We start from the raw sequence: 284251 nt of genomic DNA, 5'->3' as shown, positions 1-284251 counted from the left end.
TTGTACCATTTTTTAGATATATAAGTTTATGTTGGGAATTTGCAGTCATGACATTGTTTTATAGGGGGGCGATACAGAATTGAATTTGAATTGTCCCAATTTTAACTTCTATATCTCAAAAACGTTAATACCGACGAGAATACCATAAAGATCAGTCTTATAGGAAATTTTCATAGCTACAACATTTTCTTCATTCCCATTTTGATAGGACTTGCGATTTCCCAGCTAAATCGCAAAAACCTAAACAACCCCTAAAAATGTCAACTTGAATCGCGATTTATTTAAAAAGCGCTCCGGCGATTTTTTTGGTTTTTTGATTTTTCTCATCTATGAACATTGTAGTTTCAGAATCCGCAAAAACTTCCCAGGTGTAAGCACCTTCCATTTAAATTTGTTTCAAGAGCACCTGACCTCTATTGAATTCAACACGATTCCCCGATTGATAACAATAAAATTTCTCAAAGAAGAATGTACCGATGTACACGTATAAGTATCGGACGTGATACATTTACATTAGGCCGGGGCGATTTGAAAACCTTAATGGGCCCTTCGCGTTTCTGATTCCTGGGATTGAACTGAGCAAAAAAGTCTACTGGACCATATGTCTACGATGAAAATCGAGCCTCCCGATTTTGACTTTAAGTTTTTTATCTACGTTTTTTTGACATCTTGGCATATAACAGCCAAACCATTGAGACTGTTTCCTGGGCAGTAATTAAGAACTCTCTAATACATCGCAAAAGCATTGGAACGCCTTTTCGGGCAGTTTTGGTCGTGAGAAGGTGCAAACTTTTCGGAAAATGTCGATAAAGTTGACCAGAAAAATATTCAAACGTTCTGATGCAAAATTCCATCGTTTTGGGATCCATGGAGAACGACAATGCCTTTTGTTCGTTTGGGTCACTTCGTTTTATTTTTTATAACGGTAAAAGTAGTGAAAATTTGGGTTTCTTATATTTTCAAATTTAAACGGCCATATCTTATTTTTTTCACAACGGATGTTTTTTGATCCTTCTTCCTTTTAAAGGGGTGAATAATATCTTTTGAATAAGCTATTATTGTTTTAAATCGTTAAGTTATAGTGGTTTAAGTTAAAAAGCCCACAAGTAACCTATAACTGAATTTCTCATAATTTCTCATAATATTGTTACGGAATTAGATTTAACTAATGTCCGTGTAGACGTTGTTTTATTCCCCGATACGATTTGTACCAAATAAAACAGGGTTCGTTTTAGATTACGTTTCTACAATGCTTTATTTACTTTATTACACTTATTCAGAACCGACTTTAATTACTAAGCACACAGCAAGTCTCTAGTTAGCACGCAGCTATTCTTTAACCGATCTGTTCAGTTCAACGCTTAAAACACAACTCAACTCGTCATTGCCAGTTCCCCTGTATTTATACCCCAAAGTCTCCTTGGTCTAGAATTATCCAGAAAGTCTGGCAACACCTCGAATCTGTGCAACGAACACACAGACGCACATTCGCACTAAGCGAACAACCATACTCACATACATACATGGGGGAATACAGGCGGACGACAAGCACAGTAATGACGTAATTACAACAACAAACAAATGCAAGAAAGAAGTAGCAACTAAACGATAATTACATGATTATGGCAAAACAGACAAAAGCACATTAATAAAAGGTAAAGTAACATCTAGAATAATGAAGAGAGTTCTACATGGTAGTTGTTGTTGCTTAAATAAAGTAACTGCGTAATAAAAACTTTTCGTTACAATTCAAATTTTTAAATTAACGGAAATTAAACTAAATTAACCTAAACCTATCAGTTACATTCGTAACATTGCCTCCCGCTTAAGCCTGTTCGTCCCGAATAGGCACAGTTCCCTCTCGGTGGTATGGGCATTGGTAACACTGCCTCCCGCTTAAGCCTGTTCCTCTGGACTAGACACAGTTCTTTTTCCGTAGTGGTAGCAACTGATTTAGATGTACCCTCTACGCCATTAGCTTTGGACTTTCGCTATTTTCTCTCCAGGTATCGTGACGTTATATCTTCTTTCTCGGTCACCCTCCTATGTGCCACCTGGTCGTCATCGGACTTGTCCTTCCTTGTTGTACGGCCGCTTTTCGATGGACCTTTCCTCGACGTACATCTTCGCTTTCTCGTCCTCGTTGCTGGATTTTTCCGCTTTCCTACGGGCCAATTGTCGGCGGCTTCCACCTTCAGCGTACGGACATCGACAGCGATCTCGCCGGATTCTGCCTTTGGGCGATGTTTGCTTTTCTCGTTGTAGCCCACACTTATCGGTATTTCTACATTGGACCATGTCATCACACGGTGCTTTATGTCCAGGTTGATATCGAAGGCAATCATGAAGTCTACACCAAGTATAACTTCGTCCACAATATCGGCCACTATAAAATCGAAATTTACCGATTTTCTACCCATGCTCAGCCTTTGGTAGGCCTTTCCATGCACCGTTGTAGTCTCGCCTGTGGCCGTCCGCAATTTGACTCCATTTAACGGCAATACCTTCCCTTGTACCAAATCCGGTCTAATAATGGACTTTGTTGCACCGGTGTCCAATGTCAAGGTACGCAATACACCATTGACGAAGCCTTTAACCGTTAGGTTGTGATTCTCCTGCTGGACTATGGCTATAGAAATTGTGGGACCATCGTTTTCATCCTCTGCCAGCGGCGCCTCGTGATTGACGGAATTCATTTTATTTGATTCACCTGATGTCTCTCTTTCCAGATTCTTGGCCACCGGTTGGTCGTCGCTTTTTGAAGGCGGTGAGGTGGATCTGAGCCTTGGTCGTTGCAATATGCATTCTCGTGCAATGTGTCCAGCTTTACGACAGTTGTAGCAAGTCTTTCTCGTTTTACCAGCCCCTCGTTTCACACGCATTAGTGCATCCTTTAGCGGATCGACAACTGTCTGGGAATTGTTGTCCTCAACTTGCAGCCTCCTCACGTTGTAAGCTTTAGGTTTCACCAGCATCCTCGCGGTTTCTTGGGCCAGGGCAAATGACACGGTTTCTGCAAATGTTCCTATCGGTGCCGCATACGTCGCAAATTTTATCTCTGGATCACGAATACCACTTGTAAATATCTCAATCTTTATGCGGTCCACCAATGGATGTGTCTCTCCTGGATATGCCAACTGCGCCAACCGCTCTATATCAGCCGCAAAGTCTTGTAAGGTCTCATTTGGCTTCTGGACTCTTCCCCTCAGTTCCATTCGGTAGATCTCTTGCTTGTGTTCACTACCGTACTTACGTTCAAGAGCAGCCATTATATCTCCATAGTTGTTCCTAGAAGCGGCGGGAATACTCTGTAATACGTCAGCAGCATCACCCTTCAATGCCATAAGGAGTGATACCGCCTTGTCGTTGTCGTTCCAAGAATCTCTAGCAGCCAATGTCTCGAACTGTAATTTGAACACATTTAAAGAGGTAGAGCCGTCGAACACTGGAGGCTTGATTTTTATCGTGTTATGAATAGCTCTCACTGGACCGCCTTTAATTTCCAGTTCCGACATTTTCTTTTCTATGCCAAGAATCTTCTCATCTTTCAACAGACAAAATCTTTTTATCCAACTCTTTCATTTGTACCTCCACGTTTTCTACTCTCTTTTCAATCACTATCGTGATATTCTCGAGTTTCTCGTTAATTTTTTAGAATTCTCTTCCAACTCCTCTTTTAAGTTTCTTGAATTTTCTTCAAACATCCTAGAATTCTCTGCCATTAAGTTTTCGGTGATTTTTCTAGAGTTCTCTTCTAACTTTTCCTTTAATTTGTCGTCGAATTTGGCAAATCTTTCCTCCAATTTTCTGGAATATTCTTCACTCTTTCTGGAATTTTCTTCCATTTTAGCATCTAATTTCTCCATCATTTTACTGGAATTTTCTTCAACCATTCTACAATTTTCCGCTTTCATTTCCATCACATGTCTGGAAGTTTCTTCATTCTTTCTAGACATCTCTTCTAACATCTTACTGTTGTCAGATTTCATTTCCAGCATCATCATAGCCAGCATTGATTTCAAATCGTCACCCCTGGCAGCTACCGACGAAACTTCCTGAACGCTGGAATCGCCCTTTGCCAATAACTCGACTTCCTCCTTACCGTCGAACTCATATTCATCGATGTTCATTCCACGGCGTTCGAACTCTTCCAACAAGCGTTTTTGTAGTTCGGCCTTGTTGCCAGTAGAACACAACTCCAACTTACTTAGCTCCTTCTTCAAGACTTCCACTCGTAGATCCTTAAACTTCATTGTAGGATGATCGTACTCTCACTGCTGACACCAATTGTTACGGAATTAGATTTAACTAATGTCCGTGTAGACGTTGTTTTATTCCCCGATACGATTTGTACCAAATAAAACAGGGTTCGTTTTAGATTACGTTTCTACAATGCTTTATTTACTTTATTACACTTATTCAGAACCGAATTTAAATACTAAGCACACAGCAAGTCTCTAGTTAGCACGCAGCTATTCTTTAACCGATCTGTTCAGTTCAACGCTTAAAACACAACTCAACTCGTCATTGCCAGTTCCCCTGTATTTATACCCCAAAGTCTCCTTGGTCTAGAATTATCCAGAAAGTCTGGCAACACCTCGAATCTGTGCAACGAACACACAGACGCACATTCGCACTAAGCGAATAACCATACTTACATACATACATGGGGGAATACAGGCGGACGACAAGCACAGTAATGACGTAATTACAACAACAAACAAATGCAAGAAAGAAGTAGCAACTAAACGATAATTACATGATTATGGCAAAACAGACAAAAGCACATTAATAAAAGGTAAAGTAACATCTAGAATAATGAAGAGAGTTCTACATGGTAGTTGTTGTTGCTTAAATAAAGTAACTGCGTAATAAAAACTTTTCGTTACAATTCAAATTTTTAAATTAACGGAAATTAAACTAAATTAACTAAATTAACCAGTTACATTCGTAACAATATAATGTTTTTTTGTTTTGTTCAATATTTATTTTGAAAATTGTGAGAAATTCAGTTAGTTTTTTTTTTGGGCTTTTTCGGACTTAAACCACTATAACTTAGCGATTTGTTAACCGATTTAAAACAATAATAGCTTATTCAAAAGATATTATTCACCCCTTTAAAAGGAAGAAGGATCAAAAGAAATCCGTTGTGGAAAAAACAAGATATGGCCGTTTAAATTTGAAAATGTAAGAAACCCAAATTTTCACTACTTTTACCGTTATAAAAAAAATAAAACGAAGTGACTCAAACGAACTAAAGGCATTGCCGTTCTCCATGGATCCCAACACGATTAAATTTTGCATCAGAACGCTTGAATATTTTTCTGGTCAACTTTTGTAGCACAGTGCCAATTAACCACATTTTCCGAAAAGTTTGCACAACCTCAAGACCAAAACTGTCTGAAAAGGCGTTCCAATGCCTTTGCGATGTATTAGAGAGTTCTTAACTACTGCCTTGGCAACAATTTTTGTCTCTGTGTTGGCTCGAAAATCTCAACGGTTTGGCTGTTATATGCCAAGATGTCAAAAAAACGTAGATAAAAAAACTTAAAGTCAAAATCGGAGACTCGATTTTCATCGTAGACATATGGTCCAGTAGACTTTTTTGCTCAGTTCAATCCCAGGAATCAGAAACGCGAAGGGCCTATTAAGGTCTTTTCCTTCCTCACAAATCGCCCCGGCCTAATATACATGGTACAATAATGTTATTTTAAAATGATTGCCTTAATTTGATCCCTTCTTTAATGTTTTTATGCTTCTAATTTCAGACATATATCAATGGAATATGTTGTTCAAATGACAGATTGTGCTGCGCAGACCGAGTGAGTATGCATTTGAGATATTATACTTTTTTGTTACTTCAAATAATTGATTTTATGAAATAAACAATTTATAATAACTTTATAACAATAAGATACTTTCTTTCTTTCTTATAAGAGGACATTTCACATTAGTTACGATAAAACTTTTTGTGTTATGAAGAAGAGTTGTATAAAGTTGGGCTACCCAACCACCTAGTATGCTGCATATCCGAGTTCGATTCCTAGTCCATCAACATCAAATTTTCTTGCCACCTTCGAAATACCCCTTCAGTGTAAAGTTTCGACATTTCCTGAGTAATACTTCTCTACAAGGAGTGTCTTAAGGCAGGCCGTTCGAACTGGTCGATAAACAGCAAGTCCCAGGTCATTGAGCTAATATGAACCGGGGAGCGCTCACTGTTATGAGAGAAGTCTTCCTTGTCCCTTCTGGGATGTTTATGGAACAATATTGCAATCGCAAGTAAATATGTACATCCATAGGAAGATCAAATATTATATATTTGTTAAACAGACTATTGAAAATCGGGACTGTAAAATAGTCCACAATAATGTTTTTGACAACACAAACTTAATAATCAGTAGTGAGATTCCGTAACTCATTTTTGCCGTTACCGACAAAAATCGATAAAATTAAAACGCAAAATTATGAATGAAAACTATAAATAAAATTGACATCGTAGCATCGGTTAGCGACTGCTTTTTATACCCTACTACACACAGTGGTAAGGGGTCTTTGTGCATTTGTATGTAACGTACAAAAGGAAACGAAATAGACCCATAGTTCCCTTTTGGGGATATACATATAATCACATTCTGAGTCGATTTATGCGTGTCCGTCCGTCTATCCATGTATTTTTGTTCGCAACATACAGGTCGCATTTTTTGTCCGATTTAGCTGAAAATTGGGTACTACTATTTTTTTAGCCATAGGAAGAACGCTATTGCTTTTGATGAAAATCGGTTCAGATTTGGATATAGCTCCCATATATATTTTCGCCCGATTTCACGTATTTGCTGCACCAAACACGCTATATACGTCCAATTTTGATGAAATTTTGAATGTGTGACTGAATTTGGTCTACAAATAAGTATGCCAAATTATATCGAAATCGGTTCCGATTTGGATATAGCTCCAATATATTTTCGCCCGATTTCACGTATTTGCTGCACCAAACACGCTATATACGTCCAATTTTGATGAAATTTTGAATGTGTGACTGAATTTGGTCTACAAATAAGTATGCCAAATTATATAGAAATCGGTTCAGATTTGGATATAGATCCCATATATATTTTCGGCCGATTTCACGTATTTTCTGTACCAAATACGCTATATATTTCCGATTTCGATGAAATTTGGAATGTGTGACTGAATTCAGTCTAGAAATAAATGGGCCAAATTATATCGAAATCGGTTCAGATTTGGATATAGCACCCATATATATTTTCGACCGATTTCGTGTATTTTCTGCTCCAAACACGCTATATACGTCCAATTTTGATGAAATTTTGAATGTGTGACTGAATTTGGTCTACAAATAAGTGTGTCAAATTATATCGAAATCGGTTCAGATTTGGATAGAGCACCCATATATATTTTCGGCCGATTTCGTGTATTTTCTGCTCCATACACGATATATAAGTCCGATTTCAATGATATTTGGAATGTGTGACTGAATTCGGTTTGGAAATAAATGTGCCAAATTATATCAAAATCGGTTAAGATCCGGATATAGCTCCGATTTATATTTTACATATTCACAGTGGTGTAGGGTATCATATAGTCGGCCCCGCCCGACTTTGATCCTTTCCTTACTGGTTATACCCTACACCACCTTGTGGTAAGGGGTATTATGTCTTTGTGTATGTAGCATACAAAAGGAAACGAGATAGACCCATAGTTCCTTCTAGGCATATACATAGAATCACTTTCTGAGTCGATTTACGCATGTCCGTCTGTCTGTCCGTCTGTCCATGTATTTTTGTAAACAAAGTACAGGTCGCATTTATTGTCCGATTCGCATGAAAAATGGGGAAGATATTTTTTTTTTTGGGCAAAGGACGAAAGCTATTTATTTTGGCAAAAATCGGTTCAGATTTGGATATAGCCCCCATATATATCTTGATATCGATTTGAGGCATTTGGTGCACGAAACACGCTATATATGTCCGATTTCAATAAAATTTTGATTGTGCGACGGAATTTTGTCTAGAAATAAGTGTGCCAAATTATATAGAAATCGGTTCAGATTTGGATATAGCCCCCATATATATTTTCGCCCGATTTAAGGAATTTGGTGCACGAAACACGCTATATATGTCCGATTTCAATTAAATTTGGAATGTGCGACGGTATTTAGTCTAGAAATAAGTGTGCCTAATTATATAGAAATCGGTTCAAATTTGGCTATAGCTCCTATATATGTATATTCTCGGCCGATTTTAGGTATTTGATGCACGAAACGCGCTATATATGTACGATTTCAATAAAATTTGGAATGTTTGCCAGGATTTGGCCTAGAAATAAGTGTGCCAAATTATACCGAAATCGGTTCAGATTTGGATATAGCTCTCATATATATTTTAGGCAGATTTGAGGCATTTGATGCACGAAACACGCTATATTTGTCCGATTTCAATGAAATTTGGAATGTGTGACGGTGGTTAGTCTAGAAATAACTGTGCCAAATCATATCGAAATCGGTTCAGATTTGGATATAGCTCCCATATATATTTTCGACCGATTTGAGGTACATATTTGATGCACGAAACACGCTATATATGTCCAATTTTGATGAAATTTGGACTATGTGACGGAATTTGGTCTACAAATAAATGTGAAAAATTATATCAAAATCTGTCTTGATTTGAATTTAGTGGTATAGGGTATTATATAGTCGGACCGCCCGACTTTGATCCTTTCCTTACTGGTTATTCATCGGTATCTTACCGAAAAAATCGTTAATTACCGAAAGTATAAGATTTTTATCGGTAACGACAAAGATGAGTTACAGAATCGCACTACAGGTAGGCTTATTGGCCCACCTTGCTATTATGGTTCGTTTTCATAGCCAAAATAAGTTTTTGTCCCTAATATTCACCTTTGGCACCCAGGGGAATAAAGATTGCCCAGGGGCACGGGATAATGTTAACCGATCGCCATAAAATTTCCTATAAAAGGTTTTTGATCATTCCATGGAAAAAATTTAAAGCTTTTCAAAAAAAATTTGTCCTCTGTTGTTCCCTAATATACATATATTGCAATGAGTATGTGAATTAATGTGTTTTCTTATTATGAACAAATTTTATATAAAATCTGTTTCTAGGACCATAGAATTGTACAAGCAGATGCAAGAGAAAAATAGAAAGAACGAGGCGTTAATAAGAGATCTAAAATCTGAAAACAAGGAACTGCGTATAAAGTTAGCACAAGCAGAAAAATATGTTTCACATTTAAAAAAAAAAAATATTTACGGAGGGCCAAATAAAGAAAATTTCTTCTCCTGGTGCCATACACTGGAAATGGGAATATATTTCCCAAGCAAAATGCCTTCATGCTGCAGGTCCACGGGCTTATAAACACCTATATAACAAGGGCTACCCACTTCCAAGTGTCTCTACATTAAAAGTCTGGGCTAGCAAAATTCAAATAAAGGAAGGAATTATGTCTCCAGCCCTTGACTTAATGAGACACAAGGATGACTTCACAAACGAAGACAGAATTTGCGTATTAGCATTCGACGAAATGAAGATAATCGAATCATACGAATACGATGTTGCACAAGATCTTGTTAGGAAACCTGCAAATAATGTACAGGTTGTAATGGCCCGAGGACTGCACACTTCGTGGAAACATCCTATATATTTTGATTTTGACCGTGAAATGGGCAAGGTCACTTTGTTCCATATAATACAGGAACTTCACAGCGCCGGTTACACTGTTGTAGCGATAGTTTGTGATATGTTCACCCAAAATCAGAAATTGTGGAGAACACTTGGCATTTCCCCTGGTATACACTTTTTTCACATGTATTTCGAAACATTCCAGTTGTAATTCGTAACATTTCATATGCAATTCGATTATTCCATTTGTAATTTGTACCATTTTAATTGTAATTCGAGAATTCCATTTGTAATTCGAATTATTCCCTTTGTAACTCGTATTATTCCATTTGTAATTCGAATTATTCCATTTGAAATTATAAATAGAATAATTTGAATTACAATTAAAATGTTTCGAATTACAAATGAAATTCGCGAATTACAACTGAAATGATTCAAATTACATCTGAAAAAGGTGTAATATTATAGCTAGTTTACACTACGTAATCGAGTGGATTTCAACTGTCAATTCCATTGCGTATACGTCAAATGAAAGCTCATCTGAAATCAATTGGATTTCATTTGACGTTTGAGCAATGTAATTGTCATTTGAAATCGAGTGGATTTCGTAATTCTGAACCAGCTGTTGGACTAATCATATTTCCTCTTTAAGGTAAACCATGGTTTCAGAATCCTGTTAATGAAGAAGCAAAAATTTTTGCATTTGCGGATGCTCCGCACTTGCTGAAACTGCTGCGAAATCATTATTTGGACACTGGTTTAATTTACAAAGGGCAAGTGATTACTACCAAGACTATATCTGATTTGCTGAAACACACGTCAAATAGTGATATGTCAATTGCACACAAACTAAATAATGAGCATTTGGCGGTAAATGGTCCATGTCACTTTATCTATACTACATAAGAGTGGAAAGAAGAGTTAAAAATTTCTGCCCTTTATATTCCACACAAACAAAAATCGCTTATTACGTCATCGCTCATGATGAAATAATAAAGGCCCCGGCACATACGATCCGTTGTGCGACGCGTTGCGCGTTGAAAACAACAACCACATGAAAAATGTGTAAGTGATGCCAAGTTTGTTCTTGAAGTTTTCATGTGGTTGTTGTAACGAAACGCACAACGGACCGTATGTGCCGGGGGCTTAAGGTGGCGTAAAACGTCCAGCTGATTGGTTTCAATCTGTCAAATTGTTTGTTATTGTGAATAAATTGTATGAAAACGTAAACAAACATTTTGACATATTGAAGAATTTTGCGCCAAAAATGAGTTGTTGTTGTGCTACTTACGTGACCTGTTAAATAGATCTTGGTCATCGCTTATAACGTCATATCCAGCGTACGTAAAAATACTTTAAATAACATTTCCAATCGTTTCGTTTCGTATTTTCCATAGGAACAATACAAAACGAAACATAACCCACGTTGGCCGAGCTCGCTGTTTAGTTTTGTTTTATTTACATTCGTGAGTGCGAACAAAACGAAAAGTACTCAACTCCACAAGAGCAGATAGAAAACGGAATAGTACTAAACACATGTGAATAAATCAAAAACGTTTGGTGGTTGATAAAATTCACTGTGGTATGCTGATGCTAACTTATGCTAAGTTTACATTTACGAAATCCACTCGATTTGAACTGTCAATTCCATAGCTCAAACGTCAAATGAAATCTCATCTGGATTTCATTTGACGTTTGACCTATGGATTTGACAGTTGAAATCGAGTGGATTTCGTAAATGTAAACCAAGCATTATAGAGTTGTTGTGCGGGGCATACACTATACTGCCAAATGAACCCCTTTGTGTACGTGTGTGAATGAAACATTTTGTGGAGAGTTGTCAATCACCATTCAAAAATTATTTTTGAAAAATAAACAACATGCGAGCGAAAACTAGAAAATTTTTTGCCGTCGCTTTGGCATTACGAGTAATTATAAAAAATAGAAATAAACCAAAAAATAGAGGAACAATGAAGAAACGCTTGTGGACAAAGCAGTGGTTACTGAAACGGAATCAATTTTCTATGGATAATCTCTTTTGGAATTACGTGATTCATCCCCTGATGATTTTCGAAATTTAATGAGGATGAATATGGCATGTTTTGATGACCTATTGCAATTAGTAACACCATTAGTGGAAAAGAAGGACACTCATTATTGCAATTAGTAACACCATTAGTGGAAAAGAAGGACACTCATTTAAGGAAGGCAATTACCGCAAGTCAACGACTGAGGGTAACACTGCGTTTTTTGGCCACTGGTTGCAAGTTCGAAGCTATGAAATTCAGTGATGCAATTTCCGCACAGGCAATAGGAAAGATAGTGATAGAGACTTGCCAAGCCATCATTAAGTCTCTGAATAGCTATATAAAGGTACATATAATGTATACTTCAAAAATAGTGATGTTAAATCCTGCCCGCCAATGTGGTTGGTGCGCTCAATGACGCTCGAAAGCATGAACCAATTTGGTTCTCGTAATTTTTTTCTAAACTTATATAAAGTTCGAAGATGGACCATATCGGTCCACTGCCTCCGATACCTACCACACAAAGCTTAAAAATGTTCTCTTAGGTGCAGAATAAAGGCCTCGGTACATAAGAGTTTTGGCATTCTTGTTTAAGTAATTTCTGGCAAAATAATAAAGAAATTAATCAAGCAATAAAGCCTGTCGCTTATTAAGGAAGTCTTAAGGACTGGTTTGGGAAGTTGTATCGAATGTAGTCCTTGTGATACTAATTACAATTTCTCCTTCTATACATTTTTATTTGCATTTTTCTTTTCTACATATTAGATGCCCCTTCTCATTTTCACAGTAAAGTAAATTTTGCATTTAAATATATTATTTGAATAGATGGAAGAGTTTATTTAAAAACGCAGTAAATACATAAACATGAAACAGATTCAATAAATCTATTATTTAAGAAAATTATTTAAAACTAGAAAAAAAATCTCCGAGAGACTGCGAATTGCTCGAAGTTGAATCCATATTTTCTATTGAACGGTTAGCAAAAGCTGAAGTGTTTGCAGTTGATTCCATGTTTTCTATTGAACAATTAGCAAAAGCTGAAATGCTGTATCTTGAAAGATTTCTCATTTTGGCTTCAAAAAGCACGTCATTTATACACTTTTCGGCCAATATTTGTTGATTGTTACCCAACTGCCGCATTGTTGAGACAACAGTTTCTCCAAACCTCTCCCAATCATCCGAAGGGTTGCTCCTTCTTCGCTAAAGACAACAGCTCATCCTCTTCAACCTCTCGGTTTCTCTTACTTTGCTTGGGAGAACTGCTTTTGATCTAGAGAAAATAACATACTATTACACAAATATTTAACATTTATAGGCCCCATCAAATGCAAATGAGTGGAAAAACATTGCACTGGAATTTGACAAAAGATGGAATTTTCCAAATTGTGTAGGAGCCATTGATGGCAAACACATTGCAATAAAAACACCGCCAGGAAGTGGTTCTTTTTACTAAAACTACAAAGGGTTTGCAAGTATAGTTCTGATGGCTGTCGTTGATGCCAATTACCAATTCATTGTAGCTGGTGTGGGCACCAATGGACGCGTGTCGGATGGGGGTGTTTTCAGCAACACTACTTTTGGACGAGCGTTTAAAGAAGGACAAGTTAAACTGCCTTTACCATCGAAACCTACAAATTGTGATAGAGAATTGCCATACGTCTTTGTCGGAGACGACGCTTTTCAACTCGATGAAAATTTGCTAAAACCGTACCCTCACACATCCCTATGTGCCGAAGAAAGGATTTTTAATTACCGCTTAAGCCGAGCCAGAAGAATAGTTGAAAATGTATTTGGCATTATGGTAGCACGATTCGGTGTCTTGCAAAGTGCAATTGGTAATTTGAAATACATACCAATTATAGTTGACCAGTATCCACATGTTTTTAATATTGTAGGTTTGGCTCCCGAAAAGGTTGAAATTGTTGATTTAGCCTGTTGTTATTTACACAATTTTTTGCGCAGCAAATGCAACAAGGACTATATTCCAATCGAATCAGTTGATCATGAAGACACTGCAAGTGGTACGGTAAGAATGGGATCATGCAGGGAAGTGGCTAATTTATGTTCCTTGCTGCCAAGTCAATCAAGAAATTCATCTCAAATCGCAAAATCCGTTAGAAACGAGTATGCAAGATACTTTAATAACGAGGGTCAAGTGCCTTGGCAAGCAAAATTTGTTGTTGTTTTTAATAAAAATAATAAAGGGCATTATTACGAAATGAATAAAATGAATTATTATTACCTAAGTCCCGGACATCTCTAGAGCGATTTCATTTCTCAAATTGCATGAAATTAGGAGCTTCAAGATCGAGTTCCCCATAGCAGCAATTTCAAGACATTAAACTACTACGTATCTCGATATTTTTGCAATGAGATACATCTAGTGTGGAACGAGACTTATAGTCATTCTGTTAGTATAGCAGATTGCATAAACACACAATATACAAGATCAGGGAAACAGCTAACTCCAAAAATTGAGAAATTAAATTGTCTACAACTTAGTCAATGGTCACACTAAAGTGGTTTCATGGAAACTTTAAATATTCTTAGATCAAGTTCCCCACTGCAGCAACTTCATAACATTAATCATGAAATTGTATCAATGATACCACGCTAATGTGGCCAAGGAATAAACGACGATAATAGCAAGACGTCCAGTAGACGTCACTCATCTATGGAAATTGAAGACTAAACTGATAAGGTGCTTAACGACTTCATCTACCTCGGTTCAAGCAAATATAAAACATACGACATTAGCTTGAGAAAGCAAGCATGTTATTGTCCAACAGATGCTACTTTGGTCTAAGGAAGTTTCTTATAAACAGAGCCACCTTTCGTCAAATAAAGATGACACAGTGTCTGAGTTTCCAATTAATCTGAGGCATGGATGAGATCTATGAGATGGAAATATTTCGGCTTATAGGACAAAGTTCCTGTTATTAGAAGAGCTTTTTTAAGAATACCTTATAGTGGATGTATGTATATAATTATACTCTTCAAGAAGGAAATGAAAGGGTGATCTATAAAGATTCCCATTATAAAGTAATGCCTTGACTCCCGTAGAAAAACCATGTGTATCTATCAACATCCTCAAATCATGATATTCAAAATTGGAAAGACGAAAAAAAAGATCGACACTGAAATATATATAATCTTACTCTTTATTCCCCTTATGGAACAGTACGTACCGCGTCAGAATTTTCGGTTAAATCCACTGTACTTATTGATTTTCTCGGTACTTCACAATCTTTCATAAACTCCATAGATTTGAAATAATAAAGATTGGAGTCTTGGCTTTCATCCACACCAGCTCCACTTCTTTTCTGATCCGCAATTCTTCGCATTTCACGGCGGTAGTTGGTTCTTAGCGTATTTATTTTCTTCTTCATCTCATCTGCCGTAGCATCGGGATAGAACTCCCTGTATTTTGTCAGCAGCATTTCATAATCAGGTGTTTTTCTGTCCCTATCCCGATATTCCTTTAAAAAAATGTTCCACAGCGACGGAAACGATTGATAATATTCAATAAATTCGATCAGAAATCTCTTTTCATTCATTGTACCCGTCATTTTGAGATTTGATACAAAATATTATTTATTTTTAAAAACAATTTATTCAAATGACAATTAAAATAATGAATATTATTCATTGAATTGATAGGTGTCATGTTTAGAAATGAAACACATTCATCGGATTGAATGGGGTTCATTTTCAAAATCAAAACTATTTTGATTTTATTACTGCAAAGTCGGTGTCACACATCATACACAAAAACTTCAAAATTTACCAATACTATTACAAATGCTGTCGTGCACAGTGTTGCCGTTTTGGGCATTTCGGCCCAAATTTGGGCCGAATAAAAAATAATTTTTAATTTTGGGCCGATGAGCGGCCCAAATCCATTTTGGGCCGTTTTCATGCTAATAATTTTAAACAATATTTTATAAAATATCAAATATTAGTCTTTGAGCTATTATCACATGCCTACTTTTACTATTGGATGGATTTGAAAACGTAAAATAAAGCAATTTGGTGGCATTTAAAATATAATTTTCACATTAAAACTTAATGCCAAGAAGGTCCTCGTAGTAGTTTAATGGTCACTTTTAAGTTTTAGTTACCCGGGTTTTGAAATATATTTTTCATGATACTTAAGTATTAGGTAAAGATTCATACATTGTGTTCATAAATAATAATTCATATTCAATAATAATTCATGTTCATAATAATTTGGTGGCAACGAATCATGCCAAGCTAGAGGTTTTTTTTTCTATTTTTGGCATATATTTTATCTATAATTAACAACCTTAAGAATGAATATCAAGCAGATTTTACCTATAATTAACAACCTTAAAAATGAACATCAAGCAGATAGTTCAGGTTTATGCTATTTATATCCGAGTGTCAACTCATATTGTCTTTTTTTATAAAAAATAAATTAAAACAAAATAAAAAAGAGCATCAATATATTGACATTGACTACAAAAATAAATCGTACCAGCTAGAAACTTCATAAATATTTGTAGGCACAAAAACAGACATTTACATTTATGCACTCTTATTTAAAAGGAAATGAAAAGTTTGAAATAAAATTTGCTGTTTTGGAGTTTTATATTAAATTACTAGATCAAAATAATAAGAGATAGTCTATAAAAGTGACCCAAATACCCCCTTTATGACAACTTATCTTTTGTTATAGTTTGGATTTTGCGTACAGATTTATAGCTTTTCGGCTAACTTAAAGTTGAAAGTAATGATTAAAATTGAAGGAGGACCTTCTCTGTATTAAAATTACACTTTTAGTGCATCCATGGTTTTTTGCGTTTTCAAATCCATCCTAGTAAAAGAAAGGATGTAATAATGGCCCTTAAACTACTAAATACAATAACTCCATATACCTCAAACGAAGTTTTGCCTATTATAACAGGTATTACATTTTCCCAGACTTGTAGAATGTGACCCTGATTTACTAGTAACAGATTGGAATTTGCTAAGACTCATCTCAAAGAGCACATCTTATAATAAAACAGAACTAAAAAAAATATTTTTAAAAAAATTTGAGCTGTCAAAGTCAAAATTTCGATTTTAACGAAAAAATTGAGTCTCGCTTAAAGGCTTACAGGCGTTTTTTTGTATTTAATAAGCTCACATGAATAATATAATAAGGTCATATGAAGATCGGTCAATTCGTTTTAGAGCTATCGTTGGCACCGACTTCAAAAACGCCGTTTCGAGAAACACGCACTTAAAGTTTACATGCAACATTCAAATCACAATAAATTAGCTCTGTTCCTTTACGTGCAAGAATCTTCAAGTTTTACAACTTTTTACTCGAAAAGCGTTCCTTTACTTCAGACCCCATACAATTCATATGCATATTGCTACTTTTGCCGGTTTTACCACTTTCAAAAGTAAAGGAACAGACCAATTGTTGCCTTCCAATCATTATATCTCAGACAATTTTTTGCGACATACCACCTTTACGTAAAAATAGACAATATTTTTTTCGATTTTTCTAAAAGTAATAAAAGGTATCTATGAGAAATATATTTTTTTGTTTTAATTTTTAATGTTGGGCCGTTTTAGGTCGTTTTGGGCAGTTTTTAGGAAATTTTGGGCCGAAAAATTTTTTCGAACGGCAACACTGGTCGTGCATGCCCATAGTGTATGGCCCGCATTAAGCTCCCAGCAAACACAGAGTCGGACGTCCGACGCGTCTGCTCAAAGTCGGAAGTTTTTTCCGATGCGTCTGACCGACTTCGCTCCGAACTCTGTCCGACTAGTCTGACGAACTTTTTCCCGTCCTCTCTCCCCTCTCTGAAGGGAATTTTTCTATTTTCCCTTGTTCTGCTTTGGCAAATTTAAGTGCAAATAAGCACCCAGCAAACACAGAGTCGGACGTCCGACGCGTCTGCTCAAAGTCGGAAGTTTTTTCCGATGCGTCTGACCGACTTCGCTCCGAACTCTGTCCGACTAGTCTGACGAACTTTTTCCCGTCCTCTCTCCCCTCTCTGAAGGGAATTTTTCTATTTTCCCTTGTTCTGCTTTGGCAAATTTAAGTGCAAATAAGCAGAGAGAAAAGAATTGTACATGTTTCGTTCGCACATTGTAAATGTGTAATTGTTGATGTGCCGACGTTGATGGAGTACGAACGAAAAATTGAGTGCTCGGGTTTTAATTTCTGTATCGGAGAACAAATTTGGTTTATTTTTGTTATGCGTATTGATGCATGATAGTGTTTAAATGTTATTCATAGTGATCGCTTGCATACATATTTCTTTATTTTTATGAAGTTAATGGAAGTAAAGATTTTCTTCGTCAAACTTCAACACTATTCCGTGGAAAGTCATATGTTTTACATATATTTGTATATGGCCAAAGTTTCTTAACACTTTTATGTGTATAAAAATTTTTTGCATGTGAAGACATGTATTTTTTCATATATTAATAACAATTGTTTTACATATTTCACAGATCGTGTTGACGAATTTGTTGTTCTCCACAGTTCGTTTTTCCACCAACTCGCGCATTGAACACAGCATAATATGATATTAAAACCTTTAATATGTTTATAGTAGATAAACTTTTATAGGATTTGGATATTTCATGAACTAACTGTGTATTTTCAACATCTTTTAATAATAAAAACAAAGTCTGGCCGAATGCTGGTAAATAAATCAGAAGTTCACACGATAGTTCATCTGACTTCGGACCAAATTCGGTCCGAAAGTCGGCAAACACTTTCGAATTTCATAAGATTTTACTTCCGAATTCGGACCGATATCTGTCCGAAAGTCGGTAAATAAATCAGAAATTTATACGATAGTTCATCAGAGTTCGGACCGAACTCGGTCCGAAAGTCGGCTAAAACATCCGATTTTCATCCGAATTTCGGTCAGAGAACACGTCAACCACGCCATATGACTTTCGGTCAGAGTTCGGACCGAATTCGGATCCGAACTCGGACGTTTCATCCGAATTTCGGACCGAATTCTGTCCGAACTCTGATGTTTCTTCCGATTTTGGTTTGCTGGGCTATCACATGTGTGTGTGCCTGAGTGTGTCATTGAGCGTTTTCAGACGATAGGGTTTGACTGCTCAAAAACGTGGTTTCCGTTTTGACTCTCATTCGTAATTTTCACATCTAGTGTTGCGTTTTTGAAGTCATTTTATACAAGCGTACTTTTTGAACAAAAAGAAGTACGGTTTTACATACAGTTAGGCAAGAAAAGTATTGCAAAAACCAAAATTGTAGAAAATTTCATATTAATTGTTCGTTTATGGCGACAAATTATGTAAAAACTATTTTTTGTGCACATATCTTGCTATAGGTCCTTACAATAATATTCCGTCAAAATATGCAAAGGTTATTTGCGATTTATAACAAATACGGTCAAAAATAAGAATTAACTACTATTTGGGGGTGACAATAAAAGTATTGCAAAAATTATCAAAACGAAGGTTTCTCCGAGAATTGCCAAAGGTATGTTCCTTAATGAGTTGTCTATCCACTTTGGACATTCATTAGAGCATTAATGACCTTAGTTAAACCAAAAATTAAGGCTGGGTATGTTCCACTCTAAGGATACTGGTTCCCCAATTTTTAGTAAATCTTGATCCTTCGTTGGAGGACGTTTTTGGAGTTTTTTGTTAAATTGGACCCAACAATTTTATGAGGGTTGATATCAGGATGTTGGCCCGATGTATTTAAGAGTTTTGTGTTGTTATATTACATCGGCAATTTACACAAATAAGATTAACATGTCATTATCTGGTCTTTGGAATGGTAGTAGTTGACTTTGTTTGAGCTTTCGGGATCGATTTTTCTGACTTTCAGACTAATGCTTATACAAATTTCTTAATGATGTCAGTGGGGATGTCTTCCCAATCATTATTATATCCGTGAACCCAATTTCGCATACTATTTTCCATGGTAAAGAATATAGTACCCAAATATTCGGTATTTAAGCTTCTCCAGTAGCGGTTTAATTTCCATATTTGATGGGTTTTATTGAATTTGGCGCAATTTTTTGGATTTATTATGATAGCAGAGGATAATATCTATCCACTTAGTAAAAATTAAATCATATCAATACCATTTAGAGACGAAATAGTGCTCTGTCGTAGGTCGTTTCAAAATACTACACTGGTGTCAATTTTTTCCATATACTTTCCAAAGGTATTTCGATGTTCTCAAAGCCAAAATCGGACTGTTTTGCATTGTTCCCATGGTAGAACAAATACAAGGTAAAGTTAATACTACAACAAATACAACTCGAACAACAACCACAAAGGAATTTGTTTTTGTTTGTAAACCTTAGTGTCAACGTAAATGTAAACAAAACAAGGAAATGTCTATAAATTATTGGAATTTAAAAAACTAATATTTTTTCACATTTGATTGAATATTTTGGAAAACATGAATGAAAACTCGTTACATTTTCAATTTTTATGTTTCCACATCATTCCACTAAATGCATAAATTCTCGCAGAAAGTAGAATACTTGCAAAAATGTTTCGGGTCGCTGGTAATTCATTGAAAAAAGAGAAGATGTTTTAATCATTTGCTTTTGAAAACAAAAAAGCACATGTTTATTAGGGCTTTATTCTTTTCAAGTTTAACAAAATACCACACATATTAACAAATATTGTACCGCCTCTATAAGCGATGTTTTAGTGTGCGGCATGTCGTTCGGACCTGGAGGAGGTTACATGTCAATGATATGAAGCCGTCTTTATGGGAAATAGTTTTTTTTTTCTGATGAATAAATTTGTTCTTCAAAAATATATATCCCTAATATACATCGAACATAGAAATAAATACATAAAATGTCGAATGGAATTTGACACTAACACTACAACCCAGTTCAGTCAGCTGGGTATTGCTGCTACCTTTTCTTGTTCTACCATGCATTGTTCCATTATCCTACAATACATATTGAGTCAAATATTCATTCTTGGCATACATGCCTGTGGCCGATTCGTCATTGTTTATTGTTAATATGGTCCCATGCGTTTTTTACCTGCCTGATGACCCTCCATGACCGCATTTTTTATCACTGAACTTTATTGCATTCAATACTGTTAGTCTATTATTAGCCGCAAAAGTCATAAAAATGCATAATGACCGCAAAAATTTGCAAGAATTTTGTAGTTTTATGGTACTGATTTTCCCGTTGCAATACTTTTATTGTCACCCCCAAGTAGTAGTTAATTCCTATTTTTGACCGTATTTGTTATAAATCGCAAATAACCTTTGCATATTTTGATGGAATATTGTTGTAAGGACCTATAGCAAGAGATTTGCACAAAAAACCGTATAGTTTTTACATAATTTGTTGCCATAAACGAACATTTAATATGAAATTTTCTACAATTTTGGTTTTTGCAATACTTTTCTTGCCTAACTGTAAATGTACCATAAAGGTTTATGTGTGTATTGTCACTTCTTACAGCATTTAACACAAAAATGATTATTAGTTTACATTTTTATTCTTACACATTTCGCACACACACAACACTGGCACAGTTTGCGAATGAGAACCAAAACGGACAACGCGTTTTTGAGCAGTCAAACCCTATCGTCTGAAAACGCTCATTGACAATACGCACGGAAAACGTTTCCCAAAAATACTTCTTGTTTCGGTGATGAATGAAACAACTCGGCAAAGCATAGCCGAAGCTACATTTCAGCAATCGCTCGTTTTCCATCTTTTTACATTGAAAAGTTTGTGTTTTTGTTTTAATTGTGATAATGAAACGATTCAGAGAAGCTGAAAAGTTTGTGTCTTTGTGTGATTGGTACGGGAATCGTTTTGTTTGTTTCCGTTCATTGGTCATATCGGTTGTAACATCGGTTTTTCGTGAAATATTTGAATTTTGCTATCGGTTATAACGTCGAACCATACGAACCAAACTCAAACAACAACAAAGTACCAAACATATACACAACATGTTCGAAGATGGGGTTGGACACCTGAATTACGACTTACATGTAGGCGGTCTCAAGTCAATTAAGCTTAAATTTTTGGCACCCAGTGCCACATCTGTTTTACAACCCATGGATCAAGGTGTATTAAAACTATTAAAATCGCATTGTCGGAATCGGCAAATATCCACTATACTGGCAAGAACAGAAAAGCATCAAAGAACGAAATAAAATGCGTTGGATTCCGTTTTATTGTAAGATGAAGCATGGACAAATGTAGCGTCTCCAGTCATTGCCAATTGTTTTCATCATGCGGGATTGTTAATGGTCATTTGAACGATTCTGAAGACATTTGTCCTCATTCTCATTTCTCCAAGCACTTAGAAGATATTGATGAATTAGTTGCCATCGATGACAATTGGTTTGTTCCTTTACTTTTGAAAATGGTAAAACCGGCAAAAGTAGCAGAAGTTATAAAATGCTCCAATATGAATTGTATTGTGTCTGAAGTAAAGGAACGCTTTTAGAGTAAAAAGTGGTAAAACTTGAAGATTCTTGACCGTAAAGGAACAGAGCTAATGTTTTCACTACTGTCATGTATAATGACGACATAATAAGTGTGTCTTTTTACGTGATAATTTGTAATAATTATTACGAAATGTTACTAAATTTTCATTGATGCTCAAAATAAAAAAGAGAGTAATGTAGTGAGAGAATTACAAGAAAGTTTGTATCAGCATTCAGTGGTTGCTAGACCTGTGACCAGTAAACATGTGGCGGATGTGTGCGGTTTTGTTCAGTGTCCCCACTAAAATTATGCGTATATCACTGATGGGCAGAAATGCTCTGCCTCACACACAAAAGTGTAAAAAATACATGAGTCTCTCGCAATTTGCCCATCAGTAATTTACACAAAAGTTCAGTAAAAGAGAGCGAAGTGAGAGAACAAGTTTGACAGTTGTTTGCTGAGAAATTGCTAAAAGTTGCTGAAAGAATTTTTCCCAGCAACCTTTAGCAAGTCCGATCAGCTGTTTTTTAATCATCTGGAAATGGTCAGCTGCTCAATGTTTATCTTATTTTTTTGTGGAAAAATACTATAAATATTACGACTCAGGTTTATTTATTGATTATTTTATTAATATATTAATTATTTTTTTATTTATTTTGCTTAAAATTGAAGAACTTTTTCATTGCTTTGGAGTTATTTTTCCTTTCATGCATTGGCGCCAATGTTTTTGTTTTGGTTATCAACTGTTATCTTGCTAAAGTTTACTAAATGCTGTCTTTTTACTTTTTTCTCTATTTTCGTATCAAAGAGTAAAATCTCTCTTACTCTCTGAAAAGAAGTTGTTGAATAATTATTACTGAAAAAGTAAAAAGACACAACTAATATTAGAAGTTTTAGACGAAGTCAATTCTAACGAAGAAATTTGCAGTACCAGAATTTCAATTAACGTCGGTGTCAGAGGAGTGTCTAGCTGTAGAAACTCTTCAAAGTTTTATTTACTCAGAAGATGATACAAGCAAAGAATGTGTTTTGGAAACCCCTACAATCTGGTTTAAATGTTGGAATTCAAAGGCCCAAACCAAATTAAAGACTATTTTAAATAGAACAATATCGTATATTAAAATAATTTATCTGCTGAAGAATGAATTTAATATCGTTATATACGTATGTATATAGAATCAAAAAGTAAAAAAAATTGCATTGAGTTTTTTTATTTGCTTAATAAAGCAAAGCATTTATACCCAAAGTCACCATGCGTAATATAATTTCACCTCTTTTATAAATATCATTTATAGCGGCTATCGCCTATAGCATCCGATTTTGGTCGGTCCCTTGACCGACGTTATAAGCGATTTCGACTGTAATATGCACGATTTTTGTAAATATCGACTAATATATTCTAAAATCTTACCGCCAAGAGTCTTATTGGGATTTTCAAATTTTTCAATTGACTTCACCTAAATACGCGAATTTAAAGAAAAATTACAATTATTTGTATGCAATATAATCTACTTATTTTAACTTACCCTTTTCTAGTTAATTCGCATTTTATAAACACAAAATTAACAGTTAATTAGAGAAACAGTTGTTAATTCGAGACGCGGCATAGGATTTTTATAAGATTCCATTTATTACAAAAAGAAAAAATATATGTATATGCATAAAAATGTGTACACTTATTTCAAAGCACGCTTTTTAAGCATTTTTTTTTTGGTTTGCTACCAAGACACAATGCAAGATATGGTCATGCAACTTGTCGTACATGACAATTTCGGAAATTTCGTCAACGTATCGTCGACGAAAATGTCATCGAAGAGACGATTTTCTACTGGGAGTTCGAAAAACACCACACTCACACATATTCACACCAACTAACACCCTCACTGCTGACAAAACCCAGTTGTTCGGGTAACTAGAGAATAACTAGCAATTTTGCTGGCTACTGGTAAACACCCCCAGATACCGCCCAATCTACTCGCAATGTTATAGACTGGTGAATTTAACATGGGGATGTCATAGGAAGGGGTCTATTGCCCCCTCACTGCATTACCAGCATTGGGAAACTCAATTGTCCCTTCATTGCATTACCAGTAACCAGTTAAATCGATAGTTAGAAATTATAGCCAAAATCACTAGTATGTTTTGATCAGCTAAATGCCCAGCAAACCAATCGTACCGACATCGTAACGAAATCGGAACAAAATTCGGACGATACGTCCGATATCTGATCCGAAATCGTAACGATATCTTAACGAAAGTTGTATGAAGTGGTTGACATAATTTCGGAACGAAATGTCTTAGCGACATCTGATCGATTTCGGTCCGATTTCGTAACGAAATCTGAAGAAAATCCTTGGGAAATTCGGAAAGGAAATTTCTTTCCGGTATTCGTTCCGAAATCGGAACGAAATCGGTACAAAATCTGAACTATTTCCTATCCGAAAAATCGTTTAGAAATCGGAATGAAATCTGAACGACTTTGCTTCCGAAATTGTTCAGACGGGTGGGTAAATGCTTAACGTGTAACGGATATTATATCAGTTTAAAAAAGATAATAATAACAGTTAATCTGTATATGCGCTAACCACGCTTTGTTTAATTACATGACGTGAATATACGTACAATATCACAAAGGACAATTTAATGTTAATCTTTTGATTCTTGTTATTGAAACTTGTGTGTGAATCCATGAACTAGAACGGTATATTTGGTCCTGGAAATGTTCATCTCAAGTGTCCTTCAGGTAATTCAGAAGTACCTGAAACAAAATGTACAAAATGTAATGAGATAATAAAAAAATCTATTGTTCCAAAAATATCGATACTTACCAAATATTCTTCTGTTCTTCACGTTGTTGTATCTTCATTTAACAACAAATTTTTGCACATCAACGCATCAAAATAGGTACGTCTTTTATAAATTCAGAAAAAATTAAATTAAATTGACATTTTTTCTATTTTGTTTTCAAAAAGAGAAATAATAATTTTGAAAAGAGATTACAAGAGAGAAACATTGTTGATTACACTATCCATTGGTAGTCTTTAAATAGTCAATATTTTATTTTACACTCCGCTTTACCAGTAACTAGTGAATTTACATGTTAGGCAGGGATGCCCATTTCCGGTGACAAAAGCAGGCTATAGGCTATTTTGTGCGCCATTTTAGGGTGTAAAGTAGCTAGGATCAATGAGTAACTAGTTACATAACTATGTCAAAGTAGACAATTGCTATTTCTTGAACAACTGGGAATTTCCTTGTCAGTAATCAATATAAGTCCCAATTTACATTAGGCGAGTTTACTTGCGGCAATTGTCAGTTTGTGGGTGAGAGGTAAAAAGCAAACATGTATCATTTTTATTTCTGATGCATTTAGTTGCTTTTTCGAGGAACAATGTATGAGACTGCAACTGAAATATTTTGACAAAGTTTAAAGAACACAAAGCAACTGACGATACCGAAGTCAGCATATTTGTTTTGTAGCTAGAGTGAACACCGCAAACATCTTTAATAAAACATGTTTCGCTTTGGCTTAAAACCTCTGCCAACACCTAAGGATTGGTCCAAGGAGTGTATTAGCTCTCAATCTCAAAAACAGATGATGTTTCGTAGACGCTCATGTGCAGGAAAACAATGCAATATTTTCAAAAAAAAAAAACCAAAGTAGATTAATTGGTAGTTTACACTATATATAAATGTCATATGACATGAAATTTTCCATCATTATATAGTCGCTAATATGTGCAATATTGGAGATTTTCCTTGCGCCATTTACTTTGTGCGTCCACACCAGCAAAAATGTAATAAAATTACGTCTCCACATTGCCTGCGTGGGTAGATATGGAATGCTTTTATTTCGTGTCATATGACATTTACATATAGTGTAAACTACCCCTAACGGGTACTTTATGTTTTTTACATACAAGTTGTCACTTCTCCCATACAAAATGTATATGCAAAGTGACAACTCATATGTAAAAAGCATACCGTGTAAAGTGCCCATAAGAGGTACTTCTTTTTAATGGATTGGAAAAACTCATAAAAAAAAACATTTTTTGTGCTGCACAACTGAGGATAATCTCTTAATGCTCAGAGGTCTAATAAAACTGACGTTAAAAATTAGGCAATATGCTCCTTAGTTTTCTTTATTAAAAAGTCATAATAATATTAGGCGCAACGAAGTTTACATGGATTAATTAAATAAAGGATATAAAATATACTATAAAGTAATAACATCTTGACGTTAAGTACATATCGAAAACATTGAAGTTACTTCTAAAAGGCAAACAAGTGCATTATTGTTTTCTATTGTTGTGACCTTTGGCCTTGACCAGGCGATTGTTGAGCTTGTCTTAGAACATCAGCGAAAGCCGGCAATGGTTTAAAATTTAAAACTTCATTAAAGACTAATTCCTTCCACTTTTCAACTGGTAAATCCATATCTTCAAAACTTTGATCGTACAACGGTGAAGTTTGTTCATCTGTTGGATCGTGATATTTCTCCATATATGGATGGGCCAAAGCCTGTTCAGCTGTAATACGTTTCTCAGAGTCTAATTCTAACATTTTCTCCAAGAGATCAATAGCCAAAGGATTTGCTCCACGGAACACGTCGCGGAAATTACGACGTTGCATTATCGGTAGTGATCGTATGTAATTGCGAGCACTATCTGAAGAGATTTTCTGCATAAAATCTTCTGGTGGTGTACCTAAAATTTCCATAATTAAATTTAATTGATGTATATGATCTGTTCCTGGAAATAGTGTGCGGCCAGTAAGGAGTTCAGCCATAATGCAACCCACAGACCAAATATCAACGGTTTGATTATAATGCATCCAGTTGAGCATTATTTCTGGAGCTCTATACCAACGCGTGGCCACATAACCTGTCATTTCACTTTCGGCTGGTCGTGCCAATCCAAAATCTAGAATTCTCAATTCACAGTCCTCATTGACAGCAATGTTTGAAGGCTTTAGATCCCGATGTATTATTCCAGCGCTGTGGATGTACTTTAGACCCCGAAGAATTTGATAGACCAAAAACTGAACATGATCGTCCGATAATTTTTGGGTCCTAATGATGTTGTTCAGGTCAGCATCCATGAGATGAGTAACCAAATAAACTTGCTGGAAATTTTCTAAAGAGTTTGGGGGTTGGCCAGGATGAAATACGTCCAATAAACCAATGACATTTTCATGATCCATATGCTTCAGTAGTCTCAATTCACGGTATGTCCTTTTTGCATGCACGGCAGATTGAAATGGGCGAGCCAACTTCTTGATTGCCACTTTCATATTGGACCCACGTACAATGGCTATTTAGCGGATATAATAAAAAATATTATCTTATCAACTGCTATATGTATATGATTTATCTGGTTGCTCTCTATTATACCTTTGCATACTTGCCCATATGCCCCACTACCAACAGACTGCAATTGTTGATAGGTATCTGGAATTTCCCATTCCGTGCGATTTATATCCAGTTTATAAAACTTGGCCATCGTATGACGACTTACGTTTAGCAATTTCAGTATATTTACTATCGAACAAATACACAAATTAAAAGAAATCCACAAATTCACGCAATCAACAGAAAAATAATAGAAAAATAAACGTCAGAAGAGAAAAAGAAGGGTTGCCGAGAACAACACAACCAATGTATGGGCGTAAAAATAAAAGGGTGTTGCCACTTCTTTGGTATACAAATACATACGGGAAATGTATACGTGGGTACATGAGCATTGAAGAAGCTCCGTGCAAACATTAAACGCATTTTACACGTGCACATAAAACAGGTGTTTTGGGAGTTTGCGTCATTTATTTGACAGATGTTGTTTGGAATTTTATAAAACATGTAAAATGCGTTTTATATACCTGTAGAGGGATTCCGTAACTTTTTTTCTACAGAACCGATATCGTTAATTAACGAAAATGTTCGGTTGAAATACCGAACGTGGTATTCTGTAACTCAAAGTTATCGATACAAAAATTTTAGCGGCGAATATCGTTAAATGACGGAATTTTAAAGAAGATGCACGTCATTTCAAAATGAAATGAAAAAATCACACTTTAAACGAAATAATAAGCATTCAAAATTAAGATAAATCAACTTTCTAATGAAATTATTTAAGTTACTACGGTTTATGAAACGACTATGTTTCAAATTACATGTAGAAAAATTCAACTTAAAAATTAAAAAAAATCGCACTTAAAACTATGAATGTACGTTTACATATAACAATATTTAGTAATGGGGTTTCTACACGGTATGTTTTTTACATAACGACTGTCACTTTTTACAAATCTGAATTTTGTACACATGGTGTGAACCATACAGAAATTTCAATGCATGAAAGTGTTATGTGCATACATATGTATATTTTTCGAATAGAACGCGCTCTATTCTCGTCTGTACAACCAATGGTAAACAGCTGTTTTGTTTGTACGCGATATAAGTAAAGAAAACAACAGAAAACGAATGAAAAATAATATTTTGCCGTGCAGAAGGAATTACATAAGGGCGAAAAAAGTGAAAGTTGCTATGCATGAATATGTAAAATACAGACCGTGTAAAAACCGCATAAATCTAGGGTATTTTACTTTATTTACTTTCCCTGTAGTGCGATTCTGTAACTCCTTAACGACAGAATTAACGACGAATGTCGGTAGTTAACGATAATTTTCGGTAAGTGCTATTCTGTATACCAATTTTAACGATTTTTGTCGGTAAATTGTGTCGGTAATTATCGAAAATTATTGTTAACTTAACAACCAAAAAAAAGTTGTTGTTAAGTCTTACCGAAAGTACCTTACTGCAATATTTAGCTGATTTCTTTTAACAACAGCGTTTTTATATGAACATATGTATGTTATGTTAATAAGAGAAACATCTCCTTAAGGCGTTTACATAAGGGCAACAGCTTCGCCACTGTTGAGCTTTCGCCAGCGCAGATTTTATTGAAACTGCATAAAGATCACCAAAGAGAAAGTTGTAGAACTTCGATTAATTCATAACGTTCCCTTGGATGATCTTTATGTAGCATCAATCAAATCGGCGCTGGTGAAGCTGCGCCATGCTACTCTACATATGATGGCTGCGCTATCCTTTGTCTTACTTATTAAAGAGGAAATCCGTAAGCTAAAGTTCCAAAAAAACTCAAGTGTGGTACTGTTATGTAGGGCTTATACCAATTCCCTTAACACTATCTTTCTAATAGGCATTTATTGGCTTTAGTACCGTATTGAAGCCAAAATTCTATAAGCCAAAAGAAACCAAATTTCTATAAGATTTCCGAATTATAGGTCATGAGAAATGCCATTTAATATGGGCGTGAAATGAATAAATGACTCAAATGGCGGTAACGTGGATCCACGAACGTCACCGAAAGGGCTTAAGTATGCCAAACTTGTTCAATTTTTACATAGCTCTTCTTTTTATTGCACTGTTCAGAGTTTTCCTACAAAGCGTCACAACCCAAAATATGACCCTACCTTTGTAATTAGAGAAAATAAAACAGCGCTTAACATACATATAGGAAGGATTTGACCAAATTTATAATTTTTAAATCATCCATGTATAAATTACAATCCACTATAATAGGAAGTGACCTTTTGACCAATGATCCTTACACACATCTATTAAATATTTTTTGCCTGTAATACGTTAAATATATGAATGTGAGGTAAACATAAATAACACAGCTTCCGTTGCTTCACCAAAGACGGTGTAGATGCACACATGCATATTTATTGGTCTAAATGACAAGTTCTTGTCCACTTCAAAATAATAAATTGGGGATATTCTATATTTTGTGTCGCCGAGCTATTACGGTGAAGGCTAATGATATATTTCTTCATATCCTGGAATGAAACCACCATAATCTATAAGAATCATGTATTGTTCCTTTACCTCCTTGAAGTACTCACATACACACTTAACTTTTTGAAGTTGAAGTTAGTCCTGAGTTTCGCATTATTGGGATACTTGCCGACACTTATTGTAGGCACCTTCCTTCCTAAAGAAGATATTTTTCCTCCTTCGCGCGTTTTATATTCTGTAGTTGCGAAGAAATAATGTTTTTAATTTAATAAATACTAAAATATATTATTTGACAATTTGTTTTTCCATCGATATTCGTCGGTATGTGCTAACGATTTCTGTAATCGGTAACATAAAGTTACAGAATAGCACATTCGTTAACTCAACCGAATATTTTTGTTAACTACCGATGTCGGTTCGTTATTAAAAAAAGTTACAGAATCGCACTACTGGTTTGTTCTACCATGGAGTATATACTCGACAACTTCTAATGTAATAGCCCGTTTAGACTAGTCATTTTAAATCGACTCGATTTCTTAATTCCAACTTTCAAATCCTAGTTGTTTAGACTAGTCTAAAATGATATAAAATGTCAGTCAGCTGATCATTGTTTACGTATACATACCCGAATTTGCAAAAAGAATTGCTTGAAAATTAAAAATGGAATGGAATACTGCAAAAAATAATCTAACAAATTGCTATTAAATATGTTGTTTACAATTTATATTAAATTAAAGCTGCATCCATTTTATTTTTATTTAATATTTTTTCTATTTTTCCGCTTTTGTTTGTTTGTGTTTACAGTTATTTGAATAATAGGGTTATGACTTTTTTACAACCTCACATCCCTGTGTCATATTTTGATTAGCTTTTGCATAAGATTAGATAAAATCTTAATTACACGGTGATTCGTTAGAAAAAAGCTCACGCACAAAAAGCTTTTAAAGTTTTTATAGATGAGCTTTTGGGAAGTTTTGGGAGTTACTTTAAGCACATAAATAACTCAAAACAACCGTTAAAGCCACACAACATACACACAACACTATATGTAAATGTCATATGACATGAACTTTTCCATCGTTATATATTCGCTAATATGTGCAATATTGGAGATTTTCCTTACGCAATTTACTCTGTGCGTCCACACCAGCAATAATCTAATAAAACTACGTCTTCACATTGCCTCCGTGGGTAGATATGGAATGATTTTATTTTGTGTCATATGACATTTACATATAGTGTAAACTACCCCTTATCGTCATATTATTACATATATATCATTTTATATCATATATAGCTTTATTCCATGTATCACATAAATTGAAAGTGCTTTAGCTTGAAAGTGCTAATTTTAAAATTAATATGCAAAAGTTCATTCACTCTCGCTACAGGAAATCATTTTTGAGAAAAAAGGTAAAAAAGTCATAACCCTAATAAATAAACGACACACGAACATAGTTGCCAATATTGGTACAGACTGCAATAGTTGCATTTTTAGGAGCAAAAAGCAGTGTTGTATATCAAAATATTTCGATTTAACATTTGATTTAAAACAAATCCAAGTTTTGAGTTGATTTAATTTTGTATGGTAAATCAGGGTGGATTTGGGTGGATTAAGCACTTAAATCGAGATAATGGCCTTAATCATCGTATAAGGGTATAGTCTAAACGGGCTATAAACATGGTGTAATATTCGACAAATTGGTTAGTCCCGGTCCACACTAGCGTGAATTTCATTAAAAAAGCTCATGAAATGATGCGTTTCTAGATTGAGTTCCATAGCAGAGTAAGATCATAAAATTGCTGTAGTGGGGAATTCGATCTAAGAACGCCTAATTTCATGAAAGTTGAAAATGAAATTCATGCTAGTGTGGACCGGGACTTGAATTGTATTTTTTTTAGAATTTTAATGATGTGGAGGGGTATTTTTTATTCCATCGAATATAGATTGAAACGAAGATGTAGAATCCTAACATTTCATATGTATATATTGAAAACTAATTTTTAAATTGTGTATATTCATCAATTATTTCAGAATTACGTATTAAGGGGTGTTTACACTATCTATCAATGTCATATGAGCTGTCACTTCTTTTATCCATTCGACATCCTTTATGTTTGTCAACTTTTAGTTTTTGCGTTCACACTAGCATACAATTTCATATGACCACAAAATATAAATCACGCAAATAACACAATTTATATTAGCTGTGTTCCTTTACTTAACTGAGGTTACCATTTTAACCATTTGTTACCATTTTTAAACTGCAAAGCGTTCCTTAACCCCGAAAAGTGGCAAAACTGGAAGCAATTTTTAAGAGAGTGAGAGGGGAGAGAGATCGAAAATGGCTTTCTCTTCTACCACAGGCTACCAGCAAAATTTCTGCAGGTAGAAAATGGCAGAACTGATTTTTCGACTTTTGTTTGACGATTATTTCACAAAATGGACGAAAAACCGAAGAAAAAGTCGAACACTGACAACACTAAATTAAAAACTGTGAAATAAAAGACGAAAATTGATTTTTTATGTTTTTTTTTTCTGACATTGCTGCCAGATCTACCATTTTTCCGTTCCTTTACTTTTCTGGTAAAAATGTTCATGAGAGAGCATTTTTGAACAATTTTGACACTTTTCTCTTTTACCTCTCTTACCATTAAAAAAGTAAAGGAACAAAGTTATTGTTAAAAACGTTATTCGCACTCACATTTTCGTTTTCTTTACCTATTTCCTTCATATTTTAAAATTGTTTTCTTCTAACAATTAATTTCTCAATGGCATACGAAAATATATGGCCGAATAGAGCGCTTCCTAAACGAAAAATGTACATATGAGTTGCCGCATCATTTTGATAGATGAAAATTTTCATAGTGTATTTACTGCATACTTGCAGAGGCCGATTGCAGGTGAATTGATCGTAGAACAAATTGGTCTGAGAGGATTACCCTCCTTGTGAATTTTGGGCAACCCATAAAGCCTTGGACTATGTTTACATTTACGAAATCAACTCGATTTCAACTGTCAAATCCTTTGCGTATACGTCAAATGAAAACTCATTTGAAATCGAGTGGATTTCATTTGACGTTTGAGCAATGGAATTGACAGTTGAAATCGAGTAGATTTCGTAAATGTAAACATAGTGTAAGTGGCATTGAAGTTTTATTGATGAGTTTGAGTTTTTCAGTCTCGCTGATGATGTTAAGGTGGTATAATTTGTCAATAGTGCATTGACGCAGAATTTTCGTTTTTTTATGTGTAAAGAAATGTATCTCTGCTTCCCTTTTTATTTGCAATGAAATATACTCCAAAGCCATTTCTTAAAAATGTGATTTTCATTGATTTTTGTTTAAAATATGAAAATTCTTTTATGTCGGTAGACTTAACGACACTTTTCTTTCATCGGTAACTGACCGATGATTTTCGATAATTACCGACATAAACTACCGACAAAAATCGGTCAAATTTGTATACAGAAGCTCTGTTCCTTTACAATCAAGAATCTTCAAGTTTTACCACTTTTTACTCGAAAAGTGTTCCTTTACTTCAGACACAATACAATTCATATTGGAGCATTTTATAACTTCTGCTACTTTTGCCGGTTTTACCATTTTCAAACGTAAAGGAACAAACCAAAAATAGCACTTACCGACAAATATCGCTAACTATCGACATTTGTCGTTAATTTCATCGGTAGAGAGTTACAGAATCGCAGTACTGGCTTTCAACGTTTGCATTGAAGTTTCATGTGGTCCGTCGTCGTCGACCTAGGGCTTTGGTAAAGCCTTAAACACATATAACGTTTGAAAAAAATCGGACGTCATTTCTGATAAAAGAATAAAGAAAAATTTGAATTATGTTGCCCTTTTCCTCTTAGGACATGTTTATATTATAGCCTTTTGCAGGGTTAACCTTCATAGTGAGGATTTATTTGACGTATACGGAAAGGAATTGACATTTGAAACCCAGTGGGTCTGTTAAATCTGGCTACATAAAAGTACTATCCCAGCAAAAAAGTTTGGAAGTAGTGCAATGCAGAGTTATGATTTCAATACATCTTTCGATGAAAATGTACTGCGCTCGATACATTTTGAAAGCACTCGCTTACTAGGCGTTTACACCAGACAGTTTGTCTTCAAATACAACTCTGATTTACTAACACATACATACATTAGTCGTTTGTCTCCCAGCTGTCCATAATTTTTTCACAGACAGTATGGAAGACAAAATTTTGACATTTTTGTAAAAATAAGTGAGATAATAATTGAAATGTGTTGAAAACAAATAAACATGAACAAAAACAAAATATGTGAACGGAAAACAAAAAGAAATCGACGATTTTCATTCAAAATTTTACAACAGTTTTTGCAGTTGTCGGGACGCCTACATCACACAGGCAAGTTGTGGGATTTTGACAATCAATACATGAAGTCAACTGTCCTGTCATTTGTAAACGCAGGGTTAAAGCCAATTTTTTGATCCCTACAGTCGCAGTCTTTTTTTCTGAACACAAGAAAGAGTGTTAAAATTCTAGGAATTTGTTTTATAAAAAATAAAGAGATATAAACTAAAGTTATGAACATTGCTGGAATTCCATGGTTTAATAAGAAAGGTTAGCCAAAGCTTTATGTCAATTTAAATTTTTTCATTCGAGTATGCCTAAAACTTCAAAACAATATAAACAAACTGTGTATGTGTGTGTGGTGTTTGAATAATATGCCAAACAATTTTAAAAACAATCGAATTCAATGATTTTTAAAATTGTTTTTAGACCATTTGTATGGAAGTAATTGGTGAGATATGAATTGAAACAATCAGTTTATCATATTCACAACTCGATTATGTGGAGAAAACTTAACTCTTCATTCATTTTTTGCGTTTTTTATAAAATGCTCAAAAAATGCATTGTAAACAAACCCAGTTGTTGCTTTTATTTTGAAGTTTTAGGAATTCAAGGAAAACAAGGGTTCTATAGATTTTTTTCATTTAAATCTACCTCTTTACTTATACCATGTGGAATTCACGAGACGCAAATTATTTTTGAAGTAGAGTTGGAGTTTTTCTGTAATCTGAACTGAAGTAGGAGGAAAAATTAACAACCATTTGGATGATGAAGCAATATCAATTTCGATGTCATAAAAAGCAGAGTAGAGGAAGTAAACTTAGTTACGATTAAATTTAATGGAGAGTTTTTATAATTTGTTTTAATGTAATAAAGTTAATATTCTTGTTTTACACGAATAAGCAATGTATTTTATTTATTTTGGGATATTTGCAATGGCTTGCATTTTATAACATCTTTAGACTACATTTAAATTCAATCCAAAACACTACATCAAAGGCTGTGATTCGGATCGAAAATGGAGTGCATCCTAGCTGCGCGCTCTCTTGTAAAATTCATAGGTGAATTCATAGGAAAAGAAGTACTCCAGCGGCAATTGTTCTAGCGATTTAACTGCATCCGCGGATGTAAACTTTTTGCTGGAATTATTCTCTTATCTGAAAAGAGGCCCAACCATAGCACAATAATACAGGTACAGCGGCAAAAACAGCTGATCTTCATTCATACCAGTTGTCAAAATGCATTATTGTGAATAAAATCACATACAAAATGTAAACAAGCAAATCACGGTAATGCATTATTGTGAGCAAATTTGACGTTTTGCATGATTTGATGTAAAACCTTCTTTTTCCAACATGGGCCCAACTTTACTCAAACGTTGGATGTGTTTAAGGGCCTGTTTCACAATTTCGAAAAAAAAACAAATACCTAAACTTTGCTTCTCGTGGTAATATTTGGCCTGTTCCCGTACTTTATAAAGCGGTAAGAGTCGTAAAAGATTTTAATATAAATTTTGTGTACGGGAACGCAAAATGTGTGAAAAAGTGGTAAAAATTGTAAAAACTTTTTAGTTCTGGAACAGAGCTATTGATTTTATTTTTGCTTCGAAACAACTAAAAAATTTGAAGATCATACACGAGTTAAGCGGGTTACACACGATCAGTTTTGACTGTCGATTTTTCGTAAATATCGATAAATGTCAAACTGTTCAGCAACCACAAAATATTTTGTGGTTGCCTGATGACGGACAAAAATGAATGGGCACACTGACAAGCAACCGATTATTTGAGCAAAACTGACAGTCAAAACTGATCGTGTGTACTCCACTTTAAGTAGTTTATCTTTCCTTTTCATTTTCGTTCGATATGTAAACAGGCTGTAAAGCTTAACACAAATAAATGACCTGTTCCCGTACTTTATAAAGTGGTAAAAGTCGTAAAAGTTGTAAAAGTCGTAAACGATTTTCATATAAATTTTGTGTACGGGAACGCAAAATGTGTAAAAGTGGTAAAAATTGTAAAAACTTTTTAGTTCTGGAACAGAGCTAAAGCTGAAACCACATACAACGTTTGAGTAAAGTTTTGTGTCGTTTTGGCCGTTTTTACACTGTTGGGCATGATGCCGAAAAATTCAAATTCATTTGAAATATATGCCGACAAACAGATAAACGCTGGACTTTGGTGTCGTCGTCGCCCTGTTGTTGTTGTTATTTTCTCGACGCCCAACGCAAAACTTTAATCAAACGTTGTATCTGTTTTCAGCTTAAAACGTCTGCGGCCATATGTTTTATGTAAACAATAACACATATTTGGCGCTCGATATTTAAGAAATATAAAAAATATAATTCCTCCTCAAACATTTTTAATTTGTAAATTTTTGCTCTGTTCCAGAACGTGCAAGAATTTACTATTTTTTACTACGATAACAATTTTTTCTTTATGTTATCGGAAAAAATAGTAAAAATTAGTACATTCTTGCAGTACTGGAACAGACTATTTTGTATTTAAAAAGTGACAACTCATATGTTAAAAACATATCGTGTAAAGTACCCATATGGTCTGTTCCAGTTCTGCAAGATTCTACTAGCGTTTACTATTTTTTTCGATAAAATAAAGGAAAAAATGTTATCGTAGTAAAAAATAGTAGCATCTTGCAGGTTCTGGAACCGAGCAATAAATGAAAAATGTACATATGAGTGCCACATCATTTTGATAGATGAACATTTTCATAGTGGTCACACTATAGCTCTGTTCCTTTACGTTCAAGAATCTTCAAGTTTTACCCCTTTTTTACTCGAAAAGCGTTCCTTTACTTCAGACAGCATACAATTCATATGGGAGCAGTTTACAACTTTTACTTCTTTTGCCGGTTTTACCATTTTGAAAAGTAAAGGAACAGACAATTATGAGAAACAAATAAAAAAAAAATCAAGAATAACCTCAAAATACGTCAATGTGTTTGTATGACATATAGACCGACTTCCGTATTGTCTGTTGCTTTGTATTTGTGAGTGAAACTAGGGTTTCGTAAATCGATTTCCCCACAACTGCAATTTTATAAAATTACTCTAGTATGGACCTCGATTTAAGAACCTCTAGTTTCATGCACGAATACAAAGCAACTGACAATACGGAAGTCAGCCATAAATAATGAAATGTCAAACAAACGCCAAAGTCAGAAATGTTTAACTTTTAAGTCCAAAACTGATGTGTGCAAGACAAAGAGAAATAGAACAAGACAAATTTTTGGGCGTTAATGCCAAACGCAAAATTTAACCCGAACTTTGGATGTGTTTGCAGCTTAAGAAATGACGCCATCTTTATGGAATCATTGAATGTGCTTACGCCTTTAAAGACGAAAGCTTAAAGGCCTGCGTACATAAGCTGCCTCGCCTGGTTGCCTTGCTTGCTTCTGATAAAAGAATAAAAAAGAAAAGGGCAACACAGTTCGAAATTTGTCGGCCTCCTTTATTCTTTTATTTTTATTATGTCAAAAATGAAGCAGGAAAGCAAGGCAACCAGGCAAAGCAGCTTCTGTACGCAGGCCCTAATATTGGCTCAATATACTATGTAAATGATTATAGAAATTCAAGATCGCATTTTTAAACACATTCAACGTTTCAGTAAAGTTGGGAGTCATTTTTGATAAAAGAATAAAAAATCGATCTATGTTGCTCTTGCTCTTTTATTCTTTTATCAACGTTGAATGTTTTTCGGCTTGACAACTTAATTGACGCATGTTTTGTAAAACCTGTTAGATGTAAATGCAGCTTATGCGGCTTCTACAAGGACTGTATTTTACATAACGACTGTCACTTTTTACAGATCATAATTTTGTACACATGGTGTGAAACATAGAGAAATTTCAATGCGTCAAATTGATATGGCAATACACAAGTACTTTTTGCAAATAGATCGCGCTCTATTCTCGTCTGTACAACAAAAGGAAAACAGCTGTTTCGTTTGTTCGCAATATTAAAAACGAAAACAGCAGAACACGAATGAAAAATATAATTTTGCTGTGCAGAAGGAATTACATCTGGGCGAAAAAACAGTGACAGTTGCTATGCATAATAGTACGTTTATATATAACGCTGTACTGTGGTAGTTGATAAAAAGCAACCTCTCAATCAAATAATCGTGAAAAATAAACTTTTAAACAAAGGAGCGAACTTAAAGTGCTTAATTTGTGTGGAAAAATAATTTGTACATTCCGGACATATGAAGTTTCAATGTGACATTGAGTATTTTTGCAAATAATTTTTATTTCGCCAATTTTTGCCTTGTCATAAAGCGCTTTGTTGTTGGTTGCTGTGTGGATCATACGGTTAATTGTTGTTGCTGTTTTTTTTCATCAGGAGGATTTATAAGCTGTCTACTTAAGAACCACATGCCGTACAATTTTTTTTAACGCCGTCTCAATTCAATGAACCTGCTTTACACCGTCGGCGTTCTAGTGATCTTGTTAGCCGCCTTCATCGCTCAATGCTAATTTATTTTTTCCGCCGTTCACCTTTAACGAATCAGCTTTGTGCTATATTTGTTTACATTTTTGCATTTTTCTCATTGCAACCACATTCGCTATAATTAACAACTTTGTTACCTAAGCCAACTAATTTTTGATCAAAATGAATTTTCCTTGTGGCAAATGTAAAGTAGACACAACTGGCTCAAATTGTGTTCTCTGCAATAAATGTAATACATGGTTCCATGCAGATTGTGAAAATATAACGAAGTCTTTTTTCACTATGTTGACTAAAAACGCACACCTTTCATACACCTGCACCAAGTGTGTAGGAAATCCAGGAAATTCCCAAAACGATATTGATGATGGTTTCAAGACGGAGATTAGACAGCAATTTGCTGAAATGAGGGACTCATTTCGTTCACTTGCCAGTGATATTAGAAAAGATCAAATGGAAATGAAGAATACTTTTGAAAGTATGGCGACTGAAATTCGATCCGATTTGTCAAAGGGACTCCAGGAGATAAGGGATGATGTGCAAGAGTGCAGAGATCTTGTTGGGTCTCATGATCGTGTTTATAAAAATAAATTCATGGAGCTTGAGCTCCAGAATCATTGTCTTCAGCACAGATTAAATCGATCGGACATTATTGTTACTGGCCTTCCCGATAAAATTGATAAATTAAATGATATTGCTATACGAATCTGTGGAATTTTCAAGGTGGATATTGTTCCCGAGCTTATTGATAGCGTCATCTACATCAGAAAGGGCCGTTCCATTTTAATTAAATTCAAGAATGTTGGAAAAAGAGATGAGGTTATGTCTTCCTACTATAAATTAAAATCACTCAAAGTTTCTGATGTCATTGGTGGTTCCGACGATGCTCGTGTTTATCTTAATGATAATTATTCCAATCTGGCCAACAAAATTTGGAAAATTTGTCTTAAACTTAAAAAAGATAACAAAATCTCTGGCTTTATTCTTATTAATAGAGAAACACTAATAGTTAAATTAATCATGCCCAATAATATTTCCAAAATATTGAATTTTCATGAATGTGTCGATTTTTTTAAAAGCAATGGATATAACTTTTAAATTATTCAATGTCAATTCGTTAACTTTAAATTTTTTTGAGTTTGTTGCTTACTCCTTTTTTTTTACTAGCTTCAAGTGGTCTAACCACTATAAATGAATTAAATTTTTTCATATTGAAATTGTTATTTATATCCCTTAATATGTTATATATATTTTCCATTACTCGGTTCCCCCAAATATATGAATATTGCTCCTATTTTGATGAGTTATAACATTAATCTTGGTCCTGTAGCTACGGATAATGCTATATTGAAAAATTTAACTTCTTCTTTTTTGAGAAACCTTAATATTGGTCATGTTAATGCTCAAAGCTTATGTCCTTCTAACTCCAATACTAAGTTGGAAGAGTTTAAGCTCATTTTTGGTGACTGTGGATTGGATATTTTGGGAGTATCGGAGACTTGGTTTAAACCCAATATTTGCTCAAGTTCTTTAAACCTGTCGGATTATACCATTGTGAGAAATGATCGTTGTTCTCATAGAGGAGGGGGTGTATGCTTGTACATATCCAAAAATCTACGCTACAAAGTTGTTTTTAGGGCTATGGATTATGGAGTTTGTGAGTCCTTGTTTGTTGAAATTTTCGGCATCGATTCCTCTATTATTGTTGGTGTGGTTTATTTACCCAGTGGTGCTATTGATGTTTTTGAAAGTCTTCATTCAGGTATATTTGACATATACTCTAATATTGTAGTAATGGGTGACTTCAACTATAACTTGTTCGATCCTGTAAAATCCTTTAACTTTCGCTCGCTTGCAAATAGATGTGGTCTTCATAGCGTTCATAATTCGTTGCCAACACATATTAACAATCCCACAAACAGTACTTCTTTGCTTGATTTGTTCCTCTTAAGTCAGCCATCTTTTGTAGCCTACAAAAGTCAGATTCAATACCCATTTCTTTCTTCGAATCACAGTCTTATTTTTTTATCTCTTAGGTTTGAATCTCAATTGAGGCAAAGATTTATTGACTTTAAAGATTATAACAAATTCAAAATCAATGATTATTCTCAGTTAATAAATGAATTTGACCTGAGTTCTGTTTACAATACTAATGATGTTGACTCTCAATTATCTGTGTTGAATAATCTTATCAACTTACTGCACGCCAATGTTCCAACAGCAAGAGTCAGGGCAAATTGTAAGGATTCCTTGTGGATGAATTGTAGTGAAATAAGGCAGGCTAGGAAGGAAAGGGATGTATCATACTCTGTCTATCTTAGAAACCCAAGTCTTGAAAACTGGAAGGCTTACAAGCGTTTATGAAATAAGGCTAAGTCCATAATTAGAAAGATTCGTTATCAGTTTGGTAATTCTTATTTTAAGGATGTCAATGGTGTAAACTTGTGGAGAAAAATTCGACAATTAGGTTGCATTGAACGTGAAAATTCAGAAATTGATGTAAGTGAAGTTCAGACTATTGCAAATAACTTTCTAAGCAATATGAGTCCCTCTGATAATTCTTCGTTTAATTTTGACAGTTTTGTTGAGGATGCTGATTCGTTTTCCTTCCGCTGTATATCTGAATATGAGCTGTCAGCATCACTAAATTCTATTAAATCAAACGCCTGTGGCTATGACTGTATTCCGATCAAGTTTATTAAACAAATTTTTCCCGCAATTTCGTCTGTTTTGTTGCATATATTTAATACTGCTCTCACTGTCTCCAGTTTTCCTGATATATGGAAACTTGGAAAAATAATTCCGATACTTAAGGATCGCCAAAACTCTATTGGAAACTATAGGCCGATTTCCATATTACCTGCGTTATCAAAAATACTTGAGAATGTTCTTAAGGACCAAATTCTGGAACACTACCGTCGTATATCGTTTTTTAGCCCTTTTCAGTTTGCTTTCCGGAAAAAACATAATACAACTTCGGCTTTGCTCTCTATTACTGAATCCATTAGACAACAATTGAATAATCATACCAGCTGTATGCTCGTTTCTTTGGATATCACTAAAGCATTTGATCGTGTTAATCATTGCGTTTTGATTGAAAAGCTTCGTGACAAATGTAAATTCTCTAAAACGGCGTGTCGCTTAATTTACTCATACCTGTCTGATCGTAGACAGTATGTTTCAGTGAATGGTCTTGATTCTACTGTTGATTATGTGACTTCTGGTGTACCTCAGGGATCAATTTTAGGTCCTATTCTCTTTCTTTCATACATTAATGACATAGTTACTGCTGTAAAAAGTCCAATTTGTGATCCTTATGTCTTTGCAGATGATTTTCTTCTATTATTTAAGTCCTTTGATTCTGATAACTCTATAAACTCCCACCTTCTTTACGTTTCTAATTTACTGTCACAAAATAAGTTGGAATTAAATCCTCTTAAAACTAAGGCAATGTTTTTTCACACTCGTAATCAGTTCTCTTCTGGTTTCCGAATTAAGGTTGGGGCCACATTTATTGATAATGTGGATTCTATGAAATGTCTTGGCGTAATTATTGATTCCAATCTTAATTTCAGTTACCACATTGATGATATATCAAGGAAAGTTTGCCTTATCTTAAGAAGACTTTATAGCCTAAAAGCGTATACTCCTATATCTGTGAGGAAAACATTAGCATTTTCGTTATTGATGTCGTTGGTAAATTATGGAATTGAAGTTTTTTCCGGGACCTGGGACTATAATCTGGATAAAATTGAAAGTATTATTAGGAAAATTGTTAGATATGTCTATCAAATAAGTGTACATAATCACGTACTTACGTTCGAGTTATTGGAAGTATTTCTTGGTTGCAGCTTTAAGGTCTATATTAAAGCAAGGAATATCTCACATTTTTATAAAATTATTAAATATCAACAGCCTGAATTATTGGTAGATCAGTTTTTGTTTATACACTCAACACGAAACGTGCAAATTGAAGTTCCTTTGGTGAGAAATTCTGCACTTGAGCATTCGTTTTTGGTTCGGGTTTATAGAGTTTGGAATTATTTACCGAGTTCCTTGAAAATGTTCTCATATTCTAACACCACATTTAAGAGGAAGCTAATAGCAGAGCTGAGCAGAATTGTGAGAGAGGAAAATTTTAGAGAGAATTAATATTTAATCTTTCTTGATGTTTCACTACTTATTTCAGAATTTTTTGTACATTAATGTTGTCTAAAATCGTATACAATGCAAATTATTAAAAAATATAAATAAAAAATTGCATAAACTTTAAATTGTTTATGGTTCACAAAAAACTAATAGTACGTTTTCACAATTTGTCTGTGTGCTAGCACACAGGCTTGCTCACCCCTGCTGATAGTATTTTTCGTTTCTCAACAAAAAATCTTAAAATCTTAATATTTTTTTTTTTTTTTATTTTCAAAAAGACATCTATCTGTTCTATGGGACCATAAAAGAAAATAAAACTTAGATTTTTATCTTTATACATTTATTAACATGCAATATTCATATGGCTGGGGAGCCATTTATCGTTTTTTCTATGCAATTATCTTTAAATATTTTTATTACTTTTGAATTATAATTGTTACTACCATAGTATTAGCTTTTTTATTGTAATCTCCAATACATGTATAATTGGCTAGGAAGCTTTCTATGTATTGATTTTTAAATAAATAAATAAATAACCGGATTTAACAAACCCACTGGGTTTCAAATGTCAATTCCTTTGCGTATATGTCAAATAAATTCTCATCAAGAAGGTTAACCCTGCAAAAGGCTATAATATAAACATGGCCTAACATGTATAAAACATACAGTGTAAACAACCTTTGACGAATCACTTTTTTCCGTCGTGATACAAATCATGGCGTATGAATACCCCTTCTTTTTTGCAATGACTAAATATGTCGCCGTTCGGATCTGACAGACAAGTTTAGCCCTGCCTTGTTCTGTTTGTCCGTCTGTGTTGTCGAAAATAAAAACACACAAATAAACTTTTATTAATTGTTTGGGATGTAAAAATAAAAATATTAGCCGTAGCTTTTATAACATGGACCGAATGAATACGTTATGGCTCTTTATTTACAAACAGCTCATGGTATTGCGTTTCTATTACAAAAGTATTGGAATTATTGTGGTTTCTTGTTTTGGATTGCAATACTTGCTACTCCGTTTTATGTATCAGCCCATTCAGCCCTTAACTGAATTCTATAGTCCATCGAGTCCGGAAACCTTGGTAATTTAGACTGTTTCAAAGATATACAAAAAACGTCAAAGCTAATTGTTTTTCATTAATGCAAACTGTCTTTTTTTGCTTTTAGTTAAATGGATGCTTCTTTGATGTGGATCAAACATTCTTTGCACCCGAAACAGCGGAAGTCTTGGCATTCATGGAAGAGAAATGTGGTTCTCCTTTGGAGATGAAAGGGTTTGCACATGTTGAGGCAATGGTGAAAACAATCGAAGAGTGTAAGGAAAATTGTGTCGGTGTGCAATTTGAATTCCCCAATGAGAGGAATAAAACTGGAAATACATTTGAGTACACAATCTATACGAACCGTATGAAATTACATCCCAAACATCGCTATGTTACAGACAGCCTGGATGGTTCATTTAGTCGTAAGTACAAGTACACTACAGAATACAGCCAACATTGTGCATTAAAACGAACTGGATTTCAAGAATTTTTAACAATTAATTTATCTGAAAGAAGAATGTCGCGTTTAGGTATTTGTATGTAACAAGATAGACTGGATGCATTCGCTAGTATGAAGGATAGGATGTTGGATTTAGGAAACAGTGTTTTTAGAGTTAAATGTATTTAAAAGGAATTAATGGTCTGTTCCAGAACTGCAAGAATCTACTAATTTTTACTATTTTTTCCGATAACATAAAGGAAAAATTGTTATCGTAGTAAAAAATAGTAGCTTCTTGCAGGTTCTGGAACAGAGCATAAATGTATTTAAAATTACAGGAAATGTAAAACCAGGGAATTCAAATGTTCTTAAATTTTTTTGAATGCATATATGTACAGTTAGTCAACTAAATTATTGCAAACGATGAATTTATAAGAATTTAAATTTTTCATTTAAGAAATTCTTTCAATAATGAAGGTTTTTTTTTTGTACATACAGTTTGACAACAAATGTATTGCAAAGACCAGCATTGTAAAAAAAAATCGTATTAATTTGTTCGTTTATGGCAACAAATTATGTAAAAACTATACCGTCTTTTGTGTAAATCTCTTGCTATTGGTCCTCAAAAAAATATTCCTCCCAAATATACAAAGGTTTTTTGCGATTTATAACCAATTCGGACTAAAATAAGAATTACCTACTACATGGGGTTGACAATAAATATATTGCAAAGATGGCCAAATCTATGATTTCTTGGAGAATTATCAAAGTAGTTTTCCTCAATTAGTTGTTTATCCACTGTGGAGATTTATTGGAGCTTTAGTGAGCTTAGTAAACTCAAAATTAAGGCTTGGCATGTTCCACTCTATGGTTACTGGTTCCCCAATTTTTAGTGAATCTTGATTCTTCGTTGTAGTATCTTTTTCTAGTTTTTTTTCTTAAAATGGACACAAACATTTTATAAGGGTTGATAGTAGGATATTGGCCCGAGGTATTTATTAGTTTAGTGTTGCAATTTACACAAATAAGATTAATATGTTATGATCTGGTCTTTGGAATGGTGGTAGTTGAACTTGATTGAGATTTCTGGATCCCTTTTCGGACTTTCAGAATAATGACTATAAAAGATTTCCTAATTTTTTCAGTGGGGATGTCTTCCCAATCATTATTATGAATATATATATATATACTACCCATGAATATATATACTACTCAAAAATTCGGTATTCCAGCTTTTCTAGAACGGATCTAATTTCCAAAATGGATGTGCTTTATTGGATTTGGCGCATTTTGAGATTTATTATGATAGCAGAGGGTTATATCTATCCATGTAGTAAAAATGAAGTCATTCCAATACTATACTATTGAAAGAGGAAATAGAGCTAGGTTGTAGGTCGTATCAAAATACTACACTGAGGGTCCATTTTTCCCTATACTCTCGAGAGGTAATTTTATGCTTTCAAAACCAAATTGGACTTTTTTGTATTGGTCCATTACCCGACAATGCATATTGAGTCAAATATTCATTCTTTGCATACTTGTCCGTGACCGATTCGTCATTGTTTATTGTTAATATGGTCTCAAGCGATTTTTAACTGTATGAAGACCCTCAGGACGGCATTTTTATCACTGAACTTTATCACATTCAATACTGTTAGTCCATTGTTAGCCGCAAAAGTCATAAAAATGCATAATGACAACAAAAATGATTAGTTTTATAGTACTGCTTTTCCCTTTGCAATACATTTATTGTCACCTAAAAAAAGTAGGTAATTCTTATTTTAGTTCGCATTTGTTATAAATTGCAAATAAATGTTGTATATTTTGGCCGAATATTGTTTTGAGGACCAATAGAAAGAGATTTACACAAAAATCTGTATTGTTTTTACATAATTTGTTGCCATAAACGAACTATTATGAAGTTTTTTTTTTACAATTTTGGTCTTTGCAATACATTTGTTGTCTAACTGTATGTGTTGATTTGCCTGTTTATGACAACACCAAGGCAATAAATCCTGAAATCGGTCGGATGTAACAAACACAACGGACAAAAGGGATAAGTATGTACCTGGTATTTTTGTGTCAAATAAATCATTTCAAAATGAACAATAAAATCGCGTAATTACGACATTTGAGTGTGTCACATGAAAAATCAGAAAAGAAAAAATAACAAGTATTCATCATGAGTGGCTACGAAAAAAGACATTGCTCTCCCAGCAAAATTGAGAAAAGCGTTTCAGATTTGCTACAGAGAACATTTCACGCCCATTGAAGTACTAGGTAATATTTTATGATGAGACGAAAATTATGTTATACTATCACAATGGACACCCAAAAGTATGGAGAAAATCTTTCACAGACATGTAGGCCTATTCTGTAACTTTTTAACAATCCGACAATCGACAACGTTGTCGACACTAAACATTGTTTGCAGTAACGATTGTGCTATTCTGTAAAAATTTAGACAAATTTGGTCTGTTCCAGAACTGCAAGAATCTACCAATTTTTACTATTTTTTCCGATAACATAAAGGAAAAAGTGTTGTCGTAGTAAAAAATAGTAGCTTCTTGCAGGTTCTGGAAAATAGCAATTGTCTATAAACATCTTTGTGTTTATTTCAGCTTTAGTCCATATTTTTTTGTAATTCAATTGTTTGAATAACAACAAAATATTTTAAAGTGGATATGAAATTGATTAGTTGCGGGCGAAGGGTAGGGAATACTATAGTTTCAGATGTCACCAAAAAACTTCATCAGTTCCCTTTTTCGCCGACTCTGTATCGATAAACAGGTCAATAAAGCCATCTAGCAAACAAAACAACAAGAAAGTTGTTTTTGCATTACGCATTGGTCAACAAGGCCGTGCTGATGCCTATTATTGTTGTTGGCGTTTTTTATTGTTGGACTGCAGAATTTTACATCTTTGTGTTTATTTCAGCTTTAGTTGTTGACCAATGCGTAATGCAAAAACAACTTTCTTGTTGTTTTTACCCCCGCTTATTGAAGCAACACTCCTATGTTCGTATTCTTTGCGAAGCAAAGACGACATAAAAACAGTGGTGGACATGAAATTCTTTAGTTCGACTCAAATTGTAGGGTAAACAGCTTTAAGGCCATACAGCAAATTTCTCATTTTATTTAATTTGCTAGATGGCTTTATTGACCTGTTTATCGATACAGAGTCGGCGAAAAAGGGAACTGATGAAGTTGTTTGGTGACAACTGAAACTATAGTATTCCCTACCCTTCGCCCGCAACTAATCAATTTCATATCCACTTTAAAATATTTTGTTGTTATTCAAACAATTGAATTACAACAAAATATGGACTAAAGCTGAAATAAACACAAAGATGTAAAATTCTGCAGTCCAACAATAAAAAACGCCAATTGTCTATAAACTTTAAAAAATCTTTCAATTCTAAATGTATTCATAAACAAATATTCTGTTTCAAAACCTGCAAGAACCTACTATTTTTTACTACGATAACATTTGTTCCTTTATATTATCGGAAAAAATAGTAATTTGTTGATTCTTCCAGTTCTGGAGCAGACCAGAAACATACACACAAACCCAAGACAAATCCAGTAATGTCATGTTCACACGAGCGTTTCAATTACGTTGTTAGCCTGTCGAACGACGTACACGAATTAACCCGTTTCCACGGCACCATTCGTAATTAACAGAAACATAAAAAATTTCCTTAATTTTTGTTTCCTTGTTATCACGAAAATTTGAACCGAAAAAAACATAAAATATGCATTAAATGAATAGGAAAAGCAATAGACTTTCCTTTAAATGTATCTTCTATATTTAACTACGCATATTTCATTCATTTTTTCCATAAATTCTGAATAATTTTGTATTTTCAATATATTTTTATATGTTTCTATTTTCAAAATCATAAAGAGAGAAATGTCAAAACAATGTTTGTGTATACAGACTTTCAGTTATTTGTTTCCTTTTTGTTTCTGATTTTTTACGCGATTTTGAACTAACTCTTGTGCCAGACACTGAAAATAACACATAAAAATATATTATAGCTTTTAGGAGAGAGCGGAGGTGAAGGAGCTCCCTTTCTCCCTTCTTACCCATAAGCTCAAAACATTTTCATGAAAATTTTCATAGACTGGCACAAGACTAACAGACAAGAAATGTGTGTGGACTAAAGAAGAAAACACAACCATCTTCCTTCTGCATCTGCATAAAACGTTTAGTTCATTCATTTTCATTCATATTTTTCCTTTTTTCTAAAAATGTTTGTATTTTCAACCAATTTTTAAATTTTTAATTTATACATCGACACCTCCAAATAATAGTATGCTAAGTCTAAAAAGTGAGTTTTGCAGGAGAAGCTCTCAAAGTTTGGAAATTTTTTTGAACTTCAGTACTATGCTAAGTCAATATTTGTTTATAACTTCTGTTCGGATTGACCGATCATTACCAAAATTAGACAGAATTTAAGTTAAAGGACGTTCGACACCTCCAAATAATAGTTTGCTAATTCTGAAAAGCGAGTTTTGCAGGACAAGCTCTAAAAGTTTGGAAATTTCTTTGACCTTCAGTACTATGCTAAGTAAATATTTGTTAATAACTTCTGTTCGGATTGTCCGATCATTACCAAAATTTGACAGAATTTAAGTTAAAGGACGATAAATATAAAAACGTAAAGAACTTGAAAACATGCTAAGTCGACTTAGCATACTATTATTTGGAGGCGTCGACATGTCATAATTATTTTTTCGATAAATTCTCTCATTTGTTAGGGATGGGACATACTTATTCGTCGTTCAGAGAGTATTTCTAATCGAACAACGTAGAAAAATCGTCGTTCGTTCATAGAATTTTGTGTGGGGAAATAAGTAATTTATTCGTAGTTATGGGTCGAACAACGAATAGAGAACGAACGACGTACCGTGGAAACGGGCTATAATGAACATTTTTGTCAATTTTTTAACAACTACTATTTTTGTGTTGGTTTCATAACGACATATGTAACAAAAGTTGTTAATTGGTCTGTTCCAGGACTGCAAGAATCTACTAATTTTTACTATTTTTTCCGATAACATAAAGGAAAAAATGTTATCGTAGTTAGAAATAGTAGCTTCTTGCAGGTTCTGGAACAGAGTAAAAATTTGTTTACAGAATAGAAAGGTTGTTAATTATAGCTTCGTTCCAGTACTTTTAATAGTAAAACTCGTAAAAGAGAGAACTGTAAAAAATTGTTCTCACACAAAAGTTTTTTGAAATAGTTCGGGAACGGAAAAATGGAAAATAGGTCAAAAAACTGAAACAAATGTCAAAGTCGGCGTACCAGCCAATCAGACGCCGGCAACCATGTTACTATTTTTTACATGCACAAATTTGCCGAATAAAAAGTTTTTAAAGAAAGCCTAATTCAGCGCCATTTTTGTTTAAAGAGAAGTGAACATTTTACAACTTTTTTGTGTACGGGAACGGTTTTTCGGCTAAAATGTGTAAAAGTCGTAAAAATTAAGACAGCTTTTGAGAAAGGATGTTGAGTGGCACTGGAACGAAACGTTAGAAAAAGAATTTAATAGTTTAAAAATAGAAATGACTAAAACACCAGTTTTAACATATTGTTACGGAATTAGATTTAACTAATCTCCGTGTAGACGTTGTTTTATTCCCCAGTACGATTTGTACCAAATAAAACAGGGTTCGTTTTAGATTACGTTTCTACAATGCTTTATTTACTTTATTACACTTATTCAGAACCGACTTTAATTACTAAGCACACAGCAAGTCTCTAGTTAGCACGCAGCTATTCTTAAACCGATCTGTTCAGTTCAACGCTTAAAACACAACTCCTACATGTTGCCATTCGTAACTCTATTTATACCCAAAATCTCCTTGGTCTAGAAATATCTAGAACATATGGCAACCTCTCGAATCTGTGAAGCGAACACACAGACACACATTCGCACTAAGCGAACAACCATACTCACATACATACAAGTAGACAAGCACAGTAATGACGTAACAACAACAAACAACTACACGAAATACAAGAAGTAGGAACTTAACGATAATTACATTATTATGGCAAAACAAACAAAAGAACATTAACAAAAGGTAATGTAACGACTAGAATGATGAAGAGAGTTCTACATGGTAGTTGTTGTTGCTTAAATAAAGTAACTGCGTAATAAAACTTTACGTTACAATTCAAATTTTTAAATTAACGGAAATTAAACTAAACTAACTTAAACCTATCAGTTACATTCGTAACATTGCCTCCCGCTTAAGCCTGTTCGTCCCGAATAGGCACAGTTCCCTCTCGGTGGTATGGGCATTGGTAACACTGCCTCCCGTTTAAGCCTGTTCCTCTTGACTAGACGCAGTTCTCGTTCCGTAGTGGTGGCAACCGATTTAGATGTACCCTCTACTGCGTCAGCTTTGGACTTCTGCTCTTCTGGACGTTGCTTTCTCTCCAGGAATCTTGACGTTATACCTTCTTTCTTTGTGGTCACCTTCCTAGGTGCCACCTGGTCTTCATCGGACTTGTCCTTCCTTGTTGTATGCCCGTTTTTCGATGGACATTTCCTCGACATACATCTTCGCTTTTTCCCTCTCGTTACGGGATTTTTCCGCTTTCCTACGGGCCAATTGTCGGCGGCTTCCACCTTCAGCGTACGGATATCGACAGCGATCTCGCTGGATTCTGCCTTCGGGCGGTATTTGCTTTTCTCGTTGTAGCCCACACTTATCGGTATTTCCACATTGGACCATGTCATCACGCGGTGCTTTATGTCCAGGTTGATATCGAAGGCAATCATGAAGTCTACACCAAGTATAACTTCGTCCATAATATCGGCCACTACAAAATCGAAATTTACAGATTTTCTACCCATGCTCAGCCTTTGGTAGGCCTTTCCATGCACCGTTGTAGTCTCGCCTGTGGCCGTCCGCAATTTGACTCCATTTAACGGCAATACCTTCCCTTTCACCAAATCCGGTCTAATAATGGACTTTGTTGCACCGGTGCCCAATGTCAAGGTACGCAATACACCATTGATAAAGCCTTTAACCGTTAAGTTGTGATTCTCCTGCTGGACTATGGCTATAGAGATAGTGGGACCATCGTTTTCATCCCCTGCCAGCGGCGCCTCGTGATTGACGGAATTCATTTCATTTGATTCACCTGATGTCTCTCTTTCCAGATTCTTGGCCACCGGTTGGTCGTCGCTTTTTGAAGGCGGTGAGGTGGATCTGGGCCTTGGTCGTTGTAATATGCATTCTCGTGCAATGTGTCCAGCTTTACGACAGTTGTAGCAAGTCTTTCTCGTTTTTTCAGTCCCTCGTTTCACACGCATTAGTGCATCCTTTAGCGGATCGACAACGGTCTGGGAATTGTTGTCCTCAACTTGCAGCCTCCTCACGTTGTAGGCTTTAGGTTTCACCAGCATCCTCGCGGTTTCTTGGGCCAGGGCAAATGACACGGTTTCTGCAAATGTTCCTATCGGTGCCGCATACGTCGCAAATTTTATCTCTGGATCACGAATACCACTTGCAAATGTCTCAATCTTTATGCGGTCCACCAATGGATGTGTCTCTCCTGGATATGCCAACTGCGCCAACCGCTCTATATCAGCCGCAAAGTCTTGTAAAGTCTCATTTGGCTTCTGGACTCTTCCCCTCAGTTCCATTCGGTAGATCTCTTGCTTGTGTTCACTACCGTACCTACGTTCAAGAGCAGCCATTATATCTCCATAGTTGTTCCTAGAAGCGGCGGGAATACTCTGTAATACGTCAGCAGCATCACCTTTCAATGCCATCAGGAGTGATACCGCTTTGTCGTTGTCGTTCCAAGAATCTCTAGTAGCCACGGTCTCGAACTGTAATTTGAACACATTGAAAGAGGTTGAGCCGTCGAACACTGGAGGCTTAATTTTTAACGTGTTATGAATAGCTCTCACTGGGCCACCTTTGATTTCCAGTTCCGACATTTTCTTTTCTATGCCCAGAATCTTCTCATCTTGAGCCAGAAATTTCTCGTCAACAGACAAAATCTTTTTATCCAACTCTTTAATTTGTACCTCCACGTTTTCTACTCTCTTTTCAATCACCATCGTGATGTTCTCGAGTTTCTCGTTAATTGTTCTAGAATTTACCTCTAGTTTCTCTTCCATGCCCTTAGAGATTTTTCTAGAGTTCTCTTCTAATTTTTCCTCTAATTTTCTGGAATTTTCTTCGCTCTTTCTGGATATCTCTTCCAACATTTTACTGGAATTTTCTTCCATCATTCTACAATTTTCTGCTTTCATTTCGTCCATCATAAGTCTAGAAGTTTCTTCATTCTTTCTAGACATCTCTTCTAACATCTTACAGTTGTCAGATTTCATTTCCGCCATAAGCCTGGAAGTTTCTTCATTTTTCTTATTCATTTCCAGCATCATCATAGCCAGCATTGATTTCAAATCGTCACCCCTGGCAGCTACCGACGAAACTTCCTCAACGCTGGATTCGCCCTTTGCCGATAACTCGACTTCCTCCTTACCGTCGAACTCATATTCATCGATGTTCATTCCACGGCGTTCGAACTCTTCCAACAAGCGTTTTTGTAGTTCGGCCTTGTTGCCAGTAGAACACAACTCCAACTTACTTAGCTCCTTCTTCAAGTCTTCCACTCGTAGATCCTTAAACTTCATTGTAGGATGATCGTAATCTCACTGCTGACACCAATTGTTACGGAATTAGATTTAACTAATCTCCGTGTAGACGTTGTTTTATTCCCCAGTACGATTTGTACCAAATAAAACAGGGTTCGTTTTAGATTACGTTTCTACAATGCTTTATTTACTTTATTACACTTATTCAGAACCGACTTTAATTACTAAGCACACAGCAAGTCTCTAGTTAGCACGCAGCTATTCTTAAACCGATCTGTTCAGTTCAACGCTTAAAACACAACTCCTACATGTTGCCATTCGTAACTCTATTTATACCCAAAATCTCCTTGGTCTAGAAATATCTAGAACATATGGCAACCTCTCGAATCTGTGAAGCGAACACACAGACACACATTCGCACTAAGCGAACAACCATACTCACATACATACAAGTAGACAAGCACAGTAATGACGTAACAACAACAAACAACTACACGAAATACAAGAAGTAGGAACTTAACGATAATTACATTATTATGGCAAAACAAACAAAAGAACATTAACAAAAGGTAATGTAACGACTAGAATGATGAAGAGAGTTCTACATGGTAGTTGTTGTTGCTTAAATAAAGTAACTGCGTAATAAAACTTTACGTTACAATTCAAATTTTTAAATTAACGGAAATTAAACTAAACTAACTTAAACCTATCAGTTACATTCGTAACAATATTTTGACCCAAAAAAGCAATTGATCCTCACTGTTGATGCCTCACAACACGCTGTAGGAGCTGCAATTCTGCATTGAAAAAATCCAATTGCATACAGCTCAGCATCACTCACAGATGCCCAAATAAATTATGCTCAAATAGTGAAGGAATTATTTGCGACACTGTTTGGATGTACAAAATTCCATCAGTATACATATGGCTGTAAGGTGCTTGTTGAGACAGATCATAAACCGTTAGTGTCTTTGTTTAAAAAGCCTCTCTATAAAAGTTTGCAAAGATTTATGATAAGATTACAATGCTACGATCTGAATGTGGTATACAAACCAGGGAAGTATATGTACATTGCTGACACTTTATCTAGATGTCCTTTGCAAGAAAAAGCATTAGTTGATTTTGATGACGATGTAGCTCTTCATTGTAATTTTTTAAGATCCCATATGGAAATTCCGTTTTCAAATGTGGATGAAATAAAAGAACTTATTAAATCAGATTTAGTGTTTCAAAAAATCAAATATTACATTATGAATGAATGGCCAAAGTTTAAAGATTGTCTTAACTCAGAAATTTGTCCGTATTTCAAAATTAAGGATTAACTCACAATTCTAGGTGATTTAGTTTTAAAAGGGATACAAATTTCAATTCCAAAATCTTTACGTTCAAAAATATTGGAAGGTATACACAAGGGATATATGGGAATGCAAAGATGTCAAAGTTTAGCACGAAAATCCATATTTTGGCCGAATATGTATAATGATATTACAAATATGGTCTTTACGTGTGAAATTTGTTTAAAGTATAGTAATTCCAAGCCAAAGCAAGAGATGATTTCTCATGAAATTTATGATGTGCCATGGTTCAAAGTTGGATCTGACATTTTTGAATATAAAAGAAAGCCTTACCTTCTTGTGGTAGATTATTATTCAAAATATATTGAAATTGCGCCTTTGACAAATGGTTATTCTAGCGCATATGTTATAATTAAACTTAAAGCTATATTTGCCAGACATGGCATACCACAAATATTTATTTCGGACAATGGTCCAGCTTTCAACTCCAAAGAATTTTCAATATTCTGTTCTGATTAGGGTATTCATAACATAACGTCAAGTCCTTATCTTCCTAGGTCCTAAGATCTATACAGATCATCAAGAAAATGTTTCAAAAATGCGAGGAAAGCGGATCTGATCCACATATAGCCCTTTTACATTATAGAACGACTCCGAAAGGGAATCTACCTAGCCCAGCAGAATTATTAATGTCAAGGAACTTAAGGACAAAATTGCCATCAGTAGTTAGTAATTTTAAGCCCCGACTTGTGGACGAAGAACATTTATAAGAAAACAGTAAATAAAAAAATTACAAAATCAGCTAATTGGTATAATAGAAATTCAAAAAAGTCAAAGTCAGATAAAAGACCCGATGACAATGTTTTCTTTAAAAGAACCCCAAATGCGTTATGGTCGAGTGGGCAAATTATTCGAAATTGTGAAGAGCCAAGGTCTTTTCTTGTAAGGGATAGTGATGGAGTAGTATACAGGAGAAATGATCAACATATATTATCTAGACCGGAACCAATCGATAGTACACCCGAAAATGAAAATTTGGAAGCTGAAACTGAAACTGTCAATGAGCAAAATGTTAATAATGAATTTGGAGTTGTAAATGAACCATTGAATGATGAAAATGGAAGTTTTAATGGTGGATCTCAACATGTTTTTAAAGAATATGTAACAAGAAGTGGAAGAAAAATAGTCAAGCCAAAAAGGTTCAATGATTGAAATAATTAAAGAATTAATTTTGTATATTATAAAACACCTTATATTCTTTTTATAAAAAGGGAGATGTTGTATAATATTATTAAATATGAATTACCCTGTTAATATTATATCATATTAGTTGTATAGTACATGAAATAGAATAAATGAATTCATTCCGATAAACTACAAAATCATTTTAAAAAGCGACTGAGTGCAAATTAAAATCAAATACTTTTATTCTAGAAAGTTAGCTTTTATTACTCAAAAATACCCAAAAACATCTTAAAACGCTTAGAGTCATGCAAAATAGGTGATAAACATCTAAAATTGATTGCATCCTAGCTACACCATGTTCTTTCACTTAAAAAGAAATAGTCACTTGCACTCATGATTCAACTACTTTTTTGGCTACAAACAAATATGCAGTCTGACATTTCTTGCACCTATGATTATCTTTTTGGATACAAACATTTTGCTGAGTATTAAAATACCACAAAATAAATTGTTTCTTGTGTTCTTAAGAATTTTATTTGCAAAAAGTTATTATAAATCTAAACATTGCTAAAATGTGCAAATTTTATGAAATGGATTCAAATCGGACATTGTCAAAATGTGAAGAACGGAATGCATTTTTCATGACTCTGCGTGGACTGCTTCCAAAAAAGCTATTCAATCACTACTTCGCATGGAATAACTTCAAATAAATTTTGCTTGGTATGCAATGAGAACATCTGGTACCGAATTACATCAAATTCGGTTGAACAATGTGTTGGTAACAGTAAAATACTTCAATTCAGGATTATTCGTATATAGGGACGAGTGTTTTTAGTCCACCAGGACCCATTGATAATAAAATCAGTTCAATATGTTATCTAGAAGTATTTTTGTCACACCTCTGTAAATGGAAATACGTGTCGTAAGTATACGAAATTTGGTATGGTGTCCGGAGTTCTGAAAATTGGTCTGAATCACTGTTGGTTTGAGGTGTTGTGGTAAGAAGGAGGAAGTACTAAAGGGTACAGAATTTGGTACAATTTGTTATTGTGTGCAGGTGTTGAGCTGCAATTTTGAAATTCGGTATTAGAAAAGGAGAAGGATTTATTTTTATTTATTTATTAATCAACTTTACAATAATTCTAAGCCATCGGGCCAATTAAAATGCATTACATTATCTATTATATATTTGAGTTTGGTGATAAGTGACTGACTGACTCATCATCAACGCCCAGCTAAAACGGCTAAAGCTAGGAGCTTGAAATTTTACCAGTAGATCACTGTTGGTGCAAATGTGCGAGATAAGACCGAGTTTTGAAAAATTCGTCCTGGAACCACAAAAAATAACAATAACAAAAATCCTTATTATTTACTGTTATCACTTACTTATGTACTTAGTTGGCAACACATTTGTCAAATTAAATGCTATAATTTCTTAATACCGTAAAATATCACAAACAATTTCAAATTTTGTAGTTTACTTCTAGGCGCATTTATTTTATCGTAAACCAAACACTGGCTCGACGTGTGTTGTTTTTGCTGTAAAGCAGACCAACCAAATTTTGGTGTGTGCATTCGATGAAATTCGACGACACATACTAGTGAAAGAGGTTTTAATTGTTTTCGCAGACACTTTCGTCGGAGTTGTGTGAGGTTGCCAAGGAAAAACTTCTCATTAAACTTTTTTCTTTGCTTACCTTTATACTTCTGACGATTGATGTTTGGGTATAAAGTTTCTTGTCGAAGAAGTTATTGAAAAATAACTTCGGTGGAGAATATCCACAAACAAGAAACAAGGGAACTGATGAGATCCAGTGGCGTGGATCGAAACTATAGTATTCCCTGCCTTACCCCTTGGTGAACAATGCCAAATCTTTTCCACTAATAAACTAGTTGTTTTAAAATATTAAAACAACAACAATGGAATTATGCCAGACTATTTTGAAAAAACAATAAAAAACGCCACAATGTTTCTAAGTAAACCAATATATATTGGAAAGACAATGAAGGTTGTTATTTTCCATTATTTTCCATTATGCTATACAATTTTGCTATAAGCTATATAATTTTGTTTCCAAATAACAGGTGTCGCACAAAAGATTTTCTTTCGTTAAAATCCAGTTAGACAAAAAATGATTACAAACGATGAATTTGTAAAAATTTTGATTTTCAATTTCAAATTAAAACAAAAATTCTTTCAATAATGTTTGGTTTGTTGTACATATGAGTTGCTGTTGAAGACAAAATTAGGGTATTAAATTCAGAAATCGGTCAGAAATAACAAAAATAATTTCTATTTAAAAATAGTTTTAATGTTGAGATTTTCTTTATAATTGTGTCACTTCGGCTAACGAAGTAGCGGGCATATTCTAGTATTACATATATGTATGTTATCAGTACTCTGTGTGCATATGAAACTTTATTTATATCAAATAATCCTATAGTTACGAAAATACTTGAAGCCATAAGGCAAAAAAAAATTCATACAAATATTTATATTCCCACTACTCAAAGTACTTAAACAAATGTAGGAGAATAAAACATAATAAACTATAGAAAATAATATGCTATAATCATATAAAGATTAACTGACACTTAAAAATGAGATCATTTAAAACAAAAGGAAAACATTCCAATCTGACGTTCACCACGTATAACGCGATAGGTCGGTCTGTGGTAAACTATGCGGCTCCAGTCTGGTCCCCGAGATTGTGTGATACGAACTGGAAAAAGATTCAAACTTGCCAGAATGCCGCCCTGAGAACAGGGACAGGGTGCCTCCTCAAATCTTCAGTGGACCATCTACATGAGGAGGCAAAAATTCTTCCTGTAAAGCAACACAATGAGATGCTTTCGTTGTAGTACCTGCTTGGATGTTATCGTGTGAGCCATCCCAATCACCATCTTGTGGGTAGGCCCGGCCCATTCAGGGAGATCAGGAAGGATATCCATGCTCTAGAGGGAGTGGTCCAACGATACAGGAGAGAACCCCTAGATCAACAAGCATATCAAGCAGAATTGAATAGTATTCACATGGACGCAGTTGCCAAGGCCTTAAGAAACTATAGTGTGAATAAAGTACTCGGAGTACATCCTCCATCTATCGCAGCTGAGGAGCGTCAGCTGCCACGACACACCAGAGTAGTTTTGGCTCAACTACGCTCGGGATATTGCAGTCGCCTAAATTCGTATTGGGCGGAAATCGATCGCGCCGTGCAAGACATATGCCCAGTATGCGGCATGGGCCCGCACGACACACAACACCTTTTTAACTGCCCCGCCAATCCTACCCATCTAACTCCAGTGGATCTGTGGCTACATCCCATCGAAGCAGCCATTTTTCTGGAACTGGAGATAGACCCAGAGCCAGATTGAACAGAGGAACGAACATATAAACATAATAAAAACACTGTTACAACAACAACATCTGACGTTCATCAAACGATGGAAAATCTAATCACTCTAAGTGATGCATAAGATGTCTTGAGAAAGTTGCCGGAGATATATTGAATACCTTTAAATTGTTTGGCAAAACATTATAAAGACGCGCTACTCTTACTCTTATGTTTTTGAAATTCGTGTGCTCATGTATACGTAGTGTACTAAACAGTAATGTCCCAGCCAGCATTTTTTGAAATTTTTAATCAAATTCCAGTCTTTTTTGATCCGACTGCACGATTAAAAAGCTCATTTTCTGATCATAAATGAATCCTTTGTCGGGAGGAAAACGTAACCTCAGGCGACTCTTCTAAACAAATCACAAATGAGTCTTCCCCTGCATTAGTTTCGAGTCATTTTTGCCCATTTTCTGATGGCATATAAAGTCTTTTTTGAGTCGTATTTAATCATTTATTGGTCATTTGTTAATTAATTTGTGACTCTCTTTCGAGTCTTTTCTGAGTCATGTTTATAATCGTTTATGAGTCTTTAGTGAGTCATTTATGAGTTTTCTTATTAGACGGAACAATTAAAAGAATTTTTTTTATTCTTCTTTCTTTTTTGTATCTTTCCTTTCCTCTGTTTTTTTTTTTTTTTTTTTTGCTTTGTTGTGACTTTTAATTATCTCTTTAGTATAGTGTTTCTTCATTCACTTTTTTCATTTCACTTGGCAAAACCTGGACATGTCTTTATTAATATTCATAATATTATACGTGATATTTATATCAAAGTTTTGTAGAAAGTATATATGAGAATTATATACAACAAAACCGTTATGTTTGAAAAAAAAGCAAAACAATCACTGTTTAATCACCTAGCTGTTCAAAATATGATCAGAAGGTACATAATTCTAATCACTTCTCAAACAGCTGCATGACCCTTTTTTGATTAAGCATTTTTCAATCTTCAGATGATCAAAATGTGACAATAAATAACAAAAAAGGTCACATTTTAAACGCCTCAATGATTTATTTGTGATTGCTACACATTTGTTGTTGTATTTTAAATTGAACTCTTTTTAATCATTACAGGGTGTCACTTTCTAGTTAATCTGTTTTTGATCACCAAAAGGACTCTAAAAAGACTCCGCAATGTGATCTTTGAAAAACAATGCTAGCTGCGGTAGTTGGTTTTGGAGGAACAGATAGAGCAGGAAATGAGAATTATGGTTGCGATATAGGGTTGATATAAGGAGGTAATTTTTGAAACGTATATAAAGCCAAAATTCTGAAATTTACAGTGTGAGGACTAAATGCTGCCTATTGCAAAGCAATAATCTGGAATTTAAAATGATCCCATTTTTTTAAAACTTAAACTAAAGGTGTGCGAACAGTATTTAGTAAAATTAAATGCCAATTAAAAGGTATTAGCACAAAACAATTTTCAGTGATCACAATTTCCACTATAAAACTCTAAAATAAATCTCACTAATAAAGCTCTAAAATAAATCTTCTATTATTATGAATTTCTTTTTTTTTTTTTTTTTGCAGAATCACGTGACTATATACACTTTATAAAACTACAACATTCAATTGATTTGGATTACATAACACAAAGAACAAATATACAATCAGATGTGTCAGTACGAATTGGATCAATGCCCTATATGCGAGGAGGATATTTTCAAAATGAAGCTGGAATTACATTTGGCTTCTTATTTCCAATATTTTTCATTGCTCTATTAGATAGCACATTTTTTGTGCCTTTAGTGGAGGAGAAGCAAGATGGGTTGAAAGTATGATTATTTGAAATAATATAAAAACTGTTTTGCTAATTATTTTTATTTTAGGAATTTTTGGTCATAGCAACACCATTATCGTATCTAAATGGAATTTCTTTTTATGTTGTTCGTTTAATAGTTTATACGATATATTCTGTGGCCGTGTTAATTGTTGCTGGTAACTACAATGCCTTGGGCATAATACCGGCATTTTTTGTATTTATATTGGTTGTCCTATTCATGCTGTCACTGATGTCTTACACGTATTTGATATCCGTTTTCTTTAATACAGGTAAATAAATACATATTTAAATATTTTAGACGACATTTGAATAATTTTTAATATATAATTCATATAGTATTCTATGCCAAAAACGTTGGGTATATTCTATTTTATTTGCCGATGACATTGTTGTTTGTAACAAATAGCATTGGAAAAGCAGATACATACTTGTTTAGTACGAATGCTTTTATAGATGCTTGGAGCAGTTTTCAAATTATGGGTAACAAATGTAAGAAAAATGATCAAATTTAAATACGATTTTTCCTTTATATAAATTGAATTATTACTCTTATTCAGACGAAAAATTTGAAGTCACCCATTTATATCAACAAATAACCCCGTCATCGTTCAGCATATGTCAAATCTATATAATACTTATAATGCAGACAGCAGTTTACTCACTGTTATATCTGTATTTAGTAAACATTTTCCCTGGTCCAGGTGGAATCAAAAAGTCGTATTTATTCTTTTTAGATGTATGTATAGCTTAAAAAACAAGTATGCATGTTATTCGTAAATATTAACTTAATTATTGTAATTTGCAGCCACAATATTGGAAGAAACCAACATATAACGAATATATTGAAAGATCCAACTGTTCTGACGCAATTATTATACAGGATCTAAATAAACAATTTAATACTAGCCGACGAAAGATTGTAATAGCGAATGGATTAAATATGACTATTAAAAATAGACAAATAACAGTTTTGTTAGGTCACAATGGTGCAGGAAAAACTACTACGATTAATATGATAATGGGTAAGTGTATCACTATATCTCTGTAATTATTTAGCAATAGGATTCCGTAGTGTGCAAGCATTGTTTGTTAATCCTTTTACTAACGAACGCGATCGATTTAAACGTATACAGTGCTGATTATTTGCGCCCTTAAGGGGTTATACCCAGTTGCGCTGGCCAAAAAAACTCAATTTTCATAATTTTTTTCTAAGAAAACTACCAATATTTTTAGGTAAATCTTTGGAATTTTTGTTTTTGAAAAATATTGCACAGTATTGTGGTAAATGGCTACCTGCGAAACTCATTTTTTGTAAAAGCGTTTTGCGGTGCCAACGCTTGTTCGAAAACGAATGGGCCCATTCTCATATATTTTGGTGCGCGTTTTAAGAACCTAATAATCTTGTCTTTAAGCGAGACAGAATTTTCAAAAATCTATTTTAACAAAAATAGTGACATGTAAAAATCAAAATTTTTGCCCAAAAAAATTTAAAAAAATCTGTCTCGCTTAAAGACGAGGTTTTTATGTATTTAATAAGCTCACCAAAATATACGAAGATCGGTCTATCCGTTTTCGTGCTATCATTGTCGCCGACTTCAAAAATGGCATTTCGAGAAAAACGCGTTTTAAATTTTTATTTCGGTTTACATGAATAAATGTAAATGTATTTTTGGTAAGATTACAAGGAGCCATCTATTCCTGGTCCATACAGGAGATCTTCCGCCGACGATGCAGCTTGTAAAATGGAAATTTGGTGTTGCCTTCGCAACATTCTTCCTTCACGAGTGCACTCGGCCGCACTCTCTGCCAGTGCAATTTGAGTTTGGTCGATTTTTTTTTAGCATATTCGTGTGCGTTTTGTCCAAAGCTCACCCAGATCGAGCTCATATAAAATAACAATGATTTTGTACCTTCGTTAAAAAGACCAATCGCAATGTAAGCTGCTAATTTTATAACGAGTGCTCCACTTGAAAGGGTTTTGGGGCAAATTTTCTAAGTTGATTGAAGCTTTTGTTGCTACTTTGTAATCGTGTATTAAAGCCTCTTTTCTTGCCCGAGCCCGTTGATATGAACACCACGAGTGGATTTGTATCGCTTGAACTGTAATGATCAAATGTCGCCCATATTGCCTCATAGGTTAGGTTAGGTTTAGGATGCGTAGCTGCCGTGCTGGCAGCCACTCCACTCGGAGACCTTGAGGTCCATTGTGATCATCCTGACTATTGAATTATGTGTATTGTAGAGATGATGTTGTTGTGATGTGATGGTGTGTACATTGGGTTATTTTCCAGCTAGCAATTTTTGCCGAGGGCTCTGATATCAGATTTTTTTCCGAGATCTCGTAGCGTTTTTTTCCGATTAGTTTCCGAGTACTCTGCACATTCTCTGAAGGGAATTTACTTATGCGTGTTTCTCTATTTCTCTACCCTTTCTTCCGAAAACTTTCCGAGTACTCTGCACATACTCGGAAAAAATGGTTAGTTTCTTTTTCTCGCGAGCAAAATTCCCGAACTTTCGCTAAGAGTATAAGAAATTCAAAGAAAAGGGAAATTTTTCTGTTTGGTTTGCATGCTGTAGCTTTTTTTTAGTTATTTGGCAGATGATAAGTGAGTAAGACGTAGCGGAACAAATAAATAAAAATGGGAAGTTTATATTCATTAAAATTGGTAATTCTATTTTTTTAATCATTAAAATTGGTAATTCTATTTTATATAAAAACAACAGTGTGATGACATATGAAAACTTTCATAGGAAAGGTTTTGTTTTAAATTATCAGCGATCAGCAGCAAGGAATAGTATATATAATATTATTCAATTATTTAATTATTTATTATATAAAGTTCAACAAATAAAGAAGATAATTATTGAGAAGTTCGCATCAAACATTCGACAATTTTCCGATTTTTTTCCAAACCTCGGATGAAACCTCCGATATTTTGCCGACTTTTTCCGAACTTCGGATGAAACATCCGATATTTTTCCGATTTTTGTCCGAGCTTCGGATGAAACATCCGATATTTTTCCGAATTTTTTCCGAGCCTCGGATGAAACATCCGATATTTTTCCGATTTTCGGATAAATATTTCGAAAATATTCCGATTTTTTCCGAAGATCGAATCAAACATCCGATAATAATCCGATTTTCGAATATTCCTTCAGATTTTTTTCCGAATTTGTGCATATAATCGAAAATTCCCTTAAAATTTCCCTTTTTTTTATTCGAGTTTTTTTACGAATTCTTTCAGAATTCGGAAAGAAACTCTAATATTCCTTCCGATTTTTTCCGATAAAACTTTCCGAATTCGTGGGCACCTTCACACAATTTTGTTCCGATTTCTGAACGAATTCGGCATCAGAATCGGATACTTGTGCAGATTTTCGTTCCGAATTCGGAAAAAAATGTTAGCTGGGTTGTTTGTGGATGAAGAATGTGGCTCTGTGTGTTCTGAAGAGGTGTTCCGGTTATGGATTCGACGATGGTGTGTAAGATTTATAGGATGTGATGTCAGTTGTGGATGATGTGATGCGGCTATATGGTGATGTGTGCATGCAGATGGTGATAGTGTATAAAGTATGACGTGAAACTTGTTATGGGTGAGACTATATGGTGTTGTGTGACTGCAGATGATAATGTATGGATTAAGTGGGAAGGAGGGAAGTGGAAAGTGATAAGACAAGAGAGAAGAATAAGTAATTATAGAAGAGATATCAAATTGCTTTAAGAAGAAAGATTGACTAAGATTTTTTTTTTTGTTCACACTGATCTAAGTCTATACTGACCTGCCCCAGAGCCACTTAAGGCTCTTGCAGTAAACTACCAGGACTGTAGGGCCAATAGAGGAGAAGTAAGAAAGAGATTCCATCACATGTACACCAAATAGTCTATGTCTTTTGACCATCCGTCTAGGACATCTACGTAGAAGGTGCTCGATTGTCTCCGTTTCCTCTTCATCCTCACATAACCTACAGTACTCAACGTTATTGTCATCCCACTTGCATGTCATAGATCTTATCCCGATGCCCCGGGATTACTTTTTTGATTTGATAGTTTTAGGTGAGAATGATATTTCTCGGCTTTGTCAAAGAACATTGGAATAAAATATTTGCAAGCTGCCAGCACTTTTAAACTAAGAACTCATCGATTTCTATAAGTTGAAAAACATCGACACATTTACTATGTTATAAAGAGATAAATATTACTTGAACCTTAAAAACTACTTCTTTATAGAGAGATATGTATTCGTTACAAGGAAGTTCGCTTTAGAGAAATTTCACTGTAGGTGGGAAGACTGGACCAAAGTAACATTAGATCTATTCAAAATAAATATTGCCTTAAGACGCAATTAATTGTAATTAATTTATTTTATAGGATTGGTTCCAAAGGATAGCGGAAAGATATCTGTTTGTAGTGAACGTGACGTTTCATGTTATAGACATTTAATTGGATACTGCCCTCAAAACAGTATTTATATGCGATACTTAACATGTAAACAACATTTGCTGTTCTTTGCAAAGGTAAGTACATACTAAAGTTTATTTATTTATTATTGTTGTTGTGGATAGTTGACCTGATGAGTTTTACTTTTTGATTTTTGTTATTGTTTGGCTTTAGGTCATTAAAAAATGACAATGGTGACATTAGATTCGAGTAGCCGCATCTCTCTCTAAAACATATCCCTGAAGATGATTACCGATGGTAATCGAAATATCGGATAATAAAGATTAAAAGCAATAAAAACCTCGTTTTTTAATGACCTAAAGCCAAACAATAACAAAAATCAAAAAGTTTATTTATTTATATACAAACGCTGCATTAATTACATAACATTATCGTGGCTCATATTAACAAATAAATTATTTTCAGTTAAGAGGTTTGGAACACCGTGAGGCTGAAATATTATCCAACAAATTATTGGAACAACTCAGTCTTGAAGACAAGGCAAACGAATATGGTAAAAACCTCTCGGGCGGTATGAAACGCCGTCTTTCACTGGGCATTGCTATAGCAGGAGATACGAGGTGTTTAATATCAACAATGAATTCCTATTTATTTTTATATGTAATTAATGCATTCTTGCAGAATTGTGGTATTGGACGAACCATCCTCTGGTTTGGATATCCAGTCCAGGCGTGAATTGTGGGATATATTATTAGAACTGCGTAAAACAAAGGCCATTTTAATAACAACACATCACATGGAAGAAGCAGAAGTTCTGGGTGATACTATAAGCATTTTGTCAAATGGTCGTCTTCAACTGACCGGTTCACCATTAGAATTGAAACGAATGGTTGGCAGTGGATATATTTTGAAATTATGCGTTAATACCAGCCAGTATAATGAAGATGAGTGTTTGGAGCTGATAAAGTCTTACGTGCCATCGGCAGGCATTATGGTAAGAAGTGAAATACATAAAGGTATCTCTTTAAATAGATACAGAAATATTCTATAATTTATTTCGAAGAAGGACATGAGGACTTTTGTAGCACCTTTTTATTGATAATTACATTGTCTATAATATAATAGCATTTAATTTGATGAATTCGAAGATACACTTAAAACATCAATCAACAAGACTTTACAATGTTTAGTCATTCTTTCAGATGACTTTCATCCTTAAATTAAAACGATATTTCTTCGATATTTCTATGGTATACAACATGATACCTTGATTTCGGTAAAAAAAAAATAAAATAAAAAAGTAAAAAATCATTAAAAATTATCTTCGCCCAAACAGGCAAAATTTAAAAAAAAATATTTGTTCTCTGCCAGTACTGCAAGTATCATAACATAACATAAAGAAAAAATTGTTATAGTAGTAAAAAGTAGTAGCTTCTGGCAGGTTCTGGAACAAGGCAATTATAAGCCAAGGTTTCAAAAAAAGGCGGACTTCCGTATCGTCAAATTTTTTGTAGTTTTTAAACTTCGTCAAAATGCATCTGAAGAAAAAATGATACATTTTTGCTTTTTACTTCCGTTAAAAATTCGCATTTGTTAAGTATTACGGCGTTATGAAACACAATACTTCAGACATTTGCAGTCATTTGCCAAGCATCAGACGATAAGGAAGTCAGAATAATTTTAGTATCTCCCTAAAAGAAATGTTGAACCGTGAAAAGCTTATGCATAGGCGTTGTGGTCTAGGCTATCACAGGGTCAGTCCAGACTATAGCCTCTGATCACATGCTTTTAATTTATGATTTTGTTATTTATTTTTCAGAATATTGTCCCACCTACAATTTCCATAAGTTTACCTTATGAATACAAAAGCAATTACTCGAAAATGTTAAAAGAACTCGAAAGGCAACATATTCAATTGGGTATTAACACTATATCCATAACAGATACTACGTTGGAAGATGTATTCCTCAAGTAAGACTGAATGTACATTTGTTACGACATATGAATATACATATATATAAAATTCATAAACGTATTTTGGTTTTAGTTCTGCACCCAAAGAAGTTGGTGATGAAGTGGACGGAGCTGTGAACTGTCACGGTGAAACAAATGTTAGAGTACCCTATCAACGTTTGGGTTCTTTAAAAAATGTTAACCTGTTTCAACAGTTTTGTGCAATAGCTTATAAAAAATTGTTATTTCTAATGAATGAATGGATTTTGGCTTTGTTTTTGGTATATAATTTATATATGTGAATTCTTCAATTGCTTTGTAAAATATGATTCTTTTGCAGATTTCAATTCCGTTTTTATTGGCCACTATAGCTATAATAATTATACATTCATCAACAATTCTTAATTTTGGTTCTGGGCTTCAGCTATCACTGAATCATTATGATAATGGCAGAATTTATTTAAGAATTCCTGAGGATGCCAGTTCGGGAGTTCAGAAATTCGCCCGACTTTTAAGACATCAGATCGAGAAATACTCTGGAATAGAAATTCAAAATTTGGCTTTAAATACAAGTTCAAATATTGATGACGGTAAGATATGATTTCAAAAAAAAAAAAAAAAATAATAATAATAATAATAATAATATATTAACTACTAAACTTATATACATATATACAGGTGAATTTATAAATTTTATGTAGACGACAGAGAAATGACGCTAATTATATTTGCATATCCTTATTTTGCAGAATTGATAGAAATTATGAAAACAGACTTTTATAATTTTCAACAGAATGCTATAGGTACTATAGAAATAAGTGGTGAAAGCTCCCTACTAGTGACAATTCTATACTCGGAAAATATGATTCACAGTTCAGCAATACTTACAAATTTAGTGGACAATACAATATATATGTGGATCACTAATGACAATAATGAAATCCTAAAGACAACATATGCACCTGTTGCTATGTAAGTATTATGTAGAAGTTGAATATGAATAGTCCTTATCTCATAGAAGCATATTTACTTTTATAGACAAAATTCATCTGCTGCTTCTCTACGATTAGCCTTTTATGCAATTCTGGTACCAATGGGTAAGAAGAAAAAAAAACAATTGCAAACGTGTTGCTCAATTGAATTATTATTTTCTTATATTCTTTAGGCATATTTATGATGATGTTTTACTTTGGCATGTTACCATTTAAGGAAAACCGTAGTGGATTTAAACGTTTACTCGCCACATCCACGCATATCTATTGGATCAGTAATATAATTTTCGATTTGGTTTTACTGATGCTTGTGTGTGTAGCTCTGTTTGCCTACCAGATACTAATTATGCCGGAAGAATTGTATAATATGAATGAGCTTAGCAGTATTGTATGGGCTATTTTCTTTTACGGATTGACCTATTTACCACTGCTATATTGCCTAACGAATATTTTCACCACCATGTCGGCTTTTTCAACGTGTTTAGCTACACTGTATTATGTGTCAAGTAAGTGATATTGGCCTTTCAATTGTGAATTTGAGATAATTATTTTTTTGGATATTTTTAGTCATCCCCACATTTATACTATCAACATCTGTTGGAGACATGATTAAATATGAAAACTACATAACATTCCTACGTATTCTACCCGACTTTAATTTGTGTCACCAATTGCGTATTATCAACGAGCGATTTGTTAATAACCGAGCTGAAAATATGCCACAAGAAATTAGCAGAGAACTTAATAATAAAAGCTTTCTTCATCTGGGTAGTTTCTACATTTATGTATTCCTATTGTTTCCTATTTTGTGGGTAAGTCGCACGTCCCTGAAATATATAGAGCTGCTAAACACATTTGCAACTGAAATGCTTCTCAGCAAAAATACCCCCACAAGCAAATTATTTTAACAAGGACATGTCGCGCGACGTAGCACTTATTTTGAGCGACATGCCCTTGTTAAAATAATGGGTTAACAGGGGTTTTTGTAAAGAGTATGTTTGCTGGTTTTTTTAAGATTTTATGCTTGAATGCTTAAATTTAGAGATATGAAACATACTACTTTTTATAGTTTCATTGTTTATTGACCACTTTTTAAATATTAAGAAGTATTATATAAAAAATAGTTAAAATACTTGTAAATCGCATTCTACCTCAAATTTGAACAGGTAGATTTTTTCCTGAATTTAAGGGATTTATATTTGTTTTGAAAAAGCGATTTTTTTTGGTTGGGATCGTTTATAAATTTTTTACACCATGTTGTGTATGCGGCCCTAGTTACGGTGGTGCATTTTTTGTCGAGGGTAAGTCCACAATCTTCCAATCTTTTATCTTCCAAATCGTTAAGAAATTTGATTAATTGATTTAATCCCAGAGGCAAAATAGTAGCTCTTCTCATAAAGAACATACATATAAAATCCGTCAAACTGCATCTTCAAGGCCAAATTGCCAAGGTAAATTTTTTTTCAACATTTTTTCTCGGGTTTATTTTTCTGAACCAAGACCGAAAACATCGAAAAGGACAATGAAAACGAGAAAATATTGATTAGTTGCCAAAGAGAACCGTACCTAAAACTGTAGAATATTTGGAAAAATTGGAAAAAAAATCTCATCTTGTGTTACTTCTACTACGGTTCAAGAACTAAAGGACGAAAAGGATATGAAAGGAATTGAGTTAGAAGAGTGAAATATTCGTCAAAAAGATTCGCCAATCGATTTGACTGAAGACATGTATTCACAAAACGAAGATACAATAACGCCAAAGACAGATATGAAGCTATTTTCAAAATTTCGAAAATTTCCATTTGGGTTCCTAATATACTATTCAAGGGTTTTCATCCCCAAATGGAATTTTCCACCCCCAAAAATGGTGCTGCACACTGTAATTAAATTATTATTAACGTTTTCCCCTGCTCAGGTCTGGAAATAACAAACTGTTCAAAACTCAACGAAATTTTAATGGTTTGTAACTTACGGACCTGAGCAGGGAACACTAGTCAATAATAATCGAATTTTGAACTTGAAAAAGAGGTCCTGGAAAGTTTATATGTTCAAGAAAGTTGTTTATTGAGATCTAAGGTACATCTTTCTAGTTGTTTGTATTCTTGAATTTCGAAGAGTTTGGTATGTATGGTTCAGAATCGATGAAAAAACTATAAAAATCTTTGATTATATCAAATTTCATGATAAAATGATGCCTTTTTACATCAAAGTCTCAAACGCGAAAGTTGATGAGATAGAGAAAAACGCAAGACACGTGCCTTCTCTTTTTTGGTCTTCACATAGTGTAATATAACTCTTGGCAACCCACTGATACATATTTTTATACCCTCCACCATAAGATGGAGGTTATATTATAATATTCTTGATCAGCATAAAATTCTAGGTCGATGTAACGATATCCGTCTCTCCATCTGTCTGTTGAAATCAAGATACAGATCGTCATATATAATATATAGCTTTATAATTTGTACAGAAGTTTTTATTACTCCTTGATTGTTTGGTATTGAAAATGAATTATATCGGCCACGTTTTCAATTTGCCCCCCATAGAATGGTACCACATGATTTTCGTTATTTAAAAGGCTTTAGCCTCGTTATACCAGCGAAATGGCTGAAATTTGGAATTTAATCTTTGTTGTGGCTATAAAACTTTTCTCCAGAAATTTATCGCTGCATGTCCACGTTTTATATAGCCCATAGAACGATACTTCCCGATTTTTGGTATTTTAAATCCGAAATTTTGAATTTATTTTACGACGCGGTTACAAAAATTTCTCCCAAAAAAAAATTTGTCGGTGCAGGTCAAAATTTTGATATAGCCCCCATAGAACGGTACTTTCCGATTTTGGAAATTTTTAAAGTTTTAGCTACATTATCCAACTGAAATAGATGGAATTTGGTATTTTGTTTTTGTTGGGAAATAAAATATTATAACAGAATAATCGGTACAAGTTCACATTGTGGATCAAAAATCAGTTTCAATACTACTTATGATGAGGAGGTGTATAAAAAGTTCGGCCCCGCAGAACTTAATGCAGTTTTTTTAAATATTATATATTTGTCTAAATATTAAAAAAGGGTGCAGAATAATGAAATTATATTTTCAAAACTAAAATTAACACAGAAATAAAACACATCCTAAAATACCCTCAAGACTTTTAGTTGCAAATGCTTTATTAGCACTGAAAGTTGCACCAATATGAGAAACTTAACTCTTTTCTTTTAGTGTGTATTTATATTCATTGTGGAGAACAATAGGCGACGACACAAAATCAGCAGTGCATTTAGAATACCGACATTCAAAACCAAACCATTAAGGAATAGCAATGATAACGAAGAAGATCGATTTATTCAAGAAGAGAAGTCAACGGTGGAGAAGATTATTAAAGGTAGTGAACAAATTATAGTTATACATATATAATAATATATATTTTTTTTTGTCTTTAGATAATGTTGAGACCGAGTATCCCCTTTTGGTGCGAAATGTTTGCAAAAAATATAATCATAAAGTTGCCGTAAGTGATTTAAATTTTGCTGTTCGCAAACAAGAATGCTTTGGACTGTTGGGTGTGAACGGTGCCGGTAAGACGACTACCTTTGAAATGATTGCGGCCAACCAAGTTATAACCTCTGGTACCATCAAAATTGATGGTGTTGACATAGTGGATAACGAACCGGAATATCGTTACCGTTTTGGCTATTGCCCACAAAATGATAGTCTCAATGATTTTATGACGGCGTATCAAACTCTTAAGTATATGGCATTATTACGAGGTATACAAAACCAATATGTTCATGAAGAAGTTATGTATTGGATAGAAAAATTAGATTTAATGGATTTCGAAAATGTTCAGTCGAAACATTATTCGGGAGGTACAAAAAGAAAACTACAGACTGCAGCTGCCATGGTGAGCAAACATTAACTTTTAACTTATTATTTATTTATTAATTTTACCTTATAACTTAGATTGGCAGTCCATCATTAGTACTATTGGATGAACCAACAACAGGTGTAGATCCCATATCCAGGCGTTTCCTGTGGAAAACAATACAGGATTTTCAAAAGCGTGACAAAACTATTGTACTTACATCTCACAGGTAACTAAATTTATTAATATTTAATTATTACAATTATAAGAAGAGCGTTATTATATTATTTTTATTTTATTACATTTGTCTAAATCAAAATAAAAAAATCATAATTATTTATTCATATCTTTCAGCATGGACGAATGTGAACATCTCTGTAATCGTCTCGCCATAATGGCTGAAGGGCAATTCAAATGTTTGGGTCATGTACCTGAACTTAAACAGTTGTATGGTGCCGGTTTCACCATTAGCATAAAATTACGAACTAATGAAGCCACAGAAATTGAAGTTCAAACAGTTACACATCATTTAAAAGAAATTTTTCCTCATTGTAATCTGCGAGAGAACCATGCTGGCATTTTGACTTATTTCATAAAATCATTTGACATTATTGTATGGTCTGACGTTTTTTCGAGATGTGCTCAATTTCAAAATATTACTAGCGAACTTGTAGAAGAATATTCAGTTAATGAAACAACATTGGAGGACATATTCCTCAAGTACGAAAAGACAAACAGGAGGAACGGCAGCAGCAATGGTCATGTTAATGTATGCAATTCTCCTGTGTAAATATCGATCATACGATAAAAAAAGTTCTGCATCTAAACTACATACAAACATATATTCCATAATTATACATACATTTGGTTTATTCCAAATGTTAATCCGCCTTATTACGATTGTCATTTTCAACACTACTTTGTTTTTCGACAGTTTGGTAGTCACTGTTTTTTTTTTTATTAAAAATCGTTATTACAGAATAATAAAAAAAAAAAAAAACAATAATTATCAAGCTATTGAAAAGCATAATACTGTCGAAAACAAAAATCATAATATGGGCATGTTATTTTTTTCTTTTTCGTGGCCTTTATAAGGAATCTCTATCATTAAAAAATTCAGTCTTTATCATCATTTAAAAAGTGCTTTATACACACTTTTATAGCTATAATTTCATACAAAACTATCATATATCAAAAAGCAGAAATAGTATAAACAACAACAATTTATATACATTTAAAGTATATGTTGTGGACAGTAAGATATGTTCAGAATAAAATTCTTTTTATATAAACATATTCATTTATTATAAACATTAATGTTGAGCTTTCTCTCTTTAAGTAAAATATTGACTTGATTATTCAATATAATGAAAACATCAGTTGAATGGAAAATTATGGAATGATTGATATCTGGCCAGAATAGGAAGAATATTAAAACGGTAATTTTATGACTAGTTTGATTCAAATTATTCTTGATTTACGCCAATACGTCCTTACCCTCATGCTGCAATAAGAATATGCGAATTGTCAAATATCAAACAAAATATAAATGATGTATTTTTGGCGTGCATTCAACATTTGAAAGTCCTAATTTGTCCTTATGACTATGCCATTACAGAAGACGGCCAAAATTTGCGTAGAAGGCAAAAAGAACATTTGACTTTTTCATTTACAGTTTAAAAAGTTGAGTATTGTTTGTAATGATATGTTTAAGTGAGTTTTACCTTTTATTGTTTCACCATGATTTAGGGGTCGATTATGGATAGCAACTCAACTGTAGTTGCGTAGTTGCGTTGCCAGAAGAGAAAATCATTCAATTAAAATGAGCAAAAAGACCGAAATTTTTGTCAAAATCAATCAATATCAGTGTTTTGAACCTTCAGGTATTAATTTAATTGAAAAAAAGGATAAATTATAATGCGGAAATAGAAAATTCTATTACAAAATTTGCTGTGGGCAACGCAACCGGAGTTGGGTTGCTATCCATAATCGGCCCCTTGAATATATAATCTGTGAATTTTAAGTATCCTTACTATATACAATATACATTTTTATGTACTATTTCATTCCTATTTATTAAATTCATTTTAAAGGCAAAATACATATTCATAATATTTAATAAAATATTAACATACGAATATTGCATTTTTATTTTGGGTGCCAGGCTGACATCCGAAACGTCAATTGCTTTGCATATATCATCAAATGTCTTAAGTAGTGCTTCATAAGGCCGTTAAACTTAAATACTTAACTACTGCAAAGCTATGTATTTCAAAACTTCAAAGTTGCGCATTTTTACGCAGTAAAAACCAAACATGCATTATTATCTATCTCTGATGCATTCGCAGTTGCATTTTGGAGGGAAAATGCATTACTGTGTCACGTTTTTAAGTACACGACTTCGCATTTGTTAACACGTTCGCGTTCATTTTCATGGTGACGTAGGATGACGGGAATGCTATAGCATTCATACGCAAAGTCTGGTTTTAGTCATTTACATGTATACAGTAGTATGTTTTTGTAATTAATGTACATAATACGACTAATTTCATCAATATCCATAATATAATTAATAAAAAATTATAATAATATTAATAATTAATTAATAAATGCAAAAAAACTAATTTCGAAAAAAATTGGGTGTAATTTTTTTCACCTCTCTGATTTTTTTTGCTTCCGCGAACGTGTTAAACCACAATATATACACACATTTCAAATTTAAAAACAACAAGTTTAAAGTGGGATGTAGTTAAAATTGATTACTTAGGGGATGGCAGAGAAGACTAGTTTCGTCCAACGTCACTTGCACTCATCAGTTCTCTTAATTCTTTGTATTGAAACAAAGAACCCTTCCCCAATTTTATGACGACTCGAGCTCAAGAATAAGTGTGACTGATGAATTCGTTTAAATGCGAATTCAACCGAAAACACCTAAAAACTCTCGTAGCCGCATATGTAAACCAAATTAACTACTCCCACAAGTAGATTGTGTGTTTAAAACAAGATTACAATTTAAAAACTGGGTTTGCTTCCTCCGTTCTCCATTCCATTTGATCTCAACTGTTCTTGCTTCATCTTGTAAATTGGGTTTTATATTAGTAATATTCCAGAACTATAACGTTTTTACAAATTTTGCGTTCCTTTAGACTAAAACACAGGGCGTGTTATACGGGAGTTCTTCACCATTTGTACAATTTTGCCATTTAGTAAAATATCTCAGCAAAATGTTGTATGCGAAAGATGGTATTCAAGCATGGGTACAAGTTATTTGGCATGTCATTTGTTTAGCATATATGTATATACGCGGACTGATTTCGGAAACGTCGGTTGTATTGTGTTGCATATCGCCGTAACACTTAACAACTGCGAAGCTATGGACTTCAAAACGTCACAATGGCGCATTTTTATAAAGCAACCATGCATCACTTATCTCTGATGCATTCGCAGTTTTCATGAGTGTACAACTGAAATACTTTGACGAAATCTAAAGACTGCAAAGCTAGGTTGACTTCCGTATCGTCAGTTGCTTTACAAATGACTGAAAATCTGTAAAGTATTATGTTTCTTAACACCGTTGTATTTACCAACTACGAAGCTACGTGTTTCAAAACGTCAAAAATACCCATTTTCAACGCAGGTAAAAAGCAAACGTGTATCATTTTTATTTCTGATACATTTTGTACCATTTTCGAGGAACAATGTAGGAAAGTCAGCCACTCACGCTTTTTACAAGAACGTGACCCCCCAAAAAATGCAAATCATTTTCAGATCCTAAGCACGTCATCTTCACCAACCCCAATGTCATCTTTAGCAACCCTTTGGCATGGTATCTTAAACAATTCCCTAGAATAGTATTTTATTTTTCTTTAACCTCTAAAAGTAAAATATGGAATAACATTGCGATATTTATCAAATAATATGACAAATAAACAAATACAATAAACAACTTATTGGTTCTAATCATTAGTATCTGTTGCTAAAGAAACGATCCGATGTTTCTTTTCGAGTTGTATTTGGCATTTATTTATGTATTTCATTTGTAATTGAGGCAAATACTAAGGAAAAAATCGGATATTTAATTACTTCGTTTGATAAATTGGTTCAAACGAAGTAATTTAATACCCGAAAGATCCAGTGAAATCATGGCATTGCATGGACCAACTTTCATAAAATTTTGCTGGGATTATTTAAAACATGATTTTCGCAAGAAAAATACAAATTTCTCCAAAAATTATTGCGGTATATGAGTTAAGTTTATTTTCAGTCACAATTATGGCGGATCGTAATACAGAAACAGGCCATTGATATACATCATATATGCATACTAATTCTAAATGTAAATCCTTGTTTGTTATCACAGCAACAGGTCTTCGAGATAACGTTCAAATTCACACTCTCTGGATACTGGCTCTGTGTCATTATCTGCCTGTCTATTCCATACGTCGTCGGATTCTTCCAATACGTTTTCATTGAGTGCTGCATTATGGTCATCGTGACCATTTTCGCTCTCAGAAATTTTTCTCATCTCTTCACTACATTCATGACCGTCGTCATTTTCGCCGTTGTTATCCTCGTTAGCAATTGTATGTTTCATATTGGACTTCGACAATTTTTTGGTGACACGTTTCTTATCCTTTTCCATTTGACGTTCTGCATGCTTTAATCGCTTTACCTCGCGTTTCTTTGATGTATAATTCAAATGTTCAGAATGCTCTGGACAAAGTCTAAGTTTTATTAAAGCATTTTTATGCTCGCCATGTTCTTTATAACCAAAATTAACCTCCCAGCTACGCAAATTATCTTTTTCCAAACATTTTCGACTGCCACATTGAAATTGACCGATACCAGCCACAACTTCTGCTTCTGTACGCCATCGTAAAGCAATTTTATTCTCTTTGTATCTACTAAGATCTGCTATGCAATATTCCTTGAATAATTTATCATAATACCTCTTCACCAGTCGTACTTCCCATGACTGGTCCTCTTCTGGATGTTCTTCGTCATTCCACAGAAATCTATGATGTTCTCTTATCACATCGATGTCTCGTTTATGCTTCTTCTGTTCAGACGAATTTTTATTGTTTAATATAAATGTTTGTAATATGTAATTATGGCGTTCTTGATCGCTTAATGACTTCAAAGATATCGGAAACATATCTATCAATTATTTTATTTACAGTCTTTACCTAATTAACTGCGTGTTGCGTGTGCGTTCAAAAAAACAAAAACAAAATACATGTATTTGTTTTTGTTGTCACTTTGAAATACATGTATTTTGTTTTTGTATTTTTGAACGCACACGCAACACGCAGTTAATTAGGTAAAGGCTTACAATAAACAAATATCAGCTGTTGCGAACTTAAAAATAGTGTTGTGTAGTCGTGTTTTGTGTATTATTAGGTGTGTACGATAACTTTCCCAGCAAAAATTACTCAGTCAATTCCAGCAACCTCTCTCTCTGTGAATTTTACTCTCTCAAGCATGAAAAATTGCAGAAAGTTATCGAACAACAATTTGTAAAAACTTGCAAGGAATCAACGGTTTTGAAAAAGAAGAAGAAGAAAAGTTTTTGCATCAATTTGATGTTCTTGTTTTCCATGATTTTTTGATATTTTTCAGCTTTTGATGTTTAATTTTTTGATATTTCAATGTTTAATTTTGTTTTCGCCAAACAAGAATAAAAAATAAAACAAAACAAATGTTTTCAAATCAGCTGATCAGACTTGCAAATTTTTGCGGGACAAATTTTCCCAGCAAAAATTTGCAAGTTCTCAGTCACAAAACTCTCCAAAAATCTCTCCAAACTCGCTCTCATTTGCTGGATAATTTTGTTATCGAACAGCATTCAGCAATAATTTGTACGAATTTGTACAAATTATTGGGTTATCGTACACACCTATTATATATGTAGCTCACAAGCATGGTACAAATACACAGGTAGCCGCATCGGCAATTGTTGGTAACATAAGGTGTCAAAATTTGACATCAATTCAATGCAGTTGACACATTATGTTACCATCAGCTGGCATGATAATGCTACCTGTATTATTGTACCATGCTCACAAGTAAACTAGTTCAGTGCCACCATGCAGCAAAAAAAGGCAGGTTATATTCCTTAGTCCCGGTCCACACTAGAGTAAATTTCATTAAAAAATTTCATGAAATTAGGTGTTCCTAGGCCCAATTCCCCATTAGTCCCGGGCCACACTAAGAGTAATTTCACTGAAATTTTGACATGAAAGTAAGTCCCGGTCCACACTAGAGTGATTTCATTGAAAAAATTGCATGAAATTATGCGTCTCTAGATCGACCTCCATAGTAAAGTAAAAACATAAAATTGCTGTAATGAGTGATTCGATTTAAGAACACCTAATTTCCTGAAATTTTTTAATGAAATTCACGCTAGTGTGGACCGGGACTAAAAGAAAATGTAAAATAAAACGGTCTGTTTGTTTCATACAAATATTGCAACAAAGCTAAATTGCAAAACACATGAAACTTGAAATTATGCATTTTTCCAAAAAATGCAAAGTTTCATGTCAAAATTTCAATGAAATTACTCTAGTGTGGCCCGGCACTTACAGCAATTTCATGATTTTACTCTACTATGTCCCGGTCCACACTAGCGTGAATTTCATTAAAAAATTTCAGGAAATTAGGTGTTCTTAAATCGAATCCCTCATTACAGCAATTTTATGTTTTTACTTTACTATGGAGGTCGATCTAGAGACGCATAATTTCATGCAATTTTTTCAATGAAATCACTCTAGTGTGGACCGGGACTATGGAACACAATCCAGAGACTCATAATTTCATGTTAAAATTTCAGTGAAATTATTCTAGTGTGCGCCGGGACTTACTATGCGTTTAAGGTGCGAACAGAATGAGAAATTCATGCTTATCCAAGCCTGAATTTCTGTAAATGACTAAAGAAATCCAAGATCGCATTTGTATTAGGTAGTACTTGGCCTTTGTTCAATTACATGAAATTGAGCGTGAAGCAAGCAACAAAAGTCATTAGCCCTGTTCCAGAACTAAAAAGTTTTTACAATTTTTACCACTTTAAACATTTAGCGTTCCCGTACACAAAATTAATATGAAAATCGTTTACGACTTTTACAACTTTTACCACTTAGTAAAGTACGGGAACAGACCAATTGTGTTTGTACCTTTACCCTGCGTTTACACATGACAGGACAGTTGACTTGCCTCTGTGACGTGGCGTCCAGACAACTGAAAAACAGTTGTAAAAAAACGAATGAAAATCGTCGATTTCTTTTTGTTTTCCGTTCACGTATTTTGTTCTTGTTCATGTTCTTTTGTTTTCAACACATTTCAATTATTATCTCACTTATTTTTACAAAAATGCCAAAAATTTGTCTTCCCTACTGTCTGTGAAAAAATGATGGAGAGCTGGGAGACAGCCGACAAATGTATGTATGTGTTAGTAAATCAGGGTTGTATTTGCAAACTGTCTGTCTTATGTGAACGCCTAGTTACACCAGACAGTTTGTCTTCAAATACAACTTTGATATACAAACACATACACATATTTGTCGTTTGTCTACCAGCTGTTCTTTATTTTTTCCAAGGCATATTTATACAAGGCAGAAGTGATTCTTACTTTTTTTGTAAATTTAGTTTTCAAAATGTAATAGGGTCTCATTCATGAAATTTGAAATTTCGAAATTTGCTAAATACTGCTTTTCATCCGAAACGTGTAATAAAAATGCCCTACGATAGTTCTGAATGCTTTATATTTACATTTTGATTCAAATTTGTTCTATTTTACAGGATTTTCCAAATGTATTTATATTTTACTGATATAATTTTTGGAACGACCCTATTATTCAATATTTTCTGTGACGGTTACATGGTACAATAATACAGGTAGCATTATCATGCCAGCTGATGGTAACATAATGTGTCAACTGCATTGAATTGATGTCAAATTTTGACACCTTATGTTACCAACAATTGCCGATGCGGCTACCTGGGTATTTGTACCATGGACAGTTAGATTTCAATTAGTCCATATTTACATTAGGCAATTTTCCTTGCGGCAATTGTCAGTTTGTAGGTGAGAGAGGGTGTTGAGAGGCAATGGGTTACCATATGCATCACCCCTCTCCCCATCAAACTGACAATTGCCGCAAGGAAAATTGCCTAATGTAAATATGGACAAATAACAATGTTGTTTTAGTAAATTTGTTAGTTGTTGTAATCCATGCAGTTGAGTTCATGTATTGATTGTCAAAAACCCCAAACTTGCCTGTGTGACGTAGGCGTCCAGGCAACTGCAAAAACAGTTGCAAAATTATGAATGAAAATCATCGACTTATTTTCGTTTTCCGTTCAATTATTTTGTTTTTGTAGATATTCTTTTGTTTTCAGCACATTTGAATTATCATAGCACTTCTTTTTCGCAACAATGTCAAAAATTTGTTAACCCGACTGTCTTTGAAAAAATGATGGACAGCTGGGAGACAAACTACAAATATATGTATGTGTTAGTAAATCAGAGTTGTATTCGCAGACAGTCTGTCTTGTGTAAACGCCTAGTTACATAAATTTGCCTTGCTTTTTTCAAAGACAGTCGGGATAACAATTTTTTCACATTTTTGTGAAAAAGAAGTGACATGATAATTCAAATGTGCTGAAAACAAAAGAACATGAACAAAAACAACATATGTGAAGGGAAAACAAAAAGAAATCGACGATTTTCATTCATAACTTTACAACTGTTTTTGCAGTTGTCCATGGCGGAATAAGAAGGTGTTACATCGATAACAATAATCGGGCCATTTACCACACCAAACGTCAAAATATCGGATTACTGTAAATTGCTTGTTTACCTTTGTCTTGTGCCAGGCTATGAACATTTTCATGAAAATATTTTGAGCTTATGTGTAAGAAGGGAGAAAGGGAGCTCCTTCACCTCTCTCCTAAAAGCTAAAATATTTTCATGCGTTATTTTCAGTGTCTGGCATAAGACTTTTGTATGCAATTTTATTCACAATAATGCATTCTGACAACTAATAGCTGTGACTGGTTACCCTAAAATTTGTAACAATTTGTACCAATTGTTGCTGGAAGTCGTCTGTTAACACAAAAAACCAGCAAAAGAGAGCGATTCGAGAGAGACATTTTGACAGTTCTTTCATCGAGAGCTTGCAAATTCTTTCTGGACAAATTTCTTCTAGCAAGCTCTTCTTCTTCCTGAAAACAATCAATCAGCTGTTTTTAGTTTTTTGTTGATTTATGTTTGTGAACATTAAAAACAATTTTATTGTGGAAATAACATAGTCTAATTGTATTGTTTTATGGAGAACAAATTTGTAAAGTGGAAAAATACTTTTTTGTTTCATTTTCTTTTTTATTTTTAATCAAATACAACGTGTTTGCTTCCTTTGTTGGCGGACAAATTGTTCTGTTTTGGCAAGTCAGCTGATTGCTTGCTGGTTTTTGCTGTGAAGGTGTCTGTTTACTTTTTAAAATTTTCTAGCAAAAGAGAATAAAAACCCCTTACTCTCTGAGAAAGTTCTTGCTGGACAATTCTTGCTGGGAAAGTAACCAGACAGACTTAATGTGATAATCAGCTGTTTTTGCCGTTGAACCTGTATTATTCTGCCATGCAGTTGTCAATCAATACATTTATGGTATGGTATGCAAGAATCTACTAATTTTTACTATTTTTTCCGATAACATAAAGGAAAAATGTTATCGTGTGTTATATGTAAAGGACGAGCGTGTGTGTATACGTTTCCTCATTGTTATATCAAGGTGTCGGCGATATGACTGATTGACAAAAGTCTTATAATTTTTGCTCCAGCTCACTCAGCGGCTCACACTCGTTTACATACACAATAATTCTGTACCTAAATTCCATAAAACTATAAAAGAACAATGTTTGTTGTGCTATAAATTAAGATTATTGTTGTTGTTGGGTCCCGGATGTTATTGGGTACCCGTATGCCCTCCCTATGGATCCTACATTTGAATCCCCTATGGGCCTCATGTACTATGAGAGCCCCCAAAAGTTTTGCCTGACTGTCGTTTACCCCTTTTACTTTACCTTTCGTTTATTGAAATTAGCCTGACATGTTTATGTTTATCTTCAATTCATGACATACACGCGTTTATTGTATAAATCAATATAATTGGCATTATTCAATAACAATAATTCAATTATAATTAAATGTAAATATAATTACTAGCAATAATTCATGTTTAGAAAGGATGTATAAATTTGATTATAATCCAAAATGGATCTGTATAAATTTGAAAGGTAATCCGATTCAATTCGTACCATTGTGTACGACCAACAAATTATGTTACTATATTATATATTTCCTCAACCCTAACCGAGCTCGTGTAGGCTATGAGTTTGGTCATCAAGACCGCTTATAGACAATGAAAATCATAAAATTATTGACGGGATTATCGGGGTAACAATAGGGGGGGTGAAAATTCAATATTGAAAAATATAAACTTATTTACTAAGTTTATATAAAGAAAATAATTTGAGATCAATATTAAACTTATAGACTAAATTAATATTAAAATTTAGAAATATATAAAAGAAATTATAATTAGTCTATATACTTTTAGGCAAAATTATGATTAGAACACATAAACATGAGGATTAATTTATTAGAATGAAGTCTCATCAATTTATAGATAAATTCAAATTTCAATAACCAAAATCCCAAAATTATTTTAATATGCCTGAAAATAGGCTTCACTTTTTTGCGAATTGGCTTCTTATATAATGAATATAATTTCACAGCAACGAAATATTGTTATTGTGTTTTATACCAGATAAAACTTCATTCTCTAAATAAATATTCTAAATGAATATTGGACCTTATTATCTGAACCATTCACGATAAAACTAAATGGTTACGATAAATTTACGTCCTTCACTGGTTTTAATCTAGACTTACGTACAAGTTGGTTGAATTTCTATTTCTTCCCGTGGTGATGTTCTGGTGTTATTACTGATGACTACTCACAATTGCTGATGGTGAAAAGCTTTGGTGTGGATGAATTTGATGAGCGTAAACTGAATGCAAAAATGATGGTGAGGTTGAAAACTGGAACTGAAAATGGTGTTTTCCAAACTAATGATGACTGTTGGTTATGAATGGATGGCTATGGTGTATTTGACTTATGACGACAACAAACTGCTGGTGATGAAAATTGGTGAGGTGACTGATGGTAAAAGCTCAATTTAGACAAAGTTGAAATTGGAGGTCGATGAATTTTAACTATGGAGATTTCTATGGCTGCATACGCAATTTATTTCTTCTATTGCCAATGAAAACTATCACCACTATTGCCGTTTGTTAAACCTGAACTTGCGGATCACAAACAATACTTTACGGCTGGTGGACATCAATTCAAATTGGGCAAAAATACGATGATGGAAAATTCCAAATTGCAAACAAGAATGTGGCATCAAAACTCGAGTGTGCACACTAATCTTTAGCACATATTTCGTAGCTGCGAAAATCTTCGGTGGCTTTATGAAGCAGCAAAATGAAAATCACTATTTTGGGTGGGCAAAAGCTTTGTTCACTAAGTGAAGAACTAGGCGTTGACTTTTCTGCTTGTCGTTGCTTGCTTTTATTTTAATCAAAGGCGAAGAGTTTCTGTTTGATGGTGTTCGGCCTCATATGCAGCAAAAGCTGGATGATGGTAATTATTTTGTGTGCGTGTAGGTGCAAACACTTTTGGCTAGGTGGATATGCCAAAGTGATAGAATGTAAAGACAGCTGTTGCACTCATCAACAAATTTTCAGGTTAGGTGGAGAATCCCAAATAAAATTTTGTTTCTTGGAACAAGGTTGTGTGGTTTTGTTGATTAATGCAAATATATTGCATTAATTCGAATTATGTTTTTGCAATAATTAAACAAAGCAATCCGCTGAAGACGTGATTGTGTGGTGGCAAAAAAATTGACCGGCAACAACGTGCTTGTTTGCCAACGGAATTCTGGCGGGGAAAACTGACAAATATTTTAACAGCACACGGCGAATGCCTTGGGTACTTCGCCAATCAAAATAAATTTGCTGGAAGTCACTATTAATTCTTGGTCGAATTAATTTCTGCACAAATGGTTGGCTATTGCAAATCAATGAATGGTAGCCACACGTGTTGGACTATGCTGATAAGTGTACCCAGGTATCGCGCCACGCTGTTTTGGGTACCGTTAGCGGCAGATGATTCGTCTAGAAATAGAATAAATATATTCATCAATTTCTGGAAAAAATCCTTAAAATGCTTATTGCATTTTTTTAAGTGGTGATTGTTTCCCGTAGATTACCTTTTCTTTTGCGCCACACAATATTAAAAATAATTACTGAAAGTTGTGCTATAGTTATTGTACAGCACTTAAACTTTGACTTTTTTGCACACACGTGGAAAATTTGCAACTTGCAAATTTCTTTGTACGAACACTTGATGTTGCCGGTTGAACTTTTATTATTGCAATTGAGCTGCCGAAGTTGTTCGTCAGTTTCGTTCTCCTTTTTTCGTTAAATGGCAGAGCTGCCAACCGGCACATGCTAAAATGAACGAAAATTGGGATCAACCATATGATCAACATACAACTCTGTTTTAGGGTGACCCTTAAATGGTGACGGACAAAGCAGGGTGACATAACACGTGGTAAAAAATAGTAGCTTCTTGCAGGTTCTGGAACAGAGCATAACTCATGGTAGAACAATATAGGCTAAAAGCAATACTCAGCTGACTGACCTTGGCTGTAACGTTAGTGTCAAATTCGATACGACATTTTATATATTTATTCCTATGTTCGATGTATATTAGGGATATATATTTTTTGATGAAAAATATGTCATACAGAAAAAAAATTAATTCTCGTAAAGACTTCATATCAATAATATGTAAAGGCCTGCGTACATAAGCTGCCTTGCCTGCTTACCTTGCTTAGTTTCTGGACCGGAAGATCAGGAAGACCGACAATTTGGCAGCGCCTTCTTACGAAAGGGTGTCAAAGTTATTAACTGTCTGAACAAGAAGTCACGAGACTTTCTTGTTCGGACAGTTGAGAGCTTTGGCGCTCTGTGGGAAGGAGCTGATCTTGCGGCGGTCCCCCTAACTGATATTCCATCCAGGAAGGTTCTTTCAGCGTGGATTCCCCCACCTACTGTGGATAAGGAGCTCCTGCTGAAGATGCTTAGATTGCAAAATCCCAACCTCACTACATCGGGCTGGACTGTAATAAGTCTAGCACCCTGTAACGAGGATGGTGGTTTGGTTGCGAGAGAGCCGGTAGACCCCCTGGAGAGTTATATCTTAGAGAACGCGAGGGAAAACTGAATTTCGGTTCAGGATGGGTTCGGTTTCGACTGAGTCCACCCCACGAAACTCAGTAAGGGTAGGGAAGCGGCAAAGTCTGCGCATTTTGCAGATCAATCTGCATCATTGCAAAGCCGCCGCCGCTGAACTACTCTTGTCCCTCACGACCTCTGAAGTAGACATTGTCTTAGTCCAGGAGCCTTAGAGTAAGTTTACATTTACGAAATCCACTCGATTTCAAGTGTCAAATCCATTGCTTAAACGTCAAATGAAATCCAATCGATTTCAGATGAGTTTTCATTTGACGTATACGCAAAGGAATTGACAGTTGAAATCGAGTGGATTTCGTAAATGTAAACAAAGCATTATATCTATAAAAATAAGGTTTCTGGACTAAGCAATGCCAATTTCGACATCTTCCGAGGGGTCAAGGTGAGGACTTGTATAGTAGGTAAAAAGAGCTTAAATCTAATATTTTTATCTAATTACAGCAACGGTGACATGTGAACGGTTAGGCTGGAGCATGGTACGGGGATGGCCACACTGCTGTCATCTGTATACATGCCTTTTGAGGCCCCAGACCCACCAAACTTGGATGTCCGACGGTTGCTCGGTGACATGATGGGTACCTGTAACGTGATCCTGGGATGCGACGCAAACGCTCACCATTTCCAATGGGGCAGCAAGGACACCAACAAAAGGGGTGAGTCTATATTCGACTTTATTTTATCATATAATTTACGAATATGTAACAGGGGTAATGATCCAACCTTTAAAATTAGGGATAGGGAGGAGGTCATCGACCTAACCCTCACTAATCTAGATGACTCCGTCCTATGTAATTGGAGGGTATCTAAAGAATGTTCCTTCTCGGATCATATGAAGATATCCTTTGATGTCATTTTGGACGGGGGTCGCCAAATGCCTTATAGGAACCCGCGAAGAACAAACTGGGATAAGTACGCGGAACTAACGATTTCTCAACTGGCTCTTAACATTAAGGTGGAAACAGCTGAGGATCTTAATGGGACCGTAAAAAATCTTACAGACGTTCTTCTCCGTTGCCATAAGGAATCCTGCCCACTAACCTATCCTGGGAAGAAATCTCAGCCAGTGTGGTGGAACAAGGAACTTGGCGAGCTTAGAAAAACTACCAGGCGACTGTATAACAGGGCTCATGAGACTAAACTCGACATTGATTGGGACTCCTACAAGGTGAGTTTCAATAGATACAAGAGTGAGATCAAGCGAGCTAAGAAAAAATCTTGGGTGAATTTCTGTGAGTCAGTAGAAGGAGTCAACGATGCAGCTAGGTTTCGTAGGATACTTTCCAAGGACCCTAAATCCATTGGAAGCATAAAGAAGCAAGATGGTGCGTGGACTGACTCTGCTACCGAGACTCTTAACCTCCTGGCAGAGACCCACTTCCCAGGCTGTAAGGATGCGGACACCGTCAATAATGAATGTGACGACCTCCAAATTCAAGAGCCTAGGGATTTGGAAATAAGATTAAATGGGCTGTCAACACTTTCAAACCATATAAGTCACCTGGACCGGATGGTATAACGCCGGCGATGCTTCAATTTGCAGCGCCGCTTTTATATCAAATCCTGGAGGAGATCTATAGGGCGTGTTTGACTCTCTCATATGTACCGGGTCTGTAGAAAGAGGTAAAAGTTACTTACATTCCCAAAGCGGGAAAACCTAGTCACTCTGCACCAAAGGACTACAGACCCATTAGTTTATCATCCTTTCTCCTTAAGACTCTCGAGAGACTGATCGATCTGCAGATAAGGAGCCATGAAGACACCGTCTCTATAAGCAGCTCACAACACGCCTTTTTTAAAGGCAAACCTGTGGAGTCTGCCTTGCATGAGGTGGTTGGCTTCATTGAGAGGAATATGGAAAACTCAAACTTCACCTTGGCGGCCTTTCTGGACATAGAAGGAGCCTTTTTACAACGTAGAACTTGAGTCCATAAAACTCTCGCTTAAGAATGTTAAGTGAAAAGCAGAATTATAAACTCCAGCATTGGGGAGACAAAAATTAGGAAAACAGTAACTAGAGGCCCCCCAAGGAGGGGTGCTCTCACCGCTACTGTGGCTACTTGTTATAAACAATATTTTGACGGACCTGGACAATCAAGGTATAAAAGTTGTCGCCTATGCGGACGACGTTGTACTACTGATTTCCGGTAAGTTTCCGTCAACCATTTCGGAGCTTATGCAAGGAGCATTATCGACGCTGTCGCGCTGGGCAAGCGTAAGCTCGGCGTATTTGTACCACCAACATTGGATGGAGTGCAGCTTCAGCTCTCGCCCGAGGCAAAGTCCCTCGGCACTATCCTGGACTGTCAATTGCGATGGAACAGGAATACTGAGGAAAGGGCGAAGAAAGGATTGACTGCACTTTATTCATGTAAAAATTGGGGCCTAAGCCCATCGATTATATACTGGTTGTATAACACCGTGGTTAGACCCATTTTATCCTATGGTTCTCTTGTTTGGTGGCACTCACTGCGCCAAAAATCGACATCCGGTAGGCTCGACAAGGTACAAAGACCAGCCTCGATCCTCATAACTGGAGCCACAAGGAACACACCACAGGCTGCTCTGAACGCAATGCTGAACTTAAACTCGCTGAGTCTCAGCATTAAGTGTCAGGCAACTCGCAGTGCCCTACGGCTGCATGAACAGGATCTCTGGCGCAGTTGTGCCTATGGGCATGGTTGTATCCTGAGTGAATCAGGCATAAATGTGAACCAACGCGGAAAACTGAGCGACTATATATCACCAGTCCTGAGATTTGACGATATAGACGTCGTTATACCTAGTAGAGATGACTGGAACCGCAGTAACCCCCCTCTGGACGGTCTGGCTTTCTATACAGACGGTTCCAAGATGGAGGAAGGTACCGGGGCTGGCGTCTACTGCGAAATGCTATCTCTTGAGTACACCTACAGGCTAGACAGCAACTGTAGTGTCTTCCAGGCTGAAATCTTCGCGATTTGGAAGGCAGCGGAATTAATAAATAGTTTGGATGCAGAAATCTTTGAACCGGTGACTATCTTTGTGGATAGCCAAGCGGCTCTTAAAGCCATCAAATCCTGCAACATCAAATCCGATGTCGTCCTTAAGTGTAGATCAGCCTTGGGAACGCTAACAAACGGCGTCCGGCTATGCTGGGTACCAGGACACCGCGACTATCTGGATAATGAAAGAGCAGACGAATTAGCTAGGCGAGGATCGCAGTCCACAGACCTAGCTATCGCTGACTCTATCAAACCACCCATTTGTCATTTCTTTCAAAATATTAAAACGTTCTCTGACGAAAAAGCCAGTGAATTGTGGCATAATGAACCTAGGTGCATTGTGGCAAGATCCATATGGCCGTCTCTGTCAGTCAAAAGAACGAATTCTCTGCTGAATTCGAGTAAAGCTGAAGTTAGAGTAACGACGGGAGTCATTACTGGACACTGCTACATCAGGGCCAATACCAACAAATGGGATGAGGATGTTACTGACTACTGCAGACTCTTGGTCTGTTCCTTTACTTTAAAAAATGGTAACAGTGGCAAAAAATGGTAAAAGTGGTGAACTGGTCTCATATAAATTGTATGCTTGTTAAAAGTAAAGGAACACTTTACAGGTTAAAAATGGTAAAACATGGTAACCTCAGGCAGGTAAAGGAACAAAGCTTCTGTGAGGACGAGGAGGAGTTAGAGACGATCGAGCACATCCTGTGTCGTTGTCCAGCAATGGCTGGTAGACGGCATAGGTTAGTAGGTGCTCACTTTCCACCGTGTCTAACTTTCTACTCAACTGTGGAACCTGCTGTGATCTACAACATCATCAAAAATCTGAAGTGGCTGGGACAGCGCAACCTGAACGCGTAAATAAATTCAACTATTCTGGCTACCATTAAATAAATAAATTTTTTCTCCAACTCTAAAACTATTACTCCACTCTTTAACATTCTTGTAATCTATTCGTTCTTTCACTGCGCTAACAAATTTCTCTTTTTATTTTTTCCCCTATCCTCAACTTTTCCACCTCCTTTTTTCCTGCAGCTCTTTTCTACTGGATGATCACAATGGACCGGAAGGTCTCCGAGTGACGCAGTCACAATTAGTGGCTGCACATCCCCTAACCTAACCTACCTTGCTTACTTCTAATAAAAGAATAAAAAAGAAAAGGGCAACCCAGTTCGAAATTTCCTCGGCCTTCTTTATTCTTTTATTTTTATTATATCAAACATGAAGCAGGAAAGCAAGGCAATCAGACAGAGCAGCTTATGTACGCAGGCCTTAACCTCTTCCAAGTCCCAACAACGTGCCGCACACTGTAACACCTCTTATAGAAGCGGTACAACATTTTTTAATATTTGTGAAATTTTGTTAAACTTGAAAAATTAAAGCCCTAATAAACATTTGCTTTTTGATTTCAAAAACAAAATTTGAAACAGCTTCTCCTTTTTCAATGAATTTTTAGCGACCCCAAACATTTTTGCAAGAATTCTAATTTCTGCGACAAATTATCCATTTAGTGGAATGATGTGCATACTTTCGATTGAAAATGTAATGAATTTTCATTCATGTTTTTCAAAATATTCAATCAAATGTGAAAAAATATTAGTTTTATAAATTCCAATAATTTGTAGACATTTCCTAGTTTTGTTTACATGTACAATTGACACTAACATTACAAACAAAAACAAATTCCTATGTGGTTGTTGTTGAGTTGTACTTGTTGTAGTATTTACTCTACCTTCTTTGTTCTACCATGACATGAACTCAACTGTCATGTCATGTGTAAACGCAGGGTAAAGGCCTGGGTACATGAGCTACCTCGCCTCGTTGCCTTGCTTTCCAGCTTCATTTCTGACATAATAAAAGTAAAAGAATAAAGAAAGCCGAGCAAATTTCGATCTGGGCTGCCCTTTTTTATTCTTTTATCAGAAGCAAGCAAGGCAGCTTATGTACCTACGCCTTAAAGGAAGAAACACTATGAAATACGCCGCTTTATCACGCACTTTAATTAAAAAGAGTAAAGGTAAAGTACTACCTAATTCAAATTAATTAGGCAGCATTTGAATTAGGTAGAACTTGGCCTTTAATCTTTTACATGAAACTGAGCGTGAAAAAAGCGGCGTCATTCATTCTGTTCACACCTTAGCTGTGTTCCTTTACTTACCTGAGGTTACCATGTTTACCATTTGTTACCATTTTTAACCTGCAAAGCGTTCTTTACCCCGAAAAGTGGCAAAACTGTACGATAATTTCACAATGAAGAAAAAAAATAGACGAAAAACAGAAGAAAAAGTCGAACGCTGGCAAAACTAAATTAAAAACTGTGAAATAAAAGACGAAAATTGATTTTTTATGTTTCTTTTTGACATTGCTACCAGATCTACCATTTTTCCGTTCCTTTACTTTTCTGTTAAAAATGTTCATGAGAGAGCAATTTTGAGCAATTTTGACTCTTTTCTCTTTTACCACTCTTACCATTATATGGTCTGTTCCTTTACTTTTAAAAATGGTAACAGTGGCAAAAAATGGTAAAAGTGGTGAACTAGTCTCATATAAATTGTATGCTTTTTAAAGTAAAGGAACACTTTGCAGGTTAAAAATGGTAAGAAATGGTAACCTCAGGCACGTAAAGGAACAGAGCTATAAAGGTAAAGGAACAAAGCTTATAGTAGTAATGTGAAACGGGGAGTGGCACAGTGGAAAAAATACCGATCTAGCGCGACAAAAGTCAAAAAAATCACATACGCCAATTTAAAAACAAATATAGCAGTATTAATCTAAGGTGTCCACAGAATGCAACGGCATTTAAAATAATTTATTTTGCATCAGTCTAATAGTAAGTTTACGCAAAGGAATTGACAGTTGAAATCGAGTGGAGTTCGTAAATGTAAACCAAGCATAAGCGGAATAACGGACCATTTTTGGTTGACATTTTTTGAACTACATAGTTTTCATAATATAGTTTAGTAGTAAATTTATGATCGTCGCAAGCACTCTTCCTGCAAAGTAATATTAAAGCTTTACTGAATTTAACATTTCGCGAAGCAGGTGATTTAAAAAATGTTGAATATAAGATGTTATTTATTGCAACTCGGATTTTACACTTCAAACATGTGACATCCGATTTTTTTCCAAATTGTGCACTATGTTAAAGGTATTACTAAGGAATGTCGAGGGATGGATAGTTCTTAACCAATTTGTAAAATTTTAGCTGCAACAAACTGCAACATTTTATTTTATTACTATTTTTATTAATAGTATTTTGTATGTAAAAATGCTGAAATTAGGGCGGTACCTTTATATGGGGGCCATATTAATGCGTGTACCTGTGCCGAAAATTCTCCGTCAGAATATTTTATATGTACCACCAACGAAGACTAAATGTCAACTTTCAGCTATTTCGGTTGGATAATGTGGCTAAAACCTCAAAAATTACCGAAATCGGTGGTACCGGTCTATGGGGGCTATATGAAAACGTGGACCTATACCGAAAATGTTTATAGGAGTGTATGCATAACCCCCATGGAGACTAAATACCAAATCCTAGCCCTTTCGGTTGGATAATGTGGTAGAAATCTTTAAAATATCGAAAATCGATAGGTACCATTCTACGGTAAAAATACAAATTTACCAAATATATTAATAAATGAAGTAAAATTGTCAATTTATAGCTGTTCATATCGAATTTATGGGCAAACATGCAATAAAACATAGATTTGTACTTTTGGAATGCTAAATCGGTACATTTTTCCCATGGTACAATAATTCATAGGTAGGCCAGGTATGAGAATCGCCAAAAAATACAACCCTGTCGCTATGGCGTAAAACGTCAAAATCGGATGAGTATACAAAGAAGAAGAAGAACGAAATGTTGAAATGAAAACAAAACAGAGTTGAATTTTTTGATCAATAATAAATATCAACTCTGCATGTCAACACGGTTTTGACAGATTAAGCCATAACAAAAAAAATTGTAATCAGCTGTTAGCTGTGGCCTACCTAAGAATTATTGTACCATGATTTTTCCACTGTGCGTGGGGAACTCGATCTAAAAACGCAAACTTTTATGAAATTTTTCAATGAAATCGCTTTAGTGTGGACCGGGACTAAGAGCACACATTTTAATGAAATTAATTTCTTGAAACTACTCTAGTGTGCACCGGGACCTTTTAAATCCCCAACAATTAATTCAAAGAAAAAAATGGCAACGTTGCTGCAAAGCGAAAAGGAGAGAATCTCAAACAACCAATAAAAATGGGAGAAGACAAAATTCTTCTTAGATATCCCTGCTTCCATTATTTCTTCAGTTCAATTAGAAATTCCCTACGCTTGATACCGTTGAGTCGCTTGTTCCGTATTGTTGTTGGCGTTTTTAGTGCGCCGCTCTTTTTTGCATAGGCATTTTTTTGTTTTGAACTTACCCATTGAGAAAAAACTGAACCAAAACAAAAAAAAGAAAACACCAACACAACGAACGCAGCTGTTTTTCTAAATGTATGGTAAATACGTTAGAAAAAAACGCGAATGAGCTCTAAAAAGAACTACAATATTACAAAAAGTGCAAAGATATTCAGATATACCAAAAAGTTGAATTGATACAAATATTTTGCAATGGCTATAAAACGACATGAAATAAAAAACAAAATACTGCAACAGTACTTTGAAAGTTTTGAAATAAATCTTATCGGAAAATGTTGAATGTTCAATAATTCCCCGGCAGTGCAACTCACTCCTCTACCCAATTTATGTTTTTTTTTTATTTAATATATTTTTTGATGAATTGATAATTTGCAATGAAATGAACAACGCAGCAAAAAAGTAATTCATCTGTATGTTCTTGTGAGTGTGTGAGTGAAGAAAGAAATAATAAGGTTCTTCATGAATTGAATTTAAAGCAAACCAATTTAACATAAATACCACGTTCTTGTTGAGCGTTCCAGATTTGCGTCGCTCAATATAGAATCGTAAGATAGACTATCGTTATAATTTCAAAGAGCTGCGAAGAATTTTTATCCTTTTACATTAACAAATATCAGTGGTGCGATTCTCTAACTCATTTTGTCATAAGTCCAGTCAAGTCCTGGATCATGCTGATATCTACCACAGATAAGTCTTCGGGTCCTGGGTATAATAATATAAATTTCCTATTGCACAAGCCCATACTTCCCGAGATATGGGTCCATGATATTTCTTATACATATTTTTGCAGTCGACCAAGGCATAATAGTTATCATTGTAAAGCTCTAGAGCTCTGAACTAGCAGGTGTTGGAAAGACGTTTCATTTTTATAGAGAACATTTACTTGTCTTAAATTTCCTGACGAATGCTGGCCAACCACTTAAACCTCCAATTTTAAAATGAAATTTAACTGCGGGCTTTTCAATGATACAAATAGTGCATTGGTCGGCTGTAAAAATATGAGAAATGTCTTGGCATTTGCGGGGCGTTCAAAACCGTTTTTTTCTCAACAAAAGGGATTTTCGGTTTCGAAACTTTCAGCTTTTTCAAAAATCGTGTTTCTGTTATTATAATTTTTAAAAACTGGTTACCGGTTAAGGTGTTATCTCTAGTTGTGTAGACCAAAATAACTAATTTTTAACGAATTTTTCAAAGAAACTTCCAATATTTTTAAGTACTTTCTTTCACCTGAAAGAGCACATCTTGTACTACTTTTGGAATTTTTGTTGTTGAAAAATATGGCATAGTCTTGTGGTAAATGGCTACCTGTGAAACTCTTTTTTTGTAAAAGCGTTTTGCTTTGCCAACGATAGCTCGAAACCGGATGGGCCGATCTTCGTCTATTTTTGTGGATGTTTTAAGAACCTAATAATCTTCTCTTCAAGCGAAACAGAATTAAAAAAAATGTTTATTTTATTTATTTATTTATTTCAAATATTTATTATAATAAAAAATTACAATAAAATTATATAAAAAATAGCACTAGCATCTAAGGCTATCGGCTAAAATGTGGTTAAAATTGGTGTTGGATAAGATGTAGGATTACTAAATATATCTTACAATTATATTTTATGATGTAAATTCAAGAGTTTGAGAAAATTATATACATTAATAACATTGTCATGAGAAGGGATTGTTAGTGTATTCAATGGATTAGTTGACGAAAAGCACCTTGCCCTTAAAGTTTGCAACGATGGACAATCAATGATCAGATGATGGATAGATAGGCTACTGCTTTTACAATATTCGCATATAGGCGGAGATTCTTTTTTGATTAGATATGCATGTGTTAAATTGCAGTGTGAAAGTCGTAATCTCGTGTAACATTTGTTTTGGAAGATATTTGTAGTTGACGGTAATACCAATGGCTTCTTTTCAGGATTAATGATTTTGTAATTATGATTGTATTCTTCCCAATTTTTTTCAGCTACTTTATTAGTTAAGTTATTGGCAACTTTTATTATGTTCTTTTTTGTGGCTGGAATGAAAGTGTAGGTTGGAAAGAGCTGAGGGACAGATTTGGCAGCTAAATCTGCTTGTTCATTTCCATATATGCCGACATGACTAGGGATCCACATAAGTTTTACTTTTGATTTGATTTTTGACATTTCTTGTTGTATTGAGATTATGATTTCGTTTTTATTCCAGCAATTTTTGCACGATAAGAATACCGATTTGCTATCAGTGCAAATGAGGGTTTTGGTTCGTCGTGATTTTATAGAATCTATAGCTGTCAATACCGCTACGGCTTCAGCATCAAATATTGAAGAATGTTGTGGAAGAAGCCCATGTGATTGGATATTACCATTTTCTGTGACGACTGCAAAGGCTGAGTTGACATCTGTTTTCGAGCCATCTGTAAACAGAATTTCCCAACCATTTTGTTTATATTGATCAAAAATGTTTCTAGCTAGGGTCACGTAAACGATAGGATTTGTGTGGTTTTTAGAGTATCTTGTTATAGTATCCTCATAAAGATTATTATCCAAATTCCATGGTGGATAATTTTGGTTTGTAGGTTTGTGTGTTGGTAAGTTTAACTTACATGCAATTTTATAGATCTCACATAGGGTAGACTGGTGTTTTAACTCTGTTTTTCTTTTTTTCAGTAACGATAGCTCATAAGTCAGAATTCCAGATTGCGAGTTTACTACCTTGTGCGTTAAACGGGCTTTTAATTTATATGCATGTAGGGGGATTTTATCAAATCCTGCTTCAGCAAGTAAATTTATTATAGGTGTCGTCCTGTAAGCCCGAAGACTGCATCTTACAGCGCTGTGGAATACACTTTCAATAGGTGACATGACAGCTTTTGGAGCCCTTATATAAAAAATGAGTCCATAATCAATTTTGGATAATATTACAGAATTTACAACTTTTAATAATGTATTTGTGTGTACATAACTTTTTTTTGATGATAAATATTTTATAATGTTTAATCAACTTTGTAGATCTTTTTTCATGCGTTCACAGTGTGCTTTAAAATTATATTTATTATCTATATATAATCCTAATATTTTACATAAATTTGTGTTAACTATAGTATGACTATTATAACAGATATCGATCGGATCGCAGTTTCTTTTATTGCATATATGAAGATGAACCGTTTTTTCATAAGAGATATTTGACCCAGACTTAATGGACCAATTGTGTACATCTTGTAATGTTTTAGAAAGCTCCAGTCTTATTTCGGAGTTGTTTTGACTTTTTGCTATAATGTATAGATCATCTGCATAAATGCAATGTACAATTTTTTTATTTTGAGACAAAATTTGACTTATTTCATCAAAGGCTATTATAAATAAAGTAGCTGATAAAGGTGATCCCTGTGGGATGCCATTATGCAGCGGTACTGTCTCAGATTGGATATTATTTACCGATACACAGAATTTTCTGTTTGTTAAAAATGACTTTATAAAATTGAACATTTTTGGACCTATTTTCCAATCTAAGAGTTTTTGAAGGACTATATGTATACCAATTTTATCGAATGCTTTGATGAAATCAATCGATAGAATTGATGTATGCCTTCTTGTTGATTGATTTTTACAAATAATATGGTCAATAAATAGCAAGGCATCGGTGGTACTGAGGCCAGGTTGAAATCCAACCTGATTTTTAGATATGAGGTTGTGTTTCTTAATGAACCACAATAAACGTTTGGATATGATTTTCTCTAAAATTTTGGCCAAACAAGGCAAAAGCGATATAGGTCTATATGAATCTATTTGATTTTTTGGTTTGTTTGGCTTTGAGATGGGTAGAACAGACGCCGATTTGTAAAATTGTGGTATTACTCCTGAGGAATAAATATCATTATAGTGCTTCAATAGACGAATTTGAAAAGATTTAGGAGTATTCTTAATCATAGGATAAGAAATTTTATCCAAACCAGGGGTTTTGCCTTTAGATGTTTTGAAGCAATAGTGTAATTCCTGAAGTGTAAGATTGTCGTCAAGACATTTTGCTTTGGGGGAAACATTGGTTATTGTGACAGCAGAAAGTAGTAATTGGTTTTTATTGTTACAGAATTCTGTAGAAAAATTTGAGTCGTTCGAATTTACTGACCAATGTTGGGCAAAAGTAGAAGATATGATTTCTGAATTAGAGGTTATGTTTCCATTTACCTCTATTCCTTGAATTTGATTAGGTTTCCAGTTGCCAGTAAGTAAACTTATTTGACGCCATAGTAGTGAGGATGTGGAAGTTGGGGAAATAGAAGAAGTAAAGCGTTGGAAAGACTTTGCTTTAGCTATCTTCTTAGCTTTATTGAAAATGGCATTCTTTTTTTTATAGTCTAGAAGATTGTCATTTGTCATATTGCGCCGTAACAATTTCCATGCGCTTTGTTTTTCATTTCTAAGTTTTTGAAGTTCTTTCGACCACCATGGTACATTTTTGTGTCTAACAATATTCTTGGTTTGGGGAATACTGTTATTTGCAGATTTTCGAATAATCTTCCTAATTTGAGCTGATTCCTTGTTTACATCTTTTGATATTGGAAATTTAGATTCTTCTAAGGATATATTTTTATTGAATTTATCCCAATCAGCTTTATCAGTTATATATTTTGTCCGTGTAGGAATTATGTTGTTAGAATTTATATTTAATGTTGTTATTGTGGGGAAATGATCGCTGTTATAAAGGTCATCTACAGTGTGCCAAGAACATTTTGGGTACAATGATATGGATGTAATTCCAACATCAATATGTGTTAACGTGTTGTGTGTGCTGAGATGTGTTGGTGAACCATCGTTTAGAATGGACATATTTGAGTTATTGATAAATGTTTCAATTATTTGCCCTCTTTTATTAGACTTTGGAGAACCCCATAGATAATTCCAGGCATTCAGATCGCCAAGAATGATGATGGAGGACGATATATTAGCTACGAGTGAATCAAGAGTGGATACAGTTATGTCCTCTTGGGGGGGTATGTAGAGGGAGAAAAGTGTAAAACTCGTTGCTAGGTTGATTTGGACGGCTACAGAACATAGAGATGTAGTAGATTGTAAAATTTTGTGTGGTATAGTTTTTTTTACCAGTATGGCAACTCCTTCTTTGGCCGAGTTATATCGGTTATAAAAGTAACCAATATAACGTTTTGGCGTATATGGAGTTTGACTATTTTTGCATTTAGTTTCTTGTAGACATACAATGTCTGGGTTGGTATCTGCAATAAGTAGTTGCAAATTGGAATAATTATTAGTGTATCCTCTGATATTCCATTGGATAATTTTTAATACCATTATGGTATTAAGGAAAAAAAAATTGTATGTGTATGAATAAGTTTTAATACCGCAATGGTATTTATGATGATTGATGTTTGTGGGTTTATAATTATTTATCCGACAAATCATTGTCGGATAAATAATCCATCGGCTGCGATGCCGATGGATTTGATGTTTTGAAAGAGAAAGTATCTCTTTGAAGAGATACTTGTTGTTTCTCTTTAGATAGGGATTGAGATGATGATGGTAGTTCATTGTTGTAGGTGTTCGATTTTTGTAGTGTTGTTATTGTTTCGTTGTTCGTTTTATCAATAAGGTTTTTAGCACCTAGGCTAGAAATAGATTTATTTGTTTGGTTGGTAGTCAGTGTACTGAGTTTGGGGAGAGATTTTATTGTAGTATTGGTGGTTGTTGTTGTTGTAAATTTGTTTGAAGATGAGCAACATGCGTTGTTGGAAATGGGAGCAGTGTTTTGAGATGAAGTTGTCTCGTTTTTGTTGTTTTGTTCTTTTGATGGTGATTTTGTAACATTGGTTTTTGGTTGTTGTGATGTTTTATGAAAGATTGACGAGTTAAATGTTTTTGTTTCATTGTTTGTTGTTGTTTCTTGAGAAGAGACAGCTGAAGCAAAGCTTTTAGAGCTAATAATATTTATAGGTTGATTATGATAGAGACGAATAGCCTGTTTCATTGAACATTTATTTTTTGTTTTTAGTTTTAAGATTTCTTTTTGTTGCTTGTACTTAGAGCATGTGTTTGATGAAGCTGCATGCGCTTCACTGCAGTTAGCACATTGTACTCTAGTGCAATCATTTGGTGAATGAGGGGGGAGATTACAATTTACGCATGTAGGGGGGTTGTTACAGCGTTTCATTGTATGTCCCAACAGTTGGCACTGTTTGCACCTCATTGGATTTGGATAATGCTCTCTTACAATTGCTGTATGGAAGGCTATCTGTAACTTCTCTGGAAGATAATAGAGATCGAATGTTAATAGCAAAACACCCGTTTTAATTTTTTTGCCGTCAACGGTTTTCTCATATTTATACACATCAACAACACCTTTGTTGGAGAGTTCACTTATTATCTCTTTCTCAGGAATGTTATTAAGATATGGAGCGTAAATTGTACCTCTCGTAACATTGAGTTGCTCATGTAATTTTGATGTTATTTTGCATACACCAGTTAGTTCTTTTGTGTTAATGATTTTGTCTGCTGTTGCATTGTCTTTTACTAACAACAATAAACTACCTTCTCTCAAAGGAGAAACAGAGATAATTTCTTTGGAAATGAGATTCAATGTTTTTTGTACAGCAAAGCAAGAATACTCAACCAATGGTTTTTGTTGTTCTACTGATGATACAACTACATACCTTGGGTTTGGTGAAGATATGGTGGGAAGGGAGGGGAAATCATAAGAAATTCCTCTATCACGTTTTTTTCTTTTTTTTGGGGACTCTCTGCCAAAATGGCAAATTGATTGTCCCCTAAATTTGGGGGCCCCGGGGGCATAATGCACAATTTTCACACTTATTTATTATGTGTAATATTTTTGGCACAAAGTAGATGAAAAATACAAAAGATTACTTTTGGAGAAAAAATAACAAACTTCGAAATGCAGAATTTGTAACAATGCGGTCGAATGAACTGTTCACAGTGAATGCTAGTCGACGACTGAAAAAAAAAAAAAATGTATTTAAAAACATTTTGAACTGTCAAAGGCTTAACTTTACGCTTAAAGGTCGGATTATGGATAGATCCTGTCTCTCTGATTACGGCAATGGGACGTACCCGGTTATCCGGTTATTGGATACGTAAGTTTGAATAAAAACTCATCGTATAACCGGTTATTATGAACCGATTTACTTGATATGGGTATCATATGAAAGCTTATAAAAATACCTATCGAATAATATACGGGTTCACACCCGACATGTAAACGGTTCGATAGATATATCCAAAAAACCGTTTATAAAGCCGATTATTTTATAAAAAATATACCCTAAGCCTATGTGAATTGGAACTTTCATCTACGGACAGATCAAATATATTTAGGGTCTTTTCAGAATTTTGTCGCACTTTTTGCACATTTGAACTTGCCGAATAAAATATGAAATATGATTAAAGTTCAAAAGTTTGGCGGAGGAGGGAATGGACCGACATAGTGGATCTTATTTTTAGAGTCATATCTTTTTGATAGATATCGAGCCACTAGTCATTTCAGTGGATTATCGTACACCTGTTGGGCCAGTATGCAAGGGAACATGGACTTGTCCACGGAAAACATAATATGGCTGTAAACAGGACCACAAAGAACAGCTTCGGTATAAATTTGGAGACAAATGTTGAACTTTTGTGGAGGAGGTATCCTAAGGAGAAGACCGTTACTTGCCATTTAGAAGTTAAACTAAGTTTGGACCAAATATGACGAAGGCAACATTTGGACCAAATAGATTTATCAGTTCGAGAGTTATTGTGCTCCCCAAGAAGTGTGGACTTCCCACTGAAAAAACCTTTAACTTTGTAATTGAGAGAGCGATTGCAAGTTGCTTCAACAGAAATCAAAGTTAGTAAGAGGAGGTCCTAAAGTTAACGTATCCGAAATTTTGTGTGGGAGGTACCCGAAGGAATGGATAAATATAGTCTATATTCAAACCTGATCTATATCTGGTAGATATATTTGGATGCGTAAAGTATGCACCAAATCGGTCTTTCCCTTCAAGAGTTATCGTGCGCACAATTTTCGAACATATTTGAACTTTTGTGGGAGTGAACCGATCTGGCTTATCTTCGAACTTAAACTATGTTTGGACAAAATATATGAAGGCCAAATTTTGGGTGGAATAGGCAGACCCGTTCGAGAGTTATCTTGCGATCCAAATACTACACACGGTGTCATGGGGTATTTTTTTGCACCTTTCAGGCAATTTTCTCAGGAAGTGTGGACTTGCCCCTGATGAAACTTTTACTACCGTATGGGGGGCCGTGAATACAACAAAAATCAATACGATTCAAGAGCAGGTCCTAATCTGAACTTTTCCGAAATGTTGTGTGAGAGGTACCCGAAGGCGTGGACCGATTGAGTCCATATTGGAACCTCATCTAAGTTTGGTAAAAATTTCACGATGTGTAAAGTACTCCCTTCAAGAGTTATCGTGCGCACAAATTTTCCGAACATTTTCGAACTTTTGTGGGGGAGGTACCGGAAGGAGTGGACCGATATAACCCATCTTCGAACTTAATCTAAGTTTGGACAAAATATTGCGAAAGGCAAATTTTGGACCAAATCGGTTTATCCCTTCGAAAGTTATCGTGCGCACTAAATCCAAACCGTCTGAAACACATTTCGTCCAAACATACCATTATTTCGATGAGGCACATTTTGCCCGTATGAAAGTGTATAGCATAAATGCTGAGGGTATAAAAAGGGGTAATGCAGGTGTTTGAAAAGTGATTAGAATTATGTATCTTCTGATCATATTTTGAACAGCTAGGTGATTAAAAACAGGTTGTTTTGTTTATTTATTTTTTTTTTAACATAACGGTTTGTTGGAAATTTTCTTTACAATTCCATTTGAAAAAAAAATAAAAAAAATTTTGCGAGCACATCTACGATGTTTGGTAAGAGTTTAAGGAAAAAATTGTGGTTTCAAATCTGTGCACGTTCTCAAAATTGGCCGATGCGCGCAAAAGTTATAGCGGTTTTTATTCTCTTATAAAGAAAAAATATCTTAAAATTTGTATTTGTTGTATTGAGAAAATGTATGCATCTGTCACTAACAGCATTTGAACTCCATCCGTAAATGCACCATAATTTCTAAAATTTGTTTTTAATTTAGCGTAAAATTAAAATAATCTGAGAGCACATCTTATACCATCTCAGAGTCCGTATAAACCTCTAAAAAATACATTAAAAATACATACAGAATCTAGACAACGCTTAAAAAAATATGAATTACGATTTTGATGCGCATCCGGTTTCAGTAGCACCCATCCAAAATACGTCAGAATACACCCATTTCAAATAGATTCTTCAAGAACCGCGGATGTGCCTCCACATTCTATTTTACGTAAAAGAGCCATATTACTCGCGTATCTCTGTAATTTATTACACGAGTTTTAGCAAATATTATAATCGCGTATAAAGGATTCCATTTATGTAAAAATTTTAAAAGAAAATCGCGATTTATTACGCCGATTTGTCAAAAAATATTTTTGCTGATTTTCCTATTTCCAAGGTATCTATATCCGCGGTTTTAGTGCATAGATTCGATGGGGGAAGGGTTCATTAGATCCGTCGCGTAAAAAACTTAATTCGCGCGGGGTTCAAAGGAAATTGAATGAAACTTGTAAATATTAAACGCAAAAAAAGGTTTTTTAAGAAAATTCACGCTTCAAATTTTTACCTTTAGACTCCAATAACTAGGATACTGTAAGGAGCACACTAATGAGATATACATTAAACGACGTAAAATCACGAGTTCTACAATCCTATTATGAGTTTGGAACTATTATGAGTTTGGAATTATTTTGGTGCGCGTCCGGATTATTAAAAAAATAAAAAAAAACCGAAATTGAAATTGTCAGTATCAATTTTAGGTGGATGCAGTTGATATGTCGAAAAATCATACATTCGTATCATGTTGCCCATGGAGTATTCTGTCATTCTTTCTTTGGGCATAGGTCTATAAAATGTATGGTTAAACCAGTAATCGGAAGGGAACATAAAAAACTTGTAGGCTTCAACCCTTTTTTCTACAGTGATGCCAACACAGCTTCCACGTAAACTAATTTTAATGGTTGACATTATGGGATCGCTCCTAAAACAGTTAATTTTAAAGAATTTCAGTCATACTATATAGGATATGTTAACAGTTCGCGAATTCTGAATGGGTGGCGAAATTCCGGCTTCAAAATGTCAGTATCAATTTTAGGTAGATGCAGTTGATATATCGAAAAATTATACATTAGTATCATGTTGCCCATGGAGTATTCTGTCATTCTTTCTTTGGGCATAGGTCTATAAAATGTATGGTTAAGCCAGTAATCGGAAGGGAACATAAAAAACTTGTTGGGTTCAACTCATTTTTCTACAGTGATGCCAACACAGCTTCCACGTAAACTAATTTTAATTAAAGAATTTCAGTCATACTATATGGAATTTGTTTACAGTTCGCGAATTCAGAATGGGTGAAACTCGGATTCATCGATTGTAAAACATTTTTGGTTTTTACCATATACACTTTCTTCAAAACTTTGATATAAATATCACGTATAATATTATGAATATTGACAAAGACAACACATGTCCAGGTTTTGCAAGTGAAATGAAGAAAGTAAACGAAGAAACAGCATACTAAAGGGATATTTAAAAGTCATAACGAAGCAGAAAAGAAAGGAAAGAAACATAAAACATAGAAGAATAAAAAAAATGCTTTTAATTTTTTCGTCTGATAAAAGGACTCATAAATGACTCACTAAAGACTCATAAACGATTATAAACATGACTCAAAAAAAGAGTCACAAAGTAATCAACAAATCACCAATAAATGATTAAAATACGACCCGAATCAGACTTTATATACCATCACAAAATGGGCAAAAATGACTCGAAACTAATGCAGAGGAAGACTCATTTGTGATTTATTCACACCTTCTAAATCGAAAATTAAAGTTCTGATCTTTGTAATTCGTAAGATTTCGGACCGAAACGTGGATATCTCCGAAACTAGAGCAGATAGGAAAAAACCAACTAAAAATTCAGAAAAAGCATAAATGGAGTATGGAACACTTTAACATGACACCGACGATATGAAATTCAACATCGAAGTGAAGAAAGTAATATAAATCCTTGCTAACATAAAATTGCGGACTAAAAGAATTAAGTTTGCATTTTTATTCCTGTAGGCCTTTTCTGTATCTTGTATCGATTGAAAAGTTGTTCAAATTTCTTTTGTTCTTGTAACAACTACAAAACAAGTAAATGAAATTGTTGTAAAATAAACAATGAGTAAAGTTGTTAAAAAGTTACTGAATGGGGGGCTGGAATCGATGTTTTGCTTTGCAACCTCTATTTTTCCCAAAAAATGTCTGAATTTTGTATAGTTACCCTTTACAAGCTGTCATTCGGCATGTTAATTATATACAGACTTCGAGTAATACGGTTGATCATGATGAAACCTAAACAGCATCAGGACATTTTTCGACGAACTGTTGTATATTGATAATGTTGAACCAAATATTGTTTTTAAAATGTAGGACTTCTTTAGGCATAATGGTTTTCATGTTTAAACGTATTTGATATTTATAACGTTGGCGCACCTCGTGTTGGTTTACATTACTTTACTACACTTACAATGGAATTAAATATTCAAATATCTTTTTTTAACCGTTTAAACGACACAAATAACAGTTTGTTTCAGTTAACCAAAAATGATATTTTTGGTGAAACCCGGTTTTGGTTTTGGACACCTTGATTACAACTTACCAGTACTGCTCAAAACATTTGCAAATGGAATTACTACTTCACATTATTGTTCCAAGGAAATTTATGGAAATTATTTGTAGTTATGTATTGCACTTATTTTACAAAAGTTTGCAAAGCAAAACTAGTACTCACTTTTCCCTGCTCAAAAAATTTGTTAAAAAATGTGAGAACATTATTTTTGTTTTGATAATATATTGTTATTTACAATATAGTATTGTTAGTTGGGTGCCACCGTGGTCCAATGGTATGCACGCCCGCCTTGCACGTTGAAGGTCGTGGGTTCGACTGCCCGGCCAGGCAACATCAAACATTTTTCAGCGGTGGCAAAATACTCCTCAGTAATGTTGGCGACATTTCTCTACAAAGTGGTGTCTTAAGAAACGCCGTTCGGACTCGGCGATTAACAGTAGGTCCCGTATCATTGAGCTAATATGAATCGGGGTGCATTCATTGATATGAGAGAAGTCTCCCTTGTCCCTTCAGGGATGTTTGTGGAACAATTACAGTGTCGGCCAAAACTAAAGCACATTTTTTTAAAATGATATTTTTTTTAGGAAAACAAAGTGATAAATTTATTTTTTATTTTTCTTTTTATTTATTTATATATTTATTATTGGAAACAGACAAAACTAACGAATTCAAAATTTATTAAACAAAAGCTAAAATTAAAAAAAACAAAAAAAAAAAAATTAGGCCGGAAATATAAGCGGACAAAACTAATGCACCCCCAATTTGAGGTACAACAATGACTATTGAAATCAGTATTTCGTTGCGTATCCTCTATTCTGTATGACACAAGCACATCTTTTAGGCATAGAGGATATTAAATTATTAATTACTAGCAAAGTACCCGCTACTTCGAATGCGGAAAGGATATACCAAACAAATAAAAAATATATAATATAGAACGGTGAACATGGAAAAATGGTTGTACTAATACTATTTTAATTGATATTTATTTTCATGTAAGTATTATTCGTACCTACACATCAAGAGCCAGCCACCCACCAACCGCGATTATCATTTCCAGCTCTCTCTTTTCCCCCAAAACCATTTATAGTACTATTTAGTACTTTACAGATAAATACGAATCTCATCCTAATATTTCAAAATTCCCTTTACACAATAACAAATTGTACCAAATCCTGTACCATATAGTACAATTCGTATATTTATGGTACATATTTCCTAAATCTGACGTTATTACCAAATAACAACAGTAATATTAATTGTAAATCTCACAAATCCAAGTCAATTCATTAGTCCAATACAAAATTGTACCATACATTGAACCATCTTCGTATCCCTAAGACTACCAAATCCTAATTGTACCAAATTTAGTGCCTTTTGTAAACATAAGTATGAATTTCCAAACAAAAATCCAACTGTAATCTCAATTCCAAATTTCAAGATTGCAGCTCTAGCCGTTCGCTCAAATCCAAATTTTACCAAATTTGGTACTATTTAGAACTTTTCACACCCATAACAAATAATTTCCAAAACTACCTTAATCCTACACTTCAACAGGTATTTTAATTCCAAATTTGGCACCCATAAGTACAAATTTTCAAAACTACGTCAGTGCTAAGTTCAAACAATAAGCTTAATTCCGAATTTCAGGATTCCAAATATATCCGATCACTCAAATCCCAAATTTGGTACCATTTGGCACTATTCGTATACAAAGTACGAATTTCTAAACCTACCTCTATCAACACTCCAACATCAATTTTAATTCCGAATTTAACGAGTCCAAATGTATAGTTTCATTGAAATCCAAATTGTACCAAATTTGGTACCATTTAGTACTTTTCGTACCCATAACTAAAAATTTCACAAATTTATCAATCCTATACACCAACGGTAATCCTTATTCCGAATCTCGGGATTCCAGCTATATCCCTTCATCCAAGTCCAAATTGTACCAGATTTGGTACCATTTCGTACTTTTCGTACCCATAAGTACAAATATTCAAAACTACCTCAGTGCTATGTTCAAACAATAAGCTTAATTCCGAATGTCAGGATTCCAGATACATACATCCGATCTCTCAAATCCAATTTTGGTACCATTTAGTACTATTCGTATCCAAAGTACGAATTTTTAAACCTACATCTATCAACACTCCAACATCAATTTTAATACCGAATTTCACGATTCCAAATGTATCCTATCACTGAAATCCAAATTGTACCAAATTTAGTACCATTTAGCACTTTTCCTTCCCATAACTAAAAATTTCCAAAACTTTATCAATCCTACACTCCAACAGTACTCCTTATTCCAAAACTCGGGATTCCAGCTATATCCGTTCACCCAAACCCAATTGTACCAAATTTGGTACTATTTAGTACTATTCCTACCCATGAGTACGAATTTCTACAACTACATCAACCCTACACGCCAACAGTAATCTTAACTCCAAATTTCTGGATTACAGCTGCGTCCGATCACCGTAATCCAGATTATACCAAATTTAGTACCATTTAGTACTTTTTGTTCCCATAGGTCCGAATTTCCAAACCCACATCTCTCCAACAGTAATCTTAATTTCGAATTTGAGGATTCAGAATGTATCCGATCACCCAAATCCAAATTGTACCAAACTTGGTACCATTTAGTACTTTTCGTAGCCATAAGTACGAATTTTCAAAAGTATCCCAATCCCACAGTCCAATAGTAATCATAATTTCAAATTTCATTATTCCTGGTTTATCCGATCACTCAAATTCAAGATGTACAAGATTTGGTACCATTTAGTACTTTTCGTACCCACAACCAAAAATTTCCAAAACTAAATTCCTGCTATATCCGTTCACCCAAATCCAAATTGTACTAAATTTAGTACCACTCAGTACTTTTTGTAACCACAAGTACGAATATAGTACTTTTCGTTGCCATAAGTACGATTTTCCAAAAGTATCCCAATCCCACACACCAATAGTAATCATAATTCCAAATTTCACGATTCCAGCTCTATCCGATCACTTAAATTCATATTGTATTGTAACATTTAGTACTTTTCGTACACAAAAGTACGAATTTCCAAAATACCTCTATCCTACACTCCGACAGTAATCCTAATTCTAAATTTCAGGATTCCAGCTCCATCCGTTCCCCCAAATACAAATTGTACCTTATTTGGTACTATTTAGTACCTTTCGTACCCATATGTACAAATTTCGAAAACTACCTCCATATCTCAAACCTACACTCCAACAATAATAGTAATTCCAAATTTCAGAATTCCAACTTTATCGGTTCGCCCAAATTCAAATTGTACCAAATTTAGTACCATTTAGTACTATTCGTACACATGAGTACACATTTTCAAAACCACCTCCCTATATCAAATAATCTTCTAAACCTTGATTTTCATTCCAAATTTCAAGATTTTAGCTCTATCCGTTCAAGTAATACCAAATGGTACTAAATTTAGTAATTTTTAGTACTTTTCGTACACTTATAGCTCGAATTTCCAAAAACCCTTTGGTACATCTTTTTATACCCTACACCACTATGTGGGGAGGGTATTATAAGTTGGTTTTGGCCAAAAAGTTTGTAACGCATAGAAATAATGGTCGTAGACCCATACTTATATATACCAAAATGATTGTCTCGACGAGCTGAGTCGATCTGGCTATGTGTGTCCGTCCGTCCGTCTGTCCGTCTGTCCGTCTGTCCATCTAAACCTTGTAATCACGCTACAGGTCGCAATTTTGATCGGATCGTCACGAAATTTTGGATGTTGATGGGGGTCCCGGATGGGAAGAAGCCTATTGATTTTGGTGATGGTCGGATAATATTTAGGGGTCGGAAAGGGCAAAAAACTTAGGTGGATAAAAAGACAACGTTTTTTTCCAAAGCGAATATCTCAGCTTCTATATGGGGTATACCAAAAGCAAAACCTGACAATTAAAGCAGAAAATATCACCTTTCTACTGATGTAAAGTAGGTGTTCGTAGGTGATCAAACAACGAAGATATCACAATATTTGCAAATAAAACCCCAATTTTCATTTTTGCGATTTTAATTATATTGACGAATATCACAGCTTTGGTTGAAAACTTTCCAAAAGCAAAGTCTGACTCTGAAAGTAGAAGATCCCCTCTTTACAGTGATGCAAACTAGGTCGGCGTTGGTAACCAAATGACGGAGATATCGCAATAGTCGGTAATACATCCCATTTTTCTATTTTTTGGAAATCACGCTACAGGCCGGAATTTTGATCGGATCGTCACGAAAATTTGAGGGTTAATGGGGGTCTCACAGGTGAAGAAGCCTATTGATTTTGGTGATGGTCGGATAATATTTAGGGGTCGGAATGGGCAAACACTTATTTGGAGAAAAGTCAACATTTTATTTCAGAGCCAATATCTCTGTTTCTTTAAAAGGTATATCAAAAGCAAAACTAGGCAAGGAAACTACAAAACATCACCTTTACAACGATGTAAAGTAGGTTGGCGTAGGTGGTCAAGTAGCAGAAATATGGCAATAGTCGATAATGCATCCCATTTTCCGATTTTTTTTGTAATCACGCTACAGGTCGCAATTTTGGTCGGATCGTCACGAAATTTTGGGGGTTAATGGGCGTCCCAAAGAGAAGCCTATTGATTTTGATGATGGTCGGATAATATTCAGGGGTCGGAATGGGCAAACGCTTATTTGGAGAAAGGTCAACGTTTTATTTCAAAGCCAATATCTCTGTTTCTTTTGGAGGTATATCTAAAGCAAAACCTAGCAAGGAAAGTAGAAAATATCACCTTTACAACGATGTAAATTAGGTTGTCGTAGGTGGTCACATAGCAAAGATATGGCAATAGTCGATAATGCATCCCATTTTCCGATTTTTTTTGTAATCCCGTTACAGGTCGCAATTTTGATCGGATCGTCACGACATTTTGGGGGTAAATGGGAGTCCCACAGAGGAAGAAGCCTACTGATTTTAATGATGGTCAGATAATATTCAGGGGTCGGAATGGGCAAAAACTTATTTAGAGAAAAGGTCTACGTTTTATTTCAAAGCCAATATCTCTGTTTTTTTTTAAGAGGTATATCAAAAGCAAAACAACGATGTAAAGTAGGTTGTCCTAGCTGCTCAAACAACAGAGATATCGCAATAGTCGGTAATGCATCCCATTTTCTGATTTGCTTGTAGTCACGCTACAGGTCGCAATTTTGATCGGATCGTGGGAGTGGATGCGGGTCCCACAGAGGAAGAAGCCTATTTAGTTTGGTGATGGTCGGATAATATTCAGGAGTCGGAATAAGCGAAAAACTTATGTGGAGGAAAGTCAACGTTTTTTTCTTATGCGAATATCTCCGCTTCTGGTTGGAGTATTCCAAAAGCAATACCCGTCAATGGTAGAAGAAGAGATCTCGTTTATATTGATGCAAAGTATGTTGGCGTAAGTGAGCAAACCGAGATATTGCAAAATTCAGTAATAAACCCAATTTTTCCACAGAGGAAGAAGCATATTGATTTTGGTGTAGTCGGATAATATTTAGGGGTCGGAATGGGGGAAAACTCATTTGGAGACAAATTCAAAGTTTTATTCTTTGTGGATATATCGGCTTCTAGTAGTGGTATTCCAACGGCAAAGCCTGTAAATGGAAGAAGAAAATATTACCTTTACATTGGTCTAAAGCAGGTTGGCGAAGGTGGTCAAACAAGGGAGATACCACGATAGTCGATAATGCATCGAATTCTTTCATTTTTTGAAATCAAGCTACAGGTCGTTATTTTGATCGGATGGTCACGAAATTTTGGTTGCTTATGGGGGTCCCAGAGAGAAAGAGGCATATTATTTTTGGTGGTAGTCGGATAATATTCCCTAAAAGAAATGTTTAGCAGTGTAAAGCTTATGCACAGGGGTAGTGGTGTAGGGTATCACATGGTCGGCCCCATCCCGACTATAGCCTTTGCTCACTTGTTAACTCTCCATCAGTGAACCTCATTCCAAATTTCAGAATTCTAGCTCTTCTCGTTTGCCTAATACTTAGGGTACCATATTTAGTACCTTTTAGTACTTTTCGTACCGTTCTAGTTCGAATTTCCAAAAACCCAGCCTTATCTGACACCTTCGGACCAAGAGTGACATTCACCCAAAATTTCAAGATTCTAGCTCCAGCCGTTTAGCCTGGGCGTTGATTATGAATCAGTCAGTCAGTCAGTGAGTCATCATTACTCAACTCTTTTATAAGTATAGAATATTGCAGGCGATATCGCTTCCCAGGCTTCAAATAAATTTTCTTTGGTTTTAAAATTTTTTCGGTTGATTTTTGAGTTAACGATCTCCCACAAGTCCCAATCGGGAGCTAAGATCAGCGGATTTGACAGGCCAATGGAGAACTTCTGTCAAATTGCTTTGGAATCACTCCTTAACCACTTTCGATACATGATTTGGCTTGTTATCTTCCTAGAAGGTCCATCTAAGTGGCATCTCTTTTTCAGCATAAGGGAAAATAACGCCTTTTAATACATTACGATACTTGAAAGGATCCATAATTCCATTAATTTTATGAATTGGTCCAATCCTTTGCCCGGAGAAAAATCCCAGACGCCTCCATGTGTCCACAGTGTCTTTGCAATATTTAGGATTTATCCGTTGCCCATTTGGTCCGCGCCTTTTGCCATCTGAATACTTTAAATTAAACATAGATTCATCGGAAAACGTACAGTCCTCCATTTTTATTTTATTTATTTCGTCTGTGGAATTCATTTCCTTACAGACTACAACAAATATGTAAATTGAAAAGTATTAAATAAATATACTTAATCTAAATAATAGTGAATAAATTATATATATTTTTTATTATATATATTAGTTTATATGGCTTTTTAAATGATTTTGACACACCAGTTCAAATGGGTCTTGGCGAATTCCAGTCTATCTCCTTAAGTTTTTGTTGACATGAAAGGTTTTTTTTTTGCTCATCGACGACTGAATAAGCCGGCGTCTAGCATTCTTCTGTGAATCGTTATTTTCCTAATTTTTAAATCTAAGCGGTTTTGTATTTGAGCAGAAGATGCTGTAGCATCATTTTTGGATGAATATGAACAATGTCTGCTAATATTTTGGTATAGCCCGCTTATAGCGGTACCTTCCGATCTTCGGTATTTTGAGTATTTAAGCCACATTTTTCTACAAAAATAGCTGTAATTTGGTACTTAGGGTTCCTAGTGGTCACAAAACATTTCCACAAAAAATTGTGGACCTGGGTCCACGTTTGGGTATAACCCCCATACAACGGTACCTCCTGATTTTCAGTATTTTGCGGATTTAAGCTAAAGCGAAAATCAATTTTTTCGCTTGCAATAATTAATTATTTAGCATTCTCTATGCCTAAAAGACGTGCTTGTGTCATCCAGAATAGAGGATTCGTAACGAAAAATTGATTTCAATAGTTTTGTCCGCTTATATGTCCGGCATAAAATATTTGTTTAGTTTTAACTTTTGTTTATTAAATTTTGAATTCCTTATTTTGTGTTTTCCAATAATAAAGATATAAATAAATAAAAAGAAAAATAAAAAATAAATTTGTCACTTTTTCTTAAAAAATATCATTTTAAAACCAGTAAGGAAAGGATCAAAGTCGGGCGGGGCCGACTATATGATACCCTACACCACTGTGAATATGTAAAATAGAAATCGGAGCTATATCCAGATCTTAACCGATTTTGATATAATTTGGCACATTTATTTCCAGAACGAATTCAGTCACACATTCCAAAATCGGAAATATATACCGTGTTTGCTATATCCAAATCTGAACCGATTTCGAAATAATTTGGCACATTTATTTCTAGACCGAATTCAGTCAAACATTCCAAATTTCATCAAAATCGGACGTATATAGCGTGTTTGGTGCAGCAAATTCGTGAAATCGGGCGAACATATATGTATATGGGAGCTATATCCAAATCTGAACCGATTTCGAAATAATTTGGCACATTTATTTCTAGACCGAATTCAGTCAAACATTCCAAATTTCATCAAAATCGGACGTATATAGCGTGTTTGGTGCAGCAAATTCGTGGAATCGGGCGAACATATATATGGGAGCTATATCCAAATCTGAACCGATTTCGATATAATTTGGCACATTTATTTCTAGACGGAATTCAGTCACACATTCAAAATTTCATCAAACTTGGACCTATATAGCGTGTTTGGTGCAGCAAATACGCCCAATCGGGCGAAAATATATATGGGAGTTATATCCAAATCTGAACCGATTTTCACCAAAAGCAATAGCGTTCTTCCTATGGCTAAAAAAGTTGTAGTCCCCAATTTTCAGCTGAATCGGACAAAAAATGCGACCTGTACGTTGCGAACTAAAATACATGGACAGACGGACAGACAGACAGACGGACGGACGTGCATAAATCGACTCAGAAAGTGATTATATGTATAGCCCGAAAAGGAACTATGGGTCTATTTCGTTTCCTTTTGTATGTTAAATACAAATGCACAAAGACATAATACCTCTTACCACATAGTGGTGTAGGGTATAAAAATGTACTGAGGGGGTGGTTTAATTTTGGCCGACACTGTATGTATGTACATATCGTCACCATAAATGCCCGAAGACGTAACCCACAAAATCAAAACTTTACAGGTGAAGCAAAAAACGTTATAAAATAAAAAACTGTTTTATGGAATATACAGTGACACAGAAAAGTATACATACACCCTACAAAAATGCAGTTTTGGCTAAATCGTTGGGTTTTTTTTACAGCAACAACTGCACTGTGTGGCTCCTTGGTAACAAAATAACCATAATTACACAAATTTATTTTAATGTAATACGTATATTTAATACAATTAAACAAATTCAATTTTCACAACACAGAAAAGTATACATACACCCCAAGGAAATACGAGTATTATCGTAAAATTTATGGAATTAGTAGCAAAATTTATACATTTCTTAGTTTTGGCGAATGTCTCTGGGTGTCTGAAATATATTTTAGAGAAAAGAAAATAATTTTTGGGGGTCAAATGCCGTTATTTAGGGTCAAATTTCTTATATACCTCGTTAAAGCTGACCCTTGCTTAATTTTTTGCGTTTTTAGGTATTGTACTTTATAAAAAGCACAAAATTCGATTCAGATGGCATATCTTGAGACCCTAGAAAGCTTTGAAGTTGTTTTTGTGCGTAATATACCTTCTTAAACGTCGATAAATGCACATTTTCCCTCAGATTTCTCAGGAAGTGAATAGATTCCGCGGAATTCTTGGTGCAAATTACATATAGATGGCCTTGAATTGCCTTGTAATATTGTCCGATACAATCCTTGGGCATCAATTGACTCAGAAATGTACAATTATACGAAACGTTTCGCGCCTATAGTAACGGTAATGATCATAATACGAAAACTACGTTGTTCACAGTACAAATTTCATGCTTTTTTGGTAGTGCTTATATTTTGTTGCTTTAGAAGCTTTGGGAACAGGTTTGTAACAAAATATGTCACATTTCTGATTCAATAAATGCCCAAGGATTGTATCAGACCATATTGCAAGGCAATTTAATGCATTTTGTATGTAATCTGCGCCAGGAATTCCGCGGAATATATTAACTTCCTTAGAAATTTGAGGAAAAACGTGCATAAATCGACGTTCAGGAAGGAATATTTTGCTCAATAACAACTCCAAAGCTTTCTTGGGTCTCAAGATTTGCAATCTGAAACTAATTTTGTGCTTTTTATAATGTACAATACCTAAAAACGCAAAAAATTAAGCAAGGGTCAGCTTTTAACGAGGTACATAAGAAATTTGACCCTAAATAACGGCATTTGACCCCCAAGAACTATTTTCTTTTCTCTAAAATATATCTCAGACACCCAGAGACATTCCCCAAAACTAAAAAATGTATAAATTTCGCTACTAATTTTATAAATTTTACGATAATACTCGTTTTTCCTTGGGGTGTATGTATACTTTTCTGTGTTGTGAAAATTGAATTTTTTTAATTGTATTAAATATACGTATTACATTAAAATAAATTTGTGTAATTATGGTTATTTTGTCACCAAGGAGCCACACAGTGCAGTTGTTGCTGTAAGAAACCCAACGATTTAGCCAGAACTGCATTTTTGTAGGGTGTATGTATACTTTTCTGTGTCACTGTAATTCTTAAGAGGGCGAGTATTCGAGTTATTATTAATCCTATACGAATGGGAGTAATAAATGAAACCAAAACAGCGGAAACGCTTGGTTTTGGGATCCGTCATTACAACAAAATCTGCAATATTATCCCATTTTCCGAAATGCCATTTCTTGAATAGGATCGTTGTTTTTGAACGTAGAAGCTTGACATTTTTCCAGAGCATGTATTTTAACTTTATGTATCAGATCCCATTAAAAAATGAATTTCGATTTGAGTGTGGGTTTCGTCTTCGGACATTTGTGGTGACGATATATAATATATTGTTAGTAAAAACTATTATTTATTCCAGGCAAAGGCAAGTGCCAGCTGATTTGATTCTTCTGTAATACTAGTGACAAATTCCATACTACATATTGTATTCTTATTTCTATTTTCGGTATATACATATACATTAGGGATAAATATTTTTGAGAGCAAAATACTATTTAGAAAACAAAAACTATTTTAAATGAATATCAATGATATGGAACCTACTTCGAGTCCGAAAAAGCTGCCACTTACATAGCATAACACCTTTTATAGGGAAGTTATTTTTAATAAATGTGACTGACATTTTGCTTAGAATTTTAGCCAATTTTAGCCACCGCCCAAGACGGGCATTACTGTACCCAATTCCACATTTTTATACCCTCAGCATTTAGGCTAAAGAGGGTATTTACACTTTGATACGACCAAAAATGTGCCTCATCGAAATAATGGTTTTAGACCCCAAGTATGTTTGTACGATATCCGTTTCAGACAATTTTGAGTAGATCTAGCAATGTCCGTCCGTCTGTCTGTCTGTCTGGCTGGCTGGTGCGCACGATAACTCTCGAACGTATCAATCGATTCGGTTCAAATTTTGCGTATCGAAATATTTTGTCCAGATTCGATTTAAGTTCGAAGATGGGCCATATAGGTCCACTCCTTCAGGTACCTCCCCCACAAATGTTCAAAAATTGTCGCAAAACTTGTGCGCACGATAACTCTTGTAGGGAATAACCGATTTGGTCCATACTTTGCACATCGTGTAATTTCTACCAAACTTAGATGAGGCTCCAATATGGACTCAATCGGTCCACTCCTTCGGGTACCTCCCACACGAAATTTCGGAAAAGTTCAGTTTAGGACCTGGTCTCGAATCGCTTTGATTTTTTTTACGCAAGTTGTATTCGCTGTCCTCTATACGACGCTGTAAGTTTCATTAGGGGCAAGTCCATACTTCCTGAGAAAATAGCCTGAAAGTTACAAAAAAAAAAACCCCCTATGACACCGTGTGCAGTGGTTGGAGCGCAAGATAACTCTCGAACGGATCTGCCGATTCGGTCCAAAATTTGGCTTTCGTAATATTTTGATCAAACTTAATTCAAGTTCAAAGATGGATTATATCGGTCGACTCCTTCCGGTACCTCCCCCACAAAAGTTCGAAAATGTTCGGAAAATTTGTGAGTACGATAACTCTTGAAGGGAGTAACCGATTTGGTCCATACTTTGCACATTATGAAATTTCTACCAGACTTCGATGAGGCTCCAATATGGACTCAATCGGTAAACTCCTTCGAGTACCTCCCACACAAAATTTCGGAAAAGTTCAGTTTAGGATCTGCTCTCGAATCGCCTTGGTTTTTGTTGTAACATCTTGTATTCACTGTCCCCTATACGAAGGTACAAAGTTCCTTAGGGGCCAGTCCATACTTCCTGAAAAAATAGCCTGCAATTTGAAAAACAAACCCTATGACACCATGAGTATGGGTGGAAGCGCAAGATAATTCTCGAACGGATATGCCGATTCCGGCCAAAATTTGGCCTTCGTCATATTGTTTCCTAACTTAGTTTAAGTTCGTAGATAAGCTATATCGGTCCACTCCTTCAGTTACCTACCCCATGCCCTACAAAAGTTCAACATTTGTGTCTTAGTGCAGTTAATTCCTAATCCACATTTTTGTCGGCAAGTTCATATGTCCAAAAAGGGACACAACATTCTGAATAGACCTTAAATACATTCGATCTGTCCGGAGGTGGAAGTTTCGCTTCACATTGGCTGAGGGTATATATCTGTCGGCAAAGCCGACTGACACTTTTTTACTTGTTTATTATGTGGAAAATCAGCGAGAATGTTTATACAGAAAAAAGGCTTCTCTCTGTCATGTCTGAACATATATCTAGCCACAGGTCGCATTTTTTGACCGACTTTGCTCTCGAATACATTTTCATCCGTTGTATATGTATGTTGCACCAAATAACGTAGTCTGTCGAATTATGATAAAGTTTGCAATATGTGATTCAGCTCAGAACACAAAAAACCTAAATGGTTTCGAAGCGAATTTTTTTCGTGAAGGATGTCATCGTTTTTTTTTTTGTTTTTGTATTCTAGTAGTCATTAAATTATAATAGTTCGTTCCCTAGGGCTATGGCTGACTGGGTTGGGACCGACCTGACCATAGCGCCACAGTATGTGCCACGTAACAATATGAGCTTTATTCCTTTACGTTAAAGTTTCTTCAAGTTTTACCAGTTAAAACAGTTTTACAATTTTAAAGTTAAGTTAAAGTTTATTGAGACTCATATAAACACATTAAAAATTTTATTGGGAAACAAATACATAAATAAAATTTTTAACTCGGAAAGCGTTCCTTAACCCCAAAAATGTAGTAAAACTTGAAGCAAAATTTAAGAGAGGGCACACCAAAATGGCTTTCTCTTTTACTACTTTCTGCTCGACAAATTTCGTGGTGTAAAAAGTGGAAAATCTGTCAAACTGCAGATTTGACATTCATTTGACAATTAAGGCAAAAGAAAAAAGGAAAACAACGCGCACCGTCAAAGCAAAATAAAAAGAAATAAAATAAATAATAAAAAATTTAAACCAGTGAAATAAAACATAAAAAACAGTGAAATTTATTTTGTTTGCTCTTATTTTTTAAAGCAGCCATGTTTGTTTTTTGGCATTGCTGCCAGATCTACTATTTTTCCGTTGCTTTACTTTTGTGCAAAGCTTGTTACCTGAGAACAATTTTGAAAGTTCTCTCTTTTGCTGCCTTTGCTATTAAAAAAGTAAAGGAACAAAGCTATGGCTGCACAATATAGTAAGTCCATATTTACATTAGGCAATTTTCCTTGCGGCAATTGTCAGTTTGAAGGCAAAAACATAAATACAACTAAGATTAGACAAAATGCATGCAACAAAAAAATGTTTACGAAACTTTGTATAGAAACATTACCCTTAACAGGTTGCAGTTAATTCAAAATCGCAACCAAGGAGGAGCATTTCATGTAATGGTATCAAAAACGAAATTTATGAATACATGGATCTATTCAAGAATAATTCTATGTCAATTGGATCGGTAAATTCGGTTAAATACGTAAAAATTTATAAAAGAAAAAAATTTTATATCACCATATCGTAATATAACATTATGTTAAATTCAAAAGCCATTCACTGAAGAATGATAGCAAAAAAATGTCTTATCTTGTTGTATTTATGTCTTTGTTGAAGGAGAGAGAGAGGTGAGGCATATGGTAACCCTTTGCCTCTCAACACCCTCTCTCACCCACAAACTGACAATAGGTGTGTACGATAACATTCCCAGCAATAATTACTCAGTCAGTTCCAGCAACCTCTCTCAGTGAATTTTACTCTCTCAAGCAAGAAAAATTGCAGAAAGTTGCAAAAACTAGCAAGAAAGTCAGCTGTTTCCGTAAATGTATGAAATTTGTTTTTGTTTCTTTTGATATTTTAAACTAAACGGAACAAAAATATAAATTTTAAAATTGCTGTTTACTTATTTAATGCTTTAATCCTATCCACAACGCTTTATAATCTAAAAAATGTGCAATTGTGAAATTTTCTTGGTCAAAAATGTAAACATTTCTATTTGTTTACATTGAGCAGGTGATTAAAAGTCAGCTGATCAGACTTTTACGGGACAAATTTTCCCAGCAAAATTTTGCAAGTTCTCAGTCACAAAACTCTCCAAAAATCTCTCCAAACTTGCTCACTTTTGCTGGATAATTTTGTTATCGAACAGCATTCAGTAAAAATTTGTACGAATTTGTACAAATTATTGGGTTATCGTACACACCTAATTGCCACAAGGAAAGTTGCCTAATGTAAATATGGACTAATATAAATAATGTATATGATGTTTTGTAAAATTGTAAAAATACAGCACTACTAAACACATATTTCTTGATTTCAAAAACAAAAGTTTTCAGCAATAACTCAATAAATTTTTAGTGATTCCAAAGATTTTTCTAACAAATATTCTTCCTGTATGCAATTATCCTTTTAGAGAAATGAATTGGAATCATTAGAATTGAACATAAATCGAATTTTCATTCATGATTTTCTAATTTATGTAACCAAATCTAAAAATATTTATTTTTGTCTTTTTCTAAAATGTCAGTGTCACTAGTATTACTTACAACAACAAATTTCTATCTGTAGGAACTCTGTAACTCATTTTTTGAGTTACCGTAAAAATTGGTAAAATTAAAGTTCTAATTAACGAAATTTTTTCGCTAAGATAGCAACAAAAATGTAAGAGAAAAGTTGTAAAAATTGATGGACAAAATAATAAGTACATTTTGGAAATCATTAATTAATATTAGTATATTCAATTGTTTTAGGATAGATTGTTATTTAGGATGTTTATATTATCAATATTTGGTGCTTACAACACCATTAATTTGAACTACTTTGTGTATTCTTTTAGGCATATTGCTTAGAAGTTTGCTGCAATGTCTGTCTATAGTTATTTCATACCACATTTTTTGTACAAAATTTCAAATTCGATGTTTATTTTGAAACGATTGAGTACCAATGCACTGTTTTAAGTGTCCGCAAAGGTTTACTATTGGATTCGTGTCCGATTACTGCCTAGGCGAGTCAGGTAACTTTATTATATTGTCCTAGAACCAATCCTTGGCATATGAGGGTGCATGTTTTGGACCGTTGTTGTACTGAAAAATCCATATAAAAGGCCTATTTTCTTCTGTTTGTAGCAACATTGTGTTATCTAATATGTTTTTGTATTGGAAATGGGTCCCAGCATCTGTAATGTGATACATTGGATGAAGACCATACGAGGAAAATCAATCAGCCTCAAACCATTAGGTTGCCACCTCGGCACAGTGCGAAATATGGGAACTTTAGTGGAACTTTACTCAAAAATTAAAGTACATACAACTAATGCGATTCTTAATGAATTCCATTGCTAAGTATCCCATGACAAGTGGAAAGTTTGGTAGTTTGGTTGTGTTGTGGTGAGTTGCAGAATAAATCGCACATATTCTGAGAGGTAGGATATTTTTCTTTGGGCCAACCAAAAAATAGTTGCAGGTTCACGCAGGTTTGAAAGATATGCGACTTTTTCAAAAAGTCATTGGAATATTCATGTATCTATATTTTTGAAAATTTGATAGAAGAAACGGCATTTGACGTCATTGTTGGTTTCGTTTATGCCAAAATGGGTTCACCAATACTAAAAAATGTTGCATTTTATAGTTTGAACACTATTCTTGCTAATTTCATTCACATTATATAGAAAAAAATGGTCAAATTTCAGCAGTTTTGGCAGGACATCGTAAAGCACCTAAAACAAAGCATAGTTACACCAGATGTTTTTAGGTGATAGACTCATTTGCAAAACCGTGTAATCAGATAAACATATCCTCAATCGAAAGGCTCAATTTGTAAAATGTATGATATATCAATGACACTGTACTAAAAATAAAAATCTCACAAATATATTTTTTTCATTTGTTAATGTTTGTCGATGTTCGGGGGAAGGACGGTTAGGGTCAAAGCAAGGATCTATGCTGTAAATTGTTTTATTAAAACATGTTCTATTCAACGAATACAAATGTTTAAGTAAACTAAACTCGGTTGGAAATAAGTATATAACACATTCAAAATATCTCAAATGGGGGACTTCTCATATTGGAGCTATAGCAAAACGAGAACCTACTTTGTTAATATGTGGGTTCGGTAACTCTAAAATTGGTACAAACTTTTACAAAATGCTGTTCGATAACAAACTTGTTCAATGAAAGCTTGCAAATACTTTTTACTTGCAAAGGTATCGAACAGGCCTAATATTTCGCAAAGCAATTTTCTACCTACGAAGAACAAAATATGCGAAAATACAAACAAAAAGGTTGTTAAATGTACTTGGAACCTTTAAAATATGTCATATCGGCCGGTACCGCTCAATGGGGACTATACCAAAACGCGAACAGATATTGGCAATATTTTGTACAGATGCTCTCCATCCACTGAAACCCCAATATACCAATTTGCAGCAAAATCGGTTGAAGAATGAACCTAATGCGTAAAAACGATCGTCACCGATACGTGGGGCCTATAGGAAACCGTGGGTCTATGTGGCCCATATTTATCCACATACGATCCATAAATATAAGAAACAGTTTTGGAAAATTTTAGTAACCTACGTCCTTTACATTAAAAGTTATGTGTAAAGTGCCCATTTTTCTCACTGTGCTCCGTGTTTAATAGCAGTTGTGTTCCTTTACTTACCTGAGGTTACCAATTTTACCATTTGTTACCATTTTTAACCTGCAAATCGTTCCTTAAACCCAAAAAGTTGTAAATCTGGAAGCAATTTTTAAGAGAGGAGAGAGAGCAAAAATGCATTTCTCCTCTACCACAGGCTACCATACAAATTTATTCAGGTAAAAAATGGTAGATCTGATTTTTCGACATTTGTTTGACGATTATTTGACAATGAAGAAAATAACAAGTAAAAAAGTGTCAGTCGGCGCTGCCGACAGATATATACTCTCAGCCAATGTGAAGTAAAACTTTCACCTACGGACAGATCGAATGTATTTAAGGTCTCTTCAGAATTGTGGATTAGGAATTACCTTCACTAAGACACAAATGTTGAACTTTTGTGGAGGAGGTACCCTTAGGGAGGACCGATATGGGCCAATTCTAGGTTGAACAGTTCGAGAGTTATCGTTCTTCTCCGACCGCCACATATGGTGACATAGGGTTTTTTACACCTTTCGGGCTGTATTCCCAAGAAATATGGATATGCCCCCGAAAAAACTTTTAACGTCGTAATGGAGCTAGCGAATGCAGCAAATGACTCGAGGGCAGCTCTCAAAGTGATCTTATCCGAAATTTTGTGTGAGAGGTAACAGAAGGAGTAGACAAATATAGTCCATATTCGAATCTGATTTATATTTGGTAGATATATTAGGATGATCAAAGTATGGATTACATCGGTCACTCCTTTCAAGAATTATCGTGCGCACAATTTTTCAGAACCTTTTTGAACTTTTGTGGGGGAGGTACCTGAAGAAGTGGACCGAAATGGCTTGTCTTCGAATTTAAACTATGTTTGGACAAAATATTACGAAGGCCAAATTTTGGACCGAATTGGCAGATCCGTTCGAGAGTTATCTTGCGATCACATCGGTTATTCTCTTCAAGAACATTTTCGAACTTTTGTTGGGGATGAGCGGAAGGAGTGGACCAAAATATTACGAAAGCCTAATTTTGGACCGAATCGGTTGCTCCATTCGAGAGTTATCGTGCGCTCCAGCCAGCCAGACAGACGGACGGACAATGCTAAATCAACTCCAAATTGTCTGAAACGGATTTCGTCCAAACATACTTGGGGTCTAAAACCATTATTTCGATGAGGCACATTTTGCCTCAGCATAAATGCTGAGGGTATAAGAATGAACAAAAACAGAAGAAAAAGGCGAACGCTGACAAAACAAAATTAAAAACTGTGAAATAAAAGAAGAAAATTGAATTTTTATGTTTCTTTTTGACATTGCTACCAGATCTACCATTTTTTCGTTCCTTTACTTGTCTGGTAAAACTGCTCATGAGAGAGCAATTTTGACAGATTTCTCTTTTACCACTTTTACCATTAAAAAAGTAAAGGAACAAAGCTAGCATTTTTGTAACCATTATATGAAATTCTTTTCCCTTAAAATTGAAATTCAGCTTACCGCAATTGTTGCCGAATAAATTTATTTAATTTATTTTTTTTTACTGCTCTGGAAGAAATTTCGCCAATTTTCTCATGTACGTTTTCCGGTAATTTGGTAGCCCCTTCTATCGTCAACGCCTGCACGTTGTCGTAACAACAGAGAATAACGAATTCAAACGAGAGCTGTGTCAGCCATTGTTTAACAAAGGGACATTACTCTCCCATCAATTCTCTCTCATTTAATTTGGACATCAATGCCCTTGTATTCTCCGAGATATTCAATAGAGTTGTGTAGTTCCGGAACTATTGGAACTATATCCGGCTCTTTCATTTGTATAGTTCATATAGTTCCATCCGTGCATATAATTCCATTCATTTGTTTAATTCATTTTCTTTATTTAATTGCACACGCACTTCGATCTTTCTTTCAATAAACGTAAATCACATCCTCCCTGCAATTTATTTTCTTTTATGTCAATTCATCCACTAAAAGATGAAAACAAAAAGAAAGAGAAAGATTCGTTAAACTACTTCACTCTTGGAACTATTTAGAACGAAGGAATTAAAAAGAACGACGAAAGAGAAAGATTCATTGAACTATATCGGTCTCGGAACTATTTGGAACGAAGGAAATAGAAAGAACGATGAAAGAGATAGATTCATTGAACTATATCGCTATCGGAACTATTTGGAACTATGGAACTATATTAAGGAACTAGTTCCTTTTGGCAAAAGGAACTAGAAAGATCGATCCGCTCCAGGAACTAGATTGCCCAACTTTAATATTCAAGTGAATATAACATTACCTATGTCAACAGTAGCGGTATTCACTCATGGTGATGTATGTACTACCACAAAACAAATCTCCGGCATAAAATAAAACTCACAACAAAGTGGCTCCAAAAACAAACAGCTGTTCAACAGCCTTGTAGAAGTACAGTGCAATGTTTACAATACTTTTAGGTCCAGTAAATTAACAACCCTGTGGAAAATTAAGCTTTCATGTAGTTTGTTGTTGTGGGATTGTAAACAGTTGTACATCTATAATATTAACAATATGTACACGATCTATAATGCCACTTTCCCACCATGAGTGAATACCGCTAGTAATTGCAGATGAATTTGATAGGTCTCTTTAGCGAGAGTAACAATGGCGCTATCGTTTGTTTTTGTTGTCCTTTTAGGCCTACACCGTGTTTCTTCAGTTTTGTTTTGTTTTCATTAATTTTGATGCCAATCTCCCTCTTCAAGGTAAAAGTGCTTATTTCGACCCACCATCAATTAATTTTTATTTTATTTTTGCTTAATACTATTAGCACAGCTAAATTACTAACCAAACTTTATTAAAATTTACTCGGTTATAGGTAGATAATAAAAATGCTTGTTGCATCATTGAATACAAATGGAAGTTTCGAAATGTAAAGCAGCTCACATCTCTCTCGAGAAAAAAACTGATGTTGAAGCACAACATCAAACATAAACTTTTATTTACTTATTATAGATGGGATTCTACCCTGAATTTACCCATGTTTTGGGTAAATACCCAGTAAATACCTTTTTTGGATATTTATTTGGGTTAAAGACATAAATATAACAAGATAGGACATTTTAATTTTATCATTCATCAGTGAATGCGTTTTGAATTTAACATATTAGCTGTGTCTTTTTACGTGATAATTAGTAATAATTATTACTAATGTTGCAGATTTTGACAGTTGTATAAAGGAAAAGTTGCTGAAAAAATGTTTCAGCAACATTTAGTAAGTAAAAAGACACACCTAATGTAATTTTACGAAATTTTCCTTCTTGATTGCTATTTTAAGTTACCAGCAACCTGCATTGTTTCTGTTAAGGGTAATGTTTCTATACATTGTTTCATAAACATTTTTTGTTGCATACATTAGGTTTGTCCTCGTACATACTATATGTTGCTGAAACACTTTTTTCAGCAACTTTTCCGTTATACAACTGTCAAAATTCGAAACATTTGTAATAATTATTACAAATTATCGAGTACACGGATAGGAATAATATGTCTTGTCTTTATAGTTGTATGTCTTTGTTTGGGTATTTAAAAATGTATATTGAAATGAACAAAAAAGACTAGAAAAACGGTTTAAATCCGCTCCCTTGACATTTTACTTCAGCTATGGGAGTGTCATGTAAGAATTCACAGATATTACCCTTCCAAGATTTCGGCATTTTTAAAAAGAAGGCCCGAATACAGGAAAACTACATATATGTTTTAGAGGAAAAAATTTCTTATAAAAAATGCTTAAAAAGCCCCAAAAATATCATTTTCGCAAAAAAATTTTTGTTTTCACGCAAAAAATCTCGGCGCTAAGTGGGTTAACCATATCGTAAAATTACATTATGCTAAATTCAATAACCATTCACTGATGAATGATAACATTAAACGTCCTATCTTGTTATATTTATGTATATTTATGTCTTTGGTACATGTGCGTATGTTTGTCTTTCCCATGCTCACGAGCATAGGAAATGTGTGTCGGTGCCCATAACTGCCCAGCAAACCAATCGTACCGATATCGTAACGAAATCGGAACAAATTTCGGACGTTACGTCCGATATCTGATCCGAAATCGTAACGATATCTTAACGAAAGTTGTATGAAGTGGTTGACATAATTTCGGAACGAAATGTCGGAGCGAAATCGGATCGATTTCGGTCAGAATTCGCAACGAAATCGGAAGAAAATCCTTGGGAAATTCGGAATTCGAATTTCTTCCTCCGAAATTTCGTACAGATTTCTGAACGATTTCGGAATAATGTCGTATGAAAATCTGAGGTACCTTCCGAACTTTCGTAAAGATTTCTGAACAATTTTGGAATAATTTCGTATGATTATCGAAGGAAAAAAATTTTTCTCTGATGCCTCTTTTTTATTAATAAATTTTCTTTGTTATGTTTTTTATTGGAAGATTATAATTTCAAAGATATCTAATGATTTTCACTGCTGTTATCATTTTGTAATTATAGTAGAGCAATGTAAACTTTGTGTACGAATATGTTGAGTCTATCAGCACTAGCTTCAATTATTATATGTTGCATTTATATTTAAAATATTTAAAAAATGTATATGCGAATTTTATAACCAACCATTTCGTTTTTCGACAACAAACTAAAATGTTGCTTGTTAGATATATACAAAAGGTGGTTGTTGGAAGGGAAATTTGTTTCCGACATATCGATCCGAATTCGTAACGAAATCGGAAGAAAAACATTAGCAAATTCGAAGGGAAATTTACTTCCGACATTTTCTCCTAAATCGGAACTAAATCTGAACGAATTCCCCTACGAAAAATCGTATAGAAATCGATACGAAATCTGAACGATTTTGCTTCCGAAATTGTTTCGATATGTCGGACATCCGACATTTGGTTTGCTGGGTGTTTTACATGTTTTATATATGTATGTATAGCGTCTAAGCTGTATGTGACTAGAAAAACATGTAAGCTGCAAAAAATCTCAATTTTACCGAAGATGACCAAATTTGATATTAGGAATATGATGAAGCGTGATTCAACATTGGTGTTTTCCAGCAAGGAGCACTTCAACTAACTGCTCTAAATATTCTAATATACCAGAAATTATGCTGTTGTTATTTTGGAAGATTTATCAAAAAATGGACCAAAATAAGCCATGTTTTCGTGTGCTTATAAGATAATATTAATAATATTGAATCCAAAATTTGCTAAAATGACACGTTTTCTCCCCTAATAAGAACATATTTGGTTGCATAGTTTCTACCTACATTTTGGGTCATTTTCTGAGTATTTACACATTTTTACCCATTTTAATGGGTATTTACCAATTGGGTATTTACCCATTTCCCATCTCTACTTATATTTTGGCCATATGTGTATATGAAATGAAAAAGTTTAATTGTATTTTTTATTTTCTTCTGAAAACAATATATGTATATATGCCTAAAAACACCATATATAATAGAAATTCACATCATTTATATCGACCGAATTTCGTAGTTTTTTTGGCCGTCATTTATAACAATGACGATTTCGATTTCGACACTAGTTTTAACATCCTCCTTTTTTGGAATTTGTCTGCAAATCAGCAGATAGGGTTTGGATGATTACCCAAAGTAATCGTATACCAATCGTATACTAATACATCCCCACTTACTTACCTATATGTATAACGTTTGTTATTTCAACATTACAGTCACATTTTCCGGAAGTGTCTATATACTCAATGCTTGCGGTTAATTATCATCTGATGAGCTTTCCAAAGCTTTTTAAGTTTATAGAATCCAGAATTTCCAATGATACCGCCCGTTATAATTTCAATAGATCAGTATTAATCGCTCTCATCGGAACCCAATCACTACGATCATATCGCTCATTTACTCAAAGAGTGGCATAACTAAATAAATTAATTTTCTGAGCTAGCTATTTATATTTTTTCTACTACTTCTACTTTATCTTGTGTCAAATTTGCATGCACATATCGCTTAAACTCAGCAAATTACAGTTCATTTACTACGGGTTTAGCATAATTCAACAAAAATGTTGTTGAATTTATGAAGCACTAAAACACTTCAAATCATGCTAATCATGCCTAATCTTGCTCAAAAATCTTAGCACTGTTGCCTGGCTAGCTGTTTGCAAGTATGGTCCAAGTAGTTATTTTATTATTTTGTGTAATAATATTTTTAAGTTGAGAAGTCAAATTTCAGTCGCCAACTTAAAACGCGTTTTTCTCGAAACTGGATTTTTTGAGATGTGTCATTCTTTGAGTAAATGAGCGATATGTTTTTCCGAATTTTTCTAATAAACGATATAACTGCACCCTAAACTCTGAATTTTATTAAATTGACTACTGAAATGTAAAGAAAACTCCATTACTTCTGAATTTTCTGACCATTCCACTTCGAACCTCAGAATAACTTCCTCCGAACATCGGAATTATCAATTTCAAACAACCTCCTCTGAACTTTGAACAACTTCCTCCAACCATCGGAACAACCTTCTCCGAACAACCTCCTCTGAACCTCGGAAAAATTACCTCCGATCCTCGGAACAACTTCCTCCGAACCTGCGAACATTGCAACATCAACCCCTGTTCGCAACTACACAAAGAAAAAAATGGCCTCTCTAACATATGTCCAAAACATATTTTGTAGCAAACATATATTTGTTTGCAAGCAGTCCCAAACATAACGCCTTTCGTAAAGCAAAAAAAAAGAAAAAATACTGGTTTTTCTGAAAGATTAAAAAAAAAATTTGGCGAGTTTTTGTTTTTATTGACTAACAGCCACCACACACCACCAAACAAAGCAGAGACAAATTTTGCTGCTTTTTATTTATTAATTCTTTTATTTTGTAATACTGTAACTTACCGTTTCTTCTAAAGATTTTCACTGTATTTGTTATCGTCTTGTAAGCATAGCAGAACAATATGAATCATATGTACATACATGTTGAGTCTATCAGCGCTAGGTTGAGATATTAGATGTTGCCTTTATATTAAAGAAATTACAAATTTGTAGTTGCGAAGTATTTGACTATACGAACTTTGTTTTTTCGACACCAAACGCACTGTAGTTGTTTGGTTTGTCGGTTTGTCAGTTAACTAACAACAATTGTTGCGACAGCGGTAGTTGTTGTGTGTGTGTGGTTTGTTGATAAAGTCTCAATGTAATCGTGAGACGATGGTGGGGGTTGTGTTGTGGTTTGTTGATACATTGTCAATGTGATGGTGAGACGATGAGACCGATGAAAATGTAGGGAATAACAAGCCCAGCAAACCAATCGTACCGACACCGGAACAATGCACATGCACACAGCTCTTTATTATAAACCAGCATTCCGCAGCTGCGAGAGCCCTGTTGGTACTCTCTTTGGCCAAAATACTCTCCACCCATAACAAAATATGTTCTAACATAAAAAATATGTTGGTACCTAAACATATTAAATTGAGATATGTTACAAAATGTTGTAAACATATATTTGTTTGGACACAAACAAATTATGTTTGGATCCAAACATATATTTGTTTGCAATCAGTCCCATACAAATATTTGTTTGGATCCAAACATATTTCTAACATATATTTTTCTACGTGTACACACACGAATATGAACCGGCTCCAAAACAGGGCTAACTAATTGTTATGGTTTCCGAACCGTCGTGTGATCTCGTTTTGGATAACCATTTCTATAATACTGGTAGTTGCCTGTATCATCCGAATTTTTTGGCGAGTTATTTTAAAATCTGGAAGCAGTTTTTCTTCATCTTTCAAATCCGCAATCAGTTTTTCTCCATCAGCTCTTGTTTTTGAGATATGGCTCAGTAGGCCTATTCTGTAAATATTATCGATTAAAAAGTTCTTAATATTTCTTTTGTTTTTGTAACAAATACAAAACAAACAAATGAAATTGTTGTAATATAAACAATGAGTAAAGTTGTTAAAAAGTTACTGAATAAGTGGGCAGGGCCCTATTTTAAATTTTTACCCAGATTTAGTTGGGTTTTTTTTGTAATTTAATTAACTACAAAATTGTGTATTGGGAAACTTGTAAAACCTACCATTTTATTCACAACAATGAACTGTAGTGCGATTCTCTAACCCATTTTTTGAGTTACCGACAAAAATCGGTAAAATTAAAAGGCTTATAATTTCGTTAATTAACGATATTATTCGGTAAGTTAGCGATCAATGAAAAGCAGTGGTAAAGTCCTACCGATAGCAACAGTGTTGTCAAGTTTTATTTGAACTTTTCATTCATAATTTTTCGTTTTAGAGTTACCGATTTTTGTCGATAATATGATGAATATGATAATATGATGAACCCGGAAGGACAGTTTTGCCATAGGTCAAACTTCTGAGTTATAGCGAAATGAATTCTTTCTTGACAAACTATACATACCTACATGACAAAAGCCCTAACGAAATTTGATCACGCCACATCTCAGAAGTTTGACTTATGGCAATACTGTCCTTCCGGGTTTATCATATTATCTTCATCGACATTCATCGCCAAAAAGAATTTTTCACCCCCAGCCTTTGATCTCCATATTTGCGCGTACTAATATTTTTCCTTAAAACGGTTAAATAAAACGGATTTTTTGTTCTAGAACTGCAACTAGCAAATTTTTCATAAGCGAATTAATTTAATTTGATTGACAACTCTATAAGCTTTTTAATGGTATACATATAACATTAATCGGTTACTTAAAACCGGTTCAAATATCGGTTTTAATGTCGGAATGCCCGGTTCAAAAACTGAGATAACCGGATCTATCCTCCAAGAAAATTTGTTACTAACGTGTTCATCATTACAAGAGCTATTTGTGGTAAATATTTCAGAAGCACCCCAGATGTCTACATAAGCAATAACCAATTGTTATGTTTACATACCTATACATAACCAATAACGAATATACAGACAAACAAAACATAGTTAAATTCTGAACCAATTCAGAATAAATATCAAAAATGACAATAAAAACGGGACAAAATCGATTAGTTGTCAAAGAGAACCGTTCCTAAAATCTTCTAAGCAACATTTTTGTAGAATATTTGGATGCTGAAAAATCTCATCTTGTGGTACTTTCACTACGGTTCAAGAAATAAAGGACGAAAAGGACATGAAAGGCATTGAGTTAGAAGAATGGAATGTTCTACAAAAAGATTCGCCAATCGATTTGACTGAAGACATGTTCACCACAAAACGAAGCTGCAACAACGCCAAACAGAGATATGGAGATATTTTCCCAAGTATTATAGGGAAAAAATAAAAAACTGCATCGCGCGATATCTCAGAAACTTGACCTATGGCGAAAATTTCATTTTGGGTTCTTAGTATACTCATCAAGGGCTTTCATCTCCAAAAGAAAATTTCCACCCCCCAGACTTTCAGTTCCATTTTGTGTCACAGTGATATTTGTCTATATGAGCTTTTTTGATAAACTTTTGAAGTCACTCAGTATAAGCTGAAATACTAGTGAAAATAAGTTTTGAAGCCACACGACATAATCAAAATGGCATAACTTCTTGTTTCTCACTAAAATTATCATCATATCATTACATATATATCATTTAATATCATATATACATACATAATTTTATTTCATAAATCATATCAATTAAAAGTGGGTTGTGTGGACCTTTTTCAATATTTAAATGAAATAAAAGTTATTATAGTCAACAATAGCCAAAGGTCATTCACCCATGCAACAGGAAATAAAAAATAAATAAAAATATTTTTTTTCACTTCAAGTACCTTTTCGAAAAAAAAATGTCGAGGAGGTTTGTACGTGACCTTTTTAGTGCCTAATTAGAAGAAACACTATTTTAGACATTAATAGGCAAAAGTTGATTCATTCTTGCTACAAGAAAATTATTATTGGGAAAAAGGTCGAAAAGTCATAACCCTAGTTAATACAGAATAGTAGTTTTGAAAATGCGAAATACATATAAAATGTCGCTTGCATTCACTAAAAAGTAAATATTTTTTATTTGTTTTCACAATAATTTTCTATTTCAGAAATAAAAATTCATTAAAACAAAAGAGTAATACACTTGGCTCGACAATAACGCAAATCTGGGTTGAGTGTAATTCATAAGTTTTATGGCCTGTTTCACTAAGACGATTCGAATTCACATTCGTTCGAACCACTACTATTCTATTCTATTTTTTGAAAAATATTTGACTCTTTTGTGTTTTCAATCACACAAAAATTTTCTATAACGTAGGAGTTTGGTAGTGATTCGAAAGAATTTGAATTTGAATCGTCTTAGTGAAACAGGCCATTCTATTTTCAAACCTTTATGACCTTTATTGATAATTTTCTGCGTTCTGTATTGTACTTCAAACGATGACAACGTTAGCACTTTTGTTTACAATACATTTGAGATATTCCCACATTTACTAATCTATTTGAAATGGCAGGATTAAGTTTTCATTTCAAACATGGGAATTGGATGAAACACAGCAATTTTATCTACATATGTACGTTACAGTATTTAATTATTTACCTATTCTTAAAATCATTGCACTCGTAAATACATAACTGATCATGAAGTTTGTATTGTCTACAGCCATTTATAATGATAACAAAATACATCACCCAAGTGTCTGTCTAACAGGGTAATGAAATCAACTTAGCTCTTTCAAGGTGAACTTGTCGCGCCTTCGGTTAACCCACCAACATTAAGAAAAAAAAAAACAATAGAAGACAAGCATAAAATTCATTTGGGAAACAATACGTGAATGAGAAAAAAAAATCAACAAGCGATACTAAGAACTTCATTATCGGCATAGTTTGGTGAAATTTGTTTTAAAAAAAGTGCGGTCGCCAGTTTTATACTCGCCTCGCGCACAGCACTGGATTTTCTTCATAACACTTTTAAAGAAATCTATCACTTTGCCGCGTGGACGTCGTTGTAAATCCACCACCTCCGGTAATATGGCCACTACGGGAGGAGGGGGAGCAGCCGCTACAAGTGTTGTAGTTCTGGATCGTGGCAATAACACAACATGTACAATAAATTTGCATGGTAAGTTTGCTATTTATCAATTTCATTCTTACATACATATTTTGGTACCATATGTGCATACGATAGTATATAATGGTAATATGATTACTTTTAAAAGTGTTTATCATTGAAATGTGTAATTGCTTCCTATTTTGTTTTTTGATTGACTAAGCACTTATTCGCATTTTGTAGGTATGTATGTATGTATGCATGCATAAAAAGTCTATTTTAGCAATTTTGTCCATAAATATGTATATATTTATTTGATTTGTTTGTGTGATTAATCATTATTATTATTAATTATATTTGTGTGTTAAACTTTTTTTTTTGCCAACCAGAAAACCAGACTTCATTTTTATTTAACGCTTATTCTTTATTGATTATCTTTTCTATAATTTGGTGTTCGTGTATGATATTTGAAACCATGTTTTATTTTCACCAAACAGTTCAATCTGCTAATAAAGTGTGTTATGGCGAAGATTAATTCCTTCGCCATACCGTAACCATTTTAAACCTTGAACCTATCGAAATGAAACGGATAATATTGACACCAACTTCTTCGGAGGATAAAGAAACATTGGAACACTAGTCATAAAATTGGAGAAGTGTTCTTTGTTTCAATACAAAGAACTAAGAGAACTGATGAGTCCAAGTGGCGTTGGACGAAACTAGTCTTCTCTGCCATCCCCAAAAGTAATCAATTTTAACTACATCCCACTTTAAACTTGTTTTTAAATTTGAAAACAATAAATATGAGATTAAGCTCAACTTACATACAAATAGTAAGTAAAACTTCAGTAGTACGATTCTCTAACATATTTTTTGAGTTACCGACAAAAATCGGTAAAATTAAAACGCAAAATTATGAATGAAAAGTTCAAATAGAAGTTGACAATACTTTTGCTATCGGTAGAACCTTACGACTGCTTTTTATTCATCGCTAACTTACCGAAAACATCGGTAATTACCGAAATTAACTCAAAAAATGAGTTAGAGAATCGCACTACAGAACAATATAAGTTTTCAATGAATTGAATTAATCGAGCTTACATAACCTCAGTCCCTTAGCTGGCCAGATATCAGTATTAAACTACTGTTCAAGATTAAGCGTGATTTGGAGTGTTTTAGTGATTCATAAACTCAAAACATTTTTTTGTTGTTTTGAATCAAACGCCTGGTAAGCTGTAACTTCTTGAGTATTAGAGATATGGCTGTATATTGCGAAAAGACTTGTTTTGGGGGTCAAAAACGGCAAAGTGCAAAAATGGGTTTAAATAAATATTTTTCGGCTGATACTATTTTATAACACAATTTTATGCAAAAATTAGCAGCGGGCCATGTATATTTAAAGATTTTTTCAACCCACGGTAATGACATAGACCCACGGAAATGATATTTAAATATTAAATTTTTTAAGATTCATTTGTCCTTTTATTGTTTTATTTAACTACAGCCTTGACTTTTAAATCGGTATATTTGGATATAGTTCCCAAGTACAATTTAACATATTCACAGTGGTGTAGGGTATCATATAGTCGGGCCCGGTCGACATGATCCTTTCCGACCATTTTTTTTTTTCATATAAATATGAAGAATATTTTATTTTGATTTTCGAGCCTTGCTTAAGGATATTTTGTTTTACTTATTCCGTTTCTAATAATTTTAATTTTTTCAATATATTTAACCCTAAATGCGTCGGGACACAGAAGCAAGTCTTTTAGCAATATTCAGTAGAAGTCGTAGAAAAAATAGAAATTGATAACTGAAAAAACGAATTTTGTGAGTTATGATGACACTCTTTGAGTAAATGACGGATATGTTATGACGTTTCTCGGTTGTGCTGAAAACCCTTTATTGACAAAAATCCGTTATAGCTCAAAAAAATTTTATAGCCCATTTAGATATGACTTCATTAGTCGGATTTAGCACATTATCAGGTTTTATTTGCTAAATCCAGCCAAAATCTACCAGATTTCCCATACAAAAATAAATCATCGTATCCCAGCAAAATGTTCGATGCCAAAGATGCTATTCAAGAATGGGTGCAAGTGAAATGGAATGTCATTTTTTCAGCATCTTCACTCATTCTTTTTACAAGAGCGTGACCCCCAAAAGATGCAATTCATTTTCAGATCCTAAGCATGTCATCTTTACTAACTCGATGGAATGGCATCTTCAACAATTCTTTGGCATGGCATCTATACCAATCCTTTGGCATGCCATCTTAACCAATTCCCAAGAATAGCATTTTCACTAATCTTTGGCATGTCATTTTCACCAACCCTTTGGCATGTAATTTTCACGTATTGTTCGGAAAATGGAAAATGCTGTATTGAAAAATGATTTTCATCTTTTTATTTTATTAATTCAAATGAATTATTGAAATAACTATAATTTATCATCATAAAGTTTACATCAATAGCAGTTTCTTCTCGTTGTTGTAACAGTAGTTAATATGTTTGTATTCTCATTTTTCTGCTTAATCTAATGGTTTGTAACCACAAAGCTGCAAACTTAAGTTTCTTAGCAGGATTGGTAGGGCAATTGAAAAGGAGCAGTATGTCGTGGGTGCCTGTGCTGTATGCTGGGCAGATGTTTTCCACGGTGTCATCAGTACTTGCCCTATAGGAATTTTGACGTCTGCACCATCCCGAGCGTATTGACCCAAAACTAATCTGGTTTGTCCTGACAGCTGGCGCTTCTCAGCTGCGATAGATGGTAGATGTTCTCCAAGGACCGCATTCACACGACAACTGTTTACTGCATCTGCGACTGCATTCGTGTGAATGCTACTTAAACCTGGTTGAAAGGCTTGTTGATCTGGAGGTTCTCTCTTGTAACGTTAGACTTCTCTTTCTAGATTATGAGCACGGCTTGCTCTGAGTGAGTCCTCTGCTAATATGGAGATGGCCTTCAGCGCAGTTGTTGTGCTGCTTACGGATCCTATGCTATTGATCGGCAACTGGATGGAAGAACTATAGCCACAAGGGTCCTTGCTACGGGCGACAAAAGCGAAATCGGTTTGTAAGATTCACCTTTGCTGGCATCCTTTTCGGGCTTCAGTAGCTGGCCTATTTTCCAGACTTCGGGAACGATGTGTTTGGCAAGCGACAGGTTGTAAATTTAAGTGAGAAACTTGACTTCCGGCCGTCCCAGCTGTTGCAGTCTAATCACCGCCGATGCACGCAACAGAGTTTACTTCCTCCGCAACAGGTTTTGATTCACCTTACAAAAGGATTTTACTTCCCATCAGTGCAGTGTAGATTTCGACATTGACTCCAACTGTAGATTACTATTTCGTGAATTTTATTTTACAACGTTTTGGAAATGTTTGTTGTTTTGTAGGGATCTACAAATCGACTTTTTGAGCGGGGTTCTCTAGTGCAGGCAAGGAAACTTTTATAATTGGTCTGTTCCTTTACTTTTAAAAATGGTAATTGTTGCAAAAATGGTAAAAGTGGTGAAATGCTCTCATAGCATACAATTTATGCTTTTAAAAGTAAGGAAACACTTTGCGGGTAAAAACTGGTAACCTCAGGCACGTAAAGGAACACGACTAATACCAAAGAGCGCAGTCCGACTCCACTTTTAGCTCAATGATTGGGACTTCCTAGCATAATAAATCTTACATTGCTTTAAACGTACGTATTTAGATAAATAAAAGAATATCTACATGTGTAAAAATAAAAACACAAAATTCATCTCTATTGGATCGATGGAATGGGTTCAAATGCTAAGGAAAAGATCGGATCTATCACGACTTCCTTTGAATTGGTTCAAATGCTGATGAAACGATCGGATCTTTCACGACTTCCTTCGAATGGGTTCAAATGCTGATGAAAAGATCGGATCTTTCACGACTTCATTTGAACCAATGCAAAAGATCCAGTGAAATCATGGCATCTCATGGAACCACTTCCATAAAATTTTGCTGGGATTGAGTGGATTTGTTTTAAATCTGGCATAAACCCTCGTATACAACTCTGTTTTTTGCAACATGTTGCTAGAAAATACAAAAAGTTGCAAGCTGTCACAAGAAACAAGGTAGATGCATCGCTGAATTGCTACACTAAAAATAATTTAAAATGTAAACATTTGTAAACAAGGCGGAAAAATTAAATTTGTTTTGATGTACAAAATTGATTTTAATCAACCAATTTACGATGTCTAAACGATAAAATAATTCGTATATCTATTTTAGATGGGCAAACTGCGATCCAATAATTCTTTGTTTGCTCTTTAGTTAGCATTAGTAGCATAATGTGCTAACATTTTCAGTATTAAACAATTAATTTGTAATTTGACGTATGTTTTTTGAGACGAATTCAATTTACAAAAATTCTTTTGACGTTTCAAATTCGATCAGATGAGCTGATGCATCTACCTTGGTAATTGTGCTATGAACAAAAATCAGCTGACTGCCATTTAAATCCTACAAAATGTATATCTAAATGCAATGAGATTTGTACTGGATTTATTAAATCCAGTCGAGGATTTATGGCTAGTCTAAATGAGCTATTACACAAAGTTAGCTGACAATATTGTTAAAGCCCTTTTGAGATTAACAGGTTATGGCCACCTATTGAGCACCGAAAAAAGTGAGTTTTCATGATTTTTTTACATGAAATCTTCCAAACGTTTTTGAAAGAAAATTTTCCATCTAAAAAGCTACACCTTTCGAAATTGTTTTTGTTGAAAAATATTGCACAGTGGTCTGACAAATGCGGTGTCCACTGTAACTCTAAAACGAATAGACCGATCAGCACATGTTTTTGTGGGATCATTAAAAATCTAATAATCTTGAACTTAAGCGAAGCGGAATTAAAAAAAAAATCCATTTAAAAAATGGTGAACTGTCAAAGTCAAAATTAAGATTTTAACTAAAAAAAATGACAGTTTTTCACCATAAATACGTCAAAAATTTTTTTAAGAATTCTCTTGCTTAACGACGTACTTTTTATGTGTATAATAATCCCACAAAAACATATGAAGATCGGATCATCCGTTTTCGAGCTACAGTGGAAACCAATTTCAAAAATGCAATTTAGAGAAAACCGCGTTTTAAACTTCGATGTTATATACAAATCACAATGATTTATAACGCTCATATCTCAGCTAAGTTTTGTCCGATCGACTCGACATTTTTTGCAACATATTCTATTCTACCTGTACTTTTAAATGAGCAAATATTTTTTTTTTTTGATTTTGTAGAATTTGTAAGTGCCATAATCTCTTAATAAAATCAACAAATTTTTGGGTAACCAGACATACCACGTAAAATACGATTTGTAACGTTAAAAAAACAAACATTGCAAATGTGTTCTATACATTATTAAAACTGTTTTCACAATTCCCACTTTATTCTAAAAATACGCTTTTCAATACTATTTAACTGTTTTCAAATAAATTTATGAATGAATAATCAATTCAAACATAAGGGTTTGACAAAATGTGAACTCATGCCAAAACCTACATAAAACTTTCAACAAACATTATTTACTTACTCTGTATGTACCAATTGGAACATACATATGTACATATCTAGACACTTGAATATTCAAACAATTACAGGCAAAATCTTCCCACGTAAACAAAGAAGTTAACGGGTAAAATACGGTGAATGAACAGTGTTTTTCGACATGAATATAAACCAGATTGTGGAGGTAACTCTTATCGTTTATTACTTGTGAAAATAAATAATGTTGTGAGTAAAGGAAATACAAGTCCATATTTATATTAGGCAATTTTCCTTGCGGCAATTGTCAGTTTGGTGGAGAGAGATGAGGCATATGGTAACCCTTTGCCTCTCAACACCCTCTTTCACCTACAAGCTGACAATTGCCGCAAGGAAAATTGCCTAATGTAAATATGGACCAATTTAAAACTGACCAAATTTGTAAATTCTTGCAAGTTCCCTAACAGGCATAATAATGCATAAAAAATTTTATGTATTTTTTGGTAAAAATTTGTTTATCCGATCGCCCATCCATTGCAAATTGTAATCTAATTCCGGTCCGCAGTTATATAACAATCGTCACGAAATTTTGAATGGAGGTTTCCGACCTACAGTTTTAGGCGATGATCGTAAAACATTTAGTGACTGAAAAGAACTAAAAATCGAATTATGCCCTAATTTTGTTGTCGTTCTATTGTTATGGAACACAGATGTAGCATACAAATCGTTGTATTGTGATCAGATTATATAATAGTTATGGTCAAGGCAAATTGAACAGTTAACATATTCGTCGAACAGCAACAATAAAATACTTCTTATTGTACACTTAAAATTTCAAAATTTGTTTTTGTTTTGCATGAAGAATTCAGTTTAAAATAACTCTTTTGACATTGCATGTTCAATCAGCTGGCAAGAATCGGCGGCACATAGATCCTTCTGGAATAATGAAACCCTCTGTGGGGAAACCCAGAGGAGAACAAAAGTAACCTAGTTTTAATGAGTTAAACATACATATGTACATTAGTAGACTGACAGCATTGTTACAGGACACCTAGGGCTATAAGCGCACATGTACAAATAGGCTGTGAAGAAAACAGTGAATGCAGAGCGAGTGGAGAGGAACACTTTCCCTGTCGCAACCCTATGAACCCAAATCTACGAAAACGACACAGTACAAGACACAACCAAATTTGTGCAAACGAGTTTAAACCCTAAGAGATTTAAATATAACCTCCTCCAGACTGCGAACTAAAACGCACAACTGGCCTACTCTGACTTAAGTGTATGCCCATTTTGCGATTTTGTATCGCCCCTCTTTCTCAACCTGAAATTTTACAAATTCAATGCGTTTACCTTTTTAATTCATTTTTCGAGTTATCGACAAAAATCGGTAAAATTAAAATGCTTATAATTTCGGAAATTAACGAAGTGTTTCGGTAAGTTAACAACCAAAATAATGTCGACAATTTCTACCGATAGCAACAGTGTTGCTGATACTTTTCATTCATAACTTTGGATTTTAATTTTACCGATTTTTGTCGGTAAATGAGTTACAGAATTCCACTACTGATGTATCAATTCGATTTTGTTACAGTCCACGGAAGACGAAAATACCTTTGTTTCTTAGGTCACTTCATAAAAGGGAAAAGCTAGGATTCTTTGGTATCCAACTTAAATGGACTTAACTTAGTTTTTTACAACGGATTTCTATTATTTTTATACCGCCACCCCATGATGGAGGATATAAATGTGTGTCTATGGTCTGAACTTAGATCTAGTTCGAAAATTTTCTGTATCGGCTCTTGTTTCCGTACCGGCACCCTCCGATTTGCGATATTTTGAAGTTTTTATTTATGTTTTCTTCACCAATTTGTATTTGTATTTGGACATTTAGGGTTCCCAGTAGTCAAAAAACTTCTCCACCAAAAATTATGGACATAGTTCCACGTTTTCATATTGGTCCCATATAAGGGTACTTCCAGATTTTTAAAATCGGTTAATAGATAGTTAAGTTATAGTAGTTAAAATGTGAAAAACAATACATTAAAAACAAAAATAAAATATTTTTCTCAGACTCTAAGCTTCTTAGAAGTTACCTGATTTTCTACACAAATAAATTCGTTGTTTTAAATTAAAACAATAATAATGGGATTTAGCCAGACTATTTATGATGCGCCTTAACTAAATTTAAATGAAAGGTGCTAACACCTGGGAAGTTTTTGCGGTTTCTGAAACTACAATGTTCATAGATGAGAAAAATAAAAAAAAATCGCCGGAGGGATTTTCAAATAAATCGCGGTCAAAGTTCACATTTTTATGGTTTTTTAGGTTTTCACGATTTTGCTTAGAAACCGCAAGCCGCAAAACAAGGCCATGACTGCAGTTTCCCAACTTAAACTTATACCTATATCTCAAAAATGGTACAACCTGGGAAAAATTACGAAAAACAATCTTATAGAGAATTTTCACAGTTATAATATTTCCTCTAGTCACAATTCGATAAGACTTACCGTTTTCAAGCACATCGTGAAAACCCAACAAAAAATACCTAAAAATGTGACCTGAACTTCTATATCTCAAAAATGGTAAAACCTAGGAACAAATCATAACAGTCAATCCACTGGAGAATTTTCACAGCTACAAAATTTTCTTTAGCTCTATTTCGACAGGACTTGCGGTTTCTACGCAAAATCCTGAAAATCAAAAATAAACCTAAAAATGTAAACTTTAACCGCGATTTATTTAAAAATCCCTTCAGGGATTTTTTCTTGTTTTTGGATTTTTCTCATCTATGAACATTGCTGTTTCAGAATCTGCGAAAACTTCCCAAGTGTAAGCGGTTTTTATTCAAACTTAGTTAAGGTGCACACCTGCATGACATTATTTTATAGGGGGCCATACAGCCAGTACATTGTCCCAATTTGAACTTCTATATCTCAAAAATGTTAAAACCTACGAAAATACCATTGAGGTCAATCTTGTAGAGAATTTAAACTGCTACAACACTTTCTTTGATCCCATAGGGCTTGCGGTTTCCAAGCAAAGTCGTCAAAACCTAAAAAGCCCTAAAAATGTGAACTTTGACCGCAATTTATTTGAAAATCCTACCGGCGATTTTTTTGTTTTTTCTCATCTATGAACATTGTAGTTTCAGAAACAGTAAAAACTTCCCAGGTGTAAGCAACATTCATTTAAATTTAGTTAAGGCGCACCGTGTATTTTGAAAAAAAAAAACAAAATTGCAACAGATATCCCAATAAAAACACCACAAATGTTCTGATAAATTATAATTTTTAAAACCCGTCCCTCCGTCAGCGAAAATTTTTTCTTGCACACAACATATTTCGCTGTACTAATATTAATTCGCCGATGTCATAAAGTCGACAGTTGAGGCTTTCTGGACAGACTTCAGCGCGTTTCTAATCTATTCAGCAGATTTTAAAGGCTTTAGATCCTTCAAAATCTGCTGAACAGATTTCAATAAGCTTGAGATTTAGTTTGCTAGCATATGGTTTTAAAACAATTGCCCGTTAATTTTGTTTTTTTTTTTTTCAAAATAGTCTGGCTTAATCCGATTGTTGTTGTTTTATTATTTTAAAACAACTAATTTATTAGTGGAAAAAGTTTGGCATTGTTCGCCAAGGGATAAGGCAGGGAAGACTAGGTTCGATCCACGCCACTGGATCTCATTAGTTCCCTTGTTTCTTGTTTGCGGATATTCTCCGCCGAAGTTATTTTTCTTCAATTCTTCAACAAAAAACTTTTTGTACCCAAACATCAATCGTCAGCTCTTCCCTGCCTTACCCCTTGGCGAACAATGCCAAACTTGTTTCACTAATAAATTCGTTGTTTTAAAATAATAAAACAACAACAATGGGATTAAGCCAGACTATTTTGAAAAAAAAAAAAACAAAATTGTATCAGTTATCCCAATAAAAACGACGCCACCAATGTTCTAATTGTCCCTTAATTTAAATCTTGAGTTTGGGTTTTCAATAAGCAAAATTCACTCGTTTTAATTGATTTGAAATAATCACCAAATAATCCCGCTTTGGTATTAAAAAGTCGATATTTATGAAAATGATGGTATTTTTTGAATGTTACAATTATCATTATTTCAAAGTAAAAATATTTGATTTAACCTAATACAGTTGGTTTAGAGGTAGTTTACACTTCACCTTTTTCAGATGCCATTCGAATTATTTTAATTGTAATTCGACAATTATATTTGTAATTCGTAACATTTCATCTCGTCACCTGAAATGCCCAAAGATCTGTAATTCGAGAATTCCATTTGTAATTCGAGAATCATGTTATTTGTAATTCGAATCAAAAAAAATTGCAAAATATTTTATGTATTGATTTTATATCTGGATTTTTCGAATCACAAATAAATGATTCGAATTGCAAATGGAATAATTCGAATTACCAATGGAATAATTCGAATTATAAATAAAATAATTTGAATTACAAATAGCATAATTCGAATTAAAAATGAAATAATTCACATTACAAATGAAATAATTCGAATAACAAATGGAATAATTCGAATTACAAGTGAAATAATTTGAATTACAAATAAAATGTTACGAATTACAACTAAAATGTTTCGAATTACATCTGAAAAGGTGTAGCTATCAATGTCATATGTACCGAAATAAAAACATTCCATATTAACTCACAAAGACAAAGTGGAGACGTAATTTCACTGCAGATCCGTTGGTGTGGACTCCTATAAGGATGGAAAATTTCAGCACATAGATATTGATGGCTAGTGTAAACTACCTGTAACATAAATATGTAAAATTATATTTCTATCTACATATATATACATATATTAATATTTTGTTTTATTCACTTTGACATCACTACTTTATATAATTTCAGGTGCTACAGTTGTATCTTGGCGTGTAAATAATCAGGAGCAATTATTTGTGAGGTAAGTTCCCGTCAACAAAATTACAAAAATCTGTGAACAGGCGTATGTCAGTTTGTCTTAAGTTTTTAAGTTTTTATACCCTCAGCCTTTAGGCTAAGAAGGGTATATACACTTTGATACGATTAAAATGTGCCTCATCGAAATAATGGTTTTAGACCCCAAGTACGTTTGGACGAAATGTGTTTCAGACAATTTGGAGTCGATCTAGCCATGTCCGTCCGTCTGTCTGTCTGTCCTGCTGGCTGGAGCGCACGATAACTCTCGAACGGATGAACCGATTCGGTTCAAATTTTGGCTTTCGTAATATTTTGTCCAAACTTAGTTTAAGTTCGAAGATGGGTTATATCGGTCCACTCCTTCCGGTACCTCCCCCACATAAGTTCGAAAATGTTCGGAAAAATTGTGCTAACGATAACTCTTAAAGTAAGTAACCGATCTGCTCCTTACTTTACACATCGTGAACTTTCTACCAGACATACATGAGGTTCCAATACGGTCTCAACAGGTCCACTCCATCGGGTACCTCCCACACAAAATTTCGGAAAAGTTCAGTTTAGGGCCATCTCTCGAATCGCTTTGATTTTTGTTTGATCAACTTGTATTCACTGCCCTCCATACGACGGTACAAGTTTCATCAGGGGCAAGTCCATACTTCCTGAGAAAATAGCATGAAAGTTGCAAAAAACCCCTATGACACCGTGTGAGGTGGTTGGAGCGCAAGATAACTCTCGAACGGATCTGCCGATTCGGTCTAAAATATGGCCTTAGTAATATTTTGTCAAAACATAGTTTAAGTTTGAAGATAAGCCATATCGATCCACTCCTTCGGGTACCTCCCCCACAAAAGTTCAAAAATGTTCGGAAAAATTGTTCGTACGGTAACTCTTGAAGGGAGTGGCCGAAGTGGTCTATACTTTACACATCCTAATGTACCTACCAGATATAATTCAGGTTCAAATATGGACTATATTTGTCCACCCCTTCCGGTACCTCCCACACAAAATTGCGGATAAGTTCACTTTAAGACCTAATATCGAATCACTTTGATTTTTGTTAAAGCAACTTGCATTCGCTGCCTCAATTACGATGGTAAAAGTTTTTTAGGGGCAAGTCCATACTTCTTGTGGAAACAGCCCGAAGAGTGTAAAAACCCCCTATGTCACCATATGTTGTGGCTGGAGATTCACTTCCATAACGGTTAATGTCGATCCATTCCTTGTAGTATCTCCTCAAAACTTTTGATCTTTAATCCTAATCAACATTTTTGTCGGTTCAAATGGCCAAAATTTTTAAAACCCCCTAAATACATGCGTATTTTGGGAAAAAATTGTTTCAATATACACAGGCTGAGGGTATATCTCTGTCGGCAAAGCCGACTGATGCTTTTTTACTTGTTGATTCTAGCTTCAGTTGGGTTTTCCGAACATTGTCATAATTTGTAACTAAGAAAAACAGTATTGGTGTACTATATACAATATTTTTTTCGAAACTGGACACTAACAACGGTGTATCAATAAAATAGTTTGAATAATTATAGGAACTGTAAAGAAGGCAATTTTTAGGGGGCATATTTTTTAGATTAGTAATTCACTTTACCAACCCACAATTTTTTATATGAAAATCTTTAAATGACACCCTCAGTTCACAACAATTGCTCTGTTCCAGAACCTGCAAAAAAAATCGAATCGAGAATAGAATGATCGAAAAGTCGACTTTTGACTTCCATTACGCATCGCTATTACAATATTTACCCATGTTACTAGAGGACTGGGAGCCTCTTCTTACCAATTCATCAACTGCCTCCTTTCCCTTAATATTGCAATGCCTAGAAACCCAAAAAAAACTTAACGTCTATATTACAAGTTTTTAAGATAGACCTACAACCTTGAACAGTATGCCATTCTCACTAATAAATACATAGTTCTAAAGCTTTGACTACTTTGAAAACTTTTGCCTGAAAATACTGCTGTTGTCGGTCGTTAAGTTCAGTTCGCTTTATTTCATCTTCGATCCATCAGTGAAGGTGAATAGGCTATCAGGAAGTGCTCTGGTCTGCTTCCACTCACTCCTATCAGGGATACGGGAATGTTCTGAGACACACTTACCCTTTCACTTCACGCCTCAAGCATTTTGTGTCCACCCCATTTACTCATATTTTTTGCTTCTTTCTTGGGGCTAATATTCATTAGTGTATATAAATAGAGAGTACACCCATAAAATATGTACTCGAAAAATAAGCGTAAATTGGGTGAACAAAAAGCTTGAGGCGTGAAGTGAGAGATGAAGTATGTATACCCGATAATTTCCTTACCTGCGTCAATGTCTCGGATTGGTGAAATGTAGTCGGTTTCACCGCCCTGCACTTAGCCCAATCTGGCTACCTCTCCGCTGAAGAATGCTTGTATGTCCAAGCCGTGAACAACGTCACATATTAAACTTCTTCAAGGCACATAGGGATGCTTGATACTGAACTAGAATATCTAGGGGTTGGATATTCAGTATAGCATTCAATCAATCAACTTCATTGCGGTCTGTCTATCAATCCAACTAGTTCGCTCGGAGCAAACACGCAATAGCTCTAGAGCCCAATGGATGGGTTCGAAATTTACATTATTGAACGCTTCTTCTATGTCTAGAAAGGCGGCCAAGGTCTCTCGTGAAACGCATTTTCTGTCTATTTCTCCTAAACATAAACAAGTTGCGAGTTGTTTGTGAGGTCACGATTTATGTAAGATCTTATTTCCAAGTCAGTCCTTCAGTATGTGATCAAAGTAGGCGGTGCGTTTTGGAACATCGCCGGAATGACACCGTCCGGTCCAGGATATTTACTGGGTTGGAAAATATTGGTTGCCCAAGAAATCTTTGAATTACTCATTAACCGATCAACGAAATCTACGAAATTTTGACGCTGCATTAACTCCCTCTATTTCCCTTTTATACATATTGTAGCAATCCTTGTTTCAATGTCCTCCTGTTGACTTTCCTATGCTTGGCCAGATCTTAATTCCATCAAACTGGTTGAGCTCTACTACCTGATAAGTTAATGGGCAAGTCTTCTAATACCAAACCCGAAAAAAATTTGTGAGATCTTCTGCTTGGCTGTCAACTTCCCTCTCTGTGTGAAGTTCTGTAATTTTACACTTACTTGAAGAAGATAGGGAAGCTAAGGTTCCTATGAGGCGGTTGTATTTAACTTTTATAAGAAAAGGACTTAAAAGTGTATCGCCTAGTGATCCGAAAAGGAGCACTCCTCCGTACGCACCAGTCCGATAAAGACGTATCTTACATATCAACTTCTGTGATCTATCACCTCCTTTCTTACCCTATTCCGGAATGGCCATATTTCCCCTATTGCATACTCGCAAATTATTAGTCAAAATAAAATCGAATATGGACTCACATCTCACATTGGTGTCGCTGTTGCCCAGTGGAAGTGATGATCATTTGCATCCAAGCCATTATCAAACGGTCGTAAAAAAACTATATAATGTAGGGATGAAATATCAAATACAGTTAGTCAACTATATTATTGCAAACGATGAATTTTTAAACTTTTAGATGTTTAATTAGGAATTACTACAAGAAATTCTTTCAATAATGTTGGGCTTTTTGTAAATATTTGTTGATTTACCTGCTAATGACAACATCTAGCCAATAAATCCAGAAATCGGTTGCAAATAACAAAAACAGCGGGCAAAAAGAATAGGCACATGGTTGTTGTGGTGTCAACTAAATAATTGCAAAATGAATTAATGTGCAATAAAATTGTGGGGGTTTGCCGGCGATTTTTTGCATTTAAGGATTTTTAAGACTTTTATGGTATGTGGACATGTAGATCCATAATTTTTGATCATAAATTAATTTTTGTGTGTAATCAGAAAAAGAGAAGGTCACGTAAACGGTTTCGGAAAATATGCTACATTTAGTCTATTCCAATTACAATAATGGTAAATCCGAAAGAGAAATCCCTAAAAGCACTTCTCGTAAGCTGAGAAGTGTATACAACATCATATACCGCACCGAGAAAGAAGCCAGGCTCAAACTGAGGGAGTTACATGGCAGGTCCAAAATAGTAACCACACGAATTGACTGTAGAATGATTGAAGAAATTAAAGAAATAGCCCAAAGCAGCACCAGAAAATAGCTTTTTCTAATTAAAAATGATTTTGGAGTAAGTGTGTCACATGCAAAAGTCAGAAAAGTGCTACATAATAACAAGCCCTCATCACGAGTGACTAGGTAAAAACTATTGCCCTCCCATCACAATACATAGAATCTATTCAGACTTGTTATAGGCAACTTTTCACGCCATCTTTAGTATTGGGATGTTTTACTATCACAATGGACCCAAAAAAGTATTGGGAAAACCCTTGAAAGCCATGGAAAACAAAAATGTAATACATACCGTAAAGTTCGGAAAACTGTCAGTTATGGTATGGGGTTGTATACCAAGCAGTGACGTTGGTAAAATCCTGATTTTGGAAGAAACAATGACATAGGAGGTTTATTTAGATGTTTTAAGAAAAGATTTAACCAAAAGCGTCAAGAAATTTGGGCCTGTTGGCCCTGAAAATTCAAACTAATTACAATTTTATGTACTACCAAGACAACGACCCTAAGCATAAATCTAATTTATGTAGGACTTGGTTGTTATACAACTGTACCAACGTCATTTACATCCCGTTCCAGTGTCTAGATGTTAACCCCATCGAAAATTCATAGATATACCTAAAGGAAAATGTTGGGAATAGGTCGCCCACTAACCTGGGGGACTAAATAAAATGCAATAAACAAGAATGGCTAAAAATACTATTGGAATATGACATTCCGAAACTTATTTATTAAATTCAGATACGTTTACAATCTGTTTTTGATGCCAAATGTGTGCATACGATATATTAGAACCAACTTTTCGAAAAATACCGTGAAAGACTGAAAAGTTGTGAATTTTGCAATTCTTTAGTTGACAGTGCAAATAATGAGTTGTACTCATTTTTGTTAATTTTAAGAAAATGTTTAGTGAAATTTAGCTACTTTTTATTTTATTATATTAACTAGCAAAGTGCCCGCTACTTCGTATGCGTATAAAAAACAAATAAACAATATATAATATGGAAGTGCGAACACTGAAAATTTTATTGTACTTATACCAATTTTAATCAATATTTATTGTTATTTTAGTACTGTTCGTACCGCATTAGTTCGATTATTAAAAATATCAGTCATATCTCACCCTTACATGTTAACAGCGAGACCAACATTGCACACCAATACTAACACTAATTCCAGAAAAATACAGATTCCACAACTGTCCCTACACCCAACAACAAATTGAGTGCCATTAAGTACTCTTCGTACCCATAGCTACGATTTTTCATACTACCTCAATCCTTCACTTCATCAGTAAACTTAATTCCAAACAGGATTCCAGCGCTATCAGTGCACTCAAATGCAAGTTATACCATTTGGTATATTACGTGTCCATAAGTACGAATTTCAAAAACTACCTTCATGTCTCAATCCTACACTCCAACCGTAGTCTTAAATTTCAAATTTCAGGATTCCAGCTCTATCTGTTCCCCCAAATACCCACTGTACCAAATATAGTACCATTTAGTACTTTTCGTACCCATAAGTATGAATTTCCAAAACTACCTCAATCCTACACTTCAACAATAATCTCAATTCAAAATTTCAGGATTCCAGATTCCAAATCCCAATTGTACCAAATTTAGTACTCTTCGTTCCCATAAGTACGAATTTCCAAAACTACCACAATCCTACACTCCAACAGAAATCTCAATTCCACATTTCAGGATTCTAGGTCTATCCGTTTACCCAAATCCAAATTATACAAAATTTAGTGATTTTCGTATCCATAAGTACGAGTTTCCAAAACTACCTCAATCCTACACTTCAACATTAATCTCAATTACGAATTTAAGGTTTCCAGCTCTATTCGTTCACCAAATCAAATTTAGTATTTTTCTTACCCGTAGTAAGAATTTGCAAAACTAACTCTCTTCGTTCACCCAAATCCAAGTTTGGTACTTTTTGTGCCCGTAAGTACGAATTTTCAAAACTACTTTAATTTTATACTCCAAATGTAGCCTACGAAGTACTAATTTCGAAATTATCTCAATCCCATACTCTAACATCAATGTTAATTCGAAATTTCAGGGCTACAGCTCTATCCGTTCACCCTAAATCCAAATTGTACCAAATTTAGTATCATAACCTTAAGTACGAATTTTCAAAACAACTTCCATTCTACAATGCAACAGTAGCCATTCTTATACTCCAGCAGTAATATTTGTTCCCAATTTCAGACCCAAATATTAATTGTACCAAATTTATTACTTTTCGTAACCCATAAGTACGAATTTCCATATTATTTCCATCCCATACTACAGCAATCTTAATTCAAAATTTCAGGATTCCAGCTCTATCCGTTCAACCTAAATCCAAATTGTTCAAAATTTAGTACCATATAGTACTTGTCGTACCCATAAGTACGAATTTTCAAAACTACTTTCATTCTACTCTCCAACAAGAACCTTAGTACAAAATTTCAGGATTCCAGCTCTATTCGTTCGCCCAAATCGTAATTGTACCAAATTTAGAACTATTCGTACCAATAAGTACGAATTTTCAAAACTACTTCCATTATACTCTCTAACAGCAGCCTTAATTAAAATTTCAGAATTCCAGCTCTATCCGTTCACCCAAATCGTATTTGTACCAAATTTAGTACTTTTCGTACTCATAGGTACGAATTTTCAAAACTACTTCCATTATACTATCTAACATCAGCCTTAATTCAAATTTCAGGATGCCAGCTCTATCCGTTCGCCCAAATCGTAATTGTACCAAATTTAGAACTATTCGTACCCATAAGTACGAATTTGCAAATCTACTTCCATTCTACTCTCCAACTGCAGCCTTAATTCAAAAATTTCAGGATTCCAGCTCTATCCGCTCGACCTAAATCCAAATTGTACCAAATTTAGTACCATTTAGTACTTGTTGTACCCATAAGTACGAATTTTCAAAACTGCTTCCATCCTACTCTCTAACATCAGCCCATATTCAAATTTCAGGATTCCAGCTCTATCCGTTCGCCCAAATCGTAATCGTACCAAATTTAGTACCATTTAGTACTTTTCGTACCCATAAGTACGAATTTTCAAAACTGCTTCCATTCTACTCTCCAAAAGTAGACTTAGTTCTAAATATCAGGATTTCAGGTCTATCCGTTCGCCCAAATCATAACTGTACCAAATTTAGTACTTTTCATACCCATAAGAACGAATTGTCAAAACTACGTACATTCTACTCTCCAACAGTAGCCTTAATTCAAAATTTCACGATTCCAGCTCCATCCGTTCGCCCATATGTAATTGTACCAAATTTAGTACCATTTAGTACTTTTCGTACTTATAAGTACGAATTTTCAAAACTACTTCTACTCTACCCTCTATCCGTTTAACCTAAATCCAAATTGTACAAAATTATTACCATTTAGTACTTGTCGTAACCATAAGTACGAATTTTCAAAACTACTTCCATTCTACCTTTATTCTAAATTTCAGGATTCCAGCTCGATCAGTTCAACTTAAATGCAAATTGTACCAAATTTAGTACCATTTAGTAGTTTTCGTACCCATAAGTACGAATTTTAAAACTACTTGGATTTTTCTCTCCAACAGTAGCCTTAGTTCAAAATTTCAGGATTCCAGCTCTATCCTTTCGCCCAAATCATAATTGTACTAAATTTAGTACCATTTAGTACTTTTAGTACCCATAAGTACGAATTTTCAAAACTACGTCCATTCTACTCTCCAACAGTAGCCTTAATTCAAAATTTCAGGATTCCAGCTCTATCCGTTCGCTCAAATCATAATTGTACCAAATTTAGAACCATTTAGTATTTTCGTACACATGTGTACACTTTTCTTAAACCACCTCCTTATGTCAACCATGATTTTCACACCAAATTTCAACCTTTAACCTTTGCCCGTTCACAAAATACGAATTGGTACCAAATTTAGTACACTTTAGAACTTTTCGTACACTTATAGTTCGAATTTCCAAAAACACTTTGGCAGATCTTTCCTACACTCCATCAGTGACCTTCATTCCAAATTTCAAAGTTCTAGCTCTACCAGTTCGCCAAATACAAACGGTACCATATTTAGTACCTTTTAGTACTTTTCGTACCCTTCCAGTTCGAATTTCCAAAAACCCAGCCTTATCTGACCCCTTCGGACCAAGAGTGATCCACACCCAAAATTTCAGGATTCTAGCTTCAGCCGTTTCGTCTGGGCGTTGATGAATCAATCGTCTGGGCGTTGATGAATCAATTGCCTAAATGGCGCTGAGGCGAAAACAAACTATGAATTGTACATAACTTGTTATTTGAAAACATAATAAAATTAAAAAAAAAAGTCAGTCAGTGAATCAGTGAGTCAATCACTTTACTCTTTTATTAATATAGATAAACATGTGTAAGAATTGTATTGTTAACAAAAATATTAATAATGATATTTATTTATACCAATACAATATTTATTCAAAATAGCAAAACAATTGCGATTTTTATCCTCTTTTTCCGGCTTCTGCTCAATAGATACAAAACCGTTCAAAATTCAAGAAAACAATAATGTAGCAAAGACATCAGTAAAAAACTTTCTGGAACATACGAACTGTCGTCTATGAACGGTTCTTAAAGGTGAAAATAGCTAAATATTTTTAAAAATATTCGATTTTTACACTTTCTTCTCCGATTCTGGTCCACAAGGTTTTTTTTGGAGCATTGGATCATTATCTCAGGTAGTATGGACTTGCCCCCGAAAAAACTTGCGCTGCCGAATCTTGTTGCAAAAAATGAAAATTATCGGAGACTAGCTGTTAAACTGTAATTTTTCCAAATTTTGTGTCGGAGGTACAAGAAGTAGTACGCCGACTTAGTCCATATTCAAACCACAAGCAATGACCAATTCGGTTATTGGCGCACAATTTAAGTGAAATTTTTTGAACTTTTGTGGGGCAGGTAAGCCTATCTTCGAACTTAAACTAAGTTTGGAGATAATATTACGATACGCAACATTTGAACCAAATCGGTTGATCCGTTCGAGAGTTAGAGTGCGCACCAGTCAGTCAGCCAAACAGACGGACGGACATTGCTAAATCGACTCCAAATTGTCTGAAACGGATTTGGTCCAAATATACATGTGGTCTAAATCCATTATTTCGATGAGACACAGTTTTGGTCGTATCAAAGTGTATGTACTAAACCGGGGCGATTTGTATGGAGGAAAAAAACTTAATGGGCTTGACGCCTTTCTGATTCCTGGGATTGTACTGAGCAAAAAAGTCTACTAGAGCATACAGTGAAAATCGTGCCTCCCAATTTCACAATACCAAACTCCTTTCCCCTAAAATTTCGTATTGAGGAGGAATTTTGTGGTCCTTTTTGGTCATTTCATATTGCCGACAAAAATGTGGATTAGTATTAAAGTTCAAATGTGTTGCGGAGGAGTAATTAAAGAAATTGACCGACATAGTCCATTATTTGGATCTTTTTTTGGGCGTCATATCTTTTCAATAGATGTCGCGTCCACTAGTCATTTCAGTTTGGACCAGTATGCCAGGAAGCGTGGACTTGTCCACTGAAAATATAATATCGCTGTAAACAGGACCACAACGAACAGCATCGGTATACATTTCCAAAGGATCTTCGATCAGACCCTAAACTGCACTTATACACAAATGTTGAACTTTTCTGGGGAGGTTCCTAAAGAGAGGAGCCATATGTGAGATTTTATAAGGTAAATTGGTTGTCCCGTTCGAGAGATTTCGTGCATACCATTTAGTGACATTTTTAAACATTGGGGGGAAGTACCGGAAGTTGGGAACCGGTATTGCCCATCTTCGAACTGAAACTGTACAAATTATGACGAAGGCCAATGCAAGTTGCCTCGACAAAAATCAAAGTGATCCGAGAGCAGGTCTTAAAGTGAACTTGTCCGAAATTTTGTGTGGAAGTTAACCGAAGGAGTGGACAAATATACTCCATATTCGAACCTGATCTATATATGGTAGATATATTAGGATGTGTAAAGTATGGACCAAATCGGTCACTCCCTTCAAGAGTTATCATGTGCACAATTTATCCGAACACTTTTGAACTTTTGTGGGGGAGGTACCTGAAAGAGTGAACCGATATGGCCCATCTTCAAACTGAAACTAAGTTTGGACACATTTTGGACCAAATCGGTTCATCCATTCGAGAGTTATCGTGCGCACCAGCCAGACAGATAGACGGACGAACATTGCTAAATCGACTCCAAATTGTCTCAAAACGGATTTGGTCCAAACATACATACTTGGGGTCGTTAGCATAAATGCTGAGTGTATAATAGCGAAAATTAATGGTATATTGCTTAAAATCCTTAAACACTGTGTAATATTTTTAAGGTGATCTTGTGCAAACAATTCGAACTGAGGATTTTTTGAAAGTACAGACCCAAACGACAAGAAACCCTAGTTGGGTTTTGTTTGTCAGATCCAGCTCGGATTTTATGGCCCCATCTAAACATGGTTAAATATTGAGTTTTTAAAGAAATACGGGCTATATCTCTGAAACAAATGCGAATTCTGACCTCTGAAGCAAATTTGTAGATAAGGACAAGAATAAAATATTTGGAGAAATAATGAACTCGAAAAACTACATTTATTGCCTCAAATTCTAAAATATATGCAGAAATTCCACAATTTTTATACACAACTCTTCAGAACATGTCATTGTTGTAAAATGCCTCTATGCTGTTGTTTTCTGTAGATTTTTCAACGACGATTTAATAAAAATGTCAATAATGTAGTGAAATCCGAAATGCGAGAATAATCTGTTGGTGTGAACTGTGTTTGAAATACGTGTTGTAAAAGATATGATGCAAAATACCGCTGAAACAACATGAAGTAAGCACTTTAGAGTTTCAGAATGTTCTAAAGAATTGTTGAGAACTTTATTTGGAAGATTTTAGCAAACGGTTACTTGGTTCAACTCCCAATAGTTTAGCCGATACTGACCAGAATTTCAGCAATAATGTAAAATGTTCTATATTTTATTAATTTTGATGCCCTAGATGGAGTTTTTTAGGGCTACAATATTGCTAAAGACAGCAAGGCCAAATTCCTATTCGTTTCTGAGATAAAGGCCTGACAAATGCAAAAAAGTGTAGATTTAGCCCGGTTTAGATGAGGCCATAAAATCCGAACTGGATTTGTCAGGACAAAACCCTACTACGGTTTTTGTAGTCTAAATATGTACTTTCAAAAAATGCATACTAGAAGTTGTTTGCATTTTCAGTGTTGCATAGTGAAATACCACAAATATATTTTGCTTGTATGTGTACGAATACGAACTTTTCCACCCACACGGGCGCCATCTATACCTAAATGAAGGAATATATTAAAAAATAGTTTCGTTTTTCTTACATCTTTCTTTGTTATAGTAATTCCCATCAATTGATTCATATTTGCATATAAAAAACGGAATTAAAGGGTTATGGCCACTTATTGAGCACGAAAAATTACAGTTTTTATGATTTTTTTTATAAAAAATCTACCAAATTTTTTAGAAGATTTTCTTTTTTATTGAAAAATATTGCACAGTGTTCTGACAAATGGCCTCCTACTAAACACTGTCTTTACTAAAGCAGTTTGCGGTGCCTACTGTAGCTCGAAAACGAATAAACCGATCAGCATATGTTTGGGATCATTAAGAACCTAATAATCTCGTACTTAAGCGTAACGAAATTAAAAAATGTCCATTTTTAAAAAAATTGTGGACTGTCAAAGTCAAAATTTCGATTTTAACTAAAAAAATGGACAGTTTTTTCGACATAAATCCGTAAAAAATTAAAAAAGTCTCTCGCTTAAGTACAAGCTTTTTATATGTATAATCACCCTACAAAAATAAATATAAATTTCTGAGGGGTGTACGAATATGAATTTTGCATACTGTATGTATATAGCGAGATTGGTGTACTAAATTATATGCGGGATATATATACATATCTGAACCGATTTCAATATAATTTGGCAAACTTATTTCTAGTCCGAATTTGGTGACGTTTTCCAAATTACATCAAAATCGGACAGAATTTGCCTGTTTGGTGCACCAAAAATGCCATTTCAAGAAAACCGCGTTTAAAACTTCGGTGTTACATACAAATCACAATGAATTTTCTCTTTCTAACGCTTATATCTCAGCGAATTTTTGTCCGATCGGCTAGCATTTTTACAACATATTCCCAGCAAAAAAAGTCCTCCCAAAATCATGGGTTTCGTAAGGAATTTTTGGCAGCCGTAACTACTCACAAACCCCCTTTCTTCCCCATTATTTTTAACAAGGGCATGTCGCACTCAGTTTGTAGTTATTCTATGACCACTAGGATAACTAGTTATTCTGTGGCCACTAGAAGTTGAAAAGTAAGGTGAAAAAAATTCTATTTTTAGACAGTTATTGTAGAGAATTTGTTTTTAATGTCATCACACATCTTACTTTTATTTTACTTTATTTTATTTCGCTGTCTGCCCGAATTGAACCCACGCACACGAAAATTAAGGGTTGCTTAAGAACTTAAATGTGCAGTGCACATGTGCACCACGAACTGTTATTTTTTAATTAAAAAAACTCGAGTGCCGACGGTGAGCGTTGAACACACAACCCTAGGATTTATAGTCGGACACACACTCATTGTGCCAACGTCGTCATTACTTAGTGAGGAGTAAAGTAAGTAGGTTTACCTTGTAAATTTTTTAAGAAGTAACCCATTACTTTTCAGATTACTTGTAATGGAAAAAGAAGCTTGTTTACATTACTTTCTAAAGAGTTACGTAATGACCACCGGATACAAATTTTTGCTAGGTTCTATTCCACCTGTACTTTAAAATGAAGTAATAAAACATTTTCGTTTTTGTAAAATTTGTAAGTGGCCATAACCCCTTAACAACGATTTTTCTGAGGGGTGTACGAATATGAATTTTGCATACTGTATGTATATAGCGAGATTGGTGTACTAAATTATATGCGGGATATATCCATATCTGAACCGATTTCAATATAATTTGGCAAACTTATTTCTAGTCCAAATTTGGTGACGTTTTCCAAATTACATCAAAATCGGACAGAATTTGCCTGTTTGGTGCACCAAATACCTAAAATCGGTCAAAAATATGTAGTATATGTAGAGCAGGGCTGAGCACGCCTGTGTTCTAGCACATAAGCAAGTTGTAGGGATTTTCTCTTTGTTCATTGAAACCTTCAAAAATATCAAATGAATAGCGTTCGTCATTTCTGCATTACCAGTAGGCTGAAAAAATGGGTTATTTCTTAAAAATGTTACAAGGCAAACCTTCTTCACTACTACAAAACTACTTTCGGTGGTACAGAGCTTGTATGTCCGACTACAAGACCGAGAGTTGTGTGCTCGACGCTCACCGTCGGCTCGGAGTTTTTTGTTAGCAATATAACGAAGAAATGTTGACGTACATTCATGTGTTTAAAATATCACCAATGTTCGTATGCATGACACAGGGTGTAGTGTGTTTGGCTACAAATCAGAAGGTCGTGTGTTCAAAACCAGCAGAGAGCAAAATAAAAGAAAGAGAAAAACCAAAAATGTGTAGTATTGAAATTAAATTTTCCTCAACTGTTCTAAAATAGAACGTATGTTTCTTTAACTTTTTTCGACTATCGTTGCTATTTATCAGCCAATTTCCTACGTTGCTAGACTTTCAATAACGTTTCACCCTGATTGTTTTTCTTGATTTTAGGTTGTTTTTTCCCTGGGTGTACATAATACCCCTTACCACAGTATAATGTAGGGTAAAAAATTCGAAAATCGAACATATACATAACTCAGGAAATTTGAAATTAACAGTTATTTTTGATCAGATTGATTGATTTTTTAACGATAAATTGTTTTTTCTTTTTTTTCCGATGCTAATAACTTATTGTGAACTCTCACCACAGTATGTTTAGAAATACAATTTACTAAATATGAAAGTTCCACCACCAGGTCTGCCAGATTATTTTTATTGAAAATCGTCAAAATGACGATTTTTAAAATTAAAATCGTCAAATATATTTTACAAAATCGTCAAAAATTAAAATGGTAATTTTTAGTTATATTTAAATATATTTTTAATTAAAATAAACATTAAATGGCTATTCGAGTTAGTAAACAAATTTTTACTTCAAACCAGCATTAAATTAAATGATTAATTAAAAGGTTTTGTAAATAAATATTTGAGTTAACATTCTTAACAAGTCGTGTTTAATCAATGTGTCGAACAATGTATTTTGTAAAGTATACTCTACAGTATACATATTTCGTTTTGTGAAGATTTACTTGGCTGAAAACTCGTTTAACATTTGCTGGCGAATGCGGTAATACCTATCATTATTTGCTTTAACATTTTTTTTATTATAGGAAAACCATATGAACCATCAACACGTTTCAAATCATATATTAAGATGAGAATTAAATCCGTTTCATTATTTTCAAACATTTCCTCAAAATCCAAAAGCTTTAGTTCACGAAATTCTGAATCCAATTGTTGCCTTTCTTGTTTACAAAATGTGAAAATTCGTAAAGGATGTCGAAATATCAATGAAACTATTTTCAAAATCAAATCTATTAAACCTTCTGCACAAAACTCAATATAACGCAGTTAATTGCCCAGAACAGAATCTACTATTGTTGAAATTTTGACTTTTTGTTCCTTTATAAATTTACCAAAAAATATGAGATTGTTGCAGGTTCTGGAGCAGTGCAATTATATATTTTGCTTGTTTCCATTGAATTCAGTTTGGTTCTAGTTAAAAATTCCTTTACATATGCACCCAAAAAACATATCGTCACCATTGTTGAAATTTGATACATAAAGCTAAAATACATGTTCTGGCAAAATTTCAAGCTTCCACGTTCAAAAAATAACGATTATTGTGATTATTGTTTAAAAATTAATTTTTAAAATCAACTAAGTTCTTACAAATTCATATTTTACATTTTTTTCTGACTGCATTAGCAAAATATCCAAAAATCGTAATTTTTTGGGTAAAAATCGTCAAATCGTCATTTATCATTTTTTACCAAAAAATCGTCAAAATGACGATAAATCGTCAAATCTGGCAGCCCTGTCCACCACCGTTATTTCTGTCGTCTCTATTAAACTCCCTATCTCTCATGCTACATTTATTTTTCTTGTTTGTCTGCTCTCTTTCGATATTGTTTTTGTATTCACATGATGGTTTTTATGAATGGGATTTGCGCGCCTTTATTAAAGTCAACACAAATCGATTTTTTGACCTATACTATTTTCAGACAACAAATGTGTTTACATTAGGGTTATAAATTTTATTGCAGTTTCTACAAATATCAAAAATACATCTGGATAGCCGTGTAGCCGTCATAAAATCTCACACCAAATGCATTCATTTGGTATGCATACATTTATATTATTTTTTAAATAATTAATACCGTCTTCCTAATTATTTAGTTTTTTTTTTAACCTTCTTCGTTGCTCAAACCAACCACCGAATTTTTAAAGGTTCAACTTTATTACAAAATGTTTGTTTTTAGCTATTTAAGAAGAGAATTTTGTATTAAAAGAATCCACCCAGTTAAAATTTGGGAGACAAATAGCCCATTACCAAGTAATGTAAACAAGCTACTTTCTGCATTACCAGTAGGTTGAAAAATAATAGGTTATTTCTTAAAAATGTTACAAGGCAAACCTACTTTACTAATACAAAACTACTTTCGGTGGTACAGAGCTTGTATGTCCGACTACAAGACCGAGAGTTGTGTGCTCGACGCTCACCGTCGACTCGGAGTTTTTTGTTAGCAATATTACGAGGATATGTTGACGTACACCAATGTTCGCACGCATGACACAGTTTGTAGTGTGGTTGGCTACAAATCAGAAGGTCGTGTGTTCAAAACCAGCAGAGTAAAATAAAAGAAAGAGAAAAACCAAAAATGTGTAGTATTGAAATTGAAAATAAATTTACCTCAACTGTTCTAAAATAGAACGTTTGTTTTTTTTAGCTTTTTTCGACTATCTTTGCTATGTATCGGCTGTGGTTGCAATTGATCGTTTTTGTCACTTGAAGCAAGGAAGGCTGAAATTGAAAACCGCTAAAGCTCCAACAGATGCGCCGAGTTTCCGATAAAGGATACATCTGCCATATGTCCTTGGTCACACTAGCTAGTTTCTTGAAACAAATAAAAGGAAGAGGCAACATCGCAAACACAGAAAACCATGTACAGGGGTTTCACTACATCATACTCTGACGTAATCATATAGATAAAGCTAAAATACATGCTCTGGCAAAATTTCAAGCTTCTACGTTCAAAAACAACGATCCTATTCAAGAAATGGCATTTCGGAAAATGGGCTAAAATTGCAGATTTTGTTGTAATGGAGGATCTCAAAACTAAGCACTTCAGCGGTTTTGGTTTCACCACTAATTACCCTTTGTATATGATCAATAATATCCCATATACTCGCCTTCATAAGATTAATATTCCATAAAACAGTTTTTTAATTTTATAACGTTTTTTGGTTCTCCTGTAAAGTTTTGGTTTTGTGGGTTGCGTCTTCGGGCATTTATGATGACGATATGTTATATTTTACAATTCGATTCTTTTTCCTTTATTTCAACCTTGGGGATTCATTTTCATGCCTACAAATGCTGATTCAAGTATTTAATTCATGATGCAATAACAAGGTGACCCTGTAAGCCCAGCTGATGACTTCTTTTGCTGTCAAAATACATTTTTGTTTTAAAAAATAATAAAAAAATATTTCAGTTCAACCAAAAGTGTATTCCTAAAAACTCTTTATTTGAATTGTGCCAATAATATTTCGTAGTTTTATCCTCTTATGTGCATTCCTCGCTACAAAAACTTTTGACAGCAAATGAAGGCTAAAGGCTGAATTTGCTTTGTGGATAACCAAACTAAATGAACCTTGATTTAATTTTAATTTTCTTCATTGGAAAATATCAAAATTACATTCTGCGTTGGAACTTTTTACCGAATTGACCAAAATTACGGGGTTTTACTTTAAGGTCCCAATAGAAAGTGTCTTTAAGACAACATTGGTGAATCGTACACGACATTTCCAATTCGTTTACGACTCCTTGCAGACAGCCCTTTGGGATCGTTGACGACTTTTTCACACAAGTGACCCAGTATTCATGCACGACAACTTGGGCGACAAGGTAAGCGAAGCTGTCGTCGACGACGACTTCGAAGACAAAAAACCCGTTATTTCGTTGACGACAGCTTTACAGACACTGTCTTGCTATTTGTCGTTAACGACCTTACTAAAGACAATTTTATTTTGTTGTCGTGTGTCAAATTTTTATTTTTATTACATTAAAAATACATCATTTTATAAATTTTATCTTACATTAATAATCATTTGTTCCTGAATATTCTCCGATCCACCTATTTTTGAATTTATCCGCGCCTCAATTTCTCATCACAACCTATAGAGGGGCGACCTCCATTATATGTATATGGATTCTGTAAAAAGAAAACATTATGAATGAATGTTGACAATAACCACTAAAATAATTTAAAATCTTACCATATACCACTGCCGCATCTTTTAAAACCGCTGGGATTTTCGGAATTCTCCATGACTTCACTACATATATGTATTAAAAGAATAACTTAAATTATTTTTAAAGTTCCTTAATATAATTTTAGTCACTTACCGCTCTTTGGTTAAAGCACACTCTTTAGTTTTGACGTGATTTCAGAATTTTATGATTTTATTATCTTACAATAATTCCAAAATGAAAATTGTATATTTGAATCAATATTTGAACAATCATTTCATAGCACGCTTATTCGAACATTTTTGAGTTTGTTGCCACGACACTTTGCAAGACATGGTCATGCATCGCGTCGTGCGTGAGAATTTCGGTAATTTCGTCAACGAATCGTCGACGAAAATGTCGTCGATGACTTGATTTTCTATCGGGGTAATAACCCTAATGTACATACATATATATGTATGTATGTTTTTCCATGTTTGTACTCCTATATTCTGGCATTTTCAATACTCTGGAGTTTGGATTGTAAGCAATGGCTATGCTTTCCTTAGTTGGTCATGTTATTATTCGTAGCGTTGCAGTAGTATCCACGCGATGAGTACATACAAACATACATAAAATTTTATATGTTATCCCTACTTTTTCAATCCTGTTTGTTTCTTACTATTTGCTTCGTACAATTGAGCATGCTAGGTTGTTGTATTTGGAGTTTTAGTTTTGTTTGTTGAAGATTATTTTGTATTTGTTGTTGTGTTCCTGCCTTTCTGGCGCTTTTTTCTCATAGGTTTTTACATTATACGTTTTGAGGTTTTTTCACTCTCTGAATTTCAGTAAAATATGTTTTGTATTCGATTCTTTGTTTAGTCCAACACGATGTTGGGGATTGGTATGGCTCCACATGGCTCTGTGTGTGTTTTTTTGGGGGCTTATTTTGTTCGAACTTTTGGCATCTTTTTCTCAACTTTCGGACGCTGTTTTTTGTTTCCCCTCTTTACTAACGGCAAAATCTAGCTGCATATAACTTCAGCTCTATATAGGAATTTTTGCGGGAAAATATAAACATAATCATACTCATATAAGAATGTGCATACTTATACATTTTTAGTCATATGAGTACATGCACATGTACATATTGTGTACAATATAAAAAAGCTGCCCGTTTTAAATAAGAGTATTTCAAATTTGCAAAACTTAAGACAATATTCCAATATAATGTCTAAAAAAACATTGGCGTTTGTTATTTAGTTTTTTTACAGTGTTTTATTTAACTTGCTTTGTTGCCTGCCTGTTTAGTTCAAATCTAGTAACTAATTTTTAAGACAGTTGCAGTTGATCGAACTAACACTTTTCACATTTGGATGACAATGCATGAATATGAAACCAAAATCAATATGGGTCCATTTTCAGCGGTGGCAAAATACTAATGTTGGCGATACATATTTCCTGAGTATTTTAGCCATTTAAAACTTCTCTACAAGTGGTGTCTTAAGACACGCCGTTCGGACTCGGCGATAAACTGTAGGTCCCATATCATTGAGTTAATATGAATCGGGGTGCACTCATTGATATGAGAGAAGTCTCCCTTGTCCCGCCTGGGATGTTTGTGGAACAATTATATATATATATATATATATATATATATATATATAGGAAAATTATTTTCTAGTTTCTAGTGCACTTATAAATAAAACACTGTAAAATAATTTTTTTAATTATTTTTCTTTTTTTGTATAAGTGAATAATACCCCAATAGTTGCAGATTGTTTACTGGTTACCTTCCTATCTACTCACAATGCTTTCGACTGGTGAATTTAAAATGGGGATGTCATAGAAGGGAGTCAATTGTCCCCTCACTGCATTACCAGTATCACACAAAATAGGCTATGGGTTGCTCTTGTTACTTGAAAAGTTTTTCCATAAGTACCGTTCGAATTCGTTAGTTACAGGTAATAGCATTTGTAATGTATTGTCTAACGAAACAACTGGTTACTGGTAATGATGTGAGGGGCCAATTGACTCCCTCCTATGACATCCCCATGTTAAATTCACCAGTCTAAAGCATTGTGAGTAGATAGGAAGGTAACCAGTAAATAATCTGGAACTACTGGGCTGTAATCAACCTGAAGAAATTATACCGTAATTATATAAATGTTCCACAAACATCCCAGAATGGACAATGAAGACCTCTCTGAGTGAACCCCTATTCATAATTGGTCTGTTTCTTTACTTTTTAAAATGGTAAAAGTGTCAAAAGTGTGAACTGTTCTCATACCCAGCAAAATTAAATTGAATTGGTTTTATGTGAAATCATGATTTCACTGGTTCTTTTGCATGAGTTCAAATGAAGTCGTGAAAGGTCCAATCTTTTACATCGAATTATCATTAGAATGGAGTCGTGAAAAATCCGATATTTTTCATCGAATTATCATGAGTTCGACTGGAGTCGTGAAAGATCCGATCCTTTTCATTGAATTTTCATGAGTGCAATTGAAGTCGTGGAAGATCCGATCTTTCTCATCGAATTTTCATGAGTGCAAATGAAGTGGTGAAAGATCCGATCTTTGTCATAATATTGCCATGAGTTTAAATCATAAATGATCAAATAATCAGGTACCCGAATAATTGTTTACTTGCAAAAGTAATTGTTAAAATGAAAATATAAGTCAGAAGAAAGTGATCGATAGTGGCAAATTTTACATATTTCAATTAAAAATACTATGTAAATTGTTATAAAACAAAAAAATACTATGTAAATTGTTATAAAACAAAAAGAAAAATATATTTTGTGTTTGGAAACCTGTTTCCTTCTTGTGGAATTAAAAATACATAAGTATTAAAGAGACCCGGTCTATAAACCATGAGCTGTACCCGCCGACCGACACCGATATAGTAAAACGTATCGAGCTGCAACTGTTGCGTTGGCTGGATCATACCAAGAGGATGAATAAAGCCACCGGCATATGATACGAGGCATTTTGTAGTAAACTCCAATGGAAAGAATAAGTTGAATATAATGTCAGTGCGTTTGGAAATATATTCTTAGTTATATTCGTAGTTATATATGTTCTGTTTAGAATAAAAGCCAAGTATACATGATTCCACCAAAACATGGTAACTATTACATAATACATTGTTTAAAAATAATAAAATTCAAATTTATACATAACATAACATATGTTCCCACAACATCTCCGAAGGGACAAGGGAGACTTCTCTCATATCAATGAGTGCACGCCCTATACTTACTTTTTATCGCCGAGCCGAACGGCGTGTCTTACGACACCACTTGTAGAGAAGTTTTTCATGGCTGAAATACTCAGGAAATGTCGCCAGCATTACTGAGGGGGAATTTTGTCACCGTTGTAAATTTGATGTTGCTTGGCCTGGAATTCGAACCGCAGACCTTCTGAGTGCAAGGCGGACGTGCTAACCATTGCACCACGGTGGCCCCTATTCAAAGTTATACTAGATTTCCCAAATGATGAGCCTAGTGCAGGGATTGATTGGCACATATTTTATCGAATATTGAAGGAACGGAACACCAAGTTTAATGAAATTTCTTGCAGCCATGGGAAGAGATAACTATGATTTTGTCAGATCAATATAATATATTAAAAAACACATAAAGATAATAATCTTGCCATGACAATGAGCTGGTGCAAAATGCCATGACAATGAGCTGGTTCAAAATGCCATGACAATGAACTCGTGCAAGTTGTCATGACAATGAACTGGTGCAAAATGCAGTGACAATAAATTCGTGAAAGAGTGTGTCACTTCCTTGTAAATTTCATCAGTGATTCACGAATTTTCATCGATGCCATGTCACTTGCACCCATGATTCAAATCATGATTTGTCATCGAATATTTTGCTGGGATATGACCAGCATACTTCTAGAATTAAGGGAGTAAAGATGGTAAAACTTGAAGATTCTTGCACGTTAAGGAACAGAGCAAATAGCTCAATGATAGTAGTAGGTTCCATATTCCCTATGTTTATCGCCGAGTCCGAAGACACCACTTGTGGAGAAGTTTTACATTGCTGAAATACTCAGGAAATGTCGCCAAAATTACGCTGAGGTGTTTTTGCCACCGTTGAAAATTCATCACCTACCTTGCATTCAGCGTTGATTAGGGTTAAGGCCTCGACACATAAGAAGCATGGCATTCTTGCTTAAGTCATATCTGATAAAAGACTAAAGGTAAGTTCGAACTAATAAAAAGATTTCAGAATCACATTTGAATTAGGTCGAACTTGGTCTTTAGTCATTTACCAGATATGACTTAAGCAAGAATGCCATGCTTCTTATGTATCGAGGCCATTATGTGTTTTTTTTTTCAAGCTTATAATTCGATTATTTTATTTTCCTGTTCAGTAGTGCGATTCTGTAACTCCTTAACGACAAAATTAACGACGAATGTTGGTAGTTAACGATAATTTTCGGTAAGTGCTATTCTGTACACCAATTTTATCGATTTTTCGGTAAATTTTGTCGTTAATTACCGAAAATTATTGTTAAGTTAACAACCAAAAAAGTAGTCGTTAAGACTTAACGATAGTACATCATTGCAATATTTTGCTGAATTCTTTTAACAACGGCGTTTTTTATATGAAATCTTCTTAAGGCATTTACATAAGGGTTAACTATGTAGGATAACATGGGGCAGCTTCGCCAGCGCCGATTTTATTGAAGCTGCATAAAGATCACCTAAGAGAAAGTTGTAGATCTTCGATTAACTCATAACTTTCCCTTGGATGATCTTCATGTAGCATCAATTAAATCGGTTCTGGCAAAGGCGAAAAAGTGGCGAAGCTGCCCCATGCTACTTTATCCTTATTATTAAAGATGAAAAACGTTAGCAAAAGCTTCAAAAAAAACTTAAGTGTGGTACTGTTATATAAGACCTGTACCAATGCCTTTACCACTATCTTTCTACCAGGTCAAAACGTGTATTGTCTTCCTATAACCTTTGTTCTGTGGCAATATTATAGATTTAAACTCGGCATCACTAATCATCAGAATGCTAAAAATGGCGTATATGTTCGGATTTCCGAATTTTTCATACGCTCCGCAATGAGCGGATCCACGTACATCACTGTAGGGGCTTAAGTAATTTCAAATTTCTGATTATTAGTGATGCTGAGGTCTTATATAACAGTATGACATTGAGTTCTTTTGAAGCTTAAGCTAACGTTTATCATCTTTAATAATAAGAATAGGGTAGCATGGGGCAGCTTCGCCACTTTTTCGCCTTTGCCAGAGCCGATTTAATTGATGCTACAAGAAGATCATCCAAGGGAAAGTTATGAGTTAATCGAAGATCTACAACTTTCTCTTTGGTGATCTTTATGCAGCTTCAATAAAATCGGCGCTGGCGAAAGCACAACAGTGGCGAAGCTGCCCCATGTTATCCTACATAGTGAACCCTTATGTAAATGCCTTAAGAAGATTTTTCTCAATAAGGCGGAATTTACCTTGTGTACCCTTCTTATTAACATAACATATGTTCATATAAAAACGCCGTTGTTAAAAGAATTCAGCAAAATATTGCAATAATGTACTGTCGTTAAGTCTTAACGACTACTTTTTTGGTTGTTAACTTAACAATAATTTTCGGTAATTAACGACAAAATTTACCGACAAAAAACGATAAAATTGGTGTACAGAATAGCACTTACCGAAAATTATCGTTAACTACCGACATTCGTCGTTAATTTTGTCGTTAAGGAGTTACAGAATCGCATTACTGAGCAGGGGGAAGCGTTAAAAATGGCTTAATTGTTTGTGACTTTCAGAAAGGTGTTTATTGAGATCTTAGGTACATTTCTGTAGTTGACTGTATCCTTGATTTTGGTGAAGAAGTTTCTTGATCACTGGGAATCTCATTACCAAATTATAGTTAATTCTGTCGGAAATTGTAGCTAAAAACGTCAAAATTCCTGAAATCGGAGGTACCGTTATATGTGGGCTATACCAAAATGTGGACCGATATAGTTCATTTTCGAACTTGACCTTCCCCCCAAATTTCAGCGTACTATCCCTATTTTTCTAGATTCATCGATTGGACCATAAAAGCGGCCCTTAGAGAATTTTCGTGAAAATGCACCTTTGGTCCTATACATATTACAATGGAAACAAAGACCGCTCGGGTGGCACGTATTAACTTTAACCGATCATCATAAAATGCCATAAGGTTTTTGGATCAAATGGAAAAAATAGGGATTAGAAGTTACAAAAAAGAAAAAAAAACATGTTTGGGTCGCCCTAATACATATGTATATATACAATATCGGCCAAAAGTAAAGCACCACCTCATTACATTTTGTATGTTATAAGTTTATTTTTTATATTTCTTTTTATTTATTGGTTTATTTATATCTTTATTATTAAAACAAGATAAACCTAAGGAATTCAGAATTTTATACAAAATATCAAAATTCAAAAAACATTTTAAGTCGCAAATATAAGCGGACAAAACTAAAGCACCCCCAATTTAAGGAACCAAAAAAAGTAGTGAAATCAATATTTCGTTGCGTATTCCACATCTTGTAGGCATAGAGGATATTAAATTATTAATTATTTCAGGCGAAAAAACTAATTTTCGGAAAATGCAGCTTTAATCCTCAAAATACAGAAAATCGGGAGGTACCGTTATATGGGGGCTATACCCAAACGTGGACCCAGGCCCACAATTTTTTGGTGGAACAGTTGTGTGACCACCAGGAACCCTAAGTACAAAATTACAGCTAATTAAGTACGAAAATGTGCCTTAAATCCTCAAAATCCCGAAAATCGGGAGGTACCAAAAATGATGCTACAGCATCTTCTGGTCAAATACAAAGTCGTTTAGATTTAAAAATTAGCAAAAGAACCATTTACAGAAGAGCAGTAGAGGCCGACTTATTCAGTCGACGACCAGCAAAAAAACATTCATATTGTAAAAAATGAAAACGCAAGGCTTGAACTCGCCAAGACCCATCTAAACTGAAGTAGTCCAAAAATGAAGGACTGTTTTCTGATGAATCTAAGTTTAATTTAAAGCATTCTGGTGGTACAATGCTCGGACCAAGTGGGCATCGGTTAATAATGGTGTGGGATTTTTTCTCGGGGCAAGGGATTGGACCAATTCATAATATTAATAGAATTATGGATCGTTTCAAGTATCGTAACCTACTAAAAGGCGTGATCCTGCCTTATGCTGAAGAAGAGATGCCACTTAGATGGACTTTCCAGGAAGATAACGAGCCAAAATATGTATCGAAAGTGGTTAAGGGGCGATTCCAAAACATTTCGACAGAAGTTCTCCTTTGGCCTGTCCAATCCCCTGATCTTAGCTATAGATTGGGAGCTGTCTGCGGTTAACTCAAAAATCAACCGAAAAAATTGCAAAGCCATAGAAATTTTAATATAAACCGCAAAAGTACCCTGGGAAGCAATATCGCCTGTAATAATTTATAATTTCACTAGCAAAATGCCCGCAACTTCGCAACTTGGAAAACCGATCGATTCCCCGGTCAGGCAACATCAAATTTTCGACGGTGGCAAAATACCCCACAGTAATGTTGGCGACATTTCCTGAGTATTTCAGCCATGCAAAACTTCTCTACAAAGTGGTGTCTTAAGACACGCCGTTCGGACTCGGCGATAAACAGTAGGTCCCATATCATTGAGCTAATATGAATTGGCGTGCACTCAACGATATGAGAGAAGTCTCCCTTGTCCCGTCTGGGATGTTTGTGGAACAATTATTACATCATTTAGAAACCGAATTCGTGTTAACATAGAAACAATAGTACATTATTCAGTACAATTTTAAGAATCCAGAACCTTAGCTCACATGTTATAGTTTTAGCTCTACTTGTTCACCCAATGCCAATGGTATTACATGTAGAAACCTTTCATACATTTAAAGGTGGATTTTAATAAACATTCTGATCCTATCTCAACAGTGATCCTCACAACAAATTTCATTTATCGATTCACTCAATACCAGTGCTTCAATATTTAGTATTACTTAATATTTCTAGTACATAAATTGTACGACCACTTCTAACACTGAACCTGACAAATAAATAATATATCAGAATTTCACTTCTATACCAAATTTATTGCAATTTTGTACTTTTTACGCTCTAATGATATAATTCCATCTTCATTGCTACACCCAACGTCAAATTTAATAGCATTTAGTACATTTCGTATTTCTCAATAAATCATCCAGCCCTCAGCTTAATTTATAATTTGTATGCATTTCAAAAAATCTGTATCTAAACACCAACACAATCCCTCATACAACAATTCGAAATTCCACCTATATCCCATCATGCAACACCAAACTGGTACCAAATTTAGTACTTATAGTATGTATAAGTTTCAAAAATTACTTCCTATTATCCAAAACTATATCCAAACCGCGATTTAGTATTTTTCGTATACATTAGTACGAATTTCCAAAACTTCCTCTCTATCTCCACTCTAAACGTCAACTGCTATACTAATACCGAATTTCACAATTTCAGCTCTACCCCTTTATACAATAACAATTTGTACCAAATTCTGTGCCATTTAGTAATTTTCGTACACTTATTGTACGTATATCCACAACCACATCCATATCTCAACCCTACACACCAACAGCGGATATAATACCAAATTTCCGAATTCCACTTCTATTCATAATACCATTAATATTTTTTGTATGAAAGTACGAATTTCAATAACTATCTCCAACAGTAATTGCGAATATCAGGATTCCACCTCTATCCGTCCACCCAAATCAACATTTTACCAAATTTAGTACCATTTATTAATTTTCGTACCCATAAGTGCGAATTTCCAAAGCTAACTCAATGCTACACTCCATAAGTAATCTTAATTATAAATTTTAGGATTCCAGCTCTATCTGTACACCCAAATCAAAAATGTACCAAACTTAGTACTTTCCGTACCCATAAGTACGAATTTCAGAAACTACCTCAATCCTACACTCCATAAGTAATCATAATTCCAAATTTCACAATTCCAGCTCTATCCATCCACCGAAATTTAAATTGTACCATATTTAGTACCATTTAGTAATATCCGTACCCATAAGTGCGAATTTCCAAGACTAAGTCAATCCTACAGTCCAACAGTAATCTTAATTTCAAATTTCAGGATCCCAGTTCTATTCGTTCCCCCAAATCCAAATGGTACCAAATTTAGTACTTTTCGAAATTTCTGGATTCCAACTCTATCCGTTCACCCAAATATAAATTGTACCAAAATTTAGTACTTTCCGTACCCATAAGTATAAACTTCCAAAACTACTTCAATCATACACTCCATCAGTAACCCAGCAAAATTTGACGGAAGGGGTTCTTTGCGATGACGTGATTTCATGTCATCTTTTGCATTGGTTCAAAGGAAGTCGTGAAAGATCCGATCTTTTCATTAGGATTTGAACCAATGCCAAGGAAGTCGTGAAAGATCCGATCTTTTCATCAGCATTTGTACCCATTCCATCGATCCAATAGAGATGATGTTTGTGTTTTTATTTACACACCTGTTTATATTCATTTTGGTATGTTCCAGTACTGCAAAAATCTACTAATTTTTACTATTTTTTTCCGATAACACAAAGGAAAAATTGTTATCGTAGTAAAAATAAGTAGATTCTTGCAGTTTCTGGAACAGACCAAAGTTGTTAGAACTGTCGTCGTGATGTTGTCTTACATTTCCTGCATATCAACCAACTAAAACTTCTAAACAATTGGTATTATATGAAGTCCCAACCATCGAGCTAAAAATAGAATCGGACTGCACACATTGCTATTTTAAAAGTTCCCTTGTCTGTTCTAAATCTGACATAGAATGAAATCAATCAAATCTCGCTTCTTGGAATTTGAAAAAAAAAATCCGAAACGAAAAGGAACAAGAATCTGAAAATAAAGAAGAAACTACTTTTGGAAAGAAACAATTAAAAATAAATTAATTAAGCATAAATGGTATTATCCATAAAAAGTCTCTCCTCCCCGTTCGTTACATTTTGTTCTTAGAGATCCCTAAAGCAAGCCGGGTTGTAGATCCCTACATACAGTTTGACAATTAATTGTTTTCAAACTGAGAAAACGAACACTATTCATGCATTAATTACTAAAAAATTACAAATAGTTGTGATAAAAATGTCGGGTTTTTTGCAAAAATTAGTTGGTCGACTTATTTAAGACCAAATTGAACGAATAAATAAAAAATTAACCCGCTTAGTTCAACAAAAATAACCAAAAGAATAATTAACATGTAATGCAAGGTGCCAAGAAAATGTTTTCAAAATGTAATTAAGGTTCCAAAATACCCCATGTTTTCGGTAAATGCTTAAAAATCATGACATTTTATGACTTTCATTCTTAACAAGGATTAGTTGCTAACAAGTATCAGCAATATTAGGCATGGGATATCCCCACTAAGAGGGTTACCAAATGGACCAAGGGGGTATCAGATCATATTGCATGTAAACAATGTCCTATAGGTCTCAAGCCGGAAATATCTAAAAACTAAGACGTTTTATGAGTATTTTGGTTTACCAAGATAGTATGACATCAATAGCTGTGTCTGGTTACCCTAAAATTTGTAACAATTTGTACCAATTGTTGCTGGAAGTCGTCTGTTAACACAAAAAACCAGCAAAAGAGAGCGATTCGAGAGAGACATTATGACAGTTCTTTCACTGAGAGCTTGCAAATTCTTGCTGGACAAATTTCTTCTAGCAAGCACTTGCAAGCTCTTCTTCTTCCTGAAAACAATCAATCAGCCGTTTTTAGTTTTTTGTTGATTTATGTTTGTGAACATTAAAAACAATTTTATTGTGGAAATAACATAGTCTAATTGTATTGTTTTATGGAGAACAAATTTGTAAAGTGGAAAAATACTTTTTTGTTTCATTTTCATTTTTATTTTTAATAAAATACAACGTGTTTGCTTCCTTTGTTGGCGGACAAATTGTTCCGTTTTGGCAAGTCAGCTGATTGCTTGCTGGTTTTTGCTGGGAAGGTGTCTGTTTACTTTTTACATTTTTCTAGCAAAAGAGAATAAAAACCCCTTACTCTCTGAGAAAGTTCTTGCTGGACAATTCTTGCTGGGAAAGTAACCAGACAGACTTAATTACAATGAATATTACCTACAGCAGAACACGATCAGGAGGGTTGCCAGATCGACAAATAATGTACCAGGTCTTATTAACAGTAAACTGGACCTCCTAGGCCCACAATTAGATCTAAAAAGTGGTTTATTTAACTGAAATTTAATTTAGGGATAAGGATATTAACTAAAACAAACCAAAATATAACCAAGAAGTACAAAAATCGGTTAGAAATGCATATGTAAGATATTGCTAAATTATACTGAGCTTGCTATAGACATCCAATTTTATCTATTAACAGCCAGATTGAGGAATTCCCGTAAGTTTTTTGGCTTTGATGGTATACCATGGTAACACTGTAGCATTATTTCCCCGTCACTTAGAAATTTTTGTCACAGTATTACTTCACAGTACACAAAATGTCTCCAGTAGGTCATAGTAAGCATTTGCGAAAATTGTAGAAATCTGTACCCCACAAATTTCTAAGGAATATTAGTCTCCAAATGTGCTATTTTCGACTGTTTCATGAAATATTCTTATCTCTTAATAAATTTTGAGTTGAATGAACCACTTGTAGGCTGTGGTTGTGGGCCTAGTTGGTCCCTTTTACTGTTAATAAGACCTGGTACTATTTCAGTCGATCTGGCAACCCTCCTGATCGAGCTATTCAGCTATTGTAATTGATGGAACTCCATCCTGGTGAACAAAAACTACTCACAAAATGTCTTAGTTTTCAGATATTCCCGGTTTGAGACCTATAGGACATCGTTTACATGTAATACGATCTGGTACCCCCTTGGTCCATATGGTAACCCTCTTAGTGGGGATATCCCATGCCTAATATTGTTGATACCTGTAGCAACTAATCCTTGTTAAGAATAAAATTCATAAAATGTCATGATTTTTAAGTATTTACCGGAAAAATGGGCTATTTTGGAACCTCAATTACATTTTGAAAACATTTTCTTGGCTCCTTGCATTACATGTTAATTATTCTTTTGGTTATTATTGTCGAACTAAGCGGGTTAATTTTTTATTTATCCATTCATTTTGGTCTTAAATAAGTCGACCAACTAATTTTTGCAAAAAAACCCGACATTTTTATCACAACTACTTGTCATTTTTTGTAATTAATGCATGAAAAGTGTTCGTTTTCTCAGTTTGAAAACAATTACTTGTCAAACTGTATTTCCGTCACTAAGCAAAAGAGTATAAATTACCAAAATGTTGTTATAAAATAACAAAATTATAAAATAAAAGTAATTTACGAAATAAAAATACTTAAGGGAGTGCATTTGGAGTCCATGTTGAAATCTGAACTGGTGATGGGAAGATAATTGAAAAAACCTTTTGTAAGATGAAAGAATATCAGTTGCGGAGAACGGAGGAAGTAATCTTTTGCGTTGCAGCGGTGGTGATTACATTGCAATTTTGGATGTAAACTTTTGAAAAACTAAACTGATAAATTAATTGTAGCTATTTCATGAATTCGTTTGAATTAATAAAGAGTTTTGTTTTTCATGAAAACCATATTTCAATACAACATTTCCATTTTCCAAACAAGACATGAAAATTTCATGCCAAGGGGTTGGTGAAAATGACATGCCAAAGCATTGGTTAAAATGACATGTCAAAGCATGGGTGAAAATGACGTGTCAAAGCATTGGTGAAAATGACATGTCAAATCATTGGTGGAAATGACATGCCAAAGCATTGGTGGAAATGACATGTCAACGCATTGGTTAAAATGACATGCTTAGGATCCAGAAAAGAACGTCATCTTTTGGGGTCCACGCTCATATAAAATTCATCGATGAAGATGCTAAAAAGATGACATGCTAGATCACTTGCACCCATGATTGAATGTCATCTTTGGCATCGAACATTTTGCTGGGTAATCTTAATTCCAAATTTCAGGATTCCAGCTCTATTCGTTCACCCAAATCCAATTTGTACCAAATTTAGTACCGTTTACTACTTTTCGTACCCATAAGTAAGAATTTCCAAAACTACCTAAATCCTTCACTCCATCAGTAATATTAATTCCAAATTTCAGGTTTCCAAGTTTATCTAAATCCAAATTGTTCCAAATTTGGTACCATTTAGTACCTTTCGTACACATAAGTATGAATTTCCAAAACTACCCCCATATCTCAATCGCACACTTCAACGGTAATCTAAATTCCAAATGTCAGGTTTTCAGCTCTATCCGTTCACCCAAATCCAAATTGGACCAAATTTAGTACAATTTAGTACTACTTGTACACATAAGTACGAACTTCCAAAATCATTTCCTTATATCAACACCACTTCCCAACCTTGATTCCCATACCAAATATGAAGATTGTAGCTATATCAGCTCAAAATACACAATTGGTACCAAATTTAGTAACTTTTCGTACACTTATAGGTCGAATTTCCAAAAACCCTTTGGTACATCTTTCTAGCTCTCCATCAGTTTCCCTCATTCCAAATTTCAGAATTCTACCTCTTCCCGTTTGCCTAATACAAAGGGTACCATATTTAGTACCTTTTAGTACTTTTCGTACCCTTCTAGGTTGAATTTCCAAAAACCCAGCCTTATCTCACTCCTACACACTTACAGGAACCCACAGCCAAAATTTCAGTTTTCTAGCTTCAGCGGTTTCGTCTGGGCGATGATATGTCAGTCACTCAGTCACTCACTCACTCACTGAGCTCTTTTATATATATAGAAGATAGGTTCAAATTTGGATATAGCTCCCATATATATTCTCGGCCGATTTTAGGTATTTGATGCACCAAACGTGCTATAAATGTCCGATTTCAATCGTATATGTCATAATAGTAACAAACAAAATTAAATTATGCATTACTGAACTTCAATGCATTTGGTGCGGAAACCAGTCTATGCAATGGTATTTTTGATAATTGCAAAAATTGCAAAAAAGTTATAACCCTAAAATACAAGTATAATTTCGCACAAAAAATTTGGGAGCCGCATGTTCCGAATAACCCATTACCAAGTAATGCAAACAAGCTACTTTCTGCATTCCCCGTAGGCTGACAAATAATGGGTTATTTCTTAAAAAATTTACAAGGCAAAAATACTTGCTTTACACCTTACTAAGAGCATTTAATGTTCGTGCGTGTGCTACAGTGTGTAGTGTATTTGGCTACAAATCAGAAGTTTGCATGATCAAATCCACCAGAGAGCAAAAATAAAACAAAATAAATACATGGAGTGTGTTGAAATTGAAAACAAATTCAACTCAACTGTTATAAAAAAAATGTAACATACATAAGAGGGTTGCACGATAACTTTCTGACCTAACAATGAAAACGCAAATATTTATTATAGAAATAGTTTTATTGCTTCAAAGTGCTTCTTCCATGAACAACTTTCGTTGGATTTGTTCATTCGCTTAGATCCAAGATTCGTCGTCAGTGACGATCTTACAAACGTCGTTTAAAGCACTACGATCATATTTATTTACAATTTCATTGCACAAATCGACAAGAGCATTTTGAGCGTTTGTCAAATTTGTGCTGGATCTAACGAGAAAATCCCATTTTTGCGGTCAGGTGTCCATGCAATATCAGATGTTAGTTGGTGGAAGAAATACCCAAGGGTGCCTCTATCTTACAGTATTTAACATGGCGATCTTGCATTATCCGTTAGCGCACGGCTCAATATTTTTCTGGCACAACGACCGTTTTTGGACGGCCCTCACGACCTTCGTTTTTTGGCGAATGTCTGCCACGATTGAATTCATTAAACCAGTTTTTACTACTGCTATAGTATGGCCCTTTATCGACATACAAAGATTTAATTTGATCGATGCACTCTTGCCGTGATTATCCACGTCGAAATTTTTGAAAAATGATCGGACGAAAATGTTCACAAGAAAATTAAATTTTTGACGAATTGATTTTTTTCAAGTCACTGTAAACAACACAACATGACAAACTGTTCTTATTGCGTTTAGTCTAAAAACTGTCAAACCTTCCAAAAAATCTCAAATGGCGCCTGGAAACACGCAGTATTGCCTAGGCCAGATGCAGCCCTCGTATGTGTTTTAGCTTATTTTCAACTTCTAGTGGCCATTGAATAATGTTTTGTACGTAGTTACGGCTACCAAAAAGTACTATAAAAAACGTTATTTGGCAATGATTTTTTTTTGCTGGGTAGGGGTGTATTTTAGGTTTAGGACTTCGTAAATCTAAGGTATTTAAACAAGTCATTACTATATCTGTACTCAAATAAATTCAAACTTTTGTTAGCTTCTCTGTAAGATGCTAGCATTTCTTTTTCATTATATATAGTTTTTTTCAGTTTTAAAAGTCGTCTTCAGAAACAAGTCTGCCATCTATTTTTTGTTTTTAACTAAATATATTTGTGCCTGTTGGTGGCGATACGGCTGAAAAAATGACAAAATTTTTTAATGTCTGGATAGTTTTTCACTTCGTCAGAAGCTAAGAACAAATTTGTACATAAATACATATGTACGTATGTATGAGTGGTATGGTCCTTTTTATAAAAGAGCGTATTGTATCACAGAGTGTCTCTTAACAACAAGCTTCAATAAATAGTCTAAAACATTAGTTTTAACGATTAAAAAAATGTATTATTTTGTTTTCTTATTTTCAGCAAATTGGCCTCGTTTGATGGAAAAAAGGCGATACGTGGCGGTATTCCCTTTGTATTCCGTAAGTATTGATTTTTATGTTTTTTACTATTGTTTTTTTTTTTTCGTTCATTAGATATTTTGTATTAGTGGATTAAATTTATGATACAAAACTTGACAAAAAATTTTGCATGGGTTCTGAGGTATTAATTTGGTTTTTTGGGAGCAAAGAGACGAAAATACCTTTGGTCTCTTTTGGTTACTTTATTATACCCTACACCATACTATGGTAAGGGGTATTATGTCTTTGTGCATTGTATGTAACATACAAAAGGAAACGAGATAGGCCCATAGTTCGTATACCTAAGCTTCGTTCCAGAACTAGAAAGTTTTTACACATTTTGCACACTTTCCCCCGAAATGCGTTCCCGTACACTAAAAAAGTTGCCAAATGTTCACTTCTCTTTGAACAAAAATGGCGCTGAATGGCTTTCTCTTTAGAAACTTTTTACACGACAAATTTGAGCGAGCAAAAATGTGCAACATGTTTGTCGGCTTTTGATTCGCTGACACGCCGACTTTGACATTTGTTCCAGATTTTTTGACGTTACTGCCATTTTTCCGTTCCCGTACATTTTGGAAAAATGTGTGTGTTGGACTCATTTTCGACAGTTTGCTCTTTTTACACTTTTATCAAGAAAAAAGTACTGGAACGAAGCTATAGAATCACTTCCTGAGTCGATTTATGCATATCCGTCCGTCCGTCCCTCCCGCTGTTCCGATTCAGCTGAAAATTGGGGAATACCATTTTTAGCCATATGTGCTTTTGGTGAAAATCGGTTCAGATTTGGATATAGCTCCCATATATATTTTCGGCCGATTTCTCGTATTTGCTGCAGCAAACACTTTCTATACTTCCGATTTTTATGAAATTTTAAACGTGTGACTAAATTCGGTCTAGAAATAAATGTGCCAAATTATATCGAAATCGGTTCAGATTTGGGTATAGCTCCACTATATATTTTCGGCCGATCTCACGTATTTTCTGCACCAAACACGCTATATATGTTTGATTTCGATGAAATATGGTATGTGTGACTGAATTTGGTTTAAAATGTATGTGCCAAATTATATCAAAATCGCTTCAGATTTGGATATAGCTCCCATATATATTTTCGGCCGATTTGACGTTGTACCCGCCCGATTTTGATCCTTTCCTTACTGTTTTTTATTTTATAATGTTAAATCTAATGAACAACGAGGTTTCTTGGGTTCTGAGGTATTAATTTGGTTTTTTGGGAGCAAAGAGACGAAAATACCTTTGGTCTCTTTTGGTTACTTTATTATACCCTACGCCATACTATGGTAAGGGGTATTATGTCTTTGTGCATTGTTGCCAAATGTTCACTTCTCTTTGAACAAAAATGGCGCTGAATGGCTTTCTCTTTAGAAACTTTTTACACGACAAATTTGAGCGAGCAAAAATGTGCAACATGTTTGTCGGCTTTTGATTCGCTGACACGCCGACTTTGACATTTGTTCCAGATTTTTTGACGTTACTGCCATTTTTCCGTTCCCGTACATTTTGGAAAAATGTGTGTGTTGGACTCATTTTCGACAGTTTGCTCTTTTTACACTTTTATCAAGAAAAAAGTACTGGAACGAAGCTATAGAATCACTTCCTGAGTCGATTTATGCATATCCGTCCGTCCGTCCCTCCCGCTGTTCCGATTCAGCTGAAAATTGGGGAATACCATTTTTAGCCATATGTGCTTTTGGTGAAAATCGGTTCAGATTTGGATATAGCTCCCATATATATTTTCGGCCGATATCTCGTATTTGCTGCAGCAAACACTTTCTATACTTCCGATTTTTATGAAATTTTAAACGTGTGACTAAATTCGGTCTAGAAATAAATGTGCCAAATTATATCGAAATCGGTTCAGATTTGGGTATAGCTCCACTATATATTTTCGGCCGATCTCACGTATTTTCTGCACCAAACACGCTATATATGTTTGATTTCGATGAAATATGGTATGTGTGACTGAATTTGGTTTAAAATGTATGTGCCAAATTATATCAAAATCGCTTCAGATTTGGATATAGCTCCCATATATATTTTCGGCCGATTTGACGTTGTCCCCGCCCGATTTTGATCCTTTCCTTACTGTTTTTTATTTTATAATGTTAAATCTAATGAACAACGAGGTTTCTTAGAGTTTCCACTTTAAGAACCGTGAATGTATCTTATATTTTCCAATTCGATTGATTGAAAATTTTGAAGCAAACGTCGGCCTTTATACGCATAAAATTTCGATTTTGGACATAGATGTTTTAAAGCTGTGAAGGCCACTCAATCAAATTAAATATTAAAGAACACACTATCGGTGGATCTAATCACTTATAAACTGTGTATCCCGATTGCAGCAAATATTCAAAATGTTTATTTTATCACTTCATTATTAGAATAATTATAATGACCTCCCAGTGGTATCACTTGGGGAGCTGCCTTTAACACTCCTTAAAGGTAGTGTGCTAACACGTGCCGCGAGTTCACTCATAAGAACGTTAACAAGTAGGAAAAGCGTTAAGTTCGGTCGGGCCGAACTTTTTATACCCTCCACCACAAATTTCAGCCATTTCGGTGGATTAATGTGACCACAACCTTCAAAATACCGAAAATCGGAAGGTACTGTTCTATGGGGGCTATATGATGGCGTGGACCTATACCTGCGAATTTCTGGGGGAAAGTTTTATACCCCAAACGAAGACTAAATACCAAATTTCAGCCTTCTCGGTGTGATAATGAGGCCAAAACCATCAAAATACCGAAAATCGGGAGATATCGTCCTATGGGGGCTGTATCAAAACGTGGACCTATATAAACATTTTATGGTAGAAATGTTTCTTAGCCTCTGGAAATGCAAAATGCAAAGTTACAACCGATTCTGTTGTCAAATGGGACTAATACATTCAAAATATATTAAAATGACGCGTACTTTATATGGGGCGTTATATGGGGGTAATACCAAAACGTGGACCTATATAAACCAACTTTGGTACAAATGTTTTTTGGCCTCTGGAGAAACAAAATACCAAATTACAACCAATTCGATTTTAAAATGGGACAAATATCTTAAAAATTCCTTAAAACGACGACGCGTCATTTTGTATGGGGGCTATACGAAAGCGTGGACCTACATAGCCCGCTTTCAATAAAGTCCTACGTACATATAATAGATTTTCCCAAAATTTCATCCACCTACGTCAATCCGTTCGGACGCTAGAGTGATTTCCACAGACGGACGCACATCGCTATATCGATGTAGAATTGCACGCTGATCAAGAATATGTATATATACTTTGTGGGGTCTACAATGATTGTTTCGAGTAGTTACAAACGTAGTGACAAACTTAATATACCCCCTTCCTATGGTGGAGGGTATAAAAACTTGAGTTTGGGCCCCCTAGAAAATAAGCAGCCTATTATGACAAAAGCTGACGACCCCCGCAAACGGTTCAAGGACCATGATCCGCGAACCTGCACCTGGAATGTTCGCACTCTTTATAGAGAAGGTGCAGTTTACGCGGCAGAAGTACTTGAAAAATACAAGGCCGATTTAACAACCATATAGGAAATACGATGGATACGATGCTCCAACCGAAGACAAAGACGAACAGACCAAAGATATATTCTACGAGCGCCTAGAAGAAACATATGACCGTTGTTCTGCCCATGACATTAAAAATATTGTAGGCGATTTTAATGCCAAAATTGGAATGGAGTGTCCACAGTGAAACATCTGACAATGGGATGAGGCTGATAGATTTCGCAAAAAACATGGTAGTTAAGCATCTCGATATTCATAAGGGCACCTGGCTGTCTCCAGATCAAAGAACAAGAAATCAAATTGATCACGTTGTGATAGATGGAAGACATTCATCGAGCGTATTGGATATACGATCCTTCCGAGGAGCAAACATAGACTCGGACCACTACCTTGTTGTAGCAAAGGTACGTATCCGTCTAAACGTTGCAAATAAAGCATGAACAGAGGACTACATGGAAGTTGCGCATCGGTAAGCTGCTAACAGAACAGATAGCTATAGAATATTCCACTCAACTGGCCCAATTTCTTAATGAAAACACTACTTGTGCCGATAACACATCAGCATAATGGCAAAATATTGCCCACTCCATGCAAACAGCCCCAACATCCGTACTTGGATACTAGAGACCTCCACCAAGGAACCAATGGTATGACCAGGAGTGTCGTGCTGCTACCGAAGAGAAAATGCGGCATATAAGGCTACTCTACAATCAGTAGCAACGCGTAGCGCACGAGAGAGGTATCGAGAGAAAAGGAGAGAGGACAAACGTCTTTTCCGCAGGAAAAAGAGAGAGAAGGAAAAGCAGGAGTGTGAACAAATCGAGATGTTCAGGGGCCCGAAATAAAGTCAGAAAATTCTACCAATGATTCAAGCATCAAACTGATGGCTTTGGTACAGGCACATTCTCCTGTAGACACCAGCAAGGTAAATTGCTAACTGATACAGAGAGTGTGCTCGTGATATGGAAAGAACATTTTTCCAAACTGCTAGTATTCAATATTAACGAAGACAACGAAGATGCCACAGATCCAATTCCAGGAGATGGTATTGTATGTATACCGCCCGACCAAGATGAGGTAAAGACAGCAATAAGCTGGCTGAAGAATAATAAGGCAGCAGGAGCCGATGACCTACCAGTCGAGCTGTTCAAAACCGGAGGCGACACGCTGATAAGGTGTATGCATCAGCTAGTTAGCACCATCTAGCAGGAAGAACGCGTACCCGACGATTGGAACTTGAGCATCCTATGTCCGGTCCACAAGAAGGGAGATAAGACTGTGTGCTCCAATTACAGGGGCATAAGTGTGCTCCCTATTGCATATAAGATAGTATCTGGCATATTGTGTGACCGACTAAAGCCTATGGTCAATGAAATAATTGGAGCCTATCATTCCGGCTTTAGACCGAGCAAATCCACCATTGACCGGATATTTACCTTGAGACAAATCTTGGAGAAGACCCAAGAAATGCAGATCGACACCTTCGACAGTCCTATATGTTCAAAGGTGTTCCAAGCCATGTCTGATTTTGGTAAATCCGCAAAACTCATTCGGCTTTGTAACAGCACGGTTACACTAGAGCTTTTTACCGGGTTAACCCACTTCATGAGGATTTATTTGACATTTGCGCTATGAAATTGACATTTGAAATCCAAACCCACTGTGTTAATCCGGTTAAGTGTAACCAGATGACATTAACTGATACTTGGTCCTCAGTTAAAATAGGAAGGAACCTCTTCGAAGATTTTATTACCAAAAGAGGTTTCAGGCAAGGAGACGGCCTGTCGTGTGATCTCTTCAACATCGTGTTGGAAAAGGTCATAAGAGATGTGAAGGTCTAAAGAAGTGGAACAATATTCACAAACAGCCATATGTTACTTCTTTATGCGAACGACATTGACATCATGGGTCGATCGGTAAAGGAAGTAACTGATACCTTTGCAAAAGTCGAAAGGGAATCTGCTAAAGTCGGTCTGGCCATAAACGACGATAAAACGAAGTTGATGGTATTGACGCGTAATACGTCCACAGATCTCGCACTATCTGTGAATGTTGGTACCTACAATTTTGAGGTAGTAAAGGAAGGACTTCGTCTACCTCGGTACCGCCATAACCACAACAAACAACATCAGTTGTGAAATACGAAGAAAAATAGTGTTGGCCAACAGATGCTACTTTGGGCTAAGTAAGCAGTATAAGAACAAAGCCACATCTCGCCAAACAAAAGCAACACTTTAAAAAACACTGATACTGCCCGTGCTAATGTATGGTTCCGAAGCATGCGCAAGCAGATAAGGCAGTGCTTGGTGTGTTCGAGAAAAAAATTTCTTCGAAAGATCAACGGGCCAATCTGCGTTGACGGCAAATATCGACGATGTATGAACAACGAGCTGTATCAACTATAGTTGAACGAATTGAGATATAACGATTGCGATGGCTAGGCCATGTCATAAGAATGAGTGATGATGAACCAGCTAAAATGGCGTATAAATACGGCCCGTATGGACGTTCACGCAGATCTGGATGGACAAAGCTTCGTTGGAGCGAACAAATGAAACGAAACATCAGAAAACTACATATACCAGGTTGGGAAAATACAGCATCTTCACAGCCTATCCTGTGCAGATGCGCTTGTAGTCCTAGATGCCCTGTGAGGACACCGATCAGTCTACTGATGTCCTTTTTACTCATCACTAGGAGGTCACTTGTTTTGTCCTGGTCTGGGTTTCCCCATAGGATTTTTGTAGTTTTCCCCTTTTCCTGGTTATTCCATAGGGATACATGAGCATTCTTTGCCCAAGCTTTTAGTTCTATACGCGCCGCCTTTAAAGGTTTGGCATTGTCAGACTTACTGTAGGTAGCTCCCTGGTTTGTTTTGCTAAGAAGTTTGCTACTTCGTTTCCCGTAATCCCTATGTGTCCTGGTACCCATATAATGTTTACCGAGCCGTAATGGGAATAGTCGTTAATTGAATTTTTACACTCTAAGACAGTTTTCGATATTGTTGCCTTACTTGTTATAGCTCTAATTGCTGCTTTACTATCCGTAAGGATGTTAACTGTGAGTGGTCTTGTATTTGTTTTAAACCAGTTAAGACATTCTGTGATCGCTCGGATTTCGACCTGGAGGATCGTGTTATGATCCGTCAGACGAAGGGAGATCCTCGTTTTCGTGTCTACGATATAAAGACCCAGTTCCGTTCTCCCCCCTAACACAGCCCCGTCCGTAAACCCGCAGCTTCCAGCGGGAATCTGTGCAAGGGTTCCATCGATCCACATATCTCTGTCCGGTATTAGAACTTCACACAGAGCTACTTCACTTGATTCTGGTATCCGGTCCGATACTATTTGGTTTATAGATTCACCCGTTGGTGGTATGTTTGGTGGTCTCTTTCGATCCACTCGCTCATCGCTTTCAGTCTTATAGCCGCGATGGCTGCTTCATACCTTACCTGTATTTCTATCGGGTGGACAAATAGAATTGTCTCTAAAGCCCTAGTTGGTGTAGTCCTCATCACCCCGCTAATGCCTAGGCAGCACATTCTTTGGACTCTTTGCAATGTTTCCACATTGTACTTTTTGTCCATAGCTGTCCACCATACAACAGATGCGTAAGTAAGAATCGGTCTTATTACGCTTCTGTATAGCCAGTGTATCATTCTAGGATTAAAACCCCATTTTGAGCCTATAGCCCTTCTACAAGTTGACCAACATCTGTGTGCTTTGGCAGCCCTTTCCTGAATATGGTCTTTCCATTTGAGTTTCCTATCTAGAATTACCCCCAGATATTTAACTGTTGGAGATATAGTTAATGTCTTATTTAGGAAAACTGGTTCTTCGACGGAGTCCAATTTCGTTTTCCTAGTGAAAAGACATAACTCTGTTTTTTTCGGGTTAACATTAAGACCTCTTGGTCTAGCCCAGTTATAAGCTATATTTAGAGCCTCTTCGGCTCTCCTGCAAAGTTGATTTGGATTCTTTCCCCTTAGAAGTATTATAACGTCGTCTGCATAACAGACTGGTTCAAATCCTTCTTTGGTTAAGGACCTTAGTAGACTATTTACGGTAGTGACCCACAGAAGCGGCGATAAAATCCCCCCTGTGGCGTTCCCTGTCCTTCTTTGTCTCTTCTTGTTACGTCATGTAGCGCGCAGCTTATCCATCTGTTCCTTAGCATGTCGTCTAAGGAGTGGATCAGCGTTTCCGTGCTGACGTTGTTGAAAGCACATTCTATGTCGATGCAAACTGCGAGTGTGTACATCTTCATTTCGAAGGTCCTCTCTATGTGGTGTACTACCTCATGTAATGCGGTTTCCACTGATCTACCTTTCACGTATGCATGTTGTTTATATTTCAACATGTCGTTGGGGATTTTGCTCTTGATCATGGTATCGACTGTCCGTTCCATTGTCTTGAGTAAAAAAGATGTTAAACTTATCGGGCGACAAGATTTTGGTACTGCGTAACTTGCCTTACCTGGTTTGGGTATAAAAACCACCCGTGCCTCCTGCCAGGCTATGGGAGTATACGCAAATTTTAAGCACTCGTTGAAAATTCTGACCAGATTGGACGAGATGTAGTCCACTTCCCTTTGAAGTAAGGCCGGGAAGATCTGGTCAGGTCCTGCTGCTTTGTTTGGTGAGAAGCTCATTATGGCTTGCTTAACCATAGAGCTGTCTATTTTTGGTACTTCTTCTGATGTGTGGACATTTTCCGTCGAAAGCACTGTTTGGGCCGCAGTGCTCGAAGGGAAGTGTGTTCTCATCAGAAGGCCTAAGGTTTCCTCGCTTGTTTCCATCTTCCTTCCCATTTCATCAACCATTAGCTCGGCTTGTGTATGGGTTTTGGATAGAAACTTTTTAATTTTTGATACGTCGTTTACGCTATCTACCTGTTCTACCTGTTGCAGAAAAGTAAGTAAGTAAGGAACCTTTTTGAATTGCGTATATTTTTTAACTTTTACTTTAAATATTGAAGTGAGTATTGTGTTGTTAAGACAGTAATCAGAAGACATAGAAACTTGTTTCCATTATCAATTTAAGGGAAACTAAATTACTTTTTCAAACATTATTTCATAATATTAAGTTAAACTGGGCAGTTCGTAATATATTTTATTCAAAATACATTTTTATAGCTCAATTTGGTCCCTGGTCATTTGGAGCTCAACATGGCTTTGCCCGTATAACACGTTGGAATTTAGAGCGGCCTCCGGAAAGGCTACACAATGGTGACGTAGAGGCCATATTTTCTTTGATGGACAATGAGTTTACTCGATCTATGTGGAATTATCAGTACGTGAAACTGTATTAGCACACATATATGGTATATATTTTATAGATATTTAATTTCCTTATAGATTTCGCATTACGTATCGTTTAATACTGCGTGAAAAGGAATTACATTTCCATATAGGAGTATACAATCCAAGCAAAGAACTAACAATGACATTTAATCTATTGCTGCACACTTATCTTAAAGTTCCTGATGTTAGACGCTGTCAAATAACTGGTTTGCATGGATGCACATTTATGGACAAGGTACATCATTATCCAAATATAACCCATATATAATATTATATATAATTTTATATATTACTTTAGACACGAAATGATGCCATGTATCAAGAAGGACGCGAAGTTGTAACAGTCAACGAATGGACAGATCGTATTTATCAACATACTCCTCAGGAGCATATTATAACGAATGTTGTTTCGGGTCGTAAAATGCGTATACACAAGTATAATTTTCCTGACACGGTTATTTGGAATCCCTGGATTGATAAGGCACGAGAAATTGGTGACTTTGGCGATGATGAATTTCCTAATATGTTGTGTGTCGAAGCTGGTCATGTGTCATCGCCAGTTATATTATTACCCGGAACTGCGTTCGAGGCCAGCCAAATTCTACAGGTAAATTTATATTTCATTTTGTTAATTTAAATAATGTAATGTACATCTAGTATATGCCGACTGTCGGTTTTTTCCACCCAATGATGTTGTTTAGGATTAGTTGTTTTCTATCTTTATCCAAACGACCTATTTATAAAATTTTAGAAAAAAATTGGTAAAGACGGATTCTTCCGCTTATTGGGGTCGTATATGTTTTTAGTTTTTCAGATCAACGCTTTTTTGCACCGTTTTAGCCACACAGTTTGTCAATTTGTACAATGTCATTTCCGAAATTCATGACTAAGTTTCATTAAAATTGTTCGTTAGTTTTCGAGATATAACGTATTTAAAGAGTAGCCATGGTCGGAACTTTGGAGGCCAACTAAGAACATTTGATCGCAAAGTTACCCGAAATGTTCATAAGTTTTTCAAATATAGCAACAATAGGGACCTCCGAAATTCAACAAATGTATAGCCTATTTTCCTGAACATTTTATGAAAATTTTTTAAAATTAACGGTCTGTTTCTCTAAACGATTCGAATTCAAAATCCTTTGGAATTACACCTGTTGTTGTAAAAAACAAAAAAAAAATGTTGTTGAAAACAAAAATGAATTAAATATTTTTCAAAAACAGAAGTTTGATAGTAGTCCGAACGAATTTGAATTCGAATCGTCTTATAACCCGTTTCCACGACACCCTTCGTCATTGTATGAACAGAACAGACAATAATCTTCCTTTCAAATGCATGTTTTATATGCTTCTACACACTTTTCATTAATATTTTCCATTAATTCTGAAAATTTTGGTATTTTCAATTATTTTTTATTAGTTTCTATTTTAAAAATTGAGGAGAGAGAGACATGTCAAAATAATGTTTGTGTATACTAGGGCTGCTCAAAGGGCGCACTTCTGCTGTCGATGTGTGTCAATTTGCTCACTCATACAATTGTAAAAGAGACACGGTGAGCCTTAACAAATTTAAATGGAAGGTGCTTACACCTCGGAAGTTTTTTTTTTTTTGATTCTGAAACTACAATGCTCATAGATGAGAAATATCAAGAAACAAAAAAAAATCGCCGGAGGGATTTTCAAATAAATCGCGATTTAAGTTCACATTTTTAGGGGTTCTTTAGGTTTTCACGATTCAGCTTGGAAACGGCGAGCTCTATGTTGTAGAAAAATGTAGAAAATGTTGTAGCAGAGAAAATTCTCCACAAGATTGGCCTTTATGATATTTTCGTAGGTTTTACCGTTTTTGATATATGGAAGTTCAAATTGGGACAATGCACAGACTGTATCGTCCCCTTATAAAACAATATTATGCACAGTACCCCTTAACTAACTTTTAATGGAAACCGCTTACACATGTGATGTTTTTGCGGATTCTGAAACAGCAATGTTTATAGATAAGAAAAATAAAAAAATTGAAAAAATCGCCAGAGGGATTTTTAAATAAATCGCTATCAAAATTCACAATTTTAGGAATTTTTTAGGTTTTTACGATTTTGCTTGGAAACCGCAAGTCGTATCGAAATGAGTCTGAAGAAAATGTTGTAGCTGTGAAAATTCTCTATAAGACTGACCTTTATGTTTTTCGTAGGTTTTACCATTTTTCAGATATAGAGGTTCAGTTCAAATTTTTAGGTTTTTATCTTAAGTCTTCAAGATTTTGCTTGGAAACCGCAAGTCATATCAGTGAAGCTGTGAAAATTCTCTACAAGATTGGAAGATTTATTTTTGTCTAGGTTGTACCATTTTCAAGATATATAAGTTTAATTTGGGAAATTGACATTGTTTTATAAGGAGGCGATACAGTCAGTGCATTGTCTCAATTTGAAATTCTATATCTCAAAAACGGTAAAACCTACGAAAATATCATAAAGGCCAATCTTATGGAGAATTTTCTCGGCTACAACATTTTCTCTAACCCATTTACATAGAACTCGCGGTTTCCAAGCTAACTCGTAAAAACCTAAAGAACCCCTAAAAATGTGAACTTAAATCGCGATTTTTTTTAAAATCCCTCCGGCGATTTTTTTGTTTCTTGATATTTCTCATCTATGAGCATTGTAGTTTCAGAATCAGCAAAAACTTCCGAGGTGTAAGCACCTTCAATTTAAATTTGTTAAGGCACACCGCACAGAGGGGAAACATATGCCTACAGTTGCTCAAAACTCAAAATATGAATAGGGTTTTCTATGAAAAAATTTTGATAAACGGCAACCAGACTCTTTTCTACATTTGCTATAACCATCCTCGACTTTGTAAGATTAACCAATCCAATGCAGCAGTCGATTGAACTCAGCCTTACTGAAAACAAAAAGTAAATTTTCGAAAACTTAGAAATTAGGTGAACATTAAAATGACATTATTTTCGCGAAAATTTATATTTTTTCAAGATTTATGGTTTTAAACAGTCTCCGAACAAGATTAGCATTTTAAATTTTCAGATTGATTTTACATCTTTGCTCTTTAATAATGGTGATACATATCCTCTTTATGAACATTTTTTATGATAATTTTTAAGATTACTACAATTTCAATAGTGAAAAAGTCTATTTCCCCGTCGTTTCCCGACCATAGTTTCTTCTAATGTTTTATACGCTTGAGTCTCAAATATGAGATTCAATCATAAAAAATTGCGCATATTTGCGCCATTCCGAAAGAATCTAATTTTTTCTCAACTAAAATATGAAATATTTTTATATGGAATTGCAAGGTTTACACACACTAAATTTTGCTCCACCTTATAACCGGGGCTTTTATTTATCAGACTAAACCAACACCTATCAAATATGTTTGCATTATTCAGAAGCATTCACGGGTTTTTTCATGTGAATTGAGAAAAATTTAATTTAAGTAAACTTCAAAAAATTAAATTTGGAATAAATGTGAATATATATCACCAATATTTTTGAAAATTTAACATAGCTGAAGCCAAGGTTTACCCTTTTAGAACACGCGACTTGTGATTATATTTTATAAAAATTAAATATTTTTGGATAAAATGAAACGTTTTTGGATGTGGCAAAAAATATTGGCCTTAAAAAATAATTTGCGTGGAAGCTGTGACTTCATTTATGTTAAAAAATGGGTAAAAATGGGTTGAAGCCAACATGTCTTTTTTTGTTTTCTCTCGATTTGTGAGTAAACCACACTTCTCTCGATTTTCCTGTCAAAGTAAAAGTTGAAGCAAACTAAATAAGGATCATCTCACTAACGTGTTACTTTTCAAAATTTGAACTGCTTAAATGATGCTGACATTTTGAAGCCAGATTTACAGTGTTTTTTGAAATTTTCTTCTAATTTCATTCCGCAAACAGGTTTTTCAAAAAATCATATATAGGATTGTAGTACATGCGATTCTGAGTTATTTGATACGTATATTGTGAATGTAGTCTGCACATCTTCATAGAAATCTGCATTCAAATGGGAAATTTTGTGCGAACATTTTTCTAAAAATCATATTTTTCGGGTCTAATATTTGCAATTGTCTCTAGAATACCTCGTACTCCATTGCACATTTTAGTTTTTTACGTTCCGGATCCAATAAATCATAAAACGCGAGTTACGAGAAATTCCAAAATAGAAAAATCACCTAAAATTGTTTTTGAAAATATCGCGTATTTTATCGCGTTTTCTGCGGATCGTTTCCACTGCAATGAAAAAACTAGTGCAGCGTCTTTATTTTAGCGGAAACAGAGATTTGAAAATTTCACTAATATGGAAGCTACATTCATTTTATCCCAAAAAATAGTGTGTGATGCTACATGCACGGTTCTTGATTGATCGCCTTGAAATAGATATAAATCGATGTAGATTTTCATGGTGGACACTGAAATCGGATGCGGACAAAAATTGTATGCACTTTGCGCAAATTAGCGATATTTTATAGGTTTTTTAGTGCTAAGATGCAACCGATGCTACATCTTAGCCTCCAAATTAAATTTCGAAAAATATTTACAAATTAAAAGATGTGGTCTTGCTGTACATGAAAATCACATGCGGACAAAATGATTTTGATAATTACGCGATTTACACGTATTTTAAAATGCATATAAATTAAAAAGGGGTTATTTGACCTCTATTTCCATTTCAGAAGCTTCGAGATATATCCTCATCAACCCAATTACCTTCCCTAATGGGAAAGCTTTAATACGAATGTCAATAAAGCAAAATCCGTCTATTTTATTGGGAGATTTAAGCAAAATGAAGGAAGTATTCCTATAGATTTTTACAATATTTTCTACTACATAATGCATGTGAAAATATATTTTTCAAACAAAAAATTATTTTTTTGACCAAAATATGTGCTTATTTTGGCTGTAACATCGAAACTATAACACCAATATGTATGATTGTAGTCTCATTTGATTCGCCGTAAAGTTTTGATCCACAAAAAATTTTTATGTAATTTCATGGTATAAGTAAAGAGGTAGATTTAAATGAAAACAATCTATAGAACCCTTGTTTTTCCTGAATTCCTAAAACGACAAAATTAGTAAACTCAAATGCAACAAGTGGGTTTGTTTACAATACCATTTTTGATCATTTTATAAAAAACGCGAAAAATGAATTAAGTGTTAAGGTTTCTCTGCATAATCTAGTTGTGGATATTATAAAATGTGTGTTTCAATGCAAAGCTGACGAATTTCTTCCATACAAATGTCCAAAACAAGTTTTAAAAACCATTGAATTCTATTGTTTTTAAAATAGTTTGGCATATTTTTCAAACAGCACACACACACATATACAGATTGTGTATTTTGTTTTGACGTTTTAGGAACGGTCGAAAGAAAAAATTTAAATTCTCAGAAAGCTTTAGCTAACCTTTCTTATTAAACCATGTGTAATTTTATGAGCACCAAATGGGGCCTTCATTTTGAAAAAATTTGACTTATATTCAATAATTTATCAATTTTATGTACATTCCGCGAATTCTGTGTAACATTTTGCAGGTATTATGCAATCTACTCGTTGAAGTCACTTCGAGACAGCTTTTTTGTAACAATTGTGCTTATTAAAATAATTAGCGTTTTTATAATATTTTCTTTCTTAGAAAGCGAAATAAAAGCGCCATAACTTTTGTCCGCAACAACCAAAAATTGGCTCGCGACCAGATTCGTACTGGGAATTTTTTTCTTAACCTACATAACAAAACTCGTTGATGTAGCGCGAAAAAAATGTATCCTTTTTTTTTGAAATGGAATATGAAATAATTGACAATATTCGTGATATACATCTGTTCCGATTTTTTTGAAAATTGGCTCAATGTTTTTTAAGGCTAGTTCAGGTTACATATTTCAAATGTCAGTGATTTTGGTGCATTTTTATCTCATATCAGATGCGAATATATATGGAAGCTGCATCCAAATCTGGACCGATTTTCATTATTTTCTATAGGATTAATCCTTGTACAGAAGATATGCTTTGTGCAAAATTTTATATCAATCAGACTATAAATGAGCTTTCTAGGGCTTTTGATCAACTTTTAACACAAATTTCCCCTCTGTGCACCGTGGAGAGCTTTTGTTTTTGAAATGAACATTTTCACATTTTTTCCATTACACAAGACAACCCAACAAACCAACATTACTCGAACAAAACATCATATTTGAATTATAAATTCTTGTGTAGCCACTGGAGAATAAACGAAACTTGATTCTCTTGAAAATAATGAATGTGTATGCTAATTATAAGCTTATCCGTGTAATTGTAGAAAGTATTTATACGAATTGTTTTTCGTAAATTTTATAAAATCAGACTGAATGGTATGTTGGGAAACTATCAAAATGTTTGTGTTTCAAAGCCAACACAATAACAAAATATGTTTGTAGTTGTATGAGCAGCCCTATTTTAAAGTGACATGTTTTCAAAAAAATACAATTCCACTTGAGAAACCAAAAGTGGTTTCATTCCGAAAAAAAAAATCGTTTTTCGGTTTCTGAAGAAGCTAAATACTTTCGATTTGACATGCCTGTATCAAAGATGTCAATATTATAAGATAGGAAAAGTCAATTGTGAAAAATTAACTGTAGAGGGAGTTAACCTCTGTTGCTACGATATCATAGCAACATTCTGTTAAACGAAAACTGTTACTCATTGGAATATTGACAAGAAAAACATTAAAACTCAAGTTTTACGGCATTCACTTTTGATTTTTTCATTAAATAAACAATAAAAAAGTAAAGAAATAAATTTCAGCCACAAAACACGACGTTAATGTTTTCTACCGCGAGAAATGGGAATCAAAAACGATTGGCATTGCTGTTATCAATTCCAGTAAGTTGTGTAGCCATCTGTAACCAAAATGTGAAACTATTAGCATATGTTTTTGGAAAATGCATTTCTTCTAGTCTTTATACGTCTTTGCCTGTATTTCTACTCGAACAACGTAGAAAAAACGTCTTTCGCTCACAAAATTTTGTATGGGGAAATAAGTAATTTATTCGTAGTTGTGGGTCGAACAACGAATGAGAACGAACGACGCACCGTGAAAACGCACTTTTGATTTTTTCATTAAATAAACAATAAAAAAGTAAAGAAATAAATTTCAGCCACAAAACACGACGTTAATGTTTTCTACCGCGAGAAATGGGAATCAAAAACGATTGGCATTGCTGTTATCAATTCCAGTAAGTTGTGTAGCCATCTGTAACCAAAATGTGAAACTATTAGCATATGTTTTTGGAAAATGCATTTCTTCTAGTCTCTATACGTCTTTGCCTGTATTTCTACTCGAACAACGTAGAAAAAACGTCTTTCGCTCACAAAATTTTGTATGGGGAAATAAGTAATTTATTCGTAGTTGTGGGTCGAACAACGAATGAGAACGAACGACGCACCGTGAAAACGGCACATTAGTGAAACAGACCAGCAGTTTTGGAAGTTTAATGTATTGAAAAGAGCGAATTTTTTTCTAGACCAAATTGCATCACATTTTCCTAATTATATTAAAACGTCTGTCCAATTTCGTGTTTGGTTCATCAAATACATGAAATCGGCCAAAAATATATATTGGAGCTATGTATAAAACTGATCCAATATAGTTTGGCAAACTTATTTCTAGTCAGAATTCGGTGAGATTTCCCTTTTTTCCTCAAAATTTGACAGAATTTGTGTATCTGGTGCATCAAATACATTAAATCGAGAAAATATATATTGGAGAGATCCAAATCTGAATCGACTTCAATATAATTTGGCAAACTTATTTCTAGACAAATTCCAACACACACGGACGCACGTAGCGTGTTTGGTGCATAAAATAATTGAAATCGGCGGAAAGCTTTTTCAAAATCTGAGCCGATTCTCGCCAAAATCAATATCGTACTTTCTATGCCCCTCAGTAATGTTAGCGACATTTCCTGAGTATTTCAGCCTTGTAAAACTTCTCTATAAAGTGGTGTCGTAAGACACGCCGTTCGGACTCGGCGATAAACAGTAGGTCCCATATCATTGAGCTAATATGTATCGGGGTGCACTCACTGATATGAGAGAAGTCTCCCCTGTCCCGTCTGGGATGTTTGTGGAACAATTATTACTTTCTATGCCCAACAAATTGGATGTAAATTAGTATTTAGTGATAAAACACTTCTCCACAAAATATGTAAGTCCACCACGTTTTGGAATATCCCTCATATAGCGTTACCGACCCATTCTTAAGTATTCTTAAGTTTTAATCGATAATTGAACGTAATTTGGGATTAAGTGGACAAAATCCTTCTCCACAAAATATCTAAGTCCACATTTTGGAATAGCCCTCATAATAGCAGTACCGCTCGATTTCAGACACATATTTTAACTTTTTATCGACGTTTTTGGTCCAAATTGTATGTAATTCGGCATTTAGCGTTCTCAGTGGTCAAAACACTTCTCCACAAATATATTGGCATATGTATGTAGGTTCACGTTTGAGTCCTCTAAGGACTCCACATCCCCTAGGAAAGTAGCATAAACGACAGGAACCTCTTTAATAAAAGATTTATTAATTAAGTGATGTGCAGCCACTAACTTGTGACTGCGTCACTCGGAGTCCTTCCGGTCCATTGTGATCATCCAGTAGAAAAATGCTGCAGGAAAAGAGGAGATGGAAAAAGAGAGGATAGGGGGAAAAATAAAAAGAGGAAGTTGTTAGCAAAGTGAAGAACGAATAAATTACAAGAAAGTTTAAGAGTGGAGTAATAGCTTTAGAGTAGGAGAAAAGATTTATTTTTAATGGTAGGCAGAATAGTTGAATTAATTTACGTGTTCAGGTTGCGCTGTCCCAGCCACTTCAGATTTTTGATGATGTTGTAGATCACAGCAGGCTCCACAGTTGAGTAGAAAGTTAGACACGGTGGAAAGTGAGCACCTACTAACCTATGCCGTCTACGAGCCATCGCTGGACAACGACACAGGATGTGCTCGATCCATATGGATCTTGCCACAATGCACCTAGGTTCATTATGCAACAATTCACTGGCTCTTTCGTCAGAGAACGTTTCAATATTTTGAAAGAAATGACAAATGGGTGGTTTGATAGAGTCAGCGATAGCTAGGTCTGTCTAGCTAATTCGTCTGCTCTTTCATTACCCAGATAGTCGCGGTGTCCTGGTACCCAGTATTGCCGGAAGCCGTTAGTTAGCATTCCCAAGGCTGATCTACACTTAAGGACGACATCGGATTTGTGTTGCAGGATTTGATGGCTTTGAGAGCCGCTTGTCTATCCACAAAGATAGTCACCGGTTCAAAGATTTCTGCATCCAAACATTTTATCAATTCCGCTGCCTTCCAAATCGCGAAGATTTCAGCCTGGAAGACACTACAGTTGCTGTCTAGCCTGTAGGTGTACTCAAGAGATAGCCTTTCACAGTAGACGCCAGCCCCGGTACCTTCCTCAATCTGTATAGAAAGCCAGGCCGTCCAGAGGGGGGTAATCTCTACTAGGTATAACGACGTCTATATCGTCAAATCTCAGGACTGGTGATATATAGTCGCTCAGTTTTCCGCGTTGGTTCACATTTATGCCCGATTCATTCAGGATACAACCATGCCCATAGGTACAACCGCGCCAGAGATCCTGTTCATGCAGCCGTAGGGCACTGCGAGTTGCCTGACACTTAATGCTGAGACTCAGTGGTTTTAAGTTCAGCATTGCGTTCAGAGCAGCCTGTGGTGTGCTCCTTGTGGCTCCAGTTATGAGGATCGAGGCTGCTTTTTGTACCTTGTCAAGCCTACGGGATGTCGATTTTTGACGCAGTGAGTGCCACCAAACAAGAGAACCATAGGAAAAAATGGGTCTAACCGCGGTGTTATACAACCAGTGTATAATCGATGGGTTTAGGCCCCAACTTTTCCCAATGGAATTCTTACATGGATAAAGTGCAATCAATCCTTTCTTCGCCCTTTCCTCAGCATTCCTGTTCCATCGCAATTGACAGTCCAGGATAGTGCCGAGGTACTTTGCCTCGGGCGAGAGCTGAAGCTGCACTCCATCCAGTGTTGGTGGTACAAATACGCAGAGCTTACGCTTTCTCGTGAACATTACCAGTTCTGTCTTGGTTGGGTTTACTCCAAGGCCATTGGTCTTAGCCCAGCGCGACAGCGTCGATAATGCTCCTTGCATAAGCTCCGAAATGGTTGACGGAAACTTACTGGAAATCAGTAGTTCAACGTCGTCCGCATAGGCGACAACTTTCATACCTTGATTGTCCAGATTCGTCAATATATTGTTTATAACAAGTAGCCACAGTAGCGGTGAGAGCACCCCTCCTTTGGGGGGCCTCTAGTTACTGTTTTCCTAATTTTTGTCTCCACAATGCTGGAGTTTATAATTCTGCTTTCTAGCATATTATTTATCCAGCAAGTTAGAGGTTCAGGTGTGTTAACTTTCTTAAGTGAGAGTTTTATGGACTCAAGTTCTACATTGTTAAAGGCTCCTTCTATGTCCAGAAAGGCAGCCAAGGTAAAGTTTGAGTTTTCCATATACCTCTCAATGAAGCCAACCACCTCATGCAAGGCAGACTCCACAGATTTGCCTTTAATATAGGCGTGTTATGAGTTGCTTATAGAGGCGGTGTCCACATGGCTCCTTATCTCCAGATCGATCAGTCTTTCGAGAGTCTTAAGGAGAAAGGATGATAAACTGATGGGTCTGTAGTCCTTTGGTGTAGAGTGACTAGGTTTTCCCGCTTTGGGAATGTAAGTAACTTTTGCCTCTTTCCACAGACCAGGTACATATGAGAGAGTCAAACACGCCCTATAGATCTCCTCCAGGATTTGATATAAGAGTGGCGCTGCAAATTGAAGCATCGCCGGCATTATACCATCCGGTCCAGGTGAGTTATATGGCTTGAAAGTGTTGACAGCCCATTTAATCTTATTTCTGTTAACCACCTTATCAATGAGATCCGAATCCATAGGCTCTTGAATTTGGAGGTCGTCACATTCATTATTGACGGTGTCCGCATCCTTACAGCCTGGGAAGTGGGTCTCTGCCAGGAGGTTAAGAGTCTCGGTAGCAGAGTCTGCATCGTTGACACCTTCTACTCGCTTGTTCTCACTCTTGTATTTATTGAAACTCACTTTGTAGGAGTCCCAATCAATGTCGAGTTTATCTTATGCGCCCTGTTATACAGTCACCTGGTAGTTTTTCTAAGCTCGCCAAGTTCCTTGTTCCACCACACTGGCTGAGATCTCTTCCCAGGATAGGTTAGTGGACAGGATTCCTTATGGCAACGGAGAAGACAGTCTGTAAGATTTTTAACGGTCCCATTAAGATCCTCAGCTGTTTCTACATTAATATTAAGAGCCAGTTGAGAACTCATTAGTTCCGTGTACTTATCCCAGTTTGTTCTTCGCGGGTTCCTATAAGGCATTTGGCGACCCCCGCCCAAAAAGACATCAAAGGATATCTTCATATGATCCGAGAAGGAACATTCTTTAGATACCCTCCAATTACATAGGACGGAGTCATCTAGATTAGAGAGGGTTAGGTCGATGACCTCCTCCCTATCCCTCATTTTAAAGGTTGGATCATTACCCCTGTTACATATTCGTAAATTATATGATAAAATAAAGTCGAATATAGACTCACCCCTTTTGTTGATGTCCTTGCTGCCCCATTGGAAATGGTGAGCGTTTGCGTCGCATCCCAGGATCACGTTACAGGTACCCATCATATCACCGAGCAACCGTGGGACATCCAGGTTTGGTGGGGTCTGGGGCCTCAAAAGACATGTATATGGATGACAGGAGTGTGGCCATCCCCTTACCATGCTCCAGGCTAACCGTGCACATGTCACCGTTGCTGTAATTAGATAAAAAGATTAGATTTAAGCTCTTTTTACCTACTATACAAGTCCTGACCTTGTCCCCCTCGGACGCGGCGAAGATGTCGAAATTGGCATTGCTTAGTCCAGAAACCTTATTTTTTAGATATAAGGCTCCTGGACTAAGACAATGTCCACTTCAGAGGTCGTGAGGGACAAGAGTAGTTCAGCGGCGGCGGCTTTGCAATGATGCAGATTGATCTGCAAAATGCGCAGCCTTTGCCGCTTCCCTACCCTTACTGAGTTTCGTGGGGTGGACTCAGTCGAAACCGAACCCATCCTGAACCGAAATTCAGTTTTCCCTCACGTTCTCTAAGATATAACTCCCCAGGGGGGTCGACCGCCACTCTTGCAACCAATTGGGTCAGCTCTGTCGATGATTGCCAAATAAGGTCTTCATCATCTGCCACTGTAACTGGTCTACTGTATGGCTTCTTGCGTCCTTGACCGCGCGCCTTTGGGTTAACTTTTCCAGAGGAGGTGGATGCCTTCTCTGTACTCAGTTGCTTCCCCTTGGTTGTACGCTCAACAGCCGCCGCATAGGAGGTTGATGGTTCAACCAGCTGAGAAGTCATCGTCTTTGGTGAAGGCTGTGGACCCTCGGAGGAATGAACGCGCTTCACAAATTTATGCTGCGGGGCATTGTTTGTTCCTCCAGAAGACGATGTTTGCTTAGCTGGCCTAACCATCTTCCTATTGAGACCAGCATTTCCAGCCGCTTTACCCTTGCCTTGCCTTTATTAATTAACAATAACTAAAAAAGTGGAAATATACTCAACAGATGCATAATTTCCATTGTACGGATAAAAGTGATGAACTGGTTTCCAAATTTTCCTTGGTAATTATGTAGTTAATTCAGATATGTAATTGATGAAGATATTCCCGGTGGCAGAATTTCAAACAAAGTTGGACAATTTTGTAAAAGTCTATGATATAAAACTATAATTTTGTAAAAAAAATTCTTAGGTTGTATTTTATATGACGATTTTTTCTTCTGTAACAAACATTTTTAAGAAAATTATTTCTTAAAGCATTAAAACATTTATCTAATGAATTGCTTATATACTAGTTACCAAGCTTTGCCTTCGTCTGCCACAAAAACAACATCCTAATATGCCTGAAGATCGGCCTAACCACCCGTGAAACGTTGGATGCGTGGGACTTCGGTAGACCCCTAATTTTTCAGTGTATCTCTTGGGTCTAAACAGCTCAACTCGAAAGAGAATTAATATATAAGCATTTTAATTTTAACGATTCTTGTCGATAACCAAAAAATGCGTTAGGGAATCCCACTACAGATTTGTTTATTATCGACGTTTTCAACGCTGGAGTGTTATCGGATTGCAGTTGAAACGTTTTATTCTGTGAAGTACAGTATACAAAGCTCGTATTAATATACACATCAATAATGAAAAAAATATTCTGATATATGAAGCTAAATGTTGCCAGTTTGGGGCAAAACCCGTATTCGTACAGCAAGAATCACTTATATATTTCGAAAGAATAAGGAATAAGGAATTTATTCTCGAAATGCTGTACAAAAACACCGAATATCAGTTGTTCTATAAGGAAAGAAGTTCTGATAGCTTTACAACGATATTTAAAACGGTCTATAGTTATGATAAGACATGGATGGACATAAAAACAAATGTTTCGCTCCATATTTGATTTAAATTAGTTATATTTTCTATTTTACCACATATTTTACTTGTACAACTACATTTTTAATCTACTAAAGTATAACATTAATACATTAAAATCTACAGATTATCATCGAAGGTAATGTCAGCAGAAAAACTAAACGGAATCGCTAGCGTTTAAAGAATCGGAACCCATTGAGGTGAACCGATTCTTAAAAAACATAGCATGCGAAGCTCCAAAAAAATACATAAATCATCCGGAATTTCAATCAATCAAAATTTATACAGTGGAGGAACTACATTAAAAAACGACGAATATGGACATTTCGGCTGAGCCCACAAGAAACTAATTCGAGTTACACAATAAATTGTCAGCAATACTATTTAAATTAAAATTCAATACAAAATTAATTATTTGATCGACTTCTTATAAAGCAATAGCAAAATATATATGTGTAGTAGGTATGATTTTTTTAAACATTTATGTTCAAATTGTTCATGGCGACCTACGGTTTTAAATATTTTTTTATAAATATAATTCCATAGCATAAATATACATTATAATTATTAATCATAACGTAAATGAGTTACATTTATTTGTTGCTAACATTACTTTGCACAACTATAGACTTCGTTTTTGGCAAGTATTCATGTTTAACTAATAGATTTTGTTTAACATACATACCAATAGCAATATATTTGTATAAATTTGATAGCATTTAGATTTCTGGTATGCTTATACATTGATTTTAAAATATAATCCAATGACAATGTTAACTTTGTTCCTTTACATGCAAGAATCTTCAAGTTTTACCACTTTTTACTCCAAGTAAGCGTACCCTTACTTCAACCTGAATACAATTCATATGAGAGAAGTTTGCAACTTTAACTACTTTTACTTTCACATTTTAAAGTGAAGGAACGGACCAACAGTTTCCAATATCTCTTAATTGTCGTTTACTAAGCATTTCGATGTTTTGTTTGCATTTACTAAATGCACCTTGAAACATTTAACCGATCCTGTTAAGATACATTTCATTAGTAAATGAGGTTTTCATAAGTAGTATGGTTTGAGTTTTTTTTAGATTAAAATTAATTAATGAATTCACCAATTTTTGTATAAAAAATCACATCAACACACGAAGTCGTTGTGAAAAAACAATAAGTACCCGGATTACACTGTGCTCATCAGTTGCAAATACTTCTTAAATCATATTTGTTTTATGTTCTACACAAAAATAAATCAAACCAACCACAAGTAAAATTAAAAATATAAGAAGTATGTTAACGATTTTTAATATATTTTTTTAAGATCACGTTAAATAGTTGAAAACGCAAGTTGCTTATATCAATATTTAGAAAACATTAATGTGAAATTATAACAACAAATATTATTAACATAATATAACAATTAGTAGTTTATGATTGAAACTCACAAACAATTTATGTAAAATATACCAGAAAACTAAAATGCCCTTTTTTGAGTTTTTTATATAATATTTGATTCACGATCGACTTCTTGGTTGTAATTTGCAATTTTAGCAATAAGTTTTTTTTTAATATAAAAAACAGTGAATAAAATTAATTTTTTATGCTTTTTGATTTCACTATTAATAATACGGTTGTGGTTATTTACATATACATACCTAAATGTATATGAACCTTCAATGTAATTTATAATTATAATCACAAATTACATGTACTCCTTTATGAAAAATCTGGTGCAAAGTGTAATCGAATAACAATAATTATTATTGTTGAAGACAAATTAAAAACATAAACATCTAATTTGTTGTTTTGTATGATATTTTTACTTACAAACATTAATTTACTTAAGAAATATGCATCTATTTTGCTATAATCAAATCCAAATATTCAACGGACAACAATGTTTGTGATAGTTTTCTTTAAAAACTACATTTAATGCGCTGCATAAATTCATTTATTTCTTTAATTTACGTTACAAATCAATTTATAATCAAAGGCTAATAATAGTAGTAAACACATATGTATACGATTTTAATAAACATTAAAAAACTATTTTAAATATTATATACTTATAAAATCGAAAATAATTAAATTGTTTTATACAATGCAATTGAAAAAAAAACATAACCTTAAATATACATTGCGAAGATTTTTTCATAAAATGTGTACTGTTTTGATCTTCACATTTAAACACGCATACACCATCAAACATATATGCATTTTTATGATGTAATCATAAGCATAAATATACCGTATATACTAATACACATAAACATAATATGGTACATTACATAGAGAGTAGATATAATATTCTTAAAGAAATACTGTAAATTTGTCTACTTGCATAACTTTAAAAATAAATAAAAAATAACTTATTGTAAGTTATACAACACTTGTGGTTTCATTCATCTAATCAAATGTTGGCAAGAAAAGGTAAAATCAAAAAACAAAATGCAATTACAACAGGTCATTCGCACATATTTTGTAGAGTTTTTTTTTTCAGTTACTTTTCTCTTTCTTTTACATACCCTCAGCTTTTAGGCTAATTAATACACTTTGGCACTATGCGCCCACGACTTGGCTGGCGTAAAAGCAATAAATAATAAAAATAATAATACACTTTGATACGATGAAAATGTGCCTCATAGAAATAATGGTTTTAGACCCCAAGCATGTTTGGACGAAATCCGTTTCAGACAATTTGGAGTCGACTTAGCTATGTCCGTATATCTGTCTGGCTGGTGCGCACTATAACTCTCCACTCTTCCTTTCGCTAAAATAGCGCGAACGATAACTCTTCCTCGAATCATCATGAAATGTTTAGCAGCAGGCTGTGCTCGCTACCTTCTTACAACGGTACACTTTTTTCGGGGAACAGTCCATACTTTCTGAGATAATGGCTCAAAAGCTCTCAGTCCGTACTCGCTGATATAATTACCCTAAATCTGTAAAAACACCACAACCAACAATTATGGCTCCTAAAAGAAGTCATCAATTTGGCCAATCTTTGAACATCGTAAACGTTTCATCGTTCAAACACTTAGTCATAAAAAATGGATTGAAACCTATTTGCGGATAAATGTTAAACTTTATTCCGGATAGTTCTAGCAATACTTATTACAACAGTAATGTTTTAGAAAAATAAGCCATACTGGGTTTGCTTCTTTTTATTATGTCACAGGCTGAGGATATACATACATATCTCTGCAAAGTGGACTGATACCCTTTTACTTTATAATTCTATTGTTTTTTGGCCTGGGGACTGCGGTTTGGCGGTCAGAAAGCGACATTTGTCCTAAGGATTCCCATGTATTTTATGGGTCTATTCCGTATTGCGACAAGAGTCGAGTCGCGTTGTCCGTCATCTCTGCGACAAAATTTAAAATTTTTATTAAGTAAATCCATCGGGTGCCACCGTGGTGCAATGGTATGCACGCCCGCCTTGCACGCAGAAGGTCGGGGGTTCGATTCCCCGGCCATGCAACATCAAACATTTTTCAACGGTGGCAAAATACCCCTCAGTAATGTTGGCGACATTTCCTGAGTATTTCAGCCTTGAAAAACTTCTCCATAAGTGGTGTCTTAAGACACGCCGTTCGGACTCGGCGATAAACAGTAGGTCCCATATCATTGAGCTAAATATGAATCGGGGTGCACTCATTGATATGAGAGAAGTCTCCCTTGTCCCGTATGGGATGTTGTGGAACAATGTTTTTGTTTTGTTTTAAATCGATCGAAAATAATCGCCGATAACGAGTTATCGTTACTGAGGGAAATATTTTTTTTTTTAGTTTGACCAACAAAACGACTGAAAAACAATAATTTCAGAAGTAAAAACCAGGGTGTCGGAGCCGGAGTCGAGAAATTTTGCTGGAGTCCGAGTCTTGAGTCGAAAAAAATAACTCGACTCCGACTCCGGGCAAAATTGTTTCCTACATTTATTAACACACGTATTATTTTATTCTTATATGAAAAACTAGCCGACCCGGTCCACGTTGCTGGCCCTTGAAACAGTTTTATGTTACCTTTTCTTAAGTCAATTATACTTTTCTCGCATCGGTAATTAGTCGAGAACTGCAAGTGACTATAAATAAAAAATCTTCAGAAATGTTGGTGTCGATATGCAAGTTTAACATACCGCCAAGGAAGTGTAGATTGTCTTCAAGGAATTGTTTGTCTGAAAACTAAATGCGGATTGCTTCTTGAATCCTTCAAGAATCGATCTAATGCTTTTGGGAATTTTTATATGCCATCGTACATTCGTTCCAGATGATAACTTCTATTTAATATTGTATGTGTGCCCTTCATTCAAATGAAGGTCCAGCGGTATGTTAAGGGCCCACTGTATCGTCCTTCCACCTTCTTATAATTTATGTTATATAGCTGAGCTATAGCTCTCGATATGTTGCCTTCTAATCTAAACACTTGCTTTCCGATAAGACCAAAGCTTCGTTATGCATATTTCCACTGGTATTTCCATTAATTTGTAACATATTTAAGAAAGTGGGAGTGTCGGGGCTTATGGCTTAAATATGTACCCAGGGTCGGGGAACGTGTCCGTAGTTCGTAAGTTTCACATATATAGCGCATTTAAAAATAGGGCACAGGAAAATCGCTTCATGTATATATAACAATTGTCTCGCAAATTAAGGGGTCGATCATCGATAACAATTATCGTTGAGTGGCGTTGTCAGTTGTCAAAATTGATTCACGTATGGCAACACTCAACTGAAGTTGCGAATCTCAGTTGACGAACCGACTACTTTTCAGCAACCACCAATTTTCAGTTGCAGTGAACATTTTCGAAGAAACAAGAAGTAAAATAGAAGAAAAAAATAAACATTTTGTTAACAATTATTGATTATTTACATCATTAATTAATTTTGTGTATCAATATGGTGAAAATAACGACAAAGCAACTGTTCGAAATATTAATTGATAAACTGAGTGAAAATCCAAACTTAGCCCGAGGAGTTCGGGTTTTTGGTGAAACCAAAGCCACAGCGGATGAAGCGTGGAGGTCCATTTCGGACAGTTTAAGCAGCCATGGACCTCCAACACGAACACCTGAAGAGTGGCAGAGAGTCTGGATTCACTTTAAAGCAGAATGCGGCACCTCCTTACTCGCGAGCAAACAAAGAGAGCTTCTCTCTCCACTCACTAATTGAAAAACCATGAACTGACAACAGTGTTTGCTCAAAGTGTTGTTGTTGTGTGCCGCATTCTGCTTTAAAGCAAAGTTGAAAAAGAAAATGGCTCAAAAATAAAGAAACTTCACACAAGGCGGTCCATCACAAGAAGTGAATTTATCGCCTTTGGAGCAGACAGCAGCAAATCTTTTGCAAATGACGAACATCCTCCTTTGGGTTATAATGTGCATATGTGTTCCATCTATACAGCCAACTACACCAGGGAATTTCGTTTTTGAATACAAATGGTTTTTATTTTGTCTTTTTTCCTCCTCCGTCAACTTCGAAACGATCCAACAATTTTGGCACAATTTGTCCTCTATTAAGTGGACAACTTCCTTCAATAAGCTCGACAATATAGATTGAGCCATGGAATTGTTGAAATCATTGCCATGGGACTTTTGGAAACTTCCGTCCGCAAAGAATCGCAACGCTGCGCACACTTTTAAAAGTGGGGTATTGCTGTTGATATGCAATTTACTTTGAAGTCATCCTTTAACGTTTCCACAATGTAAACTACGGCATCCTTTGGCAATCGAAAATACGCCTAAAACCTGAAATAATTTATAATTTATACAACATCAACTTACAGTGCAAATGGCAATTCCAATGGATTCGACTTGTCCCTCAAATTTCTTCTAATAGATGCAATGTCCTGTACATTTTCTTCATCATCAAAAAATAATTCCACCAAACTTATCATTTTTTGGGACAGCAAATAAAACTTGACAATCCGAAGATTCAATGGCCAGGTTATATTCCACTCTTGGGTTGTTTTCCAAATTTGCTCCAAAATTCAGCCAAAATATTAAAATATTGTCCAGAATACACAAAAGAGTTATCCAAAGCGCAAATTATTTTTAAAATGATTTGGTTTTTTTTTGGCGAATAGAGATCACAAGTTTGAAAAAACACTGGTCGATAACATGTTTATCGACCACCCTACCCTATTTTCACCACGGGTCCTCCCAGTAGATTATCTGAAATGTTCAGGAAAATCGGTTAAGCATTTTTTAGTTTATAAGCTATTTAAAAAAGGGGGCGTGGTCGGGTCTTTAGGCCCCAAATTAGACATTACATTTGTTCCAGATGATAACTTCTATTTAATATCGCATGTGTTCAATTCAATCAAAAGAATGTCCAGTGGAAACTTAAGGGTCGACTGTGTCGTCCTTGTACCTTCTTATAATGTATACCTGATAAAGCTATAGTTATCGATATGTTGGCTTCTAATTTAAAGATTTACTTTCCAATAAGATCAAAGCTTCGTTATGCATTCTTCGTTGTACATTCTCTGAAATTTTCAAGAAAATCGGTTCAGCCGTTTTTGAGTCTATACGGAACATACAAACATTGTCTTTTATATATAAGATAATTTGAACAAAAAAATTTGTTGGCCTGTTTATTCATATTATAAGAAAACTATGAAAACGTGTAGGCAAAAGCTATATTATACTCAGTTAGATAATGTGACTGAGGATATTTAATATCATTTGAGCTCCACCATAATGAACTTCTATGTCTATTATGCTATTTCAATTAGGGTAATCATGAATTCCAACTCACCGTGAGTTTTGTCTTTCTGTCGTTTCAATTTAAGGGGGAAGGTGAGATTCATCCTAGGTAACGCAATCGCATATTTGGGCCATAAATCTTTCGGAGAATTTTTCTCTCATACACACCAAGTTCTGCCTCATCTGCTTTCGCAAGTAGCCATGCTTCAAGTCCATCCATAAGTTCGGGTAGTTTCGGTGTCTGGTGGACGGTCACGATGTAAGCAAAGCTGTTATTCAAAAGTGACAGCGCGTACACAGCTCTAGCTTGCTGCAATACCGCAAACTCGACAACCATAGGGAAAACTCCCATCTTGTGAAATCTCTTTATAGCGTTATTTAAGAGAGATTGGGTTAAATTTATTGCTGTGGGTTGTATATCTTATGTTGTCAGTCTCATTGACGTAACTATCATCGAAAAATCGCATTAATCGTGAACCAACCCTAGTTTTGGAACATCTTGACGATTTTCCAAATTTTGTTGACGATTTGACTTTGATTTTTTTTGACGTTTTCCGATCAAAAACTGTCGGCAACGCTGCTCCAGGGTCGGAGTCGAACTAAAAATGACTCGACTCCGAAACCCTAGTAAAAACTATTAATTCTGAATTAATATAATAATGTGAAATTTGCAGTATGGACGTGACTAACACATTTCATTGACTTTGTCAGATTGTTTCTGATTCTCCATTCAGCAGTGTGCAGGATGACATATTCCGAACCAGCAAAGAAACGAATTTGCAAAGTCTTCTACCGCCTCCTCGATTAACTATGGAATACCTTTGGGATCTTGACTGAAATATATTCAGACTATATGTGCCATTCATATATACATACATCGTGATAGTGGGACGTACGAAAATACCATTCATCTGGTGTACAGGTAGCTGGACCACAACTATTTAATTGCTCAGCAACATCCTTCCACACCTCATCAAAAGTATCAAAAGTGGCTTTAGTTTCGCCAAAACGGCTGACGCCACGAGCTACGTTTGGGTGGGCCTCCATTTTTCAACCAGCATTTCAAAATACTGTTTTATGAGTACTCAAACACCAAAAACGTACATATAGGCTGACTTCCGTATCGTTAGTTGCTTTGGGTTTTGTAAACTTAGTTAAAATACTTAAGTTGCACACTCATGCATTGTACACAACAATGCACATGCGAATGCCTCAGAAAACAAAGTGATACTTGTTTGCTTTTTACCTGCGTTAAAAATACCTGTTTTTGATTATAAGAAACACGTAGCTGCGTAGTTGTTAAGTACATCGACGATAAGAAACAGAATACATTGCATATTATTTGTCATTTGCAAAGCAATATACATTACGGAAGTCAGCCATATTCACTATTCAAAGAAGAAACACTCTGATCGAGAATTTCTTTGGCACGACGAAGTCATCATCCCAAATAAAAAACGCCAACCCTCCTAATTGTGAGACCAGGCGCCGTCGAAAATTTGGTTTATTGCTGTTGTTAGCAATACCAACAAACTAGTTATGTTTTTTTTTTTTTTCGTTGAGACTCAACGAACGCATAGCAGTGGGAAAGATTTGGTTTGTTTACAAATGCAGTTGTTCGAGTTTATGTCGTGCCAAAGAAATTCTCGATCAGAGTGTTTCTTGGATACGTACCTATTTGAGCGAGCAATTGACACTTGGGTATAAAAAGTTTATTGTTGAAAAACAATAAACAAGGGAACTGATGAAGATCTGAAGCTATAGTCTTCCCTTCCTTACCCCTTGGTAAACATCGCCAATTTTTTCCCACTTATAAAGTTGTTTTAATAAAATATTAAAAAAAACGGCTATGGGATTAAGCCTGACTATTTTGAAAAACAAAATAGAAGTCATCATCCTAAATAAAAAACGCCAACCCTCCCCATGATATATATTTTGAGTTTATAACGATCATGATCATGTTTTGTGCTTTAGGATGAAATTAAAAACAATGATTTTGAGTGCCCTTGCGGACATTGTTCGTGGGATGTACAATTGCAGCAAGGAAGATATCAGCCATGTTGTGTATAATTTTAAGGCGATGATGGACTCAACGGCCCTACACATAGCTGTTACAATACTACACCACATAATTACTGAAATTATCAAAGCTTTTTCATTTTTTTAGTCCACACGGAGTTTTGAAAAAATACTCCGTTCGTTTCATTTTTAAGCGGTTCTTTAGAAATTCCTTAAGAAATCCACAGGATTTCAAATGCCAATTCCATTTTGTATACATACGTACAATTATAGTTATCTTTTATATAACTGGATTTAATAAATCCACTAGATTTCAAGTGTCAGTTCCATCGGGTATACATCAAATAAATCCCCATAAAGAAGGTTAACCGACAAAAAGGACCGAAAAGGGAATCGTTATATGGGCTGACTTCCGAATCTTCAGTTGCTTTGTGTTTTTTAAACAACGTAAAAAAATTCCGGTTGCACACTCATGCATTTTTCCTCGAAAATGCAACTTAATGCATCAGATAAAAAAATTACATGTTTGCATTTTATCTGCGTTCAAAATGCGCAATTGTGACGTTTTACGAGTACATAGCTTAGCATTTGTTAAGTATTGCGACGTTATGAAATACAATACTTAAGACATTTTCGGACACTTGCAAAGCATCTGACGATGCGGAAGTCAGCCAAGCTCTAATGTGTACGACGTTCAAACTTTAACTGCAGTTTAAGTACGTAGGGAAAAGAAAACTGATGTACATATTTGTATATGTTTCCCTCGAAACAATTTTAGGATTTAGATATTTGTAAAAAAATAATCAGTTTTTTACCATTTTAAATTATATAAAAAAATTACAACACGAATTCTGACATTTTATGATACAAATTAATATATTTGTTATATTTTACATAAGTAAAGTTATGTTTGTATTTCTTATTTTATAATCTTAGCGTAAAGTAAATTAATATTACTATTCTCTTAGGACGAGCTTATTCTAATAAAAAAATAATAATTTAAGATTGTACCGAAAGTAATAAAAGTAATATTTTATACGAGTTATGCAATCAAATTGAGATGTGAATTGTAAGATGACGCCGAAGCCGGCTTAAGCAACAAATAAATAAAAAACAAAAATATCGTTCGAGTAGCATTACCCGAAAGTGTCTTAAGCAGTGAAATATACCACATTCGGAGCTCAGAAATAGTACAGACTTAAATTAACACAGAATAAGAAAGCTTTTTTGGTTGAGTAGATTGCGGTTGAAAGTACGATTGATTTTATTGGCGGGTCTTCTAAATAAATTTAAAATAAATCAATCGATTTTAACAGCACTGTATATTTTGCGAATGAAACTGTATGCCGCAAAGAAGCCAATAGTCCCCGTTAAAAGCCAAAAGGTCAAAACCATTAAACCTGCAATTAATAAAATGTCAATAAACCAATGTTATATGGGCATTTTTCCAAAAATTACTTGTGTATCCAAAGTATAGCAGAGTGGGTATAAATTCAGTGATTTCCAATTTGGTAAAGAAATAAAATACGCTGTAAAACAGGACATAAACGGCAGAGCCACCAGACACTATAAAACTTCGCCACCACCATCGATAATCCTGAAATATTAAAAAGTGTTTTTATTAGTTGTCTAATATAAGGGTGTAATACCTCTTACCTCTCCACATAATTGGAAATACGTCATAACTATGGATATTTGACCACAGCTTACGACCAATATACAAAATACCAAAAATAAAAATCCAAATAGGTAATAAAACTGATTTTGCCATATGGCAGTAAATACGAAAAACAATTCAATGAATACAGCGCCAAAAGGTAGAATCCCTGCCATTAGAGTGCTATGTGTAGAAAAAAATAAGAAATATTTATGATACTGTTATCAGTATAAAGGAAAATAACTTACCTTAGTAAAACGTTCATATACCAGTGTTGTGTAGGCACTTGTCTTGGAATCATATTAGTTCGGACCGGATGTTGATATGGTTGTTTGCGATAACCGAAATAATATCCCAAGTAGACCAGGGGAACTGATATACCGAACCATAATAAAAGTAATGATATCATTGTTTTGAATGGTACAGCACCACTTGATTCTTTGTCCCAAATAAAGAAATTCAAAAAGAAGCCCGTACTGTTGTTCAAAATATAAAGAGCGCATTAGACACAATTTTTCTCCGTTTATAAAATCGCATTCTTACCCAAATACAATACTGGGATATAAAGTAGCTGTTAGAAATGCTGACTTTTTCCATTCACGCCCTTTCATTGTTTTATACAAACGTGCGGCAAAGTAACCGGCTATTATACCCATGAACACGTACATGAATATTCCCGATGTCATCAAAGCTCCCCGGGAAGATGGAGAAAGCATTCCAAGCATGGCGAAGACTGAAAAGTATATCAACATGTTAAACTACATTACATTTCTTATCAACCTTAAATGACATTAATAACAAATGTTTCAGAATTTTTAGAAGCACTATCGGGTAATGTACGTAATAATATTACCGGTTACATATTTTTATTTCAGTTTCTCTAACTCAGTTTCTGAGATACCGCCAAAAATCGGTCAAATTAAAATGCTTATAATTTCCGTAATTAACGATATTATTCGGTAAGTTAGCGACCAATAAGAAGAAGTAAAGTTCTTCCGATAGCAAAGGAGTTATCAACATTTATTTGTCTACCGATAAACAATGTTGTCAACATTTATTTGAATTTTTCATTCCTAATTTTGCGTTTTAATTTTACCGATTTTGGTCGGCAACACAAAAAAAATGGATTAGAAACTACCTAACGTATGTATATTCTTAACACTTACAAATCGTTATTAATGACATGAAGAAAATTTGTATTCCACTTCCAATAACAGCAGAGAACAAGCGTGTATTTTTCGGTGGTCGAAATACATCTCCGTGAACAAGTTTCCAGCCCGTTTCTTCCAATGTGTCCTCAATATTGTCATCAGTATTGTAACGTGCAATATCGCGTCTCAAGGTGCGTATCATAATCATTGTTAGAATACCTACATAAGAATGATAAAAATGGATAATTGTTCCGAGATTTGTTGGACATAAACATACCAGAAAGGAAAAATACTACAACTAGAGAATTTATAATGCTGAACCAGTGAATTTGTACATCTTTCATTCCTAGATAAATATCCCAGCGTGATGCCCAGCTGACTTTAGATTCTTTCCACTCCACTGAATACGTAAAATATAACTGTGTATTCGAATTAGGATTTACTAATTGAGGTCGAGCATTATCAGGAAAATTGCAGTTGTCTCCTTCGAATTTTATGTCCTTATAATTAACTGAGGCAGTTTCCACTTCAAAACCAACCACTCGATACTTATCTCTAGAGGAAAAAAACAACATGTTCTTAAAAATGTTTTAGACCATAGTGACAGCAGAGAGGAGAGACTTACTTTGTATGCATGTGGTAGGACAAAATGAATTTCAAATGATTGTTAATGTACACGTTATCGCCGTCTACCAAACCTAATCTATATCCATGTTCGTAGCTGACCTCGTTGGGATTATTGAGATTCACTATACGTGTGGCTACAGGTAAGTTATCGACCAATAGATGAACAAAGTATTCGTGCTTTATTCGCTCGACAACCATGGCTGACTGTGGTTGCTCCCAATTTAGTGGCGAATTGTCCTTTTTGTTACACAATAACTTACAGTTGACATTGACAGCCATCTGCACATCATAAGGAGTATTTACTATACGATCGCCACGCAAAACTTCACCCAGATTCTCCGACTTGTAGATAAGTGTACCATTTTTAGGCAAACAAAACTGAAGAGAGTAATAGTGATAAGGTAGTTGTGTACGGCTGCTCGTCATTTTGACAGCTTTGACGTCAATTTTTTGGCCTTTGACAAACTCGACCGGCGCTACTCCCGGCACGTAAAAACTTTCAGTTCCATACACTAGAAATATTAATTAAACTGATGAACATATAAAAGGATTTAATTTATACGATGATTACGTACCCAACGTCAGTAGGACGCACGCGAGCGCGTAGTACTGGAAATAAATACAATTTATTAGTCATATTAAAGTGGTGCAAGTCTTCTGTTAGGAATTAGTTTGCGTGGCGATGTGAATACCTTTCGTAAAAAGTTATAGAAGCACATATTAAAAGAAAAAGTCCGGACTCACCTGCATCGTGCAATTGAATTATGTTTAGAAAATATAATCAAATTATTTATTTTTTTTTCTTTACTTATATTTTTATGTGAAAAATCCAAATTATATCTTCCTGCGAATACTAGCAAAAACACCAAGCTGCGTTCATTTCCAATAAACGCCGCAGTAAAATGTTATGGAGGTCGACTCGTCTGCGATAAGCATTTTTCATATATGCAGGGTTGGATTTTACATTTTATGGCTATATTACACCATATGCTTTTTCACATGTACATATGACATCAGCTCGTCTGTATATTAGTATACCCAAAGTGACAACATACATGTGAAAAAGCATATGGTGTGATATAGCCATTAAATGGCAAAGGTTGCAAAAGTAGTAATGTACTGATCGACTCCCAAGCAAGAAAACGAACCTATGTCTGTTCCAAAAAAGCAAGAATCTATTTTTTACTACGATAACAATTTTCCTTTATGATATCGAAAAAATGGTAAAAACTAGGACCATGTTTATATTATAGTCTTTTGCAGGGCTAACCTTCTTTATGAGGATTTATTTGAAATATGAGCAATGGATTTGACATTTGAAACCCAGTGGGTTTGTTAAACCCGGTTATATATAAACCATGGTGGAATAAGAATGTTTTACATCAAATCATAGCAAACGTCAAATTTGGTCACAATAATGTATTATTGTGAATTGCTTGTTTACATTTTGTATGTGTTTTTATTCACAATAATGAATTTTGACAAATAGTGTGATAACCAGCTGTTTTTGCCGCTGTACCTGTTTTATTGTGCCATAATATAAACGTTCTATAGTATATCCTTGCACTTCTGGGACAGACCAATACATAATACGGTTCATGGTATAAGTAAAGAGGTAGATTTAAATGAAAACAATCTATAGAACCCTTGTTTTTCCTGAATTCCTAAAACGTAAAAATTAGTAAACACAAAAGCAACAAGTGGGTTTGTTTAGGTGTGTCTTTTTACATACTAAATGTTGCTGAAACATTTTTTCAGCAAATTTTCCTTTATACAACTGTCAAAATCTGCAACATTAGTAATAATAGGTGTGCCTTTTTTACATACTAAATGTTGCTGAAACATTTTTTCAACAACTTTTCCTTTATACAACTCAAAATCTGCAACATTGGTAATAATAGGTGTGTCTTTTTACACACCTATCCACCATTGACTAGATATTTACCTTGAGACAAATGCTGGAAAAAACCCAAGAAAGAATGCGGTTGCATGATGAATGACAAAAATGAACGGCCACACTGGCAAGCAACAACAAAGCTGTCATTCAAAACTGACAATGTGCACCCAGCTCATGGTACAATTAGAAAGGTAGATGCATCGGCGAATTGCTACAACAAAGCAACCTTTTTTGTAATGTAAACTGTCAAAATTTTCGCCAAATGATCTCTTGTTGTCTCTTTTTATCGCTTGTGTTTGTCTATAAAGTGTAGACATGCTATCTCTTACTTACCGAATCATATGGTTTTTTGTTTTGATTTTTCATGGCGAATTCCTAGTTTTTTGACGTTTTAGATTCGATCAGCTGGGCTGAGGCATCTACCTTTCTTACTGTACCATGCCCATGGCACAATTCATGGCCCAATTACAGGTCCTCCAGCAAGCGAATTCAAAGAAAAACAAAGATTTTAAATGTCAAATTTCATAAACAGAGGCGAAAACATTTTTGAGGCGAATTTCTTTTCTGTCAATTCAGGTAGATACATACAAAACATTTTTCGAGAAAAGTTTGTTACCGTAGTTATTTTTGTTTGACGAAACAGAAAATACCAGCTGATCGAAATTGAACTGCTAAAATAAGTTATTGTAAATTAAATTCTCATACAAACACAACAAACGTTGACATTTTACGTGTACAACATTAAGTTTATTTGTTTTCTTTTTTCGAGATACATCTACCTGTTTCTATACAGTTAGACATTTCAATACCTCACAGCGAATTCAAATGACAAATATGAATTTTGACAGCTCAAATCGAAATCATCTGATTTTGCCGGAGGACCTATAATTGGGCCGATCAGTATTTTATGTTTAGTCAAACAAAAATAACTACGGTAACAATTTTTCTCGGAAAATGTTTTGTATGTATCTACCTGAATTGACAGAAAAGAAATTCCCCTCAAAAATTTTTTCGCCTCTGTTTATGAATTTTGACATTTAAAATCTTCGTTTTTCTTTGAATTCGCTTGATGAAGGACCTATTATTGGGCCATGCATCTACCTTTGTAATTGTACCATGACAAAAACCGAATATTTTTGACGCATAGAAAACAGGGTTAACAACGTTTTCATTGTAATTCTCGCTTATAGGGTTGCCATGCATCCATGTTACTTAGTCGATGGTCAGACTAGCACGATTTCAACATGGCGACGTCAAGTTTATAGGCGAGGGGTATGAAGTAGTGAAACCCATGTACATGGTTTTCTGTGTTTGTTGTGTTGCCTCTTCTTGTTGTTCGTTGCAAGATTTTTTCTTCCATTTTCTTTCATTGTGATTTTCTCAAGCCAACGTTAACAACGAAACAAGCATAAAAAGATTTAACAAAAACATTTTATTAATGAAAAAGACAAAATTTAGCTATTATTATTAATTTAATTATTAATGTTAATTATTTTGTGTTGTTGTTTAGTTTATTTATATATGTTTGCTTTGTTTTTTGGTATGAGAAACACAACAAATGCGAATAGTAAAATAAAGGGACACGAAAAAATCTTAAATTTCACGTTAACGTGTGTGGACACTAACGAAACTTGAAAAGAAACTTTAACGAAATTGGTTTCAAGAAACCTTGCTAGTCTGACCATCGACTTACAGTTTTTAATTGCCACAGGACCAACATTTTTTTAAGTATTTGGGTTTTTGGATATTGGGTATGGACTTCTAAAATACTGAGGTGTTATTATTGGTAAAATAGAAAACCGAATATTTTTACACTCACTGTACCTTATATATGACCTGTTCCCGTACTTTATAAAGTGGTAAACAAAGACGTATAGCAATAAAGACCCGAACAAATGCATTTTCCAAAAACATATGCTAATAGTTCCACATTTTGGTTACATATGGCTACACAACTCACTGGAATTGATAACAGCAATGCTAATCGTTTTTGATTCCCATTTCTCGCGGCAGAAAACATTAACGTCGTGTTTTGTGGCTGAAATTTATTTCTTCACTATTTCTTATTTTTTATTTAATAAAAAAACAAAAGTCAACGCCGTAAAATTTGAGTTTTAATGTTTTTCTTGTCAATATTCCAATGAGTAACAGTTTTCGTTTAACAGAATGTTGCTATGATATCGTAGTAACAGAGGTTAACTCCCTCTACAGTTAATTTTTCACAATTGACTTTTCCTATCTTATAATAGCTCTGTTCCTTTACATGCAAGAATCTTCAAGTTTTACCACTTTTTACTCGAAAAGCGTTCCTTTACTTCAGACACCATGCAATTCATATGGGAGCTGTTTACAACTTTTACCACTTTTGCCGGTTTTACCATTTTCAAAAGTAAAGGAACAGACCAAATATTGACATCTTTGTGGTAAAAGTCCCAATTTACATTAGGCGAGTTTACTTGCGGCAATTGTCAGTATCTAGGTAAGAGAGGGTGCTGAGAGGCAAAGGGTTACCATATGCCTCACATCTCTCTCCTACAAAATGACAATTGCCGCAAGTAAACTCGCCCAATGTAAATTGGGACAAAGTCGTAAAAGTTGTAAAAGTCGTAAACGATTTTCATATAAGCTTTGTTCCAGAACTAAAAAGTTTTTACAATTTTTACCACTTTTACACATTTTACCCGAAAAAGCGTTCCCGTACACAAAAAAGTTGTAAAATGTTCACTTCTCTTTAAACGAAAATGGCGCTGAATGGCGCTCTCTTTAAAAACTTTTTACACGACAAATTTAGGCGAGTAAAAAAATAGTAACATGGTTGCCGGCGTCTGATTGGCTGATACGCCGACTTTGACATTTCTTCCAGTTTTTTTTGACGTATTTTCCATTTTTCCGTTCCCGAACTATTTCAAAAGACTTGTGTGTGAGAACAAATTTGTTGCAGTTCTCTCTTTTACGAGTTTTACTACTAAGGCGGCCATCAGACCATCTGCTTTTTCACATGTATGACATCAGCTGTTCTGTATATTAGTATACCCAAATTGACAACAAACATGTGAAAAAGCAGATGGTCTGATGGCCGCATAAAAAGTACGGGAACGAAGCTATAAATTTTGTGTACGGGAACGCAAAATGTTTAAAAGTGGTAAAAATAGTAAAAACTTTTTAGTTCTGGAACAGAGCTATAAATTTGCCTTGGAAAACAAAAAATATGACAAATTCTAGTTCTTTCAATCAAAATAGGTTTGTTGTAGTTTCTGGTTCACCTTTTTAATTGCATCATGTTATCAAGCCGACATTATAAGCACGGCGTTAAAACGTCAAATAAATGCATCGACTTTGTTCTCTGGCCTGTATACAGAAATTTGACAAGTATTTTCGCTTGTCAAAAGAAAAATTTCTCTGAATTTTTTCGTCAACGACAACCAAGAACTCAAAAATATATGTAGATACATCATATACAAGTATATTAAATATAATAGTGAATTAAAAATTTACACGGTGTTATCAAAAAGCCTTTGAATGCATTAACATCTTTCCAGAATGGAAAGTTGTGGTTTGTTTGATTTTAATGTGTTCACCTCCGTCATTGTTCGTTGTGTAGTGGTGTGGGTTTGTTGGAAGCAACAATTGCATTGCCTGTCTAAAACTTCTATATAATAGAGAAAAAGAATCAATCTTCATTACAATCAAAGTTAAAGGTAAGTATTTATCGAAGATTCCATTGACTTTGCAATTAAAGAGTCGTATCAATACTCCTTTACAGTAAAAAGCCCTTGCAACAGTTCGAAGTTTATCCCTAATATGGACTACAATGTTGGACAACAGAGTAATACAGCGGCCGATGATAGCGATAATGATGAAGTTACGGACTTTCTAAACTCGAATCTTTCTTTAAATACCGATACTTTGGGTAATAATAAAAATAATACGACTTCCAAAGTCTCGAACGAGGAACAGGTAGAAATCAATATAAATAACATTACAAGGGCGAATGCTGAAGAAAGTGAAAACTATTGCATACCCTTAATCAAAACAAAAAACCAATTCGGTGCTCAAACCTTGACATCTTGCAGCAATAATAACATCGCACCAATACAGCCGTTACGGCAAAGTGATAATAACATGATTCCTACCATCAATGTGACTCCTCACAGCCCCGCCAATGTCTCGAAATACAACAACATTTTTGAAGATACTCTCAGCCAGTTGCAGAATATCCGTGAGAGTGTTGTTCAGATGAAGAATTCATCCTCTTCACACGTCCAAGATAAACTGTCGAATTATGGACTGGTTAATGCTGCTATTTTGAGCGCTTCGTTACCCGATCTTTCTGCAGCCAACAATAGTGTATCTGGGACGACTGGTGTGGGTCCCTATGGCATATACCATCACATTTTGTCCTACGGCCTTCTCAATAATAGCAACAGTAAGTCATGGACAGGCATTGATGACTTAACAGCTGGTGGAGATTGCACAAACAAAAGCGTTAGTCTTTCCAGTTTGGATAGCGAGGAACAAGAAACCATAAGAGTTACCGAACAGAGAAGAAGATCAGCTAGAAATAGTACTGGAGGTAAGTGAACTCATATTTTCCTTTAAGATAAGTTTAAGATTCGGGCACATATTGTTTCCAAGTGTATTTCACCGCCAAATACTTCGTGCAAAGTGATTTGTCTATATTTATCGAAAAAAAAAAAACATTTATTTTAAAAGTAATATACATTAGATCATTTCGCTGGGTAAACCTTCTTAATGGGGGGTTGTTTGACGTATACACAATGGAATTGACATTTGAAATATTTATGAAATCAGTAATGCGATTCCCTAACACATTTTTGGAGTTACCGAAAAAATTCGGTAAAATTAAAACGCAAAATTATGAATGAAAAGTTCAAATAGTGGTTGGAGCGCACGATAACTCTCGTACGGATCTGCAGATTCGGTCCAAAATTTGACCATCGTAATATTTTGTCCGAACTTAGTTTAAGTTCGTAGATAGGCCATATCGGTCCACTCCTTTCGTTACCTAGCCCACAAAAAATAAAAAATTCGCTAACTCTTGAAGGTGTACTTGATAATCTGTAATTGTCCCCTCACTGCATTACCAGTAACCACCCAATTCGATAGTCGTGTGAAAGGCAATTGTCTCCTCAGTGCATTACGGGTAACCAGTCAATTCGGTAGTCAGAAATGATAGCCAAAAATACTAGTAACTTGAAGTCAGATAAATCGGTTAATGCATATATGCATTAGTCACACTTTATTTTAATACATGGAGTGCAAATATTTTACAAAGGATAATATAATCTTGTATACATATAGATCTGGATCCTTGATACTAGTGTATGACTACTTGATACAGCGACTTATGTTTATTTGGTCCTTGGAATGTTTTTCTCGTGGGTCCTTCAGATCCTTCAGATGTTCCTGAAATAAAATGTATCAATACTTACCACATATAAATTATAAATATTCTTCTTAAATTATTCATCCTTCTTATGGTTTAGCTGGTAACACGTTCTTTTTTGCATCTTAAATTTTTCACAACAAACGCATCAATAATTTTTTTAATTATGAATAAACAAACAAAATGAAAGAATATTGTTTCTATTTTGTTAAAAAAAAAAAATAAATAATGTTGAAAAGAGATTACAGATTACACTATCCATCGGTAGTCTATAAAATAGTCAATATATTACACGCCGCATTACCTGTAAATAGTGAATTGACATGATAGCCCAGGAAGCCCATTTCCAGCAACAAAAGCGGGCTGTGGGCTATTTTGTGTGCCATTTTCTGGGTGTACAGTAACTAGGATCAATGAGTAACTAGTTACATGCCTATGTCAAAATAGACAATTGTTATTTATTGAACAACTGGGTAATAACAATGATGTCTACCCTGTAGGAAATGTCAATAGTGAATATATACTGACTTACTACTGACATTGTCAACAGTACTACTGACAAACTGTAGACAACTCATGTAATTTCCTATAGACATTTTGTATGAACGTGTCATTCGAAAGTCAGTACTGACATTGGGACTAGTATGTCAGTAGTAAGTCAGTAGTTGCTGAGGGACCCTGTGTTGACATTGGTGGTAGTAAGTCAGTATAGACATTGGAAGTAGTGAGTCAATAGAGACATTGGGGGTAGTTAGTCAATAGTACCCGATTTTCACTACTAAATTTTTTGGCCTATTTGGAACTTTTCGTCGATTAAAAGCTATATAGTACGTTTAATAAGAAGATGACCTTACACTTTTGTTGAAATAGAATATTTTAATTGCTTGAGTGGAGTATTCCCCCATTGGCTCAACTTCATTTATTACCCTCTATTACAGAGAAAAATGTTTTTCAAAACGAACTGACAGTGTTGCAAAATTTTACTGATCGCTACCAATATCATGATTTCATCCCGGCGAAGGGAATTATCAATTGGCTTCTCAGTTTTTGAAATGAATGAGAATCACATATGAATGAGAATATGAATGAGAATCACACTCACTTTTTCCGCTTTTCCAAAGAAACACCAAAAATCAAAATATTCTGCAACATCTTCAACAATAAACAAAACAAGCATAGTATATTTTATTAAAGAAAAACGTGTTATATTGAAAAAGCAAAAAAAGTACAAATTACGTATTACAGTCTTTTTATCTTTAGAAATGGCTAAGCCAAAGATTCGTCATAAGTACAAAATTAGTAAGTTAACATTCAAATAACAAAAAAAACGTTTTCATTTTTTTATTTTTTCGGCCTTAAGAATTGGTGTGATTTATCTGCTTAAAATATTTCTTCTTCTGCTGCACTTAACGTTTTATCAGGCGATTCGCTGGTTATTGATATAACATCTAGGAATTGAAAAGAATAAACATGTATAAATAAGCATAAATAAACAAAATGTCCTTAAGTTTGCTTACACATAACATTTGTATAAACATTGGAAAAAGCTCGCAAAAAAAACCTTCAACATTTTAACTCATTATTATGCCGTGACCAAATATAAGATGTAAGTTGCGTTCATCATTTCCAGCTAGACGGGACAATATATTCGTCAGGCTCCACAATATTCTCTAAAGATTCCATAAAATGTCTAATTGTCAAAGTTTTACCAAAAATGTTGTCAGCCGCCTCAGAATTTTTATTTTGATATAGAATTGCCTATTTTTCACTTGTCTGTTATTTTCCTTTCCTAATTTCCTTTGCTCACACTTGTTATTAAAATGAAATATTTTATTGATTTTTCACAAAAAAAAAACCTTTTTTAACGAACCGCCAAAATTATTTTACGCCAAACAATTAAGAAAATGAAGAAAAAATAAGAAGATGCTTTGTTGGGCTATCAGTTTTCAATATAAACAATGCTTCTTCTTCTTAAGGTAAAAGTATCAATTGTTGACAACCTGTTGACAAAGTGTTGACTTTGTCACCATAATAGTAGACAAAGTGGTGACATGTCGACACATGTCCCCATGCTTCCTACAGGTAGTTTCTGATTGTTTAAAGTGGCTGTACAGGATGTCTTCGGGAAGTGATGCGCTGGTGACGTATAACCGGTGATGATGGTGGAGTTATGAAATCTTCTTCCGTTGGTGGACTAATATTGAAGTCGTCTAGTAGGATTTGTAAAGGAAGATAATAATTTTGCTCCGCAGGTACATCTTGCTCGGTTTCTCTTGGTCTGAGTTGATCTGCGTGAGATCTCACGAGAATTTGTCGCTTATCCACTTGAATGAGAGTGTTTTAGGTAACAATTTCCACTTTGTTGATAATTTCACCTGGAACCCAGTAGCTTTTATTACATTTGAAGTGTTTCGCGCAGACAAGATCTCCAGTGATGAAATTTCATTGTTTTGTACCATGTTTACGGTTGTAGTTTCTCCATTTGAATGTTTCACTCTCTGCTCGCTGGTGAAGGCTTTGTTATTAAATCGAAAACTGTTCTCATTTTCGACCTAGGAATGATTCCGCTGGAGAGAGTTCATTAGTTGCGTTTTTGTTCGGTGTTGAACGATTAATTTCTAAGAATGTTTGTAGTGCATTAGATGCCGTCTCCTTTCCCTCTGATTTTTTTAAAGATCGTTTGAGAGTATCGACGAATCTTTCTGCTTTACCGTTGGAACTTGGGTGATATCGAAATGTTCGTGTTTTTTTTTTTTTGATTCCTCGTTGAGAACACCAATTTTCAAAATCTGCTGAGGAAAATTGTGTTCCATTGTCGGATACGATTTGTTCAGGATTTCCAAACTGTGAACAATAAGTTGTTAGTAACCTTTATGTTGTTGCGGTCGTGGTTGATGAAGTTTCATATATGACGGGATATTTGGAATATGAATCCACTATTACGAGGTAGTAAATGCTTTTTACAGGACGTGCGTAATCTATAGGAACACGTTCGAGAACGCGCGTTGTTGTGGGCCAAAGACAAAGTTTGGTTTTGATTGGACTTTTTGCTGTAAGTTGGCAATTGTTGCATTTCTTGAAGTCAGTTTCTATGTCCTTGTCGATGTTTGGCCAATATACGTAGATGCGTGCAATAGATTTGCTACTTTCTGTTCCTATGTGTCCGCGATGCTATTGACTAAAAACAATCATTGTTTGAGAATTTGTTTTCTGTAGCATTCGGGTACAATTAGGCGCGTATTGAACATTAGACAATCATATGTTATTGATATTGAATCTTGCCTGTTGAAATATGGAAGAAATGAAGAATCTATGCTATTTTTGTTTTCTGGCCAGCCGTTTTATACGTAGTTTGAAACTGTAAGATTGAATACTTTTTGGTTGCATCCTGTATCATTTTGAAACTAACTGGGAGTGTTGATACGACGTCTGTGATGTCATACCTTATGTTATTTTCTAGGTTGATTGAAGCTATGATGTACTCGTCTGATGGTTTTTCATGTGCGCTTATCAATCTTGACAAAACGTCTGCATATCCAAAATCCTTAGTATTGGTATACTTTATATCGAAATCGTAGGTGAGAAGGATGAGAGCCCAACGTTGTAACCTGTTCGCGGTGTAGAGCGGAATACCTTTTTTGGAACCAAATATGGTGAGCAATGGCTTATGGTCGGTATGTAGGGTGAATTTTCTGCCGAAAATCATTTTGTGGAAACGTTGTTCGGCGAAAACTAGTCCTAGTTCTTCTTTTTCGATTTGACTGTAATTTCGCTCCGCTGGAGTAAGTGATCTTGAGACGTGATGAATGGCTTTGACACTGTTGTAAGGGTAGGTAAGGTATATTACCGCTCCGATGCCATGTGGTGATGAGGCCGCTGCAATGTGAATTTGCAGTCCTAGATTGCAATGTGTTAGTAGTAAATCCGATGTTAGAATGCGTTTGAATTCGTTGAGAGATTGTTGGCATTATTTGGTCCAAATGAATTTGTGATCGTTCTTTAATAGATCATCTAGTGGTTTTCGGATGTTTCTCATGTTGTAGACATACTTTCCATAGTGGTTTATGGAGCCCTGTAAAGATCGTGCTCCTGAAATGTTTTCTGTGTTCCAAGAATTTTGTCTGGATCAGGTCGTATGCCGTTTTTATCTATGATTTGACCAGATACATAATTGATGGTTTGAAAAATTGACATTTTTCGAATTTGAGTTTGAAACCGTAATCTTGAATTTTCTGTAATAACAAATTAAGATTAGTTTTGTAATCGTGAAGAGATCTACTTGCCAAGACTATATCGTCTTTGTGCGCTCGTGCTTATGAAACAGGTCTGTTTTTACTGTCATTATTCCCTGGAAAAACTGCATCCCATATTTCTCATGTCAGATACATCTTGAAACAAAAGGCGTATTTCGAAGCTCCTAAAGCTAATATGAAGGTTCTTCAATGTTGGCGATGTCAACAGTGGGGACATGTTTCATCGAACTTTAGCCGGGCACGCGCATTTGTTAAATGCGATAAAGCTCATAAAAGTGGACAATGTGAGTATGTTCAGAAGGACGATAATAAGCGTTTTGCGTTAACTGCAAATAATATGGGCACCCAGCTAGTTATAGAAAGTACCCTTCTTATATAAAGTATTTAGAGTTTAAATAAAAATTAAAGACTAATGCCACTCTTCAGAAGTCTCAGGTATCCAGAGTAGTTTTCAATGCCTTAAATAGTAGTAATTTGGTAGAGCCACGAAAGAGTTTTGCTAACTGTTTTTCTAAGACCATTAATCAAACCCAGAGTACAGTATTTCCAGCGATTAAGGAATTTTTAAAAATTGCGAAGACTTTATGTGAAGCAGAAAGACTTTCTCTCGAGGAAAAAATCGGTCGTTTTATGAAAGGTTATAAGAATATGCCAATAGGGGAAGCTAAAAACCAATGATTAGCTTTGTTAAGAGAACTCAATAAGAGTTATGTTCCGTAAAAATCTAAATCTCTTATCATTTAACGTTAGGTCGCTAGTAAACGTGAACCGAAGAATTGAATTACTAAAAATTCTAGAAACAAATAAAATAGATTTTGCATTCATCCAGGAAACTCATTTAAAAGAAAATCATTGAGTATTGATGGGAGGCTATAAATTACTGGAGTTACTATAGCCGTTAACAATAATTCAATTCGAATCAATTTTCAATGTTTTCATTAAAGTAAATATATCGATACATAGTCAGTTGAAGCGGATATTGAAAGGGTCAATATATTTCACAACTAACTCTAGCGAGTCGATGGTATATAACACGCTATCTAGAATTAACAACTTTGGTGTTAATTATGACGGCATTATTATAGGCGGTGATTTTAATGCTATGAACACAATTTGGGGTGATTCTACAATAGCTTGATTGGTAGAACGCTATTGAAATGGATAAATGACCATTCAATGGTAAGACTATGTGATTCCCAACCTTCCTTTCCAAACGGTCCTTTCTCGATCACTTTTTAATCAGTCCAAATTTAGTAAATGTCCTAAGTAATTTTTATATCAGTAGTATGCCTGCCTTTTCCGACCATTATGCCTTAAAATTACAAATTACATTTAGTGATATGGTTTTGAATTTTAAACGTCCCGTGGAATATATTTCATACAAAAACACGAACTGGAATAAATTTCAAAGAGATCTGAGCCGAGAATTAGAAGCCCATCTTCCACGTAATGATAGAATTCTAACAGATGAAGAAATTAGAGAAAATTTGCAGGAATAATCCAAAATATGTGGTATCTGAAGATATTAAAAATCTGTATAGAGTTAAACATAGGATGCAAACAAATTTGAAACGATTATTTCATAGATTTGGTAATAGGCAAAATCCGGAGTACATTTTATTGTCCAAACAAATCCAGCTTTTGAAGACTATAATCAAAGAAAGTGTAGAAATTGAACTGTCTTCATTGTTATATGACAAATTAAGAAACATTAACCCAGGACCCAATGCTTTTCGAAAAATTTATGGCTTATTGGGGAAATCAGAAAAGTCAAGCGATATTGAACTATCAGTAAATGGTAGAACACTGACCGACGAAGTCGGAAAACTGGATTGTCTGAAAAATCATTTTGTTCAAGTTTACAATACCTCCAAACATAGATTTATCTTTTGTTGTGAATACTATAAGTGATGTATTTTAATATGGGTTCAACATCTCTTAACAGCAGTTTGGACAGAAAATTCACTGCTCTCGAGGAAGTATGCTTAACTGTGTCTGAACTAAATAATAAGAAGTCATCGATGCTTTAAAATATTTATGTTGTTATTTTATTTAATAATTGCTTAAATAATTCGTATTTTCCTAAAGTCTAGAAGATTGGAAAGATAATTCCAATCAAAAAGAAAAAGAATTGTTCTGATATAAACAATATAAGACCGATATCGTTATTATCTAATATAGGGAAACGTTTTGAAAAAATTTTGCGCTGCAAAATGGACTCTCAAATTCAAGAGGAATATATTTTTACCTTTTCAATTCGGTTTTAGGAAAGGACATTTCACGTTAGATGCACTGGATGTCGAAAAGGCATTTGATCGCACTTATCATGACGGTGTAATATATAAAATGATACAGATAGGTTTTCCTGCTCATATTGTGAAAATTTTCAAAAATTTCTTTATTGACAATTAAGTATTTGGGAGTAACATCCCTGTAGGAAATGTCAATAGTGAATCTATACTGACTTACTACTGACATTGTCAACAGTACTTCTGACAAACTGTAGACAACTAATGTAATTTCCTATAGACATTTTGTATGAACGTGTCATTCGAAAGTCAGTACTGACAATGGAACTAGTATGTCAATAGTAAGTCAGTAGTTCCTGAGGAACCATGTGTTGACATTGGAGGTAGTGAGTCAGTATAGACATTGGAGGTAGTAAGTCAGTATAGACATTGGAGGTAGTGAGTCAGTATAGACAATGGAGGTAGTGAGTCAGTATAGACATTGGAGGTAGTGAGTCAATAGTACCAGATTTTCAATACTACATTTTTTAGCTTATTTGGAACTTTTCATAGATAAAACAGCTAGATAGTACGTTTAATAAGAAGATGAAGCTACACATTTATTTAAATACTATATTTCATTAAAGAATAAAACAAATAATATTGAAAATGCTAAAAATGCACAAATTGCGTATTACAGTATTTTTATCTTTTTAAATGGCTAAGCCAAAGATTCCACATAAGTAAAAATTAGTAAATAAAGACAATGTTTTCAAGGCTGCTCAAACATTTTAACATATAAATAATAAACAACGTTTTCGTTTTATTTTCTTGGCAAAGTCGCACCAATGAATTGTCTGCTTAAAATAGTTCTTCTTCTGTTGCACTTAACGTTTTGTCAGGCGATTCGCTGAATGTTGATATAACATCTAGGAATTGAAAAGAATAAACATGTATAAATAAACATAAATAAAAAAATATGTCCTTAAATTTGCTCACAATCGATTTTTGCCAAATAATTCTTCTACATTGTAATTCATTATTATGTTTAGTTGCATTCAGCATTTCCAGCGAGACGGGACAATATATAAGTTAACAATAAAAGACTTCTTCGTCTTTTGGTGAGCTTAAATAAACTGTTTCTTTATTGAAATCCAAAAACTTATTCTACTTAAACTACTTAAGTTATAAAAGACAAAAAGTGCTGACACCATGATCACGCCACTAGACGTAACACGACTCCATCAATGTAGCCTAGCAAGAACACAACACAGCCAAGCAAGCAACAATGTTGTTTGTTAGTTCGGCAGGGATGTGCTAACTACCCCCTCACTTAAGTGGAGGCCGTCCTCGGTCTTCTTTATAGCCATTGCTACGGCAGATTTAAATCTTTGTTGTTCTCTTATCTTTGTCCTACGTTTGACGAGGCACAATATGAAATGGAGTATTCCGATACTCATAAAAACAACACCGCCAACTAAAATTGGTCGCATTCTTGCATCTTTTTCAAGGTCGCCAATATATTGTAAGTTTTGCAAGTTCATCTGATGGATAGATGACAAACTTAAAATTTCACTGTGGTTGTTTATAATAATTGAGGGGAATGATGGTGTTCCTGGTTTCCGCATATCAATGTTGTTTCTATTTACGAATAGTGTACCATTGACAGTCACATTTTTTTCAAAGGTTATGAGGAATGTGCCGTTTATGTTTCTTACATTTTCGGTTGCTTCTTTCACTTCTGCAATAGCGTCATTGACAATGATAATTCCATCGTCGATTTCTGCCACTTTATCAAGATTATTGCTTTGCGTATTACAGTGTGCTGATTCACCCGATATGAGTTGTTGAGCGCAGGTTTCGCTTGGCATAAGTTGACAATAGGTTGAAGATATTGTTTGCTTGCAATTTGTTGCTGAATACGTCTTGCCTTCGCAGTCTACTACAGTGTTGGTGTCAGCGAATTGGATAATTTTATTATCGTGAGGTACTGGGAATAAAGAAATTTTCTGACATGTTCTTATTGGAATAGGATATTTAATGATAAAATACAAACAATATTCATTTGATATTACTTTTACTTTAGACAAAGACATTAGTTCTGATATGGTGAAATCTGTGTGTTGCTCATTGCTCTGATTTTTTATAAATATTTTTAAATCGTCCTGGTCCAAAACTGTTGGATTTACAATATTTATTTTAGCTAAAGTTACGGATAAAATTATATTTTGTAGTTCCATAACTATCATCCGATTTCTGGCCATTAAAATTTCATAACAGCCTAGGTAAAAAACAAAAGCAGAAAAAAACATTTTATCAATATAAACTAAAATTTATCTGAGGTTGTCCTTATGGACTACCCTCCCCTTTATTAGGACAGTTGTCCCCAAATCTGCTTCGACAGTAGCTTCTTCATAAAGTGGTGTCATTTTATTTCCAAGTCTACGATTATTCCTAACAAAGACTTTATCCCCCACATTGTAAACTTTGTCATGACGACTTTTATTAAAGTAATGTAACTGCCTGTTTTGCGCGTTAGAGATTCGCTCTTTAATCTTTTGTTTTACCTCAGAGGGTGCAGAATGTATCGTATCAATAGGTCTTTCATTCGTGACAGAATGAATTGTTCGGTTGTATTCTATAGTTGATTGTAAGATGAGTTCGACGGTATCCTCGATCTTCCTTTCTATTTTCAAGCATCTTGCGATTTCGGCAAGAGTGCTATGAAATCTCTCTACCTGCCCATTTGAGGTGCTGTGTAGAGGAGGTGAATTGACAATATCTACATTAAACCTGTTTTTCAGAATTGATCTGATAGTCTCAGAGTTAAAGGACCTCTCATTATCACAGTAGACAACTTTGGTATTTGGAAAAATATTCATTAATTGGAGAATTGGTTCTTTTACGTCTAGAATCGTTCTGGACGCTATTGGCTGTACCACAGCGAATTTTGAGAATTTATCCACACAAGTTAAGAAATGGTTTTTATCAGTTGAATAAATATCAATATGTAGAATTTCACCGGAATAAGAAGGAACCTTTGTTTCTCCTATAACGTGTTTTTCTGGATGCCGATTGTATTTTGCTTTTGAACATGTCTTGCAGTTGGCAACAACCTCATTCGCTATTTTCACCATTTTGGGGAAATAGTAGTCTGAAAGGATTTGCTTAACATTATCTTGGGCTGCCCGATGAGCTCTATTGTGTTCACTTACGACAATTTCTCTCTGGTCGCATTGGTTGAAAATGTCAGAGACAAATTTACTACAAAATCGGAACTTCGTTGAAGGGAACATTCTAATCAAATCGTGTTGAATGTGGGCCAACACAGGTAGGCCGCAATGAATAGCATTGACAACTTCAGTGTTGACTGCATCAACAATTTTGGCCAATATTTCGTTTTTATCTCTATATTGTACAATATGTCTCGTTTTGTTTCCGAAAAGTATAAAATTTCGAGTGGTGGGAAATTCCGACTCTTCCAGAATGATTTGGTTGCGAAAACAATTGACCGGTTTGTCTGAGCTTTCCATAGTGTAAGTGAATGACTCTTCACTATGGACTGTTGCCATGTCTGACGAATTATCGTTCTCCAACGCATGGACAAGTTGCCTTGATAGCGCATCTGCAACTTGATTTTCTTTTCCTGACTTATAATACAAGTTTGCATTATGTTCATCGATGAAAGCTTTCCAGCGCTTAATTTTTGCATTCGGATTACGATCCGAAACTGCATATGTCAAAGGTTGATGGTCAGTGAAGATGTTAAGAGTCTTCACACCATAGAGGTAATGTCTTAATGTTTTAAGAGCCCAGACTATTCCTAAAAGCTCCCTTTCGTTTGTTGCGAAATGCAACTCTTTATCCGACAATGCTCTTGAAATCATAGTGATTGGTCTTCCCTCTTGGGATAGGACAGCACCTAAACCATGTGCTGATGCATCAGTGGTAAGGTCGAACGGTTTTTTATAGTCAGGGTACATCAACATGACGTCCTCCGAAGATAGAATATTTTTCAGTTTGTGAAATGCATCCAGTTGGAAGGCGTTAAGATTGACTACAACCTTTTTGGATTTGGTTGCAGGAATTTTACCGTTTTCTCCTTTTAAAATATCAGTTAAAGGTTTTGCAATTTTGGCAAAGTCCTTGATAAAACATCTGTAATAATTTGCTAACCCAAGAAACGATCTTAGTGCGAACAACGTCGTTGGTTCTGGGAAATTTTGTATTGCACTTATCTTTGATGGTGCGGTTTTTATACCTTCTTTGGATACGACAAAGCCAAGGTATTCAACTTCAGATTTAAAAAAATTTGATTTTTCGACAGAGACTCTCATGTTTGCATCGAGCAGTTTCCTAAGAACACAGTCGATATGTTTTACATGATCCTCTTTGGTTTCTGAAAAAATAATAACGTCATCAACATAAACGTAACATGTTTTGCCTATTTCATCTCTTAGTATGTCATCTATCGCTCTTTGAAACATACTAGGAGCATTCTTTAGTCCAAATGGGAGACGGCAAAACTCGTACTTTCCGTTATTTACAGAAAATGCCGTTTTTTCCCTATCTCTTTCCGCGAGTTCAATTTGATGAAACCCGGATTTCAGATCTAAAGTGGTAAAGTACTTTGCTTTACCTAAATTTGATAATATCATTGCTACGTTCGGAACGGGATACTTATCACTAATTGTTTTGGCATTAAGCTTCCGAAAATCTATAACGAGACGTTTGTTTCGGTTGCCTAGATTATCGACACCTTTTTTGTCGACTACCCATACTGGGCTATTAAATGGTGACCTTGAAGGTCGAATTATACCATCTGCCAACAATTTTTTTATTTCTGAATTTACGAATTCAGATACACCCATTGGGTATGGATATAGTTTAGAATAAATAGGTTCTTCGTTCTCCATGTTAATGGTAGCAACGATATTTGTATTATAAGGTAGTGCTTCTTTAGGATCAGCAAAAACCTTTATTCGTTTTTTTAACATTTTCTGAAAATCCGCCTTCATTGCGAAAGGCACATCAATTTTATCGACGTCTATAAAATTAACATCTTTACATTCAAAAAATTCAATTAGTTCAGAGCCAGAATTATGTAGGATAAATCCTTTTTTTAAATCAATGTTTGCATTGATTTTCTTTAATAGGTCTAAGCCCACAATTCCATCAAATGTTGTTAGAGTTGGCAAAATGAAGAATGTAGAGTTCATGCCGAATAAATTTACAAAACATTTTTGTTTAATAGGAGTTTGTCCGTTGACAGAGTGAACTGAAAAAGGAGTACTTACGGGAATTATATGCTTCAGTTCATTGAGAGGTTTTATATAATTTTTTGAAGCACCAGTGTCAATTAAAAGGCGTATTGGTTTCCCTGCTATCGTCCGCCTTATGAACGGTAGTAGGGACCTGCCTCCAAAAAAATTTACATAGTCACGGTCTTCATTTATTTCATCGTTTATGTCTCCACATTCGGATTGAGCTATGTCACAATAGTGTCCCGCCTGCTCTTCTCCTGAATGGGATTCTGGAATCATATTATTGACTTTTTGAAATTTTGGGCCCGTACTTCGGCCAGACCCAGCTTGACGCTTAAATGGTTGTCTGTGAGAAGTTTTACCGTTACCATAATTGGTCGGTTGTCTGAATTTAGACGAAGTTGGGTCCAAGTCCATGTCCTCTATTTGATCTCTAGCCTGTAAATTAGCATCACCACCATTTTCGTAATGTGGATTTTTCTGTTTATGATAGTTTTGTTGTTTATAGTTCCAACCACTATCAGACGGTTTTCTTGGCTGAATTTTTTTTGAGGTTTCAGACCTTAACTTTTTTTCATCATTCCTATTCGCAAACGATGTGGCAAAGACGTATCTTTCGTATCTTTCGGGCAAAGATTTGATAATATCAAGTGATTCATCACACGTTATTGATGAATAAATTTTTACGTCTTCGTATGGTTTCACATCTGTTTGCCCTACTGAAATGGACGATAATTTTTTTGTTAACTCGTCGACTTTTTTGTCGACTTCTGTTTTATATGCCAGAATCGCTGTACGTACAGCGGATTCTATTAATGCAGTCATTTCTTCACTGTTCATATTGTCTTTTCAAACAAAAAATTGTTACGACTATAACAAGATCTAAATCACTGTGTTTGTTTTTTTTTTGGCACAAAGATAAAAATGTTTTAAACACGCACTACACTTTGTTTTTTCTTAAATATTAAGTTCTTAATACCACCAGTTTTGGACACAATTTTGAAATTCAATGAGTGACACACTTACATGACTTTATGTTGTTTAAAAAGAGTAAATCCTTATATTTTTCAGCAAGTTTTAAGCGGGGTCTCTTAATCCAGCAAGTTTTAAGTAAGGCTTCCTTCCAGTAAATATTACTTTCAGTAAGTATTACGTTATTTAAAAAGAGTAGATCCTTAGATTTTTCAGCAAATTTTAAGCGAGGCCTCTTAATCCAGCAAGTTTTAAGTAAAGCTTCCTTTTTCAGCAAAATTTAAATTTAAGATGATAGATCTCTTTTTTTTAGATCTTTATATTCGTAGGACTGATTTAAACTGATAGATCTCTTTTTTTAGATCTTCATATTTGTAGGGTTGAACCCGGTTGGGCGCCAGTTAACAATAAAAGACTTCTTCGTCTTTTGGTGAGCTTAAATAAACTGTTTCTTTATTGAAATCCAAAAACTTATTCTACTTAAACTACTTAAGTTATAAAAGACAAAAAGTGCTGACACCATGATCACGCCACTAGACGTAACACGACTCCATCAATGTAGCCTAGCAAGAACACAACACAGCCAAGCAAGCAACAATGTTGTTTGTTAGTTCGGCAGGGATGTGCTAACTTATACATCAGGTTCCACAATCTTCTCTAAAGGTTCCACATAATGTCTAATACTATGTTTACATTTGCGAAATCCACTCGATTTTATCTGTCAATTCCTTTGTGTATACGTCAAATGAAAACTCGTCTGAAATCTATTGGATTTCATTTGACGTTTGAGCAATGGAATTGACAGTTGAAATCGAGTGGATTTCGTAAATGTAAACATAGTATAATTGTCGAAATTTTACCACAAGTGTCAGTCGCCTCAGAATTCGTACTTTGCTATAGAACTGTTTATTTTTCACATGTCTTTTATATTTTCTTTTGCTCATACTTGTTATTGAAATTATATGCTTTAAGTTTTCACGATATTTTATTGATTTTTACAAAAACACTTTTTTCACCAACCGCAAAAATTATTTTACGCCAAACAATTAAGAAAATTAAAAAAAGATGCTTCGTTGGGCTATTATCTATCAATATACACAATGCTTCCTCTTATTAAGGTAAAGGTATCAATAGTTGACAACCTGGTGACAAAGTGTTGACTTTGTCACCATATTAGTAGACAAAATGGCGACATGTCAACACATGACCCCACACTTCCTACATGGATTTAATAAATTAGTAAAATTTAATGAACATGCACGGAGTCTTATGGGAAAGGCTTATAGTATAAAGGGACCAATTAAATCCAAATTGGTTCACTATTTCTACCACGGTTATGCAGGAATTAGGAAGTGTTAGAGAGTTCTCCGCTTATGTATAGGAAACCATTTTCAATCCGTAAATAGACTCTCCTCGAATGCATTTGTTTACGATACTTCAGGTGTTACCCCCATTTCTGTATATTCAATGCAATTAATTAAAAAATATGTAGACAGACTTTTACGGCATCCTAAAGCTGAAAACAGATACAACGTTTGATTAAAGTTTTGCGTTGGGCGTCGAGAAAAAAACAACAACAACAGGGCGAAGACGACACCAAAGTCCGGCGTTGATGTGTTTGCCGGCATATATTTCAAATGAATTTGAATTTTTCGGCATCATGCCCAACAGTGTAAAAACGGCCAAAACGACACAAAACTTTAATCAAACGTTGTATCTGTTTTCAGCTTAACTCCTTAATTCAAAAGTTGTTCGAGAGAAATCCGGTTTTGGCTGGCAAAATACCAATTACATATCACCCATTGGCATTGAGCTATCAATGGATCTAAGTTCTGCGTCGTGTCCACATTTCTATATTCGTGTCTCTCCTGGAATTCATAGAGGATGATCTACTTCTTATACATATTGTCCATAGGAAAATTTTGTAGAGTTAGGTTAGTTGTAAGTTAGTTGTAGTTTTAGTAATAAGTTAAAATTAAATGAGATATACTCTCGAAATATGAAAGAGCCGGGAGCAAGCTCGTTATTGATTTTACGTAAATATTAAATATTGAACTCAAATTATTAAAGAAGTTAGTTTCTGAATTCGCCTCATCATGTAATTGAAACCATACATAATAGTTTTAAGTATCAAACCTGTTATGAAATTATATGTTTTTTATGCTTTGAAAAAAGGCTCAATAAACTTAAACTTCTTGGATGCCTGCGCATATCTCATCCATTATTCGCTGGAAGAATCCTGGTGCTGATTTGGTACCTGGAGTGAGGCGATTAAATCTGTATAAAGCTGGAAACAGATACAACGTTTGATTAAAGTTTTGCGTTGGGCGTCGAGAAAAAAACAACAACAACAGGGCGACGACGATACCAAAGTCCAGCGTTTATCTGTTTGCCGGCATATATTTCAAATGAATTTGAATTATTCGGCATCATGCCCAACAGTGTAAAAACGGCCAAAACGACACAAAACTTTACCCAAACGTTGTATCTGTTTACAGCTTAACCCTTTGTGAGTATTAATAGTCTTTGCTTTGATCGTCGACTTCTAATGGGTGATTTTTTAAGAACTATAGGAAAGTTTTTTTTTTTAAAAAAAGATTATTTCATGCAAATGTTGATCGTGACTGCGCCTCAAATGGTCCATCCGCTTAGTCCAATTTTGGCATACTCTTTCCAACATTTCGGCCGGTATCTCGTGAATAAATGCATTAATGTTGTCTTCCAATGCGTGAATTGAAGCGGTCATGTGTATATAGACATGAGCTTTAACATAGCCCCACAAAAAAAGTCTAAAGGCGTTAAATCGCACGATCTAGGCGGCTAAACACAATTTTTCGATAAAAAAAGTGGATCTTCGGCCAACTTTCCAAGAGCCCATTCATCAAAAATTCTACGTTGCAGTAGGTCGTTCGGCTTCAATTCTTGCAAGCGTTGTTCGTTTGTAAGACGATTCATTGTTAAATTATAGACCATACTGAAGATCTTTGACAGTGAAACAAAACACGAAACGTGCGTCAGCTGTTTAAACCAGTTAAAGATAATAGATAAAAAATCACCCGTTACTTGAAGATATGCGTCAGAGAGATCCAAATGACTAAATATCATACGGTCGTGACCATCTGAGAGAATTTCTTCAGGAGTGGGCAGAGGATACTGATTTGGTTCAATTGAATTGTTGAGACCCGTGGAATAGTCTGCACAAATTCTAATTTTTTCGTTCCTTCTACTCACGACTATTGGCTCTGCAAATTTTGAAGAATTGACTGGTGTGATGATATTTGCTTTTTCTAGTCTAACTCTGTTTCTATATCTGTTCTCACGGGGTATGGTACTGGACGTTTGCAATGAATGTTTCTTTTGCGTCTGGAAGAAGTTTAATAATCGGGACTTTAAGAGTTTGCCTTACTTCAATCCTTCGCCATTCCCAGACAATTTGGCCAATTGCAACGAAATAAAGCTTATTTGCATCGAAATTTAGTTTACTTTCCGATGACATAAAGAAATGTTGAATTATTTCTTTAAAAACTTGTGAAATTTGCGAATTTGTTAGAATAGTGCTTTTTTGCTAGTAGTCGGCACCTTTTTCCAATAGTCGACAGAAATTGTGCTTAAATTCAAAACGAATATTTTCCTACACAAACCAATGCATATTATGGCATGTTCACAAGAGGTTTCAATTACGTTGTTCGTTCGTAGAACAACGTATACGAATTAACCCGTTACCATTTGTCATTCACAGTAACAAACTTCCTTTGTTCTTACATTTTGTTTTCTGTTTTTAAGAAATTTGAACACAAGCCACATATACATAATAATAAATTATTAAAATAAATTATAACACTTCAAGAATGGAAGGTATGTTAGTTAAACTACTCCAAAAGAATTACAATGCACAGAGGCCAATTTTCCGAAAAACCTGGCCAAAAATCGAAAAAACAGTTGTATCAATTTACACAAAATAGTGTCAAATATTGTTTATAGGAGTCTACTGCGTGTAGTTATGTAAAAATATATACGTTTATTGTTTAGTATGTGGGTATAAAAGCAGGTCCAAGTGACCTTATTTAAAAAAAAATCTCAATATTTAAGTTGTTTATTAAAATCTTATAATATCCAAATTAAACAACGGTTTTAATTTTTTTTTTTTTGTAATTGTAATGAAAGGTATGTGAAACGTATTTAAAACGTTCAGTGTCGCGAATGAAGTGCGCGTTTTTTTTAATTATTGATGTTCGTGTTGGGCTGTGTAACTTATCATTTCATAAAAAGGGAAGAGCTTTTTACCAATTTCCATTGGAACATCCAGCACATATTTGCACTTTTCGTTTTTATGTGATATTTTGTCTTGCAGATATGTAAAAATTTTCTTTGATCCAGAATGTCAGAATATAGTATATGGTCACTTTCTGGCATTTGGGTACAATTAAGAGTTTTTATGTATTCTAAGACCTATAGTAACATTTTATGGCGAACAAATTTCTATAATATTTTGACCTGATTCCATCACATTTTATAGGAGATTTTAAAGATTTGTGGAAAAAGGGGCACGAGGGTTAATTCTTTTAAGGAAAGTATTCCTCGCATTCTTGTCAGTAAAGCTGCCAAAGACATTATACACTTAAAGTACAAGGATTCCAACTGATCTTAACTCAAACATTTTCAAAACTGTAGAAATGGCAGAAGCTTGCAACACTATTTTAGTTTCTTGGTATTTTGGCAAAATTGATACCGATAATTCCTTGGTATGTAATACAAATAGAGATTCCATTTGTTTGGCGATTAATAGTGAAATTTAGCGGAGAACATTTTTGTCTTTGACACCATTCTTCTATAAAGATGTTTTGTATGACAATTTTGGCAAAACTCACATGAAGTACGATCTTAACCCTAAAATGTGTTTTTAATTTTGCATATTTCTGGAGTTTAGTTAAGACATAGAGTTTTGGCGTATTCTAGGACCTATAGTAAAAATTGATGGCGAACAAATTTGTAGAATATTTTGATCTGCTACGATCACAAAATGTTTAGTTCATTACTTTTCATTCATTATTTCCCTCTTTTCTGAAATTATTTGTGTTTTTAACATATTTTTTTATTTTGAATTTATGTACATATGTCATAATTTACTTTATAGATAAATTAATTCTCTCATTTATTAGGGACGGGACATATTTATTCGTGGTTCAGAGAGTATTTCCACTCGAACGACGTAGAAAAATCGTTCGCTCACAGAATTTTCTATAATAAATTAATAACTTATTCGCATTCGAACAACGAATAGAAAGCGAACAACGTACCGTGGCACACTGGTCCGAAATCCAATTTTTCTGGCCAAAACTACTTGTACGTTCCTTTTTATTAATATTTAGTTTAATTTATAATTAATGTCACAAAATATTAATTCAGAATTATTTTACCCTGAATTTCCAAAACACCGTTAAAATATATTAAACAGGGTGATCCCATTGTATGGGGTCTAAACTAAAACTTTGACCTATGTTTATAATTTTTGGTGCGAAGGGTTCATATCTTTTAAGAAATCAAAATGCAAAATTACAGCTAAATCGGCTTACAAATATGGCTAAAATCGTCAAATTACCTTAAATTGGGGTAACCTTTTATGGGGGCTATACCCCAACGTGGACCTATGTCGACAATTTTTGGTTGAAATATTCTCTGGACTCTCAAAATAAAAATACCAAGTTTTCAGGAAAATCGGTTCAAAATTGTGTTTCTTACAATTAATTTTGTACCAGCCGAATATGAAATATCATTTATCGCAACGAATCGCACCTTGAAATGATTTTTTATTAAAGTATGCACATCAAAGTATTTTTGAGTTTTTTCTAACATCGACCACTAGCGATCAAAATTATTTCGGTCCATAACAATTTTAACATTGAAACAAAATGGAAGAATTTAAGAGTGTTCCAGAAATATGTTGATAGCTTTGTTCTTAGAGCGAATTTTTTCTTCTGTTCCTGTTGAAAAATGATTCTATTTACATTCTTCTTTCTTCTCCATATTTGAGTTGTATCTTTACACTTTTACTTATTGCGATTTTATAACCCACAAATTATCAAAAAATACTGCGCGCTCAACTCGATTAATAACACAGTAAACAAATCTCTACTTAGACTCCTTCTCGTCTAACGGTAAATGCAAATTTGGAATAAACAATCATTGTTTTTGTTGTTTTGGAGTGTTTGCTTCAATATTGCGAAGAAAAAACTCAAAAGAAGAATGTCAAAAAATTGACTTTTGGCCAAAGAATTCACATTTGCGACCAATGTGCGTGGAGAAAGCACATTAAAGAAGGAGAAGTGACAATCAGCTTTGCTTTTACTTTTTTGTAAATTAAATTTTTAAAATTTGAAATTATGAAATTTAAAGATCTCAGATTTGTAGACTGCGGAATCCTATGCAAATGCATATATGGTTAGGATGGTCGTAGGGAAAATCTGATTAGACAGAAACTCGTTTTATTACAAAATAAAACGAATTAGGCCCCGAAATTTTTGCATATTCTGCATATCGTGCATATTTTGACATATTTGTACATATCTGCATAAAAAGAGCATATGCAAAACCATATGCAAAAATATATTCAAGGATTTGTGGTCTAAATATCCTACCAAAATGGCTGAAATTTGATATTTAAGTCTTCGTTAGGGATATGCAACTTTACAACTGAAATCTGTCCGCATAGGTCCACGTCTACATATAGGCCCCATAGAACGGTACCTCCCAATTTCCGAAATTTTTAAGGTTGTGGCCTCAATATCCCACCGAAATGACTGAAAATTGGTATTTAGTCTTCATTGGGGGTATAAAACACCCCACCTGAAATTTGTCGGCATAGGTCCACGACTTCATATAGCCCCCATAGAACGGTACCTCCCAATTTCCGAAATTTTTAAGGTTGTGGCCTCAATATCCCACCGAAATGACTGAAATTTGGTATTTAGTGTTCGTTGGAGGGGAATAAAACACCCCACCTTAAATTCCTCGGTATAAGTTCACGTCTTCATATAGCCCCTATAGAACGGTACCTCCGGATTTCTGGTATTTTGAAGGTTGTGGCCTCACTATTCCTCCGAAATGCCTGAAATTTGTATTAAGTCTTCCTTGGAGGTATAAAACGCTCCACCTGAAATTTGTCGGCATAGGTCCACGTTTTCATATAGCCCCCATAGAATGGGACCTCCCGATTTTCGGTATTTTGAAGGTTGTGGCCTCAATATCCCACCGAAATGACTAAAATTTGGTATTTGGGTTTCGTTGGGGGTATAAAACTTCCCACCAGAAATTCCTCGGTATAGGTCCACGTCTTCATATAGCCCCCATAGAACGGTACCTACCGATATTCGGTATTTTGAAAATTGTAGCCTTAATATCCCACCGAAATGACTGAAAATTGGTATTTAGTCTTCGTTGTGGGTATAAAACTTTCCACTTGAAATTTGTCGGTATAGGTCCTCGCCTTCATATAGCCCCCATAGAACGGTACCTTCCGATTTTCGGAATTTTGAAGGTTGTGGCCTTAATATTACACCGAAATTGCTGACATTTAGTACTTAGTCTTCATTTGCAGTAGTAAACTTTCTCCCAGAATTTTTTCGGTATAGGTCCACGTCTTCATATAGCCCCCATAGAACGGTACCTCCCGATTTCTGGTATTTTGAAGAATGTGCCCTCAATATCCCTCCAAAAAGGCTGAAATTCGGTATTAAGTCTTCGTTGGGGGTATAAAACTTTCCAACTGAAATTTATCGGTATTGGTCCACGTCTTCATATAGCCCCCATAGAACGGTACCTCCCGATTTCTGGTATTTTGAAGGATGTGCCCTCAATATCCCTCCAAAAAGGCTGAAATTCGGTATTAAGTCTTCGTTGGGGGTATAAAACTTTCCACCTAAAATTTGTCGGCTTAGGTTCAGGCCTTCATATAGCCCCCATAGAACGATACCTCCCGATTTTCGGTATTTTGAAGGTTGTGGCTGTGGTTATACATTTCTCTATTTTATTGACTTGTCTGAAGAGAATTTTAAACAGAAAAATTGTACACATAGACATTTTTGTACCTATTATTGAAATATTTGTTGCATAAGAAAATATGTAAAATGCATAAATTTTGCATATGCAAAAATTTATGCATTTTGCATAATTTTGCATATGTCATATGTTTCGATTGCAATGTAATCAGAAGCCAAAAATATGCCCAGTCCCAAAATTTGACATGAATCGGACCAAAAATAGGGGTTGCATAAAATTCCGCTGTCTACAGATTTGCTACCACAATATACTTCTTTTCATCATAAACGTGTAGTATAAAAACCTACGACAGATGTAAATGCTTAACTATTGCATTTTGATTCAAATCGGATTTTCGAAATGTGTTTTTATTCTGCCTAAGAACATTGTATTAACGATCCTATTATTCAATATTTTCTTTGACATTGTGGGGGTTATTCTGAACGAAAATGTCCTGTGAGTTTTGTTTTTCCGGCGTTTTAACTTAAGGTTGAAAGTTAGAAAACTCACGGGGAATTTTCATTCCGAATAGCCCCCTATATTTTCAATAACAACAATCTTCTTCATCAATCAATATCTTCTATGAATATACCTTACCCCAAACTAATAGACCAAAGAACAGTTTTTAATACTTTCTCTATCATGTGCTATTCTTGAATAAAATGTCCGCAAAACTATCGTGAAACATTCGAAAACGATTTCAAGCCCGATTATGAATATCAACTCAACGTGAGTTTTCTCACTCTCTCCTTTAAGTTGCAACGGCAGAGAGACAAACCTCACGGGGAGTTTACATTCATGATCTGGCTAATCGTATTCGATAGATTTTATCTCGCGGGTATATACAAATAAAACAAATATTGAGACACTTAAAAGTTCAATGCTTTTGTGACGGGCGATGAAGTGCATACGTTATGTATATTGAGTAACTGTGTTGTTGCCTTGTCGGTGTTTCGAACCCACGACTTGATTTTAAATCACATTAGCATCAGTCTCATTTATAATAAGCTATAGTGCACACTTCGCTGAGTCTAATAATAAATACATGTGTGTGACCAATAGCTGGAAAATCATTACTATTTCATAATGTAGCTGATTTTAAACTGCAGACCAAAACGAATATCTTTGAATTTTAAACAAACATGCTTTGTTTGCTATTTCTTATCGAATTTTTGATAAGATATTAGTATTCATTCTAAGACGCTAGGTAGACTTTTATATACACTACTATAACATGAAAAAAATAATCCATACATTCGTACGAATTTATTTACGGTCAAAAACAAAATACATGTATTTCAGCATTTTTAAAGAAGGAGAATATTATATACATAAACTAAACATTTTTAATCAATTATTTTAGATACTATACTAAAATGAAGAAAAATTAAAACAACTTTAATTTATTAGTGGAAAAATTGGCGATGTTTACCAAGGGGTAAGGCAAGAAGACTATAGTTTTGGATCTCGCCACAGATTCTCATCAGTTAGCTTCTTTCTTGTTTTTCAACTAGAAACTTTTTATACCCAATTGTCAATAGCTCGCTCAAATAGGTGCGTTTCCAAAGAAACACTCTGAGTCTCAATGAAAAATACATAACTAATTTGTTGGTATTGCTTCATGGTAGAACAAATACAAGGTAAAGTTAATACTACAACAAATACAACTCGAACAACAACCACAAAGGAATTTGTTTTTGTTTGTAACGTTACTGCCAGTTGTATTTGTAAACAAAACAAGGAAATGTCTATAAATTATTGGAATTTAAAAAAACTAATAATTTTTCACATTTGGTTGAATATTTTGGAAAACATGAATAAAAATTCGTTACATTTTTAATTTTTATGGTTCCACATCATTCCACTAAATGCATAAATTCTCGCAGAAAGTAGAATTCTTGCAGAAAAGTTTGGGGTCGTTGGAAATTCATAGAAAAAGGAGAAGCTGTTTCAATGTTTTGTTTTAGAAATCAAAGAAGCACATGTTTATTAGGGCTTTATTTTTTTAAATTTTAACAAAATACCTCACATATTAACAAACGTTGTATCGCCTCCACAAGCGGTGATTTACTGCGCGGCTTATCGTTGTTTTAATAAAATATTAAAACATAAAATAAAATATTAAATCTACGACTATGGGACTAAGACTGTTTTGAAAAGCAAAATAGAAGTCGTCATCTCAAATAAAAAAGCCAACCCTCCTAAGTTTGTACATAATTGTAAATAATACACAGATGCATCTTCCGAATCACTTTCGTAAAAGAAAGAGAATATTGACCACAACATTTGGGGTATTATTTTTTTTTTTTTTTTCATTAAAAAAATCGAAAATGAAAATATGCCCCAACAGGTGCATATATGGAAAAAAAATAAAACTATTAGAAAACATTGCGCAATATGTCTGGGAAAATTTAACAGAGTAAGTAAGAAACACTTAGGTTTAGCAAAATCTTGGAGGTGAACATCTTAAGTCGCAGCCGAAGGCATACGTCTAACTAAACTTTAAAGTATAGTAAATTTTTTATAGCCCAGACGTGAAAATCTTAAGTCGAAGGTCAGTCGTCTAGATAAACTTTAAAGTGTGGCAAAAACATGAATTTTATGAAGACTTTGCCAGTTTTTGGACATACACCAGAGGTACAAATCTTAAACCCCGGGTAAGGTCGGTGAATCGACTAGAAGTTTTCCAAGTTATTTTCCTAGATGGTAGGTCTATAAACAACATCGTATTCCTGAATCCAAGTTTTTCAAAATTCAGTTTTTTCTTAAGGTACACTGCATTATTATGGCATAGCATTGAATACATTAGTTGTGTCTTTTTACTAAGTCCCAATTTACATTAGGCGAGTTTACTTGCGGCAATTGTCAGTTGGTAGGTGAGAGAGGGTGCTGAGAGGCAAAGGGTTACCATATGCCTCACCTCTCTCTCCTTCAAAATGACAATTGCCGCAAGTAAACTCGCCCAATGTAAATTGGGACTTACTAAAGTATCCTAAACACACACAACTGTCAGTTTTAGAAACATTTGTAATAGTTATATAGTTAATAGTGTTTCGGCAACATTTAATAAGTACGGGGACAAACGTATAGTCGGCTTACTTGCACATACTTCTAAACACACACAAAAAGAACATTGTTAAATCAGGTGAAAATACCTTTTCGTTTTTATGCATATGTATGTATATATTCATTGTATCAGTTCGATATATACCATCTATTGTTAGTAGGGCATATACTAGATTAAACGTACCAAATAAGATTATAGTCAATAATAATTCTTCCAATATCAATAAAGTTTCACATATTTTTATTATTTTTTTTTACATTATATCAAAACAAACGAACAAATTCTTTAAAAAGTGACCTTCCATTCGTCTTTTTTCAGGTATATCGACGCATTCCTTGAATGAGGCTGAATTGGCAAGGGATTTCGAAAGAATAGCCGCAAAAAGAAGTTTGGCAACCGAAATAATTAGTCGCATACCTTTACAAAAAAGTATTTCGACATCTTCTATTGTAGCAAAGGAGGATATAAAAACCATTGCAAGACATCTTACGGACAGCGAAGATGAAAACCAAAGTCTATTAAGGGCTCACGCAAAAATAGAAGTCTATGATAATGTAGAAAAGAGAAGGAAACGAGGTTCATTGTTTTTCCGCAAAAAGAAAGACAAGGCAAAAATGAAGTCGATTGGCGGACAAGTAAGTAATTGTGACGCATGTGGTGTGGGAATAACTCTGGGGTCACTTAAAGATCACCAATTAGAATGCAAAGGAAAGAAACATAGTGGATCTCTTGCAATTGGCAAAAAATCGATCAGCGGCAACGATATGGGACAAGATTTTTATGATGGACCTGAACAGAATACCAATTTTAATGACGACAATGCTCCACTTATCAGGTCGGAGTTTTTGAACGATGCACCCATTGAAGCGCAAGACTTAAAAGCTGATCCTATACTAGGCATTGAACTGAAGGAACATGATTCTTGGTCTCCCGGAATACCAAAGGATATTTTAAAATCTTTAAAAGATCAACAAATAAAGAGGCAAGAACATATATACGAGTTTATTATGACTGAAAAGCACCATTGTCAAACATTGCTGGTTATGCAAAAAGTCTTTGTGGAGAGTATTGAGCGTCATTTTCCATCGATAAATTGCAGTAAAATGTTTCCGCGATTGCAGGAGCTAACAGAATTACACTGTAGTTTCCTTAAAAAACTACGCCAAAAACAAAAGGAAAATTATGTTGTTGATTCTATAGCCGATATTTTGCTTGATTTCTTTTCCCTAGAAAAAGCTCAACATTTAAGACTTGCTTATGGAGAATTCTGTGCTAACCATCGATCGGCGTTGGAGCAATTTAAATCATACATGACTGGAAGAGATCCGACATTTTCCGAATGGTATAAGCACTGTTTGACGAATCCCCTGCTAAAGAAGAAAGGAATTCCAGAATGCATATTGTTTGTCACACAACGGTTAACAAAATACCCACTGCTCATTGAACCCCTTCTAAAAAGTGCACGAGAGGACAAAATGGAATATGAAAAATTACAACATGCACTTGGGTTGGTTAAGGAGCTATTAGTTGATGTAGATGCGTGCGTGGCAGAAAAGGAATTGAGAGAAAGGCAAATTGATATATACAATAGAATTGATAACAAGTCGTTTGCCATATATAAAAACAAACCGTTCCGCAAACAAGATGTTGGTCTCGAATCTAAAAGGAGATTAAAATTTGAAGGTTTAGCGACCTTAATGCAGGGTCGTTCTAAAATGCAACTAGTACTTGTTGTCGTTTTGACGGACTGTCTGTGTTTTCTCAACGAAAACTCAGCTCACAATAAATACACATTTTTCACACCAGAACATAAAGCTGGGGTTGTGCCGCTACAAAAGTTGTTAATTAGAGAAAAGGCAGGCACCGAGTCGCGTGGCATTTACATTATTTCTTCCAATCCCCTTTTTCCTGAGATGTACGAATTGAAAGTTCAGACTCCCAAGGACAAAAACCTTTGGATTCAATCCATAAGACAGGCTGTTCTCGATTGCCCATCAACAGATGTTATTGAATCAGACGATTTGACTCATGAAGAGAAAATACGAATTGGTGTAAATAAAAGAGAAATCATTGAAAAAATTCGCCAAAAAGACATAGAGCAAGCTATTTTGCTAGAAGAGAAGATTCTACTCCAACTTAATCTAATGCAAAAAGATCAAAAGCCATTTAACGCTGAACAAGATGGGTCTCAAACGTCTGCGGCGCCATCATCCCATATATCAGCTGCACAGTTTTTGGCAACTTATGGGACTTATAAAGATATAGCAATAGGAACAGATTGTGATACTAACGAATTATGGAAAAAGGTTTTGAACACTGTGCAAGATATAACACAGTTGGCTAGCAATGTTTATACAGCGGCTACTGGACAACCGGTGTCTAGATCAGTTAGCTCTGTTGGAGAAAAACAAAGTGATACATACAATTCGCCTATATTACCAAAAAGAGCTGAAACATTTGCAGGATTTGATGAAAAAAGAGCCAAAGGCACATACACATCAAGGGATATTAATAAGATGGGTACATTACAGGTCCTCTCACCAAGACTACAAGAACTTGAAGAAAAAAGAGAAGTAAAAAATACTTCAATAATGAGTGCACTTATGCCTTCTTCAAATACAGATCCGGAAACTGCATTGCAATATGATCAGTCGCCAGTAGCTACCAAAGATAATAACTTGGCTTATTTACAAGTTAGGCATAATCTACATACACTCTTATGCATCATATCGCAACAAATGACAACTATACATTCGTTACAACTACAATTGGCATTGTACAAGGAAAGTCCAAGGGCTTCATACACTCATAATGACCAGCTAGAAGAACTGCGTAACTTGCAGGACAAATTACAAGAAGAGAAAACAGCCTGGATAAAACAAAGAGATCAACAAGAACAGGATTTAAAGGAGAAAAAGGAGGCAATGGATAAATTACAAGAACAATTAAACATACAACAAGAGGACATTAAACAGCAACGTGAGCAGTTATACCGTAAAATGGAGGTCTTGTCTAGTCAAGGATTGTTAATATCCCCTAATACACCTTTAAACATATCAAATCCGCTAATACAGACATCAGCAGTTAACAATAATGACATGGACCATGACACACATGACTCTCAAATTCATGATCTCTCCACCGCCATTCCAGCTCATGGTGCGTTTTCTAATACCATAGAAAGACGGAAGGACAAATGGCGGACCGCATCCACAATGTCTAAAAATCCCCCGGTCCATCTGTTAAGTGCTACGAATGCTCCCAAAGTTCAACAAAACGTTGTAAAACAAAAACTTCCTATGAAATTGTCTTCGCTGTCGTCGGTATCAACAACACCAAGTAGTAGCTCTTCCGCAGCCAAAATTGATAAATCCAACAGTTTTTCTACAAATAACAATACCTCTACATTATCCAGTGGAGGTATTACACAAATGTTTCCCTTAAAATTGGCAGATAAAAGATCGACACCATCGTCTAGTAACTCTAGTACTGCGAATCCATTGATTCCACAACATTCTCGAACTGGCAGCTCTCCTGCAATAATACAACACCCAAATACACCAATGAACAATACAACAACAGCCTTGATATCCCCACCACCCGCTGGTGTTACCCGTACTGACTCCTCTTCCACACTTACCTACGGTCAACGTTATTCACTGGGTTCAGCGAACCCCCCTACTACCCCAACATCAAGTAAACATATAACTCAACCCAATCAGACGAAAATTCCACTCAAGTCTCCATTAAATACATTGGCAGCTCCAATTACAGCTACTTCTTCCAACACATCAATACGTACTATAGCCCCCCAAGCAAAACCTGAGGAAGAAGAAATTTACTTTTGACGCAGATTTTCCAAAGAAGTAGAAATTTAAACACTAATGATTTTGGCTTTCTAATATATTGACTCCTAAGTTTATTTGTCTTTTGCATTAAATAAGTGGATATCATAAAGACGTACGTGTGTTTTTATATAGTTTTGAACAGAAATAAAAGAAAAAAGGTATTGGCAACTATCATTGGTTTATAACCAATCTGTCAGTGACTAATATTCAAGTTCAAATTTAATAAAGTGCAATACAAACATTTTTTAACGTTGTGGGCTGCTCAAATAGTGTAGAGTGTATGCATTGTTATGATATTCTCTTATTTAATAAACCTTTTGCATTTAACTAATTTAGTAAAATACTTCAAACCCGAAGTAGTTATTTAAAATTGTATCAAATACAAAATGTACTTTTTTGACTCATTGCTCATCGTTATTATTCTATATTCATAAATTCTAGACTGTATATTACATATAATTTTAGGTTAAATGTTTAAAGTACTTAAAATGCTGAATATCCTCGATTTTATAATTTACCAAACTGAGTAATGTATTTAGGTTAGGGAAATGAAAATCTTGATATTTTTGCATAAAATGAGTTTATAGCCTCTGATGTTCCGTCTGTTGAGTGTATACATCTTTCATAAAGTTTGTGATATGTACCAAAATGAACAATGTTAAAATTATTATTTTTTATAACGGGAAACTCATTCATTTTTTTTTTGTATATCCAATGTAAAAAATTGTAATTGAAATTGCGTTTTGGGAAACCATACATTAAAAATATATATTTTTTGTTATTGTATAGAAAGATTGACAGCATTTATGCATGGAAATAAAATATTTCATAGGAAAATATTTTGAATTCTTGTGTTTGCCTTTAGCATGACAAAAATTAGTACTGAGCTTAGGAACATACCTAAAAGTGAATATAAATGTAGGCTGACTTCATAAATGCAGTATTTAGCAAAAAATTACAACATCATAAAAAGACGAAGTAAATATGGGTGGCAACACTGACATTGTCAAAAAAGAGACACGGCATTTTGCTGCATTTTTGAAGGCACAGATCGCTTTACTTTGTTTATTCTTTTAAATAATTACCACAAATCCGTCATTTCTAATTGTTTCAGATGTATTTTTCTTGTTTTCTTCGCAAATGTCAGTTGGCAATTGTTGTGCAGCACAAGTGGTAACACTGTTTGGCAATTGCTGCGCAAAGTGATGTGTCGCGCGACTTTTTTGAATTCGCGACGATGCCAATAAAAAGACATGCTGCGTTTATGAAGTCGCGACGATGTCATTTGACGCATCTACTGCATTTATGAAGTCAGCCGTTATTTTAATTTCAAGCATCTATAACTTGTTCCTGTATTACACTTTGAAAAATAGTTAGATTGAATTGCTTAACATATTTTTTATTCAGTCATTTTTGTGGCAGTGCTACACTCGATTTAGATTTCGTAGACACAGAATATTTATTTTGGCTTAGAATTGATTTAATTTTTACACTCGATATTTGGAACGTATTATGTATATGTATTTCGAATTTTAAGCATACACATTACCGATTTTCCATTAAATATTTAACTTAGCTTTAACTTTATTTAACATTTTAACTTAGCATAATCTATATGGAATTATTTCAATTTATGTTAAAAAAAAAACTACATATGTAATGTATGTATATTCGATATATGACATTCCGTTAAGCAAAGAAAATCTCAAAAAGTGACATTCCAAGATTGATCAAATTGCTTATGTTTATTTAAATTATTAATTTTACATAATGATGTTCGTGTAAAATACATTGAATATATGTGATTGTAAATGTTATATTCAAAGAAAAATTAAACAGAATTATTAATAAAATTAAGAGTTAGTATTACATGCATATTATATTCGTATTCAAAATTACTTTTTATTGTGTGCATTACACTAATTTACATGTCTTTTGAATATTAATTATTTTAAATTAAGCAATAAAATATTCAACCTGCTGAAAATAAAAACCGTTTTTTCATGAGATCGGGGCTTACAATGGTGGATATCTTAAAATATTAAATGTGTTGCGTGTGTAATTTTTTTTGTTAACACGAGGTTAAAGAATTGCAATAATTTACCCGCACTTAATATTGGCTACGACCGATGACTAGAGTAGAAAGCGGAAATGATGAGTGGCTAGACAACTGAGTTGTATAGGGTGTTGCCATTTCTGTGTTTGAAGGGGGTCGGTTAGTGAGCACGTGGAGACGTGTCGTAAAGTACAAATACAACTATGTACTGACACGATATTTTTGCAAGTAGGTGAACGAAAAGAAAAATAAATAAATGAAGGAAAATCGAGCGAAAATTCGAAGGAGGGAAAATTTGTGTTGGCGTCGGTTCCCCGTCGTATAAAAGGCTGAAACGGGAAAAATTTAGGTCTATTGTATTGGTGATTTACTAAGGAAAGGATTACCTGTATGTGTCAACAGTGAATAAATTAAACAAACAAAGTTTCTCAAAGTTTCAATTTATTAAGTAATAATAAGTCTTTATATTCAAAGACGAATAATATCTTGTTCTGATTTATGAGTGCGCGTTTAAATAACAAAGGTAATGATTGTTTGTGGTATTGTGGTTTAGCTATGTTGTACAATTAGATGTTTTGTTTTATTTAAAGAAAGCGCCAAGCAGCATAATAAGGTATTCCCAGGCCTCTTCAAGAAGTATATGAGAGGAGGTCTGTCTAATTTTCCCCGAGGCTTTGTTTTAAACCGAAACTTTATTGTGACTGGTGGTGTGGCGGTGGGCAGGAAAAAAGCCAATATTCCTCTGTGTCGAAATTCCAATGAGATAAGCCCGTGCTGCCGGATGAAGGAATCCTCATATTAATTGCCAAAAGAGGATTATGCGACAGTAAACCCAAAGATGTTTTTTTTAAAAGCCGTAAACAGGTAACTCCGTACCACTATATATAAATCCTTTGGTCTCATGAACATACGATAGGCGTACTGAGCCTCACAACAAGAAGTCGCCTGGAATAAAAAGAAAGATTTTTAAATGCATTAGTCTCTGAATGAATAAGATATCTTAAATCACCGTATGCGTGTATGAATGATAACGATAAAAAACCCCCTAATTATTGATCATATGTTTAAGTAGTACTAGTAGTAGTTAGTGGAAATAGTAATTAAGTTCTAAAATTTGTGAGGGATTATTAATGCCAGGTTGGTAATCATATAGGAGTGTAGGGTTGCCCTGAGTTACATATAGTTTTGTGCTAAAATCCGTGGGCTATATCAGGAATGCCCAATACCTACTAACAGAGCTCTCTTAGGCAGGCATAAGCTATAGTAATTGGCCGAAGTGGGCCTAATAACTATTTGTGACAGAGTGGTGATCTGAGTGAATGACTCCCGCTTAAAGTGTTTTTTTTTTGGTGTTAGTAATTCCAGTGAGAGATTTTTAAGACGTCTACTTTCTATTGTCATATTGTAGTATTAAGAAAAAAATGACTTTGTCAAATAAAAATTTTTATGTCTGAATCATTAACTAGAAAATAATATGTCTTGCTAAGTTATTTTGTGAGAGAGGGAATTAGGGGCATGTTATAGGGAGGTAAGTGTGTGTGGAATACGGGGCCCTTTCGAATAAAGATTTGTTTAATATGGAATTAAAGGGTCATGGTTGGGTGGGCTCAGTGTGGGAGCAGTCTCCTTCAAGCTCCCGTGTCATAGGTGTATGTCGTGTTTGTGATCATTTTGTTGTTGTGTTTGTTTAATTGTTTCAGTTTCAGCATTTTAATTGTCCTTCCCCTTTGTGCTAGTGGTGGCAGGGTTGAGAACCCCCTGAAGGTGGCCACCGGCTGAGCTAGGTGAACCCCACCATAGCGCCACTGTAGGCGGAATGTAACAATATGGCGCCCAAACAAAACATCTTATCGCCTAAATTTTTAGAGGCACTAATTCCTCAGCCAAGTTCTAAGCGCAAATCAAAGCGCCAAGACGAAATACAATTTTGGCGATAGACAATTTTTTCAGTGCAGTAACAACGAAGCACTGTGCAATAGCCCATAGGGAAAAATAGATTAAAGCGATTATCGCATTTTCTATACAAGCTAATAAATATTGCTTCCACTTTTTTATATTTAAAACTGTGATATAATGTGCAATATTTAGTTTAGAGTGTTAGAAAATTAGGATAAATCGTTCCATGTGATAGTGTCAATGTCAATAACTCTTGTTCGTAGTGTGTAACAATGAATGTATTGTATGTTTGACTCCTGTTTATATATTTCCGTTTTTATTTGAGTTAGAGTAAAGCCGATAGACTAAGGATAGTTCAGGGAAAAGTACAGTATCTGATATGACTGAGTGGGTCATATGCTGTACTGTATAGTTTTTCTCGATTCACGAGTTCTTTTTCATACCTTTATACTTGTGAAAATGCCGTAGAACCTCCTTTAATAAATATTTATGTACGTTAAATGTAAGTCCAGTCTATGCAATACCCTATGACAACCAAATTTGGACACTGATAATAAAATATTTTGCTTGTTTCTCGAAAAGCAAAAATCCACACGCTTTACCCCACTATTAGATGAAAATCCCTCTAAGGACCTCTCAATTTATGTATTTGTGTCGTATAGAAAAACCTAACTGTTTGTGTATTAATTTACTATTGTTTTTAAATTAACATTTGAAATTCTTTTTTTTTCTCGTAAATCGTCGGTTATTAATTTGTAAGAGAGATATACTAATAGAATCGTACGTTAAGTATTGGTAGTGAGTGCATAATATAAATTTTGTTTACTTTTTGAGCGCATATAAATCACTTCATTCGAAAAGATAAATTGAAATATTTTTTTTACCCTGGTCTGATGGGCAAAAGGGCACATTACCACACACGCAGTAAAAGAAACCGATCAATATCGTTTGATTTAAATAGGACTCCGGTTCAACCGACCAAAAAGAAAAAAGATCCTGAAAAGGAAACTGATTCAAAGATGCAAGACCCTAATGCCAATAGCGACCCTAGTTTTAGGGATATGTCGCAGACTATAAACAATCCCAGTCCAAGCACTAGTGGTGCGGCAGGCTTACATCAGAGTAATACGCAACCAACTATGCAGTCTATCCAACCACCAGAAGTTGACAAACTAGTAAGGAGTTTAGTTCAGGATAGTCTGAATCATGCCCAAGCAGGTTTACAATCTTTAGTACAGGCAAGTGTTTCTAAAGAAATGAATAAAGTATACTCCGTGATCAACAAGTTAAATGATGCCGTATCCAAATTGACAATTGGCGGACAAAATGTTCCAGGGAATCAACCTCCCTCAGCCCCACAAATCGATAATCTAAGATCGGCCAATACAGAATCTCATCCAGGTATAAGTCTTAGGAACACGGTCACACCTTCAATCATGAGGACCGCTAATAGTCAGGGAATAAAGATCGAACGGTTCGGGATAAATTTCTCGGGTAAACCAAATAGTTTATCCATAGAGGATTTTATTTACCGCTTGGAATATTTCCAACAGTTGTATAAACTGGACTGGGAAGATATCCTTGGGGAGTTTCACGTTTTGATGTCTGGGGCCGCCCTCGAATGGTACTGGCTTCAGCTAAAAAACGGCAATGTATCTTCTTGGGATTCACTAAAATTCTCACTATTGGGGAGATTTAAAACTAGAAGGACATGCTTTGAGGAAATGCGGGATCTTTTAGAGAGGAAACAAATGCCAGGAGAATCAATTGATGACTTTTTCCATGATATCAATTTGATGAGGTCGAAATTGGAAAAACCGGTCTCGGATTTTGAAATCATCTCACTGGTAAAGAAAAATCTTAGGAAGAACTTATCGAGCATAGTGTATTCTATGAATGTGTCCTCCCTAGAGCAATTGAGGGTAGAATGCCTCGAAGTAGAAAGGACCTTTTTCCGTAAGGACTCTACATCAATACAGCCTTTGACGAATAATAAGCCGGTTCGCGTTAACGCTCTACAGGGTGAAGAAGAAGCAGACCCTTTCCCAATTCTTGCTGACACCGATGAGGTTATAGACGTTTCAGCAGTTAAGAAGCAATTGATATGCTGGAATTGTCAGAAAACTGGCCACGGATTTAGGGATTGCCCTTCTTCCCAGAGAAACTATTTTTGTTTCAAGTGCGGTAAGCAAAATACCACCGCACCAAAATGCGCCAATTGCAGGGCGGAAAACGGGAAGAAGAACGTGATGGCAGCGGGGAATCAACGTTCTTCCGAACAGCCCGCGGTCCAGAATCACCAGCCCAACCAGTAAATAGTAAAAACAATCCAGTCGACTATTCTAAAATTCGACACTATTTGCCCCTCGAGGCCAGAGAACAAAACTATCAGAAGGTAAAGGCAAGAATTTTTCAAAATGAAGATGGGGAAAATGTGGACATATGCCAAGCCCACAACAACGTAAAATTATTAACAAGAAACAAACAGAAGATCGAAAAATTGAGACAAAAACAAAAACAAAATAAAATATTAAAAAGGTCGGTATCGGAAAGCATCCTAAGATGTCAACAAAGAATAGACCCAAGGCCCTATGCGACGGTTAAGATCCAAGGAAAGGAAATCAGAGGTCTGCTAGACTCAGGAGCGACGGCAAGCCTATTGGGAAAACACTGTAGGGAAATAGTCGAAGAAATGCAAATAGAGATTATCCCCTATAACATAAATGTTAGTACCGCCGCAGGGCAAATCCATCGTATTTTAGGAAAAATAGAAGTTAACGTTGAGTATCAACAAAAATCAGCAAAAATGTGTCTCTTTTTATGTCCTGATTTGGAACAGGAATTGTATCTAGGGACGGATTTCTGGAAACTCTTTGATATAGCGCCGGAAATCTTTTCCATAGAAGAAATAGGAGCCGATCTACAACAGAAAATTCATGGTACTTCGAAAAATGAAAGCTTAAATATGCACATACTAAACGAAGACCAACAAAAAAAGTTAGATGAAGTGGTGTCAAAGTTTCTTACTTTTGAAAAGAATGGGTTAGGGTGCACCAAGTTGGAGAAGCACGCCATTAAGCTAATAGAAGGTGCAAATCCAGTCAAAGACAAACACTACCCACTGTCGCCTGCCGTGCAAGACATGGTTTATAGGGAAATCGATAATATGCTCGCTCTGAACGTAATCGAAGAAAGCGATTCCCCGTGGAGTAATAGGACGACGGTGGTCAGAAAACCGGGGAAAAATAGATTCTGTCTAGATGCGCGTAAACTTAACGCGTTAACGATCAAGGATGCATATCCCTTACAAAACATTGACGGGATATTGAGCAGGATAGACCAAACGCATTACATTAGCAGTGTCGACCTGAAGTATGCGTTTTGGCAAATCGAGTTGGAAGAAGAAGCCAAACCATACACCGCGTTTACGGTACCAGGTCGACCGCTGTACCAGTTTCGTGTAATGCCGTTTGGTCTATGCAACGCTGCACAGAGACTCTGCCGTTTAATGGACCGCGTAATACCAGGTAGATTGAAATCCAATGTTTTTATTTATCTGGATGACCTACTTATAATCGCAGATGACTTCGACAACCACATCCGTTTACTAAATGAAGTAGCAGAGTGTCTACGAAAGGCAAACCTAACGATTGGGTTGAAAAAGTCACTATTTTGTTTCCGCGAGTTAAAATACCTCGGGTTTATAATCGGAAATGGAAGCTTAAAGACCGATCCCGATAAGCTTAGCGCCATACAGAAAATACCTGTACCAAAAACACCGAGAGAAGTTAGAAGCTTCCTGGGAACCGCCGGGTGGTACCGACGGTTCATAAAGGACTTCGCCACCATATCCGCCGCTCTCACTGACACTTTGAAAAAGGGACAGAGATTTACAATAACTCCTCAAGCAATAGAATCCTTTAATTCACTAAAGAGAGCCCTCACCTCCGCCCCCGTTCTTCGACATCCGGATTTTCGGCGGGAATTTTTCATCCAGTGTGATGCTTCCGAATACGGAATAGGAGCAGTTTTGTTTCAGAAGGATGATGATGGTGGCGAGAACCCAATCGCCTTCTATTCTCAAAAACTAAATCCATGCCAGCGAAATTATTCCGTTACCGAGAAGGAGTGTCTGGCCGCGGTATTAGCCGTAAAGAGATTCCGGCCATATGTGGAACTCATGAAGTTCACTATAATCACGGACCACGCCAGCCTCAGGTGGCTTATGTCTCTAAAGGACCTGAGTGGAAGGCTCGCACGATGGTCACTATTACTGCAAGCCTTTGATTTTTCCATCGAGCATCGTAAAGGGTCGGAGAATATTGTAGCTGATACCCTGTCCCGGATGCCGATCGACTCAGATGTTGTCGTGGAAGAAATAACTGAAGAAGATTTTCTAGACTTTGAAACCACCGCGTTCGAAAGCGATGAATATGTGGAACTGCGCAAGACTATAAGGGAAAACCAAGAAAAACTTCCCGATTTGAAAGTAGAAAATGAAAAAATCTACATCCGAACAAAAAACTTCGAGCAAGAAACAATGGAATTCGAGTGGAAATTATGGATACCACAAGAAATTACGTATGCACTTATTGAGAAAGCCCATAATTATAACGAATCTGTCCACGACGGCATAAATAAAACCTTGAATCGCATTAGAACATTTTATTACTGGCCTAAAATGGTTTCACAAGTTAGGCAGTATATCAACAACTGCCGAACTTGCAAAGAAACTAAACCTTCCAACCAAATTACGCGCCCGACGATCGGAAATGAAGTAGTGACCGAAAGACCCTTTCAGAAACTCTATATAGATTTTCTAGGGAAATATCCCCGATCTAAACAAGGAAACTCGTACATCTTTATAGTGGTCGATCACTTTACTAAGTTTACGTTCCTACACGCGATGAAAGAAGCGACATCCCAAAACGTCATAAGATTTTTAGAAAATCAAGTATTCCGAATTTTTGGAGTGCCGGAAATTATACACAGTGACAACGGGAAACAATTTGTGTCAAAGTTATTCGAGGAAATGATTAAGACCTATAAAATTATCCATCTGAAGACAGCTTATTATTCCCCACAATCGAATGCGTCGGAGCGAGTGAACCAGTCGGTATTGGCAGCGATAAGGACATACGTCGAAAAGGACCACCGCGACTGGGATTTGTACCTTACTGAAATTGAGCAGGCCCTGCGAACTTCGGTACACTCCGCGACAGGAGTTAACCCCTTCTTCGCCCTATTTGGCTACAATATGTTCACGAGTGGGACAGATTACAAGTTAGCTAAGAAGCTGCAGTCATTGACCGAACATCAAATAACCCAATTAAATAAAACTGACCGATTAGAATTGATGAGACAGAAAATCAAGGAAAATATGCATCAGGCATATCAGTCCAGCGCCACAAGGTACAATTATAAATCCCGAAATGTCATCTTTCGGCCGGGCCAGGAGGTTTACCGCCGAAATCACATCCTGTCAGACTTCAAAAACCATATTAATGCAAAGTTTTGCAAAAAATATCTCAAATGTCGAATAGTGAAGGCAGTTGGAAACAACATGTACGAGTTGGAAACCCTTCAAGGGAAACCTCTTGGACATTTCCACGCCAAAGACATCAAAGTCTAAAACAAGGTGTATGTAGACTTTTTTGGTTGACTGTAATTAACTAAGTGCAATATAGATTAAGAAAATATGTGTCGTGAGTGTCCAGTTTATTTTTTTTAATCTATGTTGTGACTGTGTGATTATACCTAGAGATTATTGTCACAAAATATGGACAAAGTATAAAAGTGGGAGAAGAAACCTAATTACCCGGCTAATGAGACTTCAGGGTGTGGGAGTTCCCCACGTTGTAACCGCAAGAACAGTGGCGGACTAAGAAAAGTTATAAAAAACCAAAACGATCTGATTCGGATATAAATAGTTCAGGCAGGAATATTGTGAAGCATGTCTAAATACTTTGGAAGGTTGAGGAGGTAAAAACGCTCCAAAACGCAGGAATAAATACTATTTATGAAACCTAATATGATACACCACCCCATCTGTTGAGTAGAAAGTTGAAACCACAATTGAAATTTTTTTTCTTAAGTTGGAACAAAAGTTGGATGAAGAGAGGCTATATATTTTTTTTTTGTTATAACCTAGGCATTGCTATTTATTTTTTTTCATTATTTTTTTTCAACCACAGTTTAAGCAGGTAGATAATTTTTTTTGTATTCCCTACCGGCCTGCGAACAACTTTTCAGAAATCATCACAGTTACCATTAGTATTAGTCATTTTTCATATGACACCCCCATAATAAAATATTAAAAAAAATATAAAAAAGTAAGGATAAATAAAAAACAAATAAATATAATAACTAAAGAAATATAAATAAAAATATGGATAAATAAAACTATAAAGAAATAATAAAAATAAATAGGAAACATAAAATTATATGTATATGCAATAGACATCTAAATAATTAAAAATATTAAAATTTGTGTACTGATAGATGAGGTTGAATAATGTGCGGCCTATGTAGCATGAACATCCAATAAGGCAAAAACATTAGGTAAATGCAATTAATTTATACTTCACGGAAGAATGTATGCTTTTCTCGTGTTGTTGCAGGAACATATCAAAATACCAAATCGGTAGATCTAATTTTTCTTTGATACATGTTTTTAACGAAATGAATTCAGTATAGGGGCACGAAAGTACCCAAATTATTGTAGCATGCGAGAAAATTTAGCGATGATTACGACCTAATATATCTTGCTGTACATGGGTTCCATACAACTGCATGGGAAGCAGTTTCGATGATGTAACGTTGTTAACATATTTTATGTGCAATTAATAATCTCCATCTTAGGTACCATACGCATAATCAATTGGTTTTCATCAACATAGCACGTCAATTATTAAAATTGTTCCTTTAACTGTCGAAGATGTTTTAAACTTTTTTTTATCGCATGCGATAAATGTAGACCGCACCTTAATGCACTGCCTATTGTCCACAGGCACACACCAGTTAGTTCCTTTACACCACACACGATCACTTTCACTACACATTTACACTGCCACACTCAACCTCATCATCTTCAATATAAACAAAATTGAAATGAACTCACCTATGAGTGCTTCAACACGAATGGTAATTCCTCCATTGAACGGTAGGGATGGTTTATAATACACATCATAAAAAGTTCCGACTATGGGTGGAGTGAGCCAGAAGTAGCACTATTTACATCTTTGCGGTTTTAATTTTCATCTGTTTCCATTAGGGGATGGTATTCAGGTAAATGTAGCGAACTACCTGAAATAAAAGAAAATGGAATGAGTTAAAAGGCTATACTAGTATTGAGTTTTTTTGTTTAAATAAATAATTAAAATAAATAAAATTTAATAAAAATCCCTATAGGTTTCGTTGTATACAACAAAATAATACAATAATTTTTATGTTGCTGTCCAATTACCTTCTTCAGCTAGAAAACGTGTGGGGTTGTAAAATATGAAGCAAATAAAAACAGTCAAACAATCTTCTTTAGCACACACATCTTGGAAACAACATAACAAAATTGAACTAAAGACACCAAACACTAAAGACACCAAACACACAAGACACAAACACACACATATACTGACAAACTAACAAAGTAATTATCATTCCAAGGCAATGAACGTTACCAAGGAAAATGCTAATTGCTTACCTGTCTTTCGTGTGGGCAATATTCCAATGAGGTTAGGAAAACTGGACGGTGGTGGATGGCCGCATATTAGCTAGGTAAACCGAGCACAGTCACTGTACGGGTCACGATGGAAGGGATGCATTAAAACGATGACGTCTGGTATAGCAGGTACTGGTTGGATGAGTAAAGACGGTGGTTTACTCATAAGAAAACAGCTTAATAAGCATTTTAATTCCCAGCGATCGCGGTGTTGGGGGGTAAAACAGGCATTTAAGCGAAAGCAGAAATTGATTTATAACGCCATCGGTTCTGTAATAAGAAAAAACTCTATGTCAAATCTGCAGAAAAAGTAGAGTAAATAAAATACTTACCATAACCTCCGTTGCAATAAAGACACCGTCGAACATTAAATGAAATGCCATTCAATAAAGGGCTTGTGTACGAACATATGTGTGTGTGTTTTCGTTGACCGAACGATTTATGCGCGTACCGATAAACATATACACACAATGGCCACAGCTGTCAGCGTAGCGCCGGCACACACACAGTACTGTGGTTAAGAGTAGTAGCGCCGACAGCGACTCCATTGAAACGTACCATTGAGAAATGAGCAGTGTTGTAACGCCGACAGCTACTGCATAATTAGAAGCGTGGATATACACACACAAAATTATTAATGAGTTCTTCTGCAAAAGAAAAAAGGAAACCATGAATAAAATCATTAGGATAGGCGGTTTGATAAATTTACCTGGTTGTGGTGCGTATCATTTGGTACTATGGACAAAGGTTCATGATGTAAAACAACATGTCTAATCAGTCAATCAAAAAAATCCTTAATTTTCACAATTTATTTCCTTAGAACCGTTCACAAAACACAAATCGGAACAATTAAATCCACGCACATCACAATTTTTCTGAGGATTCCTCAAAAATTGTGAAGTTTTGTTGCGTGTGTAATTTTTTTTGTTAACACGAGGTTAAAGAATTGCAATAATTTACCCGCACTTAATATTGGCTACGACCGATGACTAGAGTAGAAAGCGGAAATGATGAGTGGCTAGACAACTGAGTTGTATAGGGTGTTGCCATTTCTGTGTTTGAAGGGGGTCGGTTAGTGAGCACGTGGAGACGTGTCGTAAAGTACAAATACAACTATGTACTGACACGATATTTTTGCAAGTAGGTGAACGAAAAGAAAAATAAATAAATGAAGGAAAATCGAGCGAAAATTCGAAGGAGGGAAAATTGGTGTTGGCGTCGGTTCCCCGTCGTATAAAAGGCTGAAACGGGAAAAATTTAGGTCTATTGTATTGGTGATTTACTAAGGAAAGGATTACCTGTATGTGTCAACAGTGAATAAATTAAACAAACAAAGTTTCTCAAAGTTTCAATTTATTAAGTAATAATAAGTCTTTATATTCAAAGACGAATAATATCTTGTTCTGATTTATGAGTGCGCGTTTAAATAACAAAGGTAATGATTGTTTGTGGTATTGTGGTTTAGCTATGTTGTACAATTAGATGTTTTGTTTTATTTAAAGAAAGCGCCAAGCAGCATAATAAGGTATTCCCAGGCCTCTTCAAGAAGTATATGAGAGGAGGTCTGTCTAATTTTCCCCGAGGCTTTGTTTTAAACCGAAACTTTATTGTGACTGGTGGTGTGGCGGTGGGCAGGAAAAAAGCCAATATTCCTCTGTGTCGAAATTCCAATGAGATAAGCCCGTGCTGCCGGATGAAGGAATCCTCATATTAATTGCCAAAAGAGGATTATGCGACAGTAAACCCAAAGCTGTTTTTTTTAAAAGCCGTAAACAGGTAACTCCGTACCACTATATATAAATCCTTTGGTCTCATGAACATACGATAGGCGTACTGAGCCTCACAACAAGAAGTCGCCTGGAATAAAAAGAAAGATTTTTAAATGCATTAGTCTCTGAATGAATAAGATATCTTAAATCACCGTATGCGTGTATGAATGATAACGATAAAAAACCCCCTAATTATTGATCATATGTTTAAGTAGTACTAGTAGTAGTTAGTGGAAATAGTAATTAAGTTCTAAAATTTGTGAGGGATTATTAATGCCAGGTTGGTAATCATATAGGAGTGTAGGGTTGCCCTGAGTTACATATAGTTTTGTGCTAAAATCCGTGGGCTATATCAGGAATGCCCAATACCTACTAACAGAGCTCTCTTAGGCAGGCATAAGCTATAGTAATTGGCCGAAGTGGGCCTAATAACTATTTGTGACAGAGTGGTGATCTGAGTGAATGACTCCCGCTTAAAGTGTTTTTTTTTTGGTGTTAGTAATTCCAGTGAGAGATTTTTAAGACGTCTACTTTCTATTGTCATATTGTAGTATTAAGAAAAAAATGACTTTGTCAAATAAAAATTTTTATGTCTGAATCATTAACTAGAAAATAATATGTCTTGCTAAGTTATTTTGTGAGAGAGGGAATTAGGGGCATGTTATAGGGAGGTAAGTGTGTGTGGAATACGGGGCCCTTTCGAATAAAGATTTGTTTAATATGGAATTAAAGGGTCATGGTTGGGTGGGCTCAGTGTGGGAGCAGTCTCCTTCAAGCTCCCGTGTCATAGGTGTATGTCGTGTTTGTGATCATTTTGTTGTTGTGTTTGTTTAATTGTTTCAGTTTCAGCATTTTAATTGTCCTTCCCCTTTGTGCTAGTGGTGGCAGGGTTGAGAACCCCCTGAAGGTGGCCACCGGCTGAGCTAGGTGAACCCCACCATAGCGCCACTGTAGGCGGAATGTAACAAATGTTTTTGCATTTCAATCAAGGGTAGAAAATTCAATACAATAGTAGTTTTTTCAGTACATTTTCAAACAGAATAATACCCGATTTTTACTAAAATTTTTGATTTGGTTCCATATAATTCTCATATACACATTCTACACATTTGATATAAATGACACGTATAATATTATGAGTATTGACAAACACAACACATGTCCGGATTTTGCCAAGTGAAATGAAGAAAATGGAACCAGTGTACAACCACTACAACTTAAGGAATAATTAAAAATTATAACAAATTAGAAAAGAAAACTAAAAGGGGAAAAATCAAAGACAACAAATGAAAGAAACAAAAAACAAAGGAGAATGAAAAATAAATTTCCTTTAATTTTTTTCTTTATAGGTATTTTCTTCCTAAGATCTTCCATATGATTCGTCAGCGAATCTTGGTCGCGATTCGCATTGCTTAAATACTTTAGGTTGGTGATACGCGGAAGATTTTTAGGCGATATCGCCTGCGACAAATTAATCGCCCAGGAGAATCGCGAATTATTCTTAAGCGATAGAAAATGATTCCAGGGGATGGGTCTGTTAAGCAATCAAATGTGTGTGTCTGAGTGTGCCATTGATCAAAATGATCAGCAAATGTTTGCCAAAAATTCTTTTTGTTTCGGTGGTGAATAAAACAACTCGACAAATCAATTCCACGGCAACGGGTTCTTTCGTACCGGATTGACCCGGAACCACACAACATCAGCGTTCCGGCCAGCGGCAGCCACCTCAGTGTACATGTGTTTGTATTTGTTTCTGTGTTGGGAGCAGCATATCCCGGAATGCCTGCTCCGAATTCTTTTGGTCCGTGCCGAGACGGAGGAAAACCCAGGACCAATTTATTTGTGCTCAGTTTGTCACATTCGCATCTTCACCCATACCCAACCTTCGGTGAGATGCAATAGATGTCTGGAGTGGGTGCATCTAAGGGGTTGCTCCGGACTTGTCCACGTGAGGGACTATGTTGCTGCGTGGATACAGTACCCAGTGAGTCGTCTTCGGATTACGAAACTCCCTCGTCGTCTGATTTTGAAACTCCTCCGCAGTCCCCTCGACAGCAACCGCACACGCAGCCTTTAACACCAGCCGTTGTTGTCCCAATCCCAGAAAATGCATCCTTTATGCAATTTAATTGCAAGGGACTCCGAGGTACGACCGAGGAAATAGTAGATTTCATGAGTCGGAAGAACATCAAGGTCGCGGCGGTGCAAGAAACCAAGCTTAACAACTGTAGCTTACAACGTGTTAAGGAAGGATCGCACCAGAAGTGGAGGTGGTAGATTAGCTTTCGTATTGCACCAGTCTGTCCAATACAGGCCTATCTCGCTTGAGCCTGTTTCTAATGACCCGAGATAGTGTTGCTGAACGTATACATCCCGCCGAGAAATAGCTGTATCTTAGATTTGAGCCTGACATTAGCCCGCTTTTGGAAGGTCATAATCGTCTGGTCCTGGGGGATTTTAATGCGCATCATGAGATGTGGCATTCGGCCCTCGGAAACGACCAGAGGGGTACAGCGCTGGCTGAGCAGATTGATAGCTCCTTTTTGCACGGTCAATGAGGACGCCCCTACCAGAATTAGAGGAGAGGTGCGCAAGTTATTTCAATCGACAGTTTGTCGAACACCCCGAGTGTGACAGGGCGAAGAGGAGAGTATTACGTCGCATCAGATATCTTCATGCCGAATGCAATCAGTGAAATCGAAACCTCCAAAGAGGCGACGAAGTGAGGAGACTTCAACTCGAATAAGCCATCCCCCCCCTTAACCAATGCGGCAACTTCGCAGCCCTCAAAGAAGGCTGAGAAGAAGCCAAAAAGGAAAAATATGGTATCCAAGTCCTCTGGGAAGGTTTCGACTGATTCTGTAGCTGGCCCAACTTCTAAACCCCACCAAAGGGTGATAGAGGTGAGTCAGCTGATCAAAAAGAAGAAACATTCCGACACAAGTGGGAACACGAGCGGGCGGAGCAGTGATGGGTCAGCGACGGCATTGACTTCCTCAAAGGATAACGGGGATAACGGGCCACGGTAGACCAATCAAAAATCACAACCGGTGGTTGTGAAGAGGATGAGGTCGCCTGAGGAACAACCTCCTTCTGTGAAGAAGTCTACGTTGTCACAGCCGGTCGTCGACATCGTTTGCTTCGGTGACGAGGAAGGCCAGTGAGAGGATCACTGTTGAAAAGGTTAAAACCTCTTCATCATGTGCTTCTTCTCTGAAGCCTTTTACGTCTGTAAAGGCGAGTAAGGATAACGCAAAATCTAGTGCTTTGCAGACTCCCTGCTCGTCCACGAAGGCGAGTAGGGACAACGCTGAAACTAGTGTTTTGCAGACTCCAAGCTCGTTTGTGAAGGCGAGTAAGGACAATGCAGGACCTAACGTTCTGCAGATTCCTTGCTCTTCAAATCCGAAGCAGGATGATATCGCTGGTCGGCGGATATCGCTGATCCGGCTGGCGATCATAGACAGGGCTGATCCCGATGGGCGTATAAGCGACTGTCTTTGGTTGCTAGTTGAGGGTCGTCTTCGGGACATCCTCATCTCGGATGTGGTTGACCAGACCAATGTGCGGCTAGGCCAGTCCGCTCTTTACAAGGGAGTCAAGGAAAAAAGGAATCGGCAGATTTCCTTATTAAAACAGTTAAAGACATTGGCTCTCCTTGGGAAGGTAGCAATTAGAGATTAATGTCGGGAATGACAAAAATACATGTTACTGCTAAACCTAAATAACGACGGGACGTACACAAATATTTCACCAACCTACCAAAACAACGCTCTCTGAGCGTGCGTATTACCCAAATACGTTGAGTCCCAAATCACATTTAAAACACAAAATCCGCGACCGAAACTTACTTAAATGTTTTCATTCGTAAAACAAATAATTTTCCTTTGTATTTCATGTTTTATTGGGCTTTTGTTTTTAAAATACAAAACACACACACGTACAAACAATAACGTTCTGTCATAGTTGAATTTGTTCAACTTACAAAAAGTATACGCTCGACGTATTTCGGTAGTTCGCATAAGAATACATGTGTTCTACTTTTTTCACCACACACGCCCTGGGTATACGTCCGTATATAGGTATGGGCCTTAAATATTAGCTGTGTTCCTTTACTTACCTGAGGTCACCATTTGTTACCATTTTTAACCTGCAAAGCGTTCCTTAACCCCGAAAAGTGGCAAAACTGGAAGCAATTTTTAAGAGAGTGAGAGTGGAGAGAGAGCGAAAATGGCTTTCTCTTCTACCACATGCTACCAGCAAAATGTCTGCAGGTAAAAAATGGCAGAACTGATTTTTGACGATTATTTCACAATAAAAAAGAAAATGGACGAAAAACAGAAGAAAAAGTCAAACGCTGACAAAACTAAATTAAAAACTGTGAAATAAAAGACGAAAATTGATTTTTTATGTTTCTTTTTGACATTGCTGCCAGATCTAACAATTTTTTCGTTCCTTTACTTTTCTGGTAAAAATGTTCATGAGAGAGCAATTTTGACACTTTTCTCTTTTACCACCCTTACCATTAAAAAAGTAAAGGAACAAAGCTTATACTATGATTTCAACTGGCAATCCCATACAATATACGTCAAATAAAATCCAGTGGATTTAGAACTACGATTTATTTGATGTATATACAATGGTACAAATCAAGCGTGTACCAAAAAAACATTCATTTTCTCAAAAAAAAAAAAAAAAAATTAAAAAGGCAAAATACTTAGTTGACTCACTGTAGGTAGTTAGATTTTTTCATTCACGAGCAAATACTCGATCGAATCGAATGTCGTAATTAGGCCCCAGATTTTGTCTGTAATATTTCTTTTCTCTTACGGACATTATCGAATTTTTTTTCGCCCATATGTGCTGTTTAGGATTTATTATCGTCCATGTTCCCTTTCTTTATCCTAAGCGATCTAATTGTAAAAATTTAAAAAAATGGTAAAGTCTCAGAATTCGACTCGCTCGAACCGCACCATTTAAGGAAATTTGTATATATATATGTATATTTTTTTTAAAAGGGGACATGATGTGCCTCCTCCGAAATTCGTGCCTACATGTACCATGGCACATTCCACAAAATTTTATGAAAATATGTTCGTTAGTTTTCGAGATATAACGTACTGTAAAAGTGGTCGTCATAAGTTTATCAGATATATCGAAAACAATAGGCCCTAGAAATTCGTCAACAAATATATAGCATTTTGGACCACGGGACATTCCTGAACATTTTCTGCAAATTTCATGAAATTAGGTTCAGTAGTTTTGGGAAAATAATGTATTGATAGAATGGGCGTGGTCATCAGTTTTCAAGATATAACATATTTAAAAAAGTGAGCGTGTCCGATACCTAGGGTGTCGATTATGGATAGCAACCCAACTCCAGTTGCGTTGTCCACAGAAAATTTAGAAATAAAATTTTCTATTTCTGCATTGAAATTTATACTTTTTACAATTAAATTAACAGCCGAAGGTTTAAAACACTGATATTGATTGAATTTGACAAAAATTTCCGTCTTTTTACTCATTTTAATTGTATGATTTTCTCTTCTGGCAACGCAACAAAAGTTGAGTTGCTATCCATAATCGACCTAGATTCTAGATTAATTCGTAAATGTTCAAACCGATACATTCGTTATTATTGCAGCCTATTTTCCAAAGGGGGCCATCCCTGTACACTCCCTGACAATTTCAGGAAAATCGATTCAGTAGTTTTTGCAGAAAAATTGAAAATTGAAAAAAATGGATGTGGTCAAATTTTCTTTCCTTAAAAACCATTTCAAAAAAACAAAAAATGCAAATCGGTCCAGTATTTCTCAACTGATGCAATTACCAACGAACGACATTTGATTTTATTTATACAGATTTATTTATTTTATTTTTCCTTTCAAACAAAAAAATATATATTCATTGTATATCTAATTACGCATTTAAAAACATAAATTTACATATATGTTGAGTTACACATAAAATCATTCGTATTCTCGATAACTAAACTTAAATTTCTGATTTACGAGGACATTTTGTTCGGCTATGTCCTTCCTGACGGCATAATCCACATTTACGCCCTCCTTTTGTACTTGTATCGGTTTTCACTTTGCTTGTTTTATCTTTATGTAAAACATATGTAAATATCAATAATGAAAAATATGTATAATTTCATAAACTTACTTTTCGCCGAAGTTGAAGATCCACTACCCCACGAATAGTTTTCTAGATAATCGTTTAAATATGTTTAAAAGTTATACAGTACTATATTAAAATAAATTGTATATTACCTTGATCAGAACTTTCTCCAATCCACTGAAAGAAACCACAAGAGTGATCGCGGTTTGAGCAAGCATAAAATTCACGTCCCTTATTGGGCCCTTCTTTGCGAACAGTCAAGCTTTTGGCTGGTTGGTTGCAGTTGCACTTTACATTTTCTTCATCATTGGATGGTATTGTCCCCCAAGTATCACCATTTTCCGCATTCGTTCCCCACTCAGACGTTCTTGTTACCAAATCATTGCGATTTAAGGTGTTATCATCGGCCCATTGGAAAAACTTGCAGGGATTCGGTTTTGGACATACGTAGAATGTACGACCCTTATTTGGACCATCTTTTTTCACACATAATCTAAAAATTATAGCACTGGTAGAAAATACACACATATAGGTAGAAAAATATATTTTATGTATTACTCTTTTGCCGCTAAATGGCATCCACTACATTTAATGTCATTGTCATCCTCATGACTAATTGTCGATCTCGTACTCGAACCCCATTCATCTGATGCCTGATTATTTACTTTTTGTTTCTTTGCTGATGGTCCTGAGAGATTCGTGTTATCAGATAATCTTGAATTTCTGGCAGCACTTCCCCAAACATAGTCGTCACCAAAATCATTGTCGTCGTCGAAGACTGCTGAAAAGCTGTCATCAAAATAGTTATTCGAATGTACGGAGGCACTTGTTGTACTTGGACGTCTGCTAGTTGGACTTTGACGATTTATCGTACTATCCTCGGTGACAATACCAGTAAACAAGTCATCATCATCATCATTAAATACTGCTGTCAAATCATCGGGTAAATGAGATTCATGTTGTTGGTGTGCTGCTATCGTAGAACTAGAATTTGTATTTGTTGTGTTTGTTGACTGTGGTATATTTGCTTCCGCAGCTAATATTAGATCATCATCATCGTTAGCAAAGAAATCATTATATTCTAAATCTACCGCGGAAGTTTGAGGAGCTAGAAATACATGGGGTTGAGATTGGGTACAACATATTTAAGCTTTGCATATCACCTGAAGTAAAGTAGGATCTGATAGTGGTAGATTCCGTATTCTTTTTATTACTTCTTTTTGTTGCAGTTGCTGACGTTTTTTTATTTTTTGTTGCTGTCGTTGTATCAGCCTTGTCTTTAGTCTTGGCGGAAGTCTTCTTTGGTTTACTTGTGGTTGTTGGCAATGAAGATGCTGCGCCATAATTTATGGGTGTATCACTAACTATCGGACCTGTACGCTTGACACAATCTACATTTATATTAAAGGTGTTCCGAAATTGTGTATCACACTGTAAGCAAGTTTTATACCAGCCACTTGGACTATTAAACAGTGTTTTATGATAGGGAGTAGAAAAACGCATCTTTATTAGTTTATACTCGGATCCACATTTAGGACAATGTTCTTCTAAAACGGACGGGTCTTTGCATTCATCGGGCCACCAAATACAATTTTTACAATTCGGATAATTAAGACAACCAATGAAATGTCCAGGTTTATTACTTTTCTGTTTTAGCGCAAGGGGAGCAATTAAACACTTGGGACAATTAAAAATCTCTTGTATTCGCTTGGGATTGTTCTCTATACCGTTTCCCTGTCCATGGGTACTTTCCTTAGGCGTTTCATCAATTCTTTGCGCCATCTTTTCATCCATGGCAGTTATTTTATCCATTATTTGCTTATATGCTTGTTTATATTTTAAAATTTGTTCTCGCAGCACAGCTTTTGGATCTTTTTCGCCTAGACAAATCTTTTTCAAATCAGATTCGAACTCAGCTCTCAACATGGGTTTGGCTAATGCTAACTCCATAGCATCATATCCTTCGTATAAGCCCATTCCAATGACTCCAGGAACTAGGGATCCGTTGTCCACAACTCCAATATAACCCCTTTCTTTAATGGTATTGATATGCTCTGCATGTGTTGCATCAGTTCCTATTCCATGCTTTTCCATTAATGCAATAAGATCTGCTTCCGTTAAAAGTGGAGGTGCTGTGGTGTGGCCCTCTGGCATGGTTATTTCGGTAGGTTCAAAAACCTGCCCTTCCTCATATTTATGAATTTGTTTAGCATTCCATTTTTCGTAAATATACACGTCCAGATAATTGCGTTCAAATATAACCAAACCATTGGCAGAAAACTTCTCGCCTTCGATTGATATATTTACAATTGTTTCAGAACCAACAGCATCCTTACTGACACATGCCAAAAAATGACGGCATATTAATTCATAAACCCTGCCATCGTTTCCACTTAAATCTGCAAAACAAAAAACACAATATGACAAATTTCCTTTCCTTCAAGTAATAAAGTACCCACCATTTACCATTTTTGTTGGATGAATCGGAGGATGTGCTTGATCCGATTTTGTGCCATTTCGTGGATTTGGTCCCCATTCAATTACACGTTGTGCAAATGAACCCCACACACTATGTGACGTTTGTTGTTGAACCAAAGATTGCAAATCAATTTCTTTGGAAAACATATTGGTCTCAGTACGTGGATAACTGATTATACCTTTGGTATAGAGTTTCTCTGCAATTGTCATTACTTCTTTGGCGGAAAGTTTCAATTTTCGGGATCCCAACTTTTCCAATTCGACTGTATCCATAGGAGTAGGTCTCCACTTATTTTTCGGCTTTACAGTTACACTTTCTACGGTGGCTTTTGGGTTTGCTACACATAGTAAATAAAAGTCTTCACAAGCCTGCTTGTCAAATAGACGATTACGAGCCCAATGGAATTCCACCGTTAAATCATCGATTGTATGTGTTACTGGAAAAGAAGACGTAATATGTTTCAGTGTTTCCCAAAAAATCTTGTCTTTATCAGTGGTCGTCATTTGAATAGAAACAGGCAAGTTCTCATTTTTTTGTTAGACCCCTTCAAAAATTAGGATGTATTTTCAAAGCTAATTAATTAAACTTATAGAGCACGAGATTTTTCAGGATAGCCGAGCCAACTTCTAATGAAAGGTAATTTATCCCACATCGAATGAATATAGAGCTTTAATTTTGAATAGATTTAATGTCTCGAAATGATTTTCTGATCATTTTTTCGAAAGTACAATGAAACATAAGAATTTATTTAATTAATTGAATTGTAATAAAAAAAGTGAATTCTAGTGAAGTCCCCACACACCCAACCAATATGCTACAATCGTTTCGCTGGTGGTTTAAATTAGCTATCAGGCATATCGGAGTTTGATAGCTTCTATTTATACAGAGTTTGATAGCTTCTATTTATACAGACATTATTGCAAATTTGCAGATATGAACTATTTTTGGAGCCTTTTGTATCAAGTCAACCTAATGTCTTGTCCTAATAAGATAACAATAAATAAAAATAAGAATTTATTATTAATTTTTTAATCGAGCTTTATGATCTATAATGCAAGTGAATAATAATGCAATAAGAATTTATGTTTGTACATTTCGCGAATTGTAAGGCTGATTTTTCTTTTATTAGTTTTCAACAAAGAATTCCTCTAAATATTTCCGCGGACGACTAAATAACCGCGTAGAAGGTTTTAAATTGATGAATAATTGAAATATTTCGGAATATCAGTAGGAGTGGTTTGGAAGTACTGCAATGTAGACTAATTCTTTCACGGCATGTATTGATGCAGTTCTAGCGGAGTCGTGAAAAAGGCACTTCATTTCCCACATTTTATGCGCAGTCGGATGCGATTCAACGAATGACCTCCATTTCTCACATTTTAACTGCATACGGATGCAGTTCAATCAGAGTCGTGAAGAATGCACTCCAATTCCTTACATTTTAAACGCATTCGGATGCGATCCAACGATTGACATCCATTTCTTACATTTTAACAGCACCGGGTGTTGTCCAAGTGTTGTCTTATAAAAAAACTTGAAGCTTGTGTCAATAAAATTATATTTTCGCTAAGAAGTTAACTACCTATTTGAAGGATCAAATTTAGAAGAAGATTTTCTGATATACGTTTTTTTAACACACTGATTGCATAATTTTCAGTGACACTAACTGTAAATAAAGATCACATTCCAGATACATTATGCATAAATATTTCCTTCATAATTACCTTTTATTTTCCAAAATGGTTCTGATACAAAGGCTTCGATTTCTTTATACCGCTCCGCAACAAATCCTAGAGTTGGTATTTGACAACTACCATATGAAATTAATTTATCCGAAATTTTTTCAGGAAATAATCTTTGCATACGCATTGTCTGAAAACGTGTTATTGCAGCTCCAGTTCTTAAATCCAATTCAGTACGAACATCCACTGCATCGCTTTGTCTCTTGTCAGGTATTGTAAGATTTTGCAAAGCTCTTCTTACCGCAGTGCCGGTAATTTCCGAAAATATTGCACGATATACAATAATATTTGGTTTGATAGCACGACAAACGTCTATTATTTCAAAGCCAATGTTTTCACCCTCTCGATCACAATCCGTCCAAACAATTAACCCCTGACAACTTCGCACCTCCCTCTCCAAAGTTCTTTTAATAGGTTCATATTGTTCGTTGCAAGCTTTTCGGATAGGTGCATCAAATAGACTCTCAGGATTGACATTTTGCCAGTTTCGATACGAACTCAAGAACTCGAGTTGCAATAGATGACCGGAAACGGATGTCATAACCTTGAAAAATAAGAGAAGATGCGATTACTTAAAGTGATATACATATAGCTATATTTAAATAGGTTGCTACCCAATACATGCACCAAAGAAAATGCATGCGTCCTCTACACTGTACCATCATATAACTCATTTTCATACTCCAACAAATTAAACGAGCTAAATTTGGGAGATGACCTATATGACGCTATATATCAGATATCTTCGTATCCGGGGACATATCGAGGGTCATCTAAGAATGGCAAACTCTTGTCTTCTTAACTGGATCCTTTTAATTTTCTTGCTTTTTAATTTAATTTATTCATAACAGTAAATAGTGAAATAGCTTATCTTTTCTTTGAATGCTTGATCCTATTATTTTTTTACCATAGTTAGCCCTTTCTATACTCATTCCAGCGATGTATAATTTTTTCATCAAATGTAAACTTTCCCAAAATAGGCCTCGAAGGTTCTCGTTACGTCCTCCTGATCATGTCTTTAGGGGGATTTTGGAGCAAGATGAGTGTATTGGCTATTTTCTACAGGAAGTTTTCAAAAATTAATTTTTTTGTGGGAAAGAGCCAGACGCTAAAGTGGCCTAACGCGATCATATCTTTTTACAAAATTATTATTTTTGGCATAAGATGAATGTAGTGGCTGGACTCAGAAAATTCTGAAATCTTGTCCACAGGTAGGTCTTGGAATGCTGACTACGCCAATATAAAAATCATGTGCGGGAAGTCCGTATTTCCCGAGATATAGGCTTCGAAAATTCCGAAAAACCTATATGATTTTTGACAAAAAATAATTTTGAAAAAAATTATGATCGCGTTAGCCCTGTTTAGTATCTGTCCATAGGAGAAAGTCTTAAATCCCGGCCGAAGGCCGGCTATTTTCCACAAAAATTTAATTTTTGAAAACTTTCTGTGGAAAAAGTTCCAAATCCAGCCACTACATTCAACTTGCTCCTTATTTTTTGCCAAAAACAATGTTTTTGAGAAATTTCGAAGCCTATATCTCGGAAAATACGGACTTCCCCGGCATGATATATATATATTGGCGTAATCAGCATTCCGAGAGATACATGTGGTCCTGAGACCAGCCACTACATTCATCTTATGTTGAAATTTTTGTCCGCGTAGCCGAGATTAGCACCAGTCCGCAAGAAAAAGTCTTTAAACGCTAGCCGAAGGCCGGTATATTTACAATGAAATTTATAATTTAGATAGTTTAAGTACTGCTATTCCAAACTATCTAAATGGTATAACAAACAATTATCAAATAGTTTCATTGCTTGCCCAAAACTGCGTTTTTTGCTTACCATTTTGCACTTTGTTCCTTTGACAGTTGCCTCAAAGTCGTATATTTTATTGTACACGGAATATCCTTCGCGCTGAAATTATCAAAATACTTTTCATTTATATGAAGCTATGGAATTTGGTAATTTGTTTTACCCTTCGTGCTGTTCCATTTGATAATTGGCCTGCAATCGTTTTGGCAGCATCATTTTTTTCGGCAACGTTAAGATATTTCATTACGGGGTCAGCAATTTGTTTCCTAGAATAGCAACGCCGAATGATCCGAAACGTAAAAGACGTTACTATATTTAACATTAATTTCCAAGAAGTTGCACAAATTCAACGCAAATTCAAACATATCAAAACTCCTCAAAACCAAACCCGCCGGTATTTGATTTGTTAAAAATTAGGGATTTAGAAATCGTATCAATTGCTTTAATCGACTTTTCGTTAATTCGAACACGCAATAGATAAGAGGGCTGTACGATAACTTCGCAAGTAAAAAGTACTTGCAAGTACTCAGAAAGTTCTCAGTAACTTCTCTCCACTAATTTTACTCTCTCGAAGCTAAAAATTTGCAGAATGTTATCGAACAACAATTTGCAAAAGCTTGCAAGAAGTCAGCTGATTTGACAAACAAGATGATTGGCGGATAAGATTTAATTTAACAATCGAAAATTGTTTGATTATCCATTGTTACAAAAATAATTCTCTTTCCATATCATAAATTAACGGTTGGCCGTCTACTACTCCATGGATGCGACGCTTTTTGCTGGGATTTCATACCTTATGGCCCCGGCACATACGGTACGTTGTGCGTTGCGTCACGCGTTAAAAACAACAACCACATGAAAAAATGTAAGTGATGCCAAGTTTGTTCTTGAAGTTTTCATGTGGTTGTTGTAACGCGACGCACAACGTACCGTATGTGCCGGAGCCATTAGAAATAAAACAATCATCACAAACTACAAAATAAGTTATTTTACAAAACAAGTCGTTTTCCATAATTTATTTAGTTTTGTCTTGTAATTATTTTAATAACCAAATGTTTGTTTATGTTTTTGCCAAGAATTGCAAAGTCCGCAACAAAACATTCGAATTTAAATCAGCTGATCAAACTTGCAAATTCTTAAGCGGTCGGCACATACGGTGCGTTGCGCTACAACAACCACATGAAAAAACTGTAAGTGAAGTCAAGTTTTTTGAAAAACAACAATGTGGCTGATGCATTAAAGTTAAACATAATTTAACTGTTTTGGGACAACGCGTGTCCCAACGTGCCACTAAAGCGCTCGGCACATACGGTGCGTTGAGCGTTGTGTTACAACAACCACATGAAAAAAGTGTAAGTGAAGCCAAGTTTTTTGAAAAACAAGGGCTTTAAGCCCTCGGCACATACGGTCCGTTTAGTGACACGTTGGGACATGCGTTGTCCCAAAACAGTTAAATTATGTTTAACTTTAATGCGTCAGCCATGTTGTTGTTTTTCAAAAAACTTGGCATCACTTACACATTTTTCATGTTGTTGTTGTAGCTCGACGCACAACGCACCGTATGTGCCGAGCGCTTAAACGGACCGTATGTGCCGAGGGCTTTACAAGGGAAATTTTGTCCCAATTTACATTAGGCGAGTTTACTTGCGGCAATTGTCAGTTTGTAGGTGAGAGAGAGGGCTGAGAGGCAAAGGGTTACCATATCCCTCACCTCTCTATCCCTCAAACTGACAATTGCCGCAAGTAAACTCGCCTAATGTAAATTGGGACTTTGCTTGCAAAAACTTGTAATTTCTCAGTAACAAAAGTCTCCAAAACTCTCCCAAATTCTCTCCAAATTCGCTCCCTTTTACTTTACAAGTGTGTTATCGAACAGCATTTGTAAATTTTTTTTCAAATTAGTACAAACTTTTGGGTTCAGTTTGTCTTCGGACGGCTCAAAGCACAGACATAAATTTCTATAGAATTCACGCCGACGGGCTTAAAACAAATTGACAAAATGGCGGTGTTAATTTTTCGCTTAGCATCCCACGTGTTTTAATCATCAAGGATTTATTCCAAAATATACGATTTCTTCGCAGAAAAAGACTTCGTAGCTCCCAAGTGCTATAAAACCGACCTTTTAATTAAAGTTTTTATAAATGTAGTAAACGCAGTAATCGCGAATCTTCTGAAATATTGTTTTTTTGAAAATACGTAGACTAATTCTATAAACTTATGACCTCAAGGCAATTTCCAATTTAGTTGTCTTGAAAGAGCGCTTTAGTCCGTGTTTAGACACACAAATTTCTCGGAAAAGTAAATTCGGTTTTTAGGCAATAGGGGGTAGGAAGCAGTATTGAGGAGCTCTTTCCTCTCCCCTCTCTCCCAAAAAAACTCAATTTACTTTCCCGAGAGATTTGTGTGTCTAAACACAGACTTATGCTTGGTTTACATTACGAAATCCACTCGATTTCAACTGTCAATTCCTTTGCGTATACGTCAAATGAAAACTCATCTGAAATCCATTGGATTTCGTTTAACGTTTAATCAATGGAATTGACAGTTGAAATCGAGTGGATTTCGTAAATGTAAACCAAGCATTACGAGATTCCGGACGGAAATACGTGAGCCATTAATTCTTAAATTGGAAAAAAAAAGACTTTTGGGTTATCGTACAGACCTAAGGTCAAAACTCATAAGTCTTTGGTCAGGCTAGCAAGGTTTCTTGAAACCAATTTAGTTAGTCGATGGTCAGACTAGCAAGGTTTCTTGAAACTAATTTCGTTAAAGTTTCTTTTCAAGTTTCGTTAACGTTAACGTGAAATTTAAGATTTTTGCGTGTTCTCTTTTACCATTCGCGTTTGTTGTGATTCTTATACCAATAAAAACAAAACAAACATAAATAGACTAAAAAACAACACAAAATAATTAACATTAATAATTAATATTAATAGTTAAATTTTCACTATTTCATCAATTAAATGTTTTTATTAAATCTTTTTATGCTTGCTTTGTTGTTAACGTTTGCTTGAGAAAATAAAAATGAAGGAAAATGGAAGAACGAATAACAAGTAGAGGCAACACAACAAACACAGAAAACCATGTACATGGGTTTCACTACTTCATACCCCTCGCCTACAAACTTGACGTCGCCATGTTGAAATCGTGCTAGGCTGACCATTGACTATGTGCAGTTATGCCAGATTTGCCAAAACATAATTTAACTTTTTGGGACAACGTGTCACTCAACGGACCGTATGTGCCGAGGGTTTTAGGGCGAAGGTAACTTTTAATGATTTTTATTAATTTTTTTCGTTAAGAGTTAAGCTTGATGATCGAAAATTTTTTGCAAGTGAAAAAGGAAAGCCAAGGACTCGAACCCACACAGTCACCAAATTACGTGACCTGGTTTCGCTGTTTGCATTTTTCAAATGCAAATATGTTTTTGAAATTGAATTTAATTGTAAACCAAGATTTCAAAATTCCAATACAAAAACAATCGCCTTATTAATTAACCTCTTAATGTCAAATTTACATTAGCAACTTTTTCGTCATTTAGAGCTGTTTCGTCATTTATTTGCTAAAACAGGCAACATTTTGCGTCATTTACCATACAAAATTAAATAACGATAGCTGCGTCATTTATTCTAAACAACGAACGAAAACACCATACTATTATATGCAACCCTGCTTTTTCGTCATAAAGTACCAAAAAATGCAACTGTTTTATGATGTCTTTGTGTGTTTGTGTGTGTTGTAGAAAAATAAAAATACTCAAACGATGACAAAAGTTCAAATAAATGTTTAAAAAACTTGCAAAAATTAATTTTTTTTTTCAATTTTGAATTAAGTCAAGTTATTTGGTAAACATTAGCGTTGTGAAATACTTATTTTTCGGAATTAAAATTATTGTGTGCGTGTGTATGTGTTATTGTATCCGTGTGTATGTGCGATTGTGTGCGTAAGCAAATGACGCAAAAAACAGATGTAAATACACTTCATTTGTTTCTAGGATTTCGTAAAACGAAATCATTTAATGTGCATATGTAAATTGGACTTAAGGCAATATTTGTATAAGTTTTGTTTAGCTTGACTGGATTGAGAATATATTGATCTCATATATGCACGTACCATGGCACAATTACCCAGGTAGTGGCATCGTAAAATTTTGAATATGTTATGTCAAAACTTTCTTTATGTTGTTGGGGAAATTACAACAAAAATAATTTTTTTATAAAGGGATTTGACTTTTCATATTCGATCAGCTGGTGTGATCCCACTACCTGGTAGTTCTGCCATGGCACGTACTTAAAAATTCATGCTGCATATGTATGTCCCAATTTACATTGGGCGAGTTTACTTGCGGCAATTGTCATTTTGTTGGAGAGAGAGGTGAGGCATATGGTAACCCTTTGCCTCTCAGCACCCTCTCTCACCTACAAACTGACAATTGCCGCAAGTAAACTCGCCTAATGTAAATTGGGACTATATGGTAAAACCAATGGTACAATTATTATAGGTAAAAGCAAGTGTTGTTGTACAACAATCGTAACAACAACCACATAGGAATTTGTTGTTGCACGTAACTCTTATGTTACACGCTAAAACTTTCATACGAAACTTTCCCATTATTTTGGCGTTCTTAGGTCGAGTTCCCCATTACAGTAATTTCATAAAATTACTTTTGTATGGAACTCGATCTATGAACACCAAAATAATGGGAAAGTTTCGTATGAAAGTTTTAGCGTGTAACATAAGAGTAATACTAGTGCCTACGACAAAATGTCTATATTTGCTCTGTTCCAGAACCTGCAAGAAGCTACTATTTTTTACTACGATAACATTTTTTCCTTTATGTTATCGGAAAAAATAGTAAAAATTAGTAGATTCTTGCAGTACTGGAACAGACCAATTGTAAACAAAATTTTGAAATTTAATATATAGCCTGTTCCCGTTCTTTATAAAGTGGTAAAAGTCGTAAAAGTTGTAAAAGTCGTAAACGATTTTCATATAAATTTTGTGTACGGGAACGCAAAATGTGTAAAAGTGGTAAAATTGTAAAAACTTTTTAGTTCTGGAAGAGAGCTATATTTTGAAGTTTCACAAATGTTGTCGTAAAATAAGTTGGAATTATAAATGTAAGCATTTACTAGGAGGGTTGGCGTTTTTTGTTTGGAATGACGACTTCTATTTTGTTTTTCAAAATAGTCAGGCTTAATCCCATAGTCGTTGTTTTAATATTTTATTAAAACAACTTTAATTTATTAGTGGGAAAAAATTGGCGATGTTTACCAAGGGGTAAGGCAGGGAATACTATAGTTTCAGATCTCGCCACAGATCTTCATCAGTTCCCTTATTTCTTGTTTTTCAACAAGAAACTTTTTATACCCAAGTGTCAATTGCTAGCTCAAATAGATACGTGCGCAAAGAAACACTCTGATCGAGAATTTCTTTGGCACTACCTAAACTCTAGCAACTTCACTTGCAAACAAAACCAAATTTTTCCCACTGCTATGCGTTCGTCGATTCTCGACGAAAAAGCATATCAATACAATAGTTTCAGATCTGTGGCGAGATCTGAAACTATTGTATTCCCTGCCTTACCCCTTGGTAGACATCGCCAATTTTTTTCCACTAATAAATTAAAGTTGTTTTAATAAAATATTAAAACAACGACTATGGGATTAAGCCTGACTATTTTGAAAAACAAAATAGAAGTAGTCATCCCAAACAAAAACCGCCAACCCTCCTAATTGTGAGACCGGGCACCGTCAAAATGTTGTTTATTGCTGTAGTATGCAATACCAACAAATTAGTTATGTGCTTTTTCGTCGAGAATCGACGAACGCATAGCAGTGGGAAAAATTTGGTTTTGTTTGCAAGTGAAGTTGCTAGAGTTTAGGTAGTGCCAAAGAAATTCTCGATCAGAGTGTTTCTTTGCGCACGTATCTATTTGAGCTAGCAATTGACACTTGGGTATAAAAAATTTCTTGTTGAAAAACAAGAAATAAGGGAACTGATGAAGATCTGTGGCGAGATCTGAAACTATAGTATTCCCTGCCTTAAGGCCCGCGTACATAAGCTGCTCTGCCTTAAGGCCTGCGTACATAAGCTGCTTTGCCTGATTGCCTTGCTTTGCTGCTTCAATAAAAAAATAAAAGAACAAAGAAGGCCGACCCAATTTCCAACTGATGGCAACCCAGTTCGAAATTTCGTCTTTATTCTATTATTTTTATTGCGTCAGAAATGAAGCAGGTAAGCAAGGCAATCAGGCAAAGCAGCTTATGTACGCAGGCCTTTATTGCCTTGCTTTCCTGCTTCATTTTTGACATAATAAAAATAAAAGAATAAAGAAGGCCGAGGAAATTTCGAACTGGGTTGCCCTTTTCTTTTTTATTCTTTTATCAGAAGTAAGCAAGGTAAGTAGACAAGGCAGCTTATGTGCGCAGGCCTTTACCCCTTGGTAAACATCGCCAATTTTTTCCCACTAATAAATTAAAGTTGTTTTAATAAAATATTAAAACAACGACTATGGGATTAAGCCTGACTATTGTAAGCATTTACTGAAAAAATAATCTAATTTGCAATTTTATTGCATATGTTGGATACTGAATGAATTGACAGCGGTAAGTATTGCTGTAATAAATATGATTAATCGGTAATAACTCATTGTTTTACTTTCAGATGGGACCACAGAAAACATACAAGGATCGAAATTCCCTACATCAATTAATAGAAGAAGATCCGCAACGATATTATGGTGCAACTCAATCAGAAATGTGCTGGAGATGATGAAAAATTCATTCCATAGAGTCGGCAGTACAATCCAGGCGAAATTAGATTGTTAGAGGATTTGTATGTATGTGTTTCCTTACATTACAATTGTGTGAAAATTAAACCAAGAATGCAAAAATGTGTAAAGTTGAGTTTCCAAAATCAGTGCTCTGTTCCAGAAGCTGCAGGGATGTACTTTTTTGACAAATTTATATAGGAAAGATTGCAAAAATTAAGAAATATACATATATTAGACTCTTGCTGGTTATGGAACAGAGCATAAGTTGCATGTGCCAGAAGAGAACTCTAGGTGGATGGTGGAGGTTGAGGCAATTGCAGATCATTTGTCGGCTAGTCGGAACAATAAACATTTATGATGTATTCCGTTTGTACTAGGTCTTGGACAACTGGAATCATTGTTACGGGCATCCTTTTGGCACTGGGATAAGCTCTTCGGCTGCTCAGGACCTCTCAGGGTGAGTCCCAACCCGCTCCATACCAGTCCAGACACCGAACAAAAAAGAAGGGTATGTATTATATCACAAACAAAAAACAAACAAAAAAAAAAGACATCTTCCCACACCAGAGACTTGATGATCATGTCTCACACTAGCCCTCCCATCCTTGGCTTTGTCATCCGCATTCAGTTACCTAAGCCCCGAATCCACACCCACACACTTACCGTGCTTGGTTTACCTTCGTTGACTCATCCCCGTATTTCTGAAACACTTAGCAATTCATGTTAATGTTATAAGCATACTTAGGCTAGTTTATTCCGATATCAAACATTATAACCATAATAACCTTAACGCCAATAATCTACTTTCTATTCATGCACGCAAAAAAACGATATCCATAAACAAACAATCAAGGACCTACAAAGTTATATAAATCCTGCCCATTAACTGGCTACGATTCTTTCTTATCCTGCCTAAAGGAGCTCACTTAGGTGGGATTTCTTTTCGCATCAAACTGCAATTTACGCTTACTCGGTTAATAACTTTGTACACCCTATCTAACAAAATTTCATTCTACTTAACCCTATATCAAAGTTATACGGAAGTTACATGCAAAACTAACCTAGCAAAAAAAACCTTAAATCTACCTTAAGCTACTTTCCTTAATCTATTCCTTTTCAAATCTTTCCTAGTTTTGTAATGGTAATGGTTCACTGGATTTGTATGTTTTTATATATATGTATGCTGTTACTTTAGCCTCAAACCTGTCGTGAATATGTTTTAATCACGTTCCGTCTCACTTCCTTTACAGGCGACCAACAGCAATTCTCCTTCCAGGATATAACTTATTAATGCCCTTTATCGACTAACCTCTTGTCTTCCGGGGCCACTCTTGGTTATATCTGTTTGGCACTTATTAACACTGACGAGGATTTAGTATGTAACGTCCGCTGCTGCAAAATGACGGTTTGTCTATCTCTCATCGGCTATTTATAAGGGTAGAATATTCCCGCCAAATGCTATTTTTCCCGAGAAAACCATTTTTATTACCAATTTTCCTTTACCTTTTCGTTTCATTTGGAATTTTCATGGCGGTTTTCCATTTTTTTATTGACATCAATTGTCAGCTTATTGTGAATTGTCAGGCTACACTCCACAACACACAAAAAAATAACTGATCTCCAACAAATCGTACGGTTTCTTTCAAAATTTCAGCCCCTTACGCCTTTTATTTGGCAATTTATGGTATTTGGTGAAAATTCCCTATTACGTCATTAATCCCATCAATACATCTATATAATTATTTTTGTATAGGAGGATATTTTTGCTTTCGCTTTTTTTTAAAAAAAACAATAATTATTTTTATATACGCCTACGCTTACGTCGGAATTTACGCTAAGTTCCGCTTGAAGTTAGGTGTCCCTTGTATTCACAAGTAATTGTTCACATGGATAATCGGTACCTGAATTTCAATTAATGCATATTCCACATCACTCGTTGTCAGAATTTTCTGGCCTCTATGAAAAAGCACACGTGCAAAGAAAAGAAATTAACAAGAATTGCTTTTTATCTATGGGGAACACGAACTTTTCTGCGCCGCCAACCAACTATAAAAAAAACGAAATCACAGCTTGTTTGGTCTTCATGAAACGCAGCATGTTTAACAAAAAGAAAGGAATAATACGAATTTTGCAATACCACAACCGCTGCACATATATTGTGACGCCACTAAACTTATTTGTGGACACCCCACACTCCCTCTACTGAATCATTAATCAACGTCATGTCCCCCTTGGACATACAATAAACTGGCATGTAAGTTGAATAATTGGGAGGCACTCCAGCATGGGACTCATTTATGCTCTCATCCTCTTGCCAAGTCCGACCACGAGCCGCCTGAATATGATCATTAGGGGTTGGTAACATCACCAGCTGAGGAGCCCCGCTTGACCATGCAACAAAACTTCGAGGTCTTAGAGGTCACAATGAAGACATCGATGTGCATGGCAGTACGTCTACGTTCCACGTGGGGAACTCCCACACCCTGCCAGTCTCATGCCGGGCACTATGATTGAAGCCTGTAAGTAAAACTGGTTATATTTCAGCGACTACGGCATTAACCTATCGTTTCCCTAGGAACGGCGCCTTTTTGCATCTTGCAACGTGAATTTACCCCCAGTTCTATTTGCGGTATGTGGATGTGTGTCTATGTGGTGTTATGTGCCTCACCGATGTTTTATGTAATCTAAAGGTAGCATGTCATAACCATCCAATGTTTTTATTTGCTCAAAATAGACTGTTCTAATACATGTGAAGTGTGTGTTATTTATTCATTTGGTTCTTAGTGACAGTGTTTATTTTTTCGTGTTCGTCCTTCTTTCCAGAATTATTCCTAACATAATGAATTGAAGGTTATTAATTAATTGTGGTCGTGCATACAACACAAAGAAACAAAACCCGATCTGTCGGTGTTTTTTTTTTTATGACATCTGCCCCTAAATAGTATGCTGTTATGTCTTCCAATCTTCAGTGCTTGCAATCTCAATTTGACCGCTTTCAATTACTAAGACCCAACGGGCTGGAGACCCTAGTTAAGTTACTACTTTACAACTTCCTACAGTTCACTTTGAAACTTTACTATGTACCTGAGTATTTTTGAACATATATATTCAAGGAGAATACTTCAGTGGTCTCAAGCAAGATATCCTTATAATGTGATGCCGAACCTGTCAGAACGGCATGACAGATTAACCACCTCCATATAATCGAAACCATATTATATTTCCCGACATATATTTATAATATATTTCAAATCTACTGAAAGTATTGCCTAGATGAATATTGACACTCTCTCCCGTCAAAGACTACATGCCAAACATCCCCAATCCAACTAATAGGGTACACATACAGGAAAGACTACCTCCGTCTAAAATATTTTGGACATATAATACTTGGTGTACCTACATGATCTCAAGGCAAATTTATATAAGGTATATGTATGAATTACAACAACTACCAAATCTACAAAACTACATGGTTATTATTGAAAATTAATTGTCCAAGAAACTATTGAATAATAGGGTCGTTCCAAAAAAAATTTCCAGGAAAGCATAAATACATTTTGAAAAACCTCTAAAATAGATCAAATTTGAATCAAAATGTAAATATAACGCACTCAGAACACTCGTAGGCATTTTTCATTAGACGATTAGGATGGAAAACATTATTTTATGGTAACACGTTTCGAATTTCATGAGAAGACCCTATTACATTTTGAAAACTAAATTTACAAAAAAAATGAAAACCGCTGATTGTCACTTCTACCTTATATAAACATGCCTTGCGTGGTTTTATTCGTTCCCTGATTTGTTTATGAACATAAATGAATAAGTAAATACGTCATGAATTTGTTCTATCTGCCACCACCGGTTTGTAGTAGCCATACAAGAAACTATTAGTCAGGTTATTAGATAGAGAACAGACTTGTCCCGTTCTACTTAAACCTCTGAGCTCTTGACGGTATGTCTTTCGCCTAGATTATGTTTATATTATAAAGTACCAGAATCTGGCATCTTACAATATGTTTTTATTCCAGAATTTGCCGGGCGAGGACTTGGGTTTTATAGAAACTCAACCTCTTTTCATCTTATAACTGTAGATCAGCATAAAATTATTATTTTTTTTTTCGATTGCTTGAGTGGAGTATTCTACTACTTTTTTTATTAGATGTGAGTTCTCTGTAGTGATCTTCTCCCTCTGTCTTTACATTAATGGGATTCTAATGGCTCACACTCTATACCAAAATCTTCCACTTATAGATAGAAAAGTTAGCTGTCTGTTTTGGTAAGAAACTTTTTACATTCTTCCGCAAACTTTCCACCCTATGTTGTTGGTGTGTGTGTGGGTGTGTGTGTACAACATATTACTCTTCTTTGGTGCGATTCTCTATTTTTTGTCTTTGTTTGTCGTAAAAAAAATACAACTTCCAACATATACATATACGTATTTTGTAGAACACACACTGCTCTTTAACAAGGGGTAATTACCCAGCAAACCAATCGTACCGACATCTTAACGAAATCTTAACGAAAGTTGTATGAAGTGGTTGACAGAATTTCGGAACGAATTGTCGGAGCGACATCGTATCGATTTCGATCCGATTTCGTAACGAAATCTGAAGAAAATCCTTGGGAAATTAGGAAAGGAAATTTCTTTCCGACGTTCGTTCCGAAATCGGAACGACATCGGTACTAAATCTGAACTATTTCCGGTCCGAAAAATCGTTTAGAAATCGGAACGAAATCTGAACGACGTTGCTTCCGAAATTGTTAAGACGTGTCGGACATCCGACATTTGGTTTGCTGGGTAATTATGGGGTATATAGCACATATATGCACAGATATCACAAATGTTATTTACGCAGGTGACTGTCATAAAACCGTTGACTCCCTTTGATATATTATGGTTATTTTTTTTTGTGATCAAATCCATACGGATCCTAAACCTGGGTAACGCCCCATATCTTTGCATACAGAGAAATGTTCTGATTACAATTAAGAATAGCTTACTGCTTTATTTTTTTGATACCGTGTTTGGGTTATGGGGGAATTTAGACGTCCGAATTACGATTAGACACTCAATACGTGACAGTCGTTCTTGGTTTATTTATACGTATGGTATAAGGACTAAGCTAAAGCAGACTGTTCCCTTATTTATTATTATTTTTTTTTGCGATTCCCATTCTCTACCCCAAAAATAGGAAAAAAGGGTGGCAAAAAGGGTGGGACAATTCTTACTTTCGCAAACGAATAAAATATCGAGGATTGCAACTGATTAATATTTCTTGCTAAATACAACGTAAGGATTTTTTTCTAAAACATGTGTTCCTACAGCAACTTCTTTTCTATGTTTTTTTTTTTTTTTTTGCCTATTACTCGAACTGTACACACATAGCTCGTGTATATTGCTTCGGAGTTCCTGGGCACTTCAGAAAGCTTGTAAACCATAGTCATGCGCGTAAAGCTCGGTGTCTTACGGCATGTTAGATACCCCATCTCGCACCAACTTCCCAAAATAAGACAGTATTGCATATTTACTCGACGTCATGTTGATTGTGATATAACTCCTATTCAGACAATAAATCTACCTTTTTAAATCTTTTGCATGGCATGTACCCAGCGGTCGCCCCTGCACATCTTCTATGGCATACATATTATTACCTACCGGTTTAGTTATGCGGCACAATATATGTGCAGCGGTTGTGGTATTGCAAAATTCGTATTATTCCTTTCTTTTTGTTAAACATGCTGCGTTTCATGAAGACCAAACAAGCTGTGATTTCGTTTTTTTTATAGTTGGTTGGCGGCGCAGAAAAGTTCGTGTTCCCCATAGATAAAAAGCAATTCTTGTTAATTTCTTTTCTTTGCACGTGTGCTTTTTCATAGAGGCCAGAAAATTCTGACAACGAGTGATGTGGAATATGCATTAATTGAAATTCAGGTACCGATTATCCATGTGAACAATTACTTGTGAATACAAGGGACACCTAACTTCAAGCGGAACTTAGCGTAAATTCCGACGTAAGCGTAGGCGTATATAAAAATAATTATTGTTTTTTTTAAAAAAAAGCGAAAGCAAAAATATCCTCCTATACAAAAATAATTATATAGATGTATTGATGGGATTAATGACGTAATAGGGAATTTTCACCAAATACCATAAATTGCCAAATAAAAGGCGTAAGGGGCTGAAATTTTGAAAGAAACCGTACGATTTGTTGGAGATCAGTTATTTTTTTGTGTGTTGTGGAGTGTAGCCTGACAATTCACAATAAGCTGACAATTGATGTCAATAAAAAAATGGAAAACCGCCATGAAAATTCCAAATGAAACGAAAAGGTAAAGGAAAATTGGTAATAAAAATGGTTTTCTCGGGAAAAATAGCATTTGGCGGGAATATTCTACCCTTATAAATAGCCGATGAGAGATAGACAAACCGTCATTTTGCAGCAGCGGACGTTACATACTAAATCCTCGTCAGTGTTAATAAGTG

The 284251-nt window shown here is 35.1% G+C and overlaps 7 protein-coding genes and 5 long non-coding RNA genes across 34 annotated transcripts; 5 read left to right on the top strand and 7 right to left on the bottom strand.

Moving 5' to 3' along the window:
- Positions 1-23270: 23270 nt before the first annotated feature.
- On the bottom strand, positions 23271-23881 carry LOC141394196 (uncharacterized). The gene is made up of 3 exons (XR_012410275.1): positions 23655-23881; positions 23540-23585; positions 23271-23486 (listed from the first exon to the last, which is right to left on the bottom strand). It is a non-coding gene; the product is annotated as an uncharacterized lncRNA (long non-coding RNA).
- A 2363-nt stretch (positions 23882-26244) lies between these two features.
- Positions 26245-27836, bottom strand: p38b (p38b MAP kinase). Its single transcript, XM_073968172.1, has 2 exons — positions 27521-27836; positions 26245-27440 (listed from the first exon to the last, which is right to left on the bottom strand). Exons 1-2 carry the CDS (start codon positions 27627-27629, stop codon positions 26431-26433), a joined length of 1119 nt encoding a protein of 372 aa, XP_073824273.1. The 5' UTR covers positions 27630-27836; the 3' UTR covers positions 26245-26430.
- Positions 27837-43670: 15834 nt separating this feature from the next.
- On the top strand, positions 43671-73277 carry Eato (Engulfment ABC Transporter in the ovary). Its single transcript, XM_073968177.1, has 21 exons — positions 43671-43982; positions 44068-44365; positions 60421-60665; positions 60720-60942; positions 61010-61162; positions 61231-61409; positions 61479-61695; positions 65043-65188; positions 65538-65692; positions 65754-66066; positions 66892-67043; positions 67120-67306; positions 67366-67615; positions 67775-67997; positions 68064-68122; positions 68191-68523; positions 68585-68829; positions 71243-71405; positions 71464-71924; positions 71984-72114; positions 72240-73277. Exons 1-21 carry the CDS (start codon positions 43797-43799, stop codon positions 72673-72675), a joined length of 4755 nt encoding a protein of 1584 aa, XP_073824278.1. The 5' UTR covers positions 43671-43796; the 3' UTR covers positions 72676-73277.
- Positions 73278-76104: 2827 nt separating this feature from the next.
- On the bottom strand, positions 76105-77123 carry LOC141394211 (uncharacterized). The gene has a single exon (XM_073968216.1). It carries the CDS (start codon positions 77038-77040, stop codon positions 76240-76242), a length of 801 nt encoding a protein of 266 aa, XP_073824317.1. The 5' UTR covers positions 77041-77123; the 3' UTR covers positions 76105-76239.
- A 4866-nt stretch (positions 77124-81989) lies between these two features.
- Positions 81990-84550, bottom strand: LOC141394213 (uncharacterized). Its single transcript, XR_012410277.1, has 2 exons — positions 84214-84550; positions 81990-84118 (listed from the first exon to the last, which is right to left on the bottom strand). It is a non-coding gene; the product is annotated as an uncharacterized lncRNA (long non-coding RNA).
- A 7994-nt stretch (positions 84551-92544) lies between these two features.
- On the top strand, positions 92545-200656 carry LOC141394209 (uncharacterized). Of its 23 annotated transcripts, none has more exons than XM_073968206.1 (9): positions 92547-92733; positions 93051-93086; positions 131696-132087; positions 142409-142460; positions 175850-175908; positions 184574-184730; positions 184796-184976; positions 185040-185348; positions 198405-200656. In XM_073968206.1, the coding sequence occupies exons 3-9, from the start codon at positions 131997-131999 to the stop codon at positions 198450-198452; spliced, it is 897 nt and encodes a 298-aa protein (XP_073824307.1). In that variant the 5' UTR covers positions 92547-92733; positions 93051-93086; positions 131696-131996; the 3' UTR covers positions 198453-200656. The 23 variants fall into 23 exon arrangements, with proteins under 23 accessions (XP_073824315.1, XP_073824312.1, XP_073824307.1 ...); XM_073968205.1 differs by having other exon boundaries at positions 92547-92738; XM_073968214.1 differs by lacking the exon at positions 93051-93086 and having other exon boundaries at positions 92545-92576; positions 131706-132087.
- A 7184-nt stretch (positions 200657-207840) lies between these two features.
- On the bottom strand, positions 207841-211372 carry TM9SF4 (transmembrane 9 superfamily protein member 4). Its single transcript, XM_073968186.1, has 10 exons — positions 211168-211372; positions 210999-211032; positions 210422-210935; positions 210074-210351; positions 209812-210015; positions 209189-209378; positions 208894-209121; positions 208645-208828; positions 208447-208585; positions 207841-208388 (listed from the first exon to the last, which is right to left on the bottom strand). The coding sequence occupies exons 1-10, from the start codon at positions 211171-211173 to the stop codon at positions 208288-208290; spliced, it is 1878 nt and encodes a 625-aa protein (XP_073824287.1). The 5' UTR covers positions 211174-211372; the 3' UTR covers positions 207841-208287.
- Positions 211373-215602: 4230 nt separating this feature from the next.
- On the top strand, positions 215603-247386 carry cyst (rho guanine nucleotide exchange factor 18 cysts). Its single transcript, XM_073968181.1, has 3 exons — positions 215603-216018; positions 216084-216893; positions 241864-247386. The coding sequence occupies exons 2-3, from the start codon at positions 216122-216124 to the stop codon at positions 245391-245393; spliced, it is 4302 nt and encodes a 1433-aa protein (XP_073824282.1). The 5' UTR covers positions 215603-216018; positions 216084-216121; the 3' UTR covers positions 245394-247386.
- A 487-nt stretch (positions 247387-247873) lies between these two features.
- Positions 247874-258085, bottom strand: LOC141394212 (uncharacterized). The gene is made up of 5 exons (XR_012410276.1): positions 257772-258085; positions 257395-257709; positions 257045-257332; positions 256466-256650; positions 247874-248394 (listed from the first exon to the last, which is right to left on the bottom strand). It is a non-coding gene; the product is annotated as an uncharacterized lncRNA (long non-coding RNA).
- A 193-nt stretch (positions 258086-258278) lies between these two features.
- LOC141394215 (uncharacterized) lies at positions 258279-260089 on the top strand. Its single transcript, XR_012410279.1, has 2 exons — positions 258279-258497; positions 258565-260089. It is a non-coding gene; the product is annotated as an uncharacterized lncRNA (long non-coding RNA).
- Positions 260090-264678: 4589 nt separating this feature from the next.
- Top3alpha (topoisomerase 3-alpha) lies at positions 264679-271445 on the bottom strand. Its single transcript, XM_073968171.1, has 9 exons — positions 271150-271445; positions 271017-271088; positions 269158-269719; positions 267414-267869; positions 266118-267353; positions 265513-266062; positions 265107-265447; positions 265000-265041; positions 264679-264938 (listed from the first exon to the last, which is right to left on the bottom strand). Exons 1-9 carry the CDS (start codon positions 271306-271308, stop codon positions 264826-264828), a joined length of 3531 nt encoding a protein of 1176 aa, XP_073824272.1. The 5' UTR covers positions 271309-271445; the 3' UTR covers positions 264679-264825.
- Positions 271446-279091: 7646 nt separating this feature from the next.
- On the top strand, positions 279092-280515 carry LOC141394193 (uncharacterized). Its single transcript, XR_012410274.1, has 2 exons — positions 279092-280280; positions 280337-280515. It is a non-coding gene; the product is annotated as an uncharacterized lncRNA (long non-coding RNA).
- Positions 280516-284251: the final 3736 nt, after the last annotated feature.

This window comes from Musca autumnalis, unplaced genomic scaffold (genome assembly GCF_047663935.1).
Source record: "Musca autumnalis isolate F117 unplaced genomic scaffold, ASM4766393v1 scaffold_2, whole genome shotgun sequence".
NCBI classification, from domain to species: domain Eukaryota; kingdom Metazoa; phylum Arthropoda; class Insecta; order Diptera; family Muscidae; genus Musca; species Musca autumnalis.
The sequence above is the reverse complement of the archived record's forward strand: the minus strand, read 5'-3'. Positions and strand labels throughout refer to the sequence as shown.

What these genes read in the sequence shown, in the direction of transcription:
- p38b (XM_073968172.1), bottom strand. Translation starts at nt 27,629, where the DNA reads ATGGCCAAGTTTTATAAACTGGATATAAATCGCACGGAATGGGAAATT. An exon ending in ATATGGGCAAGTATGCAAAG is followed by an intron (nt 27,441 to 27,520) that starts GTATAATAGAGA and finishes TCCGCTAAATAG; the next exon opens with CCATTGTACGTGGGTCCAAT.
- Eato (XM_073968177.1), top strand. Translation starts at nt 43,797, where the DNA reads ATGGACCGAATGAATACGTTATGGCTCTTTATTTACAAACAGCTCATG. An exon ending in CATCGAGTCCGGAAACCTTG is followed by an intron (nt 43,983 to 44,067) that starts GTAATTTAGACT and finishes TTTTGCTTTTAG; the next exon opens with TTAAATGGATGCTTCTTTGA. An exon ending in TATTGTTTCCTATTTTGTGG is followed by an intron (nt 68,830 to 71,242) that starts GTAAGTCGCACG and finishes CTTTTCTTTTAG; the next exon opens with TGTGTATTTATATTCATTGT.
- LOC141394211 (XM_073968216.1), bottom strand. Translation starts at nt 77,040, where the DNA reads ATGTTTCCGATATCTTTGAAGTCATTAAGCGATCAAGAACGCCATAAT.
- LOC141394209 (XM_073968214.1), top strand. Translation starts at nt 131,997, where the DNA reads ATGGCCACTACGGGAGGAGGGGGAGCAGCCGCTACAAGTGTTGTAGTT. An exon ending in CAGGAGCAATTATTTGTGAG is followed by an intron (nt 142,461 to 175,849) that starts GTAAGTTCCCGT and finishes TCTTATTTTCAG; the next exon opens with CAAATTGGCCTCGTTTGATG. An exon ending in AGGCCAGCCAAATTCTACAG is followed by an intron (nt 185,349 to 198,404) that starts GTAAATTTATAT and finishes TAAAATCTACAG; the next exon opens with ATTATCATCGAAGGTAATGT.
- TM9SF4 (XM_073968186.1), bottom strand. An exon ending in TGTAGTATTTTTCCTTTCTG is followed by an intron (nt 210,016 to 210,073) that starts GTATGTTTATGT and finishes ATTCTTATGTAG; the next exon opens with GTATTCTAACAATGATTATG. An exon ending in CATGTCATTAATAACGATTT is followed by an intron (nt 209,379 to 209,811) that starts GTAAGTGTTAAG and finishes TATACTTTTCAG; the next exon opens with TCTTCGCCATGCTTGGAATG.
- cyst (XM_073968181.1), top strand. Translation starts at nt 216,122, where the DNA reads ATGGACTACAATGTTGGACAACAGAGTAATACAGCGGCCGATGATAGC. An exon ending in AGCTAGAAATAGTACTGGAG is followed by an intron (nt 216,894 to 241,863) that starts GTAAGTGAACTC and finishes GTCTTTTTTCAG; the next exon opens with GTATATCGACGCATTCCTTG.
- Top3alpha (XM_073968171.1), bottom strand. Translation starts at nt 271,308, where the DNA reads ATGTTAAATATAGTAACGTCTTTTACGTTTCGGATCATTCGGCGTTGC. An exon ending in CAAATGGAACAGCACGAAGG is followed by an intron (nt 271,089 to 271,149) that starts GTAAAACAAATT and finishes TGATAATTTCAG; the next exon opens with CGCGAAGGATATTCCGTGTA. An exon ending in TGGAGAAAGTTCTGATCAAG is followed by an intron (nt 265,042 to 265,106) that starts GTAATATACAAT and finishes ACGATTATCTAG; the next exon opens with AAAACTATTCGTGGGGTAGT.